At 39.8% G+C, this 209,331-nt stretch overlaps 3 protein-coding genes, 1 long non-coding RNA gene and 1 pseudogene across 6 annotated transcripts; 2 read left to right on the top strand and 3 right to left on the bottom strand.

The window, feature by feature from the left end:
- Window positions 1–6,988: 6,988 nt before the first annotated feature.
- On the top strand, window positions 6,989–27,345 carry EQTN (equatorin). Its single transcript, XM_043566799.1, has 8 exons — window positions 6,989–7,172; window positions 14,534–14,833; window positions 18,517–18,603; window positions 20,568–20,657; window positions 21,977–22,027; window positions 23,410–23,475; window positions 26,253–26,406; window positions 26,881–27,345. Exons 2-8 carry the CDS (start codon window positions 14,545–14,547, stop codon window positions 27,158–27,160), a joined length of 1,017 nt encoding a protein of 338 aa, XP_043422734.1. The 5' UTR covers window positions 6,989–7,172; window positions 14,534–14,544; the 3' UTR covers window positions 27,161–27,345.
- Window positions 27,346–27,461: 116 nt separating this feature from the next.
- Window positions 27,462–69,567, top strand: LOC122475109 (putative exonuclease GOR). The gene is made up of 15 exons (XM_043566798.1): window positions 27,462–32,461; window positions 32,895–32,984; window positions 35,330–35,537; window positions 35,992–36,110; window positions 37,518–37,670; window positions 47,716–47,812; window positions 51,589–51,651; window positions 53,053–53,202; window positions 54,703–54,816; window positions 57,457–57,530; window positions 57,703–57,810; window positions 59,086–59,201; window positions 65,410–65,548; window positions 67,703–67,823; window positions 69,384–69,567. The coding sequence occupies exons 1-15, from the start codon at window positions 31,301–31,303 to the stop codon at window positions 69,464–69,466; spliced, it is 2,796 nt and encodes a 931-aa protein (XP_043422733.1). The 5' UTR covers window positions 27,462–31,300; the 3' UTR covers window positions 69,467–69,567.
- LOC122475102 lies at window positions 43,139–46,831 on the bottom strand (annotated as a pseudogene).
- Window positions 69,568–70,931: 1,364 nt separating the features above from the next.
- Window positions 70,932–177,398, bottom strand: TEK (TEK receptor tyrosine kinase). Of its 3 annotated transcripts, none has more exons than XM_043566795.1 (23): window positions 176,802–177,397; window positions 131,110–131,421; window positions 121,367–121,477; window positions 120,339–120,491; window positions 116,644–116,775; window positions 116,183–116,323; window positions 115,071–115,199; window positions 111,473–111,624; window positions 109,718–109,862; window positions 103,639–103,800; window positions 101,745–101,879; window positions 97,010–97,297; window positions 90,874–91,173; window positions 88,816–88,970; window positions 87,097–87,307; window positions 84,582–84,692; window positions 82,134–82,324; window positions 81,470–81,583; window positions 76,789–76,859; window positions 75,671–75,711; window positions 74,645–74,741; window positions 72,737–72,836; window positions 70,932–71,938 (listed from the first exon to the last, which is right to left on the bottom strand). In XM_043566795.1, the coding sequence occupies exons 1-23, from the start codon at window positions 176,851–176,853 to the stop codon at window positions 71,864–71,866; spliced, it is 3,378 nt and encodes a 1,125-aa protein (XP_043422730.1). In that variant the 5' UTR covers window positions 176,854–177,397; the 3' UTR covers window positions 70,932–71,863. The 3 variants fall into 3 exon arrangements, with proteins under 3 accessions (XP_043422730.1, XP_043422731.1, XP_043422732.1); XM_043566796.1 differs by having other exon boundaries at window positions 88,819–88,970; XM_043566797.1 differs by lacking the exon at window positions 101,745–101,879 and having other exon boundaries at window positions 176,802–177,398.
- A 19,599-nt stretch (window positions 177,399–196,997) lies between these two features.
- On the bottom strand, window positions 196,998–205,931 carry LOC122475323. Its single transcript, XR_006295146.1, has 2 exons — window positions 203,645–205,931; window positions 196,998–199,177 (listed from the first exon to the last, which is right to left on the bottom strand). It is a non-coding gene; the product is annotated as an uncharacterized LOC122475323 (long non-coding RNA).
- Window positions 205,932–209,331: the final 3,400 nt, after the last annotated feature.

Raw genomic sequence — 209,331 nt, 5'->3', positions numbered from 1 at the left:
TCCCAAGCAGGCTCCATGCTGTCAGTGCAGAGCCCAATGCGGGGCTCTAACTCAGAAACCATGAGGCCATGACCTGAGCCAAAATCAAGAGTCAAACACAGGGGCATCTGCATGGCTCAGTCAGTTAAGCCTCTGACTTCGGCTCAGGTCATGATCTCACAGCTTGTGGATTCGAGCTCCAGGCTGGGCTCTGTACTGACAGCTCAGAGCCTGGAGCCTGCTTTGGATTCTGTGTGTCCCTCTCTCTCTCTCTCTGCCCCTCCCCCACTCACATTCTGTCTGTCTGTCTCTCTCTCAAAAAATAAATAAACATTAAAAAAAAGTCAAATGCTTAAGCAACTGAGCCACCCAGGTGCCCCCAAAAGGTTGATTTTTTAAACTAATCTTAGAGTTGGCGGGGGGAGTAAACTATTTTAAACGAGAAACAACATGGAACTACTGGCAAAACAAATAAATAGATACAAATCGAGGAGAGGAAGCAAAGGTGGAAGGGGAAGAAAACTAAAGAGGAGCTAGTGGAATGACAAAGAAGAGAGTGATTTTAGGAGACAATAAAAGGGGTGTGGGAAAGATTTTGGATGAAGAGGATTTTAAGGAAATTTTGTAGCATATACTGTATGATGCATTCACTCCTTGTGGCCTGTTCGTTTTTACAAAAGGCACAACCTGGGGCACCTGGCTGGCTCAGTTGGTTAAGCGTCCGACTTCAGCTCAGGTCACAATCTCATGGTTCTTGAGTTCGAGCCCCGTGTCGTGTTCTGTGCTGACAGGTCAGAGCCTGGAGCCTGCTATGTTTGGATTCTGTGTCTCTCTCTCCCTCTCTCTGCCCCTCCCTTGCTTGTGCTACCCCTCTCTGTGTCTCTCTCTGTCTCTCCAAATTAAAAAAAAAAATAAACATTTAAAAATAAATAAAGGCACCTCTTGCTTTACAGACTTCTATTAAGACATTATAACTACGGTGTGTTTACTGTGTGCCAGGCGCTGTGCCAACTGATTTACATGTGTTACCTCACTGAATTACCATATCGACTCCACGAGGTAGTTACCATAATTTCCCCCATTTTATAGGTGAGAAAACTGGTCTCGAAGAGATTAAGCAACTTGCTCAAGGTCAAACCAATAGTTAGTCAGAGAGTGGAGATGTAAACTCAGATCATCAGACTCAACTCAAAGCCAGGACTCTTAATCACCACACACGTCTCCTGCAGCGGCCCTTTCGGGGCACCTGGGAAGGAGCAGAGCAGCTTGTGAGGAGCTAGATGCCCATTCAGAGCAGCCGGAATGGAACCAGGACAAGGTAAGGACCCACCAGGCTTTCCTGGGTGTCGCTGGTGCAACTACTTTGCAGAATTAATCTGGAGGGGCACTTCTGACGCTGAAGAACAGAATGCGTTCATTTTAGTTAGTAGGCATTTACAAAGTGGATTACGTCAGAGGCAGGAGTATTTGTCATCAGGGCATGGGCGAATAGAACAGAAAGCTACAGAGTATTAATCTACTTGCATCTACACAAGTGAGGTGAGTCAAGAGCCAAGCAGGAGTCTGACGTCTCAGCAGAGGCTGAACTGAGCAAGCGTCTCCCTTAGTTGCCCTGACAAAGGAAACGCTTCTCATTAATATGATATCCTCAAATGGAAAAGCACATGCATTCAAAGTAAACGGTGAGTCAGTGCAGAGCAAGAAGGTCAGGGAGGAGGATGGGAGGGAGCTGGGTAGCAAATAAAAGATCAGACCATAAGGGAAAGAGTCTCACTTATGTACTGAAGAGGTGATGTCTTCAGGGCTTCTTAGGTTCTGAGACCTGTCGCATAGGGTGATGTCAGTACAAATAATCAACTTTGCACCTGTGGCTTTGTGTTGCCTCACCTCACCTGCCTGATGCCCTCGCTGCATGAAAGGACAACCCTAGGGACCAGAGTGGGCAGGTCTGTAAGAGTCACGTGCAAGTGGCCACTGCCAGGCTCTCTTTGTTCCATTAGTGGAACAGGAACAGGACAGCACAATCCTAGTAGGCCTGTAGCACATTCCCCACGAGTTTTCATGCAGATGGCCTTTTGCCAACATTCCCAACTTAGTCCCCAAACTACTTAGACCTTCAGCTTATAAAATGGGTTGTTACAAGACATTGTACCTATAAAATTCATTAAGGAGCCTCTCACAAATATTTTTTGCAACATTTATTTTTGCACCTCCTATGTGCTAGGGTCTGGGGATCCAGCAGTAAACGAGATACACAGAGTCTCACAGAGCTCATATTCTAGCAAAGAAAGACTTTCAGGAAGCAAATACACAGGCAAAGGTTTCTTTAGGATTGTGACAAGTTCTTTAAGGATAGGCTCAAGGCACTGTAAGAACAGACTAGGCTCAAGGTACCGTAAGAACAGGAAAACCTGACCTGGTCTTGGGTCTGAAAAGGCTTCCCTGGGGGAAGCACATTTAGACTTATACCATCAAGTTTGTCTGGAGTTAGCCAAGCAGGTAGAAGGGAAAGAGACCTCCAGGCAAAGAGGGCAGCATGGAGAAAGACCCTTGGGCAAGAACAGGCTTGGCACATTTGAGGGGCTGAAAGAGCATCTCCGTAGCTATGGCCCCATGAAGGAGGCAGCATGGAGCACGCATGCAGCTGAATAGGGAAGTAGATCACAGAAAATAAGCCTGTCCGATTCCAACACCCAGAATAGATGTCCGTCCTCTGAGAAGTAGTTCCTTGTTTCTCTCAACACCGTGGGTCATGTAACGAAAAGATTGGTTTTTTGTATTGCTTGCTATGAAGAATAGCAATTGTATGCCAACCTTGAACATGATCATGGGACTTTACAGTTGCATTTTAAGCTGTTTCCTGCTTAACTGGGTCCCTGTCTTTGCTTTTCTCTTCCCAACCCTCACCCCCATATTTTACTTATGCTCTCCAGTTATATCCTGTGCCTCTTATACACTTCCTAAAATCCTTTCTGGGATAAGGTGGGCCAAACAAAGATCACATAAAATCAGTGTAAATGTTATAATGACTTGTTCAGTCAGCCTTGGTCACTGCCCAGGTTCCCAGTTACATTCGAACACGCCCACTTCACATTCCCACTTGGAGGGCAAATCATTTAACTTCAATCTATATCTAGAGGCCTCTAGTTTTCATTAAAAGACTAGTTAGTATCTTTGGTCTTTTGACTGTGTGAATTCCCCTTTAGAAGATGTGAACATGGATAATCACTCCAAGTTGAATGAGAAGATATGAGCTAGGGGCAAAAGGAATTAGAACAGGATTTGGGATGAAGGTGATCACTGAGAAGAAAGTAAGAGAGGATAATGTTCAGCAATACAGAATATTTCTAAACCCACTAAATCTCAAGGTAACTACATTGTTACTTCCCTCTTGGTCTTCCTGAAAATACCCATCCTTAAATCCTTAGGTCAAACACAGTAGGCATCTGTGCCAGGGTGGGGTGGAGGGAGTCACAATGGCCCAGAGCTCAAGCAAGGTGAAGAGGGCATTGGAGTAAGAGGAGTGGGAACCGAATCAGAGTCAGGAGGGAATCCATGGTGGGAGAGGATGTCCTGGCATGGGCTGTTGGAGCCTGGAATTCTTGGAGAAATGGTTGGTTCGAGGGCTAGGGCAGAGAAAATCCAAAATGACTAAGGAATAATGAGCATCAAGAACCTGGAAAATGTTCATATGCTTTAAGGTAGAAATTCCACTTTTAGGAATTTCTAAAGGAAATAATCATAAATGCTGAAAAAATTTTAGTCATAACTCTGCTCATTACTTCATTGTTTATAATAAGGAAAACTGGAAACAACCCAAATTACAAACAATAGGGCAAATGACCCAAAAAAGTTATGAATATTCACTAAGTTGGATGTCTTCTACATGTTGAGTTTATGATAATGAGTTTATTATAATTTATATTGCTAAATTATAAATTCAACATCTAGATCCAGTTTGAGCACAAGCTCTGAGGTCTGGCTCTTCACTGCAGCCTTCTAGAAGCCTTTCTGATATATCTTCTGTATGCCAGCATATATCAGTGCCTTGAGGTGGGGTTGGCCTTCTAGCTGATTCAAGACCTTGACTCCTGCTCTCAAACACCAACTGTCCTTCAGGGTTTACACCATTTAGCCCTCCATCTACCACCCATCCACCATCATCACCTTTTGTCATCCTCCAAACCTGCCCTAATTCACCCATTGGCACCCATTTCCCACTTCCTCTTGTTCTTCTTGTAGGGAACTTCCTTGGCCACATGGGCAGTGCATGCAACAGCTTGGTCTCTCAGTTTACGTGACATCCCAATGCCAATGCTCTTCCCCTCTAATCTAATTTAGCAATCTGAAACCATGCCCTTGGACCTCATTAGCACACTGCCCTGTTCCAGCTTTGAAATGTTAAACTCCCAGACCCCACTGTAAATCTCTACTTCCACTCTTTTCTTAGTAACCTCAATGTTCTGGCCCTTCTGTTCTAATACACCCACCCTGTTTCTCTGGATCATTGGATAGCCGTTAATTAGCAATGTCCTTATGACATAGGTTAACTGGAAGTTTTAAAATAGCAACGTAATTAAACAATTTAAGCATGTCCACATTACATGCAATCTTTCCTTGCATCTTCTATTATGCCATGAGTGAAAGATCTAATTTTAAATCCAAGTGTTTAACATCAACAAATTCTTTTATGCAGTGGGTTAATTTACTATTCAGATTTAAGTATTCAAATTAATGTTTTAAGGAAGGTTTTGGTGGTTATGTTCATGGATGGCAACAATTGATTTGTGCTTTATGGAACTTACTGGTGTTTAATAGAGTCTGTCAAAGATTGGGGGCACCTGGGTGGCTCAGCCAGTTAAGTGTCAGACTCTTGACGTCAGCTCAGGTCATAATCTCATGGTTGATTGTGAGATTAAGCCCCGCATTGCATCGGGCTCTGTGCTGATAGCGTGGAGCCTGCTTGGGATTCTCTTTTACCCCTCCCCTGTTCATGTTCACTATCTTGCTCAAAATAAATAAACATTTTTTTAAAAGATCAGGATGAGTTGACAGTCTCCAAAAATATATGTTGGGTCATTTCTTAATATTTGTGTATCTTCTACTTTATTACCTAGTCTACTTATATTAAGTTTCTGAGTAGGAAACTGATATGTTTTGCCTCTTAAAAAACTGGATATATGAGGGGCGCCTGGGTGGCGCAGTCGGTTAAGCGTCCGACTTCAGCCAGGTCACGATCTCGCAGTCCGTGAGTTCGAGCCCCGCGTCGGGCTCTGGGCTGATGGCTCAGAGCCTGGAGCCTGTTTCCGATTCTGTGTCTCCCTCTCTCTCTGCCCCTCCCCCATTCATGCTCTGTCTCTCTCTGTCCCAAAAATAAATAAACGTTGAAAAAAAAATTTAAAAAAAACTGGATATATGAAAATATTACCACCTCTAATCCTTTTAGGCATGAAGAAAAATGATCTGTATAGAAATTTTTGAAGTAAATACATTCAGGAATAAAATTCAACCCAGTAAATGACTCAAATATCTACTTGGTGCAATATTTAATTTACCCATTTTCCAGATGAGCAAATTCAGGGTCAGAAGAAGCTGACTTGTCCAGGATCACACAGGTAGGAAGGGATGGAGCTAAGACCCAAACATATGTCCTCTTACTCAGGGTTCAGTGCTCTTGTAGGAGAAAACACCAAAATAGAAGAGGAGCTTGTAATCTAGACATAGTCAACAAACACGAAAACATTTAGGAACTAGAACATAATCAGAGGTTATGAATTATATCTAATGACATTCTTGGTATTAGAAATGGTTCCTTTTCAGGGCAACCTTTAAAAGTCAATGTACACTCGCGGGGTTTTGTTTTATTTTGTTTTGTTTTGTTTTAGGAAAAGGCTCTATTTTGGGTAATAGAGTATTTACATTTGTGGAAAGGTTAACTACAGCCTAAAATGATGATGACATCCAAAGAGGGCATATTCAGTTTTAGATTTCCTAATATCTTCCCAAGAACCCAAAGGAGTTTATCTAGTATTAATGTGCTAGGGTTGACGTAACAGGGCACACTGAGCAGCTTTAACACCAAAAATGTGTTGACTACAAGTCCTCAAGTCTCGAAGTCTAAGATCAGAGTGCTGGCAGGACTGATTCCTTCTGAGGGCTGGGAGGAAGAATCTGTTCCACGCTTCTCTCCTAGCTTTGGGTGGTTTCCTGACAATCTTCGGCATTCCTTGATTTCTACTGCATCACCTAATCTCTGCCTTCTACTTCACATGGCATTCTCTTTGCATGTGTCTGTGTCCAGCTCTCCCTTTATTATGAGCATTCCAGTCATATCGCATTAGAAGCCCACACTCCTTCGGTATGACTTCCTCTTAATGGATCACATAGATGGTGACCCCATCTCCAAGCATGGTCACATTCCAAGGTACTAGGGGGTTAGGACTTCAACATATGAATGCGGGGGAGGAGGCGTGTCTCAACCTGTAACACCTAGTAATATGTTGTAAAAAGAGTACTGGTCATGGGACAAAGGACAATTGGAATTTGTTTTTTAACTTAGTTTCACCAAACACATTGTTTTTAAAAAATCTGCCATAGCTGCACTCTGCCAGTTCCACTACCTGTAGAGAGGGTTTGTCACATCAGAAAACAAACATAACCGTCCTGGGAATGCACGAGGATTTAGAAGAGAGAAAGATAGATGACAAAAACACAATTTTGTTTGTGTCATTAGGAAATGCTTCGTTGACTTGTGGCAGGTAAGTGATTCCTGAACTCATTTTCAAGCACTTGATGTGCCATGCAGTGTGTCATACTCTGGGCATACCATAGTCAACATGTTTCTCCAGCTGGTTCCTTCTCTCTGCCACACCAGCTACAACTGGTAATTCCACTGGATGCCATCTCTCCCCCCACCCCGGGAACCTCTGTCTCCTGAGTTTCATCACGGCTGGGCTCCATCATGCAAAACTGTGATGGTCTACAGCAACCTGGTGCATGCTGACTTCAGCTGTGTCTCCTTTTCTATGTTTGCACCTTGTTAGATACCAAAGTAAAGAACTGCAGAGGCCTTCGAGCCCTTTATGCACATCTCTTCTCCCCCTCCCATTGCTCAGAAGAATGGGCCAGAGAGCCTAAAGAAAACAGTGCTGTAAACAGGACCAACTTTGATCTTGACCATCTTTTCTTTCAGGGTAAGTCCTCTCTGCTTCCCTTCATCCACTTAGGCAATTACATTCCTAGTCAGATGCCCCTCTAGTTTGTCAGGTATGCCCAGTAGAGACACCAGGTTGGAATTAATTTGTGAGCCTTCATTTTGCTGAAAAAACTTTCAAGTCTTTTCAAATTTGTTTAGTTTTTTCCTTATGCTTCTGTAATTTTAATTAGGAATATTCTCTAATGCCGAGAGGCTATCTATCAATAATAACTAAAATTGAGAGAGGAGGAGTTAAGTGATCCTTTAATATCACGAAGAACAATATTGTTGATACTGTCCATTTGATTTAGGCTTCTATTTCTTATTATATAAGCTATTATATGAGAAAAATATGGATAATATTATTAATTTTGTTAATATAAGTATAACAACATAATTAAGCCCTTTTCTGAATACCTAAATATTAGATTATTTTTTCTTTTTTTCAATATATGGAATTTATTGTCAAATTGGCTTCCATACAACACCCAGTGCTCATCCCAAAAGGTGCCCTCCTCAATACCCATCACCCACCCTCCCCTCCCTCCCACCCCCCATCAACCCTCAGTTTGTTCTCAGTTTTTAACAGTCTCTTATGCTTTGGCTCTCTCCCATTCTAACCTCTTTTTTTTTTCCTTCCTCTCCCCCATGGGTTTCTGTTAAATTTCTCAGGATCCACATAAGAGTGAAAACATATGGGATCTGTCTTTCTCTGTATGGCTTATTTCACTTAGCATCACACTCTCCAGTTCCATCCACGTTGCTACAAAGGGCCATATTTCATTCTTTCTCATTGCCATGTAGTACTCCATTGTGTATATAAACCACAATTTCTTTATCCATTCATCAGTTGATGGACATGTAGGCTCTTTCCATAATTTGGCTGTTGTTGAGAGTGCAGCTATAAACATTGGGGTACAAGTGCCCCTATGCATCAGTACTCCTGTGTCCCTTGGGTAAATTCCTAGCAGTGCTATTGCTGGGTCATAGGGTAGGTCTATTTTTAATTTTCTGAGGAACCTCCACACTGTTTTCCAGAGTGGCTGCACCAATTTGCATTCCCACCAAAAGTGCAAGAGGGTTCCCATTTCTTCACATCCTCTCCAGCATCTATAGTCTCCTGATTTGTTCATTTTGGCCACTCTGACTGGTGTGAGGTGATATCTGAGTGTGGTTTTGATTTGTATTTCCCTGATGAGGAGCAACGTTGAGCATCTTTTCATGTGCCTGTTGGCCATCTGGATGTCTTCTTTAGAGAAGTGTCTATTCATGTTTTCTGCCCATTTCTTCACTGGGTTATTTGTTTTTCGGGTGTGGAGTTTGGTGAACTCTTTATAGATTTTGGATACTAGCCCTTTGTCTGATATGTCATTTGCGAATATCTTTTCCCATTCCGTTGGTTGCCTTTTAGTTTTGTTGGTTGTTTCCTTTGCTGTGCAGAAGCTTTTTATCTTCATAAGGTCCCAATAGTTCATTTTTGCTTTTAATTCCCTTGCCTTTGGGGATGTGTCACGTAAGAAATTGCTATGACTGAGGTCAGAGAGGTCTTTTCCTGCTTTCTCCTATAGGGTTTTGATGGTTTCCTGTCTCACATTCAGGTCCTTTATCCATTTTGAGTTTATTTTTGTGAATGGTGTGAGAAAGTGGTCTAGTTTCAATCTTCTGCATGTCCAGTTCCCCCAGCACCATTTGTTAAAGAGGCTGTCTTTTTTCCATTGGATGTTCTTTCCTGCTTTGTCAAAGATTAGTTGGCCATACGTTTGTGGGTCTAGTTCTGGGGTTTCTATTCTATTCCATTGGTCTATGTGTCTGTTTTTGTGCCAATACCATGCTGTCTTGATGATGACAGCTTTGTAGTAGAGGCTAAAGTCTGGGATTGTGATGCCTCCTGCTTTGGTCTTCTTCTTCAAAATTCCTTTGGCTATTCGGGGCCTTTTGTGGTTCCATATGAATTTTAGGATTGCTTGTTCTAGTTTCGAGAAGAATGCTGGTGCAATTTTGATTGGGATTGCATTGAATGTGTAGATAGCTTTGGGTAGTATTGACATTTTGACAATATTTATTCTCCCAACCCATGAGCACGGAATGTTTTTCCATTTCTTTATATCTTCTTCAATTTCCTTCATAAGCTTTCTATAGTTTTCAGCATACAGATCTTTTACATCTTTGGTTAGATTTATTCCTAGGTATTTTATGCTTCTTGGTGCAATTATGAATGGGATCAATTTCTTTATTTGTCTTTCTGTTGCTTCATTGTTAGTGTATAAGAATGCAACTGATTTCTGTGCATTGATTTTGTATCCTGCAACTTTGTTGAATTCGTGTATCACTTCTAGCAGACTTTTGGTGGAGTCTGTCAGGTATTCCATGTATAATATCATGTCATCTGCAAAAAGTGAAAGCTTAACTTCATCTTTGCCAATTTTGATGCCTTTGATTTCCTTTTGTCGTCTGATTGCTGATGCTAGAACTTCCAACACTGTGTTAAACACAGTGGTGAGAGTGGACATCCCTGTCGTGTTCCTGATCTCACGGAAAAAGCTCTCAGTGTTTCCCCATTGAGGATGATGTTAGCTGTGGGCTTTTCATAAATGGCTTTTATGATCTTTAAGTATTTTCCTTCTATCCCGACTTTCTCGAGGGTTTTTATTAAGAAACGTTGCTGAATTTTGTCAAAGGCCTTTTCTGCATCAATTTACAGGATCATATGGTTCTTATCTTTTCTTTTATTAATGTGATGTATCACGTTGATTGATTTGTGAATGTTGAACCAGCCCTGCATTCCAGGAATGAATCCCACTTGATCATGGTAAATAATTCTTTTTATATGCTGTTGAATTCGATTTGCTAGTATCTTATTGAGAATTTTTGAATCCATATTCATCAGGGATATTGGCCTGTAGTTCTCTTTTTTTAATGGATCTCTGTCTGGTTTAGGAATCAAAGTAATACTGGCTTCCTAGAATAAGTCTGGAAATTTTCCTTCCCTTTCTATTTCTTGGAATAGCTTGAGAAGGATAGGTATTATCTCTGCTTTAAACGTCTGGTAGAACTCCCCTGGGAAGCCATCTGGTTCTGGACTCTTATTTGTTGGGAGATTTTTGATGACTGATTCCATTTCTTTCCTGGTTATGGGTCTGTTCAAGCTTTCTATTTCCTCCTGATTGAGTTTTGGAAGCATGTGGGTGTTTATGAATTTGTCCATTTCTTCCAGGTTGTCCAGTTTGTTGGCATATAATTTTTCATAGTATTCCCTGATAACTGCTTGTATCTCTGAGGGATTGGTTGTAATAATCCCATTTTCATTCATGATTTTATCTATTTGCGTCATCTCCCTTTTCTTTTTGAGAAGCCTGGCTAGAGGTTTATCAATTTTGTTTATTTTTTCAAAAAACCATCTCTTGGTTTCGTTGATCTGCTCTACAGTTTTTTTAGATTCTATATTGTTTATTTCTGCTCTGATCTTTATTATTTCTCTTCTGCTGGGTTTAGGCTGTCTTTGCTGCTCTGCTTCTATTCCTTTAGGTGTGCTGTTAGATTTTGTATTTGGGATTTTTCTTGTTTCTTGAGATAGGCCTGGATTGCAATGTATTTTCCTCGGGACTGCCTTCGCTGCATCCCAAAGCATTTGTATTGTATTTTCATTTTCATTTGTTTCCATATATTTTTTAATTTCTTCTCTAATTGAGGTTTACCCACTCATTCTTTATTTAGTAGGGTGTTCTTTAACCTCCATGCTTTTGGAGGTTTGCCAGACTTTTTCCTGTGGTTGATTTCAAGCTTCATTGCATTGTGGTCTGAAAGTATGCATGGTAGGATTTCAATTCTTTCATACTTATGAAGGGCTGTTTTGTGACCCAGTATGTGATCTATCTTGGAGAATGTTCCATGTACACTCGAATAGAAAGTATATTCTGTTGCTATGGGATGCAGAGTTCTAAATATATCTGTCAAGTCCATCTGATCCAATGTATCATTCAGGGCCCTTGTTTCTTTACTGACCGTGTGTCTAGATGATCTATCCATTTCTGTAAGCGGAGTGTTAAAGTCCCCTGCAATTACCACATTCTTATCAATAAGGTTGCTTATGTTTGTGATTAATTGTTTTATATATTTGGGGGTTCCCGTATTCGGTGCATAGACATTTATAATTGTTAGCTCTTCCTGATGGATAGACCCTGTTAATTATTATATAACACCCTTCTTCATCTCTTGTTACAGCCTTTAATTTAAAGTCTAGTTTGTCTGATATAAGTATAGCTACTCCAGCTTTCTTTTGACTTCCAGTAGCATGATAAATAGTTCTCCATTCCCTCACTTTCAATCTGAAGGTGTCCTCAGGTCTAAAATGAGTTTCTTGTAGATAGCAAATAGATGTGTTTTTTTTTTTTAATCCATTCTGATACCCTATGTCTTTTGGTTGGAGCACTTAGTCCACTTACATTCAGCGTTATTATTGAAAGATATGGGTTTAGAATCATTGTGATGTCTGTAGGTTTCATGCTTGTAGGGATGTCTCTGGTACGTTGTCTCACAGGATCCCCCTTAGGATCTCTTGTAGGGCTGGTTTAATGGTGATGAATTCCTTCAGTTTTTGTTTGTTTGGGAAGACCTTTATCTCTCCTTCTATTCTAAATGACAGACTTGCTGGATAAAGGATTCTTGGCTGCATATTTTTTCTGTTCATCACATTGAAGATCTCCTGCCATTCCTTTCTGGCCTGCCAAGTTTCAGTAGAGAGATCAGTCATAAGTCTTATAGGTCTCCCTTTATATGTTAGAGCATGTTTATCTCTAGCTGCTTTCAGAATTTTCTCTTTATCCTTGTATTTTGCCAGTTTCACTATGATATGTCATGCAGAAGATCGATTCAAGTTACGTCTGAAGGGAGTTCTCTGTGCCTCTTGGATTTCAATGCTTTTTTCCTTCCCCAGATCAGGGAAGTTCTCAGCTATTATTTCTTCAAGTACCCCTTCAGCACCTTTCCCTCTCTCTTCCTCCTCTGGAATACCAATTATGCGTAGATTATTTCTCTTTAGTGAATCACTTAGTTCTCTAATTTTCCCCTCATACTCCTGGATTTTATTATCTCTCTTTTTCTCAGCTTCTTCTTTTTCCATAATTTTATCTTCTAGTTCACCTATTCTCTCCTCTGCCTCTTCAATCCTAGCCTTGGTTGTCTCCATTTTATTTTGCAGGTCATTAATAGCATTTTTTTAGCTCTTCCTGGCTATTCCTTGGTCCCTTGATCTCTGTAGCAATAGATTCTCTGCTGTCCTTTATACTGTTTTCAAGCCCAGCGATTAATTTTATGACTATTATTCTAAATTCACTTTCTGTTATATTCTTTAAATCATTTTTGATCAGTTCATTAGCTGTTGTTATTTCCTGGACGTTTTTTTGAGGGCAATTCTTCTGTTTCGTCATTTTGGATAGTCCCTGGAGTGGTGCGGGACTGCGGGGCACTTCCCCTGTGCTGTCTTGAATAACTTGCGTTGGTGGGCGGGACCGCAGTCAGACCTGATATCTGCCCCCAGCCCACCACTGGGGCCACAGTCAGACTGGTGTGTGCCTTCTCTTCCCCTCTCCTAGGGGCGGGGTTCACTGTGGGGTGGCGTGGCTCGTCTGGGCTACTTGCACACTGCCAGGCTTGTGGTGTATTAGCTAGGGTGTAGATCTGGCGTATTAGCTAGGGTGGATCAGCAAGGTGCACAGGGGTGGGAGGGGCAGGCTCAGCTCACTTATCCTTCAGAGGTCTGCTTCAGGAGGTCCCTGTGGCACCAGGAGGGAGTCAGACCTGCCGCTGGAGGGATGGATCCGCAGAAGCACAGCTTTGGGGGGTTGCGTGGTGCAAGCAAGTTCCCTGGCAGGAACTGGTTCCCTTTGGGATTTTGGCTGGGGGATGGGCAAGGGATATGGCGCTGGTGAGCACCTTTGTTCCCCAACAAACTGAGCTCTGTCATCCGGGGGCTCAGCAACTCTCGCTCCCTTTGTCCTCCAGCCTTCCCGCTTTCCGAGCAGAGCTGTTAACTTATGACCTCCCAGATGCTAAGTCGCGCTTGCTGTCGGAACACACTCCATCCGGCCCCTCCACTTTTGCAAGCCAGACTCGGGGGCTCTGCTTGGCCGGTGGGCCGCCCCTCCGCCCCGGCTCCCTCCCGCCAGTCCGTGGAGTGCGCACCGCCTCTCTGCCCTTCCTACCCTCTTCCGAGGGCCTCTCGTCTGCGCTTGGCTCCAGAGACTCAGTTCTGCTAGTCTTCTGGCGGTTTTCTGGGTTATTTAGGCAGGTGTAGGTGGAATCTAAGTGATCAGCAGGACGTGGTGAGCCCAGCATCCTCCTACGCAGCCATCTTCCCCAGGTCCTAGATTCTTTTTTCAATCAGTATGTGAGGTAAAGGTGGGTTCATTGATAAAAATGTTTTAAGGAAAACAAATATTTTATATTTCATGAAGGATACAGGTCTTATATATATATATATATATATATACACACACACACACACACACACACACACACATATATATATATATATATATATATATATATATATATAAAAGATGAGTTTCAAAACACTTTTCCTAAAGAGTTATAGTTAAGGTAGTCCATGAACCAGAACTGGCAGGGCATATGGCTTGAATCTTGGTATCTCTAATTGGTTTTTAACAGATACTTTGCTGCAGCTATCCAAAAGAACACATAATATTGTAATGCTCTGAAAACCAAAGCATGTTCTCATTTTGTTAGCAACAATATTCATGGTTCTTTAAAATCCAGGGACTAACAATTCACATTATTTCATGAAAATATATTTCTTAATTTTCAAAGAAAGTCTGATAATGGTTTCTTTTTAAAAAACTAGAAACCACCAGAGTACCAAAGATAAAATAGATGTCAGATTGAGTCACAAAGCTTTTGGAAACTCCTACCCGACATTCTGACCTCCACTTGGCAGTGACATCATAATGACCTAGCTAGTTGTCGGATCTGCTGGGCAACAGAAAAGGAAACCCTGAGGAGATGCAGTAGATAACTGGATAAATCATATCATTTTCCCAATGAATTTTATATTGTATATTTTTGTATCTGGGGTTTTTTCCTCACAGCTCCCCAATATGACTTCCCATAATGATGGTGAGAGTAAGTATTTAAAGATTTTACAGAAATAGCAGATAAGATGACCCATTACCCTAGAAAATTGGTATGTGACAGTTTTCTAGAGGTCGATGTAAAGTTTATCATTGGAAATATGGCATAATGTACATTCTAAATCTCGGCCTCAAATCCTTTGTGGAAAATATGTAGCTGAAAAGGGGAAAGTAGTAAAAGAACTCAACATATTTCTGATCATGCTTTTTACAGAGTCTGGGGACATGATGTTATCGGAAATGATGCTACCTGAAAAACAAGGTAAACAGGCACTGGAAAATAAGGAACCACCGGAAAATAAGGAACCGCTGGAAAACAAGGAACTGATGGAAAATAAGGAACCGCTGGAAAACAAGGAACCACCAGAAAATAAGGAACCGCTAGAAAATAAGGAACCTCCAGAATATAAACCACCGGAAAATAAGGACCCACCAGAAAATGAGCCACCGGAAAATAAGGTGGATACTCCTGCTAATGAGAAGAATGGCAATTATTATAAAGATATAAAACAATGTAAGTCTTTAAAGTTTATAGCAATACATATGCAAAAGCTAGTTATTCTGGTTTGATTTATTTTAACTCTTTTTAAAACTCTATCATTTTATTTCCTACATCTTAAATTCCTATTTACCTTCTACATGTTTCCATGTGTAAAATGAAATTTTTATTTTCTATCACTTTGTTTTCATGAGACACTATGAAGTTTAACAAGATTCTTTCAATAATGGTCTGTAATTAACAGAGGGCACGTGGCATTCTGGTGATTTGCAATTGATCTAATTGTATGTTTTTTTGTTAACCAAACTTTCTTTGGAGGTGTGTATCCATTTTCTAGGGTTGCTAAAACAAAGTACCACAGACTGGGTAGCTCAGAGCAACAGAAATTTATTCTCTCACAGTTCTGGAAGCGAGAAATCCAAAACCAAAGTTTTGGTCATGCTATACTCTCCCCAAAGCCTCTAGGGGAGGATCGTTCCTTGCCTCTTCCAGCTTCTGGTAGCCTCAGGCATTCCTCAGCTTGTCACGAATTCCCATCTCTGCCTCCATCTTCACATGGCACTCTTGCTCTGTCTCTCTGTCCATTTCCATCTTCTTGTAAGGACACCATATCAGATGAGGATCCCAACCTACTCCAGGGTGACTCCATCTTTTTTTCCCTGCCCTACCCTACCCTACCCCACCTTACCCTGCCCAGCCCTGTCCAAGGTGGCCAGACTAAGAAGCTGACTTCATCTTGATTAATTTTTATCTTCAACAACCCTATTTTGAATTAGGTTTCATTCTGAGGTGCTGGGGGTTCAGACTTTTGGAGGGGGGGCAAAATTCAATTCATGTCAAGATGACTTTAAGATGTTTGGAAGGTCCATCAAACTTCAGTTTATTCATCATTACTCATATGGGCTTTCTTTCCATCTCCTTGTAAGGTCCACCATTCTAAAAAGTGAAAAGTTCCTAAGAAACTCTTGTTAAGAATAAAAACAGGGGTGCCTGGGTGGCTCAGTCAATTAACCGTCCAACTCTTGCTCTCAGCTCAGATCATGATCTTGAGCTTTGTGGGTTCGAGCCCCATGTGGGGCTCTGTGCTAACAGCATGGAGCCTGCTTGGGATTCTCTCTCTCTCTGTCCCTCCCCTGCTCCCTCTCAAAATAAATAAACTTTTTTAAAATGAAAAATAAAAAAATTAAGACTAAATCTAATTATCTTGGGATTCTTATTAACATTAATCAAATTAAAAATAGAAATACAATCAAGATATAGACATATATATACATGTACAAATATATACACTCAAGTACTTTGATCACAGTAATGCGTAAGTTGTATTTCTATTTTCTCTTTGATGAATCAATATCTGTCTTTTGTAGGTGCAAAAAACACCTGATGCTCAGAGAGGTCAATTGCCAGGTTTCATAGCTACCAAAAGCAGAGTCAGGAGGAGTGGAATCTAATCTGTCCAGGATCAGACCGCCACTATGGTGTGCACATGGTTCAACCATTCCCCTTTCAGGATGTACCTCTGGAATGAACCAGAGGGTATAAATCAAGGCCTGATGATAACTTTGATTAAAGAAAAAAATCATTCTTACACACACAAATACATACAAAACATAAATGAAATCTTACCAAAAATGTGTCAAGATTTACTTTTCTCATTTAACACCTCGAGCTCATTTCACATCTATCCACTAGGTGGATACCTAGTACTCCAGAAAATGATGCCCCATAATTGAGCCACTATCTTTTTTAAAGAATTAGATTATGTGCAGTTTTTCCCTTGGACATTCTTCTCATATATGCTTAAGTGTATCTCCCTTTAGATAGATACCGAGTACTGGACATTGCTGAATAAAAAAATGAATCTTTAAAAATATTGATAGATACCACCAAATTGCCCTCCAAAAAGCATCTACCAATTTATTTATTTATTTGTTAATGTTTTATTTTTATTTTTCACAGAGAGAGGGAAAGAGAGAGAGTGAACAGGGGAGGAGGAGACAGATAGGGAGACACAGAATCCAAAGCAGGCTCCAGGCTCTGAGCTGTCAGCAGAGAGCCCGAGGCGGGGCTCGAACTCACAAACTGTGAGATCATGACATGAGCTGAAGTCGGACGCTTAACCGACTGAGCCACCCAGACACTGCCAAAAAGCATCTACCAATTTATAGCCTCCAAGAATGCTCCACAATCTTACCTACAATGAAAATTGTTAACCATATTTTGTGAATATAAATGAGAATTTTCCATGACTATTTTCATTTGCATTCTGATTACTTATGAAGTTGAGCATTTTTCTCTGTATTTTGGGGATATTTTTATTCCTACTTCTATGATTTGCCTATTCATATCCATGGCCCATTTTTCTATCAGGTTGTATTTTCATGTATTTGTAGGGGCTCTTTTATGTTTAGCAAATTGTTTTTGCTATAGTAATAGTTAACAGGTATTTTCCCCCCAGGCTATTGCTTATCTTTAAAACCTGTTTAGGTATCTTAATCACAGAGAAAAATTTTAATTTTATGAAATCAATGTTGATTATTTTTTTTAAAAATTTGTATTTTGGTTAGATAGGTCTTATTCAATCCAAGATAAATTATTTTCCTATTTTTTCAAATGATTTCATATTTTTGTCTTTAACTTTTAGTTCTTAAATCAGTTATCTTTGTATATGGCATAAAATAGGCATGAAACTTTGTGTTTTTCAAGGAGGATTGCCTAATATTGAACACCAATTCCCTACTTATGTGAAACCCATTTAATATATACTCTCATTTGAACTTGGGTCAGTTGCAACCTTTTTTATTGTTTCTTTGATCTGTCTTTCCCTGTAAAAATACCACTGTGTCTTAGTTTCTATACTTTCATAACTTACAACATACATGTTGGGCATTTGCTTCCTTTTGCTACATTTTTCCATAGATCTAGCTCAGAAATTCCTCAAAAATCATGATACATTAATGGGACTGTGTGTGTGTGTGTGTGCATGTGTGTGTATGTGTAAGCATGAGTGTAAGCCTGAGTGGTATGACGAATGAATAGATGTGTATGTACTAAACACACATATGTATTCACGTACATATAAGATTTTCTGTCATTTCATGAGATTTTGGAAAAAAGAGACATGTATATATATTCATATGTCAATGATTCAGTCAGCCATCTTGATCCAATCTACTCTTACTCTGGGTGGATATATCCATTGGTTTTGAATGATAACCAACCCCACTGACAACTTTTAAGAGCAAGATTCTTTATGTACGTATGTAAATGTGAACATGTATGGGAGACTGTGATTGTTATTGTTATTGAAATATATGCTGTTTAAGCTATTCTATAATCTAACAGAAGGTTCAGGGGCAAACTAATGCTTCTTACTTGGCTTTTGATTATATCAATACAGTGATAATAATATACACCTACAAATCTACTTTAGCACTTGTTATAATTTCCTCAATAATTTCTCCTTGAAATGTTATTTAATATCAGGATACCAATTTGGCTTTTTCCCCGATGAATTTTATTTTTAAACCATGCCCCATTTCCTCAATTTGTAGATGAAGAATATCTCAAATACTTTATTATTCTTTTCTTGGAATTAGTACCTTTGTTTTAAGAAAAAAAAATCAGATGAGGAAAAATTTAAAGGAACAAGAAGTAACTTAGCTAGTTGCTGAAAATATTTGATCTTGTGTTTTTAGATGTGTTCACAACGCAAAATGTAAATGGCAGCCAGTCTGAAATATCTGTGAGAGCAACAACCGATTTGCAATTTGCTCTAAGAAACTGTAAGTACTGAAAGTAGTGAAAACCACCACTGCAAATAGGAAGAGCCCTTAAAGCAAGATTTCAAAATAGCTCTAGAGAGTATCAAGTAGGAAAAAGGTCTTAGTGGAGCTAGTGTCAGAGAATCCTACCTCCAAAATAAGGAGACTCCATACCCCTTACACTAATAAAGTTAGAAGTCAAGGAGGTTCTTGCATTTCTTAGCCTCATGTTTTTGGTTTTCATGGAAAGATAAATGACTAAATGTATAGCTCTATAAAACTGTATGTCGTTCTTAAGCCCACATTTTTACTCCTTTCTGCTTATACCTCCAACTTCAAATGTTCTTATTTCTTTTTTGTGTCTTTCCACCAAGCATAATGAATTTGCTAAATAAAGCTGTTGCCAGCATGTGAGTTTGGAGGCCATTAACAGTCTCCAAAGTACATATACATATCTATATGTATATGTTTAAAGATATACATGTCTTTCACCATGACGTGTTGGCAGCTCAAATCTATAAAACCCCCAAGCATAAAACAGAAGACAAGGAAAAGAGGATAAAATTAAATAGAGAAGAGAGAATGTGTCTGGCTCTGGCAACTTTAATATTGGGAAAAGCCAGACTCAGTAATACCTAATTGTTAATAAAAGCTATTTGATAATAATGGAATATTTTGAACAATTCCAAACCTTGGGAAATAAATTAGGGACATTTCAAGGGCATGTGTTAATTAAACACATGGGCACAATTAAACACAAGGGCATGTGCTAATTAAACAAATCACTCACTTTTGTTTGTATACACCAAACATCATCTTAAGTTGTTTGGGACAAGAGACAGAAAGGCAGGTCTTCGACCAAGTAGCTCAAATTCCTTAAGAGATGGATTTTTGAGGACCATAGGACCCATGAAAGAAATTGCAAAACCTAATTGCTATTCCCACAATTCAGGTCTCCAGAGTATTGTCAAAGAAAGTTGGATAGGGATAAGAAATTGTTGCCATTTAAAATGGGGATCTGACAGAAGGAGATATGCTAACATGGTAGGGACATTCTAGAGGAGCAAGCCCCTCAAGGAGTTGGAACTCTGCAGAAAATTTTTGACTAACAATTGGAACTAGAACTGTGAGGGCAAGGGGGCAATCCACATGATTTTTTGCCAAAATAGAGTATGAGGGTTCTATAGCAGACCTCGGGGATTACTTACCAATTTTGTTGGAGTCCTGCCTGAATCATGTCAAGTCTGGAAACAGATTCTCTTTTCCATAGCTTTCTTGCCAACAAGGTACCTGTCATGGTGCTGTTGGTAGCCTCAGTCCGAATTAACTCTGTCTCTATGTAGAACTTTTTCTATAGCGAGATTGCCTGTACTTCGTGTGGAACTTCATGAGCGCCTGCATTAAACAAAATTGACTGAAATGGCCACCATGGGAGGTGGGGAGGGGTGGAAAACGTCTCGGGTCACAATTGTTGCCAAATACACTCTTACTGACATTCCTCCAGAAGAGGGGCACATTATAGACTGAAATACATAGTAAATCAGGCCTGAAAACCCTTGATTTTATTTTGAATAGTAAAGGGAACGCTTCCCATTTACAAGGATACTGATGTACCTTCCTCTTCCACGTCCTGACACTGACCAGCAACCAAGCTGTTCTGGGCTGATAGTATCACTTCAAGTTCTGCTCAGAATACCATCTGGTATTTACCTCTTTTACCTCTAAAAGAAGCTTCTGGCCCCACAGTACTAGCTTTTCCTCTTTCCCACAAATTATAGGCGTATTAATCCCCTCTCGGGCAACCCATTTTCCCAAAACTTTATTCTTCAATGCCTTCGTCTTTCCCCTCCTTTACGATATCTCAGGAAAATGTCAACATCTTTCTCTTTTTCTTCTATGTTCCATTTTTTAGCTTAAAAAATATGCCTAATCACAGACGTTGTCAATATTTGTATGTGCTGATAATTTATTATTCCTTTTCCTAGATAAACTCCTCAATGAAACAACTACGTCATTTCCTGGGAAAGCCACCAGTGAAGAACATGCTACTGAACCCCCTCAAAAACAATATCGAAGTATTAAAGTTTCTACACATTAGTCATACCTGGAGCATATCATTATATGATTTAATTTAAGTCTCATTACTCTGGATGTCTCATAAAGTAATAGCGTGCTATAAAGAACTTACACAGCTGCAATTTAAATTCACTTGAAAATCTTTGAAACAATGGAAGTCTGAGTCCATTTTTAGGTTTACCTGATGAAGGGAGAGGGTGTGAGCTCTTTTTAAAATAAAATCTATTTTAACAAAATGTATTACACTTATATTTATATTCAACATATAAATATATTTAATACATTTTAATATTATTTTAAAAATAATAATGTACAAGTGTCTATCTGCTTGAGGAATAAATTTATTTCTAATTAGAGTCAATTATTAGTGTTTCCCAAAATTATTGGTGGGGTGTGGGGGGCGGTTGGTAGTGAGAGGTTTCAAAATCAAAATCATCATTTATCTCTCCTGCTGATAATATTGTTCCTTATGAAATGTTTGTGAAAACATAACCCCCAAGATGGCTCTCCTCTAAGGTCTTGAACAAGTGGTCTAATTGAAGACAATGGACCTGTCGTTACATGAAACCCTATTTTCTCCAGTTCATGCAATCCAAGTATGTTTCTCACATGACTGTTGTGAATTAGTTTGCATCTCTAACACTACTAAAACAAACAACTTAGTCATCTTTTTTATATATTTAGAACTAGAAAATCATCCTAGTGATATCCTTTCTTAAATATCTTTAGTAATTTACTACTAGGTTTGGGATCATGTTCTAATTACTAAACCAGGCGTTTAAATCTGAAACAATCTGACCCCTGGGAAAGGTTCAAGTTTCTTCTGTGGTCCCATTTCCCACCCACATTCTTCACTTCAGACTACCTGAGGCTCTTAGAACTCACCAAATCTGCTCACGACTCTGACTTTGTTCACAGTGAAATAACCTCACTCTTCCCTTGTTTGCCTAGCAAACAATTTCTAGTCCTCTAAGACTACATTGGAGCATCGTCTCCCTTTCGAAGAGTTTCCGGCCTTTGCAGCTGGTTTCTATGTGCACACCACTTGTGTGTTTCTATTGAAGCTCCCGTTATCCTGCAACATAATGAATAGTGATTTTTGTCTGTCTCCCAAACCGAGGGTGTGTTCCTTCAGCATAAGGTCCATGTCTTGTCACTTTTGTAACTTTAGTGCCGACCACAGGGTCTGGAACATGGTAGGAGCTCAAAGTATAACTGTTACATGACCAACAGAAAAGTGAATAAATGTTCTATCCTAAATTTACTAAAGCGAACTCACCTTACCTAGTTATCCTGTTCTATTTTGTTTTTTAAACAGGACGAACCAACCGTCCAAATGAGCCTGCATTTTGGACAATGTTAGCTAAAGGTAAACTGATAGTCGTTAGGTAGCTGAGAAAATGTTTTGGTTTTCTAAAGTCTTATGCAAGAAAACCAAGACCAGTGTAATTTTGTTCTAATGAGTCAGTTCTAATATTAAGGATTAATATTAGAATTAATTAAGAATTAATAAGTCAACATTTTGCTGCCATTATCATACATAATAGCAAATGCAAATCAAAACCACAAAGTTGACCGTGTCCTGCATTTTCTGATTCCCTCTCCTAAATGTTTATTCTCCTATAAATATTGCAGCCTTGTCATTCAATTTATTTATGATTAAAAATTTTAAGTAAGGCTCTTGCTCAATATAGTCCCTCTCTGTGTTTGAAGCAATTTGCCCATTAGCACATGGAAATGTGTGAATAAATGCAAAGTATATATCAAAATATATGCAAGCATCTGTCAAAATGCATATGTAATATGTATTGCATATGTCAAAAGCATATAGGCATACATGAATAAATGTAATGTGCATTGATATATATGCATGTATAAATGTATGTATCATATGTAGATGCACACATGAGTAAATTTCATTCATGTGGCATACACATATATTGTATGTGACATGAAATATATACATACACATATGGCATACACATGTATGCATACACATATGGCATACACATATATTGTAGACATGAAATATATACATACACAGTTGATCCTCATTATTTGCAGATTTTGTATTTGTGAATTTACCTACATCTAAAGAGTATTTGTAACCCCCCAAATTACTTTTGTGGTCGCTTGTGGACATGCCCAGAGCAGCAAAAATTTTAATTGCCTGACACTCAATGTTCCCAACTGAGGTAAAACAAGGAAGGCAACGCTCTGCCTTCCTTTTTTTTTAGCTTTTACACTGTAATTAAGTGTCCTTTTGGTGGTTTACTTAGTGCTGCGTGTTTTGCATGTTTGTGCATTTTGTTGTTGGTTTTGCTAATTAAAATGGCCCCTAAGTGTAGTATTAAGATACTGGTTAGTATTCCTAAGCACAAGAAGGCTGTGATATACCTTATGGAGAAAATATGTGTCAGATAACAGGCATATTTATGATGCTGTTAATCATGAATTCACTGTTAATGAATCAACAATATATATTAAATAAAATATCATTAAACAGAAACACAGAGAAAACAAGGTTATGTATTGGTTGGTTGATGAAAATGTGACCAGAGGTTCACAGCAACCTAACCTTGTATTTCCCCTAGGGGCAGCAGTTTAGTATTCACTAATTCAGTGTTCACATGACTTTATGGAACATAAGTGTCATGAATAATGAGAATAAATTCTACATATTAAACTCACGCACAGTAATTTTAGGAAGTTAATTTTGTTTACCTTAACGCCAATTTATTGTTTTAACAGCTTTAAATGCAACACCAACAGCTGAGGAGCTTGAGGAAAAAGATCAATTATTTCACCCAATTCCACGTAAGCACAAAACACTTCAATTAAATGGATGCATCGATGCCAGCACACATTTTAGTGTGTGACTTCACTGTGTGGCAATAGTGTTTTCCCCAGTAATGTGAAGTGTATGTGAAAGGGTAGCACGGTGGCTAACACTATATCAGAGAGGACAGTTGCTGTTTTAGAGAAGCAATTGTCCCTAAGCATTATTCTCCAGGTACCATGTTGGAGAGGGCTATTTTTATTTTCCCGTTTTATAACTTCTATTCCTAAAACAGATAAACCAAATGGGGGAGTAGGCAAGTGAATCATATATAGAACACAGTTTTGTTTTTTTTTTTAATTGATAGACTCTAAGTTCAGGGCAATTTGGGGCTTACAGAAAAAAAAAATGAGCAGAAAGTACAGATTTCTCCTATATTTCCTCTACTCAGTTTTTCCTATCATTATCAACTTGCATTGGTTTAGTACATTTTATAATTTACAAGCCAATGTTGATACATTACTATTAGCTGAAGTCCATAGTTTACATTAGGGTCCACACTTTGTGTTGTACAGTTCTGTGGGTTTTGACAGATGCATGATGTCATGTGTCCACCATTACAATCATACAGAGTAGTTACACTGCCCTAAAAATCCCCTGTGCTGCACCAATCCATCCCCTCTGTCACTAATCCCCGGCTACCAACTGCTCTTTTCACCATCTCCATATTTTTGCCTTTTCCAGAATGTTCTATAGTTGGTAACTATAGTATGTTGACTTTCACAACGCTTTTTGCACTTGTTAATATGCATTTAAAATTCCTCCATGTATTTTTGTGGCTTGATGGTTCATTTCTTTTCATCACTATTTAACATTTCATTGTCCACACAATTGGACAATGTACAATAAATTGTACCAATATATTTATCCTTTCACCTACTAAAGGACATCTTGATTACTTCCAATTTTTGGCAATAATGAATAAAGCTGCTATAAACATTCATATGTAGGTCTTTGTGTGGACATAAGTTTTCAGCTCATTTGGGTCAATACCAACAACCGTGATTGCTGAATTGTATGGTAAAACTGTTTAGCTTTGTAGGAAATTACCAAACTGAATTCCAAAGTGACTATACTGTTTTGTATTCCCACCAGCAAGGAATGAGAAAATTCCTGCTGCTGAATGCAGTCTTGCAGTTTTCATTAATGGATTAGTCGTATTTATATGAGTAAAAGAACTGATTTCAATAGAAAATGTCACAATAAGGCAATACATTAATTTACCCCCAAAACCTCTGTCCTACAAATAAACTACTGGGGAAAAATTGCACCTGGTAATACATCTAAGTCCTGACAACTCTCTTCTGCATTGGATTATTTGTAATAAATACAGCCGTTCGCCTTGCAGTGTTTAAAGAGAATGAAGAGAATTCTTTGTTTAGAAAAATTGTATATAGAAATGACAAAGGCTGCATTACCTTAGAAATACTTTGTCTTTCCAACTAATTAGATTGGGCATGATTGGGCATAATTAGATTCTGTCATGTATTTAGTACCTATTACATGCCAGGTGCTTTACATACATTATGTCAGTTTTCACAGCAACTCCATGAAGTTGGTATTATCGCCATTTCACAGACAAGAGAACTGAGGCTGAGAGAGAAAACCTGTCCATACTTGTAATTAGCTTTGTCATAATGTCCAGTGGTTGAGAATTCCAAACCCTTCTCTAGTTTTGACCATCACCTCAAAAAACAAAATGTACTACAAGTACACTTCTTTATAAAAAACCTTTTAAGGAGTAGCAAAGCAATTCAGGAGCACAGCCCATTTCAACATCATTTGTTTGATTATTCCCAAAGTAATCTGCCTTGAAGTCAAGATAATCAATGATAGTTGTACATTTCACTCTACTTGGTCTAAGATCGTACTCTGACAATTAACAGAATGAGAGAATACAGATGTGGGAGCTTGTCACTGCTTATCCAAAACACCATTACCTAACAAATAATGAAAACCTTTGTAAGTTTTGGGTGGGAGAAAGCTGGGAGAAGAGAGAAATAACAACATGGTCATTTAAAGTTGCATTAAATAAATGGCTATTAAGTGAGGCATAAATTCAGGAAAATATAAAATTTGGCAGTAAAGTTATATTTTCATCAATAGATTTGATATCTTTGATAGCTCTGGGTCTGGACATGATTTTTATCACATAACTTATTTTAGAAAGCAGTAAGTTTTCATTTCTTTTTTTAACATCATATACATTAGGTTTGATCTCAGTAATAAAATGGCAAATTCATTTCTTAAACCTCAGTACACCATCCTTTTGGCATCAGAGAAAAATCAATGCAGTTCCCAACAGTAAAATTCTATCTTTCTCTGCTGAAGGACTAACCCCTGTTGTGTGAGTCCATCATATTTTCAATAGTCATCTTTCCAGTGGTTTTTATTAGTCAGGGAGGGAGATTCCTGTATACACATTTTAGCACCTGGTAATGTGGGTTTGAAACCAGATTTTGCCACTTAATAGCTAGGTGCCATGGGCAAATTCATAAACTTCTGTGATCCTGTAAAATGGAGCTAATAACAGGTCTTCCAGGACTCTAGTGAAGGTTTAAAAAAAAGTGAAGGGCACTTAGCCATAGGATGGAGCCTACAGTCTTCTCTGCATCGTATATGAGTAGTGGGCATGAGTAGTGACTACTCTGGATGGCGAACGCTTTTCTGCAGTTGCTCTGATATCCTTACTTCTCCAGGAAACATGCTGGACTCGGTTACTCTTTCCCATTGCCTTTTCTTTCTTTCTTCTCAGACTCTGATTTGAATGCCATAAATGAAGATAACATGACACAGCTACAGGAAATCAAGTTAAAATTAATGCTGGGCATCTCCCTGATGACCCTCTTCCTTTTTGTCATCATCTTGGCCATCAGCAGTGCCTTGCTGTACAAGGTGAAGACAATGAGGTAAGTCTGCAGACCTCTGGAGTCTTTGTAACAGGTGTGATATGAAGCTCACACCCTCCTTTCTTTAGTAGGCTGTTAGGAAATGCAGCTCCCAAATTTATCTGTAAGATATGAGGTTAGGCTCCATTTCCTCTATTCAGAAAGGAGTATGGGGTTGTCTCTCAGGGAGAATTTTTCCCTAGTATTTTAGTCATCTAGAGATAAAAATAACACTAGTCAATCGAAAAGGATATACAGAATTTAGATATGCATTCTTTTTTCTAGCTTGGGAACAAAAGAACTATGACCTCTGTTCTCAACAGCACATCTACTTAGGGTCTAACATTTTTTACTTATTTATATGGCATTATATCAAATAATTGGACAGAATTCCAATTCCATATTGTTTCAATTTTTGTGATGCCTTTCTGAATTGAGTTGAGCTGCAAATGTATGTAATTAGGAACAATTCTTGATACCTGTTTTCTTTTTCAGTTATAAAAGTCCAGTTCTAACCGAATACTCCGTCAACCCAGAGCTGGCAACTCTGTCTTACTTCCACCCGTCAGAAGGTGTATCAGACACATCTTTTTCTAAGAGTGCTGACAGCAGCACATTTTGGGGTACTACATCTTCAGAATTGAAAAAAGAAGACACATTGTCAAAATCTAGAACAACGGACATGATTTCCACAGCCTCAGATGATACAGGCATGAATGATGAGTCAGATTTAATTCAGAGTGAGGACCCAAGTGAAGAAACTCCCACAGATTGATTAGACATTAAGTCAGAAAGCAATTTCTTTGGGACTCTCATTAAGGTCATGACTTGGAAACTCTGCTGAGGAATTTAAATTTTCTGATGTCTGAAAAGGAGGACGTATTCAATAAAATTATCTCAGCCATAAAAGTTTTATAATGGAAAAAATACAAGAAAATAAATTAAGGTGTGGAAAACTCATCCGGTAAAAATAATCCTGGACAGTGACTTATGAAAAGTATTCACTTTAGGGTGGTTCTCTTTAAAATGAAGACATTTAGATATTTATCTTATCTGTATTCTGAGGACTTTCAGGGTAATCACAATTACCTACGCCCCACCCCAAAGCAAAAAGAACACACCTGTTTGTGTTTTACTGGTGAAACAGTTGTACCCTATCAAGAAATGAAACTAAATTAGCACTAGAGCCTCCTAGCATTCTTGTTTAAAAGTCGTCAACTTCTCAGTGACTTAGGAGGCTCTCCATCCCAGGAGTATTTCAGTTTACAAAGAAGACCCATGGAATATGGATATTGTTTTACTTTGAGGAATTAGTTTCAACATGAAAGATTTTAGGAACATGCATCTGGTCTTTTGTGGATGTGTGTAGAGCTGGGGGTTGGGGGAGAACTTAGGTTTCATTGCCTTCCTAAATTCTCACCTACTTTATGTTAGGCAGTTTGGTATATTATATCACACTGAATTCTATTACCCTATGAAAAGCACATTTATTTCACAGATCAACAAATGAAAACTCAGGTAAGTCAGATGCCTTGTCTAAGATCACCTGAGGGAGAGGGGCAAAACTAAGATGTTCTTCCAAAGCATGGTTCTCTCTGTGTTCCGTGAAGGCTAACAGTCAAATATAACAAAAACCAAAGGACGCTATTTAGGAGCAAGGTCAGCCCCACAAAAATATGGTGGAAGGCTCCTTAACTGAGGGTCCTTTAAGTTTTTGGAAAATTGTTCTCCCCACCCCTAGCTTATGCCTCTATGAACCTTCCCCATGGAGGATAGACACACTCTTTCCACTCACCTGCCACTTCCCCTACTGTGGATTCTCAGTCATTTGCTCACTCCCTGTTTTCTCCCTTGACTCCAGCCCGAGTCTTACCATTGGTTGGGAAAGCTAGGAAGCTCCGCCTTTGAGTAGCTTGGGACTATATAAGACCTACCCCTGCGCGAAAAGACGTGGCAAGGCAGCTCATCTCAGGTAGGCTTAGAGAGTGTACAGATCGTGACTCAGGGGTGGCCTTGAGCAGTAGCCCATGCTACCCTTTGCCGGGTCCTTTTGCCATTTTCCGTGCCCTTAGGACCATCCCGGGGGTCAGTGCCAGCATTTGTATTGTCAGTTCAGACATCAGGAAATGCAATGGGAAATGAGTGAGGCAGATGGTTGCAGCTGCTTGAAAGTCCTCCAGGTGTGGAGGAGCCATGGGAGCCATGTTGAATCCAGGGGTGAGAAAGGGCTTATGGAAAAAAATGTCAGGTGGGCGTGAGGGGTTGACTACCATTCACTCCCACCTCTTTTCTTCACCCACCCTTGAAAATTTCCTTGATAGAAATAGATGTAAGTCGCATTTTAATGACCCAACTTCTCTCCAGGACTCAAAAGTATTAGAGAATTAATCAATATTGCATTACTATGGTTTAAATGGCCAAAAGAGATGTAAACCATATTTTTAAAAATTGGTTTCTCATCCTCAATTGGCATAGCTTGTGGAGACCACTGCAGATACCATTGTAAAGTTCAGTCAAGTTATAGTGGGGGTGGGGCATGAAGCATATCAGGTAACCTTACTAGTATCCACCTCTGGCCTCTTGCTTGGTCTAGAAGTAAGGAGAGAGAGAAGCAAGAAGTAAGCCCGGGCTGGTGTGTACGTGTGTCTGTCTGTGTGTTGGGGGTGGGGGTGCCTCATTTGTCCTCTACTAACCAAACGTACATTTCCTCAGCAGGTTCTCTAGATCTGTTTGCCCTGAAAGGTCATGAAAAATTGCTTTTTAACCTCTGTCTCCCAAGCATTCTGTCTCGACTCTTATTTCCTTTCTCTGATGCCCATAATCTGCCTCTTCCCCAGCCCACAAAGAGGTACTTTGATCTATTTTCCTACTGGCTACTTAAGGGCAATTCCTTAAGGGTGGATGTTAAAAGAGAAAAGCTCTTGCTTTAGGAGAAGAACCAAGTTGTCCCCGAGTCTCCAAGAGCAAAATCTCCCCAGCATCACATGCAGGATCAGGAGCCTTAAGTGCCAACCTCTATTCCCTTTTTCTTTATCCCTCCCGTGAAAAGTATGTTTTGAGATATGTTGAACAGTAATGGTGCTATGGGGATCCTAAATGGGAGAGTTTTTCTCAGGCCTTTTGGGTGGTCCCGTGATTCCTGAAACCTGGGCGTGGAGGGGCAGTAATGTTCGGGAAGATGGAGTGGGCTGGTTGTCTCAAGAGCCCCTCTTTCCTGGGTCCAAAGGACAGGGCACATGGGGTGCAGTGACTGAGAGCCCCGCGCACACGCCCCCTTCTACATGGGTTTCCCTGCCCACGTCGTCACGTGATCAGGGAGGCGGGGCGAGCGGCGCTCGCTGGGCTGTGGTCTCCCTGCTACCCACCAGGAGATGCCTGCTCCCGCCGCGCTGGATCCTAGAAAGGCATGCACAGGTTTGCTGGCTGTAAGATGGATGTGCGTGGACTTGTGTCACCCATACCCATCATGGAATTACTCTAAGGGGTTTACTATGCTCTGGTGAAAAGAGGTGCGGTGGGACCCTGGTTGCAGCAAGAAGTGTTTATAATCCAAAGGAGATTTTCTCAGGCACCTGTAGCCTGACCAAAGGTTCTTAAGTGTGCCTTCAAACTTCAAAATTAACCCTCCAAATATAGCTTCTGGTGGGGGAAAAAAGTTTTTTGTTTTTTTTTTAACTTGTGAGATGGAGAGAAAGTATAAACACATTTTTTTTTTTCCACTGCTTAAACAGTCCTTCCTCAATCAAGGCAACCAAATGAAACCCAGCTGATGCCAGAATGCAGTTCCGGCTGGTTATCCTGAGTTTAGACCCCTGTCCGCATTTATTTAAAGAGAAATTAGATCCAGGCGTTTATGTTTGGATCCTAGGATAGTTCTCGTTTTGGGGCTTGCTCTTGGCCTTCTCCTTCCTCCCCCCAAATGTCATTCACCTTTGTAACCCATTCTTGTACATTTCAGCAGTGTTAATGTAACAGGAAAAGAGGTTGTTGAGCCAGGAGAGAGCTCCTTGTGTAAAAAAGCAGCATGTGTGTTATCAAAACATATGGATTATCGAAAATAAATTCACAGGTTAAAAGTTGGACCACATGTTCTATCTGAAATCTCTTGTTTGAGAGAAGAGAGAAGTGTATAAATTATCCCAGAAATTATATAGGAAAATGTATCTTGAAAAGAGGGAAGAAACTTTTGATTTCCTTAGTTAAAAGTCAGAAAGGAGCTGCCAGGTATTGGGAACAGCTGTTACTGTGAGCCTTTTCTCTTGTTACTATCCTGGTTTTTTCTCAGGAGTGTGAATCCAGCTGCTCTAGAGTTTTGTTTTATTGATTGATTTTTTTTTTTTTTAAGATTTTTTATGTTGGTGGGCAAGGGAAGGGGGCAGTTTATGTTTGAGACAATCAGTAGACTACCAGGGACCTTAATGAAAATTTTGAAGCCCACTGAATTAAGGAAAGACTAGTGCTTTAAATAATGTTTTCTTAGAGAAGATATATTGGTGTATGAAACGATGTACAATTCGGTGTAAGTGGCATTCGGGTATTTGAACTGGTTCCAAATTGTCATTGGTTGGTAAATAATCTCAATAGGCTATATCCAAACTATATCATGTTTGACAGAGTTTAACAATTATGTATAAACCTGGCCCCACATCGGTGGGGCACTTTAGTAATAAGGCACGAATGTACTTTAATCAGTCATGGAGATGAGCTCGACATTTCAAAGACTTAAACAGAGCTAGTTCTTGACTTCTTCTGCTTCTAGGAACCGATCAGTTAGTAGATGGCTGGGTTTGGAAGAGCTAATGTCCTTTTGATAGTAAACTCCTTGTCCAGGATATTCTGGAGTCTGCATTTCATCTGAAGTGATTTTTAAAGATAAAACAAAACTTCTCTTGCATTGACAAAACTAGGCACAACCATGGAAGAACTGGAAAGGCTCAGCAAAGAAATTGAATCCGTCAAGACTGAGGTTGAACAAAAGCAGAAGAGCCTCTCCAAGCTTGCTTTAACACATGAAGAGCCATCACAAAGTCACATGACCTCCTTCAGGAATACAAATATGAGGCAAGATTTTCTTGAAAATCGCCCGCTTCCAAAGGAAGAGTGGCATGAGCCATCAAAGAATGAAGAGAGTCAGGCCAGAAAGTATGTACTGGACCACAAATGTCCAGCAACTGATCTTGAATATGATCCCTTGCTGAATTATTCTGCAGAGCTGCTTGGGGCATCGAAAGCGACACAGGCTGAGCCTGACGAACAGCAAGTCTGCCACTTGAAAAAATCTGTGGATGAGAATCGCCACATGTCCCAGGAGAGCCAAAGGCCTCATGTTTCACCAATAAGAATTACAATAAACCTTCAAGAATCTGATGAAGATGACCTTGTAATAGATGTACCTCCAATCATGCCTACTTCTAAGAAACCTAAACCATTGAGAGGCTTCAAATATCAGAATATGGATGAAAGGGTACCTATAATGTCCCCAGAGGAGAGGAGTCTTCAAATTACTGGCACAGAAGAGGAAAAAATCGATAAAACCCAACTAACCACACAAGTAGATGATGACGGTAACAAATCAGAACCACCAGAATCGCTCACGCATAGCTCACTAGATATTAAAAGTAACGTAAACCTGAATCGTGCTAAAAACCACCTCCCTAAGATGAGAAGCTGTGGTGGTGGGAAAAACTATGTCTGTATTTCCGGAGAAAGCATACCTCATGCACCTCTCAGTGACAAAGAAAAACAGAACAGAATGCATAATGAAAGTTATCCACATCACAAAAAATATGTAAAAACAATTGGCAATCCTCACAATGAAGAAACTGAAGGTTGGTATTCAAGCCGGCCCCAGGTCTCTTCTGCAGGTGAGCGTGCAGAAGGCGAAGTGTTGGAAAGACCAGACAATAGTCGGGACCTCACTACTTTTGAGGACCGCAAGGTAGTCGAATTTGATTTTGGTAAGGAACCTACTGAGGAGGACACTCCCTCTCATTCCGGTGACACTAGGAAGGAATGCCTTCGAATTTTCACAGAGTTCACAGAAAGTGAAGCTTGTAAGGGAGAGACTACTAAACAGGTCAGTCCGTTTTTTTTTAAATCCTTTTCCTAAATTTGAAGGCATTTCCCTTAAACGCATACTCTATTCTGCCCTCTGTAGAAATAGAAATTATATAACGGGCGTATCTAATATATACGCTCTAATACTTGGGGCTAATAATCTATTAGAACAACAAGGTGAAAACCTTGACAATTGGCTGGCTATAGTGTCATGTAGACTCGACAGCCTGCAGAAGCCACGGTATTACATGGTTACAGTTGATTTCCCAGCTTAGAGGAATCCTCTGTAGTCGTGTATGCATGTCAAATTATTCAAGTTACGTTTTGTGTGAATTATTGCTTAATAAGTTGGCTAGTATTTTATAGCTTGGATTCCTGTGGCTCTTCAGGAAAAGTGCTAAATATGCCTGTAGTCTGCTGAAATTGGGTAATTCTTATCTTTTTCCCACTAGGCTTCAGGAAAGCAAACGGGATTAGATAAGTTGTATTATCAAAACCTTTCTGGACCCAAAAAGAGAATTGCACACATTGCCAAGTTCAATGTGAGTTCCTTAGCTCCTGTCTTATGGGGCACGTTATTTTATAAAATGCATGCCTTGCCATTTTGAGCCTTAAGCATATTCCAATACTTAGTGTCTTGTTAGCCACCTGGGGGCACAAGTGTACACTCAGTAACTTGATCTCTGTAAGCGTTTTCCACATTATTCACTTCTTCCCCCATTATCTAACATTTTCATGAAAAGCAGGGATGTTGTTATCGCATAGACTTCTAACCAAAATTACTATGGTTGATCTTCAGTATTTCCAGATTCTGCATTTGCAAATTCTCCTCTTCACTGAAGTTAATTTGTAACCTTAAAATCATGACTCGTGTTTTGGGGGACCTTTGTAGGCCTGTGTCATGGCAAAAAAATTACCTCCCACACACATTCCCAGCTAAGGCTGAACAAGGCAATACTGCCTTCTTGTTTTGGCTCTCATACTGTTAACATATGTCCTTTTCTCAATCTATTTAGTGCCACGTTCTTTGCATGTTTGTGTTGTTTGTTGGTGATTTTGCTATTTAAAATGGCCCCCAAATATAGGGTCATCCAGTGTTCCTAAGAGCAAGAAGTCTGCCTTACAGAGATGTGTTACATAAGCTTTTTATAGGCATAAGTTACAGTGCTATTGACTACGAATTCAATGTTCATGAACTAGCAATATGTACTAACTAAGGTGTCTTTAAACAGAAACACACAGAAAGCAAGGTTAGGTTATTGATGGGTTGGCAAAAGTGTGATCAAAGACTCACCTGAACCTGACTCTGTATATGCCCTAGGAGCAACGGTTCAGTATTCACTAACTCATTGTTTGTGGGACTCTATAGAACAGAAGTGTGGTGAATAAGGGGAATCGACTGTAGATTCTCAAAATCATGTAAATCTCTTGTAACATGGTAAATGCTGGCATGTAAAGAAGTTAAAAGGCACTGGTGTGAGTAGTACTCCTTTAACACTTCTGTGTTAAAAAGTGCCATTTAACAAGCTTGATTTCTCTGCTCAATTCTCTGTATTATTTGCACTTGGTAGACACTGACAACAGAATGTTCTGCATGACATCAAAAGAGTTTATGCTCCCAAGTCACAAATAAGAACTTGGATTCTAGTTCTTTGTTGACGTTGGATGTCCTTGGGCAAGTTATTTAATTTATCAGAGCTTTATTTTCTTTATCTGTGAAATGGTGATATTGAGTATCCAAGGGTCAGATATATAGGTACTTACGAAAATCATTTCTTTCCCCTTCTCTTAGGAAAAAATTTTTGGAAACATTATTTTCCTTTATTGGCAAATGATACAGTGTTTATAGTTTTCATTTTACTTTGCTATGTAACTCCCCCCCCCAATCTTCTATTTAAGTATTGGTTGGTTTTATCAGTGATTCCCCCCCCTTAAAATAAATTCTCACAAATAGTAAGCAACAAGACAAAGGAAGATAGTTTTAACATTTTAAAAGTATATCGCCATAGTGCCTTCCAGAAGGATTGTGACAGTGTACATTCCTATGTGGTGTCTCAGAGTTCCCTTCCCACAAACCTTGACCAAAAATGGGTATTAAATATTTTTAAAAACCTTGTCAATCTGGGTGAAATTTTATTTCCTTGTTTTGTAGGACATTTCCTACAAATGTAGGACATTTTATAGGACATTTGTTACTAATCAAGCTAAACATTCTGGTGTTCCATTCTCTTCTTTTTTTATTTTTATTTTTTTAATGCTTATTTTGAGAAAGAGCTTGAGCAGAGAGAGGGGCAGAGAGAGAGAGAGAGAGACACAGAATCTGAAGCAGGCTCCAGGCTCTAAGCTGTCAGTGCAGAGCAGGATGCAGGGCTGGAACTTAAGAACTGTGAGATCATGACCTGAGCCAAAGTCAGACACTTAACTGACTGAGCCACCCAGGCGCGCCTTCATTCTCTTATTGTAATGAATGTTGCTGTAGAGAAGTCTGATGCTAGCCTGCTGTTTCTCCCTTTATGAGTCACCTGATACTTAAGCCTGGTTACCTAAAGAATTCTTTCCTTAACTTCAAATTCTAGTCACTTTGGTCAGATATGTCTTGTTAGCAGTTTGATTAACACTTTTACCTTCATACAAAGTGAAGTGTCATTTTCATATGAGAATTAATGTCTCTCAGTTCACAAAAGTTTTACTAAATTAAATGCTTCAAAGGTTCAGTTTTATCTCTGCATATTTCTGGGGATACTCCACTTATGTGTGTGTTGAATCACATGGGGTATTACAAATGTAGTCCATTCCACAAGCCTTTGTGCAAAAAGCGATAGTGAAATGATCAGTCTTTTTAAAACTTCTTAAAATCAGTCTTCCGTTTTGTGTTGATGCTGTATAGGTTCCAACCAGTAAAGACATCCTTAGCCCATTCAGGGAGACAGTGGCACCACTGATGAGTCGCCCTGGCATCCTTCGTGCCCAGCAACAGGCAGCACAGATCACGGCTGACATAAAGAGTGGGCAGGCTTTTGTTGCTGCCACTTCAGAACAAAAGAAAACTACATTTGCATGTCCAGTCTCTCAGACCCAAAGGAGAGTCTCAGGAGGTATGAGAAAATCACTTAGTCAAGAAATGGGATTTTACCTTATTTTAAAAAGCATTTCCTATGAAATCCATATATTACCAATTATAGCTGAGTCATTCATGTGGAACTTTATGTGAAAAATATGATTAGCATGATATTTGTATAATGTATGCTGTTTGTCCCTAAATGCTAAGCTATAGATGGTAATACCTTATAAGCATTTCTACATAAAGTGAATTGCTTTATAAATTATCTAAATTTGTTCTTATATATGATACTGGGGTTAGCTATTGGGAATTTTTTGTGTTTACATTTTGTTTCAAGAAAAAAAAATAGAGTCTGTAAAGGAAGTATTATGAAACCTTGAATTGATAATTAAACTCTAATCATCTGAGGCTAATGTCATTAACCCTTACCTTTTTTTTTCTTTCTTTCTTTTTCTTTTTTTTTTTTTTTTGTCATTGAAACATCCCAGAAAATTCACTCACATCAAACAAGCTTCATCAGGATGTACTTCTATCAAGGGAAAAGCCAAATGCAAAACCAAGCAGATCACACATTCCTGTGAAAAGTGTTGCTGCTTTTCCTGTAAAGGTATTATAAACTAGGTCTGAAGGCCAGAATTTTAGTGCTAATAATCAACTTACCTGTCTACATATAGAGGTCCTGGGAGATTGAATATATATATATAATTATATTTTATATAAAAATATTTTTATATAAAAATATATTTTATATTAACAAAATATATATATTTTTTTTTCCTGGAGATCTCTCCTTCAGATACATGGCAGACACCAGAGAGAAATTTCAGCTTTTTCTAGTTACTGTCAGATAGTTATTGTCATTTTATGATGGGATTTGTGTCTGTGTGTCCACATTGAGCTATGTTGTTTATCCTGTTCCTGGAAATATTAGGCATATTTTAGACGTAAAACTTCAGTGGCTCTGATTAAGACTCCTCAACTTTTTTTCAAAGGAAAGTTTCACGTTGGAATATACCTTTCAAGAGACATCCAGTGAGGGGTGTATATGTGTGTGTATGTGAAAGAGAGAGAGAGAGAGAGGCAGGTGGATCTTTCATAAATTATGCCATCAGTGATGGCAGTCCCTCCTTAGTAATTTTTCTCCTATTTGTGGCAATTACTTTTTTTTCTGTTTACTAAGTATTCTTAAGCATAAAACTACCTGTCACTTTTAAGGATTTCTCCCTCCTAAAACATCTTTGTGCTTCGAGGGAACAACTACAGGAAAGTGTAACTTTTTTTTACCGCCCCCCCCCCAAAAGTGAGACAGATTGACTGATTGTACAGTTCTCAAAGTATCAATAAGTTCTTCTAAAGGAATGCTAACATTATTTATAGCTGGGATATTACTGACAATATTGAGTATGTATAAATCTTTGATAACTTTTATTTAATCTGAGCATTTTTCTTTGTGAAATGGTAACTGACGTTGGGACATAAATTCTTCTTAAGAATGGTACATGACAAACTTTCCTATTTGCTGAGAAGAGCACACCAGAGCTCTAAGATTCTGGCTGTGGAGAGTAGAGAGATGATTTGAGTAATTGGGTCAGCTAGAATGGGGTACTCACAGGTAGCTTCACTGGTTCCGCATCCTCATGGCTCCCTTTTGTGAGTGTAGGTAACATTATGCCTTATATTTATTCTATTTTTTAAATGTTTCTTTTTGAGAGAGAGAGAGAGCACATGTGTGCAAGCAGGAGACGGACAGAGTGAGGGAGTGAGAGAATCCCAAGCAGGCTCCTCACTGTGCAGATCCCGATGCAGGACTTGATCTCAGGAACCATGAGACTGAGTCACCCAGGCGCCTTCCTATTTACTTTATTTTTAATGAATTTATAACTTTAAATTAGTTTTGAATTTAATTGATAGAGAACTTACCTGAGATAGTTGTACTTGTTTCCTACACATAGTAGGAATTTTAAACAGAAACATGTGTTTTTCTTTTCGCTAATCAACAACTCTATTTAACAAGATGCCGAAATACAAAGTGGCTCATCGGAAGCGGGCTTTAGTCACATCAGAATCCTCTGTCAAAGTCCCTGAGGAAGTAAGACAACGCTATGTCAACCTCTTCGTTGAGAAGTATTTGACAGTTTATAAAACAGAGGATGAGGCTGTTAACAAGGTCAGTATATCTGAAGACACACACTTCAAAAGTATTATATTGAAAAAAAAAACCCTCAAGAAACAACTTTATTCTTTTTCTCTTCCCCTTTTTCGAAACCAGGCTGTGGGACTGGTTCCTAGAGGATCTTTTTGCTATCCTTAAGTTGTAAAGAGTACCCTGGTTACTCTAGTGACAAAAACTGTCTTAGTCCTATAATTTTCTTTTTTTTTAATTTTAATTTTTTATTTATGGGGGGGGGGGGCTCAAGTGAGTGAGGGGCAGAAAGACAGGAAGAGAGAGAATCCCACAAGGGGCAGAGAGAGAGGGTGAGAGAGAGAAGCAGGGTTCCCCTGAAGTGGACCTTGAACTCATGAATCCTGAGATCCTGACCTGAGCCTAAGTTGGTGCTTAACCGACTGAGCCACTCAGGCGCCCACTTGTCAAGGCCAATAGTATATTAATCTGAGCAGTGTCTCCCCTCCTTTATATGAAGCATATACTGTCAAGTGAGCCATAGTCCCCACTACTCCCTATTACATACCACTATTTATGCTCATTTATGGGCCAGATCTGGTCTCTTGGAGGCACTTGTCTTTGCAAATCTACTCAAAGCCTTTTTTTTCCAAAATGAAACCTTACAAATCAGGAGCAATAACCATAGCTCCTGTCCCCATGCATATCTTCAAAAGCCTTTGTGGACTCCGGGAGTAATAAGGAGTCAGGGAACTATGGCTCATACACACAATAAGTGCAATCTAAAGGGGAAAAACACTACTCAGCTCCATCTGATAATTGCAGTTTGGTAATTCAAGGTCAATGTTTACAGATTTCTAGTCCTCGAAGACTTTTTATGTTAAAGTATTTTAATATTTTAAATATTAAAATTTTTAATATTTTAAATACTGTTAGACAAACACACATCTGAACACTAGATTTGGGCTTGGTTGAGGCTAATTCCCACTTCTCTGGGAGGTTATGAAAAGGACCATGAGTGAAAGCAACGAGAGGCAAATCTTACCCAATTGTGAGGAAGATCTTTATAACTGACACCTCTGCCCATAAAATTGCTGTTTCTTAGAGAGTAGTGAACTGCCATTTGCTAGAAACATTGGGGATATAAGTGAAGTTGTCATCATAACAGATTCTTGTATTAAGAGCGAGGAAGGACTCAGAAGATTCTCTTTATTAACAGTTTCATTGAGATATACTTCACATACCCTATTAATTCATCCATTTTATGTGTACACTGGAGTGACTTTGAGTATATATACTCAAATCAACCACTTGTGCAATCACTACAATTAATCTCAACACAATTCCATCACCCCAAAGAGATCATCTGTTACCGTTCATCTGTCACTCCCCTAGCCCTCCATATCTCTCCTAGCCTTGGGCAGCCACTCACTTACCTTCTCTGTAATTTGCTCTTCTGGACATTTCTAGAATGAGGACTCTGATAATAAGGGATTTTGTTGTGACCAGCTTAATGTTTTCACTTAGAATACTGTTTTCAAGGGTCATCCGTACTGTAGTATGCATCATTACTTAATTTCTTCTTGCCAAATAAGACTGGTTTATGGATATACACATCTGTTCATCAGTTGATGGACATTTGGGCTATTTCCATTTATTGGTTGTTAATGAACATTTGTACATAAATGGACATTGTAAGATTTTGTGTCAACAGATGATGATGTTTCTCTTGAGCATATAATTGGGTTGAATGACAATTCTATATTTAACTTTTTGAGGAAATACCAAACCGTTTTCCAGAGTAGCTACACTGTTGTATATGCCCATCAGTGATGTGAACAGTTCTAGTCTCTTCACATCCATGCTAGTGCTTGTTACCTGTATTTTGTGGAGCCAACTTATTGGGCATGAAATGGTATCTGATTGTGACTTTGATTTCCCTAATGCCTAATGATGTTGAACATATTTTTCTGTGCTTTTTGGCCATTTGTATGTCTTCTTGGATATGTCTGTACACATATGTTCAGTTCCTTTGCATATATTTTTAGTTGTCTTTTTATCAAGTTTTGAGAGTTCTATGTATATTTTGGATACAAGTGTCTTAGTAGATACAGTATTTACAAATATTTTTTCTTTGAGTTGTATTCTTACTTTCTTGACTGGATCATTTGCATTACAAAAAGTTCTTCATTTTGATATATTCCAATTCATCTGTTTTTCTTTGTCACATGTGATTTTGGTATCCTATCTAAGAAACAAAGAACACAAAGATTTATTACTACTTTATTTTTTCTCAGAATTTTACAGTTTTAGTTACTACATTTAGGCATAGGATTCACTTTTTTAAATGACTTTTACATAAGGTATGAGGCAGGGGGTCCAAAAATTCATTTGAATGTGGATATCCAATTGTCACAGCACCATTTGTTGAAAAGATTATTTTTCGCTATTTAATTGTCTTGTCACCTTTGTCAAAAATCAGTTGATCATAAATACTAGATATAAATTAACATAAATTCTGGACTCATTTTATTACATTGATCTCTATTTCTATCCTATACCAGTATTACACAATCTTAATTACTATTGCTTTGTAGTAAGTATTGAAGTTGGAAACGTGACTCCTCCATATTTGTTAAATTTTTTAAACTGTTTTGGGTCCCTGGAATTTCCATATAACTTTTAGGTTCAGCTTGTATTTCCTACAGAAATACTGGATTATAATTTTGATAGCAGTTGCTTTGAATCTCTAGATCAATTTGTGGAGGATTGTCATTTAACAATATTAAGTCTTGTGAACCATGAACATGGAATGTCTTGTGGGGTTTTTTTATCTTTTAATTCCTTTCAACAGTGTTTTGTAATTTTCAGAGTATAAGTCTTTAACTTTTTTGTTAATACAGTATCTAGGAATAAATTTAACACTATTATAAATGGAATTATTTTTGTAATTTTATTTGCAGATTGTTCATAGCCAGTGTACAAAAATACAATTAATACTTTTTATCTTGTGTCTTGAACCCTTATATGCCTATTAATTTTTTTAAGTTTATTTGAGACAGAGAGAGAAAGAGAGCATGCACAAGTGGGAAAGGGACAGAGTGGGGGAGAGAGAGAGAGAGAGAGAGAGAGAGAGAGAGAGAGAGAGAGAATCCCAAACAGGCTACACACAGCGCAGAGCCCAATGAGGGGCTTGAACTCAAAAACCTTGATCATGACTTGAGCCAAAGTCAAGAGCCAGACACTTAACTGACTGAGCCACCCAGGCACGCCCCTATTTATTAACTCTAATAGTTTTCAGTGAATTCCTTGGGATTTTCTTCAAAGAAGATGATATCAACTGCAGATAGACACAGTCTTACTCTTTCCTTTCCAATCTGTATATATTTTATTTCATTTTCTTGCTTGATTTCTGTAGCATAAATGTCCAGTAGAATATTGCGTGGAGGTGGTAAGAGGGGGCATCCTTGTCTTGTTCCTTTCCCTAAGAGGAAAGCTTTCAGTCTTTCTCCATTAAGTACAGTGGTTACTGTAGGTGGTTTTTTAGTTGTTGTTGTTTTTTTTTACATGTCCTTTATCGAGTTGAGGAAGTTTCCTTCTATTCCTAGTTTAAGTGTCTTATCATCTTGACTTTTCTTAAATACTTTTTTCTTATCTCTTGATGTCATATAGTTTTTGTCTATATTCAATTAATGTAGTATATTACATTGTTGTAGGTTTGTTTTTTTATTAATCTTAAACTCATGCATTTCTTGGATAAACACCCTTGGTCACGGTGTATAGTCTTTTTATGTTGCTGGACTCAGTGTGCTAGAATTTTTGTGTCAACGTTAATTAGGTCTACAGACACGAGTCTGTAATTTTTTTTTTTAATATTACTTTTCTCAGCATGAAGCCCAACATGGGGCTCCATCCCACAACCCTGGGATTATGACCTGAGCTGAAACCAAGACTTGGATGCTCAAGCAACTAAGCCACCCGGGTACCCCATTACTGTTATATTTATTGTGATAAAATATGCATGACATAAAATTTCTCATTTTAGCCATTTTGGGTGCACAATTCAGTGTTACTAAGTACCTTCACAATGTTGTTTAACCATCACTACTATCCATTTCCAGAGCTTTTCTTCATCCCAGATAGAAACTCTGTACCTATTAAGGTAATGAATAACTTTTCATTCTTCTCTCCCCCCCTCAGCCCCAGGTAACCTCTATTTTAATTTCTGTCTCTGTGAATTTGCTTACTACAGGTACCTCATCTAAGTAGAGTCATGCAATATTTGTCCTTTTGTTTCTGGCTTCATTGACTTAGTGTAATGTTTCCATAGTTCATTCATGTTGTAGCACATATCAGAATTTCATTCTTTTTGGCAGCTGAATAATACTTTATTACTTGTGGTACCACATTTTCTTTATTCTAGTGATGGACATTGTAGCTTTCTTTGCTTGTAGTAACTTACTCTTTTTTTGGAGTCTCAGGGTTATATTGGCCTAATAGAATGAGATGTAAAATGTTCCCTTTTTTAATTTTTGGAAGATCTTATGAATGGTTACTATTCTTTTTTTTTTTTTAAATCTTCTTTAAATGTTTAGGGGAATTCATCAATGAGGTCTGGGCTTGTGGATATTTTTTTAATTACCAATTCATCTCATAGGTCTACTCTTGAGTCAATTTCATGAGGTTTTATCTTTCTAAAATTTCACATGTCATCTAAATTTTATAATACATTGGTATATATTTGTTCATAGTATTTCTTTATCATTCTTTTTATTTCTGTGAATTGTGTGGTGATGCCTTCTCTTCCATTACTGATTTTAGTAATTTGAGTCTTATTTCTTTTTTCTTAGCCTAGCCAAAGTTTTGTCAATGTTGTCGACCTTTTCAAAGAACCAACTTTTGCTTTTTTAGTCATCTCCATTTTAGAAAATTCTTCATTTCATTTATTTCTACTCATTATCATTTCTTTCCTGCTTTCTTTGGGTTTGGTTTACTATTAAAATTACAGTTTCTTAAGATGGAAGGCAAAGTTTTTAATTTCCATTTTATTTTTAGTAAAGCTATTTACAATAGGAATTATTCCCTAATCAAAAGGTTTGGTATGTTGTGTTTCCACTTAAATGTATCTCAATTTTTAAATCTCGTTTGTGATTTCTTATTTGCCCCACTGTGTAATTTCCACACATTTGTGAATTTCCCAAATTTCCTGTTGTTGACTTAAAATCTAATACCATTATGATCAGAGAACATACTTTCTGTGATTTAAATCCTTTTAAATTTATTGAGCATTATTTTATGGCCTAACACATGATCTGTTCTGGAAAATGTTCTGTATCTGCTTGAGAGGCATTACATATTCTGCTATTGTTGCATAGAGTGTTCTATAGATGTCTTCTAGGTATAGTTGATTCATAGTGTTGTTGAAATATTTTAGTTTCTTCACCGTTTGACTTGTTTCCATTATTGAAGTATGGTATAGAGTTCTCCATTCTTTTTTTTTTTTAATTTTGACACTGGCTGAAAGAGAACTTTTTATTGCTTTATGTACAGAAAATTCAGCATCCATTTAGCCCAGTTGGGTGGCCATTTGTTTAACCTTTGCCTTTTCCAACTTGGCAATGCAAGCCAGACTTTGGACCCAGGACATTGCCTCCCCAGTGGGGGTGGATCTCATCATATCTGTCTTTTCAATTGGTCCTGATGGCTTCCACCTGCTTAGCCAGACCTCCTTTGTCTTCTGACTTAACCTGTGTGAAGGTGACAGTGGTACAAGTCTTCCTGTGAACCAGACAACCCAGCCTGGCCTTCCCCTTGATAATGCACTAGGGAACCCCCATCTTAGGACATATGTCAGGCAGGAAGACAACCAGCTCAATGGGATCCACATGTGCAATCACTACCAGCTGAGCCTTCTTTGTCTCCACTAAGGTGGTAACAGTATTAACCCCAGCTCACAGGATGGGCAGCCTCTTAGTGGGGACATCACCTTTGCCAGCAGCTTTCTTCTCAGCCTGGGCCAACAATCTCTGCTTCTTCTCTTGCTTTATCTCTAGTTTGTATTTGTGGGCCAGTTTAAGCAGTTGAGTAGCTGTTTGGTGGTCCAAGCCCTGGGTGAACTGGTTAATCACAGGTGGCACTTTTAAACATTCCTAGAGAATAACCCTTTGCTGCTGCAGCTAGATGTAGCAAGGCCATTTGACAAAGTGGGTGAGTCCCTTTTAGGCTGAATGTCCCGTCTGATGCCAAAATTCTTGGGCCTTTTCTCAAATGGGATTGACTAAATTCTTGGCCTCCTGCTTCTTCACAACAGCGGCACCAGGCCACCTTCCTCTACTTGACATTCTTTCCTTTCAGCATCTTGGATGGTTGGAGAAGAGAGAAACTTTAGGTATCCATTCTTAATGTTGAATTGTTATTTGTCACTTGAGTTCTGTCAGCTGCTGCTTTCTGTATTTTGCTGCTCTGTTATTAAATGCATATTTGTTAATAATTGTTGTCTCCCTGATGGATTGGCTCTTATCATTATGTCTTTGTCTCTAGTAACAACTTTGTTTTAAAAATCTACTTTGTCTGATACTAGCATAGCCACTTCACATATATTTTACTATTTACAAAGTACATCTTTTTTTCTCCTTTACTTTCAACCTGTTTGGTCTTTGACTCTAAAGTGTCTATCTAGAGGTGCCTGGCTGGCTCAGTTGGTAGAGCATGCAACTCTTGATCTTGGGGTTGTAAGTTTGAGCCCTGTGTAGGGTGCAGATCTAAAGTGTCTACCTTGTATACAGTGTACAGTTACATATTTTTCATGATTCTTCCAGTCTCTTCCCTCAGTTGGAGTATTTAATCAATTAACATTTAATAAGTACTGACCAATAAGAGGATTTACATCATGTGTTTTGCTATTTGTTTTCTATATGTCTTGTGTCTTTTTATTTTCTCTATAATTAGTGCTTTCTTTTGTGTAATATAGATATTTTCTAGTGTATCATTTAAATTCCCATGTCATTTCTTTGGCTATATTTTTTTAGTTACTGTCTTACTTTTTGCCTTTAGGATTACACTTACCATTTTAATTTAAAACAATCTAATTCAGATTAAAACTACCTTCATTTCAATAGCCTATAAAAATTTTGTTCCAGTATATGTTTCCTACCCCCTTCTTTATACCATTATTATTATATGGATTATAACATTATATAAGCCTATCAACACAATTTTGTAATTACTGCTCTATGCCATTGTTAAAACAGGAGAAAATGATTATATACGAACACATATATTCTTCGATATTTTCCTATAAAGTTATATTTACCAATATTAATTCTCATGTGAATTCAAATAACCATCTAGTGTATCTGTTGTGGACCCCCTAGAGTACTGATAAAAATTTTTACACTTTTCAGCTCCAGAATTCCTAAAAACTTTTTATTTTTAAAATTTCTCTTTATTCATGTTGTCCATGTGGTAAGACCCCATTTTCTTTGCTTCTTTAAACATAGTTTCTTTCATTTTTAAAACATATTTACAAAGTCTTTGTACTTAAAGTCCAAAATGTGGACTTCCTCAGGGACATTTTCTCTTGGCTGGTTTTTATTCTGTATGAGGTACACTTTTTTGTTTCTTTACATAACTCATAATTTTTTTGTTACAAACTGTATGATTAATAACTGATTTCAGGTACATTTTTGTTTTGTTGCTAGGTTTTGGTTTTTCTTGTTGCTACTTATTTGTTTAGTGACTTTACTGAACTAATTTTGTAGATTCTGTATTCCTTTCAATGTACAGCCACTAAGTTCTCTAGTAGCATTATTTTTTAAGTTCTTGCCTTTAATTTTTATTTTAAGGCCTCCTTCAAAAGGATCACCCTCTGTCAGCATAATATACTTGTTAGCCAATGACTGGTTAGAAAATTTTCTTAAATGCCTTGTCTGTATGTCTTCCTCCCTTTGCCAGGGGGAATCTATGTGAGAAGAAGTGCCTTAAAACTTAGGTTGACAGCCAGCCTTAGCTTTTACGTCCTTGTTCCAGGGCTTCAAGAACAGCCACTAGTGAGTGAGTAGGGCCTTATCTTTTCCCAGGTCTTTCCCGGGCCACCTTTTAAGCTCCAGGAATATGTCAGGACCTTTCAAATTTTTTTGTGGTCACCTAGGTCTCCAAAATGTTTTTTAGATTCCTGGCCAGGTTGGGGCCCCTGGGTGGCTTAGTTGAGCTTCTGACTTCAGCTCAGGTCATGATCTCACAGTTGGTAAGTTCGAGCCCCACGTTGCAGGCTCTGTGCTGACAGCTCAGAGCCTGGAGCCTGATTTGGATTCTGGGTCTCCCCGTCTCTCTGCCCTTCCCCTGCTCTCTCTCTCTCTCTGTCAAAAAAATAAACGTTAAAAACATTAAAAAATTAAAATTCCTGGCCAGGTTCCTGTTTGCCCAACAAGAAATAATAACCTTAGGTGGCTGTCATCTTGCCACCCAGTTGCTATTGTTTTAGTAGCACCCAGGCAATAGGGTCCCCCCGCCTGCACCATGAGCTGAGTTCTGACTCAAATACCCACAACACCTTGAGAGTAGATTTTCCAGGGAGCTGCTTATTCAGACAAAATATTGTCTGTGTTCTGGGGATGATGTTTTTAGTGTAGCTGTAAAAGAAGTCCGTCCTCTCTGTTGGCTACGAGGCTGCCAACTTTTTATCACTATGGCATTAAGCTGGCAGGTGGGAAGTGGGTAATGGGAAAACCCTCAAGCTAAAATGGTATAGACTCCATTGTCTTACCGAGGTTCAGTAGTTTCTCTTAGGTAATTCTCAGTTTGTTCTGTGGCTTTGGTTAATTTTCAGAGTTTTGAAATGGTTACTTTAGTTATTTTGTCTGCATTTTAATTATTTTTATGGGAAGGTGAGTTCATGAACGTTCTTGTTCAGCCATTCCGGAAGTCTGTCTCCTCCAGGATTCTATACTGGTTGAAGAATAATGGCAACGCAAAGACAGACAAAAAAAGCAGCCTGTTACAGAGACATGTTATCCTTTATTATTTCAATTTGCTTTTCTTCTCTCCTCTCCCCAACCCCCCATGGCTTTCTCTCTGTGAAGTTTAGTGTAGTAAGAAGAATCTTGGCTTTGGTGTTTGGTCACTCCTGGATTCATTTACTAGCTCTGCAACAGTAAGATATCTACTTTTTCTTGAGCCGCATACAGGTTAGTCATGATGGCACCCATTCTCACTGATTCACAATGAAGACTGAGAAAACATTTAATGACTATTCTACCAAACCTGCACATACTAGGTGCCCGATAAAGCATTAATACAATGTATTCATTATATTACCCTTACTGGTTTCTGTCATTTTTTATCCATTTGTTTTCTTTTACTGACCTTTAGGATTTTCATGAATCCTAGCATAAAAATATTGATTACTGGGGCACCTGGGTGTCTCACTCTTGATTTCAGCTCGGGTCATGATCTCACAGTTGATGAGATTGAGACCTGCATCAGACTCTGCGCTGGCCATGGAGCCTGCTTGGGATTCTCTCTCTCCTCTCTGTCCTCTTTATCCTCTCTCTCCCCCTCCCCCCTTCTCCCTCTCTTCTCTCTCTATTTCTGTTTCTCTCTCTCTCTCTGTCTCTCAAATTAACTTAAATAGTGATTACTTAATGGTTTTAGAAAAGTAACCTATAAACTAAAGATAATGAAAAGAGGATTATGTCTTTCCTTTGCTGTGTGATCTTAAGCAAAGTATTTAGCCACCTTGAGCCTTTGTTACCTCAAACGAGAATAATAATAAGCACCTTTGATACATTAGGGGCTTGCTTTGAGAATCAAATGAATATGCACTGTAAGCTTTTTGTACTCTGAGATACTGTGGTTTTAGTTTGTGAAGAGAAGTATCTAGTTCCTCGATTTGATTCATGGGATAATTTTTTTTCTTTCCTCTCAAAAGCCATGAACAGAAAAATGTAAAATAAGTTGCTTTTTATTTGTGCCATTTTGTCCCCATCCCTTGAGTTATATTTTGCCATATTTATTCCATTATATTGTAAACGACATTTATTATCCATCATCTTGAGATTTAATATCTTTTATTATTCACTTCATGGTCTAGGCTAAAATAGAAGAAAAGGCCATTTATGAACGCTGTGGCAGTAGAAATATGTATGTGAACATAGCGATAAATACTCTTAAGAAACTGAGAGATCAAGGTAATTTCTTTATAATTAATCAAGTGATAAGATAAAAACTTGTGATCAACACCTGACATTAAACATGGTTTTTTTTTTTCATTAGCAGGGTCGTTTTTAGGTATTCAATGAAACATAGTTTAAAAATATTCTCTTGAGTAGAACATGCAAGGGGGATTTTTGGTTGAAAATAAATTAGATTTGAAATTAGACATATGAATATAACTCCTTGAGAGCTGTTATCATGGAGATAATTAAATTTGGTTTCTAGTTATAAAAGTAACTCATTCCATGTGAAATAGTATTTCTCAGCTCTTCTTTTTTTATTACTGCCCCCCTAAGATCTTTTTTAGACATTGTTTTTTCTACCACGCCCACCCCCAACCTCCAGTAGTATTAAGTACTTAAGGAATAATATTTTGTTGGGTAAGGCTGAGTTTTGGAAAGCCACATACCATTGTAATATCTATGATTTTTTTTCTTTATTCCTCAAGAGCCAGTTTTGTTTGCTTGGGGGTAATCCTACCCCCAATTTTGTTTCCTTGGGGGTATTCGAGAATACATAGCATGGATTCAAATAATACAGAAAAACATTAAAAAAAACAAAACAGCCAAAGACAACTTTATTCCAAATTTTTGTTATAGACCCTTCCATAATGACTACAGGAATATATGTAATTTTAATAATTGAGATGAATGCAGTCATTTGATGTATGCTCTAACTTTTTTCACTGAATAAAGTATCCTAGAAATCTTTCATCAGTTGATCTAGAATGTGTGTTAACATCCAGATCTGTATCGTACATTTTAATGACTACATGATACTCTGTTGTACTGACCTGTAGTACTGATACTCCATTGTGTAGAGTGTAGAATACAGAAGAAACACACGCACTGAGTATCTAAGTGGCTTACATGTTTTTTCTACCTTACGTTCTGTGATTAATGGAGTGTGAACTCAAACATTTCCTCATACTAGAGCCTATGTATCCTTAACATAAATCCCTGTGCACAGAGTAGCTAGCAGAAAAGGTCTGCATGTTTAAAATGGGTAAATATTGCTAACTGCCTCCAGAAAACATTTGCTGTTTACATTCCCCACTAATAGGGTAGGAGTATAAGCTTTTTCCTCACACCTTGGAAAAGTTCCTCATTTATCCCGTTCTGGAGTGTGAAAGTATAGACCAGAAATGAAATTATTTTAGCTTTTTATTATTATTATAAGGTTGAAGATCTTCCTTTTATCTATCTCAATTTAAATTGCCTTTTTGCATCTTTCTGTCCCCTTTTATTATCAGCCTATTCATCTGCAACAACCTTTCGCATATCCCCTTTTAATGGGCTTCAAATGTTTTCCTCAGTTTGTCACTCACTGGTACTTCAGCCTTATTTGTGAAGTTTGTAATAATAAAAGCTTTTCACTTTTACTTTTTTCTCTTTTTTAATGTTTGTTTTGAGAGAGAGAGAGAGAGCACGTGTGCACGTGCATGCAAGCAGGGGAGGAGCAGATAGAGGAAGACAGAATCCTGGTGCAGGGCTCTATCCCATGAACCGCGAGATCATGTCCAAAGGCAAATCAAGGGTCAGACGTTTAACCATCTGAGCCACGTAGGTACCCCTAGAAGCTATTTTAGAAGTGCAGTTAGGGGCACCTGCATGGCTCAGTCGTTTAAGCATCTGACTTCGGCTCAGGTCATGATCTCCGATTTGTGGGTTTGAGCCCCACATCATCCTCTGTGCTGACAGCTCAGAACCTGGAACCTGCTTTGGATTCTGTGTTTCCTCTCTCTGCCCTTCCCCTGCTCATGCTTTGTCTCTCTCTCTCTCTCTCTCTCTCTCTCTTTGTCAAAAATAAATAAACATTTAAAAATATATATATATAAATAAAAGTGTAATTAATGTCTTGCTTTTGGTTTCTGGGTTTTGTGTCATGCTTAGAAATGCTATTTTAATTTAAAGAATATAAAAACTTGATAATTTATAGCATTTAAACCATTTTTTTAATGTTAAATTTTATAGTAAAGAGCATGAGCAGGGGAGAGAGGCAGAGGGGGAGAGAGAGAATCATAAGCATGTTCCACACTCAGTGTGGAGCCTGACACAGGGCTTGATCCCATAACCCTGGGATCATGACCTGAGCCAGAATCAAGAGTCAGATGTTCAACTAAATGAGCCACCCAGGCGCCCCTATGGCATTTTTTTATGTACAGCACTTGAAATAGACTTGAATACCTGTGTTACAATATACAAGGTCTCAAGAACAGACATTTCTTGAAAGGAGACCTATAGATGGCCAATAAACACATGAAAAGATGTTCAACATCACTCATCTTCAGGGAAATAAAATCAAAACGACAATGAGATCACCTCACACCTGACAGAGTGGTTACAATCAACAACACAAGAAACAAGTGTTGGTGAGGATGTGGTGTGTGAACTGGTACAGCCTCTGTGGACAGCAGTGTGGAGGGTCCTCAAAAACTTAAAAATAGAACTACCATGTGACGCAGTAATCCCACTACTGGGTATTTATTTACCCAAAGAATATGAAAACACTAATTCAGAAGGCTGTATGCACACCTGTGTTTATTGCAGCATTATTTACAACAGCCAAATTATGGAGGCAGCCCAAGTGTCCATCAGTAGATGATGGATAAAGAAGATGTATATAGATAGAGGTGTGTGTATACATATATATACACATACATATACACACAATGGAATATTTCTCAGCCATATAAAAGAATGAAATCTTGCTTGCCATTTGCAACAAAGATGGATCTAGAGTATATAATGCCAAGCACAGTAAGTCAAAGAAAGACACCATATGATCTCACTCATGGGTAAATTAAGAAACAACGAATGAGAGACACTTGGGTGGCTTAGTTGGTTAAGCATCCAACTTCTGCTTAGGTCATGATCTTGCAGTTCATCTCTGTGCTGACAGCTCAGAGCCTGGAGCCTGCTTCAGGTTCTGTGTCTCCCTCTCTCTTTGCCCCTCCCCCGCTCATGTTCTCTTCTCTCTCTCTCTCTCCCTCTCTCTCCCTCTCAAGAATAAACATTAAAAGAAAAATGGAAAAAAAGAACAAAGGAAAAAAAATACAAATCAAAAAACAGACTCTTAACTATAGAGAACAAACTGATGGATACCAGAGGGGAAGAGAGTGGGGGATGGGATAAACTGGTGAGGGGGATTATGAATACACTTATCTCATTGAGCACTGGGTGATGTATGGAATTGTTGAATCACTATATTGTACACCTGAAACTAATAAAACACTATGCTAACTACTCTGGAAGTAGAACAAAAAACCTAATAAAATAAAAATTGAAATAATAAGAAAATAAAATATACAGAGTCTCTTGTTTTAGTATTTTCATGGTATTCTCACTCCCCCCCTTCTCTTCGTATTAAATACAGCATAAAGACACTGAACATAGAAGTCTAAGTACACATTTGGATATTTGCAATGAAATGGAAATGGTTTGCAAATTGTGAGAGTTATAGTCAGTAATGATGTAAAACTCATTGACTCATATTTAGACATACTCTAACCAATACACAGAATATAGTAGCTTTAGAAAATACGAAGTCCTGATCTAATTATTTCATAAATTACCATTTTTCCCAACTTAGCATTGGTTATGAAGTAGTTTGGTCTCCCATGTTGGGTGCCTATTTTAAGGTAAAAATAAAGACTTCACTGTGCTGTGGACCTTTCTCATGTTTTATACTTTTTTATAAAGCAGACAAAAATAATTCATTGTCTCAGAAGAAGAGTTCTTGTATGTTTTAGGTGTCCCTGGAAGCAATAACAACGATAAAACAACTGGATTGAAAAAGAATGAAAAGAAAAGTGGTAAGTTTGGTGCAATGTTGACAGACTCTTGACCTTGTTACCTTAAAGGAGAAGTAAATGTGGTGTGATGCAATTAGTAAACTATTGTGTTGGGGCGCCTGGGTGGCTCAGTCAGTTAAGCGTCCAATTTCAGCTCAGGTCATGATCTCACAGTTTGTGAGTTCAAGTCCTGCATCAGGCTCTGTGCTGACAACTCAGAGCCTGGAGCCTGCTTCAGATTCTGTGTCTCCCTCTCTCTCTGCCCCTCCCCACTCATTCTCTCTTTCAGAGAATGGACATGAAAATAAATGAATAAATAAACTTGTGTTTATGAAGGATCATCTGCAGACTGAATATTTAATAGCCTTTTTAAAAATTAGTATAAATAGATGAAAAAATGGGCTCTACTTAGGCAGTATTTGAATTCTCAGCCTCCTTTTTGAAGAGTGGCGGGAGGGGATACTTAATACCTATCCAGTCAGTGAGAGTAGTGCTTCTCAAACTTAACATGCATGGAATGACCTGGAAATCTTGTTCAAGTGCGGATTCTGATTCAGGATGTCTGGGAACAGCCTCCAAGTCTGCATTTGTAACAAACTCCCAGGATCAAAAAGCTAAAGAAAAAGTGTTACTTGATTTTGGTCGTATTTTGAATAAAACCAGATGGTAGCACCTGTCTTGTCCTCTAAGTACTTGTCTGAAACAAAGCAGGTACTTCTAGAATCTCCTAATATTTCTCACACAGAAGAATTCTTTTTTGTACAAAAGGGTTTGCCAAAGATAGTGTAGCAAATTCTGCCAGAATTTTAAATAACACCTTAGGAGAAATTTTAGGAATCCATTCATGTGAGGGGTTAGGGTTAGTGATGTTGGAAAGAGATCCTTGAACTTGAGCATTTTGCCCTTGTGAGAGTTACCATGTTTCCTGCTTGTAAGCTTCTGTACTCTGCTTATCTCAGTGTTTATTAAGAATCAATAAGCATGATTTGGAGTCAGAAGACCTGAGTTGTGTATTAACTATGTTGTGTAACCTTGGTCATGTGCCCTCATTTCTCTGAGCCTCATTTTCTTTGTCTGTAAAAATGAGGTCAATAGGTTTTCGCTTCTGGGTTAATATAAAGTTCAAAGTCCTGACGATAGTTTTTGGCATGCTTAATATGCACTGGCTATTACTGATGGGATTCTTACTTCCCCTTCTCTTAGCCATAGTATAGGACCTCAGATGATGCAGAGAGCAATCAGTATCTACATATCTATAGGTCAAAGGATATGAAGACTTTAGTTTTTTTAGACTACTTCCTTACTTAATGTTAATCAGCATTTGAGCTTTTCATATCTGAAAGGGTTAGTAGACTCTAACCTTACCACTACCTTAAAACATGTTATTTAAATTTTATTGAACCACACTTCTTTTTTTCTTAGCACTCACAGGAATTGTTCTCTACAGACATCTGCAAGACTACCTTCTAACGGAAGAACAGTTACATGAAAATGACTATCCACAACCCAGCCCTGAAAAACCAGGAAGTATTCTTTTAAACCCAGGCATGACCAAAGCTCTTCTAAATGACAGTAAGTATATGGGACTGAAAATGATCCTTGCTACATGCTAAGGCTGGAACACTAAAAGGATTATTTCCCTTTCCACTTCATTTCCATTGTGTTAGAAGTTTATTTTCTTAATTTATTAAATATTAACAATCATTTAAGGTAAGTACTAGCATTACCTTCATTCACACAAATGAGGAAAGAAGCCCACAGAGGTCAAATGACTTGTCAAAGGTCACTCTGAAAATAAGTAGGAGAGCCAGGATTTGAACCCAAGGAGTCTGATTCTGGAGTCCCTACTCCTACCAACTATTCATATGCAGTGTCAGTTTTGAATACTTCCTGTCCTTTAATTAGAAATTCTTATAAAAAAGATTTACAATTAGTGTTACTATTTTACATTTTCTCTAAATACTAGGCATAGTTAAAATTCATTCCTTCCACCAAGAAGAAAGAGAGAATATTTAATATCCCAGCTGTCAAACCTTAAGTCCATTGGAGTTGGAAATGGAATTTTAGAAATATTTTTCTGGGTGCCTGGGTGGCTCAGTGAGTTAAGCATCTGACTCTTGGTTTCAGCTCAGGTTATAGTTTCATGGTTCATGGGATCGAGCCCTCCATCGGACTCCTCACTGACAGTGCAGACCCTGCTTGGGATTCACTCTCTCCCTCTCTCTCTGCTCCTCCCCTGCTCATGCTCTCTCACTTGCTCTCTCAAAATAAATAAACATTTAAAAATATTTTTTTCAATGACTAGAAAATATTTATCTTTTGTATCTTTAGAATTTTTCTCATTATTGTCTTTGCCATTTGAGTTACCTTTTTTTTTTTTTTCAACCCTTGACCCAGTTAAGAACAGAGGCTCTGAAGGAGGAAGGGAAACCTGCATTTGGTTGTTGGTTTTCCCTCCAGCCTTGGTTTTCCCAAATCTGGATCATACAGCTACCCCCTTAGGTCTTTGTGAGAATCAGTTACAGGAATGCATGCGAAGTGCTCGGCACAGTACCTGGCTCAGAGGCTCATAATAGACTGCAACTAAGAGTTGCCATCATCATCAGAACCAATTTGAGGATTATCACTGAAAACCAATGTTCACAAATGGGTCTAGTGAAAAGCCCAGATCTACTCTCAATGACTTAATAAGCATGCAGGCCCCTCCATGTTTAAAGGGGATAATAAGGAAGACATATGTCCTATTTCAGGAGTTACTATGTACTAAAAGTAGATAATTAATCAAGTTGGCTACAGTCAAATTATGGCTCTAAAACCACAATTATCTGGCATTAGGCTGAATCTGGAGGCAGACAGGATGCCTGTTGGAAGACAGGCACCCCTGGTGCTGGGAGCCGGTCACCTACAAGTATTGCTTTGGGTAATCCTGCTAAGTTCCCTGTTACCTCACGGTCAACCCTGGGCATGTAATCCATGCGTGATCAAGAATGCAAAGGCAGTTAATTCCCTGCATTTCGGTTCATTTGTCTTTTCTCCCCAAGTATTCATGAATAATTTCATATTTTGTTTCAGCTTCTAGGAAGATCTGTTGTCGTTGTGGGAAAATATATGGTGTGACTCCCGCAGGCAAACACAGTAGGGTAGAAGAATGCTACTACCACTTTGGCCGAGTGCTGACTCAGAAAGGCAAGTATTTGGTAGTTCTGCTTTATTTATTTGACAAGCCAGTGCTTGTCAGAGAAAATATCGATAAAGTATTCAGTTCACTGTATTTGTCAGGTGCAGTCCAGTCGAGAGAAACTGTACCGAATCTGAAGTTTGAATTACAAGCACCTACTTCTGACCACCACTCGCTACCCTTGTGGCCCACTGGTGTGGGGAGTCCCAGGCTGTGAGGGGGGTGCGGGAAGACCTCACAGCAGTCAACTGCCTCCTGATGTCACCTGTTTTGCACCTGCCAGCATTAGAATCATTTCTTTGTTAATAGCTTCCATTCCTTGCCGCCCCCACCCCCGCCCCTGCCCTGAATGAAGATGAACTGTTGATTCCTTCCCCCACCAGCCCCCATCTTGCCTGCAACACCATAAATTTGCTACAATCCACTCAGCTGGTTTTTTTTCCTATTCAAACCAAAAACCTGGGTGCTGTCATTCGTCTTCGCACCTTTTTGTCTTAGCAGTGTGTATGTCTTAGGTATTATCCCTCAGTAATGTAGTCTGAGCCTGTCCCTTCTCTACCTCTACTGCCACTGTCTGGGTCCAAATCACCCCTATCTCGGTCCCCAATTGCTGCAGTGTCCTGCCCAGTCTCGCTGCTTGTACTGTACCCTTTTCTCGCTCTACCCACGCACCCCCCCCAGTCTATTTTTCACCCCAGAAACTCGAGAGTAATTTTTTACATCACATATCTGGTCCTGTCTCTGCCCTGCTTTGATTAAAACCCTTTGGTTACCTTGCTGACCCTGCCTGACTTAGTCTCTGCCCCCCATTTTCTCCCCTGTCCATTGTTACTTTCACACCACACTGACCCCCTGTCCAGAGCCTTCTTACCCATTATTCTCTCTGCTTTTGCCATGGCTGTTTCCTTTTTATCCTTTGTGTCTCTGCTTCAGTAGTACCTCCACAAGGTCCTTTCTCAACCCCACCATCTGAAATAGGTCTGCCTTCTTCTATCCTGCCTCTTCCTTTCATAGCACTTAACTACATTTTGTAATGATCTACTAGTTTATCTGCCATCTCCAAAAGACTGTGAGCTTTTGGAAGGACCACCATCCATTCTTTTTTTTTCTCCCTATGTTCTCCCCAGCACTTAGCATAGTACCTAATACATACAGACTGTCAATAAACATTTGGAGAGATGGGTGGACAGATGAACTATTGATGTAGAGATTGATATGAATGTGAATGATATTGTAATAAATAGTATGAAGAAGATAAAGCTGGGAGAAAATAGAAGAGAACAGTGGGTGTGATTGAATGACTGAATAAATACATGGATAAATAATAAATCAGGTAACTTTGGCCTGAATGTTGAGAGCACGGAGGGCTTATTTTTGGAAGGTGGAGGGACTATGAATTCCAGAGGGAGTAGAAGAAAGAAGGGAAGGTACTGAAGAGGAGTAAGTGTAGCAGATAGACCATCAGGGCTAACCAGACCATACAGCATAATGAACAGAACAAGGACATTGGAACTGGCAGACCTGAGATTTGGGGCTCTTTTGACATCAACTTTCCCTGAGACCTTGGGCAAGTCACTTAAGCTCTCTGAGCATTTGTTTCCACCTTCATAGAATGAGCTTTATGTGGCAATTGAGTGAGCTGACATGTCAAAGTCCTGGCTTATAACAGATGCTCTGTTAATACTGGTTCTCTTCCTTCTTTACTTATCACAGGAGAAGGTAAGAGAAAGCTGTGGGATGTCAAGATTGGATGAGTAATGTAAGACTGATTAAGCATGAGCCTTCAGCACCAGCCTGAGAAATTTGCATTTGATCAGTAATAAATAAGGGAATGACTTGAGGAAAGTGATAAAATGAATATGTGTGCTTTAAGGAGATTATTCTAGCCCATTTTATAGGAAAACTGATGCAGAAACCACTGTAGACAGAAGGAAGTAATAGGAACAGTTGGGAGAACATTACCTTAGGCCAGAGTGAAGAAGGGCTAAGGTGGATATGGGAACAGATGAGCTGGATTATGGGATTGGGGTAAGAGATAGGAAGATTTGGGATTATAGCTGTGAAAATGTACATAGTACTTGGGCAAAGATACAGAAGAAGAGGGCATCAGGATTTGGTAGGTCCAGCCAAGGCTGGAGATGACATCTGCGTCATGGTCTCAGTCTACATAACTGGGTGATGTTTCTTGGATCAGATCAACAACTCAGACATAGGAAGGGAGAATTTGGTACTTTGAGCCCCTCAGCCAGAGTAAAAAGGTCAGGGAGTGGGGAAGAAAATGTCAGGGAGTGGGGAAGATGTTGAAAACATACTTGAGGTTAAGTCCAAGCAGAATAAGGGGGTGATGCCAGAGGAGAGCTGAGGGATCAGGGCAAAATAAGAGCAGTAAGGGGGTGGAAGGTGTTCAGGACATTGGTAACTGTAATTCACCTTCAAAGTGCAACCCACAAGAACTCTGTTCCAGGAGTTGGTTTTTCCTGTTCATTATGAATATCCAAAAACATGACTACGGGGAGGAGTAACATCAAGTACTTGCACAGTGTCCTTACAGGTCTTGGAGGGTAAGATAAGACACATGCTCTGGGAGTGAGCCACTCTGCCTTATAAAGTTTGCCTGATTTCATTTTTATTTTTTGATTGGTTTGCAGTCCTCGGTGGCTCAGAAACACGGTACAGCTGTTGTGAAGGTGTCCTTGGCTCTGCCGGGTGTCAGGTCGCCAAGGTAGGGCTTGTCACCCAGACCGCTGCTTGTTTCAGAACGAGACTTGCTGCCTCCAGAGATGTGAAAGAATTTGAAAGGGTTAATTAAGCTAATTTTTAGTTGGTGAAATTTTTATGAGCTTAACGGTGCTTGCAGAAATAGCCGGTAATTTATTTGGCAATGTTTATTTCAGCTTCACGTTCATGACCAAAAGGAAAACCTAGAGGGCTTTGTGAAGACTTTTGTCAAGTCCCCACCCCCCGACGGCAATCATGGTGTATTTGCTGTGAACTGTGAGGTGGTACGTCCGTGTTTTCTCTCTTACTGCAGTAATTACAACCGAATCCTTGTGGAGCACTTGGCACGGTGTGTGTAACATCACTTGGCTGGGCTTTCTCTTGAGGCCACATAGTTCTGCGTGTAATTCACCGACCTTCAGAAGCAACTGAAGTGCAGGAGAGGTGACTTGGGGGAATTCCTGTACTTAGTAAGAAATGAGGCCAGGAACTGGTCCGTGGGTCTCTTTTTATTTATTAGTTTTTCTTAATCTATCACCAGTGGTGCTTCTCCTGCTCAAATTGCTGAAATTGTGCGGGTGGAAAATGTTACAAATAATACTGTTATCCCCAGCATCAGCATAAAAACTTGAATGAATTTTCAGAAACTATTGTTTATAGAGGCAGCAAAATATTTATGGTGATTTTTCTTTATCTGAGAATCAATATGAGAAAGTAGGGAACAAACAGAACTGAATCGTATGACCTGGGAAGCTTCACTGCTTCCCTCCTGTCACCCTGGAGCAGGTATAATGGATGTTTTACTCTGTCAAGTATGGGGTTAATAATCATTCCACGGTAACAGTAAGAATCAGATACACTAAAATAAGGGAATGTACGTGGGACGTGTCAAACATCACATGAACGGTTGTCTCTACCAAGACATAAAGTTTTTATTCCCTCTATTATATTTGGAGAGCGGATTTTAGAGTGAATTACAATAAATAGAGAAGGACATTGTTCAGTTTCCAGCTTAGGTCTTCAACTGGAAACAATTCAGGCTGCTTCAGGCTTTGAAATCAATTATTAGCATGTTGTCCTCTCCAGTGCCACATTGATATTTATGGTAAAGTTTTTCTTTTTTTCATTCAACAAGATCTATAACTGCATTAGCCAATATAATAACACTCAAGTTCTCAGTCACACTAGCCATATTTCGCATACTAAGTAGCCACCTGTGGCTAGTAGCTGCCATATTAGACAGCATAGCAGTAGAACATTTCATCATCACAGAAGGCTCTCCTGGATAGCACTGATCTCTAATGAAAGCAATTATAAAGGCTAAGTCCAGAAAATTAAATTATTTTCTTAGCAGAAATATTACTAACATTAAGGAAAAAAATTAAAGCTTGGAACATCTTTTACAAGACTGTCAGATCCACTGACTGGCTTTTGTTAGTAAATCTGAATAATATGATTAAATTGTATGTTCTAGTTAGAAATACTCCTTTAAGATATCTTAGATGTTAAAATATGTTTACTCAATATGATATATGAGTTTAATATTTCCCCCTTGATAGTGCTACACAGCCAAAGGCTTGGAACTTACGCAAGTGACGGTGGTTGATCCCAGCCTTCAGGTGGTCTATGCTACATTTGTGAAACCAGATGAAGAAGTAATTGACTATAACACTAGGTACGGGTCATATAAAAGGGTTTTTTTTTTAATATGAAATTTATTGCTAAATTGGTTTCCATACAACACCCAGTACTCATACCAAAAGGTGCCCTCCTCAATGCCCATCACCCACTTTCCCCTCTCCCACCCCCCTTCAACCCTCAGTTTATTTTCAGTTTTTAAGAGTCTCTTATGGTTTGGCTCCCTCCCTCTTTAACTTTTTTTTTTCCTTCTCCTCCCCCATGGTCTTCTGGTAAGTTTCTCAGGATCCACATAAAAGGGTTGGTTTTTGAGACTGTAGAATATTCAACATGTAGTTTATGTGCATTTTAGCTTTGTACTTGTATTCATTTAGTGTTAGAGCATGAGTTATGCTATTTGCCTTTAATTCATTGATTTGTTCAAGAATATTCATATTTATGGGGCGCCTGGGTGGCGCAGTCGGTTAAGCGTCCGACTTCAGCCAGGTCACGATCTCGCGGTCCGTGAGTTCGAGCCCCGCGTCGGGCTCTGGGCTGATGGCTCAGAGCCTGGAGCCTGTTTCCGATTCTGTGTCTCCCTCTCTCTCTGCCCTTCCCCCATTCATGCTCTGTCTCTCTCTGTCCCCCCAAAAATAAATAAACGTTGAAAAAAAATTAAAAAAAAAAAAAGAATATTCATATTTTATTAAGTACTTGATAAAATTGTACAGACACTGTGTTAGATCCCAGGTTACAACCCTAAATAAGAGACAAAGCTTCAGCCCTGTTGAATGTTGACATGTTGGGGTGGTAGGTAGGAGGTGAGAGAAGCACAAATAGTGAATAGATTTTCTTATTCATTCGTTTGTTAAATCATTAATCAGTTCCTTTTGAAAATACCATTTTATCTTCTTCCATTAGGTAAAAATTGTCATTAGATAAAATATCTGCAATCTTACAGACATGTCCCTGAGTACACATGGCTTTGATATGGTTTGCAAAGTAATAGTTCAGGGCAGATTCTCCTAATAATCATTATTATTAAAGTATGACCTATTTCTGACCCAAACTCAATGCTAACTTGAAATTATACAATATAGATGCATCTTTAATTTTTATAAACCTCAGATGAAACACCAGTGATATGATTGATCAGTTAAATTTAGGTTTCCTTAAGGCTTATAAGCCATATAAAATGACATATTTGTATATTTAAAAATAAAATAGAAGGCACTGATCTGAATTCACTTTAGAATAAGAAGTGTTTATTATTGATGGGATTATATTTATTCAATTTTAACAAATTCTCCAATACTACTTAAAATTACTTATTTATATGTGTGTGAGTATATATATATGATTTGTTTAGATATCTAAACGAATAGGACTTATCTATACACAGATATATATATATGGTATATATATATATCATATCATATGGTATATATATACTATATAGAATTTATATAGTATACATAATATAATTGTAATATATATCATATGGTATATATATACTATATATATCATATGGTATATATATACTATATAGAATTTATATAGTATACATAATATAATTGTAATAGTGTATATAGTAAAAAATCTTATATATATTATATATAAAGTATGTGTGTCATATGATGTGTATATGTCCATCATTTTAGAACACAAGCAAAGTGGTCATGTAAATTAAAAGCTGTTTTGATAATGAATTTTGAGAATACTTATAGATAATTCTAATAAACATTTTTTAATATAAAGTCCCTCACAGTTCATAAAAATGGTTGTATGCACAAAACTCAGGAAAAGTTATGATCAGAAAATATATTTTGTATACTAATCTTTCTCCTGACCTCATTGGATTTTTTTTTCCTACTCATTTTGGCCATATCCTAATAGCCCTATTTTACTGTTGTTGTTTTTTTCCAGCTGTATTGGGGTATATTGGCAAACAGAATTGTAAAATACTTACAGTTATCATACTTTTATTGGTACTTATTCTTCCATGGCCTTAATGGAATCTTTCCTACCTGCTTTTTGGAACAGGTCAGGAAGTACTTGGGTAGTTATTGGTATTCATAGTGACAAAATGGTAACTGAAGGGTCTGCATTATAAGTAAATATGGAGTCTCAAAACAACTTCAAATGCATTCAATGCCTTGCATTTTTTAAAAACGGTTTTAAAATAAACCCAAGTACCCCTTGATAACTTCCTCTTAGTCCAAATATTTGATTAATTATCACATTCCCTAAGCTTGATGACTTGATGATGGAGTCAGGTATCTTTTTTCTTTTTTTAACTCTGAAAGTATAAATAGCACACATTATCAGTTTGAGGTGTACGACATAATGATTTGTCATTTGTACACATGTGAAATGTTCACCACAATAAGACTAGTTTCCATCTGTCACTGTACAGAGTTTAAAACTCTTGTCAGAACTTGTAAGATTTACTTTGTTAGCAGCTTTGAAATTTACAACACAGTATTGATGATTGTAGTCCCAATGCTGTACATGACATCCCTTTGATTTATTTTATAAGTGGAAATGTGTACCTCTTGATCTGCGTAATCTGTTTTTTCTACTTCCTACCACCTTCCCCTCTGGAAACCACAATTCTGTTCTCTATGAGTTTTGTTTATTTGTTTAGCCTTTAAGAGTCCATTTATAAGTGAAATCATATATATGGTGTTTGTCTTTCTCTGACTTATTTCACTTAGCCTAATACCATCTAGGTTCATCCATGTTGTCACACATGGCAAGATTCCATTCATTTTAATTTTTAATTTTTTTAAACATTTATTTATCCTTGAGAGACAAAGCATGAGTGGGAGAGGGGCAGAGAGAGAGGGAGACACAGAATCCGAAGCAGGCTCCAGGTTCTGAGCTGTCAGCACAGAGTCCAATGAGGGGCTTGAACTTGTCAACTGCAAGATCATGACCCAAGCCAAAGTCGGACGCTCAACTGACTGAGTCCCCCAGGTGCCCCAATTTCATTCATTTTTAGAGCAAAGTGGTATCCCATTGCATATACCACATCATCTTATCAGTTAATCCATCAATGAATACTTAGGTTGTTTCCGTATCTCGGCTATTGAAAATAATGCTGCAATAAACATTGGAGTACGTACGTCTTTTCTTATTCTTCAGATAAATACCCATAAGTGTAATTAGTTGCTCATATGGTAGTTCTATTTTTAATTTTTTGAGGGTGCTCCATATTTTTCATAGTGGCCACACAATTTATATTCCCACCAACAGTGAATGAATGTTCCTTTTTCTCCATATCTTCACCAATACCTGTTATCTTTTTGATAATAGCCATTCTAACAAGTCTGAGGCAATATCTCATGGTGGTTTTGATTTGCATTTCCCTGAAGATTAGTGATATTGAACATCCTTTCATGTGCCTATTGGCCATCTGTATATCTTTGCAAAAATGTCTATTCAGATCCTATGCCTAATTTTAATTGGATTGTTTGGGATTTTTTGTTGAGTTGTATGAATTCTATCTATTTCTTGGTTAGTTATTAACTCCTTACTAGATAAATGATGTGCAAATACCTTTTCCCATTCAGTATGTTATTTTGTTGATGGTATCTTCTACTGTGCAGAGGCCTTTTAGTTTCATATAGTCCCATTTGTTTATTTTTGCTATTGTTGCCATTGCTTTGGAGTCAGAGCCAAAAAAAAAAATTCTGAAGCCAATGTCATGGAGCTTTTTGCCTGTTCTCTTCTAGGAGTTTTGTGGTTGCTGGACTTATAGTTGATAACTTTTTAATTTTTGAGTATGGTATAAGATAATAATGCACTTTAATTCTTTTGCATGTGGCTGTCCAGTTTTCTCAGCACCATTTATTGAAGAAACTAACTTTTCTCCATTGGATATTCATTCCTTTTTTGTTATGTATTATTTAACCGTATGTACATGGTTTATTTCTGGGCTTTATTCTGTTCCATTGATCTCTGCCTTTGTCTCTTGATCAGTACTAAACTGCTTTGATTACTGTAACTTTGTAATACTGTTTGAAATCAGGAAGTGTGTTGCCTCTAACTTTGTTGTTCTTTTTCAAGATTGCTTTAGCTATTCAGGATTTTTTGTGGTTCCATAAAAATTTTAAAATTGGGGGCGCCTGGGTGGCGCAGTCGGTTAAGCGTCCGACTTCAGCCAGGTCACGATCTCGCGGTCCGTGAGTTCGAGCCCCGCGTCGGGCTCTGGGCTGATGGCTCGGAGCCTGGAGCCTGTTTCCGATTCTGTGTCTCCCTCTCTCTCTGCCCCTCCCCGGTTCATGCTCTGTCTCTCTCTGTCCCAAAAATAAATAAACGTTGAAAAAAAAATTAAAAAAAAAAAATTTTTAAATTGTTCTATTTCTGTGAAAAATGCCATTGGAATTTTGATAGGGATTGCATTGAATCTGTAGACTGCTTTGGGTGATATGGAAATATGAACAATATTCTTCCAATCCATGAGCATGGAATACCTTTCCATATACTGTTGTCCTCTTCAATTTCTTTCATCACTGTCTTAGTTTTCAGTGTACAGGTCTTTTACCTCCTTGATTAAAGTTATTCCTAGGTATTTTATTCTTTGTGATGCTTATATATGGGATTTTATTTATGAAATTTCATTGTTAGTGTAAAAAATGCAGATTTTTGTATATTGATTTTTGTACCCGGGAAATTAACTGAACTCATTTAGTCTATCAGTTTTTTGTTGAGTCTTTATATTTTCTTTATAGAACATGATGTCATCTGCAAATAGTGACAGTTTGACTTTACTTTCCAATTTGGATGCCTTTGATTTTTTCCTGCCTCATTGCTCTAAAACTTCCAATACTATATTAAATAAAAGTGGAGCCAGGTATTTTTGTTTTTGACAGGAGACCATAATGTCAATATAAAATTTAAGTTCAAAATACCTTCCCAGTATTTTTATCATTTGCTTTTCTCCTAAATTGCAGTACAGCGTAGCAGTAGCCATGTTTCTGGACAGTTATCTAGAAAATGCTTCATGAAAGCCACTCGGGTAGGTTTTTTTGTTTTTTGTTTTTTTATTTTTTTATTTTTTTTTTATGTATTTCATTGGGTCCTTATAAGCCATTAAGATTGGTAAGTGACTCTACAGATAAGACTGAGCCCAGAAGGTTAAGTAATTTTCTGAGAATCTGTGGAGGAAGTAAATAGCAGATTCATAGACTAATTCAAGCATAGGTTATCTAGACTCTACCTAGGACTCCATTTGCTCTCCTATGCTACCCATATTTCATTTATAGGCTTTATATTTTTATTATTTGAGTATATTTGACATGCAGTGTTACATTAGCTTCTGGTGTAAAATGTGATTCAACATCTCTGTACGTGATACTATGCTCACAAGTGTAGCTAGCATCTATCACCATACAATGCTATTACAATATTATTGACTCTATTCCCTATGATATACTTTTCATCCCCATGACTTAGTCATTCCATAACTACAAGTCTGTTTCTCCCATTCCTCTCTTGACATTTTTCCCATCTTCCTATCCCCGTTCCCTCTGGCAACCATCAGTTGGGTCTAATTCTGCTTTTTGATTGTTCTTTAGTTTCCACATGTGAGTGAAATCTCAGACTGACTCATTTCATTTAGCATAATACCCTCTAGGTCCATCCATGTTGCCACATATGGCAAGATCTCATTCTTTTTTAATGCTGCATACTATTCCTGTGTGTAGGGTGAGCGGTATCACATCTTCTTTATCCATTTAGCTATCAATGGACACTTAGATTACTTCCATGTCTTGGCTATTGTAGATAATGCTTTAATAAACATAGCGGTGTATATAGCTTTTTAAATTAGTGTTGTTGGTTTCTTTGGGTAAATAACCAGTAGTGGAATTATTGGATCATATGGTATTTCTACTTTTAATTTTTTGAGGACCCTCCATATTGCTTTCCACAGCAGCTTTTTTAGGCTTACTTTAATGGGAGATACGTTACTTAACTAAATTGTAATGGACGAAACTGAGCTTCTACAAAGAGGAGCGTTCAAAGGAACCCTGTGAACTCGGAATGCCTCCCGCCTTCCCAGCCTTACATAAATTAATCAGTATTATAAATTTTACTAGGTTACAAATAAAACCTAGTGGAGGGGCAGCTGATGGTCATAAGTCAGATCTTTGTTTTGTTCAGTGAATGTTTCTCACATTGGTCAGTAATGTGTTCTAACCATACCTGATGAAATCCAGTAAGTTACTTTCTTCTATGCATTATGTGTCTTATTGGTGCAGGTTTTCTGGTGTGGTCGAAGAGGACCTGAAGAACATCAAAACTTCAATCCGTGATGTCCAAGCCATCCTGTTGAACCTGTTCAGTGCTGACACTGTCTTAATTGGACACAGCTTTGAAAACAGTCTTTATGCTCTTAAGGTAAAGAAATACAGGCTTATACTTTTACAAAACAGTATGTGTTAAGATGGTAGTCATTATCATTGTTATCAGTGATTGTTGATTTGCCCCATTAACTAAGAAGAAAAGAACTGCTGTCCATGTTGATAACATAGTCCAACTATTATAAACCAGAAGCTACAATATAAGACAACTAAAGTCATTTGGTTCATCCAGATCAGAAAGTCCATTAATTATGATAAAACCAAAATCATTGTTTAACATCCTCTTTAATAATTGTCTTTAATACTCAAATGGGGAAGACTAAGTTTATCAGGTTATTTTATTCACATCCTTAGAGACACTTTTTCATATTAAGTCAGGTAGGTTTATAGGTACGCTCAAAATCAAATGTCATGTTCATTTTTTTTGGCATGATCTACTTGAAAATATCCCCTGTAATATACTTCAGGTTAAAATTATCTGTTCTTTGCTGTGTGTTCTAGAACAGGAGTCAGAACACTATGGCCCATGCTGGCCACCTAGTTTTTACAAATAATGTTGTTAGACCCACTGCTCCCATTCACTTCTGTATCTTCTGTAGCTGCTTTCATGCTACAGTAGCACTGCTAAATAGTTGTAGCAGAGACTGTGTGGTCTCCAAGCTGAAAACATTCACAACTGGGCACTTAAAGACAGAGTTTGGTGGCCACCCCTGTTCTAGAACACTGGCATCCAATCGGCCTTTCTATATGTTCACTATCTACTATGGTAGATGGTAGCCACGTTTGGTTATTGAACATTTACAATATGTCTAATGTGACTGAGAAAATGATTTTTGCATTTTTTAGATAGCCACATGTGGCTGGTGGCTTATCAGAGGGCACAGCACAGCTCTAGAACTTTGGAGACTCTAGAACTTTCAGCCACCCTAGGACTTACCTTCAGGCAAAGAAGGGCTAGTTCTTTTTTAGTGCAAGAATACCAGTAAGGCCATTTACATTTCATAGGTGAATGTCAGCCTTTTTCTATGTAAAGCTGGGATTCAAAGAATAGATATTTGTCTCAAATAGCATTGTTGTCTCTGCATGTGACAGATAATACTGGAATGTGCTTCCACTCAGACCCTGCCAAGCTGTGTGGAAAGAGAGGTGGGGACATAAATTTTCTGTAAGAACGCTCTTTCCAGGGATGTCCTTTCCTCACCTTCCATCACCTCAGTGACCTCACCTCTCAAACTGTTCAGGAGCCATCCTATTGCACCTGTCTCCCAGACCACACAATTTCTAGCCGTCATGATTCCTCATTGTGTTCAGTCTGTTTCTTCTGTCCAGATAACTCCTGGATTTTCCTGTTTGTCTCTGTTTCCACCACAACCTTCTTTTATTTACTCAATACTCTGCAGCCAGGAACTGGTGTCTCGTTGGTAGTTGACACATTAAAGGAGAATTTAAGTGCTTCTAGGCATGCTGAATGTTAAATTTCCAATTCCTCAGTTTTCAGTGGGTCTTTAAATTACTCTTGAGGCTAATCTTCTTGCATGCACCTTTCAAAAATGCAACTCTCCTAATGAATCCAAACTGTTTCTAGGCTCTGTTGTCTGACTGCTCTTCATCTATCCTATTTTCTGCTTTCTGAAACTTCTGTAAAATTTATTCACCATCTGACATGTATAAGCACAGGAAATTTGGAACTAGACGGGACACAGTCCTTGTCCATGCCCCCTCCCCGGACACAGACAAGTAAACCACTAATCTGCGGTAGGACATGTGCTAGGTTGAGGTGTGCCCTCCTCAGCTGAGTCCCAAGGTGGTAGGGGCATGGCTTTGCATCTCCCCCCAGTCTTTGATGGACCCTTTCTGCCCTCATGCTGCCCCCTGGTGGTGCTCTCACAGTAGGAAAGTGGTTCCCAAAGTTTTAGATTTGATTTCTGCGTTCTCTACTAACTCCCTTCTTAATCTCTCAGAGCTTCAGTTTTCTTGACTGTAAAGAAGGGACAAAAGGTCTACCTCATTGAGTTACTCTGCAAGTTGTAATGGATATTCCATGTAGCATGCTTAGTCACTGTTACATCATAACTGCTTCATGTTACTTGCTTTTGTAGCATAACTCTGCTGCTACCATTATTGTTGCTGCTATCTATATGGTTACTCATTGGGAAAAATCTCTGATAGGATTTTCTCTTTCTTTTGACAGTTAATTCACACTTCAGTTGTGGACACAACAGTTCTGTTTCCTCATCGACTAGGCTTGCCTCACAAAAGATCCCTTAAGAGTCTGGTGGCTGACTACCTACAGAGGATTATTCAGGATGATGGTAAGAGCCTGTTTGCTAATGATAAATACCAGGGCCCTACGTCTGACTTAAGTAAACAAACCATGTGATTGATGGTAAAAGTTCTGCCCTCTGAAATGCTTAAGGTAGGTTCTTGCTCATGGATTCTCTCCTATAGTGGAAAGACTTGTACCTGCTTATGTGAAAGCTTGTAAAAAGCCAATGCCCACTGCCAGGTATAGTCCTGGATCTTCCACAGGCATCAAAACAGCAGCTATACAGAAAATGATGGCCAGATAATTGTTGGGCAAATTGCCTGGCCTTTGAATTCATGTATAAAACTTCTTTTGGTGTGGAGATCGAATTCCATTCTAAATTTTGCCATGTACCCCTTTTCATATAGGCTTTTCATTAAATGAGGTTATGAAATTCACTGGGTTCAGGTTATCTCACCCAGAGTAAATGGTGTGTTGTTAGAAGAAGTATAGCTCAAGTTCAATACATGCATTATATGTGCACTTGACTTCTACTCAGTGTATCTTGCTCCCAGAACATTTTCTGGGTTTGTTGATGATTAACTTGTCTAATGTTGGGTGTATTTCAAGTACAAGTGTAGCTACCACCTCCCTTGTTAGTGGCATTGCTGTATGCACAGTTGAGCAGTGAATGCCTTGGAATAGGTCAGTTACTCAACACCTTCATGCCCATATAGTTTCCTCTTACGTACAATACAGAAGTGTAAGAAAATTCTGAGCATGTTAAAATTTGTCACAATGCTATGTTTCTAAAGATACCTAAGATACGGGAAGCCCTTCTGATCATGTCATGAATTGTACAAAATACATATTGTACCCCTATGGTCTTTTTCTTTCATTCTTTGTGAGACACTAATACAATCTCAAAGTGGATCTTTACCTGCTTTGTTAAAAATACATCTCAAAGAGCTCCTACAAAATTCTATTATAAAATGTGTTCTATTGCAATCCATCTTAAGCCTTACACATGAAAATATTTCACTTAAAAAATAGCTTATATAAAAATACAGATACTTTTTGTTTTTTCAGACTTTTTCAGAATAACACAAATGAAAAATACACCCACTATTTCAGAAGTGCTAGTATGATTTTTCTCATTTAATCTCATACATTTATTATCCTCATCAGAACTATAGACTTTATATTCTGGGTAAATTTCATCCACTCTTTTAAATCATGTACTCTTGTATCTGAGGTCATTCTTTGTGTAGACAGTTCTACTTCTCCTCACAGACTGTTTTTGACTCCTAGCTGGATCTCTTTTTGTAATACCTGCCCCTTTGTTACCTTCCCTCTGGACCTTCTTTCCAGAGAGCACCCATGAGCTATCTAGTCACAGCAAAGCAGTCACCATGCGAGGACAGGCTACATAGGAAAAGGGAGATGTTTGCTAATCTACACTTATGTACAGCATTTACAAAGCAAACAAAATACCATTTTTCTAAGTGACCAGTGTTAATTTTTTTATAAACATTAACTCCAGGCTTTGTTTTGAGAACAGCTGTGGGTGATATCATGGGTACAGTCATTGTCTAACACATTGTTTTATATTCTGTACTACTTGGAGGTCACAATTCAATTGACAATGCAACTGCCTGCATGGAACTGGTCCTCTGGAAGGTAAAAGAAGACCTGAAAGGAAGGAAGTAATCGTTTTGTCTGACAAGATCTGCAATCCCTGCCTTGTTGTGTCAGTGACCCCTCTGGCCTCTGCTGCTGCCAGTAGAGTTTGGTCTATGATGGCATGAAGTTTCTTGACCTTTTTCTTCAAAGAGGAGAAAGGAAAGCACTGTTGAGGTTTATTTATTACATTTTAAAGGCTATATTTCCATAGTTTATTTCTTAAGTTATGATTGCTGAGGGGAGAATGGTTAATGGGTAAATTAAAGTTGGTTTGTTTTGAATTTTCGGTTCCTCTTCATTGATAGTAACAATGGTTTCAAGTTGAAGCAATGAGTCCGTGACTTCCATCAAGGTCATGTCTGAGGTTGCATACATTTCTTTTTCTCTCTCAATACCGAAAACCGTCTTTACCTAATACACAGACTTTTTTTTAGGTCTCATATATATGTAGAATAGGTTTTCCTCACAAAGTAAACGTAAATTTTCAGTGTCTGTTAACAAAAAGATTTAGGTCTTTTGGCTAATGCATTATGTGTTTTTATTCTAACTGCTGTAATGTTACCTGATTTTAATTCATAACCACTCCTTTTTCTAAGGCAGTGTCCTGTGGGTCCCCCAAATGTACCATGCTCTAACCTGTGTTCCTAATATTGGAATTGTCTGAATTCCTTTGAGGAGTTAGCTCCTCCTTGCTTAATTGCTTTTTGATGATGTGGAAACTATAGGACATAACTCAGTTTGATTACCTTTAAGGATGAACCTTCAATATTAATGTTGCTAAAATGCTGCAAAATGACAAAGGTTTCTTTGCTGATGATACAGGTGCATCTGAGTAATCAGTAGTGAGACCTGAGTGCCAGAAGGACCTCAGGTGCCTGCGACGACAGGCCCTCAAACATACTTCAGGTTTGCTGCCTTGGCATTTTGAGTTACAAATAATTATCACTGAACATCTTTTTCTTACTATCGCAAGTACTTCTTCGCCGTGTCTCTTTTCATGTACTTGACATGAAATAAATTCAAATTTTGGATACTATGAATTTAAGTAATACGTAATTAAGAAGGTCAAAAACTATTATAGGGGGAAAAAAACCTTAACGTTTGTTCCAAAGCCATATGAAAAATGTGAAGGTCTTATTTACATTTTCAGATCATCCTTGTTGTGGTTCATTTCCACATACTATACATTCAAGCTAGCAGTTGTCAGGAGTATCTCTACAGCATTTGGGTAAAAAGCAAAAGAAACTATTGGGACTCATTATCAAGGGCTCTTCATTTAAGTTCTCAGTTGGAAGTATATGGCCCTGGCAAGAAAATGAACTAGACACAACACTTCTAGATGTTTCCAATCCTGGGAGCTCGCGAGCCCCTGTCTGGCCGAGTACCCACCTGCTGCTCTACATGGATCTTACTGACAAGTTCAAGGAGGATAACTTTAAAGTATAATAAAGATGTTTTTCAATACCTATGAGAAACATTCCCGGACGAAAAGTGGGTAGGCAAGACATTTATTCACTTACTGTATGACCTCAGTGCAACATGTGCCTACGGTATAAACTGTAAACTCACAACTGATCAACACTGAAACTTTACAATGTGCAATACATGTAGGGATGTTCAGTTGATACAAATGTCGCATGTCTCCCAAGTGGAACTCCAGGCTTCCTACTTCAGTTTCTTAAAACACACAAACCCATGTTACCAGAGAAACTAAAACCAAATCTCATTAATTTATCAAACTTGTACTTCTCTAAAGATTCTTAGACTTGTATGGAATGAGATTTAAGCTTACTTTTAGGTGTTAGCATTCTGGATTGACTGGTGGGGTCTGGAAACACATGACGAAGTTGACAAATGACCAAATGAAAGTGGGATGGCTTCTATACACGAGGGAGAAAGTTAAGAGATGGACAGCAGGATCTCTTTTAGATGTTAACCTCTATCCTGATAGAACTAACCTATTTCCCCCACTTTTCTTACCCAGGCTATCAGGGCCAGTGTTAGGTTTACTAACAAGATCTTTCTTCTACAGAGCCAAAGATTTTATAGCATTCACTATGAAGGTAAATATCAAAAATACCTAGGATGATAATGAGTTATGCATTATAGTAATTGTACTCACACACCTTCCTGTAAAGTCCATATTTTTAGAAAAATATATTATTGCATATGAAACCACAAACAGGCATTCTGATTTCAGCACATTCTTACTCGAAACAGTATATACAGTCCTATGAGAGTCAAAGTGTACTATAGATTCACACACACGGGTTTTTGTGGTAAAGTCCCAGACACACAGCAATATATGTACATGTTTATGTTCTAGGTCACCTCTCTTGGCACAGTCTTGCTGACTTGCTTGGAATCAAGGGTCTGTCATGCCAGTGGAGGGGAGACAGAACATACAGGCGGGTGGGCTTGGTCCTAGGCTGCCTCCTCAGCCGAGCAGTCGATCCCTGCGTAGGCAAACTTCTCATAAAGCGTGGTGTTCACGTAAGTCTACAAGAGCAAGAGTGGGTCAGAGACACAGGCTCCCCCGGTACTGCCTCTGCACGTGGCACTTACGTGGCACGTGGCACCCCCAGCTCCCTTCATATGGTTCAAGGACTAGGTACCTGGGGGACATTTTTCTGTCTTAAGTTCCCATGTTGTATTTGATAACTTTCTTCCTGAAATGCATCCCTCGGCCTCAGCAGGTAAGATTTCACCCTGTCTCTCTCTCCAGGCCACTCTCTGCTGTCCCTCCGGAGATGTCCCATTCTCTACAGATACCTTCTCTGTCCCCATCCCTGTGGGTGACCACCCTCCCCCCCCCATCTCTGGTTTAATTACCACTTGCATTGTGGTAACCTGCCATCCATTTCCTTAACCTAGACTTGCCTTTTCAACCTCAAATCAGTATAGCTGACCACCTGCTGGACATTTTGATAGACTTCCTGCCCCTCCCCACAGAAACTGGACACCAGGCTCCACTACTCCTGGCTGTGTGTCCTTGGACATATCACTTTCACCTCTTTGTGTATATTTCTTCTATAAAATTGAAGGATCAGGCCACATTACTCATGAGGCTCACAAGCTAATTCTATCTGTTCTACCACATGTGACTCTCTTTTATAGAAATCTTACCACCTCTGAAATTGTAACTTGCTCAGAGTTAGCGGCCACATCTTTTATGTCCCTCTAATACCAAGGGCTATGCCCAGAAGTACTTGGTGACTTGTATCAGCCATTTTTTTTAACCATACAGGGCACATGAGGAATTCTGACTCAAGAGCCTGCCCTGAGCCCCACGCTCACCTTGCGTTCTTCTAACATCCTGTTTAAGGACACCAATATCTGGGCAAATGACGGCCTCTCATAAGGCTTCTCCCGCCAGCACTGTCTCATTAGATCATACCTTTGGAAACAAAGAGTTAGCCAGTTAACTCTGTGCTTCAGTCCTGGGCATGGCCCAGTGTGGGGTATGGAAAACAGAGAAAGTAGCCATTCAACACATGGTCATTACACTTGACTGGCAGCACAGGGTACAGCACTGAGTTTTGATCCAGCCTCCCACCTCCTTCAAGACCCCCTTTCTTCTGCCAGCAAATCTAGTGCCTCCCCTGAGTACCATTCCTGAAGGATCTTGGTCTCACCTCTTCTGATTATCTGGAAAGAACTGAGTCATGTGTCTAGGGCAGCATGTCCCTTGGAATACTGTGTCTCTCAAAATGTTAGTTATTTAAAAAAAAAATGGCTCCATACTCTAATAAATTTGCCAACTTCCACACTGCATCTCCCTCTTAGGGATTAGCAGAGCAAACTCTTGAGAAGTCTTGCCATTTAAACAAAAAACCTGTTTAACCTGACTTAACATGGAATTTCCCAAGGTGACCACAGAACTCCTTCCCCCTTCTATCACTTCTTTACCTCTTGCACATGCATGAACACAGTCTGGAAGCACTGGTCTAACACAGTACTCTCCCAAATGTGGTCAGAACCACTTGCGTTATTAAAATGCAGATTCCTGGCAGTGCCCTCCCCCCTCGCCCCAGGGCTACAGAACCAATGTCTGACTGGGCTCAAATTTTCACACTGGGAACAAATGCCTCAGGGGAACCTTATGTGCACAGAAGGCTATCAACCTAGCATGGTCTAGGTTTATGGCCTCTTGTATCAGTACCATAATTAATAGCACTCTTTCTTAGAAATGGCTCAGTTTGGACAATAAATTCTTTGCTGAACCTAGAGCCTTGTGCTTTCACATCATGCCAGTTAGGCAGCAGCTAACTCAGTTTTGAGAATGGTGGTTTCACAAAAGCTAATCATTCTTCCCCTGGGTATAATTCTTACTCCTAGAAAACAATCCTTGCAGAAGCAAGATTCTATGACCAAAAAAACAAAAAAAATCTTCCTACTATCACAGCCTAAAATCTCTGTCCCCAAAGTTAGTCTCAAGGTTTCATGCATTTACTCATGAAGAGTCTCATGAATTGATTTCAGATCTTTTCTGCATTTTTTGCCTTTCATTTCAACCTTCCTGATAATCATCACCTTAAATTCCTCCTGGATTTCTGTGCCTAGAAAGCTCTCAATTCCCTGCCCATTACAGAATGGCATTAGTTTAAGGAACTCCCCTTCTTTTTTGGAGGGGGGGCAGTATGTAGGATCTCAATGTGTGTGCATGTACAGGTATACATATACGCATGTATGAATCAGGTACCCTCTTCATTAGTGTTAGTCTGTCCAAGAAACACACAGGGGAAGGTTAAGATAAAATGGCCCTAAGGTGCGGGGCGCCTGGGTGGCTCATTTGGTTAAGTGTCTGACTCAATTTCAGCTCAGGTTATCATGTTTCAGTTTGTGAGATTAAGCCCCGTGTCAGGCTCTGCGCTAACAGTGTGGAACCTGCTTGGGATTCTCTCTCCCCCTCTCTCTGCACCCCCTCCACTCTCTCTCTCTCTCAAAGTAGACTTTTTAATTTTTTTTGTAATGTTTATTTCTTTTTGAGAGGAAGAGACAGAGTGCAAGCGGGGGAGGGGCAGAGAGAGAGAGGGAGACACAAAATCTGAAGCAGGCTCTGAGCTGTCAGCACAGATCCGGATGCAGGGCTCGAACCCACAAGCCGTGAGATCACGACCTGAGCCACAGTTGGATGCTTAACCGACTGAGCCACCCAGGCACCCCTGAATAGACATTTGTTTAAATGGCCCCAGGCTGACTTACACCTCGTCATCACAGTTTAGAGGCTTCTCCAGTCTGTAGCCCTGGGGCAGCTTCTCGTACAGCTCTGCACATGTCATCCCGCAGTAAGGAGTGCCACCTGCAAGAAAGGACACCGGGTTGCCCTGATCCCCTCTGGGGTGGAGCACAGTGTCTCCTGTCCCAGGCCCCTCAAGCCCAGAGACTGGGATAGAGACAGGGTATGTCAAGAGAAGACGCAAAATCAGCATGATCTTCCTGTCTGAGCAAACCCACCACACATCACAGCTGGACATAAGCCCCAAACTGCATGACAGTGTGGCCATTCTGTCGGCAGACAGATCCAGAAGGCGGCTCCTTGTTTCCCACACTGTTTCTCTTCCCTGAGTTCACCTGCACACGAGTCCTCTACTGTACTAATGGGATGTATCTTTGTCCTATTTGGAAGTTCTCGGTCGGGTTTATACAATTCCGATTTTATCTATAATCAGTACTGCCCAATTTTAATTCTAAAACATACATATTTAATATAGAAAACTTGGAAAATACAAAAACGCATGAAGCAAGCAAGCAATATTTGTAGTGCTCTCCTGCAGACTCCTTCCAGGTTTTTCACGTGTAACATGTATAACATTTATAAAATGGGATCACCGTGTAAGGAAGTTTCTGGGTTTTGGCATGCATGTTTTCACATGCTATTAAATGGTCTTCAAAAATGACTTTTCACAGTTGTGTAACATATCATCTTAAAGTTGTAGAAGTGAACTTATAACAGTTCTGTGACATCTCTGTACAAACAAAGAACCTATGATGAAGTTCACAGCCACCAGGTTGTTAGTACTAAATATGACATTAGACACAGGGCTCTCAAAAAGAGAAACATGGGACTAAACACACTCATACATGGAAACCCATCAAGTTCTATGTCCCAGTCCCATCTAGTGGTGCCCCAGAAAGATGGCACCTGTGGGATCCCACAGTGAGTGAGAATGGGAGGGGTCCACTCCCATTGCCTGGAGTCTTGCCTAGTAGATAAACATAGATACTCACCTAAGCTAACGATCTCCCATAGGAGCACTCCATAGGACCATCTGCAGGAGACACAGTAGGGAAACCAATAATCAACAAACCGGTTGACCCATCAATCTCCTGCCTCAAAAGTCAGGGTGACTGATGCTTTGCCAGAAAAGGAAATGTTAAATGTGTGCTCCCCAGGACAGGGTCTTGTACGTGGCCTGTGCTGACCTCCTCTTAGGCCAAGGGAAGGATCCTAACGGGGAAATGGTGTGAGAACGCCCACTCACTTTAGGTGAAGAACATGAGGTGGTACTGGGGAAAGCAGGTGCAATTCTAAGCCAACAGACTGGACTTAAATCCAGGCTCAGCTGCCTGATACTCGTGTCACCTGGGACACGAGTCATCACCTTAAATTCCTCCTGGATTTAAGTTACTGAACCTCTGGAGGCCTCTTCGTGTCTTCTGCAAGTGGGAACACCAATTGCCGCCTCAAAATTATGCAGAGACAATGGAAGAGAACATACAAAAGGCACCTTGCACGCAGTGAGGAAGCAGTGCTTGCCAGCCCCCTGCCCTTCCCCCGGCATAAGCTAAACTCCCTGGACAAGTCATCTCAAGCCTCGGGGCCTCAGTGTTTCCTCCCATCAATGGGGGGATGGGGGGGAGCGGAAATGGCCTAAGTTTCACTCCCAGCCCTTCCTTCACCACCAGCCTGAGACTTGTCTCTCTTGGCTGTGAGCAGACATGGGCCCTTGATCTGGCCTGCCTTTTTCCCCAGCCACATGTGATCCCCCAGCAGCCATTGTGAACTGCCCCTCACTGTTCTGGGTCCTGTATGCTGAGGTCAGTCTGGGAAGTGGAGCGGCAGGAATGCTCCATATGCCCCTTGCTCCTCTGGAGATGGAGAATTCACCACTTCTCCTTGACGGGCAGAAGGACACCTACAGCCTGTTACCAGGGATCTTACATTACACCCTGAATACTGTCTACTCTGAGGCTTATTTCATAGACTCCAAATTTATTTCTCGGGCTTACTGACTATTTTTGTTCCACAGATGGACATAACAGTCCTACTTTGCTTTAAGACTCTGTCAGATGCTTATTTTTCTGGGAGAAAAAAAAAATCCCTCAACAATAAAAGGCTTACTCACACATCACTGTTGGTTGTATACACACTGTAATTTAGCGACTCGATTGCCATCCAGCGCACCGGGAGCCTTCCCTGGAGAGAACAAAGTGAGATGCCACTTAGGCACAACAGGGACCCTTCCCCAGGCACACAGCTTGCCCGGAGCTGTGGTTCGCTCAAGCCCACAAGGAAGTGTGTTTGGGATTCCCCACACGTAAGATACAGCACAGTCAGGAGCTGCTGTTTGTGTATGTCCCATGTACAAGAGCGTTCTCAAATCCAAAGATGTGCAAGGAGTATAAACCCTGCTGACCTCAAGGAGTCCCTACCACTGTTTTGTATAAAGAAAAATAACATGTGTGGGTATATGTGTGTGGATGGGCATGTGCATTTTTGGTAGGCATTTCATTGATTCACTTTGTGGCTCTCAGAGGCACTCAGAGCTTTGAAAAGGGAGAGAGGCAGCAGGGAAACGGAGAATCAAAGTGTAGTGTGGGAAAGGCTCAGGTGATATGAGGTGGCCAACCACGCCTGGAAGAGACGGGGAGGACTTTCAGACAAGGGGATACGTGAGCTCAGTTCTGTATGTGTAGGTGTCCTCAGGTGGGTCGGGGAGAGAAGAGCCTTTCTGACCAAAGGGAACATTGTGCATACACATTAGTGGGGGAGGAGGATATAACCTCCAATCAATGCAGTTTACACTGGGTTTGAAGATGGGATGACACGCAATCACTTGCCCTTTGGGGGCCAAGTGCTGACTCCACCCAGGTTGTCCCTTTTTTTTTTTTTTTTTTTGCGTTGATTCATTTTTGAGAGACAGAAACAGACTGTGGGTGGGGGAGGGGCAGAGAGAGGGAGAGACTGAATCCAAAGCAGGCTCTAGGCTCCAAGCTGTCAGCACAGAGCTGGATGCAGGGCTCAAACCTACAGACCACAAGATCATGACCTGAGCTGAAGTCAGATGCTCAACTGACTGAGCCACCCAGGTGCCCCAAAGTTGTCCCCATTTCTTTAAGTCCAGCCTGGGGAAAATGACTGGACATTGGGAAGTTTGGCTTCTAAGTTTTATTCCTAGTTTCGCTGTGATTTTGGGCTCCCTTCCCATCAACCCACTCCAGGAATCATATAAGCCCTACTGAGAGGGCCTTCTCCCCCAGAGATTTGTCAAGCTCTAACAGCAGCGTTTCAGCTGCGGCAAGCCAGGAAGTAAGACAACATCAAGAGTATTTGGGGGTCTTCTCAGTTCCCCTGAAATAGGAGAAGGCATTCTCCCAGACCCATCTTGAGATCATCTTGAGATCAGCCATGCCCTGGGCCCCAACTCTAGTCCTGAAGGTGCCACTGTCTCCTAGGTCTTTGTGAAGTGGAGATATTCTGAAGCCCGTTCTGACCCTAAGTCCCGATTGGTACTTTAAGATTCAGTTATAAAACTACCCCTTTGCAAACCTACCTCTTGTGCTCCCCAATATTCACTCCATGCCCACCTCACCTCCGGGCATACCTGTTATTCTAGCCTTTTCCACCCCTCCACAGGAATGGAAAGAGTCATCGACATTTTCTGTCTTGTCTTTGCTTTTATGTACCTGCTAGCTTCTGACCTCATGCCTCCAAATTACTAATTTCCATGTGCACTTTATTATTTTTGTTTGATTTCTTTTGGGTCTGTCCATTTCCATCTGTCACTCCTGCTCTCCCACCTGGGTTCAGGCCACCATCATCTGTTACCTGATGACAACCTCTTAATTGATCTTCTTGCTTTAGAGGTTCAGTCCCTAAGGATCAGTTCTCTGCACCACAGCCAGATTAATGGCTCAAAATGGCAAATCCAAACACGTGGTTCCTTTTTTAAAAAGTTCTTCAATGTCCTTATTGTCCCAAGATCTTAATTCCTTAGCTGAGTCCAAAATTTTTAGCTGGAATTCAAAAATCTTCAATAAAACTATATCCCTGTGGGGCGTGTGGTTGGCTCAATTGGTTAAGAGTCTGACTTCAGCTCAGGTCATGATCTTGTGGGTTCTGGCTCCACACAGGGCTCGCTGATCTCAGTGTAGAGCCTGCTTCAGATCCTCTTCCTTTCTCTCTCTTTTCCCCTCCACCCCTGCCCCATTCTCTCTCAAAAATAAACTTAAAAAAAAAAAAAAACCTTATCCTTGATTCCTCCTCCCACCATGAATTTTAACTCTCCCTCTTTTTTGCATTATGCTCCAGCCATATTGAATTACTTGTCCCCCAAATGTTTCCTACCTTCCTTTGTCTCTAGGCTTTTACATGTACTGCACCCTCCAATTCATTCTCATATCTCCCATATCTATTTAACATTTGTAAAACACAAGAGTTAGCCTCCTCCACGGAGCCCTTCTTGATTGCCCACAGGCTCAGTTCAGTGTGCTTCCTCTGTGTCCCCATGTGCATTTCTCCTCTGTGCTTTCTTTGCCGTCAGCACTTATCAACTGTTTTTCATTATTAATGACTGTTATTTATTATGCATCTGAGCTACTTAAAGGTGGAGGCTGTCCCAATTTATGTCACCCCCAAACCTAGCACAGACATGAAACACTATAGTCATAAAGACATTGATGAGAGGGGATGCATCTATCAATGGTAATAAAGCCCCAAATCACTTAGTATGTTAGCTTGCAACACTTCCAATATTAGCATTGCCTGGGGGACTTAAACAAAAAAAACAACCAACCAACCACAAACTGATGTAGGAGCTCCACCCCAGGACAACAGAATCAGAGTATATAAGTATATATATAGTATTTAAGCAGTAGGACTCAGCATCAGTATTTTTTGAAAGCTCCCCAGATGATTCAGAGGGGCAGCTGGAGTGCAAAATCTCAGATTTAAACAATAGTCCAGAGACAGTAGCCACTCTGCCCTCTGGTGGTAATTTGCCACACTGCACCCCTCTTGCAGGGAGCTGGCTTCCCTCCATTCCCTCTCCTTTCCGGTGCCTGAGGGCTAATGTCTTTCCTCCCAGACCCCATGCTGCTGCAGGACACTTCTCCCAGCCACTTCCAGCAGACACAGTTACGTTCTGACCCATCTAAGTGCTCTGCCCCCCTAAGCATTCCTCTTGAGCTCTCCAAGACTGCAGAAATCACTGCTCTTTATGAAATGCCAAGCAAACCATCATTCTCCCCGGGCATCTGAGGACAGCATCCAAATAAAATATGTAGGTTGTGGGGCTAAATTATGTCAGTGCCTCCACCCCCTCACTCCGGGCACCACAGCCCCCAAACACCAAAAAGAAGCAAGGAAAGGTTCTCTGTGAGGGAGATAGCAAGCTTCAGGTGGCCTAGGGGGAGAAGGAGTAAATGGGTGAGTGGTGGGTCCTGCTTCTTTAAGACAAGCCCCGCCCCTCTGCTGAGAAACATCTGCTTCAAGTGAGGCAAATTCAGAAAAGCTTAGAGAAAAAAGTATTGTGTGCCTGGGAGTCAACCCTCAGGGAGACGCCCAAGGCTTCTGGAAGGTGTTGATGTTGATAAGCATCCAAGACCCCACTGGATGTGTGTGAGGTCTCTAAGAGCCAAAGAGGCCCCACCTCAAACCCTTATCAGAAAGGGAACTGGAAAGATCCAAAATAGTTATGTTCACTGTGATAGTAGCTATATAAAAATATGTATGTTTGTGCAAGGCAAGAAGTAAAAAATGAAAAATAAAATGTGTTAAGGTAGTGAACTGTGGGTCATTTCCTTTTCAAAACATTCTTGAATATTGTTTCTGTTATCTTGTCAGTCAGTAAAATAAGCACTTTTTTTTAAGAACCTAAAAAAGAGGGTAACTACAGAAGCCTGAGCCTTGCCGAGGCAATTGTTACCCACAAAAGCAAAGGGGCCATGTAAAAACCGCAGGATTCCCAGGAAATCTTAGCCAGAGTAATGTCCACCAGACCTGGGAAAGGGGGAGCCATACCACTGGGGTAGAGCCACCAAACACATGTGATGATGCAGGATTTGTTAGCTCCAAGGCCCTGAACGTACCAGCCCACCCTGGGAAAGCAGAGGGTGGCGCCATGTTGTTGTCACATCCCCGGAAGGAAGGGGCATTTCCAGGGAGCTATGATAGGCAACGAACGCTGACTGAGTCCAGCTTCTCTCCTTCCATGGTGAGGTTCTCCTGGGATCTTTACTTGAAGATTAAATGTTACTGTTTGGGAGAGGAGGTGTCATCAGCAGAATGTGGATTCGACGTGGGCTTGAAGAGGGAGTGGAGAACTTTTGGCAAAGAGGGAAATCTTCTGTGGCCTTAGAAGTTAGGGATTTCTCTATAGAGCCTCTTTGTGAGGTAGGAACCTTATTAATTTCTTTCCTTTAGATTTGGAAAGTATGTTAGATGTCTTTTTTGTCCCTCCTATGCTTGCTGTATATGAAAGGGGTTTGAGGGAGCTCCTCAGAGGTTTCTGAGTGAGACACTTAGGGGTCCTGCCTGGATGTAGACTGACCCCTGTACCATGAGGCTTGCATGTTCAATCACTTGGCCACATGTGACAGTGGCTTCTTCAGTGGCAAATACAGAGCCTTCAGTCATTTTAGCAATCAAACCTCAGAAAGGATGTTTGCCTGGCCAGGGAACTACCTACTGGGGTACCCAGCCAGATGCCTGAGTCACCAAAGAACAATGGCATCCAAGAGAAGGGCCATTGGGAGAAGGAGGTTGTCCTGGGGAGGATGTCCTCAGTGTCTGTGTTCTGAACTTACCATTGTCTTCTTCACATATACTTCTTGACCTCGGGACAATCCAAAATCTGCTATTTTGGCTACATAGTTTTCACCAACTAAAATGTTCCTGGCAGCCAGATCCCTGTGGATAAACTGAAATTTAAAGAAAAAAAAACATCGTTTGCTTTTTTCACTTCATTCTGCTGGCACAAGGCCACTGCGGTCAGACCTTTGGGAAATAGAGAAGAGAGGAATCCAATTCCCTTAAAGTTCCTCTCTAATATCCTCAGTGGATTTGGCCAAATGACCCATCATGTTTTGGGAGAAGCATTTCAGGGGAAAAAAAAAAAGAAGAAAAAAAGAAAGAAAAGAAAAAAAAAAACCAAAAAACCCAGGTCATTAAATCTTCCTGCTGCAGTCCAAGTCCTCTGCTATCATGCATCATTTGGATCCAAATGAAGCTAAGATCAGTTCAGCCTCGTCATCAAATACACATGCTGAGATTCACTAAATACAGTTCTTGTCAGTGTCTGGCATTAACTTTTATATAAACAGAATAGTAACAAAGAGATTAAAATTAGGACAATCATAAGAGGAATTAAAGGGGGGAAGTTGACTAGAAAAATGTATAAATTTAGCTCAACTCTGAGTCCAGAGAGAATTTCAAAGGAAAGATGTCCAAAGCAAGGTCCTCACCACACACCTGTTTCTGGCTCAAGTAGTCCATGCCACGGGCCACATCTGCTGCAAAATGGAGAAGCTGCTGGGAGGACAGCGTGGAGGCGGTGCTGTTGGCAATGGCAAAGGCGGGATCAGTCTCCAGCACTCGGCTCTTGCGCAGGAAGTCCAGGAGGTTTCCGTGGGGAGCGTATTCGATGGCCAGGTACAGGTAGCCTGTGGGGAAAGGGAGAGACACCACCTTCTCAGTGGCCCTCAACAGCTCTGAGATTTCAAAGGTGTGCTAGGGTCTCGGGAATGGCTTGTAAAATTTAGTATCTAAAAGCAACACGTTGGGGCACCTGGGTGGCTCAGTCAGTTAAGTGTCCAATTCTTGATTTGGGCTCAGGTCATGCTCTCACGGTTCATGAGTTTGAGCCCTGTGTCAGGCTCTGCGCAATGAGCACAGAGCCTGCTTGGGATTCTCTCTCCTTCTCTCCGTTCCTCCTCTGCTTGTGCTCTCTCTCAAAATAAATAAATAAACATTAACAAGGAAAAAAAAAAGCAATACATCTAGCGGTACCAACCTTGAGAACACTGACAACAGGACCGAGAGAAGTTTCACGTTCCTGCCATGCTTACAGGGCACCATGCTCGAACTCAGGGTCCCCTCTTTCCCACCCCCTCCCGCCTACCACACGTGGACTAACATGGAGGCTTCCTGAAGGCCCGCACCTACTCAGTAAGATTTGCCTCCAGAAGATCTAGGACAGCTAGTCTGCATCACCTGTTATTTTTTTATTCAGTATTGATGGGGAACTAACGTGAGCCAGGCATGTTATTTCAGTCTGTCTCTAACTTTTCTTGAGGTTATTTTAAAAAAAAGAAAAAAAAGAGTAAGTGTCCATGGCAGAAGGACCCGTACCAGGCAACTCTCTGCCTCCTCCTTCTACTGCTCCCCTAAAACTCCCGCTACATCACTGTCTTGCTCGTTAGGTTCGCAGAGTCTGAGGTCAGAGACTGCATTTTGCTTAGAGAAATCAGAAAACTCAAACTTAGACAAATAAAACAATAGGTACTAGAAGAAATTATTGTCCATTGTCTTCGCCTATTCCCAAATTGTTTTCCTTTTTTTTTTTTTTTTTGATAAAATTAATCTTCTTTCACAAAAACATTGATCTTTTGAGTCAATGAAAAGTAGAGTGGTTTTACTGTCTTTTAAAGGTAAAATTTTTGGTATACCATTTTTTACATTTAAAATGTCGAATGAATTTTAACTTCAGAGAAATTCTAAGAAATTGAAATTCTGGTGTAAAAAAAAAAAAAAGCCTAGTACTGTAGCATGTAGCACTGTAAGGCAAGATATGCCTCAATGCTTTCTCACTTCCTCACTGAACTATAAATTTTAAGAGCCAACCAGTTATGTGCTAAGGTGATGACAGAGCAAAAATTTAAAAGATACACATTTTTCTGTTGGCGGTGGTTACTTTTTTTAAACTTTCATTTACTGCTGTCCCATGCTGACCACTGTTTTCAGGAAATAGCTGGAAAATAAATGTCATTACTTCATTATTGAACCTAAGGGACATGATCTAGCTTTCAGAATTACACCCTATTGGATCACAGAATGATATATTGTTTGAAGCCCCAGTATTTTTAGTTTAATAAATTGAGGAAAAGGAAGTAGTCTCTCTTCTATTGTTGGTGTTTGTGCCTCAGAGTCAACAAGAGGTTGTCAAGTTTGGAAATAATTACTGTGTGGAGCTTTTTTGTGGGATCAAACTTTTCCATGAGGAATTAATAATAATTAAGCATAAATTTAAGCATAGATTCAGAATTATAAACCCAGGTAGGATGTTGAAGTAAACCCATAGAAGTGCTCAATTATATCTAAATAATATAAGTTGACCTTTAAGAGTATGTACAACATAGGATAGTTGTAGAGCTCCACCATAATTGTACCCATAATTGTTTGGGGAAAAAAAATGAAGTTCTATCAGATATAAGTTTATTACTATTATTTCATCCTAGCCATTACCAATGCTTTTCTATTACAATAGGTTGTTGGCATTCATGGATTTAACATTCAGAGTATCAGTGTCTTGGGTTTGGAGGAAATAAGATAGGCAACTCAGAAGAGCCAATGCACTTCACTCTTCCTGATGCTGAAGGCTCCCCCAAACCCTAGCAATAGTAGCTGAGGGAATCCCTGAATCAGCAAGGATGGCAGTGTGCAGCAACCACGGGTACCTTTGAACACTAATGGGTGAACCACACCAAAAGGCAAAAGATCCAGCCTGGGACCTACCTCCAAAAAAGATCCCAAGTCTCATTACAATCTATAAATAGGACCAGACATTCAGAATGAAACTGCAACTTTAAAAAAAAAAAATGGGTAGCATTCTTAAGATTGTTATATTTACTAATTTCAATATGGAATGTGCCTGTTTTAAACAAAAATTCTGGCAGGAAAGACAGGAAAAGAGCATCTTACCACGATGTTCACACGCTCCCAAGAGATTGATGATGTTTGGGTGGTGGCCAAGTTTACAGAGAACCTCCAGTTCCCCAGCGAAGTCCCTGTGGTCATCTTTGGAGGCATATTCTGGGAATTAAGTCAAGAGTTGTGATCCCTGGATGTTAGACCTCTTTAGAAACAACTATCCCCTCCCACTCCCCAGGACCTTCAGAGGCACTTAGTCACCATCAGGTCTGGAAAACTGTATAGAAATCAGACATTACTCTAGGAAGAGTACTTGGTACCATTGATACTTTGGGTGGAAACCTCTGTTGTTGGGGGGCTGTCCTCTGCATAGTAGGATGTTCAGCAGCATCTCTGGCCTCTAACCCCCCCCCCCCCCCAGATACCAGCGGCCCAACCAAAAGTGTATCCAGACATTGCTGAACGTCCCCCAAGGGGCAAACCACCCCTGGTTGAGAACCACTGTTCTCAAGTTTTCTTGTTTAAGCTCTCAAATGCCCAGTGAGATGATTTGGTAGAGATGGAGCAGCCTCTATTTAGACTCCAGCTATTCTAGCTGAAGCTGCTGTCCAGCAACGCATATGCTGAGGAGCAGAACCAAAGTTTCAGTACAACACCAGGAATGTACACACCTTCCTTTATCATAATACTTTTAACCTGCTTTCCCACAAATCAGTCCTGCTAAAAAAACAAAACAAAACAAACAAACAAAAAAAACCACCTCAAATCCAACGGCATTTCTATGGAAGTTGCTTGATGGTCAGGAAACTGAACTACATCTGTTTCTATTCTTTTCATCCTGTCTCTCGGTTACCACTTGGATCAGAGGAAGAACCACCAGGTACCAACCAGGCTGAAGGGAAAGCTCTCTCTGGCTGATGCACAAACTGATCAGCCTTGATTGGTGACAGAGCGCTATTATGGTTTTTTGAAAAATAATGTTGGGTAGGAAAGGGAGGAAGGGGGGGCCAGTTGGTGCTGGTGTCCCTGTGCCTACCTGAACATGCTTGGAAATTACAGGAATGTTTCATATGGGCTAAGGGTACACACAAAACTAGCTAGTAGGCAATCCCAAATCAGATACCCTGTTCATACCATAAGAAGCCCGAGGTTTAATGCCTTGGAAGCATATTTAAAATGAAGTTCTTTATAATGACCTTGTCCCCTACTTCAGTATCTGTCTTCCTTTGGATGCATCATTCTCCCTGCAGACATTTTCTGCCCTGGTGCCCCATTAAGCTATTTTACCTCTTCACATGGGCATGGGACCATCAGGCTCAGATCAGACTTTAAAAGCTCTGATTTTACGAAATTCTATATCCTTTCTTCTCACACTATCCTTACTATTCCCCAAAACTCCCTGTAACTAAAGTATCAAAACAGAAAAGACATTTCTGGATGCTAAGCAAGATTGTGTGTGTACATGTGTACGTGTGTATTTGAAACATACTACTATCTCTAGGCATTGACAGTATTTTATTTGTTTTATTTTATTTGTTTTCTATCAACCTGCTGCAAAGAACAAGTTAATTCCCCCCTTGCGCTCAATACTGCTGTCAGAAAGGAAAACCCAGCAGCAGCCTTAGAGAGCCCACACGGTGAAGGTGACCCACAGAAGTAGTTAATTACATTCCCTGTTCTGACACACAGCTTTCCAAGCCCAGATGCTCTAGAAGCCACAATGCAGCTTCTCAATCAAGCCATGTGCATTACCTGCCACTTCACACAGAAGAGAATACAGCTAGTACAGACAGTGAGCTAGACATTCAGCTTTCTCAGAAGATGTGTATTAGCCATCTTGTTAGATGGGTAGGCACCAAGCAGTCTTGAGACGAAGACAACTGGAAAATACCTCATTCTTGTGACCTTAGATCAATGGTTTTCAAACTTGAGGGTACAGAAGAAGCAAGAAGCATGCTTGTTGAGAACACAGATTCTCACATGTCCCCCAGAAACTCAAATACTGTAGATCCAACAGTGGGAGAAGCCAAGTAGATACATTGCTAACGTCTCCAGGAATTTTGATGCAGATAATCCATGAAGACAGTGGTTTGCAAAATGTGGCCTCCAAACCCTCAGCATCAGCACCACCTGTGATCTAATTAGAAATACAAATCCTCTGGCCCTGCTCCAGACTTACTGAGTCAGAAACCAAGGTGGACCCCAACAGTCTGCTTCTAACAAGGCTTTCAGACGATTGTGATGCATGCTCAATTTTGAGAACCACTGCAGTAAGAGAAACAATAGTCCTCCCCCACAATTTGCAGTGTGTGACAGGGAATCTGTATTCACACATCACAACAAGACAGTGGCATTTAAACAGCTCATGCCTTCATGTTTATGTCCTGACCCTGTCACCAGCTGACCTCAAAGGAAATATCACCTGCAGTTGCACTGAACAGCTATATCTGACACCATGCCAATTTTCTGTTTAAATAATGTAAGAGAATAGAGGAAAGATTCAACAGGAAGTCAAGTTGTCTCCCCGCCCGAGTGAAATGCTGACTTGATGTGGCCAAGCACTGACCTTTCATTCTCTTGATGGCAGCATCCATCCGTAAGCCGTCCTTCTTGATGCGCGCCTTAAGAACCTGGCCAAAGTTACCCTCCCCGATCACATCTTGAAATTTGATGTCATTCCAGTCAAGCACTGGATAAATTGTAGGATCTGGGTTGTTTTTGGCCTTCCTGTTCAGGGCCAAAGTTCCTGAGTTGAACTGCACAACTGGCTCTTCCCTCTGGAGAAATAATTTTTTAAAGGTTTTATGTCAGGATTTTTCATAATTCTGACATGCATAAATACTCCTGGTTTGTATCCATACCAAGTGAAACAAGAAACTAATTCTGGGATGGAGATGGAAATAGGTTTCATCTAACAGACTGTCTACAGCTTCATGGGACACTTCCAGGCATTGGGGGAAGGTATTCTGCAATCAATTAGCAATGTCTGCAGACAGCAAGGCAGGGGAGAATTAGAGCAGGGATGCCACAGGATGGCACATCCCTGAGTTAGTCACATTGAGTTTCTACTGAGCTTTGAAATAAGCAGGTACTTAGTTCTGGTTTGGAAAAGAACACAGAGATCCTATCTGGGACAGTAAGAGGCCATGCCTCCATGAGAGCTTTTCTTACATAGTCTTGGTCTATTCTGGACTCTAACTCACTCACTCTGGCTTATCCTAAACCTGAGAACTTCTTGAGCCCACTCTGGAGCAGATTCAGACCCCAGGATGACAGAGGCTTACAGCAAAGCCCAACACAGCATCACCTTTTCTCCTGAGTTTGAGAGGCTGGCATGTATAATGACAAGGCACCATTATCATAGGAGCTCCAGTGCTCCCAGCCCCCTTGCTGGCCCTTTCTCTCCAGGAGCAGCTTGAGTTGAGCCACCTCTCGCATGGAGTCAGATAACAAAGCTCCCTTTGTCCTCCATAGAGGGGAAGCTCAGGGATCTGTGGACATGAAGGTATACCTTATCTAGAATGTGTAGCTGTACTCAATGTTTTATACATGGCATTGATAAAGCTGGGTGCAAGTTCATTTTACAGAGCTTAAAACCACACACTAGAAAGACATTCAGGCTCTAGTAAAACCAAAGGAATCAAACAGGGTACATATTGGTCAAGTATGATTTTGTAAACTCTGGTTACTGATCAAAATGTCTAGGCGAAAGAATGATGCAGTGCCAGGTATTATGAACTATGACTGCAGACTGAAGGATACAAAGGGATGGAGATACACACGTGTACATACAATTAACATATATTACAGACACAATGTATATGGGATAATAAGATTGTGGGAGATACTAAAAGTCGAAAATGGGAACTGGAAATAGGAAATGTCTAGCACAATACATCATTACCCATGACATTGAGGTCTGGTTACATTCATGTCCTTCCTTACCAACAGTGTTCAGTTCTTCATACTGCAAGATTAGTCTCCCTGGTGACTTATCATTAGGATGACCATACAGGTCACTTTGTTAGGGCCTGTTTTAGCCCTGGATTCCTGAATAATTACTAAGAGCAACCTTTTCACTCTTATAATTATTCCAGGTTGGATAACAAATTATATAGTCATGCTGTTTATCTTCCATTTCATAACGGAAGTCAAAGAGAAGATGAGGCCTGGCTAAGGAAAATACTGGCTTTAGAAGTAAATTTCCTGGTCCACATCTTTCAAGTGAAGGTTCTGCATTCATGCAGACTTGTACTTATTAGTTAGTAGGAAGATGAGACACTACCACGTTTTGGAAAGCTTGGGCCATTCTCCTTTGGACATTTGCCCTCTTCAATTGCAACATGATCAGGAAGGCCAACAGCACCGTCAGGCAGGTCATTCCTGCCGAGCCAAGGATGGCTATAAGCAGCATTTTCCCGCCTCCAAGGTCCGCTGGTGCTGCGCAGAACACAGGAGAAGCAGTAGGGTTAGTTTTGGAGAGACAGGGCAAGACCATCTATGGTAGACATCACAGGGAAACAGAAATGTCATGGTAGCCCTGACTCTGCCACCTAATTGCTATGGGACCTTGGGCTACTCATTCATATGTTCTGAAACTCAATGGAGAGGAATGACTCACAGTCTGACGTTTTATAAGACCTAAAAAAAAAAAAAAAAAAAGCAACAACAAAACAAACAACAAAAACACCAAAAAACACAAAGTGCTGATTATTATATAATTATTAATTATTAATCTTATCATTTATCCAACTTTTACTTCCAAGTAAAGGCCCAAGCAACTGCACATTGTCAAGCAATAGTGAGAATGACTAACTAGATGTAGGACTTTGGGAAAGTAGCTAAAGTTCCCCTGAATAATTTTCCCACCTAGAAAATCTCTCTTGTTCTAAGATGCTGAGTTTAGAGTCTGTAAGGTATTTTGCTTTTTTTTTTCTTATATAAAAAACTGATAGAGAAAATCTGAGAATACCAATGGGAGAATGAAGGAAAGGAGGAGGGGAAGGAGGGAGAGACAGAAGAGAAAAACCATTAAATTCAGGGCTCAGGTCAAAATGAACTTAAAGATTATGGTCTAATCTTTCCATCTCTTTCCCTTAAACTCAAATAAAATTAAATGCAATATATTTTTACGAAAAACAGTATGTAGAGCATCACCCCATCTTCTTACAAGTATTCTTTTGTGATTATCTCTTTCCTTCCTTCTATCTCTACTCATGGGTGCATAAAAACAAGTCTGGAATAGAATAGTGAGAATTTTGTTGTTTTGTTATGTCTTTTTTTTATTATTATTTTTTTGCTTGTATTTTTGTAGAGCTTGGATTTAGGACCTGTACACATTTTACCAAAACACAAAAAATTATAAAAGTAATGCATTTATTAAGAGTGTCATCTGAAAACTCCAATTCTCTATAATTGGTAGACTCATAATTCCTTTAACATTTCAAAAATATTCCAAAGAATCAGCACTGAAAATATCCATGTTTCATTTTATTTCTTAAGCCCTAGGTAGCCCTCGAAACCAAGAAGTTTTTACTACTATAAGATTTTCTGTAAAAAAAAAAAAAAAAAAAAAACAAAAAAAAAAAACCTTAGTCCAGGTTATATAAATCTTCCAAAATTTCCATCTAATATCACTCTATGTTCCCTCACACTTGTGGTACAGGGCAGAGGGCTGGGAGGTACGGTTGCAGACAGAATTCAAAGGGAGGATGCTCCAGGAGCTGCAGCCCCCAATCCCCATCCTGAGTCCCTTTTGTTCACTTAACTATGTTCAACAGGTGTTATCAATCACAAACCCTGGGCATCCTGTGCTTGGCACTCTGAGGGACCTCCATCTGTCTCAAAGAGCTTACTCTCACTAGAGTGGGGGTTAGTGGTGGATGTGGAGACATTATAACTTGGATCCAAACAGTGAAAGAAAAAAAAAAAACACCTCAGAATAGTATAGTGTCATCCAAGCTAAAAGAGGAGTTCATTTGAGAAAGAATGGTGTTGGTTCTTGGAGCCTCCCACTGAAGCACCAGCGTAGGCCTGCCTCCACTAAGCAGGTTCCACATTCTTTTTCCATGGAATCAAATTCATATTCTTCAGAGCTTCCACTGCTGGATAGGGAGTGTGATGGGATAATTTAGTCTAAGGCTTAACAAAAGAAAATGGATCAACAAGGATTCCTTCCCAGGGGCATTTTCATTTTAAGAACCTATCTAGAGATGGTGAAGCCTATTTGGACAAATGAGTTATGTCACATGACGTACATATCAGGTAAATATCTTAAGATAATGGGGTTTTCCCAATCATCTCCAGAAATAATCCTATGTAAATACCTGTCCACTCTACCAACCTTGAGATTTAGAAAGGGTCATCAGTTCGTGAGAAAAGGTTGGGTTGCTTGACCCTATGTTGTTCTCTGCAAAAATGTCCACCTGGTAAGCTGTTTCAGGCTCTAGGCCCTTGAGGTGATACTGGGTAATGGTGGCATTCTTGATCTTCACATCGATGTGCTGGTCTTCATTCTTGCCCTGAACCTTGTAACGGATGATAATAGAAGAAATAGAATAGCCATCCAAGATTGTCCAAGAGATCATGGCTGAGGAGTCTGTGATGTTAGAAATCTTAATATTTTCTGGTTGAGGAGGGAGAACTAGAAATCAAAAAAAAAAAATTTAATTCACTTAGGATACACTATCATCATTTAGATTATTATGTTCTTAAGAGATACTTAATGTCAGTTCATAAACCATGAATGGCAGAAAGCAGGAAAGAACCTCTTTGACCCTGCCTGCAGCAACTTCTTATTCAACACGTCTCTGGAGGCAAGGGAAGCAAAAGCAAAAATGAACTACTGGGACCTCATCAAAATAAAAAGCTTCTGCACAGCAAAGGAAACAATCAGCAAAACTAAAAGGCAACTGACGGAATGGGAGAAGATATTTGCAAATGACATATCAGATAAAGGGATAGTATCCAAAATCTATAAAGAACTGATCAAACTCAACACCCAAAAAACAAATAATCCAGTGAAGAAATGGGCAAAAGACATGAGTAGACACTTCTCCAAAGACACCCAGATGGCCAACCGACACATGAAAAAATGCTCAACATCGTTCATCATCAGGGAAAAACAAATCACAATGAGATACCACCTCACACCTGTCAGAATGGCTAACATTAACTCAGGCAACAACAGATGTTGGCGAGGATGCGGAGAAAAAGGATCTCTTTTGCATTGTTGGTGGGAATGCAAGCTGGTGCAGCCACTCTGGAAAACAGTATGGAGGTTCCTCAAAAAATTAAAAATAGAACTACCCTACAACCCAGCAAATGCACTACTAGGTATTTATCCAAGGGGTACAGGTATACTGTTTCAAAGGGGCACATGCACCCCAATGTTTACAGCAGCACTATCAACAATAGCAAATGTATGGAAAGAGCCCAAACGTCCATTGATGGATGAATGGATAAAGAAGAGATGGTGTATATACATACAATGGAGTATTACTGGGCAAACAAAAAGAATGACATCTTGCCATTTGCAACTATGTGGATGGAACTGGAGAGTATTATGCTAAGCGAAATTAGAGAAAGACAAAATTCATATGACTTCACTCATATGAGGACTTTAAGATACAAAACAAATGAACATAAGGGAAGGGAAGCAAAAATAATATAAAAACAGGGAGGGAGGGGGACAAAACATAAAATCCTCTTAAATATAGAGAACAAACAGAGGATTGTCAGAGGGGTTTGGGGAGGGGGATGGGCTAAATGGGTAAGAGGCATTAAGGAATCTATTCCTGAAATCACTGTTGCACCATATGCTAACTAACTTGGATGTAAATTAAACAAGAAATAAATTTTTTAAGAAACATGAATGGCAAATAGATGTTTTCTCAGATGGTAAGTCCAATCAATTGGAAGTGGACTCCAGAAGACATGACAAAATAGCATAAGCCAGGAAAAACGTCAACACATATATCACATATTTGCTCATGCTTGCATTAAAATAAGACTTCAAATTCTGTTACCCACAAACATATATTATACTGTTTTTGATGCTGGGGAGAACAGAAAGATTATGAGAGGTGACATTTATATATATAACTCATCTCCTCTTCCTAAAAATCTTATAAAAATTCAGTCCCAGAGAGGTAAAGTGACTTGACCAAGGTCATATAGCTATTGTGTAGAAGAAATAGGATTCAACTCCTGGCAGTCTGACTCCACAGTCCATCATCTTAGCCACTTTCCCAAAAAGCCTATCCTTGCCCTAAATGTATTTATGGAGCAGTAACAAGTCAGTGTATACATAAGAAAATGTGTCAAGGACTTAACAGACAAAATGCTACTGGGATTTAGGGAAAATAGAGATCACATTCTACTCGGGGGGAGGATGAGAAAGAGAGGTTCTGAGGTTTTCCAGATGTGAAGATGATAGGCACAGAATTGTCCCTACATTTTCACTCAACCTGCTGTCTGGTAAAGGACTCCTGCAGGAGGTAAGTCGCTAACTCTATACAATAGAGTGACTCTGTATGACCCCAGGGAAGAAGGAATCCAAGGTCTTGCCCCTGATATCAATTATACCTTCCATCTGTGAGGCTGTTGACAAGGTGTTTCCATATGCAGGTTCCCTCTTGACCCTCATAACCACATAGGTGGCTATGAGTAGTGCTGAGATTTTTATTATCCAGTTTTAGAGATGGACTTTGAAAATGAAAGGACTTGTACTGGTCCCAGTAAGTAAGTAAAAGACCCAGGCGACTTCACCCCATATATTACTGTCTTTCCCCATATACTGCTTAGAAGCAAAACAGAACCTTCAAGAAATGTCTTCAGGTATATTCTTTCTATCCTAAATTCTCAGAGATTCTTCTGCATTCTAAATTTCCTCTTTCCATGACGTTGATCATACTCCTTTGGTAACTGTGGCAATTTATGAGGATTAAATATTGGATTTGGGGCCTTCCAAATCTGATGGTCATTTTCTATGTCCCAACCCACAGTTGATTCATCAACAGTATGTCTTAACTTCCTTTGCCTCCACTACCAAGATTTTGTATATTTTTACAAAAATACAGAATAATCTTCCTTCCCATAAGGAGATGACAGAATATTTGGATTCTTACCATTTTCAGACTACTATTAACACATGATTAACTTGTATATAGTGGTGCCTCAAAAAAATATTCAACTTGATAAACCAGCGGTAGATCTAAACCTGTCACAAAAAGAAGCAGTGCCTTGCAGACACCTGCTAATTTTAATGCCAACTAAAAAGCACAAATTTACATCTACCAATTTATCCACATTATGCCTGAAAGAAGTCACCCTTTGAACTAGCTTAGTGGATCTGTGATTTAGATGCAGGGAGTCTGAATCCAGCCATCTACATTTTTGCAGTTTCACCAGGTAGGTTCTAAAGTCGATTTTAAAACACTTTAGGAAAAGCTAACCAAACAATTTACAAGTGGGATATGACTGCAAAATGAACTTCTCCAAGAAGCGATCTCTTTTTGCAATTGTTCATTGCCCCTCCAAAGAGACTAATGGGTATCCTGGTTTAGTAAAAACAAACAAAACATAGAATTAAAATATGCAATTTCGAGTCCTAACCCCACGATTTACTTGCTTAATAACTTTGGTCAAGTTGCTTACCTTCCTTTGCTTCAGGTTCCTCATTTGTTAAACATGATGACAATTCCTATTCTAATTTCCTTACAAAGTAATTGTTGTGTCAAATGATGTACTCTGCATATACGTATGCAAAAAAAATTACACACATGTATTATTTTTACATACGTTTGGGGCCATAGGCCAAATTTAATTCATTCCACCCCTTACACTTGGACCAGATGAAATTGCTAGGCTGTGACTACTCAAAGTATGGCATTATGACCATTAGCTTGCTATATGTGAATAAATAAGACTAAAACTAAAAAGATTAAAATACACCAAAATAGGGGCACCTGGGTGGCTCAGTCAGTTAGATGTCTGATTTTGGCTCAGGTCATGATCTCACCATTTGTGGGTTTCAGCCCCGTGTCAGGCTCTGTGCTGACAACTCAGAGCCAGGAGCCTGCTTTGGATTCTATATCTCCCTCTCTTTCTGCCCTTCCCCTGCTTGTTCCCTCCCTCCCTCTCTCTCTTTTTCAAAACTAAAATAAAACATTTTTTAAAAGCACACCAAAATAACATCCCTAAATTTTAAAGAACCAAATATACAAAACAACTAGAACTACTAGAAAAAATACAGAGAATATGTTCATGACCTTGGATAGAGAATAATTCTGAAACAAAAGTACAAACCATAAAGGCAAATATTGAAACTTACTCATTACTTCAAAACTTAAAGTATCTGTGGAGAAGTCACCACAGACAAGGTGAAAATAAAAAAAATTATGAGAATAATATTTGCAATGTGTGTAATAAGAATAAGTATCCAAATTATATAAACAGCTTTTTACAAATCAGTAAGAAAAGGCAACCAATAGAAAATGGGCAAAGTGTATCAACAAATACATCAAAAAAAGGAGGAAATCCAAATGCCCATGAAAAGATGCTCAACATTGCTAGTTACCCAGAAAAAGAAAATTGAAATTAACAGTGGGGTACCATTTTTTACCTTTGAGATTATGAAAAATAAAAAGGTCTTCAACATCAAGTATTATAGAGAAAGGATATATATACAGGACTGGATGTGGGGAAGATGGTGCTCTCACATATTCCTGGACATCATCCACTTCGAATAGCCACTTCAGAGAAAAATAGCCTCAGTTCTACTTCTGGACATACTCCCTAGAAAAGCTCTCACACCTATGCACCTGGAGACATGCATAAAGGATGATCATTGCATTTTTCTTTGGGATAGTTAAAAAAAAAAAAAGGAAGGAAGGAAGTTAGGAAGGAAGTTGGGAAGGAAGAAAACAGACAACCTAAATGCCCACCTCAAAGGGAATGGATAAATAAGACAACAGTCATAACAAAGAATATTATGCAGAAGTTAAAAAGGGATATGTCAGATCTAAACAAAGGAACATGGATAAGATGAAATGATGTTTATTCCAAAGAGCAAGATGAAGAGTGCTTTGTATGCATATGTGCACTTATGGATGAAATTAACATACTGAGTTGATTCAACCTTGAATGGAAAGATACACAGCAAACTCCTAATTGGGTTGTCTCTGGGGAGCAGAGAATAGAATGAGAGTAGGGATGATGCTCCAAGGGGCTTGTGATCTGTCTGTATGGTGTTATTACTTCCATAAATCAACAAAAAGGCTGAAAGTAAATATGACAAAATATTAACAGTTGTTAATTCTGGGTGGTAGGAATGTAAGTGTTTGAAGTACTATTCTCTGTACTATGTTGTAACTTTAAATTTCACAGAATTTTTTACAAACTGATGAAGAATTCCTGAACACTGACAAAGAAGTTGACTTCACATGTCACTCACAGAAGACAGTGGCTGGAGAAACAGAGCCAATGTCTACACCTGGTACGGAGGAAGTGAGGACACAGCTGAAGAGAGCCTCAGACATCAGGTATTGGCAAGGGACCACAAGATCCTAACATAAGTGGCAGTTGGTGTGGCCAAGAAATATTTAATCTTTCCAAGGACTCCAAAACACACAGATATAGTTCTAATGCAATGAATCAAAAGAGAACTCTTTGCCTAATGATGAAAATTTTTCAATACTACCAGGAAACCCAAGAAGTCCTAACTAATTTTAAATGACCAATCTGAAATACAAAAAATCCTGGGCTGCAGAATATTTTGAAATAAAAGCGATTTTATTACTCTCAAATATCTTTGGAACCCTAAGAATTATCTATTATGAATATTTTTCAAGTCAAGTATTTGGTTTGTAAGATTAGGAAAGACATAAGTAACAAGCATTTATGTGTCTAAAGAAATAGGACAATCCTAGTTTGTTTGTTTGTTTGTTTGTTTGTTTGTTTGTTTTCTAGAGAGAGACAGAGCAAAGCTGGGGAGGATCAGAAAAAGAGACAGAGGATCTGGAGCAGGCTCTGTGCTGACAGCAGACAGCCCAATGTGAGGGTTGAACTCATGAACTGAGAAATCATGACCTGAGCCAAAGTCAGTTACTTAACTGACTGAGCCACCCAGGCGCCCCAAGAAAGAGGACAATCCTGAAAACTGTCCTGTAACAAATTAAACCCTAGAAAAGCTTATTCATGTTATTAACTTACTTAATACATAACTCCATACCAAGGAAAGGTAAATTTTAGCACAGTCCTGCCTGAATTATTGCAAATCCAAAAACATGGAGATTTCTTATGCATTACAGGTTATTCAAATGATTTGGTATGCTGGGGCAGGGTATTAATTAGCCTCCATTCACAATTAACTGCCTTTTATGATTTCCAGCAAACAGTCTTGACTTGATGGTAGCTAAGTCCAAGTAGCGTTAGCCCAATGTCATTCAGGCAAGGTTGGGGGCACATGAGTTACTTACTGTCACTAAGGGTCCAAGCGATGAGATCTTCACTCCATTCCCCCTGGGCCTTGGTGTTGACTCTGGCTCGGACTATGTACTGCTCCCTGGGGTGTAAATTGTTAAGTAGCACTGAAGTCAAGTTGCCTGGGACTTTGATATTCTGCTGGTCACTATTCATTTGCACAGACCTCCTCTCCACTTCAACATAAAAGTCATCTTCTGAGGTTGGAAATATTGGCTGCCAGGTCAAATTTAGAGTAGTCTGACTTTTTGGTAGGAGAATCAGACCTCTTGGAGGAGGGAGACCTGGGAGAAACCAGAAAGGTTATGATTTTTTTAAAGATTTTATTTTCAAGTAAGCTCTATACCCAACATGGGGTTCAAACTTAAAACCCAAAGATCAACAGTCACATGCTCTACCGACTGAACCAGCCAGGTGCCCCTAGACCATGATTTTCACATAGGGTGAAGCACAAACAGCCCCAAAGGGCAGCTTTACGTAACAACCTTGGCTTCTAGAATAATATACAACTTCACAAGCCATCAAAGAAACACAAGCTAGCAACCATGCAAGACTTTTTTTCTATCAAAACTGCAAATCTTTGTAACAATTCTAATTTGTAGTTTGAATACTTATAATACAGGAAGACCTTTAGAGAACTTGGGAATATTTTCCAATAGCCCTAGAAATGACCATATGCTTTGGCCCTATAACCTAACCATACCAGGGATTTATATTGAAGAAATAATTCAAAGAAAGGGAAAAACCTATGTACATGAAGATGTTCATTATAGCATTATTTAAATAGCAAACAGTCCTAAATACTCAAAATAGGAAAATGCTTTAATAAATTATGATATAGCCATCCAATGGATTAAAATAGATCATGGGGAAAAGTATGGGAGGCCAATAAAGTATTTATAATACTTGAGAAAAAACTCTGCAACATGGTAAAAGTCATGTCTACAAATGATGAAGCACAGGGAGGAAAGTGATAAAAATTTAAAATGTGGAGGGGCGCCTGGATGGCTCAGTAGGCTGAGAGTCTAACTTCAGCTCAGGTCAGGATCTCACGGCTCGTGAGCTTGAGCCCCACGTCGGCCTCTGTGCTGACAGATGGTAGCTAAGTTGGAGCCTGGAGCCTGTTTCAAATTCTGTGTCTTCCTCTCTCTCTGCCCCTCCCTCCCTCCCTCTCTCTCTCTCTCTCTCTCAAAAATAAACAAACATTAAAAAAAATTTTTTTTTAATTAAAACAGATTTCCCAAGATTGTGAGATAGTAGGTAACTATTCAGTGTTTCTGTCATGCGTTTGAGCAACATATTTTAAAGCAATTTTAGGGTTACTTCTCCTTAGCAAGAATTTCAAACATTATAATAGCTGTGGTGGCAGGGCCTGGAGCAGCCCTGCTCTGATCACATCAAAGTATCAGCTACAACCACATGCTGCCCCTGCCAAGACCCTGGGCTACCAGACAGGTACCTGAATGGAAACAATATGCGTTCTGAAATGAATCAGATAATGCTTTGTGGCTTGGGAAAATTCGTAAGTTCTCCAAGTTTACATGTAACACAGGATGAAAAAAGCAGTCTTGCAGACTCAGGAGGAGTAAACGGGATAATGGATGTGAAAATGCTTGGAAGGTGTCAGGGACTCTATTAATATAACCTATTTTCCTTCCTTCCTTCCTTTCTTCCTTTCTTCCTTCCTTCCTTCCTCCCTCCCTCCCTCCCTCCCTCCCTCCCTCTTCTTTCTTCCTTCCTCCCTCTCTTCCTGTCTTGTGTCAACGAACACAGAAGGAATCTGTGTATTTTCAGTTAATAATAGTAAATTGATTTTTAAATTCCAGATAGTAAGTGTTTGCAAAACACAGAATAGGGATCCTCTAACTTGTGATTTCTCAGTGGGGACATTATTGCCCCTAAGGGGGCAAAAACTGGTTCCTGGGATATGAGAACATTTTATACATTACAATGGCTTAGACATTTTGTCTTAAGGACACAGATATCTAAAAAGGGGGCAATAATTGAAGAAGGAGGAGGGGGAGGGGAAGGAAAGGGAGAGAAGGTTAAGAAACACTGTTCTAACTCTTCTTGGTGAGAAGAAGGGTCTATTTCCATACATCAGGACAGTGACTCCCACCAGCCAGTCTGACTGCTGTTATACTAGGGAGAACCAGCAGTCAGGTCCCACAATTTACTTGGCATTATGCTAAAGCAATAGTTACTCTCTATAGCCTTTGCAAATTAAATCATTATTATAACTATTTAACATGAATACATTTATTACTCTACATAGTTATTATTCCCTATAACCTTTACAAACTCAAAGAGGTGATGTCAACGCCTTTGGCTCATCTCTGAGGTTTAAGGTCCATGAAGCTGCCCAGAGGGGCTAGGCAAGCTTGTAACGACAAAGCAGAACAGAGGGTTGATGTCTTGGAGCATACATCTAAACCTTCTAAGCCTACGCCTGATACAGGGGAGTAACTGGGACCAACTTCCCTTTGCCTTTCCTTCGGGAACATGACTTACCCTTCACCCCTCCCTACCTGCCCTGTATGTGGCATGTGTTCAGAGTGGGATCTCTTCCCTCCTCTCCTGGCCTTCTGGCCTTCCCCATTTAGTCAACACACTTATAAATAGTGCAACTGCCAGATAAATTAAAAACCAAACATCAGCAAGATTCAAATGATGGGAAAAGAAGAACCATCAAGAATTCCCTCCCCACCTACCCCTGAGAACTCCTTTGAAATATTCCAAGAGACTTCTAAATACATCCTGGCTGGAACATGTTCTGAGCACTGAAGACAGTCCAGTGTGGGTCTGTGAAGTGTTTTATGATCTGTTCCATAAATACTTTCCATCTGAGTCAGATTATGTATGACCTTCCCCTTTGATTCATCAGTACTGGCAGAGAGAGAATTAACTACCATTTGCCTTCGAGCAGCAACCTGACCACAGCCAGAAGCCCCTTTGATGTCTTTATCTTCTACTTTATATAGTTTCTGGTATGATTTTTGGTATTTGCTATCTGCTGAGTTCCCAGGAAACCGTTCCTCATTTGCACAATGCTTCTACAAGCACCAGAGTTGCTTTGGAGTTTCCCTTTGGTTTTCTAAGGGTGGCGCTAGTGAGGTGAAACAGGTAGGGTGAGTGAAGTTGGGCAGTCTCTGTTAAGGGAAGCACCACCCCTGCAGGAGACTTAGATGTTCTTTCGTGTTTCACACTCATTAATCCAGATCCTTCTGGACTAAAAATAGGAAAACTTACCAAGTGGGATAAAGAAATGGTGTCTTTGGGCTCCTAGCTAAAATAATAATAATAATAATAATAATAATAATAACAACAACAACAACCAAAGAAGTAAAAGGATGTTAAGTCTGAAGATCAACTTAGTAACCACTCAATAAAATGGGGAAGATGATTCTTATCCTTTAAGGTAATATAAATTAAATATATGTGAACTACAAACTATAAAGCGCTGACCAGGAGACAGCAACAAATGCTTATACCCAAGGACCACTAGAAAGGCAAACTTTACTGTTTCTGACAGTGGTACCTGGGTAGCAGAAAGATGGAGCCTAGGTTAGCATCAAGGAAACTTCACAGATTCAAAGGATTCTCAATCACCACAATAGAAGGCCAATAGATACTAACATTGATCAACCAAAAAAATATCACTATATTACTCAGAACGTATGGACCGAGGATATGCAAAATCCAGTACAACTCGCCAACTTTTTAGAGCTGCAAAATCTTGAGCCTGACTCCCACCCCAAACCTACTGAATTGGAAACTCGGGGGGGGGGGGGGGGGGGCTCAGATACCTGTTTTAACAGGCTCTCCAGTAATTCTTATGGACACTAATGTTTGAGAACCACTGAGGTATATATAATAAGAAATAGCTTGGGCACCTGGGTGGCTCAGGTGTTAAGCATCTGGCTTCCGCTCAGGTCATGATCTCACCGTTGGTGAGTTCAAATCTCATATCAGGTGAGCTCAAGTCCCACTTTGGGTAAATACGAGCCCCGCTTGGGATGAGTCCCACTTTCTTTCTTTCTCTCTTTCTCTCTCTCTCTCTCTCTCTCTCTCTCTCTCTCTCTCTCTCTCTCCCTCTATCTCTGCCCTTCACTCGCACTGTCTTTCTCAAAAAAAAAAAAAAAAAAAAAGGAAGTAGCTTAAGGAGGTGAAACTGACTGCCTATAGGGAGGAGCACTCGGAGGTGGGGAGGTGACACAGGGGTCTGATCTTTAGATAACAGCCTTTCATTCTATTTGACGTTTCAGCTACGGGCATGAATTAGTTTGAAACATTAGAAATTAGTTTTAAAAATAAGTCAACTGGGATTTCTGAAGTATACATGTGGCAAGAGTCTGGCCTAGGCCCTGAAGATGGAAACAGGAAGCTGTTGGTGAAACTCAGGAACCAAGCAGTTGCTGCTAAGTAAATCCCAACTCCTAAGGGATGTCCCTGCCTTCCTGAAGGCTCATCTGCTTCCTCCTCTGTCCCGGACTGCTGCAGACACCCTCCCCCAGGGAGATAGACCAGGAGTGCAGCCCAAATAAAAGAACGATTTGGCTCCAAGCTGTCAACCTTCCTGTCACTTTCCCACCCATTCAAAAGCAAACTCCTTCCCCCTGCACCCCCACCCATCCACTCGCCCACCACCACCCTTCCTGGTCTTCCTTCCTCTTTCCCCTTCCTCCCCGCTCCCACCCAGCGCAGGAATAAATGCCATTTGCTTCCACTGACCGATAGAAGCAGTGGTGAAGCGTCTCACGGGTCCCGGATGCCCTTCCCCGCCCTCTCCACGCCGGACCAGCTGCACGCAGAGCTCGTATTCTGTGCGAGGTTCCAAATAGTTGAGTGTAACAATCTCATTTGTCACTGAGAAGAGGGAAAGTCCAGGAAACTTAAGTTGGCATTCTCATACCTTGCTTAAATCGGAATGTTGTTTTTGTGATGTGAACTAGTGTTTGGTTCTCAGAAATAATGTGTAAGTGAAACAGGCAAGCCATTCCTAACATAAGGGAAAAAAGGCTTTTTAGAGGAAGTTTCCAGGTGACGATGTATACATTTCATGTAGGTCTCTGAGCCAGTTAATCACTTCCACATTTGTCTTTTCATTTGTAGAGTAAAACCACACAAATCCTCAACTATATGAAATAACAATTAGATTTAAGGGAGGGAAAATCCCAATTACAATAATATAAAATAATTTAATTGCCACTGTTTTTAAATACATAGTGATTGCAGTCAGCTCTCAACAGAAGAGATTCTTTGGGAGTTTGTTTACAAAGACCGGATAACAGATTTGTAATAGTTACACTACTTGCACAGGAAGGGCTCTGAAGTACTTGAAAACAGAGCCCATAAACAAATAGTTTATGCATGTTTAGCTATTAGCTTTAGCCAGCCTCTGTCCTCCATAGCTATTGCAAACTATTGCCTAATTGTAGGATAAACTCCCAGTTGTTAAGAAAAAAGAATTGGGCTGTGTATAAGAGTTCTTAGAACACTTTGTGAATGTCCACTTGTAGAAAGTGATGACGGACTAGAACCACCGTATTGGAAAAAAAAAAAAAAAAGCTGATTTTTAATAAGACCTAGCCATTGATATCGTAAACAGCAACATAGCAAATCAGCCTTATGTCACTGGGATTCTGAATTTCGGCTGAGTCTAGAATAGAATGAAGCGCTCAGTAACAATGCCATGACTTAATTTAACACAGGTCAGCTAGCATTAAGCTCAAACCTCCTTTTGTTCTCCTTCTTGAAACTTCGTCAATTACCTGCAGAGAGTATGTGGAGGGCCCTTTTTAGGAACTGACAGGCATAATGATACTAAAGGATGCCTGTTGTCGACAAGTGTGGTAGTGAGAGCTCTAACAAGTGGTGCTACCATAGCCAATTGACAATGTTCAGCTTTAAAAAAAAAAAAAACCTGTGATTTCCACATCAGGGAACAAAAAGAACTGCAATTGGTGTTTCAAAATAAATGTAACTGTTTCTGTGAACTGTTGACATTTTATCACATTTTGGGATTTTTTTTCCTTCAGGGAGTTGGGGGAGGGGCAACTCTTTGCCCACATACCGCACCCCCAACCCCAGTTTAGTCTGCCACAGCCCAAACTTTTCAGGTCCAAATTCCTTTCAAAATCTCTGTGTGTTGGGAGCCTGCAGGACAGGGCAAGTCTCAAAAGAGAAAAAGAATGAACAACTCAACACATCAGCAACAATCACCCCTCAGATTTTATAGTCTCTCTGCCTTTCCAGCAGGCCCTGGACTTTCCTATTACCGTATTCATGGCACAAGCATGTATCTTCCACCATGACCCAGCCAGATAGAGTAGCTAAACAGAGGATTGATGAGCCAGAGAAGTGTGGGAAAGACATACTGATATAAATAGTAACGCTGGACACAGCCTGGTTCTGTGTCCTGCAGTATACCACAATTTCCAGAAAGTTAGCCCAAGAACTCAGGACCCACGCACTCTGTCCTGAATACTCTCAAGTGGAACCCTCTGCTATAGCCACTACCCAGGGGCAGAGGAATGGGAGTGGGAGAGAGGATTTCTGTATTTGAGGAATTTTTTTTCTACCCCTGCCACTTCTTTAGCTGGAGTCTTTCCTGTTCACACCTTACCTTGAATATGCCGCCAAGCCTCATAATGATTAACAGGTTTGTATAGGAGCTTCTTGGATTTGATTGGTCCATCCCCAAAGTAAGGCTCAGAGCTGATGTTGATGACAGCAAAATTATGTCCAGTGTCAATCACGTTTGGGGCATTCAGGGGCTTTGGAAGAACTAAAGAAAATTTCAACAATCAGATTAGTCCTGAACACTTTGGAGCTTGATTATCATTTTTTGGTGGAGGTAGAGGAAGAGTGCCCTTACATTTCCAACAAAACCCTCTTGAGGCAGGTGCAATAGGGAAACACTGGGTAACCGCAGGAGGAACAAAAGACAGGGAACTGAGTCTGACACCTGACGGAATGTGACATCTGAGTAACCCCTGTGATAGCTCTGTGGTTTCTCACAGCCATAAGAATCCTATTGTTGCTCAGGCTCAAGGCACACGTGTACACGGACCCAGTTAGCCTCCAAATTGCCAAGAATGACTCCTGCATTGGGGGCACTAGAGTACTCCTAGTACCTCTTGACTGTGGAGAAGCCACAAGAGAAAAATCAGACTGCGCCTGCATATAGTAGCTGACATGGAGAATGCGTAATAATATGCAGAGTTTTTAGAAGTCCCCGCCTATTCCCACAACCCTACAAGAACATACCATCCCCTAGTTATGACTACCCATAAAAAAGCAGAACCCTACCTCCACCCAAGCGACTCAGATCCTGTATCTGACTGTACCTGCACCCCACCCATCCCCTTTCAGTGTGTACTTGTGCTTTGCAATAAAGCGTCTTCTGCTCCACTTTGACTCCTTCTTGAATTTTCTCACAATGAAATCAAGAACCTGGCACTAGGCTGGTGGTTGAGGTCTCAAGGCCGGAGAACTCCCCCGCATTTGCCATATCACCCTTAGAGTTCTCTGTTCAGATTCAATGCATTTGCCAGTGGTGTGGTCTCCTGGCTTTCCTCTTGCCCCTCCAAACCATTATCCACAAAGTACTCCTTAAAGTATGCTCACTTCCCTGCTCAAGACCTAACTATAGATCCCCATCATGTCTAGAGTAAAATCTAAGATTCATACCATGACCTGCCAGGCCTTGCACAATTGAGCCCCTGCCTCCTCTTGCCCTCACCCAGTACCCTCCAGTGCCATTGACCTTTCAGTTCATCCAACTGACAGTGTACCAAGCTCCCTTCTGTCTCAGGTTCTTTGTACATGTTGTTCTGCCAGCAGTGCTCCAGACCTCCCACTACTCTCTGGTACCTCTTAACTCATCATTCAGCAATTAGCTCTGATGTGACTTCTTCACAGGGGCCATCCCCAAACCCCAGTTATGCTTGTGTGTCATACACCTTCACGCAACTTACACTTTTCCTTTGTTGCAATTTTCAGAATTTATTATTCTTAGAGATTTTGTGTGATCATTTGACATTGGTCTTCCCTATTAGACTATGCATGGTCTCTCTCTCTCTCTCTCTCTCTCTCTCTCTCTCTCTCTCTCGAGCTTAGAGCAATGCAAATTTATTCTTATAGTTCTGGAAGTCAGAAGTCAGACATGGGTCTCACTGGACTAGGATCAAGGTGTTAGCATGGCAGTAAGGGAGCTCTAGGGGAGACTCTGTTTCCTTGTTCTTTCCAACTTCTAGAAACCACCTACATTCCTTGACTCGTGGCTCCTTCCTCCATCTTCAAAGACAACAATATCATGTCTCCTCAACTCTTTTTACCATTGTGATATCTCTGACTATAACTAAGAAAAATTCTCTGCTTTTAAGGACTCATGTGATTACAGTAGGTGCACCCAGACCATCCAGAATAATCTCCCCATCTCAAAGACCAAGTATTCTCAATGGGGTGAAATAGCAACCCCAAGGTGGTTAAAATTGGTTCTTGATGGGGCGCCTGGGTGGCGCAGTCGGTTAAGCGTCCGACTTCAGCCAGGTCACGATCTCGCGGTCCGTGAGTTCGAGCCCCGCATCGGGCTCTGGGCTGATGGCTCAGAGCCTGGAGCCTGTTTCCGATTCTGTGTCTCCCTCTCTCTCTGCCCTTCCCCCGTTCATGCTCTGTCTCTCTCTGTCCCAAAAATAAATAAACGTTGAAAAAAAAATTAAAAAAAAAATAAAATAAAATTGGTTCTTGCATGATTGGAAAAGCCTCAGATAATACAATGGTTTGTGACCCTCGAAAGAGCCTAAGTTCATAAACAGATATGCAGTACATTCATGATACTAACATTTTATGGTGTTGGGAGGAGAGTTTGGGAATAAATTTCTAAAGGGGCTCCTTGGTGAGGTGATAATGATAAAAAGGTTGTAAAACACTGCACTGGACTCTAAACCCCGAAAGGACAAAGACCATGGAGGTTTACCAGGTGCTACGTAATGTTTGTCAATTGAATTTCTAGTGAGTTCTGTAGCTCCACTAACCTATCCTTCTTAAAAATGCACACCTGTTTTTTTTCCTCCCCAAGAATGTATGCTATGTATGTAGAATCTTTCAGATTCTGCCAGTGTTTTTAGTTAGGGCAGTTTCTGAGAAGAGGGCACTGCTGTGAGTAAATTCATTCATTAAGTCATGCTTCCCTTGTATGATCAAATAAGACCACCTGTTTGCTTAAACCATCAAATGCTTATTTTATTATAGCTATTAATACCAGTATCTTATAAAAGGGATACTTTTACAAGCATGAAACAAACTGCCCCAAAGCTTCCTCTTAGTAATTTATCATTTTATTTTTTGTCTTTTAATAATTTTTATTGAGGAACGCCTGGGTGGCTCAGTCAGTTAAGCATTTGACTTCGGCTCAGGACATCTCACAGTCCGTGAGTTAGAGCCCCGCATTGGGCTCTGTGCTGACAGCTCGGAGCCTGGAGCCTGCTTCAGATTCTGTGTCTCCCTCTCTCTGACCCTCCCCCGCTCATGTTCTGTCTCTCTCTGTCTCAAAAATAACCATTAAAAAAATTTAATAATTTTTATTGAGATATGCATAATGTTAAGTGCAAAAATCTTAAGTGTGTTTAGCTCAAGGGACTTTACCTGGGTACACACCCACGTAACCATGACCCAGACTGAAACACAGTACATTTCCAGCGCCTCCTCGCCCCCTGAAAGGGAACTCTTGTGCCCCTGCCCTGTCAATAGGGAATTATCTTCCTGGCTTCTGTCATTATCAGTTAGGTTTGTCTGTTTTTTAACTTTATATAAATGGAATCATAAAGCATATATTTTTGTTGCTCAATATTATGTCTATGTATTATTGCAGGAATTACTTTTTTTGCTATTTAATATTGCATTGTAGGATGTTATGAGCTGAATTGTGTTCCCCCAAACACAATTATTATGTGTATGCATATGTGTATGCATATCTGTTATGTACTTAAACAGATCCTACATTGAATTCTTAACCCCTAGTACCTTGGAATATATTTGAAGATAGGGTCTTTAAAGAGGTCATTAAGTTAAAATGGCATCATTAGGTCTGTTCCTAATCCAATATAACCGTTGTCCTCTTTAGAAGATTAAATCAGGACACACACAAAGGGAAGACCATATGAAAAATACAGGGAAAAGAGAGCCATTCATAAGCCAAGGAGTGAGGCCTTAGGAGAAAAATCAGCTCTGCTGAAACCTTAATCACTCACCTGGCCTCCAGCACTTGAGAAAACAAATTTCCATTGTTTAAGCCACCTAGTCCGCAGAACTTTGTACGGCAACCCTAGCAAACCGTTGTATATGAATATACTACAATTTATGTAACCTTTATGATGTTGATGGATGTTTGCGTTAATTTCAATTTGGGGCTATTATGAATAAAACTGCTCTGAACATTATTGAAGATGCCTTTTTGAACATACACCCTCATTTCTTTTGAGCATGTATCTAGGAGAACTGCCAGGTCATAGGTATGTGAATGATTAGTATATATTTTCAGTTTTCCAAAGTGGTTGTACCAACTTGTATTCTGGTAGCAAAAAGCCTTGCATCTTTTTTTTTTTTTTTTTAATGTATAAACTATGATTAAAGACACTGATTAAATTACCTAATGGCTATTTCCATTTTATGGATATCAGTAATTATGACATGAAGAGGCATCGGTAACCTAGTAAAACAGATGCTTCTATGCACTGATGCTGTGTGCTGTGACTTCCACCAAAAAATAAAAATGAGAACTACTGACTCTTCTGAATCTTAGCAACATGGTTTATTTTTGACTTATTTATTTTCCATGGGCAGCAAACATTCCAACAAGCTTAAAAATAAGGTAATTTGTCTTGTCTGCATATCATTTCCTTCCTTTCAAGAACACGCAAGATATAAGAAATTATTTTGATCGTGTGAATGTTCTACTAATAAAACAGATCAGGGCTTTTTTCCAGTAACCCAAAAAATATTAAAGATTCTTTGGCAGTTTACACGGATCCTCAGGGTACAGAATCCAAATGTATAAGGCTGTATTCAGGCTAATGTTGTTATTGGTCTTTCAAAAAAAGATTAGATTCTGGGCATTTACATTTATTTCATTTATGGGAATTAGCTCTGGGATAGCCCAAAGATTCCTAATCAAGTAGCAAAATGGGTCAAATACAAGTCAACGTTGGTTATCTTGCTTCTTAATCTTTAACACAACAGACTCAGAAAATAAAATGGTCTAGAAAAGATGGTGGAGTATTTGGAGCCAGGAGACCCAGGTTCAAAACTCAGATTTACTTCTTAAGAGATATGCTACCTTACACAAGTTAACTAACCCCTCTGAATTTGTTTTCTGACTGGTGAAGTGGTCATAACAACATCTATCATCCACAGTTCTTATAAAAATTAAATAAGATGAGGTATGTGAGGCACTTAGCTTGGTGCCTTTTCTTTCTACAATACATATCAGAGAGCTGTTTGCTGTTTTTGTCTAAATGAGTTCATAAGAAACTGACAAATTTAGGGGTGCCTGGATGGCCCAGGTATTTAAGCATCCAACTTTGGCTCAGGTCATGGTCTCGCGGTTTGTGAGTTTGAGCCCTGTGTCAGGCTCTGTGCTGACAGCTCAGAGCCTGGAGCCTGTTTCAGATTCTGTGTCTTTCTCTTTCTGACCCTCCCCCACTCATGCTCTGTCTCTCTCTCTGTCAAAAATAAATCAACATTTAAAAAAAATTTTTTTAATAAAAAATAAACATTAAAAAAAAATACTGGGGCACCTGGGTGGCTCAGTCAGATAAGCATCCGACTTCGTCTCAGGTCATGATCTCGTGGTTTGTGAGTTCGAGCCCTGCATCGGGCTCTGTGCTGACAGCTCGGAGCCTGGAGCCTGCTTCAGATTCTGTGTCTCCCTCTCTCTCTGCCCCTCCCCCCACTCATGCTCTGTCGCTCTCTCTCAAAAGTGAATAAACGTTTTTAAAACACGTTTTAATAAAATGAAGCTGACATTTAAAATTCCATGTGGTATCCATGTATACCAGCCAAGCTAACTTGGATTTACCTCCACATTGCTTCTTCCGCTCAAGCCAAGAATGTACATGCACCCACTTAGATTAATTTGAATTTTGAAATACTAATTCAGAGCAGGAAGAATACTCACAATGCTGAATATGTGAAAGAAATCATTCATGTTCATTATATAGCATAGTCTGGATTTCATAATAAATGAGTAAGCCTCAAAGTATTTGCCAAATTATCCTGTGCAATAGTGAATAGAATGAAGTCAAACTTTTCATGAAATATTAACACTATAAGATATGTTGTTCCAGACACAACTCCAAGTGTTTTTACATATTTAACAAATTTTCACAGTAACCCTGAGAGACAGATAAACTAAGCTTTATTTTCAAATAAAGATAGGCTCACGGAGGTTAAATTCAATTGCTCAGGGCTATAGACAGGTGTCTGGCTACTAGGGACAAAAATTAAACCCAGGGCTGTGTGACTCCACAGGTCATATACTTAATTCCTCCCTTCCATTTTCATGCATATAAAAAGTTGTTAAGATTTCCTATCCTGGAAAATATCCTAACGTCATCTTAGTGCTCAGATAACACTTCTATCTTGGAGCAGCACCCAATGATACATAAAGGATACAAGCTCTACTTCTATAAAATGGAGCTTACCTTTAACAGAAATGTTGAAAGGCTTTTCCACCATCCCAGCCACTGTGTTCACACTGCAGACCCAGACCCCTGAGTCAGGGGGGAGGACCCGGTGGATGGTGAATGTGGCCACTGACAGATGACCCGTATGGTTGAAGTCTTTTGGCTGGAAGGGATGAATACAAATAAAAGCTTCTAGGGAGGCAAAACACACGAAAGGTCCATAACACTGACCCCACCTCATTGTTTGATAAGAAGTTTTCTAGGAGAGATTAAGAAACCAAATGCAATGCTAGTATAATCATTGGCTTATTTCCAAAGCTATTGTAGTAGCCCTGAAAGTTTATATTGGATAGATGCCCTCTCAGATCCTGCTGTTGTGTTTGTATGTTTGGGAGTGTGGGGTAAACACTTACAAGCTAGGAATCTAATTATTTTAAACAGCTTCTGGTAACATTTGTTCCTTCCCGGTTTAATACGGAGATGGCTGGTGAGAGGACAAAATGGCTTCCTAAAATGATTGAGGAGCTGTCAAGTGTGGTGTTGTGGGAAAAATCAGGGCTCTGAGGACAAATGAACCTCAAGTCACATCCCTGCTCTGTCACTTTTCACCAATTTCTTAATTACTCAACTTCACCCAGCCAATTTCCACTTCTACAAGAAGGGAACAGGTAATGTTTAGCAACATGTTGTATACAGTATGGTTGACCCTCACTAGATGGTAGCTCTTACTTCCAATAACTCGTGAAAAGGCCAACAAGATTTGATGAAGCTGTCAGTTTGTTTCACTACCTAATGAATTCTTTGAGTGGAATCAAGAACATCTGATGTGTCGACACCAGTAATGGCACATTTTCTACCTATCCTGCCCTCAAGAGGTCACTCACATCTACCCTATTGTCAAGGTGATGTTCAATCATCTTTGAGAGAAAAAAAGGTAACCACTTCAAAATCTTTGGATAAGAAAATACATCAACTTTCTGATCACTTGTGACACAGGGAAATTTGGGGAAGTCCTGTCTGTGCTGCATTTGGGATTGTTGGGAGAAAAGAAGCAAACATATTGGAGAAGTTGTTTAGTCCTTTCCAGCAGAGAAGAACTGCTATGACAGCACACTAACCAGAGCTGAGCGCCAGCAAGGGCAGAGTGAAGTAGTAGGAGGGCCAAGGAATGTCCTCAGATCCAAGGGATTCCATGGATCATGGTTTCTGAACAGGAAACGTGGGAGCAGATTCATCTAGAGTCAAAAGGACTGTGCTGAACTCCCCTCTTTCACACTCTGCTAATTTTTGCTCCCAAAAGCATTGTAGAAGTAGACCAGTCATCAAAGCACCATTTCCTGATAGCACTGGGGGGTAACACACGAATCTCCTGCTGATTCATGGGGCCACACCTACCTTGCCACACACTTTGGTGGCCACAAGACCACCTCATTCTTCCTGATAGGAGAAGTTAGAACATGGGGATAGTTCGGGGGGCCGAGCCTTGCACAGGCTGACACATACTTCTCAACACACACAGTTGGAAAGTTCTGCAGGATGAGTGCCAGCCTTGGTGGATAGACTGTGGTGGTCTATTTCCAACCTTGCACTGTAGCTCTGGCCAGGCTGTGTTGAATCTGCTCTACCTCCCCAGAGACATGGCATTTTGTCAAAGCTAACAGTACACTGGCTTAGGAGGACACAAGCCCTGTGTGGAATCTAGCCTTTAGTGAGGGGATTACTGCATAGAAAGCATCTAGTGGTGTCAGGAGACAGGTTAAGAATGACTCTTACATGGAGCACCGTTCCATCTGGCTTCACGAGAGTCATTTCTTCATTAGCAGGCAGTGGCCAGCCAGACGCCTTGCAGATGGGATTAAATTTACCACTGTTTACTTCTATGTGATCCGGCAAATCCTCTATCTTTGGGACCATCCTTGGCATGCCTGCATGAAGAAAACAACATTGTGGCATCTAATCTTTAACACAGCAGCAAGAGTAATACAAGCAGCTACCATTTAGCAAGTTACACCCCAGGTAAGAACTCTGCAAATGTTATATCATTTTATCATCACATAATACACTTTTAGGGGGTATGCTCTTGTAGTCCCCATTTTACAGATGAGGAGACCGAGGCTCTGAGTCCAGAATCAAGCTCAGATCTGTATGAATCCAGAGTCCACACTCTGCCATAATGCCCTGCTCTCCTCCATGGATCTGGGATGGACAGTCTCTATATTAAAATGATTATCATGGCCACATCCCCCTGGCCTTACTTTTCAGCTCCTTTTACTTTTTAAGAAAATGTTAACAAAAACAAAGGCAAAGAAAAAAAACCCCAAAACTAGTTTCTCATTGACTCAGCCAATGACCCCACCTATTTGCTGATCCTCCGTTCTGATATACAAGACATGTCTCATTGATTGGGAATCTCCAAGTAGCAGACAATTAAAAACATTTACATTTACATGCCCAAAGTAGACTATAATTGCCCCAGGTTGGTTTCTAGGCAACAACCAATCAAAAGTGTTGCTGCCAATACTGAAAGAAAAGGTCTCTGGTAGCAACAAGGGTATCATGACTCCTTGCCGAATACCTATGTAGTAGAATGGATAATCCTGAAATAGAACAATTTTATTCTCAATCGTAAGGTATTTGAGAACCTCAGACGCTTCGTAAGTAAACGTGAAATGAGGCAGAAAGCAGTCCATCACTTAGTGAGGAATGTGGATGATGTAAGTGCCCCCAGAGCATCAGTGATTTACATGCTGTTTTATGGAGGGGCAGGGGGAGGCCACAGTAAACACAATATTGATATTTTATATTGATATCTTGTTTCTCGGGCCCAGATTATGATGAGGAAAGGGTATGGAGCAGGAGGGAAAGAAGTCTAATAACGGCAGAGGTAATTCCTTGATATATCTGTAGACTTGAAGGGATTATGATTAGAATCTACCAGATTTTGGGGGCACCTGTGTGGCTCAGTCAGTTAAATGGCTGACTTCAGCTCAGGTCATGATCTCACGGTGTGTGGGTTCGAGCCCTGCATCGGGCTCTGTGCTGACAGCTCAGAGCGTGGAGCCTGCTTCAGATTCTGTGTCTCCCTCTCTCTCTGCCCCTCCCCCACGCTCACGTGCGCTCTCTCTGTCTTTGTCTCTCTCTCTCAAAAAATAAATATTAAAAAAAAAATTAAAAAGAAAGAATCTACCAGATTTTTCAGCATCAGAAGGTACTCGAGTAGGAATTTTAAAAAGTGCTTTGATATTTTTTTATGTTAATTTTTTATAAAGTGTGTTTATTTTTGAGAGAGAGAGAGAGAGAGAGAGCGAGCGCTGGGGAGAGGCTGACAGAGAAGGAAAGAGAGAATCCCAAGCAAGCTCCACACTGTCAGACTGGAGCCCAATGCAGGGCTCAACCTTGAGAACCGTGAGATCATGACCTGAGCCGAAACCAAGAGTCAGATGCTTAACCGACTGAGCCACCCAGGTGTCCCAAAAATGCTTCCATACTTTTAATCCAGTGAAGTCTTTCCTTCATCTTTGCCTTGTGCTTCCTGCTGTCAGAGGTGCAGGGGGAGGGAGAGCAGAACTGGGGGGAAGGAGACTGCTCTCTGAAAGCCAGGGGGGCAGGGTCTGGGCCTGAGGTTCTCACGCCTTTTGCAACATCAGACTTAGAACAGAAAAGCAGGCATAAAATTGAAAATCCAGATCCTTTAGCTTCTCAGTTGCCTATTTTCAACACGATCCTCCGGCAGCCCCAAGACCTTTCCCTCCCTTCCTAGACTCTCCCAGGTTCCTACTCTGCAGTAGAGTCCGAACATGGCAGAAAGAAGTGAACATGGAAAGCTCAGCCAAAGCCTTTGGGAAAACAGTCGTTGGTATTTTCCTCCCATATCTGTTCTGATTCTAAAAACGAACAGAGAAAAAGCTGTGAAGCTCTTGGTTTTGCTCTGAGTGTAGATTTCTTTCTGTAACAGTGACATTTATAGGATCGAAAAGGTGCTATGTGTTTATTATTTGTAAATAATAATATTATTTAGTATTAATACTATTAATATTAATATTTTGAAAATATGCAAAAATATGCTTCTTTTAATTTTAAAAAGTATATTCTAGGGCAGGAGTTGGCAAACATTTTCTGTACAGGACTAGACAGTACATATTTTCAGCTTTGCAAGCTAAAAGTTCTCTAGTAACTAACTACTCAACTCTGCTGTGGTGTGAAAGCAGCCATACATTATATGTTCTAAAGGAACCAGCGTGGCTGTGTTCCAGTAAAATTTTCTTTATAACAACAGATGGTAGGGAAATAAAAAGGAATGAAGCACTGATATATGCTACAATACAATTAAACCTCAAAATAGTATAGTCAATGAACAAAGCCAGCCACAAAAGACCACATAATGTATAATTCCACTTACAGTTTATGAAATGTCAAGAATAAGTACATCTACAGAAACAAAGTAAATTAATGGTTGCCAGGGGCTGGGAGGAGCAGAAAATGGGAGTTACAGCCAGTAGGTACAAGGTTTCTTTTGGTATGGCAGAAACATTCTAAAATTAGATTATGGTGATGGTTGCACAACCCTAAATATACCAAAAAAATTATTGAACTGTACATTTAAAAGGGATGAACTTCATGGTATAAAAAATTCTGCTTCAATAAAGCTGTAAAAATTGTGGATTGGGGGGCACCTGGGTGGTTCAGTTGGTTAAGCAGCTGACTTTGGCTCAGGTCATGATCACACAATTCATGAGTTCAAGCCCCACATCGAGCTCTCTGCTGTCAGCACAGAACCTGCTTCGGATCCTCTGACCACCCCCCCACCCCGCCCCTTCCCCGCTGGTTCTCTCTATATATATCTCAAAATAAATAAATAAACATTAAAAAAAAAAGAGAGAGAGAGCAGGCTGGAGTTGGTCTGTGGGTCAGGTTTTGCTCTAGGGTAATTTCTGAACTAGAATTATTAAAATTTCATCTTGAGGGTAATCTTTTTGTTTTTCCTTCTTTTTTATATCTTGCTTTTCAAAAATAGCCTGCGTCCAAATCCCTCCAAAGCAGTTCTTCCCTGTTGTGCATATCCAGGGAAAAGACTGGTCCCAGAGAAGGGACAAGAGGTAGGCAGAGCCCTCAGCTAGCCAGTCATCACTGAGTGTGCCACAAAGTGTCTATGGTTTACTCCTAGTGGAAGGAGAAACGAAGGCCACCATGAGGGCCTGCATAAGAGAACTAGAATGGTGTCCTTTAGGACTCGGGGTATATTCTTCCCACCTTCTGGATGGAAACAGAAGTGGCTTGAGGAATGTGGGCTGCTGGGGCAAGAATTATAACCAGCAAAGCTCAGCTCAGACATGCTGAACATGGCCCGAACTACAGTGTTACCTTGCTTTACCTTCTTTCTCACACTGGAGCCCTTGGCGTTCTGGAGAGCAGAGACATCCTTGGAACCGATCACACGTCTCCCCGTGGCTGCACCTGCATGTAAGCTTACAGTCTGGCCCATAATAACCAGGCTGGCATGCTGCAGACAAAGACACCAGAACCACCGTTACCACAGGGGAAGGGAGAAAACTAAGGCTGTGGGTGGCTAGTTTTGTCTAAGCTATTTATCGGGTGAGGTAAAATCCTAAAAATTATATCCACTATTACTTTTAACTTTTTTTAAAGAGGACTACTAGAAAGTTATCAGTTACATATGCAGCTTGCTTCTATTTCTACTGAACTGCTCTGCCCCAGAACATTGTTACCAAATCACCAGGACTCCATCATAGTTCTCAATATGGCAGACGTGGAGGCAGCTGATTTTGTGAGGTAAATACTGACAACCCTTGGAGCTATGGTGAATTCACCACATTAGCATTCATGAGAGAGGGTCTGGCAACCTTGACTGAGTGTTCGTGGCCAGCTACTGTATCACAGGACGTGTGAAACCGTACTTGAAAGATGTGAAACACATACCACTCAGTCTCACTGAACAGGAAGGTATATTTTAGAAAGGGCGGAGGTACTCTTTGAGTAGGTGAAGTTAGTACTGCCTAAGTAAGGTCCACAGAAGAAAAGACCTTCTTCTATTTTCATATCCTAAATCCTGTCTGGATCGGGCCTAAGAGTCCTGATATTTATAATCCCGCTGAAAAAAACAAATCCTCTATGGCCTTCCAACTCCAAGTGTGATCTGAAAACCAACAGCATGAGCACCATCTGGGAGCTTGTTAGAAACAGAGATGCCAGGTGCCAGTCCAGACCTATGGAATCAGCACCTGTGTTTCAATAAGAACCCCAGGTGATATGCATGAGAAGTGCATTCTATAAAGTCCAGAGTCTTAATTATGAAAACATAATTAACTTCGGATGAAAACATCCATGATTCAAAACCCTGTAGCCCAGCATTGGGCCGCTGACTGGACAGCCCGGGTATATCCCACACTATTATTTCCAGCAAGCTGGACCTCCTTGGTATACCTGCTAGAACTTTCTCTGTTCAGGGGTGTGACTGGTACGTACCTTCATTGCACTGCAGACCCTGCCACCCTGTGGCACAGGAACACCCGTAGGGGTCTGGGAGACAGAACACATACGACTTGCATCCCTCCGGTCCACTACACCTTTCTTTACAAGTTCTGCCGAATGCGTGCAGTTCGCAAGCTTGAAGGGGAAGGAAAAGAGGACTCACAGTCAAACAGTCAACCCCTTGGAATGTAGGAGTCTTCTTTTAAAGGGTCTCTCCTAGACTTGTGAATATGGAAAATGAGCCAATCTCAGCTGTGGCATGGACAGCTTTTCAGTGGCCGGCGATCAAGCACCTCTAGGAAAGGATACCTTTTTCCAATTCACACCAAGTTACCATATGGCCTAACACAAGCCATTCAGTTTCTGTTCCCAATTGTGTCCAGGGTTCGAATTCTAAATCCAGCAATGACGGCTTTTGAAATCTACAACTTACTCAGCAAGTACTCTTGACTTACCCTTCTCACATGTCCTCCCCATAAACCCAGGTGGGCAAATGCATTCTCCTGTATCCTCATGGCAGATACCGTTGTTCATACAAACAGTGCAGATGCGGTTGCATTCAGGTCCCCACTTCTGAGCTTCACATCCTTTCAAGGAAAACAAGGTTCTGGTGAGTAGAGCACATTAACTCAGCCAACATTTACTGGGCACCCACGACCTGTCAGTCATTTTAGTGGACACAGGTAAATGAAGATAATCTTTGCTCTCTAAAAGTTAATGGTCTTATATGAAAAACAGACATGGAAACAGGAAATAAGGATCAAAATAAAGACAAGGAGTATCTAATCCTGTCTTGGGGATGTAAGAGGATACACAGGAAGGCTTCCCAGAGGAGGTATGTGTGAGTTGAATCTGCAGGACCACGTAATTAGCCAAGAAGACAGGCTGCAGAGTGTGTTCCGAGCAAAAGCAAGATAGGGGTGGAAAGCCTGGCATGTTCAAGAGCTGCGGGAATGGTTAGAGATAGAGCAATGGTTTTCAAAGTGTGATCCCTGACCAACAGCTTCTCCAGTACCTGGAAATCTGCTGGAGATGCCAACCTCAAACGTACTCCCCATCCATGACCTAATGAATGAGAACCCTGGAGGTGGTCTAGCAACCATATTTACCAAGTCCTCCAGATAATGCATGCCAGAGTGTGAAAACCTCCAGTCTAAAGTACGTAGAGCAAAGAGTCAGCTAAAAAAGCAAGCAGAAGCTAGTAGCATTCACCTAGTTTTTCAAGAACATTCAAGAAGTGAAGCAAGACACACAGAACCTAAAATACAAGAATGGTAAAATGCTTCTAGATTCTTTTTCATGGAAAATCGCACCAGGTGATTTTCGATGGTTAATTACATCCAAGGACACCTTCTGATGTAAGGGAAAAAACTCAGGGGGATTTGGATGACCCTTTGTGGTCAGGAATTTAATTTCTCATCTGAAAGCAACTAGTGTCTTTATCCCTGAATATTAGTCTCACGGTGGTAAGCTTGGACCTATGCCTACAGCTGATGTAACTTTATAACTGCTTTGGCAAGAACTCCTGGTTATCAGTATTTTCTCTGAAATAAGCAGGAAGACTGTCTACCCAGACCCTTTCTTACAGACTTCCACTTAATAGATAAAGCTAAAAAATGTCTAAAAGCTAATATTTACATGCCTTAATATATAAAGGGAAAAATACTTCTGCACGATTAGTGATTTCTTGAGAGCCAGACCACACGTTATCTGCACATGTTGAAAACTAATGATGGCAGCCTATGGAGATGATAGTGGGCTTCCTCTTATATTAAACTATGTCTCTAACTATATACTTCTCTATAGACCTGTCCCAGCTTCTCCCCTAATCCTGGCAAGGGTGAAAGAATAAAGATTGGGGAAAGACTTGGGGTGACCTCTTGGGGATGAAGAAGCCAGGTAAAGAGTTTGTTGATGAGCAACAAGTATGCAATCAGGCTTCTATGATTTTCTTCAAACACCCTGAGGTTTTATATTTCAGGAAACCAAATACTCATGCATACAGAGAGAAATCCTATAAACTCAATGGTTGTGAGAGATCTTTTATCAGAGAGAGAATTTATATTGGAGAGAAATCCTATAGATATAACCAGTGTGATTTTTAACATGAAGTCTTTATGCACTGATTATTCTTAGGTTTCAATTCGTCCTAGAGAGACACCCTACAGTTATGAGAAATGGACAAATGCCTTCGGCTATACCTCATTTCTTTTCTTTTTTTTTTTTTAATTTTTTTCATGTCTTTATTTATTTTTGAGACAGAGAGAGACAGAGCATGAGCAAGGGAGGGGCAGAGAGAGAGGAAGACACAGAATCCAAAGCAGGCTCCAGGCTCCGAGCTGTGAGCACAGAGCCCAACATAGGACTCAAACTCATGGAGTGTGAGATCATGACCTGAGCTGAGGTTGGACACTCAACTGACTGAGGCACCCCTGTACATCATTTCTTAAAATATCAAATAAATCATACTGGGGAAAAATACTCTTAAATGGGATGGGTTGTAGCCTAATTCAAACTTTCTTAGAACGATTTTAGATATTAGCCATGCTTCTCAAATACTTCCACCAAAATACTCCTAAAAACAGCAAAGGAATGAACATGTGTTCCTAGCAATCTCAAGGTATAAGCTAGAGATCAAAATGTGTTTGAAATCCTTCACTTTATCTTTAAAAATCAGGTGAGTTTCAAATTCTAGTCTACATTAAGTTGTGTTTGTTTTCACATTAAAAAAAAATGTTAGGGGCACCTGGGTGACTCAGTCAATTAAGCGTCCGACTCCTGGTTTTCGGCTCAGGTCATGATTTTGAGGTTTGTGATCAAGTCTCAGGTTGGGCTCTGCACTGACAACCACGGAGCCTGCTTGGAATTCTGCCAGCCCCACCCCACCTTTCTCTCTCTCTCTCTTCCCCTCCCCCACTTGCACGTTCACTCTCTCTCTCAGAATAAATAAATTTTAAAAACATAAGAAAAAGAAAGTTAAGTCTTTTACCATATGTCAACATCTGATGTTTCTGATATTGCTAGAAAATGTGCCTACATACCTCAGACTCTGAGTACTGCTGGTACATCTAAATGAAATGAAGATAAACTGTGCTTTTGCCATTTGGACTCTCCGTGAGAGCAGTGGGATAAAAGCAGATTTCACTTGACCAAACCAGATGAACCACACTTTTCATACTTCTACTACCATTCCGAGGGGACAGGGATTCATCGTATTATCCTTGTATTTTCATACCAACACAATGCTGGACACAGAGTTATGATCAATACACATTTGTTGAACAAACGAATGAATAAATGAATATAATGCAAAGCAAAAGCAAAACTGTTGATGAGTTAGAGATTCCGATCATTAGAATGACAGAGTGGCCCAAATACTTAGGCCTGGGTATTTAAGAGCATGAAGGCTTGGCAGAGCCGGGAAAATTCAAGGCAACTTTTTCTCTCTATAAATCAATCTTTTATAAAAACTAATGGTGGATGGTTACTCCCCACTTTGGTAGTTGTAAGAGGGTGGGGGAGCTTTTACTAGTTTTACTTCATGCACATTTTTCAAACATGAAAACAGAAATCCCATTTGAGTGTTACATGATCTGGAAAGTGTGGGATTTATAGGAGACTTAATGTTTACATATTAGACCTACCTAGAAGACCCATTTCCTCCCCACGTAGCAGATACCTTTCAGGGAGACTGCCCAACTCACTGTGATTCCCCCTTCCTATGGAATGATGCTGCTATTCAAGTGGGAGTTCCTAGGGCCCACACTGTGATAAGTGGTTCCGCACTTGACTATAGTTCATTGGTCTAGGCCAATAGACATCTAGCATATGTTAGGCCAGTCTGATTCTTTACCCTGGGAATTCAAACTTTGGAAGTAAAAGAAACATTGCTGAAGCACAGTTAGGCTAAGAGTAGCATCCTAGAGAGAAAGTCCATCTGCCCCCACCAATGCTGGGCCCCAGATCCTCCCTGGGGCCTATCTTTTCTGGAAACTTGCTTGTCAGCTGTTCTACCAATTTTTAAGAGTCCTTAATATACTTTCAACCAATCCCTGGTTTTTGCTTAAGTAGCCAGAGTCAGCTTCTGTTACTTGTAACTAAAAATCCTAAAAACCAAATCATCACAGACTGTGGCCTCTCAATCACTTACTCCGGACTATCAGCCTGGTGAAGGCCGAGGTGAAGAGGTTTCCTCCTATGTACCTGGCTGAGTACACTCCAGCATCCTGGGGCTGAGCATGAGGCAGATGCACTTCTAAAATATCAGGTACTTCGTGCCGGGGCACTGAGTGGATGAAGGAACCTGGTGAAGGGAGAAAGGTGGAGAACAGTGGGTCACACGCTGACACTCCTGTCTCCCCATCTGGCCCCTCCACTTCATCAGCTCTCCCTGACTGGATACAGAAAATGTGCTCTAGCATAGTGGATGTAGGAGAAGAATGAAAAGGCTGAGCTATTCAATGCTCTCCCAAAAAGTGAGAAAGGTACGGTGAGAGAACAGACAGTTTAGTCTACGCAATCTACCACCAAACATACGAAGACAGAGGTAAAGCTAAAGTCCTTATCTTCTGCAGGGAGAGATGAACGGGCAAAGGTACCCCTGCCAACTAACCAAGTAACCAGGAGATAAATACCTAGAATCACTACACCAATCTGGAAGTCCCATCCATCCATAGGACTCAGAATAGTCCCCATCAATATTTCACCTGGGTCCGGCAAATGCCACCAGGTGGTGCCAAACCCATAGTTGGACCTGGACAGATTTGTACAGCACAGTTGGACTCCCAGAACCATTGCCAGTTGGCTTCCCAGTCTCAGCCTGGTCATCTCCTTAACCTCTCAATCAAACAAGCTCACATTTTACATGGCTGGATTTGGGACCTCACTTATCACATCATGATGGGTTTTATTGTACATTCACAATTCCATATTACACATTCATAAATACAAAATGTATGTACATTCATATATGTATATGAATCTGTACTTTGCTTGATGAAGCAACCAACCACACTGCCTATTAGAGCTTCTTTAATAAAATTCAATGGGCTTGCATCATAGCGCTTTACTTCAAACATCTGCCCACCAGACTGTACCAGGGTAATGATCCAACAACATATTTTGCGTTATCTGATGTCTCACATCATGGTGCTGGAAGGAAACAAAACACATACTCACCATTTTTGTAAATCACTGCATCTTCTTCTCTAATCAACACCTTTTTGAAAGATATGTTCACGTTATCTCCCCTGTCCACAGTCATGGTTAAAGTAGCTGGTAGGAAGGAAGCTTTTAAAAGAGAGAAAACAAACAAGTGAGATGAGGGGACACACTTTCTCCAGGAGCAACTGAACTACGAATTCAGAAGATGAGGGCGAGCGTTTGCCAGGAGTCAGCTCAAGTGGATCTAAAAGACAATGACAACTAATGGGTTTCAAACTTCACTAAGGTTTTGAAGAATATGATGAAAGTAACAGTCATTTTCTCTGTAAAACTGTAAGAATGTACACACCACCTATATATACACATTTTTTCCCATACAACTATTGGGGGAGAAAAGGACTTTATGCTGATTAATATGTGTTATCAAACTAAGACCTGAGATTAACCATAAACTAAAACGATGAATCAGCCATCCTTCTCCAATCCCTACCAAGTTTTCTCAGAGTGGAGAGGAATAGAAATGGTTAAACATTTGCCAAATGACTTGTCCCTTCTGGGTGGTGGTCCTTTTCCATTGTGGGGATCCAGATAATTCTAATTGCTTTAGAATGCCCTAAGCATTTCTCAAATGGAATTAGCATCATGCTGGACTTATTACTAATGGTGTAAATAATGGAATATTGAACACTAAGGCAATGATGGGACCCAGTATACACACACATACACATACATATATATATAATTATATGTTTGTTACATAATTATAAATGCATAATTAGATATACATTACTATATAAATATATATACACACACACACACACACACACACACATATACTAACACAGTTATGGGACTGGGCAGTACTGGAAGGACACTGGGGAAGCTACTGCATATTTGGCTTATAAAACCATTTTGGAAACATCTGTCTTTGTGTCAGCCTTAGAACATAACAGTGCCCGAGTCTCTTGGTTTATTGGACAAGACGTGTGAGTAACATGTTCTAACATTCTTCCAGCCACAACAGTTTCTGAATTCCCTTAATTTACACCATAATCTACAGAGAGCCACAATTACAAGAATGGAGGTGTGATTAATTTTAGTCTCTATTAAGGTAAGCCAATTTTTAAAATTTTCAGCTTTATTGAGCTATAACTGACATACAAGTTAAGCCAATTTTTAAAATTTAAGGATCACCACTAGGAGAAGATAATCAGAATATATAACTTTCTGGGGCACTTGCCTGGCTCAGTTGGTTGAGTGTCTGACTCTTGACTTTGGCTTAGGTCACGATTCCAGGGTCATGGGATTGAGCCCCATGTGGGACTCCACACTGAGTGTGGAACCTGCTTAAGATTCTCTTTCTCCCTCTGCCTCTCTCCCCAGCTTGTACAATCTCTCTCTCTCTCACTTTAAAATAAAAAATAAATAAATAAAAAGAATCTATAACTTTCCTAAACATGGAGGGCAGGAGAGAATGGAAATAAAAAGACCTAAAAGGAGAGGAATAAGTCCAAATAAAAATCACAGCATAAAGAAAATATAGATTATGCCAAATATACATCAAAAGCCAGAGAATCTCAGAATGAATTAAAATATCTATTTTTTTCATGAGCTACACATTAAATGTAATGACACATAAAATTGAGAATAAGGGTGAGAAAAATAGACACCAGACTTACACTATTTGAAAGAAGCTGGTATTCCAATATTTTTATCAGGAAAACATCATTTACTTTCAAGGCAAAACAAAATTTTAGGGATAAATATGATCTTTACATAATGACTGAAAAATGGGAGGCACCCGGGTAGCTCAGTCAGTTCAATGTCTTACTCTTATTTCAGCTCAGGTCATGATCTCATGGTTTGTGGGATCGAGCCCCACGTCGGGCTCCACGCTGACAGCACAGAGCCTGCTTGGGATGCTCTCTCCCTCTCTCTCTCAAAATAAATAAATAAACTTCTAAAAAAAATGAAAGAGCAATCCTGAACTTGTATAAGCATCTATAACAACAGTGCTTCAAAATCCATGAAACAGAAACTGACAGAATGAAAGAAACTGACAAATCCACAAGCATAGTAGAAACCTTCAGAAGCCGATTCAACAAACAGACCAAAAATTACTAAGGACAAAAAAAAAAAAAAAAAAAGAAAATCTGAATAACACAATTAAAGATCTGTTGGCTATTCATGGATCCCCATACCCAGCTATGTGAGCATACGTTCAGGCATATTGCCTCCCTTATTAAGCCACAAAGCACATCTCTATAAATAAAAAGACACAATATCCTATAGAACAAATTCTCTGACCAGGAGGCACATAAATTAGAAATCAATAGCAAAACACCCTATACCCTAAGGTTTTGAGAGCTATGGAGTTTCAGCCGAGGACCAAGCCTGCTGAGGACCACCGGGTAAATCAGCCTTCCTTCCTGCCTCTTCTGTGGCTTTCAGACAGGTAGCTTGAGAGAGGCTGATTCAGTACTATGCACACCATGGGCTTGGAGAGCTACCCTGTGAGGGCAGAAGATGCCTTGAACTATACTCAGAAGGTCTCAGCTTTTGGTTCAGCTGCCCATTCTCCTCTGTGCCTGCTGACCCAGGCCTGATGCCCTGCCAGGACACCCACATAAATGCCTTTGGTGCAGGCAATGACACGGTGACATGGGGCAAACTTAGAGGGAGAATGGTATAGATCAAAGGGCACCATGAGCTCTGGAAGAGGACAGTCCTGGGCTTGAAGCCACCCTCTGCCAGTTACTAGACCGCTTTGAATGAGTTACTTAACCTGTGAACATCTCTGCTTACTTGTCTGTAATTTGGAAGTAGAAGTATTTACTTTGTTTATTTTTTAATGTTTACCCACTTTTGAGAGAGACAGAGACAGGGTGCAAGCAGGGGAAGGGCAGAGAGAGATGGAGATACATAATCTGAAGCAGGCTCCAGGCTTGGAGCTGTCAGCACAGAGCCCCACACGGGGCTCGAACTTGTGAACCACGAGATCATGACCTGAGCCGAAGTTGGACACTTAACCGACTGAGCCACCCACCCAGGCGCCCCCAAAGTATTTACTTTGAAAGGTTGTTAGGAATATTAAATAATGGATGCCAAACCCGTGGGTACTTAGAAGAGGCCAGTATCCTGCCCAAATATAAACCAACAGCAACACTGCCGTGCTGAGCTGTGCAGGATGGACATGAGTGGCAGCTTGCTCACTGGTACTGACATGGATCAGCTATGCAGGAACTGGCAGGGGGACTTGACGGGGCGCCCCCTCACTCTGACAAGATTGTCCATGAGCAATGCTAACAGCAGCAGCTCCTGCTCTCTGAGACATGACCCTGGGCGCCTGTGAGAATCTTTTCTGGCCATTTCATGCTGTTGTTCCTTTCTAAGTGGTTTGTTTATATTTTCTGCCCCTTTGTGTGAAGACTGTTTAGCTAACCCCAGACTTCTCACTCAGCATTGTATTCTGAAAAGGAATAGAGATTCCCCGAGGCTCCACTCCAATGGGGCTTTTCTTCCCCACCCCATCCCCACTCTGTGGATTTTTATTATTACAGACCTTGTGCCTTTTAAGCTCCTGTTTCCTTAGGTAGAAACAATCATAGCAGAGTTCCACTGCTGTCCAACCTGCCACGTCCTGCATTCCTGGCTCGAGGTTGATTGTTCTCTGCCGAGTACTAATAAAGGGGTCTACAACCTTCCATGCTGTACTTTGATGATGCAGGAGCCCAGCTTGCACACAGTACACACAGACTAATGTCATGTGACTTGACTGTACCGTGAAAGCCGTAAGCACCTTTCAACAGTGCCTACTACCAGGCACTACATTTCCTTATATACACACACTGGAATACTACTTGGCAATGAAAAAGAATGAAATCTTGCCATTTGCAACACTGTGGATGAAACTACAATGTATTATGCTAAGGGAAATAAGTCAGTCAGAGAAAGATAAATATATGATTTCACTCATACGTGGAACTTAAGAGACAAAATAGATGAACATAGGGGAAAGGGAGGAAAAACAAGATAAAAAGAGAAAGGGAAGCAAACCATAAGGGACTCTTAACTAAAAAGAACAAACCGAGGGTTGCTGGAGGGGAGGTGGGTAGGGGGATGGGCTAAATGGGTGATGGGCATTAAGGAGGGCACTTGTTGGCATGAGCACCGGGTATTATATGTAAGAGATGAATCACTAAATTCTACTCCTGAAACCATTATTACACTATATGTTAACTAACTTGGATTTAAAATAAATAAATAATAGTGCCTACTATCAGGCACTACTTTTTCTAAGCACTTCACACATAGTTAATTTTCATAATACCTCTATCAGATAGTTACTACAATTATCCTTATTTTACAAATGAGGAAATTAAAGTACAGAGAGGCTAAGTAACTTGTCTAAAATCACACAGCAATTCCATGGGAGAGTCAGGGTTTGAACTAGGTAACTCAGCTCTGGAAGCCTCTCCTAGGTTATATAACGTTAGCACTCAAAAGGCTGTGAAGTCCTATTACCTCATTTAAAAATGAGATTGCTAGGACCTGGGTTCAAAAATGACTTGAGTAACATGATTTAGATGGGCTAATTAACTGACAGAACTTAACTAAGAACATGATCCACTTTTTCCTTAAGGGGTGGAGAAGAGAATCGATGATAGTAACAGTTATAAACAAAGAGGCTTCTCAGGGATGTAAAATAATTGAGTTCAATTTTGGGTACCTCCGTTCATGTTAGACTAAGGGTAGTTTCATGTCCATTATTATTTTGTGCAATTTTGCAACAGTGCTGTGAAGATGTTGTATCCGGTGTCTACCCATGTGGGAGATGGCATTAAGAGTGACTTAGTCCCTTACTCCAGGCCTCCTGACAGTAAGAGTTAAAGTTGAGACACAATCTCAAGACGCCCCCACTTGTTGAACCACACCCGCTCTCCACACTCCTCTTATTCCAGTCCCACAGCCTTAGCTCTTAACTGCAGCCATTGTGAACTATGTTCAGTCTGCAGTGGACCACGTGACCACTCCCAGGCAAGTTATGAGCTTCCTCCCTCCTCTGCTCCTGCCTTTTCCCTGTGTCTCACCAAGTCCCACTCCTCTTCAGTCTCCATGTAGATGTCCCTTTCTCCAGGGGCCTTACTCCCCGCCCTGGGACCCAGGGCAAGTGCCCCAAGGCTGTTCTCCAAATGCCCTGCACTTTCCCCTTCCAGGCCCAACAGCACAGCTGCCCTGTTAGACTGAACCCTCCTGGACACAAGGGCACGTCTGGAAGGCAGCACAGGGCGTTGGTTAGGGCCTGGCTTCTGGGATCAGCCTGGGTTATCCTTCCTAGGTCCAACAGTGGATACTAGGTGTGTGAATGCATCTAAGTTACAATAGCCAAAGGTCTCATCTATTAATACAGGGTCATAATAATCAGCACCAGATACACGTTTGGTAAAGACTTAATTACACAGTAATGTATATAAAGCTGCTGGGGGAATGTCAGGTGGGTAAACACTCAGGACATGCTACCATCGCTGTACCTCCCATGTGTGACACAAAGAGACACCTAAGAATACTCGTGGAATGAAAGAATAAATGAATGGGTCGGATTTCAAATGTTCCTATTTTCTTTAGGCTTTTAACACATTCATTTGTGTTATTTAGATACAAATGGCTCTTCTCTGTCAACTTCACAAATTGTGTTTGGAAGGTCTGATGTTCTTAAAGTTATTTCTCGAATGAAAATAGGAAGGAAATAACCTGTGTTTCCTCCTGATGGAAAACTCTGAGACAGCCGCTTGCATGTGAAAATATTTCAAACTTCATTTATACCTCCCGACCCCCAAATGAAATCACCAGGGAGGTTTGAACAAATTGCTTTTGATTTTTTTTTTTTTTTGCATGATGCCATTGATAAAAAACAGTTTGGCCATGTGGAGTGTGCGAGCCAAATTAAGCATGTTTTGGCACATCTCAAATGGATTTTCCACTTCCTCCCCAGATGCACGAGTCAGCAGCAAGCAGGGATACATGTTTATCCTATCCTGCTGTGTCCCTGGGTAGACACCTCTGAGATCCCGTTATGTGTTACTAGGGAATTAATAGTACCATGAAGACACCGTTGTAGAGGTTTTCCTGATTCACATAAAGGATATCACTTTCCTCACACCATATTTCAGCTACTGGATGGTCGGTAAAAGATACAGAATCCTTTCACCACCCTGAGATGTTGTTATTACAACGTAGGAAAGGGGGCACCTGGGTGGCTCAGTCACAGTTAGGCATCTGACTCATGATTTCAGCTCAGGTCATGATCTCACAGATCGTGGGGACGCAAACCCACAGCTTGGGACTCTTTCTCTCCTTCTCTCTGCCCCTCCCCTTCTTGTGCACACACCCCCTTTCTCTCTCTCAAAAACAAATAAATAAACATTAAAAAAATGAATGCAGGAAAGAAAGTACTACCTATTTTTCTGTTTTGTATAAATTTTGTATACCGATTATGTTAATGAATGGTATTCAATTTTTTCCATAACTGAGTAGAAAATAGTCTCAATTATTGCTTATTCCAGGACACTATGATAATTATTGAACGTTTACAATGAGCCAGATAGGTTGGTGGTCTTCTCATTTGATCCTCAAATGTACAGGGAAAAATCTCTATCCTGGTGATATTTTTCAAAGGAGGAAACATGATTTCAGTGAAGTAACTTGCCTTCATGGTACCATTTAGTTGCACAGCCAAGCTCAAACCCACCCAAACTACCTTCACTGTGCCCTGGGCTGCTTTGCAGGGTTTCCATTGGAACTGTTCTGTTCCCAACAAGTGTTCGGAATATTGGAGGGCGGTTCACAGTAAGTGGGAGGGATATATCGAGGGTCTTGCGGTGGTCATCCACACAGGCTCTGCAGTCGGATCACTTGGCTTCAAATTCCATTCCCAACATTTACAAACTGCTATTGTTATTATGTAACTTATTCTACAATGTTTCATGTCACCCAAGCTTTTAGCAACACATCTGTGGTGTCGATCAAATCTTAATATGAATGCACTCGTGGGAACTGGCTTTTGGTAGATACCTTATTTAAAACTGAATACAGTTTTGAAGGTATTGTTAGTGTGCTCGTTACACAAATGATGAAAAAAGAGACCAATAGGTGCTAAGTAACTTGCCCAAGGCCACAGAGCTGATAAATGGTGGCTATGGAATTAAAAGTCAGGGGAAAGGAGCCTAAAAGGCATCATCTCCACATTATCAAGTCTGCTTTTACCTCATGTAACTGAATTTAAGTTCTCCTTTACCTGTGCTGGCCTTGAATGTCAGTTTGGAACAGTCATTGGTCTTTGACTCCCAACGTTCTGATTTAATACTCTCTACAGGTTCTTCTTTCTACACTGTCAAGTTCAGCCCCAAGCCAGCCCGGAAAGAGCACAGCAGCACTTCATATTTCATTCCTATGAAGCCACTGGGGACAAATCTCAGATTATCTTCATTCAGAATGGGGAATTATCAGCAAAGAGACATAACTCTTTACACAGGTCAAATCCCGAATAACACAGACAAAAAATAATAGAGTTGACTTTTTAGCCATGATAGCTTTGGCACACCTCACATCCCTTTGTTCAAACTCTCTCCCCTCAGCGGAGAGCTGCCTTCCTGGGAATGTCTGCTGTGCACTTTTCCCACTCACCCTTGTGTCATCTAAAGGTGAACATTGCAGTTTTGCTAAGAAAACCTTTTCCTTCATTTGTCATGAATAGCAATTTTATCATTTTTGACTTGAAAATGAGCTTGCTGCCTTCAAATCTTCTAATTACCAATGTTAGCAAATTCAAAGAAATGTTTTCAGGTGGACCCCAGCTAGGGGCTAATTCTCCTCCCTTGCTACTGGAAGTGTGGTCCACAGCCCAGAGGCACCTGATCACCAGGGGCATTGTTAGACATGTATGATCTCAGGACTCTCCTCAAGGACCTACTGAACCAGAGTATGCATTTTACCAAGACCTATGGGAAATTTATAAGCACATTCAGTGTTGAGAAACACTGGTCTAAAACAATGCAGACTCCTATATAAAAAAAAAAACAAACAAAAACAAAAAACAAAACAACAACAACAACAACAACAACCACCTGCCAATAAGAGAAATGTGTAGAAGTGTGTTATTTATCTGGATCAGTTTTATGATTACAAATCAAACCCCAAAGAGTTCACACAGTCATTATCTCATGAAATGACACATTCGCAGGCCACAGTCCTGTGGTTATGATGACATCAATTTGGAAAGGACTCCTTCACTAAAAGGTATGACCAGCCCAGTAAAAAGGGCTGATGACTGAGTGGCCAGATCATTTGAGTCAGAACAAGGAAAGGTCATCTCTGCTGGAATTCTGTACCATCTTCCCAGCAGGCAGCACCAAGATACCAGAAGTCTACCTGCCTGGCCAGGCCTGGGAGCCCTGGGGTAAAATAGAATCATTAAATAATGTTCACAACACTGTCTCCTCCAACTGCCATCAGGATCGGCCTAAAGATTTAGCTTAGAGCCACTTGTATTTTGGGAGAAAGTCTCTATCACATCACTGCCTTGGGGAGTGGTAGCAAAGAGTTATACATGACCCCCCTTCCCCCCTGGCCCCCAGCACCCCCTGCGCCCTTTGCAAAAGGCCCTCGACATCTCCCTTCAAAGCTCTGGTGTTCTGTGAGCTAAGTGTGGTTATTCAACTTTCAAAATTAAATCATGGTCTCTTTCCAAGAACAGTATACCGCCTGCAAAAAGGGCCTCAGTTCTTCATCCCTCCCTGTCACCATAATCTTTGCCATTTCGTTGTGTGATGCCCATCCATTCTGACTTTAAGTTCAGCTGTTTGACTTTCTTTGGGCAATAAAAAATGAGACAGAAGTGAGAGTATTATACTACTGAGACTGGGTTTCAAGAAGCCTTGTGTGTTTCCCTTTCTTCGCTGGCTCTTGTGCCATCTCTGTGAGAATATACCTAGGTTAGCCTGCAAAAGGATAACAGACACATGGAAAAGAGCCAGGCTGGCTCAGCCAACGCCAGCATAATAAGCCTACAGGCAGCCAACATCCATGTGTGGGAAAGCCCACTCGAGAATGGCAGAGCCACCTATCAGCCCCGCTGACTTACACTCATAAGCTATATGTGCTTGCTGTTGTATGTCACTGCGGTTTGAGGTCATGTGACACACAGCATTACTGTGGCACCAGAAAACTGATACATTAAGTCACCAATGAAGCTGAGTTATTGATAGATGCTTCCCCTTAAAATTTCTTATCTCTACCACACTTTCCCCTGAAAACATTCACTTCTATTAAGAATACTCAGGGGCAAGCAAAACAAAGAATCAAATGAAAACTCAATGAGAAAGCTCAAAACGGCCAATATTTTGGCACGGACAGTTAGTTGTCTCCATAACTGTGATTTTCTATTACATACATGTAACCTGTTCAGATCTCCATAAGGGTCATGAAGCTCTTAGTACAAAATATAATATAGTTCATCTCATGACCTAGGCACAGTGTCTAGTGGAGGGGCTGAATGTGCAAGAAGTGGACTGGCCAGTCTCTTTTATCTCTAGTGCTATACATGTATCAAAGACAAGCAATGCCTGGAACGAGGCAGACAAGGTCTTCAAGCTCCACATTCACACAGCTCATGCCCAGTCTCTGAGTGAGCAACTGCCAAAACAAAAGTTGTGTGTGAGTCTCAGCACACCTCACCTGCCCACGACTAAGGGGCATGTTACCTTGCTGGCGCATCTTCATGGTCCGTATCCTTATTGCTTCTCCTCGAACTCGCCCTTCACAGAAATATGCACCATTGATTTCACTAGCCTTTTCTCTCTTCCAAACGACTTTTTTAGCCCATTCTCTGGTCACATCTTGAGTAACTTCCAGTGGATCCTGGTGCTGGTTCATTAAGGCTTCAAAGTCCCTTCCTATGGTGATGGGCTCATGGGGGCGCCATCCAGTGGCAATGCAGGTGAGGGATGTTTCCGCATCAGACACGAGAGGTAGGGAATTGATCAAGATCAGGTCCATGGCACTGTCCACTGTTCCTAAAAAGAAAGCACATAATCTATGAGGAAGGTTATTACCATGGCCCCACAGATGAACTGATTTTTACAAAGCCCTGTCTAAAAATAGCTAGGGAGCAGTCTTTCTAATGCTACTCTTCCATAGGACAAGATCCAAAACTCTTTACTGTGACCATCACTCAGACACTACTCACCAGTCCTGCTCCACTGCACACCCTAACTACAATGAACTATCAGTTATTCTCCATCCCCAAGACAAAGCTGTGTGTTACAAATCTCCACCCACTAAAGCGTCTGGGACATTAGTTAAGAATTCAGCAAATGCTCGTTGAGTTGAGATAAATTCATAATAGCATTATTGTCATTATTAATGATAATTAATAATTATCATTATTAAAAATTAATGATAGGGGCACCCGGGAGGCCCAGTTAAGCAGTCAACTCTTGATTTCATCTCAGGACATGATCTCATGGTCATTAGATCAAGCCCCACATCAGGTTCCATGCTAGACGTGGAGCCTGCTCAAGACTGTCTTTCTCTCTCTCTCTCTCTCTCCCTCTGCACCTCCCCTGCTCACACAGGTATCTGCTCTTCCTTTCAAAACAAATTAAATAAAGTAAAAAATTAATGATAATGTGGTACTGCCACAATAAAGCATTCTAAAAAATATATCAACTCTACACACAGCATGCTAACTTTATAGACTCTCATTGTTACCAAAGACTTGTCCAATTCCATATTAAGTCCCACAAGACAGAAACTGAGCGAAGTCCACCTTTCTATCTGAGCTTCATTCACTTCATCTTTAAAACAAGGCTAATAAGACCCATCTTACAGGATTCGTGTGAAGATTAAAGGAGATAAAGTATAAAACTTACTAAGTACTGTGTCTACTACATACAATGACCACTATTTCAGCTCTCTTTATTGTTTTCTGAACACCTATGTCCAAACCTCAACCCTCTCCAAATGTAGTTAAGAAATCCTATCTGGTCTTTAATAGTTATTCCATAAATAATGAAGCACATTTTAGAAAATAAAATCCTTTCTTTTCACTTTCTGTCCCTCCTCTTCTTTCCCTCCCCTACTTCTCTTTTGATGTCCAAAGTTTTTAAGATGAACAAATGAAATCTGTGCCCATTCTCTCCTCTCGCTGAGTGTGAAAAACTAGGGATGGAGGATGTTCTGGTGCATGTGATGGTTGGTCCCCAAGTCTACATACAATGATCAGGAGGCTGGACAGGTCAATCACATTGGGTGCCAAGGACCAACTGGGGTCTCAGAGACCTTTGTGAAGATGTCAAGCGATTCAAGTAGACTACATGTTATTTCCTTTAATACCCATTAAATTCTCCCAACAACCCTGTGACGTGTGCACCATTATCTGACATTTCAATATGAGGAAATGAAGGCTCAAAGGATTGAGTGGAAATTCTGTCTTCCACAGCTACTGAAGTCCTAGCTAGAATTCAAACTCCCATAGATCTTTCAGTTCCTTAGATACACTATGCCCTCTCCTACCTCAAAGACTTTGCACATGCTGATCTCTGCAACTGGCTCTGCTCCTTGCATGGCTAACTTCTGCTCACCCTTGGAGCCTCTTCCTAAACACCTTTCTCACAGATGGCTTTCCTACCTACTTGATCTACACTATCTGTACACTCTCATCCTGTTACCCTCTAAACGGCCTCCTGTTTGTTTCCCGCATAATGGTTACCACACTCTGGGACTATTTTATTTACTTTCTCTTCTCTTAGATGGTAAGTTCCATGAATACAAGGATTGAAGCCATTTTGTTCACATTGACACATATAGGAATACCCTGCCTAGGTCCCTTATGTAAAGGGTTACTAAGCATTTGCTGGATTAGTGGTTGGGTGGGTGGATGGATGGATGGATGGATGGATGGGCAAATTTTATTCCAGATCTGTCTGATTCAAATTCACCATTCCCACTTCTAGAATAGTAAGGTTAAAAGTGAAAGTACTCTTCTGAGTCTAAACTGACCTTCTTGCCCATACGTAAAAGGCTGTTTTGAGAATTAATGGAGTTTAAAAAGCAAATGCTACGATTTTTAGAAAATGCCACAGAGAGGTTATCAATGATTGTGGAGTAATGGGAGCTGACTGGTGTCCATTTATGAGAACTTTTTTAGCATCTGCTTATGGTAAGCATTACATCTGCCACGAAGTCCTCATACAATTTTTTCTAATGGCAACCGCCAATGTTGGGTGCATGCAGTGATGTTCTGAGAATAATTCAGTTAGGACTTAGACTTTTATCTCATCAATTAGGAAGAATGCCAAAGTGAAGTCTTAATGTAAATGTTAACTCAGTACATGGCACTGAGGGAGAAAACCTCACCTAGAATGAGTTTCCAAGCCTGACCCTGTAGCATCTATGTTGCGTCAAGCCTCAATGGTAACTTTAAGATCTCCAGAGAAGAGACAGTGGTTGGGATAAGGAAAATGTTGTAAGAGAGGATAAGCTAGGAAAAGTAGCAGTGGAATTACAGCCTCTAAATGTAACACTGGAGCACAGCCCCCACTTCCACATATACATCCAGCTGTGCCTCTGGGGGAACACCACCTCATCTCCTGCGCTCACTCATTCCAGGCATGTCCCCCGAGAGAGTCATCAGAGGAAGGAAACACTATAATTCTTTCAGCTCCAGTTCAATCCAGCCCCATTTCTAGGACCAGTTGGGTGGCTTGCCAAGACCGAGGGATCTGCTCTGAACTCACTGAACTGCACTGGCACTGGCTGTGGTTTATTTAATGACTTTAGGAAATAAGAGAGAAAGCAGTTGATTTGAAGAGACAGCCACACTTCATCTGTAGATTGTTTCTGGGTATGGATCTGGTTTCTTTTCCCTTTTGTTCCTCCCAGCTCTCTCCCTCTACTTTGAGTGACAGAAAGGGAGATTGTGTACTACGAGCGTCCAGACTTGGCAATGCTTTCCTACCCTTACTCAGCATGCCAGGGACAGGAAGCCCTCACCCACCAGTGAGCTCTCTGTCCTTTGTTATGGCATTTACAATAAAGTATCACAAGGATTTTGTATATGAGCTTTGGAAATGAGAAGAAATAACTACCAGATTCCTGGGATGCATCTTAAAAATCTTTAGTTTTCCCAAAACAAGAGCACATATTTGTACTTGTCTGTGTATGCCTGAAGAAATTCTGGAAGGTGACACATGAAACTGAGAACAAGAGGGATCCATTAGAGGAGAGTGGGGTAGTTGGGGGACAGGGTAAGAGGGAGGTTTCTCACCATGTACTTATATATGCTGCTTTTGAACCATTGGAATAATACCTACACATAAAAATTAAATGTAAAAAGTAAGTTATTCCTCTAGCCTTAAAAAGATACATTTGGGAGGGATTCAAGAGCCACAGAAATATATATGTCTCTCATCAGTGGTCCCCACATCTACCCCAAATCTCCTTGGATTTCATCCAAATAATGCATTCTCTCTTTCTCTCTTTTTTGGACTAATAGGAAATGTGATGTCATTCCACAATGCCAGAGGGAAAAACATGGGTTTAAAAAAATTTAAGAACAGAGAGAAGAACAATAGCCACACTTAACCTTTCTTTTTGTTTCAAATTATTGCTTTTTGGGGGGTTTTAATTTATTTTGAGGGGGCGGGGCGTGCATGCACGCACACACAAACAAGTGAGACAGAGGCAGAGGGAGAGAGAGGGAGAGAGAGAGAATCCCAAGCAGACTCCACACGGTCAGCACAGAGACCGATGTGGGGCTCAATCCTATGAACCCAACCGTGAGATCACGACCTGAGCCAAAACCAAGTCAGACACTTAACCAACGGAGCCACGCAGGCACCCCCCACACTTTGCCTCTCAAAGAGAATAATGGAGCAGGGGCCCGAATGCAATGGGTACATCTGTGGCCTGTGGCTTCCTGAAAGAGTTCAGCCAGTGACACTGAAAGGTGTGACTACAGTCTCATAGCTGGTGCCACAGAGGAATCTGCTACTAGGGACATTTTCCTCAGAAAAATGGCCAAAAGACAGACCCCCATCTGAGCTCACACCAATATCAGCAACCGTGCCTCACATCTTTTCCTCCATCACAGCACGGTCTTCTCTAAGTCCTGCTGGGGACCACTGTGGAGCTATTTTGCCACGAGCCTAGTGTGAAGGGCTCTGCTCAGATTTAGTACTTAGTTCATTACACTTCTATCATCAAGGCTAAGTTTGCTGTAACTAAGTCTGCATGTTGAATTTCACACAGCTTTTATATTCTGGGGATTGGTACTATTTTTCCTTAGCAAAGACCTTGCAAACACTTCTCCATATTTGCCTAAAATGTGTCTTATTTACCTTCCATCATGACATGGCATCCGCCAAGTTCACAAATGATCATCCATCACAGTGGAGACATAACAACATCCTAAAATGTCATTTTGCTCATTGTATTTTTGGTGTGCTATACAGCCCATCATCTAATCTTTCACAGTAACATTTGCTTATTAAATTGCATGTGGTACACTGAAAATTGCACTTCGATTTTCTCATTCAACATTGCTCTGAATAATACCTCAAAAACCAAGAAATAGAAATATTTTTATTTAAAAACGGTCACAGAAAAATAGACGCATAGATCAATGGAACAGAATAGAAAGCCCAGAAATAAACCCCAATTATGTGGTCAATTAATCTTCAACAAAGAAGGCAAGAATATGCCATGGGAAAAAGACAGTCTGACAGTCTCTTCAACAAATGGTGCTGGGAAAACTGGACAGCAACGTGCATGAATGAAACTGGACCACTTTCTTATACCACACACAAAAATAAATTCAAAATGCATTAAGGACCTGAATGTGAGACCTGAAACCATAAAAATCCAGTAAGAGAGCATAAGCAGTAATTCTTCTGATACTGGCCATAACAGCCTCTTTTTAGATATGTCTCCTGACGCTAGTGAAACAAAAGCAAAAATAAACTGCTAGGATTACACTAAAATAAAAAAGCTCTGCACAGCAAAGCCAACAACTAACAAAATTAAAAGATGGAATAGGAGAAGATATTTGCGAATGACCTATCAGATAAAGAGTTAGTATCCAAAACATATAAAGAATTTATACAACTCAACACCAAGAAATCATAATAATCCAAGTAAAAAATGAGCAGAAGACATGAACAGATGTTTCTCCAAAGACATACAGGTGGCCAACAGACACATGATAAGATGTGCAACATCACTTATCCTCAGAGAAATACAAATCAAAACCACAATGAGATATCTCCTCACACCTGTCAGAGGGGCTAATATAAAAATCTCAAGAAATAACAAGTATTGATGAGAATGTGGGAAAAAGAAACACTTGTGCGCTGTTGCTGGGAATACAAACTGGTGCAGCCACTGTGGAAGATAATACAGAGTTTCCTCAAAACATTTTTAAAAAGAACTACTCTATGATTTAGTAGTTGCACTACTGGGTATTTACCCTAAGAATACAAAAACACTAATTCAAAGGAATATAGGCACCCTGATGTTTATAGCAGCATTACCTACAACCGCCAAATTACGGAAACAGCCCAAGGGCCCATAGACTGATGAATGGGCAAAGAAGATGTGGTGTATACAGTAAAACCTTGGATTGTGAGTAACTTGCTCTGTAAGTGTTCTGCAAGATGAGCAAACATTTCTAATAAATTTTAATTTGATAAGCAAATGATGCTTTGCAATATGAATAGCACATGATGCCAAACATAACATGATCACAACTGAGCCAATGGTTATTCTCTCTCTCTCTCTGAGGGCTTGTGGGTGATCATCTCCCATGCTCAGATGCTCAATCTCAGGCCACGGTGTTTGGCAGAAATTTGGGATTTTTCAAAATGTTGGAAGGTGTCCACAACTGGCTCTCATGTATTTTTTGTCATTTCTAAGCACCTGTGGACAGTCCTTTGCTTTTCCATACAAGAGGAAGCTTAAGAATGCTTTGCTTCATTCTAGGTCAGGCTGCCTGCAGATACGGACCCTTTCTTCTGCTGCCTTATTGCAAGTTACATTAAATGTAGTATATGACAAGAGTTTATTAATTCTTTACTGTAGTCAACATTGTGCGAGCGTATACAATGGCCCCCATTGTACGCAGAAAAAAATTCAATTGAGCCAGCAGTGATTCCATTAGTGATAGTGAAATTCTTCCTACACAATAACCCTCCTCTCTCTTGTCTCCCTCACACCAGCCATGAAGGTTTTCAAAGGTAGTGCAGGTTAACTTATTTTTTGTCATATTTTGTATTTGCTTTATTATTTTGTATTATATTACAGTATTGTAATCATTTTTATATGAATATTTTTTGGGTTATGGAATTTGCTTTGATATACAAGTGCTTTGGATTACAGGCATGTTTTTGGAACGAATTATGCTCACAAACCAAGGTTTTACTCTATATACAATGGAATATTACTCAGCCATCAAAAAGAGTGAAATCTTGCCATTTGCAACAACAGGGATCCAACTAGAGAGTATAATGCTCAGTGAAGAAAGCCAGTCAGAGAAAGACAAATACCATATAATTTCACTTATGTGTGGAATTTAAGAAACAAATGATTGAAGGGGGAAAAAAGACACAAAACAAAAAACAGGCTCTTCATTATAGGGAACAAACAGATGGTTACCAGAGGGGAGATGGGTGGGACCATGGATGAAATAGGTGAAGGGAATCAAGAGTACACTTACCTTGATGACAGCACTGAGTCATATGTGGAAATGCTGAATCGCTATATTGTACGCCTGAAACTAATACAACACAGCACGCTGACTACACTGGGAATTAAAATTTAAAAATAATAACAAAAAAGTAAAAGATGGTCATAAAAAGGATTATGGACCTAAATCAATATCCATATGATAGAACTTAATTTTTTTTTTAATTTTTTTTAACGCTTATTCATTTTTTTGAGAGACAAAGAGAGATAGAGCATGAGCAGGGAAGGGGCAGAGAGAGGGAGACACAGAATGTGAAGCAGGCTCCAGGTTCAGAGCTGTCAGCACAGAGCCCAACGCAGGGCTCGAACTCACGAACTATGAGATCATGACCTGAGCCGAAGTCGGACACTCAACAGACTGAACCACCCAGGCTCCCCAGAACTTTAATGAATTAGAAAGTAGAGACCGAGCTATTTTTCAAACTGTATTTCAAGGAGTTCTCATTCTCTAAAATGTTCCAGAAGTTTCTGAGACCGGTGGAGGAGAAATTAACACACATACACACTCTCAAAGAGACTTTTAACTTTTACCTGTTTTTTTACATTTACACTTCACATAGCTTTTATTTGGGAGAAAAATGGTTTTGCTAAAATAAAAACATAAAACCTCCAAGGCCATCACTTTTAACTACTTCTCCTCTTACAATCAAATGAAACATTAAATATGATTATCAATGCAAATACATCCCAATGCAGCACAACATGCTTATTCTAATTAGCCTCTCTTCCCACATTCAAGTTAGTACTGCTGCAGACGGTGAAGTTCTAATTAACCCAGCTCCCTGCTGACAGGCTAAGCGTACAAACTAGGTTAAATTACTGCATACTGAAGTCATTTTCTTGTGCTTATCACCTTAAAATTGTGGTATTGGTAGTTTCACTGATATGTGTTTGGAATAAGATAACATGTCTTCAGAAAAACTATCTGTATGATTTCCTGGAAGTTTGATATTGACTACATTTAAAACCTTTCTGAAGTGTTCTTGAATGTCTCACCTTTGTAATAGCAGTAGATATCTTAAACTTCCAAATATTTAAAATGTCAGTGAGTACTACCTTAGCCAAAAGCATTTCTGGTATCAAGGGGATTAGCTAACAGCCAAAGAAGCTGAGACAACCCACAGACTATCCAAGATATTTGGTGGAATCATTTGGATTTTACTTTACTTCTGTTGTTTATTTTTTTAATGCTGTCCAAAAAAGGAAAATTCTCTATAGTTTAAAAACTTCTCATTACTTCTTTGTCCACCCATCCACTAAACAAACTTACCGAGCACCTCCCTTGTGCTGTACTTGGAGATACAACAATGAATAAAACAGATAATCTCAATCCTCATGTAGTTTACAGGCAAATGTGAAAGACAGATGTGAGAAATTAAGCACATACATAAATATAACACTGGAACCATGATAAATACTGTGAGAGAGAATTACAAGGTGCTATGGGATAGCATAATGGTGAACTTAATCAGACTTGGCTGGAGTAGGGGAAGGGTTTGAGGACCAGGCAAAGCTCCCTCAGGAAGTGACATTTGGCCAGAAGGAGAGTTCCACTTACCCAGGCAAAGCAAAAGGGATATGAGAAGACAGAAAAGTTTTCCCCAAAAGGGAAACTATGGAGCAGGGTTTTAAGAATGAATAAGTGTTTAATAAGACTCGCTTCTAGAATGTTCTTTCTTAAGTCTACCCTAAAGTTAGCATTAGTTTCTTTTTATTGGATCCTAAGAACTACTAGGGCCATTTCTAGATGTCTATGTTAAAGTATTTTCAGTATCCTCTCTGCTTTTTGTCTCCTCTGAAGAAATCCAATTCCCAGGCATACTTCCAACACTTCAATCTCTTTTTGGTCTCCATGATCTTTTTATGTATGTAGTAACTGTCTGAGCAATAACTTCATCCTCAAGTTTCCTTAAGAAGGTATTGGATAAATTGTCAGGCTCTGTGCTGCCAGCTCAGAGCCTGGAGCCTGCTTCAGATTCTGTGTCTCCCTCTCTCTCTGCCCCTCCCCTGTTCATGTTCTGTCTCTCTCTGTCTCAAAAATAAATAAACGTTAAAAAAATTAAAAAAAAAAGAAGGTATTGGATAATTAACGAGAAGATAGCAAAATGCACAAGACTGGAAATAACTAAAGGAAGTTATTTTATTGTGTAATTGGGACTTTGGAGTTAGACAAGGACATTCCTGATGTGAATAGGCTGTGTCGAACAACAAACTGTTCTCACCCATGAGCTGTGCCAAGCCAGTTTACCCAAAGGGCATGGCTGTTTCCCATCCCTGCTTCGCAGCCAAATAGAGTCCTTGTCTGTCTCCTGGAGGAAATGGCATCCTTTCCCCATCTTAGAACACCAGAAATTTTCTATCCAGGATAAATAACACATGTTCTAGTTAGCATTAGTCAAAAAAAGGTGGGGGGGTGCCTGGGTGGCTCAGTCAGTTAAGTATCCGACTTCAGCTCAGGTCACAATCTCACTGTTGGATTGGAGCCCCATGTTGAGCTCTATGCTGACAGCTCAGAGCCTGGAGCCTGCTTCGGATTCTGTGTCTCCCTCTCTCTCTGCACCTCCCCCCTCGCACTGTGTCTCTCTCTGTCTCTTGAAAATAGATAAATGTTAAAAAAAAATTGAAAAAAAAATTTTTAAAGATTGAGCATCATTCAGTTGGCAGGAAACTTCTTATTTTCAGGGAATAGGCAGAACGTCTGCAAAGTGAGACTTCACTAATTATCAAGCACATATGTGCACTTAAATGCAAACTCTATTCTGTAAGGCAGTGGTAGAGGAAGCATCATACCACCAAATCAAGGCTTGTTTAAACTGGAAGGGACTTCTGAGATTCCCTGGTTCAAGCCTCACAATGTATACAGAGTAAACTGAGACCCAAGGAAAAGAGAGTGTTCAAGGGTCACATCAAAGACAGCAGAAAAGCCAGGCCGCAAGTGCTGATTTCTCTCCAGCGCCCTTTCTCTCACTGGGGGTAGCTGTCAGTGTAAATGGACACATCTTTTTTTTTTTTTTTTTTTTTTTTTAATTTTTTTTTTTCAACGTTTATTTATTTTTGGGACAGAGAGAGACACAGCATGAATGGGGGAGGGGCAGAGAGAGAGGGAGACACAGAATCAGAAACAGGCTCCAGGCTCTGAGCCACCAGCCCAGAGCCTGACGCGGGGCTCGAACTCACGGACCGCGAGATCGTGACCTGGCTGAAGTCGGACACTTAACCGACTGCGCCACCCAGGCGCCCCAATGGACACATCTTTGATGTGAGGGATTTTGAAATGTTTACAAATCTGGCAGGATAGTACCTGGAAAATCCTGGAGCTTGGTAGAAACTGGGGCAAGGGAGGAAAGACACTGAGGAGAGGCAGCCAAAAATCTGGAAAGGATACAGGACAGAGAGATTGGGAATATCCGGAAATGAAATTTGATCACCTCGCAAATGCCCCCTGCCCCCGCCTTACAATGCTGTCTTACCATCTTTCCTGTCCACTTCACCCCAAGAGAAGAGTGCTCTCTAATTTGACCATGTTCATCCAGTGCCAGGAAATGAGTCTGGTGTGAGAGGAATCCACATTTGGTGCCAGACCACCTTTTCTCTCTGGCTCTCATCCAGACTCAATCACCTGCCAAGTTCCCTTCCACCCTTATGCTGCCCAAAGGTGGGTGTATCTACTTCTACAACCAAATAGCTATATCTTCCAAGACAGAATTAAACAAAACTCTTTAACTCCCCCATGCCCTGATCTCCATCTCCCGATTGAGAAGCCAATTTGATTGATTTGCTTGCACAAAAAAGAGAATAATCAAGAAGAGCCTAAAGTGACAACCCACTGAGAATTATTAGAAAAGCAAATCAAAGAAATGAGTCTGTAATGGAAAAAGTCCAGGATCGTGATGGTCTCTACAAGAAGACCGACAAAGGAAGAGGGTTAGCCTCACCAGCAGGCCTCAGATTATACCACGCAGGGACAAAAGCTAGCACTCTTTACCACACACTACTTAATAGGTACTAATGCTAGGTAATTTATAAACTTTGTACACCTGACTTCTTATAATACTAGTGAAGAAAGGTATTTATATTCCATTTATAGGTCTATTGACACCAACCCTTTTTGGGTTCCTGGACCCAATTCCAAAGTGGGGGGAGGGGTTCCCCAACATACCACACCAAGCAATTCTTGGACACCAACAAGGTGTCTGAGATTCAATCCAATTCTGTCATTATGCACCTGGAGACAGCATCGGATTCCACAGAGTAAGGGCTCAGTCCTGTAAAACTGCCCACTACCCATCCCCCTCCCCATTTGGGAGAGTAGTCACAAGTCCAGGCTGTCATCTGCACATCTCCATTGGGCTACAGACTGGAGGCTCCAAAACCCTCCTCCTTGGACTTGAGGTGCCAGCTGTTGTACTCCTGACTGACTTACTAGAAATCACAGGTCCCCAGGACCTCCTTAGGTTCTTTTAATTTGCTAGAGTGGCTCACAGAACTCAGAGAAACACAATTACCAGTTTATTAAAGGATACGATAAAAGACATGATGATATAAATCAACAGCCAGATGAAGAGGTACCTAGGGAAAGGTATGGAGAAAGGGCCAGGAGCTTCCATGCTCTCTTCAGGATCCAGACGCTTTCTGAACTCAGTCCTTTTGGGTTTTTATAGAGGGTTCATCACATATCCATGATTGCCAAAGTCATTGACCATTAGCTGATTCAACCTCCAGTGCCTACCCCCTCCCCAGAGGTTAGGGAGTAAAACTTAAAGTTCCGACACTCTAACAGAAAAAGACATTGTTACATGTAAAACCTGAAGAGTTAATATATATGATATATAAGTAAATTTTATAAAAAGTAAAATTAGTGGCAATTCACCGATGAAGAAACACACATAGCCAATTTGTAGGTTGAAGACAAAGTGGTTGCAATATTTTGTATTTTCTTGGAAATGCATTTGTAGGACATGTTTGTAATATCTACAATAACTGTAAAGTTACACAAAAGCTAACCCTCATTCATCATTTATTATATGACAGGCCCTGCTTTAAGTGTATTCTTCATAATAATCATCATAGCAATCTTATGGAGTAGGTACTATATCTTTGTTTTCCAGAAAAGGAGATGAAGGCAGAGGAAGGTTAAGTACTTGGTCATTGTCACACAGGTAATTAGTGGTAAAACTGAGATTCAAATTTAAGCAGACGGGCCTCAAAACCCATTAACAATTAAACTTTACTCATATGACACCATTTCACATCAAAAATGTATCTTTCAACAATTCAGCGACAAGAGGTTGGTCTTTTCAACAAATAGGGTTGCAACAATTGGGCATCAATATGCAAAATAACTGAGCCCTGAACTAAAACCTCCAACCTTAAAACAAAAACTGATTGAAAATAAATAGCATAAAATGTAAAAATATGAAAATTTTAAGACACAGGAGAAAAATCTTCATGATGTTGGTCTTATGTCATGAGTTGTTAGCTATGACACCAAAAGTGTGATCCATAAAGAAAAAATGGACAAATTAGATTTTACAAAAATTTTAAACTTTGGTCCATAAATGATAATGTTAAAATAAGAAGACAAACTACAGCTGGGAGAAGATATTTGCAAATCACGTATCTGACAAACAACTTGTATCCAGAATGCATTAAAAAAACTTTCAAAACTCATCAGTAAGAAAACAACTCATTTTTTTGTTTTAATGGGCACAGGATTTGAGACACTACACCAAAGAAGACATATGGATGGCAAAAAAGCATGCAGAATTAGGGAAATTGTAATTCAAATCACAATGAGATACTACTACATACCTATTAGAATGGCTAAAAACAAAACAAACAAAAAAACCTGGTAATACAGAGTGTTAGCTAGAATGCGTGGCTGGTGGTAATGTAAAATGGATGGTCCAATCACTGGGGAAAATGTTTCAACATTTTTTTATAAAGTGAAACTTACATTTATCGTATCACCCAACAATGCTACTCCTAGGTATTTACCCTAGAGAAACGAAAATTTATGGTCATACAATGAATGTTGATGATAGCAGCTCTATTTATCTACCATCACTCAAAGCTAGAAATATCCAAATGTCCTTCAACAGATGAATGCATTAACTAGCTGTGGTACATCCACACAATAGAATACTACTCCACAACAGTAAGGAACAAACTTTTGAAACTTACAACAACATGGCATTAAGCCAAGTAAAATAAGGTACTATCAGAAAGCTACATATTGTATGATTGCATTTATATGACATTCTGGAAAAGGAAAGCATTTTGAGGATGAAGAGAAGGGATTAGAGCAGGGGAATAGAAGTGGGAGAGAGGTATGTGTACACTGGGGCAGTACAATAAGATTTCTGGGGTGATGGAATGGTTCTGTATTCTGATTGTGGTAATAGCAGTTGCACGAATCTATACATACATTAAAACTCATAGGGCTGACTCTTAAATACTGAGAACAAACTGAGGGCTGATGAGGGGTGGGGGGAGTGGAAGGTGGGTGATGGACACTGAGGAGGGCAGCCGTTGGGATGAGCACTGGGTGTTGCACGGAAACCAATTTGACAATAAATTTCATACAAAAATAAATAAAAATAATAAAATAATAAAATAAACATTAAAAAATAAAAGATATATAAAAAAATTTTAAAAACTCATAGGGCTAAACACACACAAAGTCAATTATACTATATATTAATTTTTAAAATTATACTCAAAATGTATCGTGCATAATGACCAGTAAAAATACGCAAAGACATGGCAAGGATATTCATCACAGCCTACGGCCACAAACTGGAAACAACACAAAATTCATGAAAGGAACATGGCTGAATTAATGATGGCCCTTATGTGTAACAGAATATTGTAAGTTGCATGGAGTTATGTCCCTGATATATTAAGAAAACAAGTTGTAAAAAAAAATAATAAAAAAATAAAGAAAAGTAAAGACATCGCAAAACAACATCCATGATCCCATTTTTGCCAAACTACAGAGAAAAGACTAGAAGCCATACGCCAATGTAGTAACAGTGGTACCTCTGGGTAATGAAATTGCTAGGCTTAGAAATGAAGAGTGGGGTGAGGAAGAAGGTAAATTTTTGCTTACTCTTTCACATACTTAATGTTGTATTTCTTTTATAATTTAAAATAAGTATTTTTATTTATAGAAAAGCATATACAATAAATCAATCTAGTGGCAGGGTTCTAATTAATAACTGACTTGTCTGTCTCCATGAGCTTCCTGAAGAAAAGAACTGTTTTGTTCATCCTCAACTCTCCAGCATCAAGCACTATGTTTGACCGACTGCTCATACTCTCAATATATTTAAGTTGAAATGGAAGAATTCCAGTCATGGAAAGTAATACATCTTAAACCCAGGTGACTCTTTTGTGAATTACCAATTGCCTGGCAGCATCAATAGGATAGTGGAGTAGTTAAAAACTCTGGTATTGAAATTTTGTCTCATTGTACTCAACTGTAAAATGGGAGAACATCTAAATCATTGGCTTCTGTGTCAAGGACTATTTCTATGAGCATGGCACGAAGCCAGTTTGACCACGTGAATCTGTATCAAACTAGGGTCTGTCTTAGTCTCAGGGAAAGGTCTTCTGTTTCTGTTTTCTTTTTTTTTTTTTCTTCCTAAGTCCCCTTGGAGCGCAAGCACCCACCCACAAAAGGAAGAAGTGCTAATGGCTTTGTGTCCTGCGGTGCGCCTGCCCTCCCACACACTTCAAACCCATATGGGCAGGAAACAGGCCGATCCTGAGCTAATGAAGATTCCCTTTGTTTCCTTCAAAAGTACTTTGATTCTTGTCCCCTTTCTTACAGAACTGACCTTAACAGGAAACCAATTCTCTTCACATGCAAGAAAAGCAGTTTCACAACCAGCTTGGTGGCAAGGTGGTGGCCTTGGAGGAGCACGGGGACTATTTGGAGATAACATAAGCCTTGGCTCCACTGGCCTTCGCCAGCTGACCCGTCAGGGAAACCACTCACCTAAACAAATGCTCCCTACCCCCACCCCGTATGTCTCAGAATTCACTTTTACATTTTCTTCATTGTCTTTAGTTTTTTTTTTAATATTTTTTCTTTATTTTTCAAACGAATGAGGGCTTAGAGAAATGTTGATTTCATGTCTAGGGAGGGAAAGTACGAGATGAGCCTGGCACATTGTATTATACCAGAAAACCAGGAAACTATCAAACACTAACAGTTGGTCAAAGAGTTGGTCAAAGAGACAGAGACAGAGTGTAAGCGGAGGAGGGGCAGAGAGTGAAGGAGACACAGAATCCAAAGCAGGCTCCAGGCTCTGAGCTGTTAGCACAGCTCACTTCTCTTTACTCTTCAACAGGACAGTGGCTCTGCCTTTGGAAGCATCAAATGCTCTGGCTCAGCAGCCCCTCATTGTAGAAGAGGGCTCAGGGGCCTCTAGCCTTGTATCGTTTCATTTAGAAATTCCTTCATTGCAATTCTGGAATCTGTTGTCCTCTGGGCCTTACATAAATTACTTCTGTAAGTGGAAGTCTTACTTCTGCAAACAAAGCAGCTTGTCTGGTCCTATTCTCTCCCCTCCATCAAAAAGAAAAAAATCCTGGGACGCCTGGGTGGCTCAGTTGAGCATCCAACTCTTGATTTCAGCTCAGGTTATGATCCCAGGGTTGTGGATCGAACCCTGCATCCGGCTCTGCACTGAATATGAAGCCTGCTTAAGATTCTCTCTCTCTCTCTCTCTCTCTCTCTCTCTCTCTCTCTCTCTCTCTCTCTCTCTCTTTCCCTTTGCTCATCTTCCCAGCTCACATTCTCCCTCATTCTCTAAAAAAATTTTTTTTTAATATTTCTTAAAATCCTTTGTATTTCCAAACTACAGACACATTTGCTAGGTGAAATACCAACTAAACTTTATGTTGGCTTTTCCCCTATCAAACTGCAGGCCTGAATGACTCAAGAGGTGCTAGTCTGTGTGTCTTCCTTAAAAGAGGATTCTTGAGAAACCCTGGGTGTCACAGTTAATGGATCACTTTGGGCCCCTGCCAGGCCCATTTATTCCAGTGACAATGACATCATTTCAAACATGTCGGCAACTCTTCTTAAAGGCCCATCTTTGGACTCTCTTTGCATGAGCTATACTCCATGCCTTCACTGCCCTCCTCCAGAGCTTCTATGCCCACACTCAACTGGCTAACTCTTGCTTAGTCTACACATACCCTGGCTTATGCTCTCACATATCCTGGGAAGCCTCCTAGATGCCACAGGGCAGGGGCTGTGTCTCATGGGTGGCACAGATGTGGCACCTAATAGGTATGGCAGTGTGACAGACTGTGATTCTATTTATAGCAGCTGCCGGGAATTTTATCACTGTAACCGTTTAGGAGAAGGATTCCTTTATCTTCCCAATTAGACAATGTGGGATGTACTTAGATTTTTCTGGCAGCCTGGAGACAGAGCCTGTCTGTGCAGTCACTTGAGGGAAAGCAGTCCAAAAACACGAAAGGCAGAGAAGCAATTGCATTAAATACTCAAGTCGGATACTCTGGGCATAGATAAGCTGGGTGCATTTTTCAATCAAATTTAGAACACGAGTTTAAAAGTCATAGCGTAAGAGTCTCACCTGCTAAGGCCAGGCTGTTCCTCAGGTCTGTTTTGACAGGGTGTGGCCCTCACCAGCCTGGCTCCTACCTTCTCCACCCTGCTCTGGGTCCATGGAGGCCACCTGGGTTCCACTGGGTGCAGCTAGTAGGAAGCCCCAGAAGGAGAGAGGAGGGTGGAAGGAACAAGTTTGTTCCCCCCACGCCGGGGCTCAGCCATCTACAGAAACCACAGCTCTGGTGGACAGTCCTCCTTTGCCATTTCTCTACCTGGATTCAATAAGTGTTCCCTCCCCTGTGCCTTCAAGTCCACACTCATTTCAAACAACTCTCATTTTTCAGTCAAGGCCTTTATGTAAACGCAATTTTGTGCTGATGTCTGATAACTAAAACAGATAAAACCATGCTTCCTGTGGCTTGGCCCGAGACTGGATCCCAGCTTTGTACCTCCTCTCCCACCCTGGAAGCAGGCCCTCAGGCCCCTCCCTAGAGCTGCTATATTTCTTTAAGCAGCACCATTTGCAAATTGGTATCATCAAGTATTTGCTAGTTTGGTGTTTCAATAGCAGTGTGTCAAGTACACACAAGTAATTACTTAGAGTTGTTAGTAATATAATAGCTACAGCTTATCAAGTACGTACTATCATTCAGAACTTTAAATGCATTGTTTTACATAATTCTCCCAGCAACCATATCAATTAGTCATTTATATCTCCATATCATGGGCAGGGAAACTGACGTAGACAAGCCAAGTAAACGAGTGACTACATGAGATCTTAAATGTAAGCCATCTGGAACAGAATGAAATTTCGTAGCTCTTCCTTTTCCCTGATGGAGAGCTTGGCACAGGAGGCTCACCATATGCATTGTTTTAGGAGCCATATGCCTTGGTACTTGGTCATCCCAGTAGAGGTACAGGAGCACTCCATGAATAACACCATGAATCTAAAATAGCAGGTTTCCCTTGCATCTAATTTCCCATTCACCTTTCTTGCCAAAACTCAGCAAGTGGCCGTGACCTTAGCCCAGAGATTATGGCCTGACCAGGGCTACAGAAGACCACATTTCCATGTTCACAGTGAGCTTACCAACTCCCAAGGCTTCAGTTATCACTTATTCCAAAACTAGGTCTCCGGCTGTAACCTCTTCCCAGCTACAAACACAGGTGATGAAAATGCCTGCGGACACCCAGACAGGCATCTCGAGTGTAATATGACTACAGCGGACCTCAGCATCTTCTCCTGTTTTAAGCTTCTCTCATAATCTCTTAAGCTTTCACCTTTCCAATCACAGATGCCGGAAAACTCTTGAGTTACTGACAACTGCCTTTCCCCTCACTGTTCATAGCCAATCATCACATTCTATCCATTCCAGCTCTACTTTTTCTCACACATTCAGGCCCTCATTGTTTCTCACTTGAACTACTGCAGAATTATAGTGCCATTGGTCTCTGTAGCCCCAGACTCTGCAGACTTTCCTTCCTGGCCACTGGTGATGCTGTTGCTTCTGCCAAGGACTCCCTTCCCCTACCTACATTTTTCTGTTCAAGTCCAGTCTTTTCCAAGACTCAGCTCAAATTTCAGCGGTAATAGGAATTTGTCTTCCATTATTTTTCACAGCTCACAAAATAAAGTTCAGATCTGCAGACTGCCATAAGTGAACATTCAAACCCACTACAACTGTTTTTTTGAATTAAAGAATAGAGAGGACTTTAAGATATACCAAATGGAGGGGAGCCTGGGTGGCTCAGTCAGTTAAGCATCCAAATCTTGATTTCAGCTCAGGTCTTGATCTCACAGTTCACGAGGTTGAGCCCCAGGTCAGGCTCCATGGTGACAGTGCGAGGTCTGCTTAGGATTCTCTCTCTTTCCCCTTCTCTCTGCCTCTCCCTTACTTGCACACACATGTGCACTCTCCCCCTCAAAATAAATAAATAAACTTTAAAAAAAGATACACCAAATGTGAAGTCATATTTAATTAACAACATCATGAAAGAGAAATAGATCTCCAGATCTCAGATTTTTTTTGGTTTTAATTATTTTATTTTTTTAACCATATTAAGTATACTCTTTAATCCCCATCTCACCCACACCTCCACCCACCCCCCACCCCCTGGTACCATCAGTTTGTTCTCTATAGTTAAGAGTCTATTTCTTGGATTCTCTCTCTCTCTCAATCCCCCTCTTTTTCTTCCTAAACTCATTTGTTTTGTTTCTTAACTTCCACACGAGTGAAATCATATGGTATTGGTCCTTCTGACTGGCTTATTTCACTTAGCATTATACTCTCTGGACCTATCCATGTTGTTGCCAATGGCGAGACTTCAGGGTTTTTTTATGGCTGAATAATATTCCATGGCGTGTGTGTGTGTGTGTGTGTGTGTGTGTGTGTGTGAGAACACACCACTCTTTCTTTATCCATTCATCTATTAATATACACCTGGGCTGCTTCCATAGTTTGGAGGATCTCAGATTTAAGGTGTCATCTGAGTAGCACCTTTGGTATGGACTCTCCTCACTTTCCACTAAAGACAAGAAAACAAATGAGGAATTGTAGCTACAGTGATAACCAAGACTGCCAATCAACCTTTTATCAGCATTTAGTAACCCCAAAGTCCAATAAAATTGGGCTGAAAAATATGTTTCTTTTTACTATTAAAATATTTTTTAATGTAAAAGATGAATCACTGGCTTTTACTCCTGAACCAATACTACACTGTATGTTAATTCACTTGAATTTAAATTAAAAAAAATAAATAGAAAAAAAATTTTTTTAATATCATAAGTACCTCTTAAAATTGAAAATGTGTAACTGGGATCTCAAATTCCATATTAAGCAAGCAAAGATTTAGAAGGGAAAAGGAAGAATCAGAGAAAGTTTAAGTGTGCTGAGCTCCCCATTGGTACCCAAGTATCCAGATATGGTTCACTATTTACTGTTATAAACACAGGAGCATAGGTTAAAGAATGTTTCTGAAAAAACTAAGGGTAACCACTAATAAAATAAAAAACAGGATATATACACTAAAAATGACTAGAGAAGATAAATATCAACAAAATAAAGCCAAATAAGCAAAGGATAGAAAAAAAACACTAAAAGGAAACATCAGAGAAGTGTAAAAAAGTGAAGCATAAAACAGTATTCAGAAATTAAGATTAAACACATTACCTGTGATTTAAATATAAATGTTTAAAATCACCTATAGCAAGTACTCTCAGAAAAAATTAAATCTTCCTAGATGATGCTTATAGGAGACTCACTGAAAATCACACAAGCTTAAAGGCAAGAGATGGACAAAGAATTTATCAAGAAATGAAAAGAAAAAAGAAAATAAAGAAATTTAAAATAAAGAAAACAAGGGTAATTGTATTAGTTTCAGACGAAGTGGAATGCAAGATGGAAATGGAACAAAGTGTATTATATTATGTTGATGGAAAGTCAAGTCCATGAAGAAAGCACAGTGTTACAGATTGTTGTGCTCCAAATCATAAAGAATCAAATATATAAAGAAAAAAAACAGATAAAAGCAAAAAGAGTGGGAGGAAAGCAGAATGGTTTTGGCAGATAGCATCACATCTCTCTCAAATTTTCACTGATGAAGTAGATGAAAATGAAACATGCAATTTGATAATTATTATAAATTATATATACATATATACATGTGTACATAAACACATACATGTATCTTTCAGGTATATCTAACTATACCTTAAATGAAAGAATTCAGCTTCTTTTTTTCCCCAATCATCCAAAGAATATGTACCAAAATTGAGTATATACCCGATGGAGCAACACATTTCAAAAGATCAGTGTGTAAAAGGTAAAACTATACAGCCAAAATTACTCTTAACAATCCTTAAAACCCCAAAAGAGAATGTGCAAGTGCATCATTAGTCCACAAATGTAACATGCAGGTTTTCCTCCAGCACTGGATCAGATCACCGCTGCCTTCAGTGCGAACCAGATGGAGGAGCTGGCTGGTATTCGGGAACCAGGTAGCACAAAAAGAATGCACCTCCACACACTGGTCACAACTGGAGCATGAGAAACCTAGAACAGGGTCCGAGCTCAGTGCAAGGGAAAGCCCAAGTGAAATTATCTGCACCTTTATATACTTTGAGACCAAGTATATATAGCTGGATTTGCCTCATTTAAATTTGGTTTGGCTCCGAGTTAAATACTCAAAATATTTAACAACCTGGGCCAGCCAGATTAAAATGCATGCTGATCTGAGTGCCAGAAAAGGTTCTGAATGGCTCTGATAGGCCGGATATTAACCCTCTAGTTGCTGGGTGGTTGGAAAGTCTAGAGGGATCTAGGCAGCCAAGGTGGCAGGACAGGGGGCATTCAGGAGGAGCAAGCAGCAATTATTTACCAGATGGCACAGAATTATTTCACTCTTTTCACAATCAGTACAAATGAACCAGTACAAAACAGTGGAATAGCAGCCCTGTTGTAATCCATGCATACATATATGCACACACACACACACACTCACACACTCAATTCAGTGAAGTCAAAGAGAAACAGCCCATGCAATACTCCCAAACCACAATAATCCCTTACACAACATATTAAATCAAGTTTAACAATCCATCACTAAACAAAGAAAGACAACCAAACTCTTAAAAATCATAAGCAGTCTTCTAAATAATTACTAATTCTCAGAAAAGATGAGAACTAAAAAGACAAGACTTCTAGAAAATATAAGATAAGAATCTTACTTTCAAAACCACACAAATGAGTCCAAAACTGCTTTCACAGACAAATACATAGCCTTAAATACTTGGCTTATTATTATTATTAAATATAAATAAATCGAGAATTCTCCTAAGGAAACCTTTGTAAAAAGAACTAATAAGACTCAAGAAAGGCAGGGAGAAAGAAAAATAAAGCTAAATACAGATATTAAGAAACTTAAAAAGAGAAAAATGAGAATTCCAAGAGCTAGTTCTTGGTGTGGGTAGAATTCACAATAGCCAGTCTCTGAAGTCTATTTATGAAACTAAAATTGGCAATAAAACAAGAGGTAAAATAGGTGAAAAGATGCTTTAAATCGCAAGAAAATCCCATGTATAATTCTCAACTAATAAATTTGAAAAAAATATATTCATTGATTTTATTAGGAAATATAAATTCCTAAAGTTAAGCTAAAAAAATACAAAGCCTGGGGGCGCCTGGGTGGCGCAGTCGGTTAAGCGTCCGACTTCGGCCAGGTCACGATCTCGCGGTCCGTGAGTTCGAGCCCCGCGTCGGGCTCTGGGCTGATGGCTCAGAGCCTGGAGCCTGTTTCCGATTCTGTGTCTCCCTCTCTCTCTGCCCCTCCCCCGTTCATGCTCTGTCTCTCTCTGTCCCAAAAATAAATAAACGTTTGAAAAAAAAATACAAAGCCTGAATGATCTCATCAAAAATTCACAGGGCTGGGGCACCTGAATGGTTCAGTTGGTTAAGCAACCATCCAACTCTTGATTTCAACTCAGGTCATGATCCCAGCATTGTGGGATCAAGCCCCACATCAGGATCCAAGCTGGGTGTGGAGCCCACTTAAGATTCTCTCTCTCTCTCTCTCTCTCTCTCTCTCTCTCTCTCTCTCTCCCCCCCCCCCCCACCACCCTTCCCTCATTCATGCTGTCTTTCTCTTTCTCAAAAAAAAAAAAAAAATCACAGGGCCAACTGATTTTGCTAGAGAGTTTGTGTAATAGAAAAACATTTTTTGTTGTTGTTTTTTTTAATGTTTATTTAGTTTTGAGATAGAGAGAGAGCATGAGTGGGGAAGGGGTAGAGACAGAGGGAGACACAGAATCTGAAGCAGGTTCCAGGCTCTGAGCTGTTAGCACAGAGCCCAACATGGGGCTCGAACCCACAAATGGTGAGATCATAATCTGAGTTGAAGTTGGATGCTTAACCAACAGAGCCACCCAGGTGCCCTGAAAAACTTTTTTTTTTTAAATAGAAATCTACCAATTCTTTTAAGGCAGAATAATCTTGTTATCTAACCTCAAATAAATAGCTGAAAAATGAAGACTACTCCTTATCTCACTTATGGAAAAGCAAAAAAATCCCAAATAAAATATTAGCAAATCAGTTCAGCACTTTATTAAGTGATTCATCTTCTGTAAATATTCTCTGGATTCCCAGCAGGCAAGAATGGTATAGTAGATCACAAGTGTATTAATAATGTATCACTTAATTGCCCAACATGAAATGCATTGGACCTTTATGAAAACATCTATGAAATTTTACCAAAAGATACAAAAGATTTCAAGACTTGGAGAAATGTACAGGGTTCTTAAGTGGAAAGATGACTCTTCCTAAATTAATTCATAAATTTAAGATAATCCCAATGGGTGTCACAAAAGGAAAGAGTCACTACGATAGGTGTGGAAGGGCTTCAAGAAACAGGTATGTCCGATACTCCATGGGAAGCTGTTTGCATTACCACATCTCTATTTGAACTCATTGGTCAAGTGCATTATACTCAGAAATGTACTATCCGTCTATGTGTCTCTTTGTTTATATCTATCTGTAGGTCTGTGTGTGTCGAAAAATTGTTGCCTTTCTTATTTTTGAGATGAAAGGCTGAGCTGCACATCTGGCCCGGCACCAAGGTGAACAGAGAATGTAGCAGCAGGAGAGAGCAAGGGAGGAGTGCATAAATTAAATTAAAACCGAAGCCCAGTTCCGTGTGGGAGGTAACCATGAGAACATACGCACCCTGGGAATTCACAGGGGAAACCTGGTAGAGGGCATGTGAATTCCACAGAGAGGGATACAAAATTCAGTCTTATCTGGAAAATGTGAACAGTGGCTATCTCTGGATAGTAGTACTGTACACAGAGCATAAAAAGATAAACACGTTTAAATGAGTTCATTGGAAGGGAGGGAAATGGCTTGTGTTGTGCATCCTAAGCCTTGGATTTAGTCATGGCTCTCACTGTGGTGCTGTGTCTAAACTATTTCAGTCTCCAGGTGCCCTGCATCAAACACAGATCACATCACAGTGAAAGGTCAGGCAGGTTAGTCTTGCTGAACAGCAGAGCCAAGCACTATGCAGTTCGAAGCAAGGGAATCAAGCCATCCTGGGTTTGAATCCCAGATCTGCCACATACTACTAATGTAACCCAGGACTATACACAGATAACTCAGCCTTCTATGCCTCTGCTTGGTCCTCCGTAAAGTGGAGGTGATGATACTGACCTTTTAGCATTTCATCATATGAAAAAATCTTTTGTAAATTCTATGAAAGATGTGTTAAGAATGTGCACCAATAGCAATGGTCAATAAACAGTGATGTTGCTGCTGCTGCTAATGATGATGATGATAACGGTGAGGACTTAGGATTCCCTAAAGGGGTGAGACCAGTGAAGAGAAGAGAGACTTCTCCCTGCAAAATAGGCACAACCTGCGCCGCCCCCCCCCCCCCCCCCCCCCCCCCCCCCCCCCCCCGCCGAGGGTGATCCTCCCTGCAGGACCAATCCGAGGCAAAAGTTACAGTTTGTGGTAGTTTTTTATCCTACATCCAGAGAAAACAGGGTCCACAGAGTGAGATATTGAACACCACCCAGCACGATAATGCTGCACTACGACAAAACTTATCTCACACCCTTGTTTCTCTTTTTCCCATGTAGTAAAGGACTTAACTTCCGGTAGGGGGCATGCAGTTTTAATCTGCGGTTTCTTTAATGACAAAGTCTGACTCCGTATTAAGGATGACACACATTATTTATAGTCTAAGGTCACCCCTGGAAAACAAGATTTACCATGTGCTCTAGGAACTAAAGTCCACAATCCCTGGACTTTAGTCCTAGATTTTAAAATCAGAATTTTAAAATATGACTAATCAGCCAAAGACCTAGGTTTCTTTTAAGTTTTTTAATGTTTATTTATTTTTTGAGACGGGTGGTGAGGAGAGGCAGAGAGAGAAAGACCCATAGAACCGAAGCAGGCTCCAGGCTCTGAGCTGTCAGCACAGAGCCTGATGCGGGGCTCTAGAAGAACCGTGAGATCATGACCTGAGCCAAAGTCGGTTGCCCAACTGACTGAGCCACCCAGGCGCCCCAAGACCTAGGTTTCAAATAGAATTTTTGATACTCCTAAGTTTGGTTTCTAAAGGAGTTAAAAACTAGATCAAACGGACTTTAGTTCTTGGACTGTGTAATGTAAAATGTATTCAAAAGAAGCCGAAATTTTTGCTCTAGTGTGTGTGCTTGAAATTAGAACTTGATTGCTGAGGTCTGTGCGGCTAATTTCAAATTTTTAATGTCTGAAAGGAATCAACACTCAAATGTCAACTTAGAAGGAAATACTTGCACATATGCAATAGATTCCCCCAAGGACCTATGCAATTTCAGGTTTGTTGGCAGTAAATCTCACAGAATAAATGAGATGATGTTCACTTCTAAATCAAGTATACAAAATATTAGTATCAATATAGTAACAGTTCATTCACCTCAAACTCTGCTTTTTTGTGAACAATCCTTCCCATAGCACTGACAAAAAAGTCAGCATTATCAACCTCATGACTTAAAACATACCCCCTCAAGGCACCTGGATGGCTCAGTTGGTTCGGCGTCTGACTTCAGCTCAGGTCATGATCTCGTGGTTTGTGGGTTCAAGCCCCATGTCAGGCTCTGTGCCGACAGGTCAGAGCCTGGAGCCTACTTCGGATTCTGTGTCTCCCTCTCTCTCTGCCCCTCCCCGACTCGTGTTCTGTCTCTCTCTCTCTCTCAAAAATAAACATTAAGAAAAAAAAAATATATATATATCCCCTTTATTCTGGAAGAGTCTTTCAAACCTTCAATCAACACTTTATCAGCCTTTATATACAGGTGTGATTACCCGGTTTCCGGTCTACAGTAAATGGAAGAAACAGATCAGCTTTCATATTTCAGTTTCAAAACCTGTACTCCTAACCAGTATTGGCTTAGCCAATAATTCCTCATACGGGATACAAGTCTATCACACCCAGCTCAGGGCTGTCTTTGCCAGAGCGTATCTTATAACTATGTTAGCAGTTCCTCGATGAGTTTTGTTGAAGCAAAGGCATCCTTCTACCAAGTGGAATATTTTATAGAAGGTAATATGTTAACCAAATTAAGGTTACCCTGATTGAAGTTGGTAAAGTAAGGGCATGGGGCCCAAGACCAGCAAGCCCAGGCCTCACCTTCACCTGCTGTGCAAGCCACACAGGTGTCCCTTTGGAACCCCAGAGCTCCATGAAGCAAATATGAGAGCCACTGGCTTACAGTCTAATGGGAGATTTGTAGACAGATCAAACACGTTCAGGTAATTAGTATGGATACAAATACTAAAGGGCAGCAGTAAACTGAGGACTCTGGCTTTCAGGTTTGGATGTGTCACACGGCCACTGTAATCACAAAGGAGGCCATGGTGCAAGACTGCAGAGGGCGCTGGTGGGCTGTCGTCCTCACCTTTCTCAAACTCCGCTGACTGTGGCTCCTAAGGTTTACAATGAAGATGGTGAGATGGAGGGCAAAAGACACAGCCAGAAGGACACGGCATTTTGAAAGATGCCCTTTGACACCAGGAGTTCTCAGGCATTCTCAACTGTTTCATCACCCGAAAACAAGCCAAGACTCTCTTCTTCATTAATAACAACACTTTTTTTAAATTAACAAATAATGCATATATGACATTCTCACCCCATTTCTGGTATTTACTCTCATCCAGCACACTTCTCTGAATCTTCACTTCATCCCTCAGGGTTAAGTTCTAAGTGATGAGAGGAGGTCCAGGGAAAAGAGGAAAGGATTTGTTTCAGGTCTTACTTGATTATTATATGGCAGCATCAGAAGACCTGGCTTAGTGCTGTGACTTCACTTCCTATGGCCCTTCTGGCTTATGGTCAATGATCCTGTGGTTGAGACCGTTTTTTTCCCCTCTTGCAGTTCCCATCCTAAAAGGGAGCCTGTACAACTGGGTTTATGCTTCAAGACAATAGTTAACAGATGTTTAAAGCCAAACAATCAAACCTAGCTATTTCTCTGCTTCTCAATCTATCTCTTAATCTTTCTTTCTCTCTTGAGCTCCCTCTGTATAATTTATATATTTTATTATTATTTTATGTTACTCATGTATTAAAATGTATTTAATATACTTACACATTAAAAGAGTATATAACTAATTTTTGTATTAAAATGTTTCTCTGCGTGTCCAAATTTTTCAACAGGAACATGTATTATTTTTGTCTTTTTTTAACTTTTAAAAAAAAAATTTTAATGTTTATTTATTTTTGAAAGAGACAGAGAGAGACAGACTGTGAGCAGGGGAGGGGCAGAGAGGGGGAGACACAGAATCCAAAGCAGGCTCCAGGCTCTGAGCTGACAGCACAGAGCCCTATGTGGGGCTTAAACCCATGAACCATGGGATCATGACCTGAGCAAAGTTGGATGCTTAACCAACTGAGCCACCCAGGCCCCCCTATTTTTGCCATCTTTAAAATTTATTTTTATTATTTTATTTATTTTTTTTCAATGTTTATTTATTTTTGGGACAGAGAGAGACAGAGCATGAACGGGGGAGGGGCAGAGAGAGGGAGACACAGAATCGGAAACAGGCTCCAGGCTCTGAGCCATCAGCCCAGAGCCTGACGCGGGGCTCGAACTCACGGACCGCGAGATCGTGACCTGGCTGCAGTCGGATGCTTAACCGACTGCGCCACCCAGGCGCCCCTATTTTTATTATTTTAGAGAGATAGCGTGCATGAGCTGGGCAAAGGAGCAGAGGGAAAGAGAGAGAGACACAGAGAGAGAGAATTCTAAGCTGGCTGTATGCTCAGCATGGAACCTGATGTGGGGCTCCATCCCACAGCCCTGGGATCATGATCCAAGCAGAAATAAAAGGTGGGATGCTCAACCGACTGAGCCACCCAGGGGCCCCTTTTTGTTATCGTTTTTGTAATCAAATTATTTCTGTAGAAAAATACACATTTTAAGGAAGCTAAAGTATACAAATGCTGTATTTTGAAGTAACTACCCAGAGTTCCAATTTGCATAGTATTTTCATTCCCAAACATCAAAAATCAACTGAATTCTGTGAGAGAAACATTTCTCAGCATCTCTCCTGGTCTTATTTCAATAGGTCATCTGAATGTCCCAATAAAATTATCCAAGGAAGAGAGTGTTCCTAGAATCTTTTTTTTTCTGTAATTACACCATATTAATAAATATCTTTTTTTTTAATTTTTTAACGTTTTTTATTATTTATTTTTGAGACAGAGAGAGACAGAGCATGAACAGGGGAGGGGCAGAGAGAGAGGGAGACACAGAATCAGAAGCAGGCTCCAGGCTCTGAGCCATCAGCCCAGAGCCTGAAGCGGGGCTCAGACTCACGAACCGCGAGATCCTGACCTGAGCTGAAGTCGGAGGCTTAATCGACTGAGCCACCCAGGCGCCCCATATTAATAAATATCTTGATAGTCATAAACATTATATGCAGAATAGATGGCAGTACTGATAAATGTGGGTCCTTTTATATTTATCTTTTAGGAAATAGCAATTTAAGCATGAAACTGATCATCACAAAGTATCTCTACAACTATGAAAGTATTACATTTGATGTTCTTTTTAGAACAGTCAGCATATGCATTTTTAAAAGATATGTCTTATTATGAAATCTCTGTCTTTCAACACCTATCCAAACACAGTAAGACAAAATGATTAGAAAGAAACGCTTTTACTCTCACTAACATTTTGATGTATATTCTTTGTTTTTTGCCCAGGGTATACAAAGAGAAACTGCAGAAACCAACATACATACTTCTTTTTCTTAGGTTAAAACAGAACAGTTTCATATCCTGAATTTTTACTTAATCTTGTTACATTTAAAATCTTCGGTAACATTTTGTTTACGGTGCTAAATTTCTATCTAAAAAGCTACAGTGTTGGGGCACCTGGGTGACTCAGTCAGTTAAGCATCTGACTCTTGACTTTGGCTCTGGTCATGATCTCCCAGTTTCGTGAGTTCAAGCCCTGCATCAGGCTCTGCAAGGGCAGCATGGGGTCTGCTTGGGATCCTGTCTACGCCCCCTCCTCCACTCACACTGTCTCTGTCTCTCTCAAAATAAATAAATAAACTTTAAAAAATAATTTAAAAAATAAAAAGGTGCAGTGTATTTTCATACACACTTATCTCATGTGTATTATTGAATATTCTCACTTGCTTTTTAATCTTTGCCAGTTTGATATAGAAAAACAGTCTCTTATTTTGATTTGATTTTAATTCAGAGGGTGAATTTTTTCACAAGACTATTAGCCATTTGTATTTCCTCCTCTGTGAATTATTTCTTCTTTTTCTGTTGTTTTCCTTTTTCTATCAGCTTCAAATGAGCATCTTTTATGCAAATACTTTAGTCTCCTATATGCCATATTTGTTGCAAGTATTTTTCTCATTTTTCCTTTGCCTTTTTATTTTGCTTATTAAATTAACAGTTTAAATATTTATGTAGCTATATATACTGAATTTTATTTTTGTGGTTTCTTTCACTGTTTTTAAGCCTAAGAAGTCTTTCTCCCTATGAAAAATCAATAAATATTCGCTTCCATGTTTTTTTGGTGGCTTGATTTTTTACATTTACTCTTTAATCCCTTTGGCATTTACTTCAGTGTGTGGTAACAGATGGGTTTTTTAAACAGTTCTTTTTTCAAAACAGAAAACTAATTTTCCCATAACTGTTATTCTTTTCTCCACTGATTTATATCCTTTATAGATAATAAAATTTTATGTAAACTCAGGTCTGGTTCCGACTTTTCTAAGTCTGTTAATCTGTGTCCCCATACTCTTATAGGGTACTCCACTGTTGCTAGAGTATTATACGCTGCCTTGAGAGCTATCAGAGCCATTATCTGGGCACCTGGGTGGCTCAGTCGGTTGACCATCCAATTCTTGATTTCGGCTCAGGTCATGATCTCATGGTCGTGGGATAGAGCCCATGTCAGATTCAGTACTGAGCATGGAACCTGTTTGCAATTCTCTCTCTCTCTCTCTCTCTCTCTCTCTCTCTCTCTCTCTGTCCCTCCTCTGCTCACATGCTTGCTTGCTCGCTCTCTCTAAAATAAACATTTAAAATAATAATAAAAAAATAAAAAGTAAAATAAAATAATAATAAAAAGATAATAGAGCTACTGCCAAGAATTACATTTTTCTCTCCAGAATTTTCTCAGCAGCTCCTTCTGCTTATTCTTTAAGATAAAATTCACAATTGTTTTAAGTTTCAAAAATAGGATCATTGGCAATTTTGATGAAAATTATTAGAAGTGTTTAGCACTTGTGATGAGGGTTATAAAACCTTGCTGCGAAATATGTAAGGAAATTACAGTAATTAAAAGTACCAATCAGTTTTGTGGAGGAAAACATTACAAAAGTGTCTCCTTTCCCCAAATCATCTGTTTAATGGAAATCTATTCACTTATCAAATATCTAGTGTGGCTAGGGCCTGGACTAGGCTCTTTAAAAACTGTAGAAACTGGGGCACCTGGGTGGCTCAACCGGTTAAGTGTCTGACTCTTGGTTTTGGCTCAGGTCATGATCCCAGGGTCTTGGGATCGAGCCCCGTGTTGGGCTCTACACTAAATGTGGAGCCTGCTTAAGATTTTCAATCTCTCTCTCTCCTACTGCCCCCCTCCCTTACTTGCTTCCTCTCTCTAAAATAAAAAATAATAAAAACAAATTAACTGTAGAAACCACGGATCATGTGTCCAAGATGAAAAAATATTCTGTTGGGAAAAACTGGCAGCACGAGGGAGTGGTAACTCATCCAGGACCTTGTACTTCTTTCTTGCCTATTCCAAAACATGGAAAAAATATTTTACTGAGTGACTATTTGGATAAGTGGGGAGTGAAGCATGGAGTAAAAACTCCCCAAAGCCATCCCAGTAATACAGGCCTCCTGCAAAGAGTCCACAGGAGAGGGAGCCAGGAGAGGGAGCTGACCTTTGGTGTGCTGAGTGCTATGTGCACGCAGGGGTGAAGTGCAATAGGCTGGAACAGGACAGGTGGAAGGGAGGGAGGTGGAGAAATCAGGAAGCTGGGAACTGGAGATGAACTTTGCCAGAGAAACAGAGAGATGTCTACTTGGGAAATTCATTCATTTTGCACACTGTACAACACAAATCATCCTCCCCTTCGACCTACTGGGAACTCTATTATTCACCAACACTACAGAGGTGGGTCCTTCCTCATGTGTTTGGTGTCTCAGAGGGCTGGGTCTCACTTTGACATGAACGTGGGTGAGAAGAAGTCTGCTTAAGGGCATCCAGTCAAATCCAGGCCACGTGGTATGGCACTGGAGGCAGAACCCCCTCCACCCTGAGCCCCAATCTGGCAGCCATACCGTCATCTCTTCAGGCATCCATGTCCACTGTCTGCTCAGTCAGAAATGCCTCTCGGAAAGCCTGATTTCCATCAGTGGAGCTGAGTGTCCCAGAATAAACTCACTTCTCTCTTTCCTGTGCCTGCCTGTACATCTGTGGAAACCTCATTACCGCCCGAGTAGAGTCACTTGTACCAACGGTCTATCCTCATTATTGGTTGATTCCGTATACTTGAATTTGCCTACAATTTATTTATTGCCTCAAAATCAGCACTCATGATGCCTTCCCAGCCATTAGAACGCACAGTAGAGCAAGAAAAACCCCGAGTCCTCAGATGCACGTGTTCCCAACTGTAAACCAGTATCCTCTCCACAGTATAGGTAGTGCTATTTTTTCACGTTTTTGTGCTTTTAGTTGGCAGTTTCACCATTTAAATTGCCTCCAAACAACTAAAAGGCACATCATAAGGAATACAGTCAATTGTTACCGTAATATAACAGGACAGGTGGTTGCTACACTTGTGGTGAACATACATAAATCACTACGTTGTATGCCTAAAACTAATGTTACACGGTGTGTCAACTATACTCACATTAAAAAAAAATTTTTTTTAAGACAAATCCAAAAGATAAAAAGAATAAGATAGCTCCCAGGCATAGTGTTGAAGTGCTGTTTAGTGTTCTTAAGCATGAGAAAGCTACGATGTACCTCAGGAGAAAACACATGTTAGATAAGCTCCTTTTGGGCTGCAGTTCATGCTGTTGACCACGAGTCCCATGCTAATGAGTCAGTCCTATGCATTAAATGATTTTCCTTTAAATGGAAACACACACAAAACTAGGTATGTATCGATTCGTTGACAAAAAAAGTTGCGACTTGCAGGGATCTAACACTGTGTCCATGATTTATAGAACGGAACTATTAGGAATGATGAGAATGTACTGAATGTCCACGGGCAACTCACACCCCAACAGCAACCTCCTTAGCAGCACGGACTTTATTTTATTCATCTTTACATCTGCTGACCCAGGGTGGGGCACAGAGTAGAAGGTCAAGAAATATTCATAGAATAGAATAGGCTGGGAAGGAAGGAGATGTTGAAATGGGATGGAATGGAATAGAATAACATTTATACAGGTTCTTAGCAACAGGGTGCTCTTAGGAACATAGGGAAACATAAGAAATAATAATGACAGTTAATATTTATTGAGCTTTTTTTTATGAGCCTGCACTTGCCAGGCATTTGACCAACTTATCATGGAATCCTTACCACTCTGCAGTGTGGGTGACACGATCCCCATTCTACAGGAAGGTGAAATAAATTGTTCAATGTCACACCATTTTCACCCTGGGTAGGGCTCCAACCAAGATCCATCTGGCCCCAGAGCCTGTGCTCATAACCACCTGGGGAAGGTGAAAATGTGGGCTTGGCAGGGGTGATAAACCATGAGTTCCATCAGAGAGTGATCTCTAGGAGAGGAAGAGAGGTTCTCTAACAGAAGTCAGTCTGAACCACAGGCTCTCCCCAGCCTTAATGGGAAGACAGTGATGCAATCAAAGGTGATTCTTTCCCTGCTGGCTGGCAACAGCACTAGTTTTTGTTTGATTCCAGAAGCAGCTGGCAGAATGAGTGTATTACTCACTTTGCTGATGGCTTATGGACTCCGGAGTCGTCAGTGGTCAGGGCTGTGTCCAGGCCTGCAGATTACCCCAGGCCTCTACATGTGGCTGACCCTTCTGCAGCTGTTGTGTGTTTCTGGCTCCAGTTCAACGCCTCTTGGCAGACTATTTGTGTGAAAAGCCCTGCTGAATCTGGGTGTGAGATACACAGGGGGAAGGGGGCTGGGAGGCACAAAGCAAGCCAGCACTGCCAGGGGCCTTGCAGCTGTATCCATTAAGCACTTAAAAGAGAAGGAAAGGAATTTATAAGTGAATGATCTGGAGGCTCAAACCTAAACAGAATAGGCAATTTGACGGTACATGGATTCTGCCCGAATTTATAGATTGCCTTCCACATTCTCCACTGAAGTGAAGAAACTTAGCCTCTAATGCACTGAGTGAGTTTAAACAAAGTACTGAACCACAGTGCTGGCATCTGTATAATGAGAAAGTTGAAGCAAACCGGTATTTCTTAAGGTAACAAACATTAGCTCCATACGATACTCAAAAGACAAAAAATAAAGGATTCTACGATTCTCTGAGGAGTTCGTCTTCAGAAATACTGGACCAGATAATCTTCTAAGACTTTGACAGTTCCACTATTCTGTTACTCTATGTAACAGTTAGTGTGTGGCCTGCCATAAAGACTTCTACCTCTGTTATCATGTTCTTGAAACTAAAATAATTCCCTAATTCAGGTAATTGGGGACCACATCCAGGGGCAAGAGAGAGTATCTGTCATGTAAGAGTTCTTTCCCTATCTCCAGACCTCTGTGTATCCTCTGCCAGTGTTAGCAGAGAGGACCTCACGCCTCCTCCTACCAGATCATGCCGCATCAAGCTTACAGAAAGGCACGTGGTAAAAGGAATCTTCCAGAATAAGGGACATCTCCCAGAAAGGAATTTATGCTTACCAACCCCACTTCCACACCTCCCACTTACTCCTCAACCCCAGCCCAGCGCCATTCACCAAGAATGCTTTGCAACACACAGCACCTAAGTGCCACATTCTCTAGTCCCTCCCTTCACCCTATTCCTGCCTCTGCACTTTTTGATGCAGCTAAAACTCCCTCCTCCCTTGGCTTCTCTCATTGAATGCCTCCAGTTTCCTTTTCCTCCACCCACTTACCCGTTGATACAGGTGTTCCCAGAACCAGTCTTCTGTCCTCTTCTTGGACAATCTCATTCCCTCACACAGCTTCACTCTACATCCTAATGACTCCAGGAAGGGTCTCTCTGGTCTGTCCCTGCCCACTCAGCCTAACTCAAACCAAATTACCGTCTTCCCAACTCATCTTCCTGGCTCTATCCCCTGCTACCTCCTTCAGTGGGCCCTGGAGCATAGCCACATAAAACTGCCACACAACATATTCCCCATTTTCATGCTTTTTCCTCTGCCTGGAATGCTCTACTTCTCACTTCCACTCCTGACTTTCCACAAAGTGTAATCCTATCCATCCATCTCAGATGTCACCCGCATGATGAGACCCCTGTTCTCTTCCAGGATTACTCCCTCCATTTTCCATGCTCCCAACATCTGCCTCCCATAAAGCAGAACTTTTCACCGAGCATATCACAAGCCAGTAGACGTCATGTGCCTCTCTTAGTCATCTTTCTAACTGCAATGCCTAGCAGATTCCCAGGACACAGAAAGGGCTCCGTAAATGTTAGCTTGAATGAGTGAGTATAACGGACTTACCCATTCTTATACTGGCTCACTATGCCTGCTGGTCTGCTGGCTGACTTGTGGGCCTATTTTGAGGGATGCCCCAGTTATGTCCAAGGGGTAAATTAGATCTTGTCTATGATTTAATAACAAATGCCCATTTTCCAGGTTTACTGGAAAAAGCAAGATTAGAGTCCTAGATAATCCTTTGACACAGGCTGATCACTGTAAGACTCTTTCACTTGGTTCATCTCACTGGGATAGTATTCATTACATGCCAAATTACTTTTCTATTTTCTTTTTGGACACAGAGTTCTAAAGAGGATTAGCTAACTAATTCAGTTAGAGCAGTATCTCCCAAAGTGCATTAATTTATGTACCACAGGCATGATCTTTGCTGAATATACATGCTGCTTGTACAATTATTCTATTAACCATTCTCTTTAGCTCATTTTTTTCTAAGCCTCATATTAAGAATATTCATTAAATCACCTGATTGATATTATAGATATATACACACATATATTTACACTTAGATACAAAAATAGATAATTTAAAATATGCTTCCAGGAAGCACATACAATCATCTTTTTCAGGCCAGCAGTAATATATAGAGCACACGTAGGGAAGCACTAGGTTGGAACATTTAATCCAACGCAAACCCATTTATTAAAGCATTTCTTGGGGCACCTGGGTGGCTCAGTCGGTTGAACATCTGACTTCGGCTTATGTCATGACATCACAGTTCATGAGTCGAAGTCCCACACTGAGCTTGCTGCTGTCAGCACAAAGCCCACTTTGGATCCTCTGTTCCCCTCTCTCTGCCCCTCCCCAACTTGTGCTCTCTCAAAAATAAACACACAAATAAATAAAGCCTTTCTCTGCCAGCCACAATACTACGTCTGGTGCTGGGAATATTGAAATGCCAACCACAGCTCACTAGTGGGTGACACCAACAAACAAACTGTTCATTGTCATCTACTGTTCTAAGTATGAGGACAGAGGCAAGCATAGGGGTGCCCGTATGTGACACTTCTTGGGCACCAATGCAAATCCACCCCACTCCACCTGCAGCAGCCACTTTAGGCAGGTGTCAAAGTAGCTCACCCAGTGCCCAGGCAAGTACATGTCTTTTCCTTTCTTGTGACTTTCTCCGGCACAACAGTACAAGATACCAGCAGTAACCCACTAGTTTCTTTTATCTACATAACCCTGAACAGAGGAAGGAGGATAGCAATGGATGAATGCCTCTCTTTTTCTTTGTGGGTAAACAGTTCTGAGTCTCATTGTATAAGGCTCCTCAGGATATCTGGGGTACCAGGCATCCATAGCAGTGACCAGCATATAACACTTCCTAGTACTGTTCTACTTCCCTAGTCCCTCACTCCTGCTCCCAAGATCACTTCCCGAATAATCTACCTACGCATATGCCTTTACTTCAGGCCACGTTTTTAGTAGAAGCCCAGGTGAAGGCAGGGCCCAAACCCACGCAAGAAGTTTAAGGAAGACTTCTCGGAAGAGCTGGGACCTGAGATAAACCTTGAAGCATGAATAAGTCACATGAAAAAAGGGATGGGAAGAGAGCATTCCGGGCAGAAGACACAACATACACAAAGGCACACGGAGGCTTCAAGAGTGTATGTTTAGAAACTGCAGAGCCTGGTATGGCTGAAATACCCCTCCAATGTGACATGAGGGACTGAGAATCGCAAGAGCCTTGCGAAGCAGGTAAAGACTGGTTTCTGAAACAGTGCCGACCACAACCAACGGCTACGACACCGTGCCCTTTGGATCTGAAGTGGTAGCAATGAGTAGTAACGCAGGTGGGTGTTTGAATCAACCCCCACCGATTAGAAAGTGCTTTCCGGATGTAAGAGGTACTGGACATAAAGAGGAATTCAGAGATGCAAAGGGCAAAGATGGTGGTGAAACGGGAGGAGAGCTGCTGCCACACATACATACTCTCTCTCTCTCGCTCCAGGATGGGTCCAAAAATCCGATAATGAGCTTAGTCAAAAATGAGACAACTTCCATTTGGAACTAACAATTCCACAGTAAATTGTCAAGAACTAGGAATTAGGCTTGGGATCAGTGCAGTGGGGACCTATAAATGACAAATCATCCTAGAGCCTCTGTTCAGTCAAGACAAGAGAAAAGAAGGAATCGGGAGCTGGCAGGAGAAAAGCTGGAAGAACTGTCTTGCTACCTAGGAGATCCACTGGAAGGAATTCTCCTGCCTGACACTCCAGATATTTAGAAAAAAAAAAAATCAAGAAACCACTCCTTTCACTCCTTTCTCTGAGACAACGCCAAGCTACGAAGGGTACTAATGCTGACTTTCACCAAGTGAAGCAGAGACCTCCATCTAGCATAGAATACGGGTTGCCTGCCCTCAAGGGTGAAGATGTGCCTTGCAAAGACCAGCATAAAGCAACCTAAGAGTCTCCAGCTTTGTTTATAAGCAAACAATTAACAGTGTTTGATTTTTTTGAGTGCTTGTCATGTACCAACACTGTACTAAGTACTTTGAAGTAATGTTTCTTTTAAAATCTTTCCTAAAACCACACGACTAAGTACTGTCATCAGCCTCCTTTTCCAGGAACCAGCCTGCGGTGACCATGAAACACTAGTTAGAAGACCACACAGTGAAGAGTTTAAAAGAACTCATAACTGGGCTTCAGGTCATTCTCAGTTTAACTCTTGCCTCTATCACTTCCTACTGAAACCATGGCATCACTCAGGACGATTCACTTTCAAAAGACAGAAACCAACTCAAAATTGTGGAAGCAAATAAACGTAACTGGATCCCATACTTGGAAGGTACAGGAGTGGATTTCTAAAAACCACTGCACTCAGCGCTCCAATAATATGGAGAGCCTGTCATGGTTCCAGGTTCTCTGTGCTACTGTCCTCATTCTCTCCTTCCAAAGACTAGCTTCCTTCAAGTACCCAGGGCAGCTGGTAGCTCTGGGTGCCCAGTGTCCTCACCAAAGAGAGAAAATGTTTTCTCATCAATTCCCCAAGCCAGAGTCTACCTGGCCCTGTTGGGTCATGCATCCTCCATCTGAACCAATGGTTGTGGTCAGATGAATGGCACACTCTGCCGTCACTGGCAGTCCCATCACATGGAGGGAAATCATAGCAGCTCTTAACACATAGGGATGCTAGGCATTCCAAACTAATGGATGTCTACTACGTTTTAACCTTGGGCAAGTCACTTTTGGAGCCTCAGTTCCACCATCTATTTAAAAAAAACGAATAATATCTATTGTGCACAGTTGTCATGAGTTATTAAAAATCATATGAAACACTTGGCACATAGAAACATTCAAGCTACGGTAGTCATTTTTGTTATCTGGTACTATTATTGTTTTGTGGTTGTTTTTCACACAGGGATCAGAATTTGAAGCCCATCCCAGATTCCCAGATGTCTAAAGCAGCCCTGTCCCCAGGGCGGAGTCCCCTTTGGCTCTGCAGCCAGACGCCTTGCACAACCCAGGCCCTGTGTGCCAAGGTTAAGCTGGTTCACCATCTGACGGCCGCAGAGCAGTGAGTGCCTCCCCAGCCCCAGCAATGTCAATACTGCCTTCCTGACTCCGCCTATTGTATCTGGAGAAAAGTGGCCGAGCATTGTCTTCCAGCACTCCCCCCAGGAAGCATGATATCACCCTCTAACAAAAGCGGGAAAGCTGACAGATCTGCTCAGATGGGTGTGACCACCACATACACCTCACTGGTCAAGCCCCGAGCAAGGGCTGTGGCAAGCAGAAAGTGAACAGCAGCCGCCCACAATGTCCCTCATCTGGCTGCCTGACAGGCTCCCTGTCACATCCATACCATGTAAGACAGGGAACCAACCAGGCAGAAGGAATGCGCTCCCTCCCATCAACGGATGTATTGAAAAGAGTCAGGACTCTTTCCATCTGGCAGACCCACATCCCCACACCTGCCCCTGCAGCCGGGGGAAACGAACATGAAGAGAAGGACGGTCCGATTCCCGAAGGGACAAGAAGAGTGGGGGGCAGGGTGCAGAGGAAAGCAGGCATGGCTCAATCTAAAAAACATTCCCCACGTGTGCTGTGAGTTAAGGAATGGTCTGGCCAGACCGGTGGGAATTGGGTTATCGGTTTGAAATTCCAGAAATAAGGGAGGCAACTTTAGACATTCCCTTTCCTGAAGGCTGGGAGTGATGCCAAATGATCCTCTGACATCCCTTCCAGTCCTGGTCCACACTGTTAGGAGTGCGGCTGGCTCCCTGTAAAACCACACACCTGTAACCTGGTGCCACCACGCCAAACCCAGACGCTGTCAGTCTGCTGCCCCAATCCTTCTCTCCTCTTTTTATTTTTTTAATAGCAACTGTTTTATTATCTCTCTCTCTCTCTCTTTTTTTTTTAATGTTTTTATTTATTTTTGAGACAGAGAGAGACAGAGCATGAATGGGGAAGGTTCAGAGAGAGGGGGAGACACAGAATCCGAAGAAGGCTCCAGGCTCTGAGCTGTCAGCACAGAGCCCGACACGGGGCTCGAACTCACGGACTGTGAGATCGTGACCTGAGCCGAAGTCGGACGCTTAACCGACTGAGCCACCCAGGCGCCCCTCTTTTTTTTTTGAGAGAGAGCGCAAGTGAGCAAGGGGTAGAAAAAGAGAGCAAGAGAGAGAAGCAGGGCTCACTTGAAGCGGGGCTTGAACCCCCAAACCATGAGATCATGACCTGAGCTGAAATCAGATGCTTAACTGACTGAGCCACCTAGTCGCCCTTCCTCTCCTCTTTTTAAAACTTTCTTCTTCCTTAGCTACCACAACACCAATTCTCTAAAATTCCAGGAAAGAAATCTAATTGGATTTGCTTTTCCTACCAATTCCCTGATTGCTGCCCCCACTTGGCTACTTTCTCCTTTTTGTCCCTTCACTTTATCTTCATATATGTCCATGCCCATGGCTTCACTTCCCATGAATCAAGGGCGTTTGTCTCAAGCCCTTGCCCAGTCTCCTTCATCTGAGCTTCACACTCAGAGACCCAAATTTTGCTAAATATTTTCCCTTTACATGGAACTTCAAAATCAACACATACAAAATCATTATTTGCTCCATCTCAGCCCATCTCCAACCAGTTCCTCCTGCCATGTTTCCCAGCACAGTGAATGGCAGCACCACTACCCAAACCAGAACAGTGGAACTATACTTATTCTCCCCCATTTCTCTCAATCTCCCAAATGCAATCAATCACCAAGCCTTACAGTTTCATCTCCTCAATACTCTCAACCCCCCTGTCCATCCAGGCCTTTCTTCCTGGAGTGTTGAAAAGCCACACTAGTTCAGGCCTACAGGCTCTGCCAGGTCAACCCATCTTCCATACTATTATCACAGTAATTTTTCCAAGATAGACATCAACTATGATAGGACAAACACCATACTAAATTTCAACATGTACAGAATGAGGTACAAGTTACTTAAAATGCCCTACAAGGCCCTTCCTGATCTGACCCCAAACTTAATTCTCCATTTCCACCCTACATTCCAGCCTTACTCAACTTTCTTGACCTTTACCTGCTATTTCAGACCCCCTGCTCTCTCTAATGGGAAGTTCTTTCTTGCCTTTTCTTTTTTATCTTCTTAGTTTTCCAATCATTTGATAACGAGCAATTCCTAACTACAAGTGGCAATAATTGGCAATAGTCACAACTATTTAGGGAGTTCTTGCAAAGTGAGGAACATCTAAGCTACAGACTCATTTCAAATATTATTAAGTTTATTTATACTAAATTTAGCAACTAATGAAGTCGATATTCTATGTTTTTAGACATTTATGCATAACTTAGATTTTAAAGTTTCATTTTTTATTAGTGGAGCCAAAAACAGTTTTTATAGCTCTTGAAAAGCTAGATTTTATATATATCCCTATGATAACATTTATCACATCATCATATAATTCATGTGCCTATATTCTTCTTTCCTTCTAAACTGTGAATTTAGCAAGGGGGAAAAATGACTCATCCTTTTTTGCATTCCTGGAATCCAGTACAGGACTTGGCTTTGTGAGTAAATCCTCAATAGGTCTTCATTGACTGAAATGATAGCTGAGTAAAGGAATGAAAAAATGAATAAACAAAAGGCAGCCAACAATTCAAATGTCTATTGAAAAAAGTATACATACCTTTTGGGTAATATTCAACAATCAAATACCTTGTATAAGGTAAAGGCCTAGTTAAAGCCACTTTCATGAGTGTATTTTTATGTTTCACACACATTAAATGTGTGAACATTAAATGCAACACACTATAAAGAATAAAAAAGAAGTATTATCTGTTGTTAAAGATGTTAAAGGCTAATGGAGCTAAATCTATGTGCCCAAAGCTCAAGACACAGCCTCTATGAGAAGGGAACTCAGAATTAAGGGAAGGAGATAATGAGGAAGAGCTGACCCAGGCAAGTTGAGTTCAATTTTGTTTGCAGAGAAGGCATGGAGGATGTCATTCCCAAATGGATGGAACAGCATGAACAAGAGCCATGAGGGAAAAAAATGTGTAGACTGTAAATATGGGCCTGATGGAAGGAGAAGGGCCAAGAGCAGGGATGAAGGGGTAGGTGAAGGGAAGCACTGAGATAGTAGCCCAAGTGGGGAGAGACAAGCATAAAACTTGAGGAATTAAGTTATTTAAAAAAAGAAACTTTTTAATGTTTACTCATTTTTGAGAGAGACAGAGAGAAAGAGAGACAGAGAGCAAGTAGGAAAGGGGCAGAGAGAGAGAGAGACGCAGAATCCCAAGCAGGCTCCAGGCTCTGAGCTGTCAACACAGAGCCCAACATGGGGCTCAAACTCAAGAATTTCGAGATCATGACCTGAGCTGAAGTCGGCACTTAACCGACTGAGCCACCCAGGTGACCCTATGTTGAGTTATTTCAGAAAGAGACTGCTTACATGAGCAGTGACTCCCTTACATGCTAGAAAAGATTAAACCAGTCTGGAACTAGCACAGAGGTCCTCAGATAAATACTCCCCTTTTTTATTACACTAGCTTCATTTATTTAGAAAGTTCTTACCGGCTAAGCTCTCTTCTTGCATTATCACACTTGATCCTCATAACTACTCTGGGAAATACGTATTCTCATCCATAAGAGATGAGAAAATGGTGTCTTTGAGAAATCAAGTAACTTTCCCACTGTCATCCAATTTGAGCTTAAGCCCAGGTCTGTGGCTTCACAATTCATACTCTTAACTCTTTCTCCTGCCTTCTTGATTAGATCCACCTCAGTCCCATAAAGGAGTGTCTTTGGAAGAGCCAAGATAGCACATGTGCAGGTACACTTTTTTCTCTCACAAGTCATGTGGATTGAGTTGAAATTCGGGAAACACACTGTTTGGTTTCAAAGGTGTTGGTGGCTTTTCTGAACTCACAGAGAAATAGTAAAATGGAAGAAATGTGAAAGACAAGTATAGTAACCATCAGACTCCACATCCTTCTGATGTTCCTGATAGATACCACCCAACCTATGCCTGAACACTCTCCAGTGTGGGAGTTCACTCTTCATGGGGATGGTGATCCAATTTTTAGAAGGTTTCCATCAATAAAGCCTAACTCTCTTCACCCCTCTATCCTAGATCTGGCAAAATACACTACCTATGGGGTCTTGTACATGGAAACCCTTAAAAATGCTGATCTTGGTCTCTTTTCCCTGGCTAAATAGTCCCATATAAAATGGTTTCTAAAGCACTTACCTTCCTGCTTGTCCACTATGTTTACTGCCAAATTTCTCAATGTCTTCAGTGTTTAATGGGTATTCTTTGAGCAGTACAGTGATTACCATTTCTAATTTGGGCCTTATATATCTACTAAAGTGAACTGTTGCAGCTTATAAATTACCTTTTCAGCAAGCAGAGCACATGTTGGCATCTATGAATTTTGCGTATCACCAAAACGTGTTATTCACTAGGAATTTGAATAAACAGGGGCACTTAGGTGGCTCAGCTGGTTAAGCATCTGACTCAGTATCAGCTTAAGTCATGATATCAAGGTACTTGAGTCTGAGCCCCACACCAAACTCCGTGCTGACAGGGCAGAGCCTGCTTGGAATTCTCTCTCTGCCTCTCTCTCTCTCTCTCTCTCTCTCTGCCCCTCCCCCACTTGCTTTCTCTGTCTCAAAATAATTAACTTAAAAAAATTTTTTAATTAAAAAAAAAGAAAACTCAACAAACCAAGTCTCTCTCACACTGAACATACATACATCCATTTATTGAAACCAAACTCAAGACTTCACATTCGTCTATTTTAAAGGGCTGTCTCTTGACAGCCTAGACAAATCATTTGAATCCAGGTTCTATGCTCTGACTGATAAGCCATCTACAGGGAATAAGCAGGTTACACAATTACATACCTATCTTTTTAGGAGTAGTCAAATAGATAACGTCAGAAAAATTTGGAGCCCACCCATATGAATCTCCCAGAGGACATAGCATAGTCCTCTGAAATGGCCTTGGAAGAGTTCTTCCCTCCTGGAGGGTGTCTTAGAAGAGTTGGAGCTCTTGCAGGAAGCTCTCCCAGCATAGAGCTGAAAGGGAAATGCTGACATTTCCAACAGAGACAATGCTTAGGAGGGAGCATCTGTGAAGAGCGCAAAACTCCTCCCTGTGCGAATAATTCCCAGGTGTGTCTCTGGTCCCAGCTACTAGACCTCCACCCTTGATTACTCACACTTAATATAGCCTTCCAAGACCAGCCCTAATGAGAAGGTTCCCTCTGGGACCACTTCCCTGACCTTATAACCGAATTTCCACTGTCATTCCAGATAAGACATCTACTATTTGTGAACCCAGGTTGTTACTTAAAATGTCAAAGGAAACAACAAAGAGATATGAAGGCATACTACTAGAGACTTCCCAGTGGGTCGGCGTTGATCATATAGGACATACTATGATAAAGCAGAAAGAGTAATTTGTTGTATTTTGTATTGCTATAAACACAACTCTTTAGAGAGAACAGCCTAGTTTGGTGAGGACGGGAGAGTGGGGAAAAGCTAGTATGTTTATTATAACTTGTTTGTAAGCTGAAATTGGCCATGATTCTCAATGGGGAGGGGAATGTACCAGAATCTAGGTAGGTTGGGGAAGTCTTCTGAAAATTATATACCTCTTCCAAACCTCTTATGGATATCTGCCACCCAGAGCCACCTTCACTGAGGCAAATGTGACATATTTTTTCAGTCTTATTTGTTACAAAAAAAAAAAAAATCAGAAACAACCCATTGGAATAGAGAGAAAAAAACACAAACCATAAGTCCCTTGTTCCATTACTATGGTCTACCAGGGGAGTTTGGTGCAAAGAATGGGCTCCTATGCTTGTAGATATAATCATGCTGGATTCTTGTCGCAATTACCAAGCTTTGTGTGTTCATGTCCATGGAGAGTTATACTGGGAAGGGAACTTAGGATTCCAATACAACAGACCTACCCCAGAAATCAACCTTGCTAGTGTCACCTTTCCTTTTCAATAGGAGGATGAAATCCCTCTCCTTGGGCCTCTCCCTGTTGAATTCAGGGCTATGTTTCCAGGTAACTAAGGTCTAGACAGGGAGCAACTGTTTCAACCACATAATTTTTTGGTCTGATTTTATGACAGCTCTTCTAAGCCTAGACTACAAAGTGCCATGACACAGTCACTTTGAGGGGCAAACAGTGAATTAAAACTGTGTGTGTGTTGGCATGTGTGCACACGTAGGTGATTTAACTTATAAAATAGCTCAGACCAATGATAGACCCTGGGCTTTGCGTTACTAGAATCCCTGGTGTAGAATTAGTTCCAGATTTCATGTTACTCATAAGTATGTCACACAGAAAAAAAGCCAAACAAAAATGGAATCATGATAATTCTTTCATTTAAAGGTGCATATAACAGGAGAAATTAACACTTCTATGTTAATATAATTTCTACATAAATAGTGAAAGCATCTCAGCAACTGACATTACACGTTCTTAGTCTCAAAATATGATTAAATCCTCAATATAACTGGGTGTTGAAAGTGATCTGAAATGCTATAAACAAGTTACATGCAATTCTTTTCTCTTGTTGGATTAATTTTTTGAATATTTAATAATTTCCAAACATATAGAAAAGTATGAAAATAATGTAGCACAAACTTATGTGTATGTTCAGATCAAATTCTAATAATATAATATAGTCTGCAACATTCAATTCAGTATGTTTGTCCAATTCCATTTCCAGTATCATTTCTATCTTCATTACAATAATTAGAATGTTTTCAAACTAAAAGGGAGAAACCTAAGGCGATTAGAGTTGTGATTTGTACTTCATGTTTGGATACCACTTTCAGACAGCGTCCCTCAGGGTGGGTAAGCATCAGAGGCATGCCACTGTGTGGAGAATCTGGGCAACACACACACCAGATCTAAAAACATGCAAGCCAACCATTCCTTAGCCCTCCAACAGGCTTTGGTCTTCTCCTGTGCCCGGTAATCTAGATAAGTGCCCCAACTTTCATTTCACTGGGCCAATAAAGACTTTATAAATTACTACATGCCAAGTATTTTTTTTAAAGAAACAGAAAATAATTATATAGCCATGACCCAAGGTCTAATAAAAACCCAAAAAGCCTAGAATTTGATTGCTTTAACTAAAATAGGATGTGGCTAGGGCCCCTGGGTGGCTCAGTCAGTTAAGCATCTGGCTTTGGCTCAGGTCATGATCTGGTAGTTCAAGGGTTTGCGCCCACATAGGGCTCTGTACTGACAGCTCAGACCCTGGAGCCTGATTCAGATTCTGTGACTCCCTCTCCTCTGTCCCTCCCCTACTAGTGCATGCTCTCGTGCGTGCTCTCTCTCTCTCTCTCAAAAATAAATAAATATTTTTTAAAAATTTGTAATAGGATGTGGATATGACATCTTTATAGAAAAGCATCTTTGTTCTCCTTTAAAAATGACAATCTGTACATTGCCTTAAGTGGGTCCCCATAATTGTCTGCATGAATTTCATTTTTTAAAAATTATGCAAGATTTTTTTTGAAGCAGGTAAAACTGGGTTTGTTTTTTTTTTAATAAGGTAACAATCCCAAATGAGGAAGAGTAAAATAATGTGCCATAGTAAGTGATTCTCCACAAATAAAGTGACCTGATCAGTTCTCATAGGGTCTGTGGCAACATAGGGGGCAAATAAGCGGAAGGGAAACTCTCGAAAAACTCAGTTCCAAGCCACAAAGACATTGCATTTTAATCCTCACATCTATTAAATGGAAAGTCCTAGAGAAACAGTGCCTATAACACAGCTGCCCTTTGTTAACCAGAACTAAATACTGGTGAGAAAGCCCAGTATCATTAACTGTTAAAGAAAGAAAGAAAAAAGAAAAAAAAACTAAAAAATTAAATTAAAAAAAGGCAACAAAGCCAAACCTTACCAGAAAGGAGCAAGCTGACTCCATAGAGAACTAAGCCAGCTAAAGAGTCCATGCTTCCCCAAATCTCTCCATCCAGTTTCCGCAGATGTGCATGAGGTCCCAAGGATCCTTTCAGACACCAAGAGGTTTGTGACTTTCCATTCGCATGTTCTACTGGGTCCTGTTTACAAGTCAGAGGCAAGAAGGAACAGCACAGAAGCAGGCTGTAACAGTCTCATTTCTGTCTGAGCACAGGGAGTTTTAAGTTCCTTTTTCCTGTTTCCTTTGTAGATTAGGATGGGAAAGTCTGTATCTTAAAGGCGTTTGGTATCAGCAGGGCTGGGGGCACTGAAAGCCCTATCCATCTTGCAATTCATCAAAACACTTCTCTATTGCTGTTGCTTCTGCCGCTGCTTTTGCTGCTGTTGTGGGGATAGAGGAATTTTTGTTGGAAGTGTGGGTCCTGGTCAGCGTTTTCAGAAACAATAGGGGTATCCTCTCTTAGGCGGGAAACAGAATAACAGCCCTCCACCTATGTGTGGTATGCGATGATCACCAGCCCTTCTCAGCCTCCAACAGCTCTCCCGGGTCCACCTGGGATCCCTGACAGAAGGGGCTTCTGGGTGTGGGGCGGAATTTTTGCTTTTGTTTTCTCATTTTAACCCACATGGGTTGAATTGGGAAAGGAAGGTTTCTGTGATGAGAGAACACAACCCGAAAGGCAATTAATTTGGATAATTACCGGTGAGGTCAATGTGCAATGCAGCCACGGAGACCAGAGTCCAGAATTGTTAGCCTGTTTTCTTTCACACACATGGTTTATTTCTTGGCCAAGAGCCCAAACATATCCATGCTACTGGCTATAGCTTTAATTTTTGCTAACAATTCATCTGAAGGTGATCTCATTTCTTAAAGAACTTGGCCTAGAAGGATTTTGGTAATGAAACGGATTTCATGGTTCTTGGCCAACAGTGTTTCAGAAGCAAATTATATACAAAACCTTAAAAATAACTGGTGTCAAAACCAAATGTAAGGGATTTGATTTGGGATCAAAAGAGCATTCCTAAGAGCAGAGAGAATACATAGGCCAAAAGAAAAAGAGCTTTTGGAGTAACCATATCTAAAATGAGATCAGAGATCCTAAATTTATCCAGAAGATAGTTTCTCCATAACACAAACTATGACTTCAGAACCGGGTGTCATTGTTTTTGTTCACCCTGCCTTCATGCCCTAGGAAAGAGCCGTCCGCTCCTGCTTTCACTGCTCACCATAGGAAAACAGAGACGCTGCTGGCTTTGCCACATTTCTCTCCCAGGTTTTACCACATCAGTGACAACTCCAGGACCAATGGATGTTTCCAGCTGGGGCAGTAAAGTGCAGGTTTTTTTTTTTTTTTTTTTTTAGGTTTATTTATTTTGACAGAGAGAGCAGGGGAGGGGCACAGAAAGAGAGAGAGAGAGAGAGAGAGAGAGAGAGAGAATTCTAAGCAGGCCCCACGCTCTCAACTCAGAGCCCGATGTGAAGCTCGAACCCACAAACTGTGACATCACGACCTGAGCCAAAATCAAGAGCCAGAAGCCTAATCAACGGAGCCACCCATGCACACTGCACAGGCAGTTTTCAAGCAGACCTGGGTTCAGATACTTACTCCACCGCATGTTTACTTCATCTCTTTGATTGTCAGTTTCAACAGCTGTTACAACAGCACTAATATCTCCAACCTGGGGATTTTAGAGAGGATTAAATGAGGCTGGCATGATGCCTATTCATCGAAGGCTTTCATTAAATGTTAATATATTCATTTCCTTAGTCTTTCCCTTCAGTCTCTGATTTTGGTCCCAAGGGATTCCTCCCAAAAGCCATTCTCTCATCTTATGAAATGGCTTTGAGTTTGGTTTTGCAAGGAACCAGGCTGGGAGTGGGGGATTCTGAGCTCTACTCCCAGCTCTGTTCTTCCTGTGAGGCCTTGGACTAGTCATTTCCCATCTGTAGGCCTCAGTTTCCTCAACTGTAAAATAAAGGGTTTATACTGGATGTGACTAACTTCCCTCCAATTGTAACAGCTTGCAAGTCCAAATGACTAAGCTGTCCCTGACAGCATGTCCTCCTAGGTTCCCAGGTCCTCTCCTCTGGGCTGTTCAGAGAAGATGCTAGCTTTGTGTCTGTGTCACTGCAGAACCTGAGAGGGTCACAAACGTGCTCTATTTTGAGAACGTGGTGGCTGAAACTTTGTGAGGTCCTATGGCCCCGGGCCATACGGAGCAGACTTGGAAAGCCTTGGAAATAAACAAATTCCAGGGCACCTGTCTCCTCAGCCACAGCTTCCTTTGTTTGTGCTTGATGGCCACACAAGGAAGTCATTGCTCACATTCCCTCCTGTTGGCTACTTCGTGTGGGACAAAGATGCTTCTACCTTCCTTTTCTGAGCTGCTTCCCTCTGTTATGCAGAAAAGCACCTCACTTTCATTCGTCCCCCATTCTCCAGAAAGATCTACTCTTCCCGTGAATTGTTAATCAAGTTCTCTGTCCTTCCTTTCTTCAGAATGAGTGACTCGGTTTCATCCTGTGCTCTGTAACCCAGAAATGTTGTTCATGTTAGAAAAGGCAGTGTTGCTCCATTATGCAAAAAGAGCTATGTAGTTTAATCTCATCTTGCATGCAGTCCTTTCTCGTGCTATCCAGAGTATTGAGTCCATTTAATAAATAACTGCTAAATTTCCCTAGCCTATGATTGTATAGCTAGGCAAAAGGCTGAGCAACTTCTCTCTGGGATATCTGAATCATTAGCATGTAAATTCCAGGTGTAAAGTGAAGATTACTGTGGACAAACCTGGCCAAACATTCTCTGCTCCAACTTTCTGCCCTGTGGATATTAGAACATGAAGAACCAATCAAGGAACAATAATACAAGGTTCACCACACACTGTGGGGCCGGTAGGTCAGCAGAGCTGACTGGCAACACGTTGGGAAGTTGCAAAACTGGATGGCATGCCAGAATTTCCAAGGGAAGGGAGAGGCCACTTCCACGTCTGGACAGGACTCTCCCCAGTACATAACGTATTAAGGAAATACCACATATTTGGACAAGCCACAACCCTTCTCTAGAAAGCTGGCTATGGCCATCATAATGGCATCTCCATTCCCTGAAGAGCCTTGTTGGGGGCCAGCTGGATCAGCTCTCCACCCGTAGCAGCTTAGCTGGACAGGTTGAAATCATCTTCCCACCCTTGCCTGACAAGCTCCTAGCTATCCCCTTAGTCTCCGAAAAGTGTTCTTTAACTGCTCAATCCACATTAGGTCTCCCCCATTCTTCTCTCATAACACTGTGTCTTTTTGTCCATGGTAGTGATCACAACTGGTAATCATACATTCGTGTCGTTGTCTCTTTAATGTCTCTTTCCTCCCACAAAGTCTAAGTAATGTGCTCAGCTGTGGGTAGCCCAGAGAGTATTAGAATCCTGGTCTTGGCTTCCAATTTTTGCAAGTTTAATATATGACTCTTTTTTTGCATAATTCATCTTTAGACCACAACGTGCAAAAAAGTAGATAAATAGAAATATAGGAAATATCATAAACACCAACATGGTATACTCAGACCTTAGGAAAGTATGTGAAATGAAACTTGGACAGATAATGGGAAAAGTCTGATAACACTGAGAGATGTAGTCACTTCTCATTGTGCTTCCAAAATAGTAATAGCTAATATCAGGACCTCTGTGCACTCCATAGCCTTGCTCCAGGGAAATGAAAAGGGGCTTCCTCATGAGTCAAGCACACTCAGTTTAATTTTATTTTTCCAGACATTACTTAAAGCAGAACAAAAAAGAAAAGCAAACCAGCAACGAGGAAACAAAATAAGCAAACGAGGCATTTGGCTGGTTTGTTGTTTTCTATTCTCTGGTTTTTGCACTTACTATATGAAAAACATCTTTAGAAAACATTAAAAATCTTTGAAACAGATTAACAAAAATATCAATTGACAATCAAAAAATGTGAAGAGGTATGGAAAGCATACAATGTTACTAATATACTGGTATCCCACATCTAGAGGTCAATATCACAAATATGTAGCAAAAGCCACAGATGCATATCCTTTAGCTGAGAAAATCCACTTTTATGATATACCCCAAGCCAAAGTCAAAGACGTTACCCAAAATGTAGGTCTAAAGGCATTGTAAATTTTTTCTAGAGTTTATTTATTTTTGAGAGAGAGAGGGAGACCAAGTGCAAGCAGAGTAGAGGCAGAGAGGTAGAGGACAGAGGATCCAATGTGGGGCTTGAACTCACAAACCATGAGATCATGACCTGAGCTGAAGTCGAACACTTAACAGATTGAGCCATCCATGTGCCCTTATAAAGGCATTATAGAAGCACTGCTGATAATAATCAAAACATGGAAACAATATAAACGGCCAACAAAAATAGATTATTTATATAAGTCATGGTACACAATGAAATAGACAAATGTCAAAATATAGTGGAAGCTTATTGACAATAAAAGATATATATAGTATAAAGTATATAGTATATAGTATAAAGATATATACAGTATATAGTATATAGTATATAGTATATATATATAGTAAATATATACTATATATATATATATGTAGTATATATATAGTATAAAGTATATAGTATATAGTATATAGTATAAAGATATATATAGTATATAGTATAAAGATATATATAGTATATTGTTTATGGGGAATCAACATTTGATGTTGTATATTATATTTGATGTATACAAAATTTGATGTTGTATAGTTTTTTGTTGATTGGGAATCAAAGTTTGAACAATATGAAATGTATACACATATGCACACGTGCACACATATACCTACACGATACAATATATATGACAAATAAATGCCAAAACGTTATACTCATTGAACATAGGCACACATGCACCCATATAACCATATGCTATAGTGTATATGACAAATATATGCCAAAATGTTATACTCACTGAACAAATGTTATTTTTTCTAGGTTGTTGAAACACTGATAATTTTTATTTTCCTCTTTATAATTTTCTATAATTTCAACATTTTAAAAGGGACACCTGGGTGGCTCAGTTGAGCCTCTGACTCTTGATTTCAGCTCAGGTCATGTTCCCAGGGTCATGGGTTGAGCCCTGTGTCTGTCTCAGCACTAAGTGTGGAGCCTGCTTGGGATTCTCTCTCCCTCTCTCTGCCCCTCTCCTCCACTTGTGCACGCTCTCTTTCTCTCTCTCTGTCCAAAATAAAAGGAAAAGAAAAATATATTTTTTTAATAATGAGCATATATGTACAAATGAAGAAGATTGGGGGAAATCCTTGAGATAGTTGACCCAGGGCAATAAGATGAACATTAAAACACCCATTGGCAAAGATGAAACAGAATTCAAGTGTAGCTCAGTGTCCAGGAGGTGAGCAAACAGATTTTGGTGTTGGCTTCCTGCAAGGTAGCCTTACCATCCTGCCTTGTGCAGGGGTATAAGCACTGAACCTCCAGCCCCATCACATCTGGCTTCTTAAGGGCTTTCATGAACTTCTTTGTGAACCCGCTATACTTAACGGTGGCTAGCAGAAAAGGAAGGGTCATCAACAATTAAGTCCTGGCTGAAGGCCAGGACACCACAATGAAAGTGGCAACACCCATTCTGGGAGCTGATGGCTATGGAAAATATGGAAAATACCTGACCCTCCACGAACCCCATTTACTCTAAATCTTTTTTTTCTTTTATCATCTAAATGACAAGGACTATGCTTATTACTGTAGGAAGAGACACAGATATAGAAGATGTAGTTTCTACTTTTGAACCTCACAATTACACAATCCTAGCATGACAACAATGCATCAAAACAGGAAGAGTAAAGTAACAAAATCAGGCTTTGTGTGGGTAAATACCAAAGGGTGGTACTGGCAGTAAAATTTTTAGTAGTCTCTGCTTTAGCCCATGAGGCACCAATTCTCCTGCCTCTTTTTGTTTCTCCTGCTCTTTCCTTGGTACACAAAGCATCTTTCCATTAAGGCAGGGACTCTGTACTTCATTTCAGATGATCCTATGCTATTTTCTCAATGGCTTAGGGGAAAGACTAACCAGAATGCCTCACAACCACTATGAGACCAATTTGCCACAGACAGAATAGACTGGGAGTATTTTTCATGACACCGCTTCCACTCCCCCCCCAAAAAAAAACCTTCATAAAAGATAAAAATAGTAAGAAAAAAGAAAAAGAAATTCCTATTTATCCTTCAAAAAACAATTCAAATATCACTTCAACTGTGAAAACCTCTTTGAATATGTAGCTAACGATGTCTTATAAATCATCCCATGACTTAGTGGCTTAAAACAACAAATATTTACATAGCTCAAGATTTTGTAGGTCAATAGTTCAGGCTCACCTAGACAGTTTTGATCCTACCTGGCCTCCTTCATTTGTCTGTAGTCAGGGATACAAGTTTTCTTGAGGCTGTTAAATTAATTAAACAAGGAAGCTGTTAGACTGAGGTGGTTCTAAAGATCTGTAGGTCTATGTAAGTAAACCAAAATCTAAGCCTGTAAATGCCTGAAGATTATGAAATAAAAACACTAAGGACAACCAATCGTAGCCAAGCAGGCCTTAAGCTACAGCCAATCAACAATGTTCTTACTTTGCTTCCTCCTCTTCTCTGTAAAAGCTTCTGCCTAACTGGCTCCCCAGTACTCCTGACACTAGGTTATTCCTAACCACTTCTGATTTGGTGCTGCCTGATTCAAAAAATTTTTGCTCAAATAAACTCAAAATTTTTAATTTGCCTCAATTTATCCTTTAACGAGGTCCAGACACATCATTACTTATGCCACATTTTATTACCAAGCAAAAGCACATAACTAAGACTAGATCCAAGAGGTAGAAACACAGACTTCATCTTTTGGTATGAAGAGTTAGAGAGTTACAATGCAAAGGGCAAGAATTTTTAAAATGAGCATTTTTGGTCATTCTTTAGGTTTGTTAGGATATAATGTATATACAGTAAGATTCACCCCCATTTTAAAAAATTATGTTATAAAAATATAACAAAAATTTTTAAATTTTTTTGATGTTTATTTATGTTTGAGAGAGAGAGAGAGAGTGAGCGGGGGAGGTGCAGAGAGAAAGACACACACACACAGAATCCGAAGCAGGCTCCAGACTCTGAGCTGTCAGCACAGAGCTCGATGCGGGGCTCGAACTCATGGAGGGAGAGATCATGACCTGAGCCAAAGTCGAACACTCAACTGACTGAGTCACCTAGGCACCCCAATATAACATAAAATTTTAATTTTAACCATTAACTATACATTCCAGTAGACTTTATTCACATTGTCATGCAACAGATCTATAGAATTTTTTTCATCTTGCAAAACTGAAATTCTATACTCACTGAACAACTCCACATCTACCCCTCTCCTCAGCCTCTGGCAACCATAATTCTACTGTTTCTAGGAGTTTAACTACTTGAGATTTCTCATAAAAATGGAATCACTCATTATTTGTCTTTTTATGACCGGCTTATTTCACTTAGCATAACGTCCAATGTTTGTCCATGTTGTGTCAGATGACAGGATTTCCTTCTTTTTAAAGGCTGAATAATATTTCACTGTATGCATATACCGTATTTTCTTTATACATTCATCAGTAGTTGGGCACTTGGGTGGCTTCCACCTCTTGGCTATTGTGAGAAATGCTCCAATGAATATGGGTATGCAAATATCTTCTTGAGATTCTGCTTTCAATTCTTTTGGATATATATACCCAGAAGTGGGATTACTGGATGATATGAGAGTTCTATTTTCAATGTTTTGAGGAACCTCTATATTATTTTCCACAGCAGCTGCAGCATCTTCTGTTCCCACCAGTAGTGCACGAGGGCTTTAATTTATCCATATCCTTGTCAACTCTTAATATTTTCTGGTTTTTTAATGGTGGCTATTTTAATGTGTGAAGGGAAAAGTTATTCCTTTTTAAGTGCACAGTCCTAGGAGTTTTGACAAATGCATGCATACCTTCGTATAATCACCACGCCAAACACCCTAATTTCCAGTACCCGAGAAGTTCCTTTGGGCTCCAATGCAATAAGTCCTTTCGCCTACCCCACAGCCCCAGGCAATCACAGATATGCTTTCTGTCTCTATTATTTTGATGTTTCCAGAACATCATGTAAAGGAATCACAGTATATAGTTTTTTGAATCTTGCTTCTTTCATTTGGCATGATTTATTTAATTCATGCATGTATTTGCATTTATGAGTAGTCTGTTCCTTTTTGTTTCTGAATAGTATGACACTGTATGGACATACCAAAGTTTGTTTATTCACTATTTGGAATGTTTCCAGTTTTAACTGATAAAGTCCCTATAACGTTGTTCATCTGTGTAGCTTAAACTATTTATTATTTGCATGCACATATTTTGTGTGAACATATGTTTTTCATTTCTCAGGTAAATACTGGAGACTGGGATTAGTGGATTCTATGGATTCTATGCTTAATTTTATAGGGAACTTCTAAGCTTTTCCTGTTGTGGTTGTGACATTTTGCATTCCCATTACCAACATACATGAGTTCTTGTTACCCTATATCCTAGCACTTAGTATTATTAGGTTTTAAAAAATTTGGTTTCTGGGGCTCCTGGGTGGCTCAGTAGGTTAAGCATTGGACTTTGGCTCAGGTTATGATCTCATGATTCATGAGTTTGAGCCCTGCATTGGGTTCGCTGCTGTCAGCACAGAGCCCGCTTCAGATCCTCTATTCCCCTCTCTCTACCCCTTCCCTGCTTGTGCGTGTGCTCTCTCTCTCTCCCCCCAAAATAAACATTAAGATATATATATCTATATATATATATCTATATATATATGCTATTTATTTAAATATTTAAATATTATATATATATATATATAGTTGTGATTTTAATACTTATTTCCTTAATAAATAACAATGCTGAGAATCTTTTCATGTGTTTCTTTGCTATTCACTTTTCTTCTTTGGTAAAGTGTTAAAATTGCCCATTTTTTAATTGAGTTGTTTCTTTTTGTTAAGTCTTGGGAGTCTTTTATACTCCTGTCAAATATGTGATTTGCAAGTATCTTCTCCCAATCTGTGGATTGTCTTTCATTATCTTAACATTGTATTTTTCAGAGGAAACCTTTTCATTTTGAAAAAAAGATGCCATTTATATCTTTCTTTTATAAATATTGCTTTTGTGTTGTATCTTCTTTTATAAATATTACTTCTGTGCCTAACACAAGGTCACAAAGATTATTTTCTATGTTTTCTTCTAAAAGTCTTGTGATTTTTTATTTAGTTCAATAATCCATTTTAAGTTTTGTATAACATGTCATGTGAAAGTTGAGAGCTATTTTCTTGCATGTGGATGCTCAACCGTTCCAGCACCATTTGATGAAAAGACCATCCTTTCTCCGTTGAATTTGCTTCGTACCTTTGCCGAAAATCAATTAACCACAAATGTCTGAGTGTATTTCTAGACTCTCCATTCTATGCCATTAATCTATGACTCTATTCTTTTGTGAATACTATACTATTTTGTTTCTAGAGCTTTATAGTGAATCTTGATATCAAGTAGTGTGAGTCCTCAAACTTTGTTCTATTTCAGAATTATTTTACTTGTTCTAGTTCCTCTGTATCCTTCTACTTACTGTGAGCTTAATTTGCCCTTTATAGTTTTTTAAGGTAGAAATTTATATCACTAAATTGAGACCTATTTTGATATAATCATGTTATAAGTTTCCCTTTAAGCACTGCTTTAGTTGTGTCCTACAAATTTTGGTAAGTTGAATTTTCATTTTCATTTTGTTCAAAATATTTTCTAGTTTCTATTTAACTCATGAGCTGCTTACTCCCGAATATTTAGGGGATTTTACAGGTATCTTTCTTTAAATGATTTATAGTTTAATTCTGTTATGATCAGAAAACATGCTTTGTATGATTTCAGTTCTTTTAAATTTGTTTAGGTTTATTTTATGGTCCAGAATAAGGTGTATGCTGGTGAATGTTCCATGTGCACTTGAAAAGAATATGTATTCTGCTGTTAGTGGCTGGAGCGTTCCAAAAATCAGAGTCAGGTCCAGCTGGAGTATAATGTTATTTAGGTCTTCTATATCCCTACTTGGTCCTACTTTCTCCCTGTTGTATCAGTTTCTGAAAGCAGAGTGATAAATGTTCCAACTATAATTATGGATTTGTATTTATCCTTTCAATTCTATCCATTTTTCTTCATGTATTTTGAAGGTTAATTGTTAGGTTTGTTATATTTAGGATTGTTATGTGTCTTCGTAAATTGACTCACTTGTCTTTATTTAATTAATATGAATCTTCACTTCTGATAATACTTCTTGTTCTGAATTCAACTTTGATATTTTTGAAATCTGTCATAGCAGACTTACCTTCTCTTCTTTAGAATTATGTATTTATTCATCCCTCCACCCTAGAAAGGGCCATGCCGCTCAAAGGAATCTTGATCCAGGTACTGAAAGCTGAGCTGTTTACCAGGTGAACCATGACAAGGACAGGAGGGAGGTCAGACAGGCATTTCAACAAATGGACCAGTAGCCTGAGCCTAAATATGGTGGTGTGAAATAATATTCCATGTTAGGGGAAATGTAAGTGTTTGAGCAAGATGAAATAAGGGTGACAAAGGGCTTGGCAAGAGAGAAGGTGCTTTAATCAAACTGTTTTCAGATTTGGTATACCCTACTGAGGTCTATAACAATGGGAAATAAAAAGTTTTAAATCAAGGAATGTCATGACCAAACTTTCATCTTAGGAAGATTACCCTGGAAGCAATGGATATGTTACATTTGTAGAGATTAAAGCTAGGAAAACTAATAATAGATGAATATTGCAATGTGGCATTTAGAGACCATGAAAGTCTGAACTGAGGCTATATATAGTAGCATCAGAGATAGAAGGACAAGTGTTAAAGTGGTAGAAGTATTAATATAATGACTCTTGGGGGTTGACATGGAGGAAGGAGATTAAGGTAAATCCAAGGTTGCTATTTTGTTTAACAATATGGACGTGGTAATACTCACTGTGAAAAGGCCATAGGACATGAAGCTCATTTGTGGGGAAATATTAAAAATTCATAAAATTCTATTATGGATACATAGGTTTAGGTTAGATATTGGCTAGTCAAGTATGGATAGATACTTAGTTTAAAGTGGATACATCGGTATGAAGCTCAAGAAAGAAATCTGAGCATTGCTGTGGGGATGAGTGAGATCACTCAGATGGCCTGCAAAGGGAGGGACCCCAGAGAAGCCTGAACCATAAGGAGCAGATACAGGGGAAGAGTTAGTGGAGGACTGTGAGAGACATGACTCTGAGAAGCAGGAAGAGAGCTTTTTGAAATGACTAACAGTATTTGTCACTCTGCATTCCTTGTTTCCCTTCTGGACTTTGAGTTCTTCAGTCAAGGGCAATGTCATAGTCATCTGTGTAGATCCATTAGCACAGTGCTTCACTCGCAGATACTCAGTGAAGTTTTGGTAAATGAATACAGAAGGGTCCATGTTTTATTTTATTTTTTAATGTTTATTTACTTTTTAGAGAGAGAGAGAGGGGCAGTGTGAGTGGGGGAGGGGCAGAGAGAGAGGGAGACACAGAATCCACAGCAGGCTCCAGGCTCTGAGCTGTCAGTACAGAGCCTGAGGCGGGGCTCAAACTCACAAATCGTGAGATCATAACCTGAGCTGAAGTCAGACGCTTAACCGACTGAGCCATTTAGGCATTCTGAAGGGCCCACCTTTTAGAGATTAATTTGACCACTGGAAACAAAACCAGTGCAAATGTCTTTAAAGAGTTGGTGGTAAAGTGGTTATCAATCCAGATATACATCATAGAAATCAGTTTGCAAGGAGTTGGTGTGTAGAAAAACCAAAGTGCAGGGCTCCAGAATCACTGATGGGCAAATCATAGGTACTCCGCTCACTAGCTCTTTTCCCTTGGGCTTACTCAGTTCTCTAAAGCTTAGTTTCCTCAGCTGCTAAATGAAGGAAGGGGGAGGAGGACATCTACTTTGAAATAACATGTAATTTGGGTAAAGCATCTGGCATAATGCCTGATAATGATGATAACTATCATCATCATCATCATCATCATCATCATCATCAAACACAATCCAAACATTTCACAGGTAAAAAGCATCAACATCCACCCGTGACAACCATAGAAAAAAATGGAATCAGGTCTCCACTGGGGAATCTACCATGCTTAATGGCAGAAAAATGATGTCTCCATCTTTCTTTCATACTAGATCATAGGCTCCCTGGAGGAGGAATCGTGTCATATGTATCTCCAGCAGCTATTCCTATAAAGGTGCATAGAGTTGAAACATGAAATACGGAGCCTTTAAACGCTATCTAGGAGACATTTCAGTTTGGAGAACTTTAATATCTTGGAAAACCAAAGAAAAGCAGTTGAAGTAGTTCTCACATGAGCAGGAGTTTGTCCAGTTCAGTGCCATTAGTGCTGATGGATTAAATGTTCAGGAAAAGCTCTCTGAATAGGGGCTGCTTTTGGCACATGAGATTTATAATGTCCATGCACATGTCCATAGATGAAGTTGAAGCTACCCCTGCCAGTCCAGGCAGGGGTATAGGCATCTCACTGTAAAATAACTCAACAGTAATTCTTTGACTTCTAAAACAGCCTGCAAAACTTCTAGACACTCAAACCCAAACCTCCCCGTTTTGATTTCTTGAGGGTAAAACAGTAGGGGCCGTGAGGTACACTGTAGCGCCTGGCATTGGCCACATGAAAGGCCCTGCCCTTGGTGACTCATGGCTACTCATCAGCTCTGTATTGTGAACTCTTGGCGTGGCCTGCACTGCCATCCTGCCAACCTCTCCAGCTTTACCAGGAGCTGCCTTCCCCTTGCCCTCTGCAATTAGGCACAATGGCCTCCTCACTATTCCTGGAACTTCTAAGCTCATAGCCCCATAATCCATTCCCCCGTCAAGGCCTTCGTAATAAGGTTTCCCATTATCTTGTAAACTCTGTTAGTCACTCTAGGCAAGAGAGATGGAGAAAGAGAGCAAGTTAACCTGGAAAGAATGTTAGATTGTGTATCATCTCTTCAGTTACACCCACCCTGAGAAAGCAATCTGCAATCCTTATCAGACACAAAAACAAACAAACCAACAAACAAAATTGTAATGAGGAATTGAACAAAACAACTCAAAATAGAAACTAATTTTTTTTAAGTAAGAAGGTTTTGTTTTGTTTTGTTTTCCTCCTGCATTTGGCAAAATACAGGCAAAATTAAGGCGGGAACATGGAGTCTCTTAGTGCTACAATTTTTTGACACCAGAAAGCCATATTTAAGTTGACTTCTGAAATTGGCATTTTAGCATCACACATTAAATTAATGTTAGTTGATTATAATTATCTGTACTTTGACCTGGATTAAAGGTCAAAAACCTATAAGCAAGAAAAACTTAATCAATTATATATGTTTAATTTAAAATGTAGATACATACTAGTAATACCCACAGACCCAAATACAATGTTTAAACACACAGATCCACAATTCTTGTTAAGGCAGACTTAACCAACCTGGTCTGTCTACAAATTGAACAAGAAAGGTCTCTCCCAGTACAATACAGCGTATTATAAAGACACCAGGCCTCAGAATCAGAAAAGCAAAGAAAAATGCCTACACCCATCATCTCCTAGCATGTTACACTAGATATGAAAGCCACAGCTTCCTTCACTGTAATAGCAGTTTGAAAGTACTTACCTCACAAAATTGTTAGAAAAATTATGTGAGATAATGTGTGAACAATGCTTATTAGCACAGTGTCTGGGATATACTACGTACAATATAAATATTACTATTGTTAAAGGTTTAAAAAGGAAGTTAATAGCCATCATTTGTTCGAAGCTTAAAATAATGTATCTCAGTGATTAATTTAAAAGGTGAAAAAATTAATACAAGTAATTATTTGTATTTGTATAACTCATTTAACTTTTTAATGATCACAAGAAAAAAGAACCATTATAAATAATCCAAGTATGCTTGGGTTTTCATCTATTCTCAAAAGTGGGTTATGCCTTGATTAGCTCTTTTAGAAACAAGAAACATTTTGATAAACCTTGTTCTCCTTAAAATAAGCAAACAAACAAAAAACTCCAAAATGCAAATAGAACTGAATAAACTTCCAGTTTATCATATGCATTAACTACTCTTCCCTCTCAAAGACATTAAAATAAAGCGAATTACTGTTTGCGGATATTAAGGCAACCAAAAAATGGGAAAGAAGATGTTTAAACCACAAAATTTTAGAAGCTAGAAAACTGATGGGCCAGAGTTATCAGATATAGAAGACACCAAAATGCTACTGCTAAGTGATTGGTAGAGGGTAAAACAATATACACTATAGAACCTCTAAAAGATGATATATTAGTGGCCACTTGTACTTCTGGAAGTGAGGATAAAGTGGAATTAAAATCAGGAGGAGTGGGAAGGGCAGTTGGGTGACTCAGTCAGTTAAGCATCCGACTTCAGCTCAGGTCATGATCTTGTAGTTCGTGGGTTTAAGCCCCACCGCAGATTCTGTGCTGACAGCTCAGAGCCTGGAGCCTGCTTCAGATTCTGTGTTTCCCTCTCTCTGCCCCTCCTTCACTCACACTCTCTCTAAAAAATAAATAAACATTAAAAAAATTAAGAGGAGCAGTTGAAAGTATGTTTTAAAATCAGACAAAATGAGATACCACTTCCAAGAGTGGTATAATAAGAAAGTCAGATAATAACAAGTGTTGTCTAGGTTGTGGAGAATTGACGCACTCATACATTGTTGGTGGTAATATAAATGGTGCAGCTACTTTGGAAAACAGACCAACAGTTCTTCAAAAGGTTAAACACAGAGTTACCAGCAATTCTACTCCTAGGCATATACCCAAGAGAAATAAAAACATGGCCATACAAAAGCCTGTACACAATTGTTCATAGAAGTATTATTTATAATAGCCCCAAAGTAGAAACAACCCCAAACCATCAATTGACAAATGAATAAATAAAATATGGTATACCCACATGATGAGATATTATTTGGTCAACAAAAAAAGGGGGGGTATGATACATGCTACAACATGGATGAATCTTGAAAACATTACAGGAAGTGAAAGAATCCAGTCAGAAAAGACCACATATTCTAAGAATTCATTTACATGAAATGTCCCAAGTTGGCAAATCCATAGACACATAAAGTAGATTAGTGGTTGCTCAGGACTAGGGTCAGGGGCAGTGGAGGATAATAGGAAGGGTGGGCAGGTGACAGCTAGGGACTCAGGGCTTCTTCATGAGGTGATCACAATGTTCTAAAATTGATGCGGTGTGAGTTGCACAACTCTGTGAATATATTGAAAACATTGAATTATGTACTTTAGAGGGTGAATTGTATGACATGTGGATTATATCCCAGTAAAACTATTCCAATAAAAATACAACAGGAAGACCCTCAAGGCATTTTTCTTGCGCTGCACATAGTGGAGCAACCATACGTTTTCTACCAGATAGAACACTGGTGTGGAGGCGGGGAGTCCTTTTCCCTGAAAGAAGTAGAAGATAGAGGTTCTTTGCACCATACAGTTATAGGCAGTAAGAATAGGTTGAAGTTCTGAACTGAATTTAAGCCTTGGGCTTTCTCCCCACTTTCACTTGCAGAAAGCTGGCCAAAGGATCAGCAGATCTCTGGGTGTTCTGACTAGGCTAGTGAATAAGCCTGAAAATGTTCATATTTCTCCAACAGATAGGTCAGTGGGGCACCTCCAACAAAGCCAACCCATTAGTTTTGCTACAGAGAAGCTCATACTCAATAAACTGACCTCATGCTCAGAGCTTCCAGTCAGCTTTTTGATCCTCTGTTCTTAAACAAACAGCCCAAAAATTAACAACTCGGGAAACAACAGATGTTTGTGAGGATGCACAGAAAGGGGAACCCTCTTGCAATGCTGGTGGGAATGCAAACTGGTGCAGCCATTCTGGAAAACAGTGTAGAGGTTTCTCAAAAAGTTAAAAATAAAACTACCCTAGGACCCAGCAATTGTTCTACTAGGTCTTTATCCAAACTATACAAAAATACTTATTGGAAGGGGCTCATGTACCCCAGTGTTTATAGCAGCACTATCAACAATAACCAAATCATGGAAAGAACCCAAGTGTTCATTAACTGATGAATCGATAAAGATGTGGGGTGTGTATACACACACACACACACACGCACACAATGGAATATTAGCCATCAGAGAATTTAATGCATGCAATTAAAAAAAAATATTTAGAAGGCTAAGGGATCTCAGGATGTAGTACAAAATGTGACAAAAGGGTCTATCTGCCTTACAAATGTATGAAACAACCCTTCAGGGGTGAGGAAAAAGAGGAAATTGCCTTACGTTTTTTATCCCAGTATCCTAAGCATTTGATTATAGAATTCTATTATGTTAGCAAAGATAGAAAACTTTTTCAAGTGACAACTCCAAGTGGATACTGAAATACTCTAATAAAGAGGACAGGTCTAGTTACAATGTTTCTTGTGACAAAGAAATAAACCTACTTTCTTTCTTTTCTTTTCTTTCTTTTTTTTTTTTTTAATGTTTATTTTGAGAGAGAGAGAGAGAGAGAGCGAGCAGGGGAGGAGCAGAGAGAGAGGGAGACACAGAATCCGAAGCAGGCTCCAGGCTCTGAGCTGTCAGCACAGAGCCTGACGTGTGGCTCAAACCCATGAACTGTGTGATCATGACCTGAGCTGAAGTTGGATGCTTAACCGACTGAGCCACCCACGTGCTCCAAAACCTGCTTTCTTGATAGGGTATCATTAATTTTTGAGAATAAGTAAAGCTGTCCTTTTTAATTTTCAGAAAATATCTGTTTACAAAAGAAAGAAAAACAGATATTTATGCCGTAACACAGGCTAGGCACTTTACATAAACATTAACTTATTTAATTTTCCAAAACCTTGAAAGATAGGAATTTTCATTTCCATTTTACAAAAAAAGAAAGCAACAACAACAACAAAAAAAAACCAAAAAAAATTACATAAAGTCCTAGATCACAGAGTATGTGGTAGATTTTTGATGAGTATTTAAAGAAGGTAAATAAGAGGATGAATAATTCAAGCATATCGTGTATGTAAAACAAATAGTGTATTATTATACATTGTTAAGGGTGGAAACACATAATGGGCTTAAGTACTGTTTAATTAGAAAGTTCAATTATTATTCAATATTTACTGAAATTTTCAGAAAAAAAGATGTTTCAGAAAGGGATGCCAAATTAAAGAAGACACTTGTTAGGATGAGTACTGGGTGTTATACATAGGGGGTGGATCACTGTTATCTACTCCTAAAATCATTATTGCACTATATGCTAACTAACTTGGATATAAATTTAAAAATTTTTTAAAAAAAGGAAATGGATGCTTCAGTAAGAGAATGAGAATTGAGTTGGGCTTTGAAGTGTGGTTAGGGTGCAAATGAATGAAGGGAGAAGGACATCTCAGGTGGCTAGAGGCGGTCACTCAGGCAGGCAAGAACATGGTTGTGTAGAGTCAACTGGATTGAAGCACTTTTCTGGGAGTCTCCAACTGTAATTTTTTAACTGCAATAGAACTGCAATCTGAAGTCTATATCTACTAATTCTATGGCTCTCTTAAAGCTAATAGTTCATTTTCTTCAATAGGAGATGGAAATATGGAAACATCATCAAATCACTAAGTCAAAGAATGTAAGAATGAGGAGTCTTTGATGCAGATGAGTTGTTAAAATTTCCCAGGACAACATACATGGTAAGTGGCAGAGTTGGGATATGAACAGACATCTCTGGTTTCTGAGTCTATCATCTTTCTACCTATATGGTTTGATTCCTCATTTACAAACAAGGAACCCTGGTCTGGAGAAGTCATATTACATAGTATTTATTAAAGAGTAAATTTGGGGCGCCTGGGTGGCTCAGTCGGTTAAGCGTCCGACTTTGGCTCAGGTCATGATCTCATGCTCTGTGAGTTCCAGCCCCGTGTCGGGCTCTGTGCTGACAGCTCAGAGCCTGGAGCCTGATTCAGATTCTGTGTCTCCCTCTCTCTCTGGCCCTCCCCCGTTCATGCTCTGTCTCTGTCTCAAAAATAAATAAACGTTAAAAAAAAATTTTTTTAAAGAGTAAATTCAGTGGGGTTTTCCTGTTGTGATTTCTCTAAAAATGAATATAGAATAGAATACAAAATATAAATAGAACACAGCTAACAAGCTCAGTCATTTAGAAAAGGAGTCAATAGCAGAAGGGAGACTAGGGAGAAAGATGGTTTTGTCTGGTTTGTGTTGAATTTGAGTTGCTGCTAGATAAGCTTTGGATTTCCAGGGCACCCTTGTCAAAAAATTCTCCAAATTATGGTAAGAACCACTTGGGAGTTTCAGCAGATCTTGTACAACTGTTTGAGTATATGTTCATTTATTCTAATTCCAAAGCTTCTTTTTTTCTTCCAGTTATGCCACCAAGTTGTGAAATCATCCCTTTGACAGTTAGGTATGAGGTGTGTGCATTTCTTCGGCTTAATAGCTTAAATTGCCCTCTATCATCGCTCTCTTTGAAGATTTAGACTTAAAAGAAAAGATACAGTACTTCTTGGTCACTCCCACACTGGAGATATGCCTGGTCTGTACCTTCACCCCCTTCTCTTCAGTTCTGTGAAAACCTGATAAAGACCAGGCCTAGAGCTTGTCCAAACCTAGAGCTGTTCCTGTAAAAGAATGTTATATATCCTACCTGACTTTTTCTAGGAATTAAGGAAGAAATTAACTTTTTGGAACATATTACCCACTTAATTTGAGTTAAAATTATATTTAAAAAAAAAACAATAAAATTGAGACTGTTTCAGCTTTTTAAAAATGACAAATTTCTCAGTAAAAAAAATATACATATTTTTTTTCAGAATGCTGTTATCTGAAGCACAATAATTGTGATTCAAGAAGAAAATGAAACTTTAATACAGTATTCCCATTACCTAAGTTTCTCAATAATCTCTTGTTTAATGAAACATATTTGTAGGGGAATTTGATTTATTCTAGAAATAATGTAAAATTTTATATCTACTTTGTCTCAAATGTCATCTTTGTGTTTTTTGGTTTTTTTTAAATTAGCTCACTTGGCCATGAATTAATCAGACTCTTTTCTGGTTCTTCTGCAGGAGAAAGGTCATACAGTTATAAGCTTTTTACCATTACGAACAGTTTCTTTTTAGCCAATTTTCATCTTTCTATCATATTTTTGAAGTAAATGTACAAATTAAGTATGTCAATCTTTCTTACTGATTTTATATCTACCTTGCACAAAACTCCTATTTCTTAACAGAAATTACTAATGAAAAAATATTTAAAATGCATGCTCGTCTCTGTTTAGTATTCTTCCTATTAACAGAAAAAGCCTGATAACTTTGTTTTATGAAGATTTTTTTCATTCCAACTTGTAAATCATGTATTTTATTCTGCTCCCTACAAAGATGCACTGTAAACTTAGTGAATTGAGCAATTAACTCTGCTAAGACTTCACTTGCACTTGCTGAAGGACTTGATAACATGTCTGTACTTTCATAAGACAGCCTTTGTTCATGGAATTCTCTCCCCTTCCTCCACTCCTTACTACAGCAAATTAGTGAAAAATGTTTAAGTGGTAAAAATCAGTATGCTGCACACTATAAAACTTTTAGCCAAAAGAGTAAGAAGCCAGTGAACTTGCAAGAAAAAGTGTGTAACAGCCATATGATTGTGTATTACCAGGTTCTCAGACATCCTGTTTTAGAACAGCACACTTATAGAGGGGAAAGTCACCTATTGATGAAAGTAAACTTGGGAGAGGTTTCTATTTCAGTATCCTTTCTTTTTAAAGTCTCCTGCCCTTCCCCCCAGCTCCTACTCAACTTCACTTCCCAATTACAGTAATTAAAAAGGAGGACATATCCCAATGGAATGCATCTTTGTTTGAAACTTCCTTACCAGAAGTTTATTCTTTTTTTTTTTTTTTCAAGATTTCCTATTTATCGCTACATAACTGTTATGTACAAGTGACATTTTTGGTGAAAGTGACATAAAATTTTCTTACATTTCTTGCTTCTAGTGGAAAAGATGTATCAAACATCTATTAAAATTAAAAGTGTACATTCCCTACTCCTGTGAATCTATCACAAAGAAATAAACAAATCAGTAGATAAAGACATATAAGGATGTTTATTGTAGCCTAATTTGTAGTGCCAAAAAATGGAAACAAAAGGAACGCTCAATAATTGTGGAAATGCTACATAGATAATGTTACATCTAAATTATGGAATATTGTACTATTAAACTCAAATGAATTGAAGATCTTTCCTCTGGATATTGTTGGGTGAGAAAAGTAACACGCTTGAGAATATGGTCCCATTTTTAAAGTTGATGATCAAAATAACCCCGTATTTTTATATGTATATAAATATATTACGAATAAGTCTCCATAGAATTATAAAAGAAGAGTGGAGCACCTGGCTGGTTCTCTTGGTCGAGCGTCCAACTCTTGATTTCATCTCAGGTTATCATCCAAGGGTTGTGGGACTGAGCCCCGTGTTGGGCATTGCAGTTTGTGGAGCCTGTTGAAGATTCTCTCTCTCTCTCCCTCTGCCCCTGTCCCCCACTGGTGCTCTCTCTCTCTCTTTCTATCTCTCTAAAGTAAAAAACAAATCAACAAAATAAATTAGAAAATGGATGGATACATATTAGGCTGTTAACATGGGTTATCAAGGAAATGGGGTATAAAAGAAACCAAAGTGGGAGAAGAGATATGAGATTTTTAAAAATAGTCACTACTAAAGATGTAGGTGTTCATATTTATGCATTATCCAAAATTATATATATATGTATTAATAAATAAATTAATACTTTTTATAAATAAAAGGCTTAGGCAGTAATACTTGAAATTTGCAGAAATGTATAATAATTCATCAGTGGAAACCAAAAGTAAAAATAGGAAGTAAATCATGTGGCAATTTGTTCTCATCGTAAAAAGTATTCTTTAGTACACTATAACCATACTGTAATCTTAAATGCCATTAAAACTTAAAATCTCTGTATTTCCATTATAGAATATCTGGGAATATATAATAACATCCGTTTGATAATATTAACTGCTAGCATTTATTGAACACTTTGGCAGCAGGCACTGTGCAGATGCTTTACCTTATTAGTTCATTTCATCTATATGCTATGAGGAAGACATTACATTCCTTATTTTGTAGTTGCTGAAATTGCAAATTAGAGCAACTGGCTGGTAGTCCAGGGTTACCCAGCTAACAAGTGGCAGGCAGGATTAAAACTCAGACTTGTCTGACTCCAGAACCCATACTTTTAACCAGTATTCTATATTATTAGTTCCCCCATTGTTCTGAAACCAGATTTCCTCTGTATCGTAACCCTTTCTTCTCCTGGAAATGTTGTCACAGTGAGATCCCAATCTTCTTAGCCAATGTAAGTTTGGTTGTGGGGCTTCTTTGATATGTGGTATATCTAGAAAGAAGAAAAGTACATCAAGAAAAATGCTATGATGAGTGCTGCTCATCTAGTTTTGCTGACTATCCAACCTTTTTTTTTGAACATCCAACAGTAGGCTTAAGTTTCTCAATCACGATTTTATGGCAATGATAAAAATAATCATTAATTTATTTAAAAATACCTGTTGAGTACCTACCAGGTACTTACCTCCCAAGCATTACTCTAGGCAGTGTTCTTGCTATTCAAACAGAGCTTTAAGACAAGTCTCCTAACCACACTTTAATGAAACTACCATCCCTAAAATACTCTCATACAAAGATTCTGGAGTCAACTCGAGACTCAATAGTCGTGGGTTATTCTGGGATGTTGGCCAGAACATGGCATTAAGGCTAGAGGTGGATCATAGGCACAGAGGCTGTAAAGTGATTATCCTACAAAATTTGAGAAAACTGGTATGGAACAGATGAAATGCCAGGTCTTAAGAAACCCCTGCAGGTTTTACTTGGAATACCTCAGGAAAAACATCTTACAGTAGTAAAGGATACATGAACTTGGCAGTTGGGTTTACACAGAGACAGTTGGTTAACCTTTCCAAAAACTTTTCCAAAATCAGCCAGTATTTGCTTTTACCAAGAAAAGTTACCATTGTATGAAACTGCATTGTTTATTTATTGTCTGTATCCTCCATTAGAATGTAGGCTCCAACTGGGCAAGAATTTTGTTGATGTTGGCCCCTCTTTTATTCAGTATGTATTAGATGAATCAATTTGATAAATGGAAATAGGTAGCCTTACTTGCTGGTATAGATGCCTTTATATGTGCAGGTATGGTTTGCTGTCCCCATGATGGACTTCACATCATTAGTAGGTTCCTGTTGTTGGCAATGAAATTATGATAAATAAATGGGAGGACAGAAACTGTAGATGATCAAAATTAAAGGCAAATGTTGCATGTATTGCTGCTATAATAAATTACCACAAACTTTGTGGCTTAAAGCAACACAAATATATTCTTTTTACAGTTCTGTAAGTCACAAGTCTGAGAGGTGTGAGGCTAAAATCTTTGTGAAGGCTCTAGAGGAGATTCTGTTTCCTTTCCTTACCCAGCTTTTAGAAGCTCCCTGCATTTCTTGGCTCATAGCCCTTCTTCCATCTTCAAATTACATCATTCCAACATTTGCTTCTATTCCTCACATTTTCTCTGATTTTGACCTTCTAGCTTCCTTTTCAAAGGGATGTTTGTGGTTACATTGGGCACACCCAGATAATCCAGAATAATCTTCCCATCTCAAGATCCTTAATCACAATTGCAATGTCTCTTTTGCCATATAAGGTAACATATTCACAGGTTGTGGGGAGTAGTAGGATGTGAACATCTTTGGGAGGCAATATTTGGTGTACCACAGCTATTTAGAAATCTTACTTGCATTGAAATTTTTACTCTGCTCATTCACTATGTTGTTACTTCAATGTAAAAAAAAAAAATTGAAAAATTTTGAGGCACAGAGCAGAGTTTTACCCTGAATCGACAAAATTGCAAACCTCTTTTTATCTCAAAAAAGAAGCCCTCATCATTTTTTATAACAGACGGGAGCAGGGGGAGCACTACTTCTTGTGTCAATTCTTTCAAAAAATTGTAATGCATTATAAACAATGGCTTTCAAGTAGTAAGACTGACCTCACCTCACTTCCATTCCTCACCTTCCAAACACCAAAATCGGCTTTTCAGTTACAGTCAAAAGTGTAATGAGCTTCATGGTAGCAAACTTGGTAGGGCAGGCTTTTAGCCCAAGGATGTTGTCTTTATTCTAAACATTTTTATAGCTTCTTTTTTGGAATTGTCTTTAGAGACAGTTTACCAGACACACAGGAAAACACGGCTCGTTATTTTAAGGTCACAAGGTACTCTGCCTACTCTGTCTTCTTCCCTTCCCCATTGTTTTACTCTACTTGCCTTCATCCCCACTCCTTCCTCTGCAGATACTAGTGCCAGAGATCTGTGAGGTTGAGAGGAAGGCCTGGGGAGAGGGAGTGTGGCTGAAAAGGGGGCAGGGAGAGTTTCATACAGAGCTTGAGAGGTAGCAAACTGCAATTTAAGTTTATTTGTGTGACCCAGCCTGTTTTAAACATTGCTAAATAACAATATTTGATAATCCACTGGGTCAAAATTCATGCTGTTAAAATACATCCCTGTTGAGAAATGTCTGTAGCTTCATCTAAACTTCTATTATTTTAAATTAAAAGGAATACTTGGCCAAATAGACTTTTCAATATCCTTTTGTTTGACAAGGGACGTGGGAGCACAGGAGGGGAGACTAGAAGAAAACTCTTTCCTATACTGATTTTCTTCCCAAGGAGGTCTCAGTTTACAGGCTTTTTTAGAATAGCTCTATAATTCAAAGCTTTTCAATGCAGGCAATTAAAATTTACTATTTAGATACATAGATAAATGAAAATATAATCAATAATGGCATCATATAAAATGATATATTGTATAATTATATATAAATATTAATAATATATATTAATTAGTAATATATACGATACAGGCTATACTATGTTTTTGAATATTGGTGTGATTAAATGTAAGCACAATTCACAAACCCTCTTATATTTTCAATTCCTGAAGTTAAGAAGATCCAGCCAATCAGATTCTTTTAGAGGTCCCATTCAGAACAAAGTCTCTAAAATATTCCTAACTACCACATACATTTCTTTCTTCTACCAATTAAGATTACTTTTCAAAGAAAATAGGTTTGTAAAAGTAATTTAAGACTAATCAAAAAGAACACAGAAAGTCCTACTTTAGATTATAATCTCACATAGGAAAGGGTTTTTTTTTCCTTATGAAACCATTTTCCTTTATTTAGCAAAACTGCTATTTGACTTTCTCCCATGACTCATCCTCTTGCTACAATCAGAATCAAAGTTCTAAATTCTAAATCTATTTATAGATTTATAGATTTTATTAAATTTTTATTATTAAATTATTTTTTAATACTTTTTAAATTTTTATTTAATTTTAATTTTAATTTTTTAAAATTATTTTAAAATAATTTTTACTATTAAATTATTTATAGATTTTATTAAATCTGTCCAATTTGTAGCCACTATGAATGTCGCTATTAAGCACTTGAAACATGGCCAATCTGAATTGAGACCAACTGTAAGTGTAAACCACACCATAAAATCTCAAAGATTTAGAACAAAAAAAAGAACATAATGTATATCAATAATTGTTTTGTTAACTACATGTTGACATTGTATTTTGAATATACTGAGGTAAATATTTTGAGATAAATATATTATTTAAATGAATTTCATCTGTTTTTTTCCTTTTTAAATGTAGGAACAAAAAAATTAAAATTTTACGTATCTGGCTTACATTTGTACCTCACATTATATTTCTATTGGACAGTGCTGTTCTAAATCAGTAGCGCAGTATTTCCTCCTACAAGCTCAAAGAGCTTCATTTCTGAATGTGTGAATGAGTTATAGTATATTTTAATTCAAATATCTTCAATATTTTAATTCAAAATATCTTTAAAGCATGAATTTAATCATTAGCTCTCTCTCAAGAAGTAGACAGTTATGTCCCCCATTTTCCAAATGCAATTCCACAGACATTAAAATGACTGACATGACATTAAAGTGTACAAGGTTTTCAGGGGCTGTAAGTCTGTACCCAGACTGTAAGTTACAGTGCCTTCACATTTACTTTTCTTTGCATACATTCTTAGAGAAGAAACAATCTGGCCATAAAAAAAAAAAAAAAAAAAAAAAAAAAAAAAATCCTGCCTAGAAATAACCAAATCATTGACCCTTGAAAAATGGCTAGGGAGCAAATGGGAGCTTAAATGATGAACTTCAACAGATGTTGCCTCAAACACAGTAAGAGACAAGGGAAAACGGAATCAACTGCTGCAGTTGTTGAAAGTATTATAATAGAAGAGCTATCAAAGTTCTCACCCAGTCCAATAATCCACAAAAAATAACTCTTTCTGAATTGTATTTATAGAAGGGCAAGTTATTTTATACTTGTTTTTTCCCCCAGCAAGTGCAATCACCACTCTATCTATCTACCTATGTACCTACCTATCTTTCTATCATCTATCATCTATCTAAACATTCCCAGAGGAACAGAAACCTGGCCTATCTTTCAATAAGTTTCAAAAAGTTCCCTTTGAATTACACTAGTGGTGCTAGGGAAGAAAAATGGAGTTTTAGACATTTCTGTTTCTCAGCAGAATGCGAGAGAATGTTCAAAGTGCTCTTGACTAACTGTATCCCACAACTTCTATGCCCCTTCCTTTTTTAAAAAAAACAAAAAAATGAGTAATTTTATGAAAAGTCTCTTCCACATTAACCAAAGTCTAGATTTATGATTTATTTGTGGTTCCCTTAACTTTCCTCAGTGTTCTTTTTTTAATGAGATGTAATGTACATATCATAAAATCCATTTAAAGTGTATAATTAAATTTTTTTTTTCAAGATTTATTTATTTTTGGGACAGAGAGAGACAGAGCATGAACGGGGGAGGGGCAGAGAGAGAGGGAGACACAGAATCGGAAACTGGCTCCAGGCTCCAAGCCATCAGCCCAGAGCCTGACGTGGGGCTCGAACTCCCGGACCGCGAGATTGTGACCCGGCTGAAGTCGGACGCTTAACCGACTGCGCCACCCAGGCGCCCCTATAATTAAATTTTTTAAATATTCAGAGTTGTACAAATATCACTTCAATCAATTTTAGAACATTTTCATCACACCCAAATAAACAATGCACCTTTATTATCACCCCCTTCAACTCTCTCTTCTCATCTTTAGGCAACCACTAATCTGTCTCTATTAATTTGTCTATTCTGGATATTTCTTATAAATAGAATCACACAGTGTTTTGTAGCCTTTTATGACTGGCTTCTTTCAGCATGTTCAAGGTTCATCCATATTGTAGCATATATTTGTACTTCACTCCTTTTGTGGCTGAATAATGTTCCAGTGTGTGTGTGTGTGTGTGTGTGTGTGTGTGTGTGTGTGTGTATACACATACCACATTCTTTTTATCAACTGATGGACATTTGGATGTTTCTACTTTTAGACTATTATGAATAATGCTGCTATGAACATTCATGTTCATATTGATATGTTTCATTTGGTATCAATATGTTTCATTTCTTGGGTACCTACTTACAAGTGGAATTGTTAAGGCATATGGTAATTTATGTTTAACTTTTTAAGGAACTTCCGAACTGCTTTCCGAAGCATCTTCCATGCCATTTTAATTTGGTTCAGTCTATCCCACCCAAACTAAATCAACTCAATAAGCATTCACTGTGAACTTACATGTCAAGTGGTCTGCTTGGCAGAGAGGACACAGATGACTAAGACATCATCTCTATCTGCAGGGAGCCCACAGTGTGATGAAAATCTCATAGTTTAGTAGAAATAAGGAGTGGTTCTTACTACCTGGTACCTGCCTTAGAGAGAGAGGGAGAAAATTCTTGTGGTCTAGTAGTACCAGATGAGGACAAGATGTTCAAGTGACCCTGGTACTTGACAATTACACAATTAGCATTCAGGAAATGTTTAATAATGGAGTTTTTGTTATTTATATTTCTGCTATTGTGGCTTTTCATACCTTTAGATGAGGCTTAAACTGAATTCATATAAGCTGTTACTAAAAATTATCTACATCTTTAGACACTTTAGAAGTCTATGGAAAATAAGTAGTCATGATCCAGTTTTCATTATATATTTATCCTAACCACAAAATCACTACCACAGCATCAAATTTGCCTAACACATAGGGATCTTTGAGATGATTCCAATAGCCATGGGGGAAGAATTTATTTAATTTGGGAAGCTAGATATCTCTAAGCCTCTTCTAGAAGCAGAAAAGACGAGATGCCTAGGAAAAAGACTGAACAGGGGACAAAAAGGTATAAGAATTAAGTGAAAGTGAGGTCATAAAATGCAAATGAAGAAAAAGTTTGAAGGAAAGAGTGGTTAACAATTTTAAAACCGATATAGAAATTTTACTGGAATACAACCCAAAGGAATCCATTAATTTGGTATTTAAAATATCACTGGTTATGTTAACAAAGCAGCTTCGGTGCAGTTGACAGAGCAGTGTTTAGAAGAGATTGGGGTGTGAAGTAGACCAGTCTTTTACAGACATTTAATGTGAAAGTAATGGGAAGAAGATGAATGTGCTTCTAAATTGAGAGGATGAAAATCAAAGGAGGAAAGGCTAAAGCCACAGGAGAAAGGGGATGGTAGAGAATTAAGAAAGATTCATAAGGAATCTGCAGTGGATATGTAAGCACCAGGGGAGGAATTAGCATTAGACAGAAAGGGACCTTCTTTTAGAAGGATGTAGAAACTAGGCTTCTAAGACATTTTCTTCTGAGATGGGACATTTAACGCTTCTGAGAGGGAAGAATGGGTACTAATGAAAATGTTTGTATGCAGGCAGTGGGGATGGTAACAAGTTAAAGAAATGTAGTAACTACTGCTTTATTTATCTGGCACCTTATACATTAAAACAATTTCCCATGCCTCATATGCATAGGAATCTTACAATAACCCTGCGAATAGGCTCAGGAAAACTGACTGAGCTGCCCAAAGGCCTTCAGCTGGTGTGCTGCATAGGAAGAACTTTTTCAAAATCAAAGGTCCCATGCCCTTTCAGGTATGTATCAATAATTATGTCCAAGCAGAGGAGGTGGTGAAGGGATGATCCATGGGAAGTATGTGACTAGCTTGGGTATGATGAAGAGATGTATCTCTTCCAGTATGTGAGGGAAATCTTTGCAGTGAACAGATTTACATAACTCCTTCAATGAAGAAAAGTTAAAGAAATGTCTAACCACATTTGTGTGGTGGGTGCTTTTATCACAATGAATGAAATAAAAATAAAGTCAGATTATTATAAGACATGCCAAAGGGTCTAATTCATGTGGCAGTTGAAATCCCAAGGACTTTTCCTTATAAGCATATAATGTGTTAGTGTTAAGTTTCAGCTCACCATCAATGTCCTTTTTGTTTACATTAGAATCGTGATCACACAATGTGAAAGCAGTAACTTGGTATGGAATTTCAGACAATCAAACTGATATAAACTCTTAAAAGTTCTTTTCATCAGATCATACTCTGATTCCTGAGAAGATAATTAAGCAAATATGGCATCAATACCTACCATGTTTGTTGAGGTTATTGTTGAGAGAGGGGAAAGCAGTACACAGGGCGGTCATGAAGTATTTTAAGAATCAAAAGTCTGACAAATCATAGTACTGTATTTGGTAAGGAAATCCAATCTATGCTTAATGAAAAGATAGAATCTTAGAATGTTTATTTCATGGGACCCCTTTTTTTTTTTTTTGGCTGAGGTGGGGGCACCTTAAAGATAATATAATGATGACTGGTCTTGTAAGAAGAGGTTTGCTTATCTCTTATTACCTGACACTTCTTCCAATTAGTTCTCACCTTTTTTTTTTTTTCCAAGAAGATTTCTGCACTCATTATTTTGGTCTCTGTGCTATGTTCTCACCTTTTTTTTAAGTTTATTTATTTTGAGAGAAAGTGCGGGTAGGTGTGTTTGTGCATGAGTGGGGGAGGGGCAGAGAGAGGGACAGAGAGAATGCTAAGCTGGCTCCACACTGTCAGCACAGAGCCTGTTGTGGGACTCAAACCTATGATCTGTGAGATCATGACTGGAGCCGAAATCAAGCATCGGACACTTAACCCACAGAGCCACCCAGGCAATTAAGTGACTCTTAGGGCCTCTTATGAATACCTCTTATGGTCTAAGCAGCTACCTCAAGTGTGCTCTTGGGAAAGGAAACAAGGCAACTGGACTGTTACAGTGTTACCAGACCCTCTTTTCTGACTGATATTTCTGGCAGGAAAAGGAACTGAGCCAGGAACAGCTTCAAAGGCAGAGGAGCCCAGGAGGGTAGGGCCAATGGGCAGTAAACATCCATTTGGCCTTCTGAGAACCATGAGCAAGGGACATTATAAAGGCAAGGGTTCCAGTACATTACAGGGATGCAGGCTTCATCCATCCATCTACTGTTTAGCACTTTTGTTATTTCCTCCCAAGGGATACTTGCTTTTCTCTGTAGGCTACATGGGAAGTTAGAGAAGCTGGAAAAGCAATTTTCTTTTCCTCTCCTTCTTAACCATTTCCCCTAATCCTGAGACACAGGTCCCTGCTTTGTCCTTGGCAGAGGGGATGGGGTGTGGCTGGTCAATCTCTAAGGCAGCCCTCCCCATCTCCAGTAAACTAAGGGAAAGTTCACTTTAACAAGAAGCAAATTAAAGATAGAAAGAGACTTTTAAAAATGAACTATAGTTTCCTTTGACAAAAAAAAAAATCCAGGTTGAACTTATGGATTGTATCAAATATTTTCACTCTCATGTCAGTCTGGACTTCCTCTACTAGGGTGAACTTATCTGTTGAGAATGAAAACACAGAAAAGGAGATAATATTTCAGTTGGTTAGTAGTAGTTCTTTCTTGACCTTGTGTCAAGTATAGTTTTAATAGATTTAAGTTGGTCTTTCTTCCACGGTATTACCATGTTGTCATCACAGTAAGAATACTATTTTACAGAAAGATGTGGAAATAAAACAAAAGTTAATTTTGAAAAATATCATTTAGTTTTTATAGTTCTCTTGTGACTTACCTAGTGTGTCTAAACCTCTTTTAGGTAGCAGACCACAGAATTCTTCAGGATCATGCTTCCTCCAAACTCTCTTGTACACTGGACTCTTCAATGGATGTTATTATTCCTCCTCTAACTCAGCTTGTCCTTATGTGCAATCGCTCGGACTTGTAGGAAGACACAGAAAACGACCCATCAGAACACCTCCGATTATTATCGAGTAGGTTATTTCTACACAGATTGTTCCGATTCCCCTTAAGGTTATACAGTCAGGTTTTCAGAGCAGCAATTCATGATGATATATTATGAAAGAAGACACTGAGGCAGCAAAGTATAATCTAGTATCTTCTAAAAAGAAGCATCAAGCATTAAACTTTTTTATTATAAAGTTATAATAAATACTTTTAAAATAGAATTTTAAAAATCAGTTTTTTAATATTAAAAATATTCTGCATATTAATTAAAACACAATAAAGTTTCTAATTATAGTAATGGAGGCAGTTTAGTCTATTTTAAAAAACTAAATCAAATGAGGTAGTGCATTGTCAACCTGGATAACACCTGTGTTGGTGACAGTGCAGGGAAACAAGCACTCTTGCACACTGCTAATAGCATGCCACCTTCTAAAAGCTAGTTTTGTCAAAAGCCTTGGATTCCACCTACTCTTCGACCCAATCTTAGGAGTTAAGCACTATTCATTTTACGGGTGAAGAAACTAAAATTCAGAGACTAAGTAACTTCCCAAGGTCATATAACAAGTTAGTAGGAGAGTTGTGATTCCAATTCAGTTACCTGATCCAAAACTTATGCTTAACTCCTACACCACAAACCTCATTCAATAATATGGGATTTGTTTTTAGAAAATACTTGTATAACAGAATAATATGCATCAAACTTAACATGTTGCAAAAAATATATAATGACATGGACAAATGTTTACAAAATTATAAATAGCAAACGTTTAAGAACAATCTGACGTTACATGAAAACTTTACATTAAAAATTGTCTTTTAAGGCTCCTGGCCTGGCTTAGTCAGTGAAACATGTGACTCTTGATCTTGGGGTCATGAGTTTGAGCCCCTTGTCGAGCACAGAGCTTACTTAAAAAAAAATTATCTTTTTAAGGATTTTCAGGGGTGTCTGGGTGGCTTAGTCGGTTAAGTGTTAGACTTTGGCTCAGGTCATGATCTCACTGTTTGTAAATTCAGGTCCTGCGTCTGAATCTGTGCTGAAGCTCAGAGTCTGGAGCCTGCTTCAGAATCTGTTGCCCCCTCTCTGTGCCCCTCCCCCACTCACGCACACTCACTCTCTCTCAAAAATAAACATTAAAAAAAAGATTTTCAGTATCAGTTCTCAAACCATGAATCTGCAATTCAAAGACATAACCTACTTTTATGTAGAAAAGTGTATGAAAATGAAAGATTACATCAATAGTAAAATAGATGACTATTCTCTAGTGATCCATCTTGATTTCTTCTTACTTTAAGTCTAAATGTTCTAATTTACTGGTAAGGAGACAGCAAGAATCCCAGGAGCTTCTACTAACTGGTCTTTTATTTCTAGTGCGAATGGCATTACTCCATGTTCTAATCCTCTAACCTTGCACTGAATTTTACGCTTAAACATTAGATCAGAATGTGGTCCAAATCAAGGACTCTCCACTTAGCGAAAGAATATCAAGAACTCATGTTTATTTATTGATAAAGGATAAGGATGAGAAAAACAAAGACTTGCTAACTTTCCCATGTTGATTTTCATTAGTAAAACTACTCAGCATGTTTGTTCAGTCCGCAGCTTCTTTCCATATGACTTACAAGGTGTTGTTTTAACAGGAATGGAACTCACTGAGCAAATGTGACTGACTGAGGAAGAACCGGTTCATGCAGATAGTAGCCTCTGATGCTATCCTAGCAGAGAAATATTCTTGTTGGATTTGTTGAAAAGCTCTGAGAGGAAGGAAGAGACATTACTGAGAATTTCCCTCAGATAACACATTTTAAAGAAATCCTGCTCAATTATGTTCCACAAATATCATATATGAGTAATTTAGAATGAAGGTTGGAAACCTTGCTTTTTTCAAGAAGTTTTTTTCTTTTTTTTCTGCCAAGCTTCTCATTGTTATAATGCAAACGCATATAGGACAATCTTCCTCCTACCTTCTTTCTGGGTGAAGACTGGGTCATATCTAGTTTAGTAACTGCCGAGTTGTCTTTTTATCACTCTCCTTTCCACAAGTTAAAATACTAACTGCATACAGAATTTTATTTCAATTTTTGTTGCATTTCTAAATATTCTATGTACATGATAGATGATTCTGAACCAAAATTTTTAGACCAAAAAGTCCAAGGAAGATGAAAACAACCAGA

The sequence above is a fragment of the Prionailurus bengalensis genome, chromosome D4 (assembly GCF_016509475.1).
Source record: "Prionailurus bengalensis isolate Pbe53 chromosome D4, Fcat_Pben_1.1_paternal_pri, whole genome shotgun sequence".
NCBI lineage: Eukaryota > Metazoa > Chordata > Mammalia > Carnivora > Felidae > Prionailurus > Prionailurus bengalensis.
The sequence above is the reverse complement of the archived record's forward strand: the minus strand, read 5'-3'. Positions and strand labels throughout refer to the sequence as shown.

What these genes read in the sequence shown, in the direction of transcription:
- EQTN (XM_043566799.1), top strand. Translation starts at nt 14,545, where the DNA reads ATGATGTTATCGGAAATGATGCTACCTGAAAAACAAGGTAAACAGGCA. An exon ending in TTATAAAGATATAAAACAAT is followed by an intron (nt 14,834 to 18,516) that starts GTAAGTCTTTAA and finishes TTGTGTTTTTAG; the next exon opens with ATGTGTTCACAACGCAAAAT. An exon ending in TACAAGGTGAAGACAATGAG is followed by an intron (nt 26,407 to 26,880) that starts GTAAGTCTGCAG and finishes TTTCTTTTTCAG; the next exon opens with TTATAAAAGTCCAGTTCTAA.
- LOC122475109 (XM_043566798.1), top strand. Translation starts at nt 31,301, where the DNA reads ATGGAAGAACTGGAAAGGCTCAGCAAAGAAATTGAATCCGTCAAGACT. An exon ending in CAAAGCTCTTCTAAATGACA is followed by an intron (nt 53,203 to 54,702) that starts GTAAGTATATGG and finishes ATTTTGTTTCAG; the next exon opens with CTTCTAGGAAGATCTGTTGT. An exon ending in GTAATTGACTATAACACTAG is followed by an intron (nt 59,202 to 65,409) that starts GTACGGGTCATA and finishes TTATTGGTGCAG; the next exon opens with GTTTTCTGGTGTGGTCGAAG.
- TEK (XM_043566795.1), bottom strand. Translation starts at nt 176,853, where the DNA reads ATGGACTCTTTAGCTGGCTTAGTTCTCTATGGAGTCAGCTTGCTCCTT. An exon ending in CACCAGGCTGATAGTCCGGA is followed by an intron (nt 116,776 to 120,338) that starts GTAAGTGATTGA and finishes TTTCCTTGAAAG; the next exon opens with GATGTGAAGCTCAGAAGTGG. An exon ending in CCCAAGCTTTCCAAAACGTG is followed by an intron (nt 87,308 to 88,815) that starts GTAGTGTCTCAT and finishes TTATTTCTCCAG; the next exon opens with AGGGAAGAGCCAGTTGTGCA.